The sequence below is a fragment of the Phyllostomus discolor genome, chromosome 6 (assembly GCF_004126475.2).
Source record: "Phyllostomus discolor isolate MPI-MPIP mPhyDis1 chromosome 6, mPhyDis1.pri.v3, whole genome shotgun sequence".
Classification (NCBI taxonomy): domain Eukaryota; kingdom Metazoa; phylum Chordata; class Mammalia; order Chiroptera; family Phyllostomidae; genus Phyllostomus; species Phyllostomus discolor.
Window position 1 is genome coordinate 78,601,003 of NC_040908.2, and position 242,029 is coordinate 78,843,031.

The 242,029-nt window shown below is 44.2% G+C and overlaps 8 protein-coding genes, 1 long non-coding RNA gene, 1 other non-coding gene and 3 pseudogenes across 18 annotated transcripts; 3 read left to right on the top strand and 10 right to left on the bottom strand.

The window, feature by feature from the left end:
* Nucleotides 1-4,925: 4,925 nt before the first annotated feature.
* SLC37A4 (solute carrier family 37 member 4) lies at nt 4,926-11,427 on the top strand. Its single transcript, XM_028516214.2, is given in 13 exon segments — nt 4,926-4,958; nt 6,308-6,641; nt 7,489-7,721; nt 8,039-8,218; nt 8,220-8,283; nt 8,777-8,816; nt 8,818-8,839; nt 8,841-8,934; nt 9,174-9,259; nt 9,746-9,859; nt 10,070-10,135; nt 10,478-10,616; nt 10,732-11,427. Coding segments are annotated over 12 exon segments (1,353 nt in total). The 5' UTR covers nt 4,926-4,958; nt 6,308-6,493; the 3' UTR covers nt 10,899-11,427.
* Nucleotides 11,428-11,873: 446 nt separating this feature from the next.
* TRAPPC4 (trafficking protein particle complex 4) lies at nt 11,874-16,039 on the bottom strand. The gene is given in 8 exon segments (XM_028517175.2): nt 11,874-12,223; nt 12,689-12,815; nt 13,508-13,535; nt 13,537-13,612; nt 15,159-15,333; nt 15,466-15,519; nt 15,522-15,584; nt 15,587-16,039. Coding segments are annotated over 8 exon segments (654 nt in total). The 5' UTR covers nt 15,639-16,039; the 3' UTR covers nt 11,874-12,144.
* Nucleotides 16,040-16,153: 114 nt separating this feature from the next.
* Nucleotides 16,154-18,719, top strand: RPS25 (ribosomal protein S25). Its single transcript, XM_036029973.1, has 6 exons — nt 16,154-16,171; nt 16,406-16,540; nt 17,217-17,342; nt 17,807-17,990; nt 18,411-18,513; nt 18,599-18,719. The coding sequence occupies exons 1-5, from the start codon at nt 16,169-16,171 to the stop codon at nt 18,503-18,505; spliced, it is 543 nt and encodes a 180-aa protein (XP_035885866.1). The 5' UTR covers nt 16,154-16,168; the 3' UTR covers nt 18,506-18,513; nt 18,599-18,719.
* Nucleotides 18,612-28,417, bottom strand: CENATAC (centrosomal AT-AC splicing factor). The gene is given in 13 exon segments (XM_036028432.1): nt 18,612-18,912; nt 18,915-19,019; nt 19,104-19,193; nt 20,442-20,472; nt 21,993-22,098; nt 22,248-22,269; nt 22,272-22,311; nt 22,627-22,689; nt 22,762-22,787; nt 22,790-22,827; nt 27,403-27,501; nt 27,930-28,093; nt 28,237-28,417. Coding segments are annotated over 13 exon segments (969 nt in total). The 5' UTR covers nt 28,357-28,417; the 3' UTR covers nt 18,612-18,847.
* LOC114501040 lies at nt 19,905-20,073 on the bottom strand (annotated as a pseudogene).
* Nucleotides 28,418-42,176: 13,759 nt separating the features above from the next.
* Nucleotides 42,177-60,161, bottom strand: LOC114498762 (uroplakin-2). Of its 4 annotated transcripts, XM_036028434.1 has the most exons (9): nt 59,655-60,159; nt 59,077-59,211; nt 58,760-58,898; nt 58,420-58,490; nt 44,044-44,118; nt 43,911-43,942; nt 43,692-43,817; nt 43,234-43,457; nt 42,177-42,406 (listed from the first exon to the last, which is right to left on the bottom strand). In XM_036028434.1, the coding sequence occupies exons 1-9, from the start codon at nt 59,728-59,730 to the stop codon at nt 42,325-42,327; spliced, it is 960 nt and encodes a 319-aa protein (XP_035884327.1). In that variant the 5' UTR covers nt 59,731-60,159; the 3' UTR covers nt 42,177-42,324. The 4 variants fall into 4 exon arrangements, with proteins under 4 accessions (XP_035884327.1, XP_035884326.1, XP_028373026.1 ...); XM_036028433.1 differs by having other exon boundaries at nt 43,692-43,942; nt 59,655-60,161; XM_028517225.2 differs by lacking the exons at nt 42,177-42,406; nt 43,234-43,457; nt 43,692-43,817; nt 43,911-43,942; nt 44,044-44,118 and adding an exon at nt 57,277-57,768 and having other exon boundaries at nt 59,077-59,208; nt 59,655-59,803.
* Nucleotides 60,162-71,257: 11,096 nt separating this feature from the next.
* Nucleotides 71,258-71,393, bottom strand: LOC114501176. The gene has a single exon (XR_003684936.1). It is a non-coding gene; the product is annotated as a small nucleolar RNA SNORA21 (small nucleolar RNA).
* Nucleotides 71,394-85,356: 13,963 nt separating this feature from the next.
* On the bottom strand, nt 85,357-87,738 carry LOC118501185. The gene is made up of 3 exons (XR_004903793.1): nt 87,498-87,738; nt 86,685-86,829; nt 85,357-86,593 (listed from the first exon to the last, which is right to left on the bottom strand). It is a non-coding gene; the product is annotated as an uncharacterized LOC118501185 (long non-coding RNA).
* Nucleotides 86,681-115,648, top strand: BCL9L (BCL9 like). Of its 5 annotated transcripts, none has more exons than XM_036028437.1 (10): nt 86,681-87,550; nt 102,811-102,912; nt 104,154-104,539; nt 104,652-104,693; nt 105,111-105,230; nt 108,191-108,395; nt 108,804-108,888; nt 108,989-111,281; nt 111,652-111,933; nt 112,327-115,648. In XM_036028437.1, the coding sequence occupies exons 2-10, from the start codon at nt 102,887-102,889 to the stop codon at nt 113,418-113,420; spliced, it is 4,533 nt and encodes a 1,510-aa protein (XP_035884330.1). In that variant the 5' UTR covers nt 86,681-87,550; nt 102,811-102,886; the 3' UTR covers nt 113,421-115,648. The 5 variants fall into 5 exon arrangements, with proteins under 5 accessions (XP_035884330.1, XP_035884332.1, XP_035884331.1 ...); XM_036028439.1 differs by having other exon boundaries at nt 111,754-111,933; XM_036028438.1 differs by lacking the exon at nt 104,652-104,693 and having other exon boundaries at nt 86,682-87,550.
* Nucleotides 87,759-89,872, bottom strand: LOC114498763 (annotated as a pseudogene).
* Nucleotides 115,519-128,778, bottom strand: CXCR5 (C-X-C motif chemokine receptor 5). 2 transcript variants are annotated; one of them, XM_036028442.1, is made up of 2 exons: nt 127,329-128,778; nt 115,519-118,201 (listed from the first exon to the last, which is right to left on the bottom strand). In XM_036028442.1, exons 1-2 carry the CDS (start codon nt 127,383-127,385, stop codon nt 117,134-117,136), a joined length of 1,125 nt encoding a protein of 374 aa, XP_035884335.1. In that variant the 5' UTR covers nt 127,386-128,778; the 3' UTR covers nt 115,519-117,133. The 2 variants fall into 2 exon arrangements, with proteins under 2 accessions (XP_035884335.1, XP_035884336.1); XM_036028443.1 differs by having other exon boundaries at nt 115,519-119,551.
* A 14,655-nt stretch (nt 128,779-143,433) lies between these two features.
* On the bottom strand, nt 143,434-144,173 carry LOC114500325 (annotated as a pseudogene).
* A 44,348-nt stretch (nt 144,174-188,521) lies between these two features.
* On the bottom strand, nt 188,522-189,072 carry LOC114498764 (40S ribosomal protein S14-like). The gene has a single exon (XM_036028445.1). It carries the CDS (start codon nt 189,015-189,017, stop codon nt 188,562-188,564), a length of 456 nt encoding a protein of 151 aa, XP_035884338.1. The 5' UTR covers nt 189,018-189,072; the 3' UTR covers nt 188,522-188,561.
* Between the last annotated feature and the right edge of the window lie 52,957 nt (nt 189,073-242,029).

Here is a 242,029-nt window from a genome sequence, read left to right on the forward strand (position 1 = left end):
CAAAGATTTTTTAAAAAATTGATTTTAGAGAGAGAGGAAGAGGGAGAAAGAGAGAGAGATTAATCAGTTGCCTCCCCTATGCACCCCAACTGGGCAACGAATGAACTGGCAGCCTAGGTATGTGCCATGACCAAGAATTGAACCTGCAACCATTTGGTGTACCTGACAACGCTCCAACCAACTGAGCCACCTAGCTAGGGCAATCCTATTGAGATTTTAATTGGAATTGTTTTAATACTCCAAATGAACTTGGAAAGGATTGACATTTTGACAGTATCAAAATTGTAGTTTCTTTTTCAGGCATGCAGCATGATTTATACTTATTCACATTAGATTTTATCACCTCTTGGTAAAGTCTGCCTTGTTTTTGGGGGGATATCATCTTCTTATTTTCTTTCCTTATTTCTCTATTTCTTGGGAAATAGAGAGAAAACTAGCATGTGAATTCCTACTATGACCTGACCATAAGATGCTTTACAATGTTTCTTCGCCTTCTCCTACAGTGTTTTCTTACTTCATTCTCATAGCTATGCTGAAGTGTGTTATATACTCAATATTTTATTTGAGGGAACTTGAATGGGAGAAAATAGGCAAATAACTGAGCATGAGCTGTGGCTGAGAGGAGGTTCATAATTCTACTGAAGTTGGTACTGCAGATGTTAAAGCACTGTTAAACTCTGTTTCTGGGTCACTTTCAGAGCCCTTGTTAGGTGTTTCTGTCTTTACAAATGTGTCTGAGCAAAGCTTCCCCAGACTTTCTAAGTCTGTTTGACCTCTGAGATCCACTCCCTTCCCCTTCTAGCCAGCTGGTAGCATCAACAGTGACTGAGGCAAGATTCTATATTCCCATTGGTCTCTTTCTAGTAGAAACTCTTAGCACTTCACACTGAAACCAAAGCTCTACCTGGTCAAGTGCTCAGTTGGTTAGAGCATCGTCCCTATACACCAAGGTTGTGAGTTCAGTCCCTGGTCAGGACACATACTAGAATCAACAAATGAATGCAAAAATAAGTGGAATGACAAATCAGTGATTCTCTTTCTCTCTTTCGAAGGAAGGAAGGAAGGAAGGAAGGAAGGAAAGAAGGAAGGAAGGAAGGAAGGAAGGAAGGAAAGAAGGAAGGAAGGAAGGAAATGAAACTGTAGCTCTGTCCAATTTCTGTTTCTTCCATCTATCGCTCCTCAATGGCAAACTAATTGTCAGCAAATAGTACTTTCTTCCGCTTTCCTCAGCTCAAATTCCTCAACTCTGTGAAAATGTTCATGCAGCTCTGGCCAGCTAGCTCACCTGATTAGAGCATAGTCCTGATACACTAAGGTTCTGAGTTTGATATCTAGTCAGGACACATGCAGGAATCAACCAATGAATGTATAGATAGGTAGAACAACAAATGAATGTTTCTCTGTTATCTCTCTCTCTCTCAAATTTAAAAATAATCACATGGCTGGTGCTACTGAAGAGCTGCAGTTTAAAAAAATGTAGAAATAATAGAAAATGTAGCAATAATAGAAAAAAATCAAGATATAAAATGTTTAGATAGTATGAATGATTGCTCATCTACTAATTTACAGAGCATTTGTTCCATACCAAATACTACCTGGGTAGAGTTGTAACGGGACTATAGTCCATCCTCAGGCAATTTGTGTAGTTGGGGAGGCTGACAAGTAAATGGACAATTTCAATTCAAAAATTTATAAAATTATATTTATATGTTTTAAGATATATATGTACACACACATATATATAGAAAAGAATAAAAACAGAAATGCAAGATTATAAGGTGTCATTTAAAACTTCTCTTTGGTCTTTTCCAAGTTTATGCTAATAATAATATATAACTTGAACAATGGAAAAAAATAAAAGTTAAATATATATGGGCTCCCACTGGCCAAATGTGGACAATTTGAGCATTAACACAGATAATTGTGGGCACATATTATAATACATCAAATACAATGATACTAATCTTTTTAAAGAAATTGACTTTAGCCCTGGCTGGTGTAGCTTAGTAGATTGAGTGCTGGCTTGCAAACCAAAGGGTCACTGGTTTGATTCCCAGTCAGGGCACATGCCTTGGTTGTAGGCCAGGGTCCCCAGTGGAGGTCATGTGAGAGGCAACCACACATTGATGTTCTCTCCTTCTTTCTCCCTCCTTTCCCTTCTCTCTAAAATAATTAATTAATTAATTAAAAGAAATTGATTTTAGCCCTGGCTGGTGTGGTTCAGTGGATTTCACACTGGCATTTGAGCCAAAGATTCACTGGTTCGATTCCCAGTCAGGGCACATGCCTGGGTTGCAGGCCAGATCCCCAGTAGAGAGTGCATGATAGGCAATGACACATTGATGTTTCTTCCCTCTCTTTCTCCCTCCCCTGTCTAAAAATAAATAAATAAAATCCTTTAAAAATTGATTTTAGAGGAAGAGGAAGGGAGAGAAAGACACACACACACACGTCAATTTGTCATTTCACTTATTTATCCATTAATTGGTTGATTCCTGTATGCTCCCTGACCATGGATCAAAAACCTTGGCATATCAGGACCATGCTCTAACTGAGTTATCTGGCCAGGGCCACAGTTAGGTTTACTTTTTTTTTTTTACTATTTATTTATTTTTAGAGAGTGGGGAAAGGAAGGAGAAAGAAAGGGAGAAAAATATCGATGTGAGAGAGAAATGTTAACTGTTTGCTTCTCCACATGCACCCACAGCGGGGAAACTGGTCCACAATCCAGGCATGTGCCCTGATCAGGGATTAAAGGGGCAACCTTTCAGTGTGTGGGATGATGTCCACACACTGGGTACAGTAGATGTCCAATCTACTGAGCCACACCAGTCAGGGCAGCTTACTTTTAATACAAGACTAAGAAGGAGTTATGAATCACTGTTTTTAATAAACATCACCTGGTAGTTGCGCTTTTTACATCTTTTTTTGTTTGTTTGGGGATCCTCTACTTTATCAGGGTGCTCAGTAGCCTGGAGTTCTTCAGCAGATTCTTCTTCTCTGACTGTGAATCACTTTCAGAGTCATCTCAACTTTCAGGATTAAGTGAATCATCATCATCATCACCATCATCATCATCATCTCCAGCCACACCATTTTCTTCACCATGGTCTTTCTACCTCATTGAAACCAAGTCTATCATATCATTGCTATTTTTCTGATAATTTGCCATCCACACTTTCCTGATATTCAGACTCCAGTTCTTTATTAATTTCCTTGTCTTCTTCCCCTTAAATCTGCTGCCTTCCAATTACTAGATCCAAGATCATTGTCTGGAGAGGTTGAATGCTTTACCCTGTGTAGATGGGACTCCCTGGCAGCAATTATAGTTTGGGGGATCCTGACTGGAAATGTTGAACCCCCTCACCATTCTCTTCACCCTGCAATTGACCACCAACGCCCATTGTAGAAGTTCTCATGAGATTTTAAAATGGGCCCTCACTGGTGGTCTTGATTAGATTCTGAATTTTTAGTAAGCTCTAAAAGACATCTTTGAAATAATTATAGACATTAAATATGATTATAAATTAACAAATACATTTCTTGAATGTGAGAATTGTATTGTGGTTATGTTAGAAGAATATCCTTGGTCCTTGGGGTAATACAGGCCAAAATCTATAGGGGATGAATTTTTCACAATGTCTGCAACTAACTTTCAAATGGTTTAAACAAGAAAAAAAATGGTGTATTTATACAGAGATACTAGGAAAAACGGCAAACTATTAACATTCAGAGGTGAAAACCTTGGTGGTGTGCTCAGTTGATTGGAGCATTGTCTCATACACCAAAAGGTTTCAGGTTCGTTCCCAGTCAGGGCAGTAAGCCTTGGTTACAGGATCACTCCCCAATTGGGGCTCATACAGAGGCAACCAATTTGATTTTTTTTCTCTTTCTCCCTTCATATCTCTCTAAAAAATCAAGAAATATATCCTCAGGTGAGAATTTTTTTAAAATTTTAAAAAGAGGAGAAGAGTATTCTTGTAACTTTTCTATAGGTTTGAAAATTTCCAAAACAAAATTATAGGAAAATTAGCTTAATCTGGGTGGCGGTCACAGGGGTATTAACGTAAATATAAAAATCATTGAGCTGTACACTTAAGGTTTGTGCATATTTTGTATTTTACTGTATGTATATTGTACTTTAAATAAACTTAAATGGCTGTCTGTTAGGTGAAGTAGAAATTCTTTGGTCTGGCTTGGTTTTGGAGAAACTCATTTTCCTGGTTCTCTGATCTACCTCCATGAAAGTGCAGTGCCTGATTCAGTAGATACCTTTTGAATTATAAAGTTCAGCCACAAATTGTTCCATTTTATCTCACCTCCATCTCCTCCCTTCCCCAATCACCTCACTTTGCTTTCAACTTTGGTGCACTTAGAATTCCTTCAGCAGTTCTACAGCGGGTTCTGTGAAAGTGATTATATTTTCTGAACTCTTATCTAAATCTTCTATTGAGTCTTGACAGTGATGTCCATGAGTTTGTTAAGAAACTGGGGCCCATAGAGATGACCCAAGGTCGCACTCTTAGAATGGGGTGGGTCCGTGATAAGAATGTAAGGTTTACTTTGGACACTTTAAACGCTTCTATTTTTTTTTAACTCTGTTTCCAACAGCCCGACCACAAGTAAATGTTCAAATAGTGTTTATTGAAGACTACATTAGTTCCTTACAGAAAACATCGTTCTACCTTTCCCAGACCGTGAACAACTTGGGAACAGTGATTGGTAGTGGGAGGTATTCACTAAAAAATAAGTCTGGTGAAGGCCATCAGTTAAAAGTGGAAACATAAGAGCCCAGCCCCTAAAGGCGCAGCCCTGGCCCAAGGACCATTGTTACTTGCAGGGTTAACGCTAAACCCTTGGAAAGTCGGAGACCCCAGGCTCAGGCCCCGCCCCACCCAGGCGCAGCGCAAACTCCCCGGGCCCCGCCCCCTGCTCACGTAGCTTGTGCCCCAGCTCAGGTAGGAAATTGGTGTGCAGGGGAGGGGCGTCTCCTGAAGGTGTGGCTAGAGGGGGGAGTCTCAGGGCTTGGGGCTCCTTTTGTGGAACCCCAACAAAGGGTTGCCCCAACATGCATTACAACCGGGAGCTGTTCCTGTGGCTGGGGTCGGGCGGGGGGTGGGGGTGGGGTACAGTTCTTGGGTCTGAGCACTGACGAGGGGGTGCTTGTGACCAGCAAAAGCCTGCTACTTTATGTCATCTCAGTCTTGTGTCTCCGCGCTTCTCCATCTCCTGCACCTGGCCGATCCTCTAGGAAGCCAGTGTCTGGAGTGCTGGGTAGCTTGAGGTCAAGGGGCTGGGCAGGTGCCAAGAGCCTGCCGCCTCTCTCCCTCCTCCACATTCTCGCCGCAGGGTGCTTCCAAGCCGGGCCTCTGGGAGACAACGTTGGTCTCTGCTCCGCTTGCGCCTATTCCTTCTGCTCCAGTTGCTTTCCACCCGAGCGGAAAAGCCAGGGTGGCAGGTTGCTCGGGCCCTGGGAAGCGGGCAGTTAGGCACTGCCGCCTAAAGTCTGCGGGTGAGCCGTCTTGCTCACTGGCAGTTTAGTCACCCACCCTGTAACCCCCAACCAATCAGACGGTAACCCGCACTGTTATCACAGGGTAGAGGGGGCCAGAGGCAGCTGAGTGATTGATCCTACCACGACCCCAAACCCCTAGTAGGGCCTTTGGTATGACAACACGTGTCCTGAGCTAGGAAGTTCCTCCTTGCTTACAACTCTGTAACTATCAATAAAATGTTACACCCCTATGGGTGCCAAGCATTGGGAATTACAGGGCTTGAGGTCAATCTAGAAAACTTGGAGGTAGTGGTGTTGGGGTTATGTTCTGAGTATGTGTGTAGAAACTAATTCAGCACCTACTGCAGTGCCTGAAAACCAGTAAACCCTCAATAAACCTTTGTCGAATGAATGAGTAGGTAGTGACTGAGGGAGCAGGACTAGAGAAGGCCGCTCTAATTCATCCCACCCTTGCCCCCCCCCCCCCCCCCCCCCCCCCCCCCCCCCCCCCCCCCCCCCCCCCCCCCCCCCCCCCACCCCCCCCCCCCCCACCCCCCCCCCCCCCCCCCCCCCCCCCTCCCCCACCCCCCCCCCCCCCCCCCCCCCCCCCCCCAGGTAATTAGGTTGAGCCTTTAATCACAGCTGATTTCATAGGCTGAGGAACAAGGGAGATCTGAGAAAGGTAGAAATCGTGGAGACACACAGGCACTGCTCCCTGTGGGGCCCCCTCCAGCCTCAAAAGCTTGGTGGTCATTAACCTGTTTATTTCTTTTTTCTTTCTTTCTTCTTTTTTTTTTTAAATGTTTCCCTTAGGACACTGGGTTCTCTAGGAGCTGTCCCAGGCTTAATGATTGTCCAGAAGGTGGCTATAAAGAGAGCCTGGGAGGAGGAGTAAAGAGAAAAAAGCCTATCTCAGCAGATCTGCACACTGAAAGAGCAGCAGGCAGGAGCTGTGGTCAGACTCCGGGTCCTGGCCAGTAGGGCTTGCTGGCTTCTACCATGGCGGCCCAAGGCTATGGTTATTATCGCACTGTGATCTTCTCGGCAATGTTTGGAGGGTACAGCCTGTATTACTTCAACCGCAAGACCTTCTCCTTTGTCATGCCATCATTGGTAGAGGAGATCCCTATGGACAAGGATGACTGGGGTGAGCCCTAAAAGAGCAGGGTGGTGGGCCAAGGGACACAGGACCAGCAGGACAGGATGAGTGTGGCAGTGTGGTGTGTAACTTATGTGGACTATCTGCACAGCAGGGGCTAGGGGATAGTCTCCACATGGTAGATGAAGAAGCTCTGAGGTCCATGTACATGCTTTGGTAGAAGGGCGCTGAGTACAATCCATGCATGTCTGAGGTGGGCTACTTATCTGTCTGTGTGGGTTGACCCACATGTACCCCAGAGTGCTGTTTATGTTGAGTGTGTTTAGGGACTCTTGAGTACAGTTTCCATATCTGTGTGGGTGTACACTAAGATCTCAGGGTGCTTGCTGGCCACTGACATTGTGAACACTGGAACTGAGAAGTTGGCACAATGACTTCATGTGGCCTAGCAGGTTTCCTTTCAGGAGGAATAAGGTCCCTCACTCCAATTCTAAGCCCTTCACTCCATGTTCAAAGATGGGGCAACAGAACTGCCAGAGGCCCAGGGCTAGAATCCAGGGTGAGGGGAAACCAGTCAGATATATATCCCAGGGAGGGGTGCTGCCCTTTCCTGCCCTCTTCTTGCTTCCTGACAGCTGCAGTTGAATTCTCCAAGAGGCTGAAAAATCATGCGTCAGCCCGGGGCTAGGGCTGATGGTAAGTCAGGAAGAGTAGCAGGGTCCATGCACAAGTTTCAGGATTACAGCACAGGTCCTTCTGCTCCTCTTGGAACGAGGCTGTCTCCCCCTGCCCAGCACCTCTTCCCACCTGATCCCACGTGTCTCCCACCTCTCCTGTGCCTCTGCCCTGGCCCCTAAACCCCAGGTGTTCTGTTCCCTGCTCCTGTCCCCTGCAGGGCTTATCACCAGCAGCCAGTCGGCAGCCTATGCCATTAGCAAGTTTGTGAGTGGGGTACTGTCTGACCAAATGAGTGCTCGCTGGCTCTTCTCTTCTGGGCTGCTCCTGGTTGGCCTGGTCAACGTAGTCTTTTCCTGGAGTTCTACAGTGCCTGTCTTCGCTGCTCTCTGGTTCCTCAATGGCCTGGCACAGGGGCTGGGCTGGCCCCCATGTGGGAAGGTCCTGAGAAAGGTGAGTGTCTGCTTCCAAGAGGCCTGTTTAAATTGGCCTAGAGGATACCTGAAGAGCATGTGGGAGCACCGGCACCTCCACCCCCAACCCAGAGCTGTTTCCTTAGGAGTTTCAGTCTGGCTCCTATTGCTTGCCAAGATATTTTAGGAGCCTGAACATGGTGGGATCAGGTGGCAGATGAGGGAAATGGCCCTGCCAAGTAGAAGCACCCTCTCCCTCATCCCTGGAATGTAAGCCTCTGGGTCTGCTCCACTCGATCCCCTCCTTTAACATGTACTGTAGGCTGGGCACCTACTCTGTCCCCCTCTGCCCCACAGTGGTTTGAGCCATCTCAGTTTGGCACTTGGTGGGCCATCCTGTCAACCAGCATGAACCTGGCTGGAGGGCTGGGCCCTATCCTGGCAACCCTTCTCGCTCAGAGCTATAGCTGGCGCAGCACCCTGGCCCTGTCTGGGGCCCTGTGTGTGGCTGTCTCCTTCCTCTGTCTCCTGCTCATCCCGCAATGAACCTGCTGATGTTGGACTCTGCAACCTGGACCCCCCCCCTTCCAAGGGCAAGAAGGGTGAGCACCCACCCAAGCCGACACTTGACAGCTTTCATCATTCATTTGGCAGACTTTCATTGAGGACTGGCTATTATGCCTGGCCCATGTGCTAGCCAATGGATGTAGGGTTTGGAATGGTGACAGAGTGGGTGGGAAGTAGATAAAACTCCATCCCAAGAGGCAGTTAAGTACTAGACAAGTGGCAGAGCCAACAAATTCTGATTCATATTATGCCTCGGTTCTTTCTCACAACAGAATCTAGGCCTCTCTTCTCCTGGACAGCATCCTAAACTTAAGTGGCTTGGGGGCATCTCCATCCACCCTCACATCAGTATCTCATTTGTTTAGGCTTGCAGTGAGGGGAGAGGGCAGAGCAATGGATGAGGGGTACCTTCCTGCTGATTCTGGCTATGTGGATGGATTCTGTTCCTGTGGCTGCTTAATGAGTGGTGGGGCTCCAAAGAGGGTAGGGCAGCAGAAGCAGAGTCTCAAGCCTGACTTTCTATCCCAGGCTCCTTGAAGGAGGACAGCACCTACAGGAGCTGCTGCTTGCCCTTACCTGTGGGTGCTCTCCCACTGGCTACCTTGTGGTGTTTGGAGTAAAGACTTGCTGTACTGACTGTGGGCCAGTTTTTCCTTATCCAGGAGAAGGACAGTCAGCCCTCGTGGGTAAGTGTTGTGTTGGGACAAAGGTGGACATAGGAGCAGAACCCAATACAGAGGATGGGAAATTCAGGCCTAAATCTCTTTTATCCCCTTTTCTTTCCCTGAGGCTAGGCACTGCTCAGGCAGCTGTAGCAGTCATCCTTGGGGACCCTGTACCTCTCTGGGTTTAAGCCAATCTGGGACAATCCCAATATGTAACACCTTTCACCCTTCCTTTCCCCTTTCCACAACTCCCACTGCAGGTAGCTCCTACATGAGTGCCCTGGAGGTTGGAGGCCTTGTAGGCAGTATTGCAGCCTGGGTACCTATCAGACCGGCCATGGCAAAGGTGAAGTGGGCGGAAAAGACAGGAAGAAGGATCCCTTTAAGTCTTACTAGCATGACTGGGACAGACACCAGATAGGTGGGAGCCAACAGGCAGGTTGGCATATCCTGGCTAGGCTGGTAAGGTAGGAGTGAGTTTAAGGCTATCTTTGCTAGGGATGTGGAGATAAGGCTCTTGGGGAACGGGTTTTAACTGCTTCAAGGTGAGCCAGAATTTCTCAGTTTAGCATTGGGCTTCTTTGCAGCTCCAGAAAACTGGGGTTTGGGGAGGGACAGTGCAGTTGCCAAATGTGTCCTGAGCCTGCTTCAAACAGAGGAAGGGATATTGTGGAGTTTCGTCTCAGAACACAATGAGCAGGTTCCAGGGCTTCCCAGAGCCACCCAGGCCAAGAACTGTGATGGGACTGCCAAAGAGCTGTCAGGAGAGACCTGTTATATCAGAGTCCAGGGGTGCCATTTGGGCCTGACTTTGCTGGGACTGTCTCCACAGGCAGGGCTATCTACTTACGGGAACCCTCGCCATGGCCTGTTGCTGCTCATGATGGCTGGCATGACAGTGTCCATGTACCTCTTCCGGGTAACTGTGACCAGTGACTCCCCCAAGGTAAATGAGGGCCTGGCCCAGGGCAGACACACAGATGATGAGAAAGCAAAGGCCACTGACTCAATCTCCTCCCTGGCTGCAGCTTGGCCTGACTCTCTTTGCCTTTCAATTTTCCTTTTCAGCTCTGTTTGTACCTCGGTTCTTTTCCTCTGTACTTTGGTGTCCCTCCTCAACTCTGGTTTGTTTTTCTCCTTTTCTGTGCTCCTCTAGGATATTGCTTTCTGGACTCTGGCTCTTCACCCTCTTGCTGAGCTCACAGGCTTTAAGGAACATGAGGTGCTTAATCTTTATCTCTGGTTTCTCTCACCTTTGTACTACCCATTCTGCCTTACCCCTAGTCAATCCAGTTTGCATACATTGAGAAAAGACAGCATCTAATTTGGAGGGATTGCCTCTTTACTTCCTTCACGTACTCATACATGCCCCTGGGTTGGCTCAGTGTGGAACTAACTCCTCCAGCTATGCACTGTCAATTGTATTGAGAAGTGGGATGAGGGAGTCACTGCCTCCTTACTACAATTATTTGTTCCTGGGGACCAAGCACTCTTCTCTCCTGTGGTGGGAAAAGCCTCAGGTAGGCTTTCTCAGACTAAATGCTACTTTGCACGGCCCTTGCAGCTCTGGATCCTGGTGCTGGGAGCGCTGTTTGGTTTCTCTTCTTATGGTCCCATTGCCTTGTTTGGAGTTATAGCCAACGAGTGCGCCCCTCCCAACTTGTGTGGCACCTCCCATGCCATAGTGGGACTGATGGCTAATGGTAAGTGATACCCCTAGTCTTTACCTCACCTCTACATAGGCCAGTTAGAGGCTGGGCTAGCCCCCACTGGCTCTTGTCTCACAAATGACTCTGGCTCTTCCCTCCTCCCTGGCAGTGGGTGGCTTTCTGGCTGGGTTGCCCTTCAGCTCCATTGCCAAGCACTACAGCTGGAGCACAGCCTTCTGGGTGGCTGAAGTGATCTGTGCAGCCAGCACAGCTGCCTTCTTCGTCCTACGAAACATCTGCACCAAGATGGGCCGAGTGCCCAAGAAGGCTGAATGAAGAGTGCAGGCTCCAGAGTATCCCCTCCCACCTGGTGGCCTTTTACCTGCATGGGGCTAGGAGAAAAGAGGGGTCTGCTGTGGCTAGCACTGAACCTTTGGCTTCCCTTTTATGCTCCTTCTCCCTAGCCCAGATGGCACTGGAAATTATCAGTCACTAATAAGGTCCCAGCTCCCCATTCTATGCTCTATTTAAAAGACAACCTTTGTTCTTGGACTCTTGTTTTCTGCTTTCAAATAGGAAACTACTGCAGTCAGGGAGTCTCCTATACCATTTTTCTGAGTCCTTCCCTGTCCTCATCTCACCCCATCCCTACCAGAGGTGAGGCTCCTCCTGCAGCTGCAGGGCACCCATCGCCCCTGCCTTCTCCCCTATGGCCTCTCAGTAGGGGTAGCTACTACTGCCAATACCTCAGGCTCTAGGGGAAGAGAGGCCATCACTCTTACCATTATCCTGGGTACAACAGGGAGATATGGGTAGGAGGGTAGAAAGACTTGTTATAGAAATTAAAACTAGATTTGATACTAAACATTGTCAGTGAGTCATTCTTTCAAAAGGGGTAGTATAAGCCAGAGACAGCTTTCTTTGGGAAATACTCTTTCAGTGTCTGCTCTGAAGTGAGACGTCATTTCCCTGGAAAGGGAAAGCTGGCATGGACTCCTTTAAGTTCATGTCTTCTCTGTCTTCAACTTAACACTGTATAATGCAATGATCATTTCAGAGATAAAGCAGTAAAGCTTGGCTGTAAACACTTGATAAATATTCCATCATCATCACCACCACTGCCACCACTCTAGGAATTCAGTAGCAATTATGAAACTAGACCTAAGGCCTGTGATTCAAAGTTCCATGTTCATTCATTTAATGAACACATTTGTTTTGCTTTTTACTAGAATATCTCCCCAGAATTCCCCATCATTCCCGTCTCTCCTCCTGGAACTCTTTCCCAAAACCATCAGTTAGGACAGCAGACAGTGAGATCAAAGGAATGTTTATTACAGCATTTGTGGGTCTACCTCCTCCATAAATAAATCTGTACAGAATTGGGAAGTAGGACCATGATAGATATAGGAGGGAAGAGAGCATAGTATTAAGGCTCAGGGATCACTATGTCATCAGGTTCAACATCCTTCCGTTTTCAAGGGTACTAACAAGACTGTTGGGATTTCCATGGAATGGAATTGGCAGGACCCCTATAGGATCTTTCAGTATTTAGGAAGGTGGGAGGGGTTGTTGCAGGTTCAGCTTATGACCCAGGTCCATAAGTTCCAGCCTTCTCTGCCACCTCCAGGGCTAACTTCATGTTCTGGTCAAACAGCTCACACCTACACCAGACCCAAAAGGCACAAATAAAGACAAAGTGTGAGGACTATGGCTCTCTCCCCACTTTGGATGCAGAGCCAGTGAAGAGCCTGCTTGAAGGACATAAACTCCAAGGAGTCTTTGGTTTCTTAAATAACCAAAAAGCTACTCACATTGTTTTATTTAAAAATAACTTGTATGCCCTGGCTGGTCTAGCTCAGTGGATTAAGCACGGGCTGAGAACCAAAGGGTTGCAGGTTCGATTCCCAGTCAGGGCACATGCCTAGGTTGTGGGCCAGATACCCAGTGGAGGCCACGTGAGATGCAACCACACGTTGATGTTTCTCTCTCTTTCTCCCTCCCTTCCCCTCTCTAAAAATAAATAAATAAAATCTAAAAATAACTTGTATTACACTTCAAAATGACTTTGAAAAAGAACACACAGGTTGAGGCAAGGAGAATTTGATCTGGGGAGTGGGACTACCTACCTGATAGGCATTTCCAGGGAGTAGAATGGATTCTTGAGGGCAAAGTCTGAGTAAATCTCATAAATCTTTCGGAGAAGAGAATCTATCCCAGCTTGCCGAGGGTCTGCCAGCACCACAAACTTGATCCCTGGAGGGGCCAGGAATGGTTACCAAAGGGTAGAAAATGCAGCAAATAATGTCATCCTGTATTCGTACAGCACTTTCAATTTTGCAAAGCACTTTCATCAGCCTGTATTTATTTTATCCTTACTGCTCCACAAAGCAGGAAAGGTAAGATTTTAAATTTATAAGTGAGACCAGAAAATTAAAGTGACTTTATCACATCACCCAGCTGGCTGAGACCAGGCTTTGAGTTTTGGCTCTGTCACTTATTGCTAGTCTTGGGGGTCCCTTAGTGGACCCCCAAGTGCCAGGAAAGTGCCAGGAGGGACAAACTCAGACAATTTTCAATTATCTACATTAAGGGAGTGAAGCAATGACGCTCATGATCCAAAGGTCATTTCCATTTGGCATCCATAATTTTGAAACAACATTTATACCTTCCAAAACATGTGCAACATGAGATAACATTAAGGTGAGTTTTATTTGTGCACAGAATAACCAGGACTGAGCATGCTGGGTGGTGTGGACAACATCAGAGTCAGATTAAATATTAGCTTTGGATTCACAAAACAAATAAATAGATGTGTCTATGCAATTGTCCCAGGAAAAGCTACCCTCCCCTACCCCCCCCCCCCCACACTGCTTACCAAAGCTTTGGCCAATCCTTTCCCCCAGCCTGTCCCATTGCACCTCTTTGGACTATCTGGAGAGACATACCTGTCAGTGTCTGGAAGCAGTGCAGTTTTAAATGTGTCTGTCTCCAGCACCTCAATGCCTGAGCTGCCCTGTTCAGGAGATAGCTGGGAGCCGATTGCAAACAGCCTATTTGCAAAGAAGGCAAAGCTGGGAATGTACTTCCATTGCTGTAAGGTAGGAGTGCTTCCCAAACTTTCCACTGAAGTGATCCTACCTGCTGAGGAGTTCATATTACAGCCAGTCAGTCAGAAGAGGCAGTGTGAACTGCCTAGCAGCAATATCAAATTTTTTTAAAAATTCACTTGAATTATGCATGGATTTTACAGCAAGTCCTCAAATAACATCTTTTTATTATAATATTGATGAGAAGCCACAGGAACTTAACTCTTGTTTGTATCGATTAACTTATGGTAAAATTGGTTTCATTACACAGTTGACAAATATGGGTTTGAACTATGCAGGTCCACTTACGCTCAAGTTTTCCCAATAAATATTTCAGCCTTCCCTATCCCTAGGTTTCAAATACAAGGATTCAACAACTTACAATCAAAAACAGTATTTTCAACCAGCATTTTGGAACAACTGGATGCAGGGGGCTGACTATATGTATTGTTCTATACCATTTTATATGAAGGCCTTGAATATCTATGGATTTTGGTTATCTGCAGGGGTCCTATAACCAATACCCTGCAAACACCAAGGGATAACAGTAGTTGTTTTGGGATAGTCACAAGTTATATGGGGAACCCAGGCTGGTGTGGCTCAGTGGTTGGAATGTTGTCGTGTAAATCTAAAGGTTTGCAGGTTCCATTCCCCATGAGGGTACATGCCTGGGTTTGCTGTTCCAATCCAGGCACCTGCAAGAGGCAAGCAATAGATGTTTCCTTCTCTCCCTCCCTTCCCTTCTCTAAATTAATAAGCATGTCCTCAGGTGAAGATTAAATAAAAGGAGGAGGGGTCACACCCATAATCCCCTCCTTGTTCAAAGGTCAACTGTATTCCTTTTGCTTCAAGATTGTAGAACCACCCAAGAGATTACCTGAGGCTTACTGTGCATTTATACTATACAACATTTTACATATTAAAAACTTTGGATCAAATTAACACTGGGAATATGTGTCATGGCTAGCATACCCAGCACATCTCATACTGTAGTTGAGAGCAGAAAAGATCTTAAGATCGTTAGTTCAATTGCCTTACTATAAACATAGAGAAACTAAGGCTCAGAGAATTGAAGCTCACCTTACGCAACATCACACCACTGCCAATACTGCCTAAAACCCTTAATTATACCGAATCGGTTCTTCTTCCTTTATAGCACATGAACTGATGATCTCCTTACTTAAAACATTTACTTATTTATTTTAGAGAGGAAAGAGAGAGGGAAACATCAATGTGCGGTTGCCTCTTGTGGGCCCCCCCACTGAGCACTTGGCTCAGCAACCCAGGCTTGTGCCCTGATTGGGAATCCAACCGGCGACCCTTAGGTCCGCAGGTCCGCACTCAGTCCACTGAGCCACACCAGCCAGGACATAACTGATGATTTAAAACGAAGTAGAGAAAGGTCAGCAGTGCAGCTCAGGTGACTGCTTGGTCATAGAACCACATTAGCACAGCCAGTCTAAGACGCAAGTGTAGGCCTACAGGCACTGGGAAGGACTGGAAGACATACGAGTGGAACATGGAGGCCAACATGAGCTTCTCGTTGGAGGTGAGGCGAGGCCGGCCGAATCGAATGGACACCGGGTAGTTAGCAGGATTGCCTAGATACTCCAGCACCTCCTTCCCATCAGCCGTGTACTTGCCGTTCACGTCCATGCCATTAATGGCCAGCACTGCGTGGCCCACTGCAAAGGTAAGGCAAAAGTAAATGAAACTCCATTCTTCGGATACCGCCGAGGGAACGGGGACCCAGCCCCCCACCCCCTCCGTCCCCGCCTACTGCCGCAGTACCAACCCCCTTCCCGAGTCTAGCCAACCCCGGATGCCGTCGCGCTGGCCGAAGGCAACTAGCACTCGCTCGTCGTGTAGTTGAGCAGCAGATCAAGCGGGTAACTGAAAGTTTTCTCAGCCTCGGCCCGTGGCGCGTAGCTGTCTAGTGGTAAATCAGGCCGCCAGCTTTGTTCACCACATACACACTGAAAATCGCCATCACTGCTGGCGCAGCTCGAGACTGCTAGTGGACCAGCCTCGCCCAGAGCAGCAGTCACGGGATACGTCTCCTGCCTCCGGGTCATAGAACCACACTAACTTCTTCCTCCCAGCTCCGGCTTGCGGACGTTTGCAGCGCTTGCGCACTTGGTGCAACACACTGGGGTGTAACGCCAGAAAATTAGTTGCTGGGTTCTGATAGTTTTCCGTTTCTTTCCCTGTTCTTAGTGCAACGTGTGACTGCTTCAAACCTAAAGGCAAAGCCAAGCCAAACCAGGATTCCAGGGCCTCAAGGCCCTAGTTTGGCTTCAGCGAGGGAATAGTACTTCGAACGTCCTTTGCGGGGCTCCACCCCTTGCCCCGGAAGCACTGGCCGAGGGCGATGGTTTATGGACTGCTGGGGACTCCACCCCTTACCCCGGAAGCACTTGCTGAGGGCGTTGGTTTGTGGGACTGCTTGTGAGTGGCGCTTCCTTTTCGTCCGACATCTTCTGAGGTAGCAGTGGGATCTCGTGCTCCTTGGGTTTCAGAATGGTGAGTAGCAGTGCAAAGCTAGTGCGGTTCTGAGGGCTGGACAGCGCCAGGGCGTGGTTGAACCTCTTTTGGGAGGGGGGCCTCCAGAACTGCTGGTTGCAGCTCAGAGGACGGGGCCGGTATATTGCCTCAACCGCGTGCTTGCTAGTGGAGCTTGACTAGGGTAGGAGGCGCCGTAGGAGGGGAGCATGGGCCTGCGTTATGAGCTGGCTGTTTCCCACCTTTCTTAAACAGCCTCCGAAAGATGACAAGAAGAAGAAAGATGCTGGGAAGTCTGCCAAGAAAGACAAAGACCCAGTGAACAAATCTGGGGGCAAGGCTAAAAGAAGGTGGGAGTCAATTTTTCTAAGATTAAAGATGACTGGGACGGCCGTTCCATATTGCTGTAGTAATAAGTGACATACAGTGAGTGGTTTTAACGTTGTGGGTAGTAGAGTCTGGTTACTTTTAAATTTTAAGTATACATATAAAGATTGTGTTTGTTTTTAAAGGTAAAGGAAGGAGAAAGGGAGAGAAACATTAATGTATAAGAGAAACATGGATGGGTTGCCCCCAAACGGGGACCTGGCCTGTAACCCAGGCATGTCTCCCGATCACATGCAGCACCTTTCTGTTCCCAGGCCAGCGCTCATTCCACTGAGCCACACCAGCCAGGGCTAATTTTTAATCGTAATTTGTTTATTGATTTGTTGTTTTACTTATTAATTGGTTGATTTTCGTATGTGTCCTGACCAGGGATGGAACCAGTAACAATGGCTTAATGGGACAACACTCTAACCAACTGAGCTACCTGGCCAGGGCTAGAGTCAGATTATGAAAGCTATGCCCTTACCACTATTCTCATTTTTTTCCCCTCATTTAAAGAATGAGGTAGTACATACTACTTGGAAATTAAACAAGTATCAAACATTTGTCCTGACCCTGGCTGACATGGCTTAGTTTGGAGTGTGTAAACCACAAGTTTCAGGGCGTATGCCAAAGGCAACCAATCAGTGTTTCTCTGCCCTCTATTCCCCTATCTCTGAATAAACATGACCCTGACTAGGCCTGGGTTGGTTGTGCATCATCCTGCAAACAAGAAAGGTCTCCAGTTCCATTCTCATCAGGGCACATGCCCAGGTTTGGGGCACTGTACTCCCATCCCTTCCTGGGTGCTTGCAGAAGGCAACCAGTTGATGTTTCTGTTCCTCTCTTTCTCCCTCCCCCTTTCCCTAAAAAATAAACAAAAGATAAAAGCAATAAGCATGTCCTAGAGTAAGGATTAAAACATCTTTTTAAAAAATAAACATTTGTTTTGATGCCTAGTATGGAATGTTACTTTAATTAGCCTGGTGGGGTTCAGCCCATATCCAAAAGTTTCAAAATGTATCTGATGGCATTAGTTACCAGGGTCTCTTTCACTTTATATCCAGGCTTTCTATTATTTCAATCTTAATTTGTAGAATTTCTGCAAATTCTGAATTTCACATTTTTGCAGGCCAAGGGACAGAGTGACCTCAGTATTGCCAGAGAGAGATTTCTCTGAAATCTGAAATGAATTTTCTCTGAAAATTTCATTCTGAAATTTCTCTGAATGAAAAAAGGGTGATTCTTCCAGAGGCACTGATTCTTTTTCCTTTTTGTTTTTGTGAGCAGAAGTGGTCCAAAGGCAAAGTTCGGGACAAGCTCAATAACCTAGTCTTATTTGACAAAGCAACATATGATAAACTCTGTAAGGAAGTTCCCAACTACAAGCTTATAACCCCAGCTGTTGTCTCTGAGCGACTGAAGATCCGTGGTTCCTTGGCTAGGGCAGCCCTTCAGGAGCTCCTTAGTAAAGGTGAGAGGGAATATTGTACTGGTGTGGTTTTGCACATGAAATTGGCCTGATTGTGTTAGCCATCTCAAGTGTTTTTTATTGGACTTGTAAAAAATAGGCTAACCAGTCGTTGTTAGTAATATGATTTTAACATGTCAGCCCCAGCAGCCATTTTTGTGCCATGGCCCCTGTGGCAGTTAGGTGAAGCTATGTGTAGTGCCTAATTTGGATAAGGTGCTGTGAGGATGGCCATCTCAAGAGCAGGTAATGGGTCCTTCCTTTAGAAAGGATAAGTAAGATTAGATTATATCTGAGAAATGTGGGCAGGTCTACCTCATAGTAAATTATCATGCTCAAATTCACATTTCTGTTTTGGGAAGGAATATAAAATTCACTTTCTAATGTCACTTACTATGTGAAAACCTTGTATTTTCTCCTTAGGACTTATTAAACTAGTTTCAAAGCACAGAGCTCAAGTAATTTACACCAGAAACACCAAAGGTGGGGATGCTCCAGCTGTTGGTGAAGACGCATGAAACAACAGGTGAGGAAGAATCCAGGGTCTCATAATGTAGGAAGTATGCATCCCCATTACAAGACTATACTAATTCTTTTAAATTTTTTTATAGGTCCCACCAGCTGTACCTTTTGAAAAATAAAACTTTATTGAACCAGTAGTGGATGTGTGTGTTTCCTAAGAGAAGCAGTTACAAGGAATAATAGCAGGTGTGGGTTTGCTGACTGGTTGTTGCAAAACTACCAGGAAACCATTAGTTTTTTTCTTTGTGCGACTGCTGTTTGTTCCTTGCTACATCTTCAACTTTGAATTGATGCCTGAAAGGAAATGAAGGGTTAACAGGACAAAAGTGAGAGATTTTCTAAAGGGGTGGTATGTGGGGGTCCAGGCACAGGTCCCATACCTGATGCCAGCGGCGTCCATTATCCAGACCCGGCCAAAAGAGGGCAGCCACCCTGCAGTGGTGTTGGAGCTATGATCAAAGTTGGCCCCGACTCTGTCTGGGGGCAGTTTCTTCAATTTCTGTTTTTCCTCTGTAATGAGAGGTAAATAATGGTTTATTTGAGTAGGAAGATTTAAAGAAGACCTCACTGCCATTCTTGAATTAGTTTACTGACTTTCCTTTGAGAAATTCTTCATAGAGGGTCCTATTTGTTGATTCCCAGAGCTAAATTCCTCATCTTGGACCACCCAGGGAGGTGTGACTCCTGGAAAAGAAAGGCATGTTAGCAGAATTAAGGCACTTGACATATGCAGTTATATTGAGTTTTATCTGTGTGAGTACTATCCCATTGTTCATTTGTTGAGGCATATTTGGATTGTTTCCAGTTTGGGGCTGCTAAAAATAAAGGTGCTACAATTTGTGTATAAGCCCTTTTTTCTTGGAATGGCTGATCATAATTAGTGTTTAATTTAAGAAACTGTTGGACTGTTTCCCAAAGTGGTTGTGCCATTTTACATTCCACCAGCAACTGAGTGAGTTCTTACATGTCCATGTTCAGTCTTTAATTTAGCCATTCTGATGAGCATCTTTTTTTTATGTGCCGTTATTGAATTTTGAGTTCTTGATATATGCAGGATCCAAGTCCTTCATCAGATAGTGCCTTTTTTTTTTCCATTTTCATTTTCATCCCCCAACCTCCTACTGTTGAAAGTCATCAGCTTATTCTCAATGAATCTGTTTTGTTTATTCATTTAGTTTCTTTAGAGTTCACATGAGATTATAATGGTATTTGTCTTATCTATTTACTTAGCATAATACTCTAGGTCCATCAATTTTGTTGCAAATGGCAAGATTTCATTATTTTTTATTGCTGAGTAACATTCCATTGTGTGTGTATCACATCTTCATACCTTCATCTATTAATGGACAGCTAGATTGCAGTTAGGTGCTTTATCTTAATCAGTTTTTTAAAATTTTCTGGTGCACCTTTCTCAGGTGTATTGCAATACCAGGTTGATGCAGAGTGGATAGAGCAACCTCCTATTCCAACTCCCTGTTCCAAAAAGCCATTTAATATATTGTCCTCAGAGGACATATTAACTTTTATCAGATAACTACACTTAGCCAAAAGGCAAAGAAGGGCAGTTCAACTTTAAAAATATGTAGGAACAAGTATAAAGCACACATGGACAAAACAAGGGGGATGGAAATGGCAGGAAGATGAGAAGGGCTGGGCTGGGGATAAAGAATGCATATTGCCTCCACTCTGACCAGTATGGTCAGTTGCATTAGCAATCATCCCACAAAGTGAAAAAAGGTCACTGGTTAGATTCCCAGTTGGCACATGCCTAGGTTGTAGGTTTGGACCCAAGTTGTGTGTACAAGAGGCAACAGATGTTTCTCGCATTGAAGTTCCTCTCTCCCACCCCTTTACTCCTCTCTAAAATTAATTACCCCCCCCCCTTTTTTTATTGCCTCTTACCTCTTTGAGAAATACTGCCCTGGGCCTTACCTGAGTGGATGTTGCCAACTCCTGGTATGTCCTGTAGTTGGAAATGGGGGGGGGGGGGAAATCCTAGATGTAGAAAGCCATGATATGATAAGATACTCATAGCTAGAGAAAGGGCAAACTATAGGAGATGGATGGAATTGGTGCCCACAATGCTAATTCTACACGCTGTTCAGGTTTAAACCTTAAGAGCTCAGTAGACCTTGACTGGTGTGGCTCAATAGATTGAGCACCAGCCTGAGAACCAAAAGGGTCACTGGTTTGATTCCCAGTCAAAGCATATGTCTGGGTTGCAGGCCAGGTCCCCAGTAGGGGGCACATGAGAGGCAACCACACATCTTTCTTTCCCCTCTCTAAAAATTTAAAAAACAGTATCCCTGACTGGTGTGGTTTGGGGATCACCCACAAGCAGAAAGGTCATAGGTTCCATTCTTGGTCAGGGCACATGCCTGGGTTGTAGGCCAGATTCCCAGTTGGAGGTGTGTGTGCAAGAGGCAACTGGTAGATGCTTCACACATCAGGGTTTCCCTCTAAAAATAAATAGAATATATTTTTATCTTTTATTTCATCTTTACTGTATAAAAAAGAAAAAAAAAAAAAGCATAGGCCTTGGCTGGTATGGCTCAGTGGATTGAGTGCCAGCCCACAAACCGAAAGGTTGCCAATTTGATTCTCTGTCAGCACATGCCTGGGTTGCCGGCTGGGTCCCCAGTTGGGGGCATGTGAGAGGCAACCAGTTGATGTATCTCTCACACAATGTTCTCCCTCCCTTCCCCTCTCTCTAAAAATAATTTAAAACACAATAAATCACTGAAAGTCCTGCCCTCCGACTCATGGTCTTAATAGTGGAGCTGTAACAACTATATGCCAGGTGAACAAAAAACCCTTTTCTCACAGCATACTGTATTTTGCCATATATAATATGCACTTTTTTGCCCAAAATTTTGAGGGAAAAATAAGGATGTGCATTGTACAAGGGTATAATTCGTGTATAATGTGCACAAAAATGTGTGTATTATATACGGGAACATACACAGCACAATGTGGTACATGTATTAGCAATGGCAACTGCATGTGCAAAAAGGAAGCACAGTTACAGCTGGAATATAGACTAAAGATGACTAAAGTGACTTAGAAACAGGATTGCAGGGAAGAGTAGAATTATTCGAAGGGGCCAGCTTGTATTGAGGTAAAGTAGACATACTAGCATGTGGAAGATGGATGGGATAGAGGATCTACATCTACAGTTTTTGGAAAATATAGGGGGGGGGTAATTTAGATACTTGTGGGATATCTATAAGTGTATTAAGCTGGAACTGTGGGTTCTCTAGAGGAATGCAGCTTAGGTTTTGGTGCCCTTCTAAGTGGCGGTGGGAGCAGTAAGCATGGTTGGAGGTTAGCAAAGATGTCTGAAAACACTATATACTATGGAACACTACAGCAAGAGAGAAAAGCCCACAGAGAAGGCAAGAATGGGTAGGAAACCCAGGAGAGATGGGTATTCTTGATGTTGATGGGTCAGTGACTCTTTCCTGGCTGGCTTATCCATTATACCTGGTGGCCAATGAATGTCAGAGGTTGTCCTGTGTCCATCCAGTCAAGCTCTTGGGCTGGTGGCAGGTCCAAGTATGAGGGTCTCTGTGAGGTAGGTGCTACTTGGCTGAAAAAGACAAACAGGAGCCAGGCTGGCAGAGGAGGTCCTTGAGCCATGAGGATAGCAAAGATGACATTTGTTCCCATATTCCCACTAAAAATTTACAGAATGCTCCTAACAGGTAAAATTTCCCAACGAGAGATTCTCTTACTTACCTGTTAGTCCCTTTCCAGCTTCAGGTGCCGAAGAGCCCTCTTCTGGGTCTGGCACTGCCTGAGGCTGAGTTTGATTCAGGAAAAATAAATGTGTCTAGGATGCTTAAGAGTCTGCCTAGGCCATGCTCCCACCCTCCAAAAGGAAACAAATTGGCTTATGGAGGGTACTGCCCATCTTGTAAACTCCCATTCCAGCCCTGCCCACATCTTGTCCACTGACAAGACCTGCCCCCTGATGCACAGGTAAGGGAATTCAAGCAGAGCAGATGAACCATGAGGATGATGAGTTTTCTAGAGCTGATAGGTGAAATGTTGGACCTGGGAGAAGCAGGAATCAGTGGATTTGGATACTGCTCTGGCTTCTCCAAGGGAAACCAACCTCTAAGACGGATCGAACCACCTCCTGCTGTCTGTGCTCCACCTCACGGATCTGAGCTGCCATCTGTGGGAGAAAGGCTGCTTAGGTACAAGATCATGGGGGATGGGTCCTTCAGAGGCCTTTCCTTTAACTAACCTCTTTGATCACTTCATCTTCTTTCCCTCATAAGAATCCAAACCTTTCACCATGGATTTCTTGAATCTAAAAAGAAGAAGGGCAAGTTAGCCCAAGTCCTGCCAGTTGTGAAAGATCCTCAGTAGATAATTTTTTTCTTTAAATTCTGAGTCATTTTAAATTCATAGAAAGAAAATAGTACAATGAACAGCTTGTTATGTCACCCAGATTCACTGTTAACATTTTACCATACTGGCTCCACTTCTCTTTTATACATGTATTTCTTTTTTGCCAGAACAAAAATGGGCTTCAGACATTATGACCACTTGACTTTAAATATTTCAGCATGCATCTCTTGAGAATAGAAAGTATTAAACCATGAAACCATTACCACATTTAAGAAAATCATTATGCCCTGGCTGGCATAGCTCAGTGGATGAGCGTGGGCTGGGAACCAAAGTGTCCCAGGTTCAATTCCCAAGCCAGGGTACATTCCTGGGTTGTGGGCATGGCCCCCAGCAACCGCACATTGATGCTTCACTCTCTCTCTCTCTGTCTCCCTCCCTCCCCTCTCTGCAAATAAATAAATAAAATCTTAAAAAAAGAAAGAAATTAAAAAAAAAAATCAATTATTATTCTTGATATTGAAATTATCCCATATGTTGGCAGTGAGAAACCTCCAAACCAGCTCTTTTTGTCCTCTGGAACCACTCCATGGTCTCACCATGTACTACTTTCCCTGCACCAAACCTGAAACCGACCACTTTCCAATGAGATCTTAGTTCCTTTTGGTAGAAAGTAGTATTTAGAAACAAAGAGCTAAGGGGAACAGGTAAAAAGGTGAAGGGATTAAGAAGTACAGACTTCTGTCAAGATGGTGGCACAGCTATAGTCTTCTTGCACTACCACATCAAATTGCAACTAAACTATTGAACAGCCGTCATTCAGAATTGTCAGAAATTGAGCTGAGTGGAAATCCTACAACTATGGAAATAAGGAAGAAACAGCATTGAGACTGCTAGGAGAGGGCAGAGATGCAGAATGGGCTGGTCCCACATCTGCGTGTAGCAGATAAAAACTGGGAGGGATATCTCAGGAATGAGGGGTCCCCCACCCTACATCAGGCCCCCCAGACCAGGATTCCAGTGCCAGGAAGATAAGTCTCTGTGACTTCTGGCTGTAAAAACAGCGGGGGTTGAGGGTGTGGAAGACAGAAACTTCTGGAATCCCAGGAAGTTCCTCTTAAAGGGCCAGCACATAGGACTTACTTGGACTCATGCCCCTTGGAGCTCCAGTGCAAGAGCACCTGATTGAAAGGCATCAGAGACATATGGCGAGGAACTAAATTGTCTGGTATCAGGGCGAGAGCTGGGGCAGCTTTCTCCCAGACAGAAGTGCTGGTGAAAGCCATTGTTGTTTCCTGAGCCCGCTCTGAACAGAGCAATACAGCCAGCAGAAGGCACCATATTTGAGACTGCACCAACCTGGCTATCACTGTTTGCCTTACCCAGGTGATTCCCCCAAGGCTTGGCCCCAATTTCAGGCCTGCCCAAGCTGTTTCTAGTGGCTTTTCCATATAATGGCATATCTTGGCCTATGCTCCAGATTTTCCTAATTCTCTCAAACAAGCAGCATCTGGCTTCAGCAAGCCCCATACCCTTCACTAAGTTGCCCCAGGCCTGGCACTGGCAGCAGTTGGCCTTGAGTCACAGCATGGCCTCATCTGGGCAACTCCAAGTCCAGCACAAGTAGAGCCATCTGCAGATTGTTTTGAGCTTATGCTGTGTGACCCTGAACAGAACACAGCAGGTGGCTGGCACTGGAAGTGCCAACAACAATCAAGGCTGAACTACAACTGGTGGTGTACACAGCCCACATGGTGGGTGCACCTTGATTACCCAGTTTGGGTAATAGAGGACACTGTACCACTGGATTCTATAGGACATGACAGTAAGCCACTCTACCAAGCCCGGGAAACATAAGCAGCTCTACATAATATATAGAAACGAACACAGGGATGGCTGCCAAATGAGACAAAGAAAACAGCTCAAAAGAAAGAATAGGTCAAAACTACAGAAGAAGAACTAAACAAAATGGAGACAATCTACTACATGTAGAGTTCCAAACACTGGTTATAAGGATGCTCAATTAACTTAGTGAGGACCTCAACAACATAAAAGAGATCTAGTCAGAAATGAAGGATACACTAATTGAAATGAAGAAAAGTTTATAGGGGAACAACAATAGAGTGGATGAAGCCAAGAATCAAATCAGTGATGTGGAATATAAAGAAGCAAAAAACAACCAATCAGAACAGCAAGAAGAAAAATGAATTTTAAAAAACGAACATAGCCCTGGCTGGTGTAGCTCAGTAGACAGAGCACTGGCTGCAAACCAAAGGGTTGTCGGTTCAATTCCCAGTCAGGGCACATGCTTGGAGTTGCAGGCCAGATACCCAGTGGGGACGTGTAAGAGTCAACCAATCAATGTTTCTCTCCTTCTCTTTCACCCTCCTTCCCCTCTCTCTAAAACTAAATAATAAAACCTTTTTTTTTAATTTAAATTATTTTATTGTTCAGTTACAGTTGTATTTTCTTCCCCACCTCCTCCCCATCCCTTCCAAACCCACTTGCCTTCCTTGCTTCCACCCTCCCCCTTGGTTTTGTCCATGTGTCCTTTATAGAATAATAAAATCTTTTTAAAAAATATTAAAATATATGAACAATAAAATGGCAATAAATACAAATCTGTCAAAAATTAAATCTAAAAAACAAAGTAAAGAAACAAGAAGAGCAAAAATAGAATCATAGATACAGAGAACATTTTGTTGGCTGCCAGATGAGAGGGGTGTTTGGCAGATGGGAAAAAAGGTGACAGGATTAAGAAGCATAAATGGGCCCTGGCTGGTGTGGCTCAGTGGCTTAAGTGCCGGCCTGGAAATCAAAGGGTCACTGGTTTGATTCTCAGTCAGAACACGTGCCTGGGTTGTGAGTCAGGTTCCTAGTAGGGGATGCACAAGAGGCAATGATATATTGCTGTTTCTCTCCCTCTCTGTCTCCTCCCTTCCCCTCTCTCTAAAAATAAATTTAAAAATCTTTTTTAAAAATGGACTGTGCTGGTCTGCATGTAGAGAACTTTTCGATCTCCCTCTCCCTTGATTTCTTTGTTCTGCTTTCCTCCTTCCTCCTTATAAAAACCTCTGCCTGCACTGAGATGTTAAGATGGGCTTTGAGACAAAGCCCATCTTTGAGTGCCTGTTTTCTCAGTTTGCTGGCATCTCAATAACCTCTTTCCTTTTCACTAGCACCTGTCTCACAAGTCTGACTTTCATTGTGGCAGGCGGTGAGCACTGTGTTCGGTTACAATGAAACAGCTTCTCATCAACTCTGGAGTTCTGAAGAAGCATGGGGCTTTCTGTCCTGCCCCTCTCAGACTAGAACTGCACACTTTAAAACCATGTACCTACAGTCTACATTTGGCTCCCCAGCAACTCCCAACAACTCATCCTGAGGTCACCTAGTCCTTTTGGTTTCAGCCTGGTCCTTTCTGGCATGTGGGACAAGGACCTGGGAAGCTGGCAGTTGGGCTTACTCTTTTTGCTGTCTCTAAGTAATAAACTGTCTGAACCTAAAAGCGGCTCATTTTATCATTATTTGTCAGTCAGGCTTGTCCTTGTATGGTCTTGTATATGTATGTCTGCTGGAAATTTATAGGGTTAAAAGTGAAAACTACATTTAAATAAAAGCTTCAAGAGTCCATCCTCATAATTCTCAATTTTAAACTTTTCTGCTCAACTATATTTTATTCACCCACCAAAATCATATGACACTGGGTCAGGGTATGAGGAGTGAGTGGTTTTTGTCCTCAGATTCCCATCTCCTCCCAGTCTGAACCACAGGTCTGAAGGCACGGTAGTGGGATTTAAGCATTTCTTATCATTCCCTCATTATTCTCCACACTGAGCAGAAAGGAATAATAGATACCATGAGTTTCTCTGTAACTTTAGCTCTAAGATCCCCTTGGATTATACATCCCATAATCTCAATATGGTCCTAATAAAAGTGGTGTCTTGAGGCTGCCTGCGTTGTCTTCTTGAGGCAGTCAGGGCTCATTCTCCCTCTGTGCTGACCAGCTTCCTGCACTTGTTTCTGAGGGTCCTCTACAGGCCAGTTCAAATAGAGTCTAAAACTATGAAGAGTAGAGCCCTGGCCAGAGGGGCTCAGTTGGTTGGAGCATTGTTCTGTGAAGCGAGAGGTTGCAGGTTACATTCCCATGCCTAGGCTTCTGAGGCGTATGCCTTTTGAGTGTGAGCTGGCCCATGCCATTCAGAACAGTCTCCTATAGTGCCACACATTTAAGTAGTCGATTAGTCAACTTTTACTATATATTCTGTTCTCTATTTATTCTCTATTCTGTTCTCCTGTTCTCTATTTGCTAAATGCATTGCAAGTCCAATCCCCAATTAGATTATAAACCTTTCAAAGATGCTGTCATACTTCTTTTGCGTCCAATATAGTACCTAGAATAATGAGTGCTATGAAGAAAACAAATATTTATGAAGTCTTTACTAAACTTTCCAATTAATAGAGGAAACTCCTGTACTTGACACAGGTCCAGAGAATTCCCACTCTGGTACTTCATCTTTCATAAGCAGTGACTTACTGTGCATAATCTTGAGGGGAGATGAGAAACTTCTCTTTCATATGAACCTCAGCCTTGTTCTCCCACCAGAATCGGTTGGTTGCTTTCTTGTGCTCTGGGCTGAGAATGGAGAGTATGTAATCTCAATGATAGATTATAGACCATTACTCAGATACTTAGGACAAGAAATAAGTAATGCAAACTGGTATCTGGATTTCTGCCTCTGGGCAAGGCTGAGAGAGAAATACTGTTAATTAGTAGTCTCTTCCAGATTTCCAGTCTCCCTTTTCCAATAAAAATGTGAGAGAATCTAAGAGGAGGTGTTGGGAGTTAACCTTGAGATAGCTGCCCTGATGGCTTTTCTAGTTAGACCACCAACACCACTGGGACCACAGCAGCCAAAAGCCCTCTATCCCTTAAGGTAGGCAACGCCTATAAGGTGACAATTAATCGACCCTAATCACATCGCAAAAGCGTTCCTCCTCTCAGCTACCCTAAATCCTCTCTCCCATGAACGTGCTCGATGACGGTCCTGGCCGGAATCTCACCTGGCCAGGTGCTCCAGCAGCCCCCCGTGCAGCACTGTCAGGTTTCCGTGACTTAGGTGCTTCCGCACCTCACAGCTGCAACACAGGCACCAGCAGCACCGATCGTGCTCGGGCACGTAACGCTCCACATGAGCTGTGCGGATGGCCCTGCGAGCGGCCTCCACCTGCAGGAGAGAGTGTAACCGGGAAGGGGCCAAGTGGGAACACGAGCGAGACCCCCCAGATCCCACCCATTTGGGTCCTCACTGAATCGCCCGCATCCCTGACCCCAGTCCGTCAGGGGTCCACTCCAGCCTACCGGCCGCACCTGGGGTAGCAGCCGATCCAAAGCCGCCTTCAGCTGCCGCTGGTGCTTGCGGCTGTAGACGTGGCCGCGACCACAGAAGAAGGTCTGACGGCACAGAGTGCAGCGCTGTGCCGGCGCCATCGCCCCAAATGTGGGTAACTGCGACGTGACCTGCGGTGGATCCTACTCAACCTTAACTTCCTCAACGCCCCAGGGGGCGGGGCAAGGCCAGAAGCACTCAGCTGCACCCTACCGCCGGCAGGCAGCACTACAAACTCTCCTGCGGCTGCGCGGTCCGTCCTCCAGCTCTCTATGCTCAAACATAGGAAGTCATCAACATTCCCAAGCGCTGCCTATCCAGAAAAAATGGTCAGGCTGCTGTGCAGATCCGCGGAAAAGAGCTCACGCAACAGTTAATGAAACTGCAGCACCGTAAGCCGCACACACGTAGAGGTATTGACAAGGACCCGTATTAGACAATGTAACAAATTATAACTAGTATTTATAGGGAGCTCACTGTGTGTCCAGTGTTTTACATTAACTACCTCATTTAATCCTCACAAAAACCCTATGTAGTGTACTATAATTATTGGCATTTTACAAGTGGGAAAACTGAGGCTGGGGAAGGAAGTATCTTTGTGGAAGTTTGCACAGGTGTTAAGCAGTGAAAGCAGAACCTTGGGCCCCGAGCTCTTCAGTACCAGCAGTCTGTAAGGAAGACATGCTGAGGGTGGCCATAATCTAAGACCTAATCAGAGTCACACCCCAGAAAGCTATTGTGAGCATTGCTCCTGTAAAGCTGTAAAGGGGAAACTATAAAGGGTAAAAAATCATTTAACATGTACAAGTTCTTTTTTTTTTCAAAGAGAGTTAAGATATTTAACTGGAAAGCTAGATTTTTTTAGCAAATATTTATTTTATTTTATTTTACTTTATTTATTTATTTTTAGAGAGGGAAGGGAGGGAGAAAGAGAGAGAGAGAAACATCAATGTGTGGTTGCTGGGGGCCGTGGCCTGCAACCCAGGTGTATGGCCTGACTGGGAATCGAACCTAACATGTACAAGTTCTAACTAGTGGAATTTTTAATCCTTTGCAAGCCAGTTAGAATCAGCAGCCAACCTGTCAGTGCTGATCCCAATCCCTCAGGCAGGCCTCAAGCAAATTGCTTCTTCATAAAGCTGAAATCCTCAGATTTTGTGATCTCTACCCTAGATAGAGTTCCTCCACAGAAGCCTGGGACCTAGCTCAACCTTACTTAAAGGATGAGTAGGCAGAGCTGGCACAGTTATAGACTTCTCATAGATTTGTTACCTGTATTGGTGCATTAACATGGATGGGTCACAATGTCTGTAGGTATAGACGCAGTCACCTTTACATAATTCAGGCCCAGAAAGTAGCCAGAGTCCTCTTCAGAACTTGAATTTCTGTTGAAGCTTCCCTTTAGACTCAAGCCTTTGCCAGATATGATCCATTTTGATAATCCTTGCAACTCTCAATTCCTTGACCTCCCATCATCCCCATGGCAGGGTCAATCCTGGACCTTCTTCACCTCAAATTGTTCCTTCTTTGAATCCAAACACTGAAGTTCTACTTTAACCACCATCTCCCATCTTCCCATGTAACCTTACTTTGCATCTGGCCTATTAACTATAGGAAGACCTCCATTCCTGAAAATGACTGCTCTTACCCAGTCACTCATAGAACTGTTCAGCGTCTACCAGCTGCCAGAGGCTTTGCTCTAGGACAGTGGTTTTCTCCTCCTTCTTGCATTCAAATTTTATTATTTTTATTTCTGCAAAAATCAGGGCTATTAATTCAACATATTTATATAGTTTCTGTTTCTTAGTCTATAAAGTACCTTTAGCAAAAAGAAATAACATTTCCACAGACTGTCTTATAGTTAGTTATCACTAAAATAATGGCCAGTAAATAATGTATGACTTAAGTCACTGGTCAAATAATATTAGATAGTCACATCGCTTTTTTTAAAAAATTACCAATATGTAAGAGGATCATGATGAGAATCTTCTAAATATGCCAAAAACTAATCTGAACAATCAGCAGCCATTTTTGTGAACTCGGACTTTTATATCTCTTTCACAAATCTGTTGCTGAATGTATAAACTGGTATAAATCTATAGAGAAATCAATTAGCCATTTACATGAAATGCTTTTTACCAGCTCTTTCCCTTTGAGCCCACAGATTCTACTCAGCATCTAGCCTAAGGAAGTATCTGTGAATCAAGAATAATAGAGGAAATATTTTCACTTGAAATGATAGGCTATTCAGGATTTGCTTCAAAATAATATGGGGATGTGGAAAATATATAGGGTAACAGTTAAAAATCTGTTGAAGATGGGTATATAGATAGGAGTTAATTATTTTGTTCTTTCTATATGTATGTCTTAAATTTTCCATAATAAAAATTTTTAAGTGATACATAATATTATTATTTATAATAAGTTTGGAAACCAAATATTTCTCAAACAATAAGAATAGTTAAGAGTTATTCTATAATTTTTAAAGGTATGAGAAAATAGATGATACAAGGGGACCCCCCCCTAAAAAAAACAGAATTCTCTTCTGGAGTTCAGGCCCCTTGTAAGTAAAGTCTTCCCCTGCTAGGTTGTGTTCTAGGAACCCATCAGTATCAGTGAACTAGGTGGTGTTGTTGTGAGAAGCTGTGTTCAGCTCCAGTTGAGTTTTTTTTTTTTTTAATGCATTTGCCTATTTAATGATGGGTGATTACGAGCACCATGTGTTTAGCAGTTTTTGACCAAAAATAGCATGATCCCCGTGCCCCACCCTCCCTATTCACCTGCTCTTGCCTGGGGAGACTTTTTCTTGTTTCCCCAATGAACATCCTCAAAGCAGAACATTTTGCCAATGTGAAAGAGGTGGGGGGTGGAAACCATGGCGGAAGCACTAAAAGGCATCAAAATAAATCAACAAGTTCAAAAACTTTACAGCGTGAATGACGATTAAAATAAATTAAAAAAAAAAAACTTTAGAGCAGTGGAAAAAAAGTCTCAGTAGTTGTATTGCATCAAATGGAAAGTACTTTGAAGGTGCCTGAAGTCTAAACATGTAAGAATAAATACACCATTTTTTAATAAATAAATTCAGGGTTTCTCGGTCCCCCTTTGTATGAGGCATTCTTTCTTCTTCTTCTTCTTTTTTTTAATCCTCACTGGAGGACATGCTTATTATTGATTTTAGAAAGAGGGGTGGAGAGGGAGACAGAGAGAGTGAGAAACATCAGTGTGAGAAACATTGATTGGTTCCCTTGCCTATGCGCCCAAAACTGAAACATAGGCATGTGCCCTGACCAGGAATTGAACCCACAACATTTTGGTTCACAGAACAATGCTCCAACCAACTGAGCCGGCCAGGGCAACATTAAATTCTATGTAATATGTATGTTTAGAATGACATACAACACACTTGAGAAATATTTTTATATAGTGAAATTTGAAATAGGTTTTAATATTTAGAGAAGAAGTAATTTAAAATCTCACTCACACTTTAATTTGAGCTGTTTGGAAGATCTGCACAGAGAGCATCCTACTGTTGTACAGTCAAGCCTTTCAAAGTCAAAGATTGTCTAGGCCAGTAGTTTGCAAGGTGGGGCCTCCAGATCAGCAACATCAGCATCCAGGAGCATGTTAGAAATGCAATTTCTAACCAGAGACGGGGAAATAAAGAACAAATGGACAGTGACCAGAGGGGAGTGGGGAACGGGCATAATGGGGATGGGGGGAAGAAGGAGAAAGGTCAAGTCAAGGAACATGTATAAAGGACCCATAGACAAAGACAACAATAGGGGTGAGGGAGTGGGGGGAGTATTGAATGTGGGAGGTGAGGGTGGGTAGGGCACAGAAGAGTAATGGGGGGAAAATGGGAACAACTGTATTTGAACAACAATGAAAAAAAAGAGCAAATTCTTGGGCCTTATCCCAGACCTTCCAAATCAGAAGCTCTGGTGTGGAGCCCAGTCATCTGTGGCTTTAATGAGGCCTTCGTGTGATTCTGATGCTCAATCAAGTTTAAGAATCACTGGTCTAGGTCCTAGGTCCTCTTGGCTTCACTTTACACATTGAATACAGAAATATTTCCACCACACTCTTGTGGCAAACTATTACTTCACTTGACTTTCCAAGATGATCATTCTGTCAAACCATAACCATTGATCAAAGCAGCTATCAGTTTCCCGCATATCCTCCAAAGCTGCTTAGAGGAGTCTACACTATCTGCTTCAACTTCTAACTTCTTAGCCGTCTGCAATTTTGCTTTGAAATTGTTTTCCTAAAGTTCTCCACCACCAAATATTCATCCAGCTGCCATTTGAACTGGCCTTATGTGAAATGGAACTCAGATCTTCTGTGTTGTGACCGTTCTAGGACTGACAGGTTCACAAGATTTGGATAGACAGAAGAATATCCACAGAGCCGTGGGATGTTTGACATGCCTTTATTCAAGAACGAGCCATGCATGCTGCAAGCTGCATGTGCCCCTGCATGTGTTACTGCACATCACACTGCATGTCACCTGTCCTCCTGCGTGCCACCCAGTGTGGCACCCAGCAGGGAGTCCCTACCCCCTTAAGTACTGAAAAGAAACAAAGCCAGCAGAGAGCCAAAACAGGTTATATAACACAGCAAGATTTTGTGCATGTGAGTTCACTCAGGGCTATCAGAATACTTATCAGACCCAGTCTCAAGGTTAGAACAGTACTTATCAGGCCCATTCTCAAGGTTATGGGAAACTGCTTTCCTTAGTTGCCCAGACATCTGGGTGAGGAAGCCAGACTGCCTTCATTTACCCTACATTTTCCTCTTCAGAACATTCTTTATTTTCATACTCCTAGTGAATGATACCACCAAGCAAAAAAGCCTGGAGTTTTGCAGTGAGTTATTTTTGATACTCCTTTTTATTAAATCCCCATATCCACCCTGCATAGGTTTTTTAATAGGATTTCTGAGTTGTTTAAAGTCTGTTTTTCATTTTTTACACACATAGAGCATCCTTATTCTAATTCCCTTCCTTTGTTTGTTTGGATTCATGTAAAATTTTTCTAACTGGTTTCTAAGTGCCTTGTCTATTTTAGTTCCATTTACCCTCCAGCCTTGGGTTTTAAGAAAGCCTCTAGCCCTGACCAGTGTGGCTCAGTTGTGTGTGGTTCAGCAAAGCAAAAGCTGCAGGTTCAATTCCCAGTTGGGGCACATACCTGGGTTATGAATTTGGCTCCCAGGCAGGGCACATACAGGAGGCAACCCATAAATGTTTCCTTTTCTTTCTCCCTCCCTTCCCCTCTCTCTAAAAGTAAATAAATAAAATCTTTTTTTTTTTAAAAAGGAATAGATTCCATGACTTTATTTACTGCTTTATCCTCTTCTCCTCTTATTAAGAAAAAAGGCCTCTAAAATGACTATCCTGATTAAGGTCTCTTATTGCCTTCAGGAAACACCTAAACTTCCCAGCATGACTTTCAAAATCTTTTACAAGATTCCCAATTTCCTTTTCAGGCTGCTCTTTTGCCACTCCCCTCCCCCTTCCCTGGCCACACCTCCTCTTCCAGTCAATATGGATGGCCCTGACTTAACAATGGTTCGATTTAGGAGGTTTTGATTTTATGATTTTACAATGGTGTGAAAGTGATATGCATTCAGTAGAAACCATACTTCGAATTTTGATTAATCTTTTCCAGGGCAAGTGATATTTGGTGCAATGCTCTCTCAAGATCCTGGGTGGCAGCAGGGGGCCATGAGGGCAAGTAGTAGTGTAGTATTAAGTGCATTTTTGACTTACATTGTCAACTCTTTATAAGTTGAGAAGCGTCTGTATTCCAGCAGTTCTATTGATCCTATGAACTTTAGCATCTCCAACCATTGGATTCGTTTGCCTGATAATTTTTTCTATTATATTAAGTTCTGAAATATGAACTATAATGGAATTTCCGCGAGGTTGGTGACTTTGCCAGGCATGTAGTAAAATCTCAATCCATTCATAAGCTCTCATGTCAATTCATATCTCTCAAGTGTATTTATATCTTCAGCTCAGACTTATCTTCTCAACTCCAGCTTACAATTATCTATTTGACATACCACCCCGATGTCTCAAAGATTCTAAACAACTGCTTAAACCTGCTGTTCCTACAGGCTTTGCTCAAACCAAAACCTGTGGATAACCTTGGATAACCCAAGACATTCTTCTTCTCCTCCTGCACCTAGCCAATCCTGTTGACTTATTGATTCTACCTGCAAGATACATCATCCAATCAGTTTGCTTCTTTCTATTTCTACTGCCACTGCCACTACCCCAGTCCACTTGGACTACTGAAATTCCCTCCTGACAGGTCTTCCTGCTTCCATGTTTGCATCCCTGTAAGTTATTTATTTTTATAGAGAGGGGAAGGAAAGGAGAGAGAGAGAAACATCAATGTGTGGTTGTGTCTCGCATATCCCACAACCCAGGCATGTGCCCTGACTGGGAATAGAACCAGCAACCCTTTGGTTTGCAGGCCCGCACTCAATCCACTGAGCAACACCAGCCAGAGCCCCTGCAAGCCACTTTCAATGAGGGGCTAAACTGTATTCTATTTGTCATGGCTTTATCACCATTTTCTCAATAACCTGAGGTGAGGAGGTCCCTACCTACTGGGGTTTGCCCATCTGTTCCTTCCCTCTACCAGAACACTTTTCCTCGTCCTCAACCTGGATACTCATTATATAGGTCTCAGTTAAAATGTCTTTCATCTTGACTGTTGTGACTTAGTGTATTGAGCACTGGCCTGTAAACCAAAAGGTCACTGTTTGATTCCCTGTCAGGGCACATGCCTGGGTTGCCAGCCAGATCCCCAGGGAGCCAGGTCCTCACTTGGGGGCAATCAAGAGGCAACTGATGGGTGTTTTGTTTTGTTTTGTTTTTTAAAATATATTTTACTGATTATGCTATTATAATTGTTGCATTTTCCCTCTTTTATTCCCTTCCGCCCTGCACCTCCCCACCCCCACATCCTCCCCTTTAGTTCATGACCATATGGGTTGTACATATAAGTTCTTTGGCTTCTACATTTCCTATTCCATTCTTAACTTCCCTCTGTCTATTTTCTACCTACCATTTATACTACTTATTCCCTGTACCTTTTCCCCCATTTCCCCCTCCCCTTCCTTGCTGATAACCAACCATTGGATCTCCATTTCTGTGATTCTATCCCTGTCCTAGTTGTTTGCTTAGTTTGTTTTTGTTTTTTTAGGTTTGGTTATTGATAATTGTGAGTCTGTTGTCATTTTATTCATATTTTTTATATTCTTTTTCTTAGATAAATCCCTTGAATATTTCATATAATAAGAGCTTAGTGATGATGAATTCCTTGAACTTGACCTTATCTGGGAAGCACTTTATCTGCCCTTCCATTCTAAATGATCATCTTGGATGTAGGTCCTTGCCTTTCACGACTTGGAATACTTCTTTCCAGCCCCTTCTTGCCTGCAAGGTTTCTTTTGAGAAATCAGCTTGATAGTCTTCTGGAACTCCTTTGTAGGTAACTGTCTCCTTTCCCTTGCTGCTTTTAAGATTCTCTCCTTATTTTTAAGATTATTAATCTGGGTAATGTAATAATGATGTGCCTGGTGTGTGCTTCCTTGGGTCCAACTTCTTTGGACTCTCTGAGCTTCCTGGACTTCCTGGGAGTCTATTCCTTGCCAGACTTGAGGAAGTTCTCCATTATGTTTTCAAATAAATTTCCAATTTCTTGCTCTTCCTCTTCTTCCACACATATGATTCAGATGTTGGAATGTTTAACATTGTCCTGAAGATTCCTAAGCCTCTCCTCATTTTTGTGAATTCTTGTTTCTTCATTCTGTTCTGGCTGAATGTTTATTTCTTCCTTTTGCTCCAAACCATTGAGTCCCCATTTCCTTTTTGTCACTGTTGGTTCCCTGTACATTTTCCTTTATTTCACTTCACATAGCCTTCACTTTTTCCTCTAATTTGTGACCATACTCAACCAATTCTCTGAGCATCCTGATTACCAGTGTTTTGAATTCTGCATCTGATAGGTTGGCTATCTCTTCATCACTTAGTTGTATTTTTTCTGGAGCTTTGATCTGTTCTTGAATTTGGGCCTTTTTTAAAAAAATATTTTTTTACTTTTTGTCTCAGCAAGCCTGTTGCATAGTAAGGGGTAGAGCCTTAGGTATTCACCAGGGTGGGGCAACCGACATTGCTGCACTGTCACACTTCATGTGGGGGAGGGGTCCAAGAGGGAACAATGCTGCTTGTTCAGCTCTCTGCCAGCTTTCAGTCCCTTTCCCCTCTACCCACAAACAAATTGGGACCTTCTGGTGCAGACTCCTGGGTGGGTGGGTTTGCGTACATTCTAGGATCCTGTGGATCTCTCCAACAAACTCTCCTGTGAGACTTGGAGTTTCTCCCACCACCTCACCTCCCTCAGGTTTTTAGTTGCAGGTTTTGAGGCTTTATTTACCTGCACTGGAACCCTGGGTTGTGCAGTCTATCTCGCTCCCCAGTGGTTCCTCCAGGTTTATCTGCACACAAATGTGGGACCACCTACTCCACCAGCCGCCACCTTGCCACAAGTCCTCTCTGCCCAGCTGCCAACCTCCACCCCTTCTACTGGTCTGGATGAATGTTTAACTCCTTGGTTGTCAGACTTCCATACAGTTGGGTTTTCTGTCAATTCTGGTAGTTTTTTGTTACTAATTTTGTTGTTGTTCTCTTTGATTGTGCGAGGAGACACAATGTATCTACCTACACCTCCATCTTGGTCAGAAGTCCTTGAAAGCTGGATGTTTCTCTCCCTCTCTCTCTTTTCTCCTGTCTGAAAATACATAAAGTCTTTTTAAAAAATAAAGAAAATATCTTTCTTGGGAAGGCCTTTTCTGATCTTCTCTCCAATCTAATTTAAGTACCCACAATAACCTAAACTTATCAGTATTATCATTGTACATTAGTATTTATTTTTTAAAAGATTTTATTTATGGAGAGAGAGGAAGGGAGAAACATCAATGTGTGGTTGCCTCTTGAGTTCCCCCTACTGGGCACCTGGTTCACAACCTAGGCATGTGCCAGGACTAGGAATCAAACCAGCAACCCTTTGGTTTGCAGACCAGCACTCAATCCACTGAGCCACACCAGCCAGTGTTTGTTTAATGTCTGTACATCTAGGCTGAAAGCTCTAAGGGAGAACCCATTTTGCGTTTTCCTGTACACTAGCACCTGGCAATTGAGAACTCAAATAACTGCTGAATGAGCGAAAAGGAGGATGTGAAGGTAGGAGTATAATATTCTATCAGGGGTAAAATGGATAAAGTCAGATTTTTCTCAGCATCTTTTACCACAAAGTCTATATTGTTTTGTTCTTTTTTTTATTGTTGACATTATTACAGATGCACCTCTCTTTGCTCCCCTTACCATCCCTGGCCTTCATCACACTGTTGTCTCTGTGCGTGGGCTATGCATATATGTTCTTTGACTAATCTCTTCCAGTCTCCCCACTCCACTTCCCTTTGATATCTGTCAGTCTGTTTCATGTATCCAAGCCTCTGGTTTTATTTTGTTCATTAGATTCCACATATGAATGAGATCACATGGTATTTGTCTTTCTCTGACTGGCTTATTTCACTTGGTGTAATATTCTCCAGATCTACCCATGCTGTTGCACAGAGTAAGAGTTCCTTCTTTTTTATAGTTGCATAGTATTCCATTGTATAAATGGACCACATCTTTTTTATCCACTAATCTACTGACGAGCACTTGGGCTGTTTCCAAATCTTGGCTATTGTAAGTAATGCTGCTATGAATGTAGGGGTGCATATGTTTTCTGATGTTTCAGGATTTTTTATTCTCCTTTCTGAACAGTTGCCTTTGGGATTCACTTGCAACTTAAACCAGACATTGACAAGAAAGTGGACAGGGATAAGAATATGCACAAAGTGCAAATGAAGTGGACAAATTAAGGCCAAATCAGATATCCTTTCCTTCTTGGGAAATGAATAGACCAGGGTGATAGGAGAGTGAACTCTGGTTGCAGAGTGCTGGGTGGGCCCAGAGTGAATGACACTAATGACCTGGTCCCTCTACTCATTCTTCAGGTGAATATCACATAAAAATGAGCATCCAGACAGTCCAGGAAGAGAAAATCGGCACAAAGCATCTTCAGGTAGATTGGGGAAAGGCAGTTCTCCATATGCTTCAACTGGGCATCTGCATGTGTCTATCCTTTTCTTGGCACTAGTCACTTTTTCCCATCCCATCCCTGCTCTTTCCCACCTCCTTGACATCCACCTCTGCTTCCTGGGAGCATTCTCATCCCTGTCTCCCTCATTCCTCTGACCCCCCACCCCTACAGGGCAGGGCTGGCTTTGAACACTTCTGGAAAACTACTAGCTATTGTTAAATCTAGACATGAAAAAATGACCCAGTGCTAACGTTTGCTGTGGGAAGTCTTTCCCAGCTCCTTCAGACAGAGCTAATTGCTATCTTCTCTGTGCTTCCAAAGAATGTTGAATCTGCCTGCCAGAGAAGTTACTAGTTACAATTCTTAGCAAACAGTGCATTCTTACTTAGCTAAGCTCTGGGAGTTTGGACATGGGGGTCTTGTACACAAACATGACATTCCATTGAATTATTCTCACTGATTGCCAGTGTCACTGTGGGTTAAGTAAGTGCTGAGACAGGGATTGTATGGTAAACATTCCTTGGTTTCGTGGATCTCTCCCATCAGCCTTAACACTCTAGGAATAGAGCAAATATTTTATAAGACCATCTTTACTACCCTGAAATGAATCTTACCAATAAAAATAACTACCTACACATAGAATCTTAAACAGACCAATATAATGCTAACTGTAATGTAACAAAAAATAAAGGGAGAGGAATCTATAAAATGTTTCAATTAATAAACTGTATTTGAAAACATGAGCTGCCCTGGCTGGCGTAGCTCAGTGGATTGAGCGCGGGCTGTGAACCAAAGTGTCGCAGGTTCGATTCCCAGGCCATGACCCCCAGCAACCGCACATTGATGTTTCTCTCTCTCTCTCTCTCTCTCTCTATCTCCCTGCCTTCCCTCTCTAAAAATAAATAAATAAAATCTAAAAAAAATTATATATAAAAAAAGAAAACATGAGCTAGTTGGAAATTGGCACACATGACGAGGTCTGTCCAGAAAAAAGTTTAGCCATTGTTAATATATGAAGAATGGTTTGGCCCTGGCTGGCATAGCTCAGTGGATTGAGCGTGGGCTGAGAACCAGGCATCGCAAGTTCGGTTCCCAGTCAGGGCACATGCCTAGGTTGCAGGCTCTGGCCCCCAGCAACCACACATTGATGTTTCTCTCTCTCCCTCTCTCTCTCCCTTCCTTCTCTAAAAATAAATAAAATCTTGAAAAAAAATAGAGGTATCCTGTAAAAAAAAAAAAAAGAATGGTTTGCACAACATCAGTGTAACCTGGCAGCTAAGGAGAGTGGAATGGAATGCACATGTGTGAAAAATGGCGACTTCACTGTACAGTCAGTGGGGGTGTTAGATGCTGTTGAGTGAACTTGGGTACTATGAGGGCATCACATTCAAAATGACTAAGTGTGTACAGCAACAAATCTGCATCAAATTTTGCATTAAGCCTGAAGATTCCTCCATGGAAACTATTTGGATGATTCAGAAGGCTGCAGCTTTGGGCAACTGGTGATTGGCAGCTTCGTCATGACAACACTCCCGTTCATCCATCATGTCTCCTACAGTTTTTTTATGAAACATCAAATTGCCCAGGTGACTCAGCACCCCCACAGCCCAGATTTGGCACCCTGTGACTTCTGGCTTTTCCCAAAATTAAAATCACCTTTGAAAGGAAAGAGATTTTAGAATGTCAGTGAGATTCAGGAAAATATGATGGAGCAGCTGATGGTGATTGGGAGAAATATGTGAGGCCCGAAGGTGCCTACTTTTAAGGGGACTGAGGCATCATTGTTCTATGTACAATTTTTTTGTATCTTGTATCTTCTTCAATAAATGTCTCAATTTTTCATATTACATGACTGGATACATTCTGGACAGATCTCATACTTACAGTGAATAACTTAGATTTAAGAGATGATATTCAAATAACTATTGAAAATGCTTTTTCTTAATATTGGCTACCTTTAAATAACAACTAAAGATTTGTTTATATATGTAGAATACCTGTAAGTACAACAGACAGACAGAATGATACAGGCATGTGGTATTGATGACCTAAGTGCCTGAGCAGCTTTGCAATCAGCAAAGTGATTTTTTCAAAATGGCAGACAACTCTTGGTAAAATTCCAAACCAAAGAGTACAATCTTCCTTAGTTGTATTCCTGGAAAATTCAGTGTATATTAAAATGACATACCCTGACTGGTGTGGCTCAGAGGGTTGGGCATTATACCACAAACTAAAAGTCCCTGGTTTGATTCCCACTTGGGGCACATACCTGGGTTGTGGGCCAGGTACCCAGTAGGGGGCACATGAGAGGCAACCAATTGGTGTTTCTCTGGCACATCAATGTTTCTCTCCCTCTTTCTTTCTTCATTCCCTTCCAGCAATAAATAAAAATCTTAAAAAAAAAAAAAAAAAGAAAAGAAAATGATGCAGCAAATGCTTTCTGCTAAGTTAAATTCTCAGTTCAGGTCATTATAAATGGCCTGAGGTATAAGGATCAACTGTTCCAGGGTGAGAAACATGCCCCTTCCAACTGTGGTCATCTGACATTCCTGGGTTTGCCTTCAATGCCCCACAATACCCATTTTGGGCAACCACAGTGCCCTCTAGGGTCAGGGAGAGGCCTTGGCCTATCACTGCTACATTTCTGCTGCGTGTTTAGAAATGAATGTACACGCTACAGCACAGAGGTGGTGGTGAAGAGGTGACCAAGGTGGGATTTTGTATGTTACCAAAATGTGCGCATCAAGCAAACAAGGGTCTTTCTTCAAAGGTAGAGATTTTGGTCTGGTAGGCCATGGATCATGCTTTTCAGGAATACCACATTTCAGAGACCATAGAGGGAGCAGTCAGATTTCCAGTGAGACAGACTGTAAAAGATTAAGAGGTAAATAAGTGGACAGGAAATAAAGGCTACTGGGTACTGCTTCTTTGGGCCTTTTGCAGGGTTGGCTGCTACAAGCCAGCATTTCCCAACTATCCTTATAACTCAGAAAAGTGAGACTTGCTCCAGGATCCAAAAGAGGGTTGAGTATTTTCTTCCTTTGGGGAGAGTATAGAATTCCTTTGCTGCACACCAGGAAACTGCCCCATTGCCTCTGGTGTATCCATCAGCTCTGAGGGCATCCCATTTACAACCTCAGAGATCATTTCCATCTCTTCCCGCTCCCCCATTCTCAGAAACCACACATACACACACACATACACACACCAGGCTGCTGCCAGGTAACTTTAATAAGGCATGGGGCTGCTTTATTTCTTGATTTAAAGGTCAAAGAGGAAGGGCATCACATCTGTAAGAAAAGAGAGTTAAAGGAATTTATCTGCCCTTTGCATTTGCTGTTCCCTAAGCCTATAATGCCCGGTCACAGCAGATGTTCCTCTCTTAAGGCCCACATGCCAGCTGGTGTCCAGGAAAAGAAAAAGCCCTTTTTGTACATAACCTCTCAAATATGCTTCTGACATTCTGTGGTCAACCATTCCCTCAGGCTGCTAGACTGTGGGTAGGCCCAATTGCACCTTAGTTGTTTCTCTATCAACCTCCTGTACTTCAAGTCTCATGATTGTGTGTGGGGTCCCACCTTAGGCAGGCATACACCCCAGGGTTTCAGACCCCTGATGTCCTCTACCCTTCCTACAGGAGGTAAACTGCCCCAGATATGGTCCCAGGTTCCTTACTTGCACATTAAGCCTTTAGGTCAGGATCTTCAGGTCCCCTCCTCTTGCCCACCTCCCACCATATGACAGGGCCTCACCACCTGGCGGCTCATGCACTGTGGATACTTTCCAGCTGAGTGGAGGCCAAGGCTCGGGCCTCCTCCTCAAAACGGCGGTGTCCTCTTTAGTCAACTTCCAGAGGCAGGATCGAGGCCATGGCTAGCCCCCACCCTGCATGCTGACCGCACTTTTTCAAAGCTGTCTCGGAACAGAGATTGTGACGAATGGTATTCTCCAGCCCTCGGAGCCGTCCGGAAAAAGGGGACAATGTCGTCTGTGGGCGGGAGGAATGGTAAGGAAAGGCATGGTTTCCTTTGCAGATGTTGTGTCATTGAGTATGTTCTTCCCCAGGGGCCAGGAACCATAGCCCTTCTCTCCAGGTGGAAAATGGCAAGTTGGCCTAAACTGGTCTTTTGCTGATTGAGCATGTGGCAAAAGCTCCACCTGGTTCATTGCTTGTACAAACCCTCGTCTTTTAAACCCAGTTTACTGCCCCCGTTCCTAGACTCATCATCCTCCCAGGAACCAAGCCTAAAGTAGGCCAGCCAACTCCTGTAAGAGGAATCCTGGTCAAGGAAGGATACCACTTGAGGATTAATATTCTGGGACTTTTGATATAGGAAAAAGGTCTGAGAAACTCCTCATACTCATGCGCACTTGACTACCAAAGCTAAATGTAAATCCCTTTGCAATTGGGTACCCCTGGGAGTACAGGGAGCTTTGCCACACAGTACAGCCCAAAGGGAAAGCATGGGAAACTAGACTTTATAGTAGATCATCTTGAGAAGGAAGGTGGGAGAATTTATCACCCAGGTGAATTTATGTTTTAAAGAACTAAGATATAGAGAGATTAGACTTTTCTACTGTGAATGGGGGTGGAGGTGGATATCTTCCTGTACATGTGATGTGTTGACACACATTCAGGGACGATTCAGAACAAATGCCTGGGAGATGAGAGCTGGGAATACACTTATCCTCTCATCCAGATGGTAAAACTGAGGGCAGCAGCCAAGGGTTTGGGCAGATTGGAAGATTTCAGAAACAAGGACCTGACCCCCGCCCTTCCCCTCCTCACAGGGCCCCTGGCACGTACCCACATACCGAGTGAAACTGTAGATCTGTTGCACGTTGAGGCCACAGGGGGAACTGTTTCTTAATGCCAGTGCAATTAGGTGGAAGTAATTGAGAGGGGGCCTGGACCAGAGCCTCCCCTCCTGGCTGTTGCCTTGCCGAAGCCGACTCTGGAGGGGGGCCCTTTTGTGAGGGGATGGGAGAGCCACACAGGAGCTGTCATCCTGGTCCTTAGCCTCCTCCTCTTCTGTGAGCTAGAGGAGCACAGAGTAGGAACTGGTCCTGACTCCACGGCCTCTACTCCAGGAGTGCAGTGGCAGGAAGGGGCAGTGGTTTAGGGCCACCATCTGGACTGCTCCCCAACCCAAGAGCACAGCTAATTTCTGAACCCATTAACCCTTTGTTATCCATTAAAAAAAACCCCAAAACAGAACTATCTGAGGCATCATCACTATGCCCTCCTTGCCTACAACCCCAGAAATTCCTACCTCCCAGTTGCTGGGGAAAGAAGCAAACTGCTTCCAAGGGAAAGACTGCTCTCTGGAGGAAGGTGGCAGTGACTCCATGACTCCAGCTTCTGAGCAGGTGGCAAAGTCTTCCTCTTTGGGGGCTGGCTGAGGGCAGGGGAATATGCTTGTCAGATCCTCCTCCTTACTAGGTGCTGGGACCTCTAGCTTTCCAGGGGGAAACACGATGTTGGGGTTTACCCACATCCACAGGTTGGGCTCAGTATCTGGACCTGTGTAGAGAAAAATTGTGTTCCATAGCTCACTGGACTTTGGGTGTCCAGACCAGGCCACAAGACCACCCATGTCAGAGGACTCATTCCCCACTACTCACCATCTTCATCAGGTTTGGGTTTTTTCCCTACAGGTACTTTTGGTGGCTCAATTATACGGAGTTTATATCTGGCAACTGGCAAAAAGAAAGACAAAAGAGAGTCAAAACATCCTAGGATTTCCACTGAGGTGCCAGGAGACTGGGCTTTGAAGCCTCTCTGGGATAGGGTTATGGGCCCTGCCTGGGGAGTTATTGCACCATACTGCACTAGTTTTCTCCTTACTTCTCTGACTTTCTCATTCACCTCTGCATTCTTCTTTTCTCATACTATTTATACTGTTCCTGAATGATCTGATCAATACCTGTGGCTTCAGTCACCATCTATAAACTTAAGGTTCTCAGAGCTTTATCTGTAGCCCAGGCTTCTCTGCTAGCCATTAATTAGAAATCCCCATAGGTAATCTTTGCTTGGCTAACCTACAGGCACTTTGAATGGCATTTCTAAAACTAAGCTCCATCTTCCTCCTTAACCTCCTGTATTCCTTTTTCAGCATGTGGCACCACCATCTAACCAGTTTTTCAGGCCAGAGACTTGGAAATCATTCTTGACACTTCTCTTTCCCATACAGCCACACCCAATCCATCAGCAAGTCCCTACCATCCTAGTCCAAGCCATAACCCAAATGGTCTGTTTCTTTAACTCATCATATTGCAATTTTAATGATCTTCTTAAAATGTTAGTCCAACCTTGTCAGCCTGCTGTGTAAAACTTTGAGATGGCTTTCCATTGCCCTTGTGCCAAATCTAAAGACACATATTCCTTGAGATAGTCTAAAAGGCCCTGGCTTGTCATCAGAGTTAAGTCATTCCTCCTAGCCTTTTCACCCATCTCCAGCAGATCACATTCTAGATCCTAGGCCTTCCTATAAGCTGTTTCCTTTGCCAGAAACACTCTTTCTTCTTCCTGTTCTCATGGGTAATTGCTACTTACCAGCATGTCTCTGTTTAAACATCTCTCTAAAGCAGGCTTTTTCTGACCACTGGTCCAAACACTCCCATAGCACCCATGTTATTGTAATTAATAGAGTCTACTGAAATTAATAGAGTCTATCTCCAGGTCTGTCTTGTTCACTGCCTGGCACATGGGAGAAGCTCAACTTAATTGGATGAATGAATTCATAGTGGGCTAAGAGTAATTCAAGTATATATTAGAGTTATCTGCTTGGCACTATGCTGGCTCCTCAGGGATAAAGGGAACTATTTGTGTCTTCTTCATTGTCCCCATGAGTGTTACCATATTACAGAAGAATCTAGGTTTTTGCTTGGAAAATGATGATAAACTTATTGGAGAGCTCAGTAATTAGAAAGGATGCTCATTACATTGCTAATGTTCAATACAGTATTCAAAAAAGGAAAGAGTAGCAAGAGATAAAAAGTTGGAAAGAAAAAGGCAAAACTACCATTATTTACAAAAAAGTGGTTAACATAGAAAACCACCCAAAATTGATGTACAAATTATTAGAACCAATAAGAATCCAGGAAGTTTGCTGGATATAAGAACAACATACTAATCAATAGTGTTACTCTATGGCAATGTTAAGAAACTGGAAAACAGCTCTGGCTGGTGTTGCACAGTGGGTTGAGTGCCAGCCTGCAGACTGAAAGGCTGTCCGTTCTGATTCCCAGTCAGGGCACAGACCTAGGTTGCAGGCCAGGTCCTTGGTTGGGGGCTTGTGAAAGGCAACCGGTCAATGTTTCTCACATATTCATGTTCCTCTTATAATTATAATATATATTATATATAATGTTTAAAAAAAGAAACTGGAAAATATGAAAAAGGTACTGTTCACAATAGCAATCAAAGTAATAAAGTTTCTAGGGGTTAACCCATCAAAGGATGAACCAGACTTTAGAGGAAAAGATGCAATCACTATTTAAGGGCATAAAAGACCTAAATAAACAAAGACATATAGCCCTGGCTGGTGTAGCTCAGTGGATTGGGCACTGGCTGTGAACCAAAGGGTCACCAGTTCGATTCCAGTCAGGGCACATGCCTGAGTTTCAGGCCAGGTCCCCAGTGGGGGCCACCTGAGAGGCAACCACACACTGATGTTTCTCTCCCTCTCTTTCTCCCTCCCTCTCTCTTTAAAAATAAATAAATAAAATTAAAAAATAAATCAATAAACTTGATTTTAAAAACGACATATAATACATATTATAAAGATGTCAATTACCCTGAAAGTAATCTGTATGTTTTATACAAATATAATACTTATAATAGGTTCTGCATTGTACAACTCACAAGGAAAAGAAATCAACTGATAAAATTAAATAGAAAAAACAATTTAACTCATAAAGATTTTAGTTCTCTAATAGATAAATAGCTTCTACAACTCAGTAACTAAAAGACTACACAAAGCTATAATGGGCAAAGGATACAAATCAGTATTCACAAGGAGGAGAAACCTTAACGACTAACAAGATGCCCAGTCTGACATAAGAACACAATAAGACACTTTACATTAAACTGATAAGAATTATAAAAACAGAAAATACCAAGTGTTGGCAAAGATACAAAAAAAATTTTTTTTTAAGAAGAGAAGGGAGGGAGAGAGAGAGGGAGAGAATAGCAGCTGCTTCTCACAGGTGCCCTGACTGGGGACCAAACCCCACCCCCAACCACTGGCCAACCAGCTGAGCCATACCAGTCAGGACAGAAATAGAATTTTTTACTACACTGAAGAACTGGCATCAACTGGTGCATGAAAAATAATCAGGCAGGGTTATAATTTACTATACTGTCTGCTCCCGGGTATGTGTATTCAAGTTAATATAGGAGTTAACATACTAACCTGCATTGTTGCTCTCACCTACCAAATTCTCAGTCACTCTCCTTGATTAGAGGAGTTTAGCTCCTGGCTCATGGTCACTAACACTTCTCTTGTCTTAAGTCTTGGCTATTTCAATACATAGACAATTCTCCAAATAACCTGGCTTCTTGAACTCTTCTCCTCCAAAGATCTTGCCTTCCATTTTACTTTAGACAGTCTCCCTCACTGTCATAACCTGAACCAGTAACTGCAACCCCTCCATAACCTCATAAAAACACATCACCTCCTATCTTTCTGGTTACCTCCTTCTCAACCCCAGCTATCCTTTGATATCACAGATATCACCAATCCATTGATCTATAGTTTGGGGGTATTTGTTTGCTAGAGTTGGATTTAATTAGGGTGGGTGTTGGGCCTAGCAAGTGCCTCAAAGCATTATAGAACAAAAGGATTTGAAGGTTGTATGCAAGAGAGAAAGCATGTTTGACCATGGGATTCCAGGTTAAAGAAGAGAGGACATCCTGTGATTGGGAGCAGTAAAAGGGTAACAGAACCAACAGACTGGTGAGTTCAGCCTCCGTCTGTCTGTCTTCCTCCCTCCCTCCTTCTCTGGCACAGACACCCTCATGCCTTCTCAAGGACAATGTTCCAACAATCCTCTCTTCTTTTTCCTGTTAATTTTCTTTTTTCCTTTTTTGGTCTCTATTGGATCATTCTCACCAGCATTCAGATATGCTGTTAATTCTCTCATATTAAAAACAAAAACTTCTGCCCTGGCTGGTGTGACTCAGTGTATTGAGTGCTGGCCTGCAAACCAATAGGTTGCTGGTTTGATTCCCAGTCAGGGCACATGTCTGGGTTGCTGGCTGGGTCCCCAGCAGGGGGGCATGTGAGAGGCAAGCACACATTGATGTTTCTCTCTCTTTTTCCCTTCCTTCACCTCTCTCTAAAGTAAATAAAATCTTTACCAAAAAGTTTTCTTTGCCAGGTCACTATCCCACAGTTTTGCTTTCCTTTGAGGCAGAACTCCTTAAAAGAATGGCCTATACTTTCTGTCTTTACTTCCCCTCCTTCTACTCTTAAACCTATGCCAATCAGGCTTTCTCCACCACTCAACCAAAACCATATCATCAAGGATCTTTTTTGCTATATCCAATTGTCAGCACACCTCTTACCAGATCTCTCAGCAACATTCCTCTCATCTGACCACTCCTTCCTTGAATTTCTCCTTCCCTTCCCTTCCCTTCCCTTCCCTTCCCTTCCCTTCCCTTCCCTTCCTTCCCTTCCCTTCCCTTCCCTTCCCTTCCCTTCCCTTCCCTTTCCCCTTCCCTTCCCTTCCCCCTTCCCTTTCCTTCCCTTTCCTTCCCTTTCACAGGAGGAAAGGAAGGGAGAGAGGGACAAAAGCATACATGTGAGAGAGAACATCCATCTGTTGTCTCTTGCACACCCCCCACTGGGGACCTGGCCCACAACCCAGGCATGTGCCCTGGCTGGGAATCGAACCAGCACTAAGCCACATCCACTAAGCCACAATCAAATCCACTAAGCCACACTAGCCAAAGCAGAACACTTTCTTTACTTGTTTTCCACAATCTCGGTTTTGATTCTCAACAGTCGTTTCCTCAGTTTTTGCTGGTTATCTCTTCTCTCCAATCTCTTTACAATGGAATGCCTCTACGGCTCACCTTTATTCCTTCTCTGTCTTCTCTATTCTCACTCCTTAAATGCCTCTATACCAAAAGCTCTCAAAACTTATATGTATAGTCCACATCTCTCTCCAGAACTCCAGACATATATATTTACTTGCTTACTCAACATTTTTACTTGGATAGCTAAAATGTATTTCAACACAGCATGTCCAGAGCATATTTCCTGATTTTCTACCCTAAACCTGTCCTACCAGAAGCTCAGTAGAAAGCAACTTCATTCTTCTACTTAGTTAGCCAAAAACCACCAAAGAGTCATCCTCTAATGCACAAGTGGCAAACACAAGGCCCTAGGGCCAAATCCAGCCCTCTACCTTGTTTTATCTGGACTGCCACCTTGTTTCTGCCCAGCGGCAGCACCAAGCTCCTAGCCCCTAGTTAAGGAGTAGTTACATTTATACAATCCTAAAGTTACTTCGGCCCTTTGAAGGCAACTGCAAGGCTGATACCATCCCTGGTGAAAATGAGTTTGACGCCCCTGCTTTAATCTCTTTCTTACACCATACATCCAATCTATCAGCAAATCTAGCTGGTTCTACCTTCCCACCAAGTCCTCTGCTACCATCCTGGAGGTCCAGTCCAGCATCATGTCTGGTCTGAATTACTATAGTAGCCTTCCAATTAGCCTCCTGTCTTCTAGGCTCCTAGCTTCTTTGTACCCTGCAGTATATTCTACAGTGTACCCTCAACACAGCAGCCACAGTGATCCTTTCACAATACAGATCATGCGGGATCAGCTACATAATTTGCATGGTCCAATGCAAAATGAAAATCTGAAGCTCCTTGTTCAAAAATTATTAAAAATCTCAAGACAGTGATAGCAGAGCATTAAATCAAGTATAGCCACCCTAAACAACTATACAGGTCACATACTCAGGAATCTAGTGACTGTATCTCTCCTCTGCTCAAAACCTTCAACCATGCCACACCTTACTCAAAGTCAACTCCAATGTTCTTGAAGTGGAAGACATTTCTTCCTGATCTCTGCTCCACACCCTGTGAACTCTCTCCTTTGTTGATCTTCATCCAGCTTCACTGGCCTCGTTATTGCTCCTCAAATGCTCCAACCAGATTCCTTCCTTAGGGTTTTTGCACTGGCTATTCTTGCTGCCTGGGAAACTTTTCCTCTAAATATTATTCTCTTGGTTCACTATCTTATCTCCTTAAACTCATTGCTCAAATATTATGTTCCCAATGAAGCCCAGCTTGATGGCCCTATTAAAACTGTAGCTGCCACCACATTCCCTGCTCCCTATCCCATTCCTGAGCCCTCCTTTCTATGTCCTTTCCCCCCACCTCAGTTATCACCTTATAACACACTAGTAGATAGATTTTTATGTGGACTGTATATCTGTCCCCAGTGGAATGTAAGCTCCATGACAACTTGTCTGGGTTTTGGTTTTTTTTCATTATATATCATGAGTGTCTAGAACAGTGCCTACCAAACTGGAGGTGCTCAATGAATATTTCTTGAACCAGTAAAGGTACAGGAATGTTCATCAGCATTAGTATGGTGGCAAAAAGTTGGGGCACTTTAGATCTTCTTTAGTAAGGAAAATTAAAGTGCAAGAGTTAGCATACAATAGTCAAAAATGATGAACCAGATCTACATTTAGCAACCTAAATGGCTCTCAAAAACAATGTGATCTCTCTCTGCCATATGAGGACACAGCAAGAAGAGGACTATCTGCAAACCACGAAGAGTCCTCACAGGGGGAAAAAATGTGAAGGGGGTGCAAATGAACATTATGTAAATTAAGGTCATCTATAAACATGAAACAATGCTAAACAGTTCTCAAAGATACACATATCTAAAAACATTAACTCGGTTAGGGCAAATACACGGGAATGTGGAAGGGATAGAAGTGGGGTTGGTGATTGAAGGGGGAAAAACGGTTAATCCAAGCACTTTGCTGTAACATGTGGCAGTAACTTACCAAGAAAGTGGGAAGTGATTACCTCAATTCTCTGCACTTGAGGTCCAGATTTAAAATAAATTTTAAAAAAGACCCCCGATGGCCAACCATCCATTCGGCAAATATTGAGCACCTCTAAGTGTCAGACAATGTGTTAGGTGATGGGGAGATAGCCACAGTCAAAACTGATTACTTTTTTTTTAAGAGAAAATTTTAGTAAAAAATTAGTACTGTGCCAAATGGCAAAAGGCATTTTGGAGAAAGGCCCAGAAAAGGCATAGAAGCTACTGGAACAGGGCTGGGTGGGTGGCTCAGAGCTAAAAAGCGCCCTGCCCGGCGGCGGGAGGATCGCTGCCCTCCATAGGTTTGCAGTTTAGGTGGGAGGCTCATTTCTCCGGGACCTGGGGTGGGGGAGGGGGCGCCGGTCTTCAGCAAAGGGGGTTGCAGATCTCTAAACTCTGCCATCACCCGGGCTCGCCTGGGGAGGGGAGGAGGTCGATGGCTGGGGAACCGCCTAGCCCTGTTCCTGCCCCCCCGAGGCCCCCACTCCTGCCGCCCGACACGCCCAAACCTCCCCCAGCCCTCCCCACCCATGCAGATGCTCACGGTTCTGTTCTGCTAAGGGTAGGTGCGTGGTCGTGAAGGCCAGAAAGCACTCGTTCCCCATGTCCCAGTCCAGCAGTCCCGGGACCTGGCCATGGAGGCTGGCCCAGAAGTCGAGGTGTTGGAGTTTCAGGGCCACGTTCAGGAAGAGAAGACCAGCCCAGCAGTGGGTGGGAGAGTTGGAGAGACTGAGGCCAGGCCTCTGAGCCACTTACTCAAATACCAGGGCTCTGATTTAATTAGTTTCCCCGGCTCTGAAGGAGTTAGCTTTGCCACCTTTAATCCCCTCTGGCCTCAACTCTCAACTAAGTACCTCTCGAAGAAGTCTTCCTTGGAACCCCTATGCTTCTGTATCGAGCTTTGGGTACCCTCGTCCTCTTCCCACACTACATTTGCACAAACGTTTTATTTTATTTAGTAAATTAGTCTAAGATTTAAGAATAATCCCAAGATAGTATATTAACTTTCTAGAAGTTCTGATTAAGTTTAAAGCTTATCCAAGAGCGCATCTGCAGTACACCATGAAAATGGGATTAAATGGTGATCGTTTTTAAGTTTTGTTTTTAACAATTTCAAATTTCCAGAGAAATCCCAAAAATACTATAAAAAAATGCCTGTATACCTAAATCTTGTAACTCATTGATCACACTAATTTTGATATTTCATCACACTTTAATTTTTCTCCCAGTATATACATAAACATATACTATTTTTTCTAAACTGTTTAATAGTAATTTGCAGACATCATGACTCTTTACCAATAAATACTTCAGTTTGTATTTTCTGAGAACAAAGATATTGGCTTATGTGACCAGGAAATCAAAAATAAGAAAATTAATCAAAATCAGAAAACTTAATATTGATTCAAAACTATGTTTAGTGTACAAATCCTACTCAAATTTTACCTATTGTCCCAACAGTGTCCTTTACATAAATTTGTTTTCTGGTCTAGGATGCAATTCAAGTTCATGGCTTGCATTTAATTTTCATCTCTTTAGTCTCTTTTAATCTGGAGCAGTTTCTCAGCCTTTTAAACCTTTTATAACATTGATATTTTTAGAGTACAGGCCATTTATTCTGTAGAATGTCTGTTAGTTAAGGTTTATCCGGTGTTTACGGATTTTGGGCAAGAATACCACAGCAGTGATGTTGTTCTCTTCTTAGTACATCACATCAAGAGGCACATTATGTTAATGATGTTAACTTCAATCACTTGGTTTAGTGGTATCCACCAGGTTTCTCTACTTTAGTGATCTCTTTTCCCCCTTTTGTAATTAGAAAGTAATTTTGGGGAGATACCTTGATTTAAAACCCTGATCCTCATCAAGTTTGGGCCCACTAATTCTAGCATCTATTTATTATTCCTGTTTGAATCAATCATTACTTTGATGGATATAAAATAATTATTTTTTTATCACTGGCTGATATGGTTCAGTGGATTGAGTGCTGGCCTTAGAACTGAAAGATAGCCAATTTGACTCCCAGTCAGGGCACATTCCTGGGTTGTGGGCCAGGTACCCAGTTGGTGGCATGAAGCAATGGATCAATGTATCTCTCCCACACCAATGATCTCTCCTTTCCTTCCCCAGTCTCTAAAAATAAATAACAACATATTTTTAAAAGTTAGTTATTTAAAAAAAAACTATCATTCTTTTTCTACTTATTAAGTTGGCATTCTACTGTAAGAAAGAGCTTTTCCTTATCCCATATTTGTTTGTTTATCAGTATGGACTGAAAGGATTCTTATTTTTTAGAATGGATTATAATTCATTACTATCATTATTTGTTTTAATCCTACAGTTATTCCAGATTTGACTAGTGGATGTGCTGACTTCCTCTGGTTCCTTTGTGTGTCCTGGGTTCTCCATTAGAGCCCATTTGCCCTGTGCTGTGTTACTGTTGCTGGTCTCCAAGACCAGAAACTTTAAGAGTATCTGGCACATAGGAGACCCTCAATAAATGTTGTTTTAACTATAGTGAAAATAACAGCTTCCTTTTTAAAAGTGTGATAGAACTTTACCTTTAATGCTATTAATATTTTAATGAATATTTTCCCTTATGAAAATATGCATGTTTGATGCAGAAAACTTGGAAGTATAGAAAGCACAAAGGGAAAAAAATAAAACAAAAATGATTCTTTGTATTAATCAGAGATAATGGCCAATTACATTTTGATGTATATTTTTGCAATCTTTTTCATTAGAGGTGTTTCATTTTTTTTTTAGATTTTATTTATTTATTTTTAGAGAGGGGAAGGGAGGGAGAAAGAGAGAGAGAGAAACATCAATGTGTGGTTGCCTCTTGGCGTGGCCCCCACTGTGGGCCTGGCCTGCAACCTAGGCATGTGCCCTGACTGGGAATCGAACCTGCGACACTTTGGTTCGCAGCCCGTGCTCAAATCCACTGAGCTATGCCAGCCAGGGCTCATTTTTGTTTTGTAAAAAAAAGTTGTAATGCATCCACCCTTTTATAGCCCTTTTCAAATTAATCTACCATTTCACAATGTTAATATGATGCAAATCACATATCTGATAAGGATTGATATCCAGAAAATATAAAGAACTCCTACAACTCTCTCTCTCTCTCTCTCTCTCTATCACACACACACACACACACACACACACACACAAAATCCATTTAAAAATGGGCAAAGAGCCCTGGCTGGTGTGGCTTAGTAGATTCAGTGCTGACCTGAGAACCAAAGAGTCGCTGGTTTGATTCCCAGTCAGGGCACATGCCTGGGTTATGGGCCACATCCCCAGTAGGGGGTGTGCAGGGGGCAACCACACATTGATGTTTCTCTCCCTCTTTTTCTCCCTCTTTTCCCCTCTCTCTAAAAATACATAAAAACAGTATTTTTAAACAATGGGCAAAGAATATGAATAAACATTTCTCCAAAGAAGATACACAAATGTTTAATAAGTAAAAAGATGTTCAACATCACTAATCATTAGAGCATTCGAGAAATGCAAATTAAAACCACAATGAGCCCTGCCAGTGTGGCTCAGTTGGTTCAGCATCGTCTAGTAAACCAGAAATTTGTGCGTTTGATTCCAGGTCGGGGCACATACCTGGGCTGCACAGGAAGAAACTGATTGATGTTTCTCTCTCTCTCGCTCGCACTCTCTCTCTCTCTTCCTTCTTTCCCCACTCTCTAAACTCAATGAACACATCCTTGGGTGAGGATAAAAAAGAAACCCACAGTGAGATGCCACTTGACATCTGTTCAGTTGGCTATACTGAAAATAAACAAAACACAGGAAATAACATGTGTTGGCTAGGATGTGGAGAAATTAGAACCCTTGTGTGTTGCTGGTGAGAATGTAAAATGGTGCACTCTCTGTGGAAAACAGTATGGTGACTCCTTAAAAAATTAAATGTATGATCCAGCCATTCCACTTCTGGGTATATACCCAAAAGAACTGAAAGCACAAATATGAATAGATATTTGTACACACATGTTCATAGCAACATTACTCACAATAACTAAAAGGTGGAAATAAAAAAATGTCCATCAACAGGCAAGTGGATAAACAAGATATGGCATATACATATATACAATGGAAAATTATTCATTCTTAAAAAGGAATCAAATTCCGATGCATGCTACAACATGAATAAACCTTGAAAACACTATGCTGAGTGAAATAAACCAGACACAAAAGGAGAAATGTTGTATGACTTCATTTTTATGATATACCTAGAAGAGCCAAATTCATAGAGACATAAAGTAGAATGTGATTGCCAGGGATGGGGAGAAGGGAATGGGGAGTTCTAGTTTAATGCATATAGAATTTCTGTTTGCAATGATGTAAAAGTTCTGGGGGTGGATAGCAGTGACGAGGTTTCATAGTAGGTGGATATCTCAACAGTATGAATGCACTTAATGCTACTGAACTATACACTCAAAAGTGGTTACAATAGTAAATTTTATGTTTGTTTTACCATAATTAAAAATTATTTGTCAGTAATTTCCAAACTTTGCTGTTTATTGGAATCTGGAATCTCTAAAAAATACCAATGCCTGGGCCCAACCCCCCGTCATTTTGATTCTGGGATGGGATATGGCCTGGGAATTGGGATTTATTTATTTATTTATTTATTTATTTATTTTTAAAGATTTTATTTTTAGAGAGAGGGGAAGGGAGGAAGAAAGAGAGGGGGAGAAACATCAGTGTGTGGTTGCCCCTCACAGGCCCCCTTCTGGGGACCTGGCCTGCAACCCAGGCATGTGCCCTGACTAGGAACCAAACTGGTGACCTTTCGATTCTCAGGCCAGCACCCAATCCACTGAGCCATAACAGCCAGGGTGGGTTTTATTTATTTTTAAATATTTATTTACTGCTTTAGAGAGAGAGGAAGGGAGGAAGAAACAATGTTCCACTTATGGAAACATTTTGTTCCACTTATGCCTTCATTGGTTGATCCTTGTACATGCATTGGTGCCCTCACTGGGCTTGAACCTGCAACCTTGGCATATCTGGACGATGCTCTAACTAACTGAGCTACTTGGCAAGGGCCTGGGCTTTAGGGTTTAAAAATCCCCCTATCAGGGGTGTCCAACCTTTTGGTGCCTCTGGGCCATCCTGGAAGAAGAAGAGTTGTCTTGGGCCACACATTAAATATGCAAACACTAATGAAAACTGATGAGCAAAAAAAAGGTTTCAAGTAAATTTGTGATTTTGTGTTGGGCCACATTCACAGACATCCTGGGCCGCATGTGGACCATGGGCCATGGGTTGGATACCCCTGCTGAGATTATTCTAATGTGCAGCACTTCCCACAACATAGGAATGCTGGGCTCCCAAGCCTTCCCTGGCTGGGGCAGGTAGCGGGGGAAGCAGAGCCAACTCATTCTCTGGGCATGGCAGGTTCTCCCAGTCCCTCTCTTGTGTTCAGGCCTCAGCTCAATTAAGCCTACCCAAACAATGAGGGGTCCTGATGTTCACCTCCTCTCATTTTTTGTAGTACTAATCACAGTTTTTTAATGTACTTGTTCACATTTTTTAGAGTCTTTCACTAAATTCTATGTAAGTTCCATGAGGGAGGAGCAATGTCTTTCACAGTTTATTCCTAGTACCTTCAGTAGAACCTGGCATATAATAAATGCTCAGTTAATATTTGTTGAGTGAATAAGTATTGTTTTCCTTCTCTTCCATTGTCTTTTTTGGGTATTTTTCTGGCCCCTTCCTTCTCTATAAGGGCTTGTTTATTTGTTAGTGTGTTCACTTATTCAACTAGTATTTATTGAGTACTATGCACTATATCCCAGGCCCTGTGGAGCAGAGGCACTGTTGCCTTGTGAGCAAAGCAACTGCTCTCAAGGAATGTACAGTCTGGTGCAGGAGACAATTGAATAATCATATAAATATATAATTTTAAACCATAGTATTGCTATGAAAGATAGTCTAGGAACATCCAACCTAATGGAGAGATGTAAGTGAGGGAAGGCTTCCTTGAAGAAGCTAAATTAACTATGCAAATAGGAGTGGAGTTGGGGGTGGGGCAGTTTTAAGAGCAGATCAGGCCAATGGAATTGTGTGTGCAAAGGCCCTGAGGTGAGAGGAACCACAGAGCTTTAGAGGGAACATGATGAGGGCTGAGGGGCAGTTAGCGGAGAGATCAGGGCTGGTTTTAAAGGTCACCTCAAAGATTTTAGTCTTTACTTTCAGAACAATGCAAAGATCACTGACCATTAGAAGGAATACATATTACAGAGGACAAAAGTGAATGAGGGTGACTACTGCTCTTTTCCCTCAGTTACCAGACTGTACCACTCTTGTCCCTCTCACCCAGGGTTATTCTACTTCTGTGCTCTCCTTCTGGGGCCCCTTGAGCCTATTCTCCACTCCTCCACTCCCCAGTATCCTGTCCTTTGGTCTCATCCTGGTGGTACTCTGTCTTTCCCTAATCAGAGCCTCTAATCTTTTCTCCAACACTTCTTGCTCTGCCAGCAGGTGCTTCCCTCACACCAAAGTCCCTTTGACCTCAGGGTCCCTGCATGGTATACTATCTCTGGTTGGGTGGCCTGCTGTGGGGGATGCAAAAACCCACAGCCCAGGTATGGGTCTGAGAACTCTGACTCCTGGGTTCTTTTCATCTGTCCCCTTCTTGCCTCCTGGGAAAAGTAACTCCGGTGATATGGGGCAGAGAGGAGACTGGGAGTGCCTGCAGCCTGGACACAGAATCTATAGCTTCAGGCCAAAGGGAGCCCTCAGAAGGGAAACACACACAGTGAGGTGACATCTAACTTTATTGTAAGAACTTAGGTCACTAGGTGGGGAGGGGGTTTGAATTGTCGCTGGGGACGATTAAAGAGGTGAAATGGGAGGAAAATAAATTCTGACAGGAGTAGGGTAAGGGAAATAATAGGGAGAGTTGGGTGAAAGTGAGGCCTTAAGGGATGAGGAGAGGAACAGAGGAAGGAAAGTGAGGGGAGGTGAAGGCACCTAAGTAGCCAAAGAACAGTGATTGAGGACAGGAATAGGCAGTCTTTTTAAGAGAGATGGCTGGAGCAAAAGTCAAAGCTCTGGGCTATAAAGATGGATGGTGCCCTGGACTTCCTGGAGGAACCCACCACCCAGTGCAGGTCTCACTTTCGGGCACCCAGTGCCAGGGCTATGATGAAGCCCAGAACCAGCAGGAACATAGCAACAGAGAGCAGCACTGTGATGACCACCATGCCCCCTGTCCGGGCCATTCTCAGCCCAATGGATTCCACCTTCCTTCCTGTCAGAAGAGAAAGTAGGGAGTTCTTTATGGGCAGGAGTGGCTCTGTCCTGCCTGGGCACTCATCCAAGTCCCTCATCCAGCCATCCAGTTGTCCTTTCATCTATTTATTTATTTATTTATCCAACTCTCCAACAAATCATCCAAAGGATCCAGACATTCATCAAATAAACATTCATGAAGCATGTCCTATGTCACTCACTAAGGATACAGAAATTATTCGGATACAGTCCCTATCCATAAAGAGCCTTTAGTTTAGCATTGCAGCAAGATGAGTCAACAGGTAGTTAAAATGCCAAGAAATGCCCTGGTTGGTATGGCTCAGTGGATTGAGCGCTGGTCTGTGAATCCAAAGGTCACTGGTTTGATCCCCACTCAGGACACATGCCTGGATTGCAGGCCAGGTTCCCAGTTGGGGCTGTGTGAGAGGCAACCACACATTGATGTTTCTCTCTATCTTTCTCTCTCCCTTCCCCTCTGTCTAAAAATAAGTAAAATAATATCTCTTAAAAAATGCCAAGGGCTCAGTGCTAGGACAGAGGGAAGCCAAGGGGCTAAAGGAACACAAGGAGGGGCAGCTGCAGGATGGGTGGAAAGGGCCAGGGAAGATTCTGTGGGCCTTGGATGTGAAAGGGAGTGGGTATTACTTACGAGGAAGTGTGGACAATGGGGTCTCTCTACTGGACTCAGTGGATGTCCCCTTCTTCACTAGGTAGGAAATGCTTTTGTGGTGGGGTTTGGAAGAGACAGAAGAAAGAATGCTCAGTGAGTATCTGGGACATGGGGGAAAAGGGAGCCCAGCCCCCACCTCCCACAACTGTGCCTCCATTGTACCTTCCCACAGGAGATGCCCATTCTTGACCTCTTTAGGTGTGCCCTCGTTCTTTTCCCCATGCTGACCACATCCCACCACTACCACCAAATGTCAGGACCCAGCTTCTTTTCCTGTACCCCCTCCCACAGGTCTGCCAGGCTTGGGTCTAGTACCTACTAGTATTTGGTTCCTGGCACGAGGTTTGTCACCTGGTATGCACTGAGCCGGGTGACCATGAAGCCAGCCCCACTGTCCACCACACTCACCAGCTCTCTTCGCCCACGGCATGGAGGCACCACAAAGTTAGATTTCACCACTGAGCAGGAAATTAGTGGTGAAAGTCAGGGTCAAGTTTTTGGAGGCCCCAAGGAGAAGGGGCAGTATTTACAGTACAGGCCCAGCAATGGGATTGACAGGAAGGCATGCATGGGAGAAGGGATGCTTGGGATGTCCTGGGAAGGAACTAGGGGCAGCCTTGGGAATGGGTAGCAGACCTTTGCTATCATTGGCTCTCCGGACCATCAATGTGGCATTACCCCCTGTGAGGTGACAAGGGGGTAAGGCCACTAGCAGGCTCTCCGTTAGTGCTGGGGACAGCAGACCAGAGAGGCTTGAGATGTTGAATACTGCTGGGGGAGCCAAGAGGAAGTGAAGTTGGAGAGGGGAATTCAATTCTTCTCTTCCACCATCAGATCCAGCCCCAGCCCTAGAGGACTTTTCTGAGGCTGCAGTGTCCTCTGTAGTTCACTGGAAGAACACAGGCCCTTGCTGATCTGACCACCAGGTGGCAGGCTTGGGCTGCAGAAACTGGACACTCCTCAATCCTCCAGATCCTAGGCGCCCAACTTTACCCTTACCCACAGCCTGGGCCCTTCCCCACACCTCTCTGCCTCCAGGACTGGAAGAGGACTGGGAGTATGCTCTCAGCTCAGTGACTGATGTTTGGTCACTGCCATCGCCAGCCCCCACCCCCCACTGGTCAGATGAGCTCCTCTTTTAGAGCCCTGGAAGGCACAGGAGGGTACAGTGCCTTCAGTCCAGACCCCAGCCCCTCCCCAGAAATGGCAGAGACCTGCAGCCCCTGGGGCCAGGACAGCCAGCAGAATCAGGATCAAGGGCAAGATCCGGATGAGTAGCAGGGATGCCATAGCTGGGCTGGGTGCTGGAATGGATGTCGAAGGGCTGCAGCTTCCTGAGGCAAGTGAGGCCCTGCCCTTGGGGTGGCTGCTTTTGTCCTGAGGGTGGGAGGGGCTGCAGAGGAATCTTGTCTAACCTGCTCCTTGGGCTCTACTGCCTGGGTTGGCAGGGGGGCGCCCAGACAAGTTTTTCAGGATGGGGAGCTGGCCCTCAGGCCAGGTATAGGAACATTGGCTGCATCTTGGTGACTTAGTCAGCTGCAGAGGGGCATGGTAACTAAGGAGGGTAGAAGTCATGCCTTCTCTGGGACTCACATATGCAGAGGCACCAATGTTCTATCCACAGAGGATAGCTTCCTCCAGGTGGGAGGAGGTCTTCCCAGAAGGGCAGCAAGTTCTGAGGTTATCCTGATGTGCAGGAAGAGGCGAGTAACACTGAGGGGTTCCTGAAAGGGTCTTGGCTGAGCAAGAATGGGAGGGAAATAGAAACTGGTAGTGGGGGCAGCAGAGCCAAGGGTTCCAATTCTTGGTGTCCATTGAGGGAGGACCAAGTACTGCTGCTGTGGGAGAGGTAGAGGGATGTGGTGTCAGGGAATATAAAGAGGTTCAGGTCCTTCTAGACAGCGGAGTAAAGGGTGCCAGGAAAGACTTCTAGAGAGACCTGAGAGGTGGCCAGTGACCCAGTCTGGCGGGCACAGTGAGCCTTGGTCAGCAACTTTTGTTGAACTGTTTGAGAATAAACAAGAAAAAGAGACAAGTTCTATGGGCTCAATGAGACAGAAGTGAAGATGGAATTATGAACAGAGGGGGAAGAGAGATGAGGAGAAAGCAGTGGGCAGGGGCTTGGCATGCTCTCACATATTTATCCTTACAGCCATCCTGGGCAGTAATGTTATTAGCTCCCTTTTGTAGATATGGAAAATGAGATTCAGAGAGGTGGAGTCACTTGTAGAAAGTGGACACTTTGCCAGGAGAGGTTGTAGATGTCTACAAAGTCTGAGAGTATTATGTATGTCTTCTTGCTCCATGAACCATTCTATCTTCCCCACTCCCAGAGAAGGAGTAAGGTCCTGGTAGGAAAGTGGGGGACTGATGGGTTGGTGTCCTTACCCCTGTGGTGCCAAGGGTGAGTTCAAAGCCTGAGGTATGAGCAGCGCTGACAATAAAGATAGAACTTTATGGACCCAAGCAGGGGGTCGGAGAGTCTTAGACCAGTGCTTCTTCAAATTTAATGTATACATGAATCACCAGGGATCTTGTTAATGTGCAGTTTCTGATTCAGTGGGTCTGAGGTGAAGCCTGAAATTCTGCATTCCTAATGAGCTTCCAGTAGCACTGATTGATGCTAGTCTGAGAGGCTGCAGTTTGAGTTGCTACACATATTGTATTATATATCTCCATATGTACACACCCAGGATCCTCTTTGAACATATTTTAAAAGACTTTACTTATTTATTTTTAGAGAGAAGAGAAGGGAGAGAGAAAGATAGGGAGAGAAACATTGATGTGCAAGAGAAACATTGATCTCTCAACCCGGGACCTGGCCAACAACCCAGGTGACCCTTCAACCCTTTGGTTTATGTGATGATGCCCAACCCACTCAGTCACACTACCCTGGGCATGGGATCCTCTTTGACGGAGAGGCCAGTGTTTCTCCTCAGTCTCCCAGCATAGGCTGTCTTTGGGTAAAGACCTGAATTCTGTTTTTCTTGCACCTTGGGTTTTGTCCTCTCTGATTTCAAAATGTTTTATTTATTTGTTTGTTTTTTTTTAGACAGAGGGGAAGGGAGGGAGAGAAACACCAATGTGGGGTTGCCTCTCAAATGCCACCCTACCAGAGACCTGGCCTGCAACCCAGGCAAATGCGTTGATGGGAACTGAACCAGCGACCTTTTGGTTCACAGGCCAGAGCTCAATCCACTGAGCCACACCAGTCAGAGCTGTCCTCTTTTCAATCAGATTCTACCATCACTGTACAAACTAAAAGACGATCTTTTCGTACACTGAGTAGAACTTTGGAGGGAGCAAAAGGTGGAATTCCAGAGCTAAGGGGATCTTTCTGATACTCTTCAAATCTGGGAGGATGTCACTAAACCAGGAGGATGTTTACACTTGGGCTTGGGGGGTGTCTCTTTCTGTTTCAGCTACAAACCAGGAAACAGAAAGGAGAAGTTGGATTTATTGTAGGGTGGGTTGTATTGGGTCTGCTCCTAAACCCCATCCTCATCTGAAATTATGAGTGGGACAGAGTGGGGAAGCTCTAGCAAGATTTTAAAGGGATGAGGGCCCCGTGGCTGTAAACCTTCTCTTCTGCCAATCACCCCTCCCCACCCCTGGCCCTCTTCAGGTTTCTGGAGGAGCTGAAAGTTGTGCCTTCTCCCTGCCCTGCCAAGCTGCTCACTGGTTGCTCTGGAGGTTGTGCTTTGCGGTCTCCTTGGAAACCATTAGTTGCTAAGCAACAGGAGCATCATTTGTGCTGAGCTCTAGCATCTAATTATCCCATCACAGCGGCTGAGAAGGGTTTGGGGAGCTGAGGGGGTGGGGGAGGCCAAGCACAGGAGCAAGGGGATAACTCTTTTAGCAGAGCAGATTCATTGGCTACGTTGAATTCATTTAAAGCCACAGCACCCTGTTCCTCTAGTGAATATCCTCAGGTCTTAGAGTAAGAAAACTAGAATCACAAATGCCTTGGTGTCTCACTCTTGGACCCACTCTTTCCAGACTGTCTCTGTCTTGGGTTCTCAATTCTAAATTCTCTCAAGTTCCCTCCCCTGCTTCCTTCCTTCTAAATCCCATATTCAAGTTAACTAATATGTATTAAGTATGAGATAGGTCTCTGGAACTGTGCTAGGCACCAGGGATATAAAGATAAGCTAAATTTCTGCCCTCAAGGAGCTCCTCATCTCCCTATGCTGCCTGAACTAGAAGATTAGCTCCTAAAACAGGCCCACTCTTTCTGAACTACAGTACTTTTTTTTTTTTCTTGAACTCTGGTAGTTTTTCAACCAGAAACCTCAGATGAGAACCCAGGTCTGTTGAATATACTGCTGGTTCTCTTTCCATAATGCCACTCTTCTGCTTCCCAGTGGATTAGAAAAACATACCCACCCGATTAAATAAATATAAACAAACAAATAAACAAATAAATAGAAAAGTGTGTACATTTGGTTTCTTGGATACATCAGCCTCTATTAGGAACTATCATCCTCTTGTTGACAAATGATACCATATGACTTTAGGCAGGTCACTTTGAACCTTAACTTTGCCACCTAAATTGGAGAGACTCATTTCTTCCCATTCAACTAGCAAGATATGACAGGTATAAAACCTACTTTAAAATATAGGTGCAGAAGGAATGCAGGAGATCATTGTCAAAATCTGTGGGACAGACTAGGAGAAACCCAGGGAACTTGAACCTAGAGGTAAGATGTTGTGCTCACAAGATGTCAGTCTGATGAGAAACAGCAGAACCTCTGTCCTTGAAATCCGAGGCTGGAAAAGGCTGTGCTAATGAAAAATCTCAGTCTTTCAGTTGGAAAAGACTTGGATGCTCCTTTTTGTTTATTTGTTTGTTTGTTTTTGTTTTTCCTAATGTTGCCTATGATAAAATCACTTAGACCAAATCTGCTTCCAGCTTTGCAACTTTGGCAAAGTTTCCTACCTAACTACTCTGAGCTGCAGTTTCCTCTTCTGTAGAAAGGGTATAAAAATCTGTCTCACTGGGATATTGTGTCTATCACTCAAGCTAATTTATTTAAGAGTATCTAGCAAAATATCTGGCTTAATAAATATTAGTTTAAGTAATAATTCTCATCCTTTCCTTTTTATTAACCCTTAGTACAGATAAAGAGAGACTCAGGCAATTAATGACTTTTCCAAGGTTATAGAATAAGTAGGGAATAAGATGACATAGAATTTAGAATTTGCTTTTCCAGCTGTACCATTGATGCAAAGGAAAGGCAGTCAGTCTGAAAGGGAAAATGACTGAGATTGGACCAGCTGTTCCTTGTATAGCAAGCATGCCACAGGGGTACCAAACACACAGTAAACATTTCATTCAGTAAAACATTTGTTGAGCAACTCCTCTATGGTGGAGTTGCTTGGTGGTTGGGATACAGAGATGACAAAACACAATTCTTATTCTCAAGTTGCTGAGTTTTAAAGAATGAACCACATTTAGTCTGGTTAAAATACAGAAGGGGATAGTCCAAAAAGAGGGAGCAGCATATGAAGAGGCTCACAAACATGAATTATTTTGACACTTTCTGGAACTACAAACTGTACATCTTGGTTAGAAAGAAGTATTCAAAGATGGGCATGGTGAGAGCTCTAGCTACTAGTGGGATTAGTGGCTTTGTAGATTGTGCTAAAGAGCTTGTTTTTGTTTTGGGGTGTTTTTTTAGATTTTATTTATTTATTTTTAGAGAGGGAAGGGAGGGAGAAAGAGAGAGAGAGAAACATCAATGTGTGGTTGCTGGGGGCTATGGCCTACAACCCAGGCATGTGCCCCGACTGGGGATCGAACCTGCAATGCTTTGGTTTGCAGCCCACACTCAATCCACTGAGCTACACCAGCCAGGGCAAGAGCTTGGTTTTTACCCTGAAGAAAATAGAAAGCTTTTGGGTCAAGATGTCAGTGTAGGGAGACAGGGATCGCCTCTTTGCACAATCATATCAAAATTACAACTAAAATGTAGAGCAACCATCACTCAGAACCATCAGAAATTGAGCTGAATGGAAGTTTGACAACTACAGAATTATCCATCCAGACTGGTAGAATGGGCTGGTCCCTCACCTGTCGGGGAGCTGACCAACAACTGACCTTTGACACAGGTCGGATGAGATGCATCTGCACAGCAGAGGTGACTGTGGCCAGATCTCCTGTCTATCTCCTCCTGTATGCCTGTCCCTGCTAGCAATAGGTGGTGGGATTTTTAGATACCTGTGTTTTATAACAAAAAATCTGCACAATGCCTCTGATTCTGCCCAAAATGACTTGCTGACCACAGAATAGAGACCCCTAGCAACCCTAATGTTGCCTGCTTCCCCCACCTGGGAAGTTAAGGACAAAATTAAACTATGGGCAGACCAACTGCCAGAACACTGAAGGAAGCTGTTGCTAGGAATGTTTCCTAAGGAGTCACCACTAAAAAGCTTAAGATTTATTAGAGCCACTACCCCTCCTTTACCCTGGACAGGAGTGTATAGAAGCAAGGAGTTCTAGTTGAAAATAATAATCTCAGTACATGGAAACGAACACAAAACATGCCCCTCCCCCCAAGATGTATAAATCAAAAAAACCTAGGCAAAAAACCAGTTACCTAACCGAGACAAATCTAACCTCAATGGATAATAGCTAATTTCTATATACCTACAAATCACCCCTTGCACCCTTTTAATTTAGACCAATTCCTAGAATCTTAATAGATACCTATTTACTAATCGACACCTGAAAGTTTGTGCCCGTATAGCTTGTTGGCTATCTGATTAATGACCCTCTTGGTCAAAATAACCTTTGTTTAATATGGTTGATCTGTGGGACCTCCTGTACTTTTCGGTTATTTCTTTGTTTAGCATGATTGATCTGTAAAACCTTCTGTGTTTTTAGAAATGATTTCTACAGTAACCATTTTTGTTTTAACAATCACACTATGCATTGAATGTTGTATAACCTCCCCTATAAAAATAAAGATTGATTTTTCTCAGTGAGTCAGTTGGGCCCCAAAAGCCTGGCTGTCCTCCGGCACCCTACCAGGTGTCTCGCTTCAGTCGCTTTGCCTTAGCCATGCATAGTGCATCCTTCAGGGACCCTGAGACCCTGCTGAAGCTGGACCCCGGCACTCACCCACATCTGATGGATAAAAATTTGGGAGAAATGTCTCAGGAGCAAGGAGTCCCAGCCCCACACCAGACCCCCAGCGTAGGATTTCAGTGCCAGGAAGATAAGTCCCCATAACTTGTGGCTATAAAAACCATTTGGTGGAAGAAACTTCTGGAGCACCAAACAGTTTTTCTTAAAGAACTCACACATGGACTCATCTATACAGACTTATTCCCTCTGAGCTCCAGCACAGGGGTAGCAATTGAAAGACACCAATGGAATACAGAGATAAACTGAAGTGTCTGGCAACAAGGTGAGCAGAGGCCATTGTCACTTTCCTAAAACCTCAGCCTGTGAAGCCAGCAAGCTGGTGCCATATCTGAGACTCTATTGACCTGGCTAACATTCTTTGACCCTCCTTGGAGGTCTCCAGGGACTTGGCCCCACCCAATTTATGGTCCCACCCAAGCTGCTTTTCCTTATGAATGGCTGGTCTTGGCTCGTGCTTCACACCTTAATCCTCTCAAACAAGCAACAGTTGGCCTCAGTGACCCCAGGTTCAGCACTAGCAACAGCCAGCCTAGATTCACAGCTTGGCTTCAACTGGGAATCTCCAAGTCCAACACAAGTAGCAGCCATTTCAGATTGCTTTAGGCAGGGTGGCCCTGGGCAGAACACAGATGGGGCCTGACCTTGGCCTGCACTCCCTGGGAAACCCCGGGGCCAGCTACAGATCATATCTGAGCACCACCACCTTGCCCCTGTACAGCTGATCCTTCATGGAGTGTGGAGGTTGTGGTCAGTGGTCACAGCCAGTGCTTGAAGCTGACTGACCTGAGTAAATCCCTAGCGTTGACCTCCCAACAGCAACCAAGGCTCAACTACAAGAGGAGGGTGTACCTCAAGTACCCAGCTTAGGTGATAGAGGAGGCTGTGCCACTGGACACTACAGGACACCTACTACATTAGGCCATACTACCAAGACATGGAGTCAAAGCAGCTCTGCCTAATACATAGAAACAATCAGATGGAGGCTGACAAAACAAGGAGATAAAAGAACATTGCCCAAATGAAAGAACTCTAGAAAAAAACCCAAACTCCAGAAAAAGAACTAAACAAAATGGTGATAAGCAATCTATCACATGAAGAGTTCAAAACACTGGTTATAAGGATGCTCAAGGAACTTAGTGAGGACCTCAACAACATAAAAAAGATCCAGTCAGAAATGAAGGATACACTAAATGAAATAAAGAACAATTTACAGGAAAACAACAGTAGAGTGGATGAAGCCAAGAACCAAATCAATGATTTGGAATATAAGGAAGCAAAAAACAACCAATCAGAACAACAAGAAGAAAAAAGAATCCAAAAACATGAGGATAGTGTAAGTAGCCTCTGAGACAACTTTAAGCACTCCAACATTTGTATCATATGGGGTGCCAGAAGGAGAAGAGAAAGAGCAAGAAATTGGAAATCTATTTGAAAAACTAATGAAATAAAACTTCCCTAATTTGATGAAGGAAATAAACATGCAAGTCCAGGAAGCACAGAGAATACCAAACAAGATGGATGCAAAGATTCCTGCTCCAAGACACATCATAATTAAAATGCCAAAGGTTAAAGACAAAGAGAATCTTAAAGCTGCAAGAGAAAAGTAGTTACCTACAGGGGAATTCCCATAAGACTGTCAGATGATTTCTCAAAAGAAACTTTGCAGACTAGAAGGGATTGGCAAGAAATATTCAAAATCATGAAAAGCAGAGACCCACAGCCAAGACTGCTCTACTCAACAAAGCTATCATTTAGAATTGCAGGGCTGCTAAAGAGCTTCGCAGACAAGAAAAAACTAAAGAAGTTCATCATCACCAGACCAGTGTTATATGAAATGTTAAAAGGACTTATTTAAGAAAAAAAAAAATCAACCCTGGTTGGTGTGACTTAGTGGATTGAGTGCTAGCCTGCAAACCAAAGGGTCACTTGTTCAATTCCCAGTCAGGGCACATGCCTGTGTTGCAGGTCAGGTCCCCAGTAGGGGGACCTCAAGAGGCAACCACACACTAATGTTTCTCTCCCTCTCTCCCTCCCTTCCCCTTTGTCTAAATAAATACATAAGATATATATTTTTAAAAGTTGGAGTGCTTACTCTGGAGGACATGGGGACATCTCTATGGGGTAGTCTACATGGCAGGGGATTGAAGTCTCCTGTCAACATCCAGCAAGGAACTGAGACCTCCAACTAATAGCCATGTAAATAAACAAGCTTGGAAGCATATTTTCCAGTCCCAGTCAAGTCTTCAGATGATTGTGGTCCAGGTAGATATCTTTGCTGTAACATCATGAGACACCCTGAGTCAGAAATACCAAGGTAAGCTTCTCCCAGATTCCTGATTCTCAGAATAAATAACTGTTTTTATAAATCACTAAGTGTTGAGGTAAATTGTAACATCCTATGTAATTTTCATAATTAAATATGTGAGTCTGGAGCAGAGGACGGATATGGAATAAAGAGAGAGAAGGTGAGCAATGTTAAATTCATGAATGTGAAAGAGTCCTTGAAGAAAGCAGAAGAAGGGAAGGAGGAAAACGACCAAGGACAGGATGCTGGAAAACACTTGATTTGAAAGACAGATGGAGGGAGAGGAGCTGATGTAGGAGGAATGAGAATTAGGAGGAAACCCAGAAGGGAGTGGATGGAGAGTTACAAATGATTTGAAGCTAAGTACTAAAAATGTCCACCATCTTGAGGGTTATGCATATCCTTAGGGACAGATGAGGGTGAGGAAGCCAGACTATGAGAGTCCAAAGTTACCTGGGAGGATGTAGAGTTAGAACTGTGTAGATTGTTCTTTGAAACAGCTTAGCTAGGAAGAAAAGGAGGACATTAACCAGAGGGGAGTTTGGGGTACAAAATAAAAAGCTCATCCCTTTCGTTTTCAAAGTTAAGGATGCAGGAGAGAGGATTGTGTAACTGATGGAGAGGCTTCGGAGGAAGAAGAAAATGGGGTTCAAATCAGAGGTGAGGCATTAGCTTTGGCCCTAGGAACAACAGAAAGAAAAAAGGCAATGATACAGAGGAAATGTTATACTTTTGGGGGCAGGTTGTGTGGGAAAGGCTTGGAGATAGAAGGAGTAAGTTAATAGAGCTCCCTCCTGAAAGCCTCTGCTTTCTCTGAGAAGTAGGAAACTCAAAGTTTTGGGCCTGAAAAGGGGTGAGAGGAGAAATTGAAATTGCTGTTGTTGGGAGACAAGGGTGCAGCTAGCAAGATCCTTGAGGATAGCTGGTCTTTAGGGGCACTGAGTAGATTCTCCAGAGAAATAGAACCAGCAGGATATGTATTTATAGAGAGATTTATTTTAGGAATTGGCTCATGCCAATTGTGGACACTTGACAAATCCAAAGTCTGGTGGGGTAGGCAGCAGGCTGGAGACTCAGGGAGAATTGCACTTCAAGTCCAAAAGCAGTCTGCTGGCAGAATTCCTTCTTTCTTGATGGGGAAAGGGGACGAGGTCAGTCTTTGTTCTATTAGGGCCTTTAACTGATTGGATACGACCCACCTAGACTCTGGGGGTAATCTGCTTACTCAAAGTCCACTGGTTTAAATGTTAACCTCATCAAAATACCTTCCAGATACATCCAGAATAATATTTGACCAAACATCAGGGCACCATGGTCCAGTCAAGTTGACACATAAAATTAGCTATCACACTGACCTTTATAGTTGGGAGTTTTTTCAAACTATACAACAGTTGGGGTGTAGAAATTATAAAATTGTCAGGTTGCACTGACTCAGAGTTGGGGAGGGTTTTGAAGATATGGGAAGTTGAGGGTATCAGCAAGAGTGAAGGGATGGAAATAAGATCTAGGCCTAGTTATGAAAAGGAATGATAGATGTGATGGGGCAGAACACTGAGGGGTGGGGGTTTCAGTGAGGTACAATGTAGAATAAAGGTGTAAGAGAAAGGGAGAGCAGGGGAGGTGTAGATGGGCCAGGACATAGAATGGTGGCCATCTACGTCACTGCTGAGGACAGAAAGCCAGGGTCATCATTGCAGCTGCATGGATCAAAATCTTGTGAGACAACAGCAACTTGAGACCCTGGTCTCTCAAGGGGCCAGGCTGAGAACAAAGTTAGTAAAAGGAGGTGGGTGAAAATGGGGCCAGCTGGAGGGAGCGAGGCAGCATGAGGTCTGTTTGAAGGAGCCACCCATGCAGTGCTGGAGGGGCTACCTGGTAGAAAGAGGAACCTAGTGCAGCCACACCTTCTAGCTTTTTCAAGAGAAGCCAGAAATCTAAATTTTTAGGTAAAGTATTCTTATTTCCAAATTTAACCTGACATACATTATAAAAATGCATTTTATGAGCCAAACAACATACATCTTCAAGGCCAGCTTTGCCAATGAGGTCCCCAGGGACAGGGTGTTGGAAGGGGAGTAGGTTTTTTGCTAGATGAGCAATGGGAAAGGATAGTTGTGACCTGATGAGGTCACGGAGAGACCTGATGAGATCACTGGGCAGGAGTAGGGAGGGACTATAGAAGAAGGTTGCCCCATAGCAATGATAAACAGGCTAGGATGGGATTGACTGAGAAGCTTAACACCTATGGAGCTCATGGAATTATGGGCCAGAAATTTAAAATGAAAAGGAGGGAAGAGACTGGCTCTTGGGCTCTTTTCCTTGAGGATTCCTAGATGAGCATGCTGCAGCTGCCTGCATTTCCCAAAGGATGGTATTTTGGATGGTGTGTGGGTGAGAGAAGAAACTACGGGTGCAGTCTCGAATCTGGCTGGCCTGGCAGAGGGTGGTAAGGTTATTCTTTGGGTACTCTAAAGGAGACAGGCTCTGAGGCAGAAGATTGCCATTCTTCCAAAATTATGTAGCTTTTATATCTTATGTTGTTTAGATTTTAAACTAATCCTATAGAACTAAGATAATTAAAAACTAACAGGGGGAAGGATAGGGAAACCCAGGAGTTAAAGAGTTTAGCCTTAATTGATAGGCTTAAGTGATTAAAGCTGTAACTAAAGAGTTAGAGCTTAGCATAATTGATAGGCTTAAGTGATTAATGCAGTGGAAAGCTGTTACTCCAAAATTGTGTAGCTTTTGAATAAAGACTCCTTTCCTTTATCAACAAACCTTTGCCTCCAGAATTTTGCCTAGAGGGCAGCAGCAGGCAGCAGAACACCACTTACTGTTCTGTAACATTTGGGGCTAAGGGGATAGAGGCTGGAGGGTTATAGAAGCAGTATAGGGTTCATTGTATCCAGTGGGCCCAGCCTGGAAAGAAAGTATTGCAATGAAAGGGGTGGGGTGTGGAAGTGAAGGAGAAATTGCCCCATGAAGACCTGACCCACCATTTTCCATAGTCACGAAGAGTCTCTGACAGAGTTTAAGCAGAGAAGTGGCATAGTTCAGTTTGGTTGTAGTGAGGTTACTGTAAGAGTAAATGGAGACTTGACTGTGGGATAGTTAAGTCTCCTCATAGGCCTGCGGGAGAGATAATCCATACAAGAAATAATGATGGCTGCAATTAACATGAATTAACTTTTTCAGTAAGTGTTTATTAAATGCCTTTGTACCAATCACTGTGCTAAGTGTTGGATTCACAGGTGAATGAAATTGTCTTCCTGAAATTACGGTCTAGTTAGTGGGAGATATTATAGAGTTCACTACTACATTGCACTAGGATTTTAGTAGAAGTACTAACAGCTTTTTTTTCCCCTTGTCACACCACGGATTGAAGTGAAACAACACGACATGCTGCCACTTCACCCAAAAGCGGTGTTTTTACTTTGCCCTTTCATGACGGCTCAGTGGGTCATTAGTGAAAGGCCCAATGAGTGCTTTTCAAAGGGGCACTAATAGCTATTATTTATTGAGTGCTAACCACATGTCAGGCACTGTGCTAAGTTTTTACATATTTTTAAAAGTCTACTTTTTTAAAGTCTACTTTTTTTAAAGATTTTTTCTTTATTCACTTAGAGAGAGTGGAAGGGAGGGAGAAAGGGCGAGAAACATCAATGTGTGGTTGCCTCTCACGTGGCCCCCCACTGAGGAGCTAGCCTGCAACCTAGGCATGTACCCTGACTAGGAATTGAACTGGCAACCCTTGGTTTGCAGTCCAAGCTCAACCCACTGAGCTACACTGGCCAGGGCTAACATCTACTTTTTTTTTTTTTAGATTTTATTTATTTATTTTTAGAGAGGGAAGGGAGGGAGGGAGGGAGGGAGGGAGGGGGAGAGACAGACAGACAGACAGACAGACATCAATGTGCGGTTGCTGGGGTTATGGCCTGCAACCCAGGAATGTACCCTGGCTAGGAATCAAACCTGGGACACTGTGGTTCCCAGCCCGCGCTCAATCCACTGAGCTACGCCAGCCAGGGCTTAAAGTCTAGTTTTTAAAACAAGATTGTATTTACTTATTTTTAGGGAGAAGGGAAGGGAGGGAAGAAAGAGGGAGGGAAACATCGATGCGTGAGAGATACATGGATTGGTTTCTTTTCCCACGCTCCCAACTGGGAACCTGGCCCGCAAATAGGCGACCTTTCAGTTTGCAGGCCAGCACACCAGCCAGGGCTGTATTTTCTTGATTTAATCTTCATAATAACCTCTGTGAGGTGGGTACTATTATTATCCTCATTTTATCAATGAAGAAACTGGGTCAGAGAAGTTAGATGACTTGGCAAATAGGCTCCTTACTGAAGGAGCAACTTACATGGTCTTGGGCAATCCTGAAGGTCTTCCTGGTGGAAGTGGTGAATACATGAAGACCTGACAGTTGAGTAGGAGTTAGCTGAGTGAAGATGGAGGAAGAGCTGGAGACTATTCTAGTGTGAGAGAACTGCAAAAGCTTAAGGTTAGAGAATGGACCCACTGAGGCTTTAGGTGGTATTTAGGGAAGTCACTGAAGCAGTTAGGACCAGATGAAGAGCTCTGTAACCCCCTTTAAGGATTCTAATTTTTAAAATATTTTATTTATTTTTAGAGAAAGGGGAAGGGAGGGAGAAAGAGAGGGAGAGAAACATCAATGTGTGGTTGCCTCTCACACAACCCCCACTGGAGACCTGGCCTGTAACCCAGGCATGTGCCCTAGACTGGGAATTGAACTGGTGACCCTTTGCTTTGCAGGCCAGCACTCAATCCACTGAGCCACACTAGCCAGGGCAAGGATTCGAATTTTGACTCTAAGGATAAAAGGAAGCTCTTGAAGTATGTTAAACTAGAGAATGTCATGATAAAATTTGTGCCTATAAAGATGATTTTTGCTGCAATGTGTTGGGTGAACAGCTGAGAGACATTTTAGATATCTCTTGACATGCTGTAGAGATAAAAGATTCTAGGCAAAAGATGATAAGAGATTTTAGGATGATAGTTTTGGGGGAGAGAGATGTAGAGGGGTGGAGAGTGGAGTTACGGATGCCTCCCAGGTCCTGGCTTGGGCAACTGGGTGGCTGCTAGCACTGGACTAGCTTCAGCATGCAGTGGGGATAGGAGGAGCAGATTTGTGGGGAAAGGGTGGAAATCTTTCAGTTTTGAACTTGCTGAATTGAGTCCCTGAAGAACACCCAGGTGGAGGTGTGGAAGGTGGTTGGTTGCCTGGTCTGGAACTCATGAAGGTTGTCAGCATAGCTGTGACACCTGCAGCCTGAGAAGAGTGCATGCCAAATGAGAAGACAAGGTCAAGGACAGAGCCTGGGACACCAGTATTCATGGGCAAAGGAAAAGAGCAGCCTGCAAAGGACACGGATAAACTTCCCTAAAAGAAAATAAGAGTTAGCAGGGAGTGGTACCCCGCCTATGGAAAGAATACTTCTAGGAGCACTTTCTGCAGCACACTGGTGCTCAAGGAAGGGAAGAGATTGGAATGTGCTTCTTGGATTTGGCCAATAGAAGTAATGAGATTGCTACAATTGGGGAGGGAAGATGTGGGAATGAGTGGGATTAGGTTGGGCGAGAGGGTATTGTACTGAAAGTCTGGTTAGAATGGGATCTGGAATTCACTGAAGGGCTGACACCAGACAGTCTGGGGAGAGCAGGCATAAAGGAAAAGGGTAGGAAGAGTTTTTTCTTTTCTCCTGCAGTTCTTGATAGTTTTTAAAAGTTTTATTGATTGATTTTAGAGAGCAGGATGGAGACATTAATTTGTTGTTCTACTTATTCATTCATTGGTTGATTCTTGTATGTGCCCTGACCCAGGATTGAACCCACAACCTTGGGATATTGGGACAACACTCTAACCAACTGAGCTACATGGCTAGGACTGTTGTGCATTTCTTTAGATACTTTTGGTTGGGGTTGGGTCCCCTCCTGGGTTGTTTGTAGGAACTAATGATGGGCACAGGAAGGAGGGTTAAGACGGCCTTCCTGGGATATTTGTGGTCTGTAGAGGAGATGTGAATTGAAGCCACAGAAGAACTGAGCTTATATGGATCAGCCTTCCCTTCTGGCCTGAGCAGGAATTTGAGTTCTAGCCCCTTCTATTCAACCTCTACAGGAATGTGGGGAAGGCACCTGCGATCTCTTAAGCCCAGTGGACAAGGGACCAAACAAAATTGTGACCTTTTAGCCTCGGAGTCTAGCCATTTCTGACAGCCCCACTCCTGACACACACACACACACACACACACACACACACACACACAGGAGTTCCAGGTTCAGGTGTGGCACAGCCAGTCCCTAGAGAGTACGGGGTGGGGGGGCATGTTTTAAGGTCACCACTGGGAGGAAGAGCAAGTTATAATGGGATAGGGCCAGACCCTTTGGAATCCTACCTCACACTCTGGATGGGCAGGGGTGGGGGTGGGGCGGTTGGTCTTGGCACAGCTATCCAAGACCACACCCAGCCCTTGAACTCTGCTTTCTTCCATTTCCTCAAGCCCTATTTAATATGCACATCAGATGTGGTGCCCTTTACAAAACTGCCATTTGTACAGAAGCCCTCAGGGAGGAGGAGGGAAGCCACTTCCCCCTCCAGCCACTTCCATTTACAGGGATCTGCAGTCAAATACAAACCTCCGGTCACTTCACTCACTAGCTCAGTGAGTGCTGATGGTTCACCAGCTCCTGAAATGTTCTTGCTGGAAGTTTTTCTTCAGGTCTGTCAGAAATGTCCAGGCCTCTGAGCTTCTAAAACCCACCAGGGTCCTCTCCACCTCAGTCCTTCCTCCCTACTCCCCCAGCCCTGAGCTCTGAGCTCCCCTGTGCCTACTATTTAGGCCAGTCTCACTGCCTGTGGCATATTTGCCTCAAGTCTCCCCAGTTCTCTATCTCTGGAAAGGAGTAAGAGTCCATCTGCTAGCAGCTCCCATTCCACCCATCCTGTTTTGAGGGTGCAGGAGAAGCCAGGGAATGGGAAATAAGCTCTGCAGATAGGCAAAGGGCTGGGGGCAAAGTAAATGGCTTTGCAGCAGATGAGCCAGTGATACCAGCTCTGACTGCTACTTTCCAGCTTGGGACCTTGATCCTGAGATCGAGTTTCCTGTCTATAAATGGAGGTGGTAAACCTACCTCAGGGCTATGTGAGGAATAAATGACACAAGGTACAAAGTGCCAGCACAGTGTTTGGCACACAGTTGGTACTTAAAACAAGTTCCTTCCCTCCTCTTCACTTCGAGCCTATGATGAAGAGAAAGAAAGGGAAACTAGTGTTGTTGGAGACAGCTCTCCAGAGCCAGTGAGGCATGTTGAGGTTAGGGGTACAGATCTTTTTTATTCTGTGCCAGAAGAGAAAGGGAGGGAGGACCAGAGACTTGGGCCCCTCCAATGCTTCTTTTCTCAGTATACTCCTTGGTCCGCCTTGGGGAGGCATTCTGGAGAAGGTATTCCTCATAGGTAGAAAGAGGTCTGGTGAGGAGGGCCTGGCATGGGGGCATTGCCTCTGGGTCTTGAACAACCCCTTCTCTTCTCCCCCCAACTCATAATCCAATTTCTATTTCTACTCCCTCCTCTGGACCTCATCACCATAGCAACCATTTTCTCAGTTGCACTTCATCCATTTCTCCTGAAAATTTTTTTTCTGCACCCCCCAGCACCACAATCTTTTTTTTTCCTCTATCAGTCTGCACTCCTACATACTCATTGTACTCAGCTTTCTCTTCATCTCTCAGTTTCTCTTTCTTGCTTTCCATTTGTTCCTGCCTGCTTCTGTTGAAATTTTCACTCTGCAGCTTTCCTCCTGTCAGTCCCTTTTCAAGTTCACTAGAAATGGAAACTACTAGCAAATAGGATTCAGCTTAAAGGTAGGAAAAACAGATGTTCATGATGGTATGGGCTGTCTTGGGAGCCAGTAAGGACCCCATTACTAGGAGTGTTCAAGAAATGCTGATAGCCCTGGCTGATGTGGCTCAGTGGACTGAGTGCCAGCCTATAAACCAAAAGGTCACCAATCTGATTTCTAGTCAGGGCACATGCCTGGGTTGTGGGCCAGGTAACTGGGAACATGCAAGAGGCAACCAATTATGTTCTCTCCCTCTTTTTCCTTCTCTAAACATAAATAAAATCTTTTTAAAAAATGGGTGTTGGCAGGGAGTTGAGCATCAGAAAGAATTTGAACGAGGTAGATGGTCTTTGAGACCCTATCCCACCAATATCTGTGATTCCCTCCTGCATTTGCTCTTTCTGTGTCCATCACCCAAGCTCTCTGTGTCCCCTGTAACTGAGGTCTGTTTCTTCTTTCTCCACCATGACTATATGAAAGTGCAACCTGCACTGATTGCATTAAGTCCACGTCTTTAATTATCATCTTTTATTGTTCAATTGTCCCCCATCTTATGAGCTCCTTCAGGGCAGATTATGTGTTACCTGTATTATGTGTTATAGAATAAAAACATTACTCATTGACTGTTTTTCAGCTTCCCTCTGCCCCGCCTCCTCTCATTCCCAAGATAATTTTTATCCTTCACCTGTTGTTGGAAATCTTGTCTTGCCTACTCAGCTCCAGGGTTTCCGTAACTGAGAACTGGGAGAGTAGAAGGTGAGAAATAGGACTAAAGAGGCAGGAGACCGGGCAACATGCTTGTGTATTAGGGAGAATCTGGGTAATGAGTGAAGAAAATGATGAAACCTGAGAGGCTAAGGCAATCCACTTAATCAGGAGATGACAGTGGGTAAAGAGAGAGAGAGAGAAGCTCTGTTGATTACAGAGTATAGAGAGCGGGCAGAGAGAGCAGCTGATTTAGGATTTGCAGAGAATAACTCAACTGCTGCAAGTTGTAGCAGAATAGAAGAGGAAAGGGAATTTTAACAAGTGGTGCTGTGGGTACTAATTGGATCACCTTCAAGGGATACAAGTAAAAAATTGGGATTTCTTTTTGAAATTATTTTTGATATTTGGTATATGAGTTGCAGAACCCCAGAATATATTCCAGTTACATATTCTCACAGGATATATCATGGTGCCAAGGGTATAGGTGCCCCATTAAGCTATACCCAGTCCCTGCAGATACATCAGATGTGGTCCTGAGGCTGTGGGATCCTGCAAAAAGACCAAAACATTAAGCTTTTCCTCTTACCCCTTACCTTTTAAAAACATTTAGTAATCTGGAACTTCAAGTTACAAATGCCCTAAGAATAAGAATTAGAATTGGTTATGGGTCTAGACAGAGGTGAAAATGAGGCCCAGGGAAGTAAATCAGCTTGCTCGAAGTTGTAGAGCAGGTTTTAGGTCTGACCGGGACTGGGACTATGTTTGGCCCAGGATTTTGTCCACAATCCAGGGATGCTTTTTTAGATTGGGCCAGATAGCCACATGCATACAAATAGGGTCATGATTAGAAAGGGCAGGGTGCCTGAGAGACTGGGGGTTCTTCGCATTCCTGTTTAGGGCCCTGCACTAGATAAAGAGGCCAAGTCTGCCTTTCCATATTTATGGTTTCACAGGGAAGTGAGCCAGGTATAGGAAGAAGTCCAGTGGAAAGTTGGAAGTAAGTGCTGCAGTGTCGTGGGGTCTGGGCTGGGAATTAGGAGACTTAGGCACCTCTTTCAGCTGTCACTCACCAGCTGCATGATTTTAGGCAAGTCCTTTGACCACTATGAGCCTCAGTTTCCCCATGTGAACATTCTCTTTTTTTTAAATCTTCACTTGAAGATATGTTTATGGATTTTAGAGAGAGAGGAAAGGAAAGAGAAAAACATTGATTGGTTGCCTCCCATACCTGCCAAGACTGGGGATTGAACCCACAAGCTTAAGGTGTAATGGGATGACACTCCAACTGAGCCACCTGGCCAGGACTGAACATTATCTCTCTTTAAAAAAAAATTGATTTGAGAGAGAGACAGACAGGAAGGGGGTGGGAAGAGAGAAACATCAATTTTGTTGTTCCACTTATTTATACATTCATTGGTAGATTCTTATGTGTGCCAATGATAGGGGACATAAGGGCTGAAAAATTTTAGTTTAAGGGCTGTTAAATTTTGTGTTTTTTGGACTATAAGATGCACCCCCCCCGCCAACACACACACCAAATTTGGGAGGAATAATGGTTGTTAAGGTTGCTATTAAGTTCTGTTTACATTTACATTGGTGAAATGTTATGTTATTTATGTTATTAAATATTTTAGCACATTTTTTTCTTCAAATTTTTTTTTTCTATTTTCCTCCTGTAAAATCTAGGTGTGTCTTATGGTCCAAAAAACATGGTAGTTATAAGCCTAGCAAGTAATGTATATGTTAAAGCTTTTCAGAAACTACAGATAAGGCCCACCCTGGCTCCTGGGAAAACAGCTGACTTCCTGGGGCACTGCTAAAGATTAATGCCTGGAGACAAGTGGAGGCATCCAGGCCATTGTGTTTTAGGGAGATGCCAAGGACCACCTGCCCCTGGGAACAGCTAACAGCCCAGGACAGGAATGTTGCAACTTCTACCTGACCCTCCCTGAATTTCAAAATTCCTCACAGCACCTTGTTCATTCCCTGCTATAAAAACCTTGGCCAGGAAAGAAAAGACAAGATGGTCTGTTAGGATATGAACCCACCATCTTCTCAGATTGCTGGCCATTTGAATAAAGTGCCCATAAAGATTCAATCACTGTCATTACTTATTGGGTTTGGTAGTGACAGGCAGCCCGAAGTCCGGTGTCTTTTCCAGTTTCACCCTGACCAGGGATGGAACCAGCAACCTTGGCATATTGGGATGAAGCTCTAACCAAATGAGCTACTCAGCCAGGGCCCAACATTTTATATCTTAATACTGCTATAGTGCTATGTATAAAAGCAAATTAATACAATAACTAAATATATTCTGTGAGTGCTGTCCCCTGATGCTTGCCCTTCTCAGCAAAATCTCAGATAGGCTCTTGTGTTCAGTTGACAGCAAGAGCAGTGAGGACTGGAAGGTGACATTTGCCACTTTCTCTAGGACCTTGCCTCTGGTAGCCTCTCCTGGTCTTATGGACTCTGCCTTCCCTCCCCATGCAGACCAGAGTTAAGTTCATGTTTTTCTCTAAACAAACCAAGCTTGCTATTTAAGCTATCTATTTAACATTTTCCTATAAAGACAAGCCTGAAGTTAAACTCATCCAACCTTCTTGTTTTACATTTGAAGACACTAAGGCTCACAGACAGGCTGTGCATAGGCCAAGGTCACACACTTGACTCTCAGGCCAGTTTTCTTTCTTCTGGGACTTGGGAGAGTTTATAAAAAATGAATTGTTTGAGAATGTATCCTTAGAGATCTTTCATAACATCTGGTCAAGAATCCTTGCTGGGATCCTGGTCTTTAGACCTCTAGTGAGATGTACTGTGCCCAGGCAGAGCCACACCTTAGGGAATGAGTCTTACCTCAGAAGTTGTCCCTGTAGGAAACTCTCAGATTCCCAAGCTCAGGATAGATGTCTCTCCAAAGTGTTCCCCAAGCCTTCATGACACTGAACTGAAATAGCCTATTCACTTTGTCTGGCCCCAACTAGGTTGTAGGTTCTATGAGGGCAAGGACCATAGCTGTCTTATTTACCAACATATACCTTTTGTCTAGTCCAGTGCCTCAGCACATAATAGGTCCTCATTAAATAGTTGTTGACTAGCCCTGGCTGGCATAGCTCAGTGGATTGAGCACGGGCTGCGAACCAAAGCATCGCAGGTTCAATTCCCAGTCAGAGCACATGCCTGGGTTGCAGGCCACAGCCCCAGAAGTGCCCATTGATGTTTCTCTCTCTCTCTCTTTCTCCCTCCTTTCCTTCTCTAAAAATAAATATTTTTTAAAAAGTTGTTGAATAAATAAGTAGGGAGGATTGGTTAGAAAGGATTCCTGGAGCCCTGACCCAGGGCAGCTCAGCTAATTCAGCATTGTCCTGCAAAATGAAAGGTCACCTGTTCCATTCCCAATCAGGGCACATGTCTAGGTTGCAGGTTCCATCCTTGTTGGGATGCGTAGGAGACACAACCGATAAATGTTTCTCTCACCATCAATGTTTCTCTCCCTCTCTCTAAAAATAAAAAGGTAATAAAAAAGGAAGAAAACAGCCCTGGCTGGTGTGGCTTAGTGGATTGAGTGCCAGACTGCAAACCAAAGGGTCGCCAGTTCGATTCTCAGTTAGGGCACATGACTAGGTTGCAGGCCAGGTCCCCAGTAGGGGATGTATGAGGCAACCACACATTGATGTTTCTCTCCCTCTCTCCGTCCCTTCCCCTCTCTCTAAAAATAAATAAATATATATTTTTAAAGGAAACAGCAAATATTGATTCAGATATCACAGTTGACAAAGGTAGGATTGTCTTTGGTTGGATAACCTGCTGATGCAAAAGTAAGTCTTAGATAATGGGAAATGGGGAGATGGAGGGAAGTAAGATAGTTAAAAAAAAAAAAAGGAGAAAGGAACCCTTTAAGATCATGGCTTTTACTAACCTAGGAGGGTTTCTGGATAGAGGTAAGAATGGATCTCAGCCCTGCTGGGGATAAGAGGGAGTGGTTGTGAGCACCTAGAATCACTCAAGAGGGGTATTTTGATGGGGGACTCAAATGTTGGAAAATTTTAGTTTCAGGTAATGGCTAATCAATGTATGCAAAAAGCTATTGTTTCAGGAACTGAAGGTATGACTCACCTTGACTCCAGGATCAGAAGCAGTCCCACCTTTGTGCCTCAGGAAGACAGCAAGCATTCAAGATAGCATCTGAGCCACTGTACTCCAGGGTGAGACGTCCACCACCCAGGACACAGTTTGAAGAATGCTGCAGCCTTTATCTGATTAACTTTTCTCTGAATTCCAAACCCCTTAACCTACACTTTTCTTCTCCTTATAAAAATGGTCCGTTTAAAATGGAATTTAACATGGTCTGTTTGGGACAAACCTGCCATTTTCTCAGATCGCTGACCGTCTGAATAAAGTGCCCATAAAGATTCAACCTCTGTCTCTGCTTATGTGGTCTGGTAAATGACAAGCAGCACTTGAACACTGGCTTTTCCAATTTCATTTTTATGAGGAGAAACCCACAGGGAAGCTTAGGTGGAGGGGAAGGAAGCTGATGGGGTATAACTGGTAGTGTTATGGGACAGGAATGGAAGCGGGGAGTGGGTCTGCCTCTGGCTGGCCTATAGTATGTGGGTTCTTGACTTCATATAGGAAGTATTTCACAACATGAGTCCAGGTGACATTGAGACTTTGAGAGTATGTTTATTAAAGTTGGGGACAGTGAAACAAGGAAGTGCTGGGAGAGGAAGCAACAGGAGAGAGCCTAAGTGGGGATGCTTTGGCTCACTGAAAAGTCAGAGAAAAGGGGCTTTTGTTACAGAGCAACAAGGGGGGCCTCAAAGGCAATATGCTATTATCTGAAAGGAACCCCCCAGGTTCGTTATGTCCGCCACCAAAGGAAAGATATCTCTCAATGCCTGAGATTCAGTGAAAAGGAAAGGAATTTACTATTCATTCAAAATAACACAAAGTAAAGTTCCCCACAAATGGACACAGTCCTCCCAGCACCCTCCACGTGGCAAAAGGAAACACTTCCAAAGCCTCGTGGTCCTGACTCTCACCCAAGCTGCGTGGTCCTAAACAGATGTATGGTGCCAAAAAGAGAGACATGGTCCCAAGAAGAGACGTGTGGTCCCAAGGGAGAGACCTCTGGTCACAAAGAGAGACGCCAAATGGCTGCCTCGCTGGGTTTAAATCCCAGCGCCAATCTTCTTCTGCAGCCCCATTTCCAGCTCCTCCCACAATTGGCTACAGCTGCCAGCATTCTGGGCAGGTGTGCCCTGTGGTGTGGAGCCAATTATCTCCAAGCTCTTCTGGATCCTATTACAAATCCCTATTTGGGGCTCCCCTCTTGGCTGCACCCTGTTACACTCTGGAGAAAAGTTCAGGGGTTTAGCCCAGGATAAGCTCTCACTGCCCATTACTCCTCTAACCAAGAGAATCGTTTGGGGACACTTAGAGTTTAGGAAATGCATGCCTGAGAGAGAAGAAAGGTGTGGGCATGCTCAGGGGAGAGAGAAGAAGAGAGGTAGAGTGGACCCTGGGTCCTTCCTCTTGAGGGCTTTAAAGGCTAGGAGTTTAGGGAAGGTCTTAGGGGAGGACCTCAACAGATATATCATCAACTTTATGCCAATGCACCAAAATGAGATTTATTCCCTTAACTTCATCCACTTTTGGGTGTGGTTGGCACAAAAAGCACTAACTGGATTTCTGCTATCTATCTCCCTGAGTAGGGTGATTTAAGCTACTTACCCTCTGGTTGGGGAGAAGTGTAAACCATTTACTCTTAAGTGTTCTTGGTTAGGGAAGATAGGTGAGGGGCAGCTTCCTTCTATTGACCCCTCTATTAAGTTGAAAGGTTGGGAGGACAGGGCCTCTGTCTTCTGTTTTTCTCTTTCCTCCTCCAGGTAGTCTGGGCATCTGGGCCCCACTAGTAGAGTCACTTAGTCACCAGATCACTAAGGATCTGGAAGTGGCTGAAGCAGCCTGCTGAGTGGGGATGGCATGGTCAGGATTGTGGGAGGTCCCTCATTCCATCAGCCAATCCATAGGTACCTTTCTTTCAGAAAGTGCTGCAGGAATACTGGAGCTGTCTCCAAAGTCCTTCCACCAATTTCCAATCGAGCTAGCTTTTACAAGAGACTGCTAAGCCAGATCTGGCCACCAGGGGCGGGGGGTGGGGGGAAACAGTCCTAGGGTCGGTCTCCTTCCAATTCCCCACCCACCCACACCTGAGGGCCAATAAGGGCAGTGCCAAACCTTATGCTAGGGCCTGGAAGCTCAGTTAACCTTCTCCTGCCTAGTTGAAGTACTTCCCCCAGGCAGTCATTCATAGCATGATAGGAGAGCAAATCTGATGGTGGAGGGGTTGTTGCAGAGGAGAGGGGCTAGGGTGGAGACGAAGTTTTCGTTCCCAATCACTGTTGCCCTTATCCTAGCTGGAAGCTGGGGGAGGCTAGCACTATCTGACTCCCTTGGGTAGCTAACCTCCCCCCTGCCCGCACAGGGGGTGAAGGAGGGTGAAGGAGGCCTCCAGAGGCAAGAAAGGCTTGGTTTACTAGCGCTGGGCCTCACTGGCAGGATATTGAGGAGAATGCTGAGGCAGCCACAGAACCCATACTTCCGGGTTCCCCTCACCCTTCCATCTTTCAACCCCCTTTGCAAATCTAGTAATTCTGGTGGTGGTGGGAGGGTGGGCAAAGAGTGGACTGAGAGACACAGTTACTATTTGGCAAGAGAAAGGACTGGACCACGTACCTCTCAGGTGCCCGGTTTTGTGTGTTGCTCACCGAGTACAGGTAGAGCCTTCCAGGGCTCTGACCAGCCCAAGTACCGAGATTGCGTTCTGGGCTACAAGGTATTAAACTGTGGGTGGGCATGGGGTCGGGAGTACTTTCCACCTACCCTCCCTCTCAGCCTCACCACCTCCTATTCCACCAGACTGGCACTTAAGGAGTTAAGTCTGCCCGAAATCGTCAAGACTGGAGCCTGGGCGAAGGAAGTGGAAGGGGAGGGGTAGAGAAGGCGAGAGAAACTAACTGCAGGGAGACAGCGCTAGGAACCCCCTCCCCAGGGACGCAGGCCTTGGGCTTCCAGCCCCAAAAGAGGCCCCGCCCTCTCCGGGGGTCGAGCTCTATCCCCCCCCCCCCCCACCGCCCTCCAGCTTTACGTCCCCAAGAGGGTGGGCTGCAGGATTTCCAGCCAAGCCTTGGCTGCCTACTCAGTTTTTCCAAACCCTCCAGTCGCGGAAGGCGGGAGCCCTGTCAGGATAAGAGTCCTTCCCCCACTGCCCCTGCGGCCCCCTCTCCCAGCCTCCCCTTCCTGACCCAGCACCTTTTCCAAACTTCTTTCGCTTTCCGACCCAGTCCTCTGCACTCCCAGTCCCCGTCTCTACTGGCTGCTAAGTTCCAAGTTCTGGTTGGAAGGGCCGAGTGGGTCTCACAATCCTGGAGAGGCGCTGGTAAAACCAAACTCTGCTGGCCGACCCTGAGACCTGCTGGGTGTGTCAGCCCCATCCCAGGACATAGCCCCAGGGCCACCAGGGAAGGTGGCTCAGGAAGCCCAGGGTTGGAGGCGGTGCGGCGGGCGCTGGTAGAACTGGGCAACAGGCTCTGCACGGTTGGTGCCAGGCCCTGGGCAGGCCTCGAGGAGGAGCAAATTGTTTCGAGCGCTGGCACGGTTCTGTCCATAAGGTCTATTATATAATAATCACCATCTATCAAGCAGCCAGGCCGCTAGCGTGAGTGGGAAAGCCAGAATGCCCGGAAGGTCCTCCTCCAGGCTCAGAAAGTTTGTCTTCATCAAGATGGGGCTGTGGGTGCACCCCACAGTGAAATGATGTGGGGGGTCCAGGGACAAGTGAGGGGCGCCTGGCAGTCCAAGAGCTCTCCCGCAAACCCTGCCCCCAGAACTCTGACTGACAGTGCCCTGAACCAATGATTGACGCCACTGTGGCTCTCAAAGTTAACCCTGTCTTGGATCCTAGTTACTTGAGGGGATGGAGTCCCTTTCCAGGATACGAATCCCTTCCAGTCCTGAATTCCTCCCACCAGCTCGAGGTCAGTGAGGAGTACCAGCTGAAGATCCTTTTGTCCTAGTTACCACAGGAAATAATCTCAGATAATCGGCAGCCCTAGCGTCGCCCCCTCTCACTCCTCAGTACCCCCCAAAATTGTATTACAAGATGTGGTTGTGTGTGTACACCCTCTGACTCCAGAAACAGGTCCTCCTGGTGCTGGCACACCGACACTGCGCCACAGTCATTCTCACACACTTACATCTTGCCGGCTCTTCCGGTGGCACTCGCTGACACACCTGTAACACGCAGGTACACAGAAACATCCGGTGGTTCCCCGAGTTCTCCAGTAGAGGGAGCCGCTGGATTCTACCCAAGAGCCACCAGCCTCTGTCCACTTCTCGCTCACTCCAGGATTCCACCCAGAGCTCGTGGCTGTCTGGAGCTCGCCTTCACATCACAACCTGGCATCTACCCTGGGGGAATGAGTCACAGCCCACCTAGGGGGACGCTGTACATTGCTGCTCCACAGGACATGCCAAATACACTTGAATTTACTTTGTACCACATTTAAGAGACACTTTGCAACACAGCTATCATTCCTACTAACATTGTGTTATGGACCTACTAGAAACTGGGCATTGTGCCAAACGAATTATAACAAGCCCATGTGGTTTGCCATGTATGTAACAGGAGACTGATCCACATAAATGGGGTGGGCCCTTCCTTATAACAAGCATCCTGATTGAGAAATGGCCCTTTTGCCTTGTAGCTTATGTTATACCCACAGGACCCTGGAGAGGGTAAAGGAAATTAAATCCTAATTCTATGGATCAAGTACTAGCCTAGGCCCTGGGATTCTTTCACGCCAGAGCTGAGCCCCTCTGGGCTTCAGTTTTCTTTAAGTGGGAATAATACCTGGCTCACGTGGCTCAGGGTTGTGATGATGAGTCAATCTTTAACCCAGCTTTGTGCTTGGCACAGCAATTAGTAGACATTTGGGGAAATTTTGTCAACTGGATCAAAGCATGATCAACATATCATATGTATGAAAATGCTTCGTAAACAGTGATGTTAAGCACCCACAAGTGTTATCTTCTTTCAGGATTTGTCCCCCTTCTATATATCCCTAGGCCTGGCCCAGTGGCCAGTTGCTGGCACCATCCACCCATCAGGTGAATATTTATTGAAGCTCTACTATGACCCCAGCACTTCAGTGTTGTAGGGAATATAGAGGCACAGGAGGCATTGTCTGGATCCTCAAGAATCTTTTGGAGCAACCAGACATATATACAGGACAAACAAAAGAAAACATTTAAATAGGTACCCAGTGGGTGTCATAGATATAATATATGGTCGGAAGAGAGGGAGGCAGGAGAGGGCTAGAGCTCTCTGAGCAGGGGCAGAGGAGCTAGCAGAGGAATCATAGCAGGAGCAAATAGGCTTGCCGGGGCTCTTCCTTTGAAAAACAGTCAATGCTTGTTACTTGGTATTAATTCTGGGTGGGTCAGGGCAGTGGGATACAGGGAAAGTGCCTTGTGATAAGGAGACACAAATTCTAGTTCTGGGCTTACCGTTTTCTAGCTGTGAAACCTGGAGTGAGTCTTTCACTAGTGCAAACTTCAGTTTTTTTACCTGTGTAATGTGGCCATAACATCTTCCTCATGGGTTTGTGATAAACATTGAAATAATATATGTGAAATGCTTTAAAAAAGTCCTTTACCATTTCTTTCTTGTTGCATCTATTCTCACATTGGATCTTGTGTGTGTGTGTGTGAGTGTGTGTGTATATATATATCAGTATGAGGTTAGGGGAGAGAGAGGTCTTTGGAGAAGACAAAGTTTCCACTACCATAAACGTTTTCTTAGCATCTACTTTGTACTGAGACTTGAGAGAAAAAAATCAGTCTATGTCCTCAAGAACTTCATGGTCTGCTAGGAAAGAGAGAGGAATAAGGGAGATGCATAATGAATGTGGCTATGTACAATAAAGAGGGGACCCAGCAGTGTGTTTGGTGAGGGTTGAGGGAGTCCAGGGATCCTGCTCATTCCAATCGGTATTGATAGGAGGGTAGGGTAGATTGTCAAACTTCTCCCCAGCGTGGGATGTTGTCGGCGCGTCTTCTCCTCGGTCTTACGGAATAGGGTGGAAAGAGGGTAGAAGCCCCTTCCCCACCCCGGGACGGACCAACCTTCTTTCACGCTAGCCTGCGCGGCGCCTTACCGAGTCAGACCACTGGGAGGCTGGGGGAGCCGGGTTGGGCAAGGAGGCGAGCGAGATGGGGGAGCTCTTATTTTGACAGGGGCCTCTCCGGGCTCTGGTATGAAGGCTGAAGGAGGCAGCCAGAGAGCCCCGATGCTTATTCAGGCTAGGGAGAGGAGCGGAGTGGAGGGGCGAGCGAGGCTCCGGCTGCGCAGGGGAGCCCGGGGAGGCGGTGGCGCGCGGCGGAGCCAGTGGCCGGACATGCCCCGGTCTCGGGGCCGCTGCACCACCACCGCCGCCGCCCGGAGCCAGTCGGCCGGACGTCCTCACGCCTGGGTCCCCCCGGGCCGCGCCCCCCGGGGGCTGGGACCCAGACCCTCGGCGTCCGACCAACAATAAACGCCAGACAACCCCCTCCCCGCCCCGCGCCCGCCCCTCGTCCCCGCTGGCCTCGGGGAAAGTGAAAGGAGGAGGCGAAGCAAGCAAGGAAGGAAGGAAGGAAAGAAGGAAGGAAGGAAGGAAGGAAGGAAGGAAGGAAGGAAGGAAGGAAGGAAGGAAGGAGCAGGAGCCCGAGCCTTGAGGTTCGGGGCCGAGACCCCAGCCCCCAGGGCCGGCTGGGTGTGCGCGCTCTTCCGCCACTGCCCGGCACCCACAGCCATGCTCCTCGATTGGGAGGCAGGAACCTAGGCGCCCAGCGATCCCCGGATACCCTCTCCTGGGCCGGGATGGTATAGAGATCAAGGCGTCCAGGATCTAAAGATCACCCCCTGCCCGCCTCCCTCCGCACCTCCAACTGGCGAGCAGGAGGATCCCACTCCGCCCACCGACCCTGACCTGGTCATGGCGTCCACCTCCGGCCTGGCGTGAGGACCCCCGACCCGCAAGAGGTGAGGGGTGGGCTGGGGCTGAGGGCGAAGGTCATGCCAAGCTGCAGAGGACCAAGGAGGGAGATCCAGTTCGAACTGGGGAGGAGGAACACAGTCTGATTGTCTCCTGCCCTCTGGCATGCACCCCTGAGCTGTTTAAGGGATGGGGGCACCCCTAGGCTTAGTGGAGATTACTCTTGGGCCACCAATCAGGTAGGCAGCCCCAGAGCACAGTGGGGAGGGCTTAGGGACAGCCGAGGGGGCCCTGCCACCCTAGCGCAGAGAACAAGGCCGGCCTTGGGCCAGCTGGAGCAGCAAACCTGCCCTAGGGGCTTCTGGGAGATGTAGTCCCCCTCCCAGGCTTACCAACCTCTTGGGTCCCAGCACTCCTCCCTGTGTGATGGGAGCATCCAGAAGAAGGTGCACTGGGATTGGGGATTGCTGGGGTCACCCTCTGCTCCCAAGTACTGCTTAGGAACAGCAGGGGCTGTGCCTGGAACAGTCTCCCCAGCCAAGGATTCTTAGTGGGGTGGGGTGGGGCAGTCACTCTGTTCCTTGGAGGTATCGTTGCACTGCTAAGGGAAAGCGGCCCCTGCCTTGGTCGGAAAGAATGTGAGACAGAAGAGAAGTGAGGCTTAGGGACTTCTTGCTTGGCTGAGATAAGTTCTATCCCAGAGCTGCTGGAATTTGGTTTAAGGAGAGATTGAGGTCTACTATCCTCTTCTCCCTCCTGGAAGGTGAGAAGGAGTGTTCCTCAGAGTCTGGGAATCTGGAGTGTGTCTCATTGGAACAGTAAAGCCAGGATCAGCTTGTCTGTCTGTCCAGCTTCCTTCCTTCCGGGTTTTTCTGACACTACCTCCTCCCTCCTCTTTCTGTCTGTCTGCTGCTTGGGGTGTATGCCTGTGTCTGGGGCAGGGGGAGTCCTCTGCTGCAGGGAGGAAAAGTGTTGCCTTGGGAGAGGTGAGTTGGGCATGTGATTGAACTCTGGGAAAGGGCTTGCCTAGGAAAACGGTCTTCCCACTAACTGCTGTAACCCTACTGATGTATCTAGGCAGCTTTCCAAAAGAGACTTCCAAGGTGGGTACGCTTCCACTTCCCTTCTCCCTGCTCCTCAGCTTTTCAGAGGGAGCCTTGCCTTCTTCTGGGCTAGGGCTGTATGGGTTCTTGGCTGCCTTCTCTGGGCAGGACCACAATTTCATGGCCCTAGGTGAAGAACATGTTTAGACCCTGGCTTTCTGGTGTCATCTCTGAGGTGCCTGCTGATGGAAGCCTCAGGACAGGGTGAGGATGGCAAGGAAGGTGAGGGGTAGGGGGAGTCTATGCCAGAAAGAAAGACGCTGCCTCCCCCAGGTGATTAGATTCCCTGGCCTTAAAGAACCAGGTCTGAAGGCCAATATTCTGACTACTTCCCTCTAGAGGTTCTCTGCTTACCTGTGCTTCTCTTAATTAGGGTGGTATGGGGGTTAATGTTGGAAAGGGTGTTTTTGAGGGCTAGAACACCTATAATCTTGAATCCAGAATAACTCTTGTGCCTGGGGTAGCAGGAGATGGGTTCTGGAGGTCCATATGGATACTCAAAATGAGGCTGTAATTACTGGGGTTGAGGGTCAAAGTGGGAAGAGATTACAGTGTTCGGGAGAAGAATTGGGGGTCCACAGACATCTGGGACTAACAAAATAGTGGGAATGTGGGACCTAGTGAACTTGCATATTGAATCTGTGTTGGGCACTCATGACTTTGGGTATTTCCTGTCTCACAGTTTCTGAGTCCCTGGGTTAAATAGGAGCCCAGGGCTGGGCACTCAGTTTCCATTAACAGGCAGGAGTAGCATTCTGGGCAGATACCTAGTGGGTGGCAGTGTCTACTCAGCAAGGGCAGGAATGCCAGGCACCTGCTTTAGATTAAAGGAGATGTCTGCAAATAGGGGCTGCCTGCCTGTGGGGTGTATGACCAGAATGGAGCCCAGGAGTAGGGTGCAAGGAAAGGACCAGGGTTGCACGCAGCAGCAGCTCTAGCACGACTGGAGGGAGCCAGAAGTCACCCAGTTTTCAGCCTCTCCACTAGGGCATCTAAGACAGGAGCTGGGAGCACCCCCATACTAACTCTGGCACCATAGACTAAAATTCTGTCCCAGTGTCTGGGGACAGTAGGAAGGTGGGGCAGCATTGGGGAGTCAGAGTGTCTAGTCTTCCTGGGACCAGGAGAGGCCTGAAAGGAGGCTGGGGGGGCACCTTGGGGTTCTTGTTGTCCTGATGCCATGTTTACTCTTCCTGGGGCTTCTTGGTTCATCATAGTGAGGTGCCCCAAGAGCCTGGGCACCCAAGGGTGATGAGGAAATAGCATCCCTTCCTGAGATTTGTGTTCTGCCTGGGTGTTGACCTAGGGGGAGGAGGCAGAAAAGGATGGCAGCGTGGGAAAGTGGGCAGCTGTGGGAGCCAAGTGGGTACAGGCTGGGTGCCTTGGGCACGGAGCCTCTGCCAGCCTGCTCTCCCTGGGGTGGGGCTGTTACAGGGACTGGCTCAACCTGTTGAGTGCCTGGCTGCTCTAGCTTGACATCTGTGCCCCTGCCTGCTAGCCCTGCCAGCTGCCCACCCATAGGTACACTCTGGAGCCAGCCCCAGAGATCTGGGGAAAGAAGGCTGAGCCTGGCCAAGGGGCTGGGATGGGGCTGGTAGAGGCCCATACAGAGGGTGCTGAGCTTTCCCAGATCCTGTTCTGTAACTGTCAGAGCTGGAGCTGAAGCCAGCTGGAGGTCTAAGTAGCCGAGTAGCTAGGAACTGAGGGGCCAGTGGAAGGCCACAGCACTAGAGGTCCTAAGGTGCTGCACGTCACTTGGATGGGTGGCCCTGAACACAGCAGCCTAGAGGTACTGCCTGGAATTTCCTCAGCTGGGTACTAGGGCTGGGCCTCCAGATCCCCACCCCCAGACTGGCCTGGGCTCCCCTCTCTGGGAGAGAACGGCTTACTTTCATTGAAGGTTGGGGGAAGAAGTGTAGTAAGGGTATTCTGCTATCCTGGGAGTAGAAGAGTGACTTTCTGTGTGCTGGGGTATGTTGTACTGCCTCAGTCTCCCTGAGCCCCCCTCCTCATGGAGAAAAGGGAAGCCCTGGGTTCTCCGGTAGCAGTCCCCTACCCTGCCCTGAGCATTGAAGATCCCTGACCCCTGTAGGCCCTTGTTGCCCCCATCCCTACCCCTTCCAACCCCTTAGCATTAGGCCTGACTTGGGCTCTGCTAGCTGGTGGGGAAGGGGTGGGGAAGGTAACCAGGTGTGGTACCAAGTCAACCCTCCACACCTGGTACCAGTCTGTAAAGGAGAAGGTGGTTACCATGGCCTATGAGTGAAGGTATGGGCACAGGCAAGTTTCTCTTTCCTCTCAGTCCTCAGGGGAAGAGAAGCCTTCCCTGCTTTATTTTCCAGTCAATGGCAAAAGCAGAGGCGTCTTCTTCTTTGCCTCCTTTCACTCCAGGCCTTCCCTACTTGGTCTGGGGCGCCTGCTTTTCCTAACTGATGCCTTTTCTAGTCCCCTTTCCTCAGAGGCTGTGTCTGTCTAACCCCCTTCTCCAATGGGCTGGTTGGTGGCTCTGCACCCTCCTGCCTTCCCCTCCCCCTCACTTCCCTCCCCCTCAACTGGGAATGGCCCTGAATCCAGCATTTCGAAACCAGGATTGTTTTGAAATCCCTGAACACTTCTCCACCCCCTGACTCCCCTCCTCCCCCCTAGCCCAGAACTTAGTCCTCTAACCTGACTTCACGCTGTGCAGTGCCAGGGTGTGTCTGTGTGTTTGTGTGCTAGCAAATGATCACATGTGTCTTACTGTGTGTGTGTGTGTCCCGGTGTGGGTGTATCTTTTTTCTGTCAGCAGTTCTGTGTACTGGCCCATGTCTTTTGTTCCTGAGCTCTCCTGGGCCTTCTTTGTGAATATGATAGCCTCTGTGGTCTTAAAGAGACATTCTTGGGGAGTTTGGGGTTATTTTTAGTAGGTATCTTGGATGTGTGTCTTTGGGAATTGTGTCTGTGTATCTCTCAGCTGCATGTGTCTGGGAGTGTCTCTCGGACTGTGCGTGCCCAGGGTTGTGTTTCTCAGATGAGTGTGTGTGCATGTGTGCACACATGCCTACATTCCGCTTCTGTTACCACCTCTCTCCTCCTCCCTGGGAATATTTTGGGGTGTGTAGTCACATGTTTCCCCAAAGCTGCCTGGGACATGGAGTCTTCTTTTCTTTAACAGAGAGGTTTCCTGGAATGGGGCCAAGACTTCTGTGGTCCTTGGAGAGAAGGTGGTGCAGTGGGGAGACTTGGGGATAAAGTGTTCTCAGGGCTGGGCTGTGTTCCTCTGCCCCTCATGGATACCCAGCATCTTGAGGGTTACCAACACTACCAGTCCACCTTCTTCTTGCCCTGAAGATACAGTGGTGGATGTCATAGGGAGGCCCAGTACTGTAAAGGAAAGGACTGGGGAAAGAAAGTTAACCCTCCATACCTGGGGTCACTTGCTGCCTTGAGGACAAGGAACAGCCAGCCAGATCAGACTTGGGAACTTGGGAACTAATTTAAAGTTCAGAAAGTTGACTTCTCTAGCTAGGGCAGAGAGCAAAACAAGACTAGACACTCATATTTCCAGTCTCAGAAGAGGACAGAGGGGCCTGATATCCTAAATAAAGTGTTTGGGGTGGAGTCAGCTGCTGTTCTAGTAGATCCTGGGAAGACCTTCTCTTCCTCCTCTTTCCTTCTTTTTTATTAATTTGAGAGAGAGAGAGGAAGGTGGAGCGGGAAAGAGAGACAGAGAGATAGAAAGAAAGACATCTATTTGTTGTTCCACTTATTTGTGCATTCATAGGTTGATTTTTTGTATGTGCCCTGACCAGGGATCCAACCCGCAACCTTAGTGTATTGGGACAATGCTCTAACCAAGTTAGCTACCCAGCCAGGGCCTGGGAAGTCCTTTTTGATGTTTAATCTCATTTCCTCCATCTGCAATTACAGAGTGTTTAATTGGACGGTGGGTTGCCAGGTGGGTTTTTGTTTGTTTTTTTGTTTGTTTGTTTGTTTGTTTGCCATGCCAAGGGTAGTGACAATAGCAGAGTCATGTCTGCATGGGATGTGGGCACTGAAACCCCTGATACCTCACTATGACTCAATTTGCCATCCTGGGATTTGAGGCTATAATTGAATGCTTTCCTCTAGAAGCAATTTGTGGCAAATCAGTGAGGAAGAAGAGGGCTAGGAAGAGGGGCTGTTTTTGAGCCAAGGGCTTGTGGAGACAGCAGCGGGGGGTGGGGCAGAAGGTAAGTTGTCCTCTTCATGTATTTTTCATGTCCTTTTACTGCTACCCACTCCATGGCCTCTGGTCCTAGAATGAAGTGGGAGGATGGGAAAGGTAGAGGCACAGGTTGGTACAATGCTCAGTGACCCAGCATGGGGAGGGCCTTGGCAAGGAATTTTCAGTTTATTTCTCAATCTCTGTCTCTGAGACACGCACACACACGTCACTGCAGACACCTTCAGGAGATGAGCCCAGAAAAATTACCCAGGGGTAGGGCAGGGCGGTCCCATATGGGGCTGTGTGGAACCAGCATTGTTACCGCAGATGCCCTGCACTTGTCCTAGAACTCCAAGTTGAGCCCAGTGAAGGTCTTCCTCCCAACTCTCCCCTCCTGTGCCTGGGAGCTGCACAGGCTAGAGAGGGTTAAGTCTGGTTGGCAGGGACACCCCCTCCCTCCTGCCAGAGAGGGAGAGGGAGGGGTGGTTAGCAGCTTGCTCTAGTTGGCCTCTCTCCCAGAATTCTTTGGAAAAGAACTCCCCTTTGACCCCCAATACAAACTGAGCCCAGCCACTAGCCTCCCAGTCCTGCCTGCCTTTGGGAGCTTCACCCAGCACCCTTCTACTGAACTGCTATGCCTGATTCTCTCACCCCAGGCCCTCCCAGCCAGGTCTGGTCCTGAGGACTTGGCATGTTCAGGGGATAAGGGGTGTAGCCATGGAGACCACATAGCGACATAGGACCCACACCATTCTTTTCCCTGACATAGGATAACTCTGGGGGTGGCTGGTGCTGGAAGCTGGGGTCCTCAGGCTTACCCATCCATGCCTCCCCTCAGGTCCTCTGACCAGGTCATGGGAGTCATCTGTCGGCTCCATCTCTCTCCCTGTGGGGCTGAACTCTGAGGGGACACTAAGTCATCTTCTTGAACCTTTTTTTTTTTCCTGCTTCCAGGATAGGGGAGAAGTAGTGTGGTTGGGGAGCTTGTTGGTCCTGGCTGCCAGCCAATCCACAGAAGTCCTGGAGGGGGCAGGGTGTCTCAGTAGCTCAAAGACTTCCAAGAGCTGCAGGCCATGGGTATGTGTGTACACGTTTCTGTGGCGTGTATGTTGGGATGGGACTGGGGTTATGGGAGAAGAAGGGACATAGACTGCTGGCCTGGGGCTCTTTGCTGTGACCCTCTCTCTACAGGGAGCCCCAATTCCATACCACACCGTTGAGCCTGAGCCCAGACCCACATTATCCCTGAAGCGGGAGGTCCTCTGCTGGTGTGTGCCTGTTTTGCCCTGCAGCCTCCTTGCTGATCTTTGTCTTCCATGGTCTGCTGCTTGGCTTTTTGTCTTGGGTGCCTTCCTCCTGGCTTTCTGCCCCCACTTCTTTCATTCTCTTCCCCCAGGAGAGGTGGGGCTAACAGACTGGCAACCTGGACCGCAACCTGGTAGGGAGTGGGGGCTAGGCCAGGGCAGGAAGGGTGAAAGCAGCCACTCTAGGGAAGTCCCAGCCTTCTTGTTCACTGGATCCTTTCTCCCGGTGGGAGGTGGGGGTCCAACCCAATCACCCCTGGAGGGCAAGGTTGAATTTCCTGGTCATCCCAAGCCCTTCTCCGTCTAGTTGCTGGCTTCAGCCTCAGCTAGCTGTTCAAAGCTAGGGTGGCTACCCAGCCACTGTACTGTGGTTTCTGCCTTGGCCCCTAGAGACACAAGGCTCTCTCCCTACTGCCACCCTGTTCTTTCCCTCCCTGCCTCCCTTCCCTCCTCCCTTACTTAGCAACAATTCCCTGAAATCACAACAAACACGCCTGTAGGCCCCTGGTCTGACTAGGGAAAGCTGGAGAAAGCTGTGGACCAGGAGGAGACCCTTCTAGACTGTCCTCAGGAGGGAGAGGCTTGTAATCCCAATTCCCCCTATACTGGAGCACACTACCCCTCAGGGAGTGGGAGGAAGTGGTCCCTGCTCCCAACTCAGGCAATGAGAAAAGTGGGGAGCAGTGGTAGGTATGGCTGAGCAGGTTTGCTGGCAGGGCTTGGACGCCACCCCACGTGACCTTTGACCTTCACCTGCCTGGTGGGAGGGGCAGCAGACTCCTTTCCTGACTTTGGGCCTCTCTCAGTTAGGGCCCTGTGCTGTTGTCATGGTAACTTGCCATGCTCCCTCCCCTGATACTTAGGGACCAGGCTCATAATGGATTGAGGGTAGGTGGGCTGGGACAGCCCAAGAACTTTACTCTTAGAACACCTGCTAGGCTGGGCACCTGTTTTGAGGGAGTGTGATGTCCTCTCTTTGAACTCTTCCCTGGGCAGGAGGAACCGTGGCCTCTAGCTAGGACCTGGTTCACGTCAGGCATGGAGGGACTGGAATGAGTGAGTGAGACACCCATTCTTTCATCATAGCACAGAGGGCTGATACCAGGGTGAATTTGTATTGTGAAATGGTTAAGAACCCAATTGCTAGAGTGTCTGGGTTCAAATCCTGACTCTTTTATTTCTGGACGGTATACCCTAAGCAAGTTACCTAACTTTTCCATGCCTTCTCTGTAGGTGGGGTCAGGGCACATACAAGAAGAAGGAACAAATGAATGCAACAAGTTGATGTCTCTCTTTCTCCCTTTCCCTCCCTCTAAAATAAAAAAAGAAATAAATAAACGTACTTTCGCATAGAGTCGTTCTGAGGATTAAATTAGATAATGCATGTGAAGCATTCAGGACAGCATAATGTTTCAGAGTAAATGCTCAATAAATGTTAGAGATAATCTTCATTATTAGTCATAGCTCTTCATAGGAACTCTTGACCCTCCCAAGAGCTTTAGCAGGGAAGGAAGTGAGGCAGGTGGGGTTGGGAAGAGACAGCCTTGCCAGCACTTTAGACTGCTAGATTCTAATACACTTCCAGATCCACCTTCTTGCTGCTTCAGTTTCCCCATTGTTGGTGCTGGCTGACATTTAAAAATATTTTAAATGTTTTTATTTATTGATTTTAGAGAGAGAGACATGAAGGGAGAAAGAGAAAGATTGATTTTGTAGTTCCACTTATTTGTGCATTCATTGACTGTTGCTTATATGTTCCCTGACCAGGGATCCAACCCACAGTCTTGGGGTATCAGAATAATGCTCTAAGCAACTAAGCTAACCAGCTAGGGCTGGTGATGGTAGACAGATTGACTGCAAGTTTGCCAAATAGCCATGGGCCTGGAGTGGGGTCTAGGGGACTTAGGAAATGTCTTTTTTTCCTGTCTCCCAGCACTTCTCAGGGCTGAGCCCTCTCACCCCCAAGCTGTTAGCTGAGATCAGCTTCAGCACCCCTCCAACCATTCTATCTCTTGCTGCTCTGTTCTTTGCCCAGGCTGAACAAGACATTCTGTCTTTAAACAACTTAAATGGCTGCTTCCTCTCCTTCCTGGCTGAGGGGTCCGGGACTTTCCTCTTAGGTCTGCCTCAGGGCTCCAGGTTCCCTGGATTGCCTGTTACCCACCTGGGCATTTCCCCTGGGTGTGGCAAGGCAGTGCTCAGAACTTCGACATGTGGAGGATCCCAGACGGGCATGCCTGACACCTGCTGCACATAGACAGGCAGGGAGGAGGCATCCTGAAGTCCGGGGGGGAGTGGGGTGTTATATTAGCATCTATGGTGTCCAGAGAACACCCCCAGAATCCTTTCCTGGGCTAATGGGTGAGTGTGGGCAGTCCGGGAAAAGTCTGCTTCAGCCCTATGTGCCCTGGAGCAGGGGACAGTACTGAGTGATGCTGCATGAGCAGGGCTCCTAAAGGTCCAGGGATGAGAATGGGATGGTGGAAGGGCTGAGGCTTAGGAACTTCTGGGTAAGGAGTTCAGGAGTGGGCAGTAGGGATGGTATCTACAATGAAGGGAGCTCTGGAGATAAGTGGTTTGGATCTTCTGGGAAGTGAGTGTCCAAATCCTGGAGAAAGTTGATCAAAATGTGGCAGAAGTGCCTGGGGCACCCAGGCTCCTGGGTTTGAGGCCTGGACATGGTTAACAGGTATCTTATCCAGCCTTATACCAAGATGGGTGGGCTGGAACCCCTGGTTCTACTCACTACCTCTTTCTGGGAGCAGAGAGGGTACCTCCCTTCTGTGGGCCAAAGGGTAAGGGCTCAGAGTTGGCCTGAGCCATGTCTCACTGTGGGGCTAACCATGGTGTTGCCTATGCCCAGCCTCTGGAACTTATTCCTTGGGCAGGCTGGGGCTATTTTGGGGATCAGGCTGGGGCTTTGGGGCTGGTTTTAGATGTTCTAATGTGAACAGGAGAAAATGGGAACAGATGGCTGGATAGTTCCATTCGGTGGGTCCTGCAGGGAGCAGGTTATTTGTAGAGTCTTGTTAACCCTTTTGGGGGCTTGTGGAGCCATCCTGAGGGGGATAGCCCTCTCCAGTTGAGAAAAGAACACGTCTTCTCCTTGGACCCTTAATTACCAGAACTGTGTGTCCCAGTCACTCTTCTTTCCCTCTCAGACCCCCCACTGTTTAGGTCCCTGGCAAGAAAGTAGGCTCCAGCTTTCTCCCAGCCCAAACCTTGCAGAGACTGCCAAGGGGTCAGGCAGGGAGAGGGGTGCCTGGTGTAGGGGATACAGACACTGTTGAAGGGACCCCCCCCCCCTCCCTTTGCTTGCCTCCTGGGGATTTGAGACACAGACCTGAAGCTAAGAGAGTAGACAACTGCTCTCCATGTTCACACTCTGGGTCTGAGTGTTTGTCAGTAAGCCCAGGTATGGCCAGGGGAGTGCTAGCCAAGGGAACTGGTCTCTGAGGAGTGTAGAGGAAAAGGCAAGCCTTTGTACTCCATACCACAAGTATGATGCCCACGAGCCCTTGGATACTTCAAGAACAAATATCTGGACAATGCCCACCTTTACCAAATGCCCACATATTTGGATGCCACTGAATGAGTAAACAAGGGGACATCATGGCCAGAGGTGGTTTGTTAAAGGGCTGAATGTGTGTGTCATATGCATTCTGTTAGATAGTCTTACTAATAGTATTTACTTTATGAATTTATCCTCATTTTGCAGAAGAGGAAACTGGGGCTCAAAGGACCAAAGAGGTGGAAAAAGTGCTGTAGCTCAGAAGGGGTGGGATGTGACAGGCACCCTGTCTGCCTGATTGTAAGCCCTGTTCTCATTCCATTGCATTACTCACACTGCCTGCCAGTGTTCCAACCCCTGGACACCTGGCACTGGACCTCCTCAGGAAGCAGGTTTATGGAATGAGTGTGGGAAATGAGGCCTGGGAGCAGGGGACCCTGCCTGTCACTGCTCTCACAATTCCCTAAGGATTAGGGCCTAAGCCCTTCTTGCCTGACAGTGCCAGAACTGACACCAGCAACCCCGTTTGGCCTTCCTGTCTTCCCTGCAGGAGGATCGAAGGCATACATCCTGTCTTGTCAGCCTCCACCCCCACCCTGTCCTGGCCCACATGCCCCTGCTTCCTGTAGGGTCATAGCAGTCTAGATGTCAACGTAGACAGAGCTTGAGGGCCCTCCAGGTGCTGCTGGTGCCAAGAGTTTGGACCAGGCAGGCAAGGTGAGGGGGTTGGGAGGATGTCTCTGCCACTGTTAGTACCTGGGGGAGAGAGTAAAGTAGCAGCAGGCAGTCTTGGGTGAGGTCCCGCCTGTGGTATAGGTTGGCTGTGCCAGCAGTCTGCCTACACTCCACTCCTCCCACAATGGCCTCATTGTTCCCAGCCGCCAGGCAGTTTGAAGGAGGTGGTGCCTAGGCCACCCTTAACCCCCACCCCCTAAACAGGGGCCAGATTAACCCTTTGGAGGCCAGAGACTAGATGAGGGCCCACGGGTTGCTTCCGTGCTCATTCTTCTCTTCTCAGAATACATGCTTGGGAAGTCACACTCTACCCTCTTGTACGCACCAACAGGGCACCTCCAGAGATTGGGATCTCCCACAGGGTAGGGAGTAGCACCTAGGCCCTCTCCCAATTTCACCATGGTGCATGTGCCAGGGGGCAGGAAGTGCCAGTGGGGTGGCAGGCAGAGACTAGATATATTTGGGCTGGTGGGGCTAATTCCAGCCACCCCTGCCTGCCCTACTGGCTCCTAAGCTCCTTTCCTTCCTGTGAAACCAGAGCTGGGTTGGGCCTAGCTCAGGATTTCGGTGGATTTAAAGAGGCAGTACCATCCTTGCCAGCTTGGCTTCCTCTCCCCCTCCCCAGGTAGGGTCTGGGGCAGAGAGAGGACTGAATTGCTTCTTGCTCTTCCCTTGCCCTGGGCTAACCCCTTGCCCTTCCCCCTGTTGGGGTACCAGGCTTTTGGCACTCCTCTCTCCCAGAGCTTTGGGAGGGTGGGGTGGGTGGGGGTGGGCTGTGGTTTCCTGTGCCGGCTGTTTGTGCCTGGCCTAGAGTGCCCGCTGCCTGCCTGGGCTTCCTGCCCTGTCTTGGTTCATTGTGCACCCCCTTCTGCCTCTCTCTGCTGGGGAAGCCATCAGTCATGGATTGGGCAGCAGAGTTTAGGGGCACCTCACTGCCTGGGCACAACTTTCCTCAGGCCTGGCCACACTGGCACTGATTGAAGGAGCCAATTGAGGTGACCTCAGGCTTGTTTAGGCAATGCTACTTGTCTCTGCGGCCTCTGGAAGGTACAGGAATGGGCACCAGAATGGGCAGAATCCCCTGTAGAAACACCCTGTTCAAAGACCCCAGACTGGAAAGGTGTGGAAAAAGGAGTTTCCATGTCCCTGCAGGGCTGGGGTTGCCTGACATTACCCTGGAGCTGCAGGTGGGGTCAGGCTGGAAAGTCCCAGACAAAAATGGTTGATCTGCATGGTCTCTTTTGGCAGGAGGTGGGGGAAGTGGGGAGAACTGCTAGGAACCCAGACACAGGGAAGCCCCCAACTCCCTAACCCTGGGAGTTCCCATATGGAGGGTTCCAGAGCAATACCTTGATTCTCGAGCAAATTTCCTGTTGGGCTATGAATCCTTGACCTCCCCACCCAGCTGAGTCACCACCTCAGGAAGAGGAAGTGACTTGGGTGGTAGAGGACTTCTAGGGACCAAGGGAGTCCTGATGCCCCAGAGAAAGGGGACTGAGGACTTTGTTGTCTTTGGGGCTGCATCTCCTTGAGTCAGAGGCCAGGGATCTCATCCCTGTTGCCCCTGGCAGGGCTCTGTTCTTTCAGCCATCATAGGGGTCCTAGCAATCTAGAAGTATATGCTCACCGAATGGGGAAGCATGGACCCTCCAAGCAGTTTTCTCACTGCCTCTTTTTGAGCTAGGCAATGAGAATTGTGGGCCAATTAGAGAACCAAACAGAGGCTCCTGTGGGGGCAGCTGAAAATAAGCAGGTTGCCACTGGTGTGTGATTGCCCTCAAGCCCCTGGACCTGTGGCAGTTCTAGCCACTTCTGCAATGACAGAAGGGGCTAGAGGCTCTGGGTATCCATGGAAGCTTTCCTGGTCTCCCACCTCCAGCCTGGGCCAGGCCCTGCTCCTGCCCCCCCACCATCCCATGTTACACAAGGAGGGCAAAATATCTCAAATTCTCTGTCTTATCCACCTCCTGGGCTCCATTCTGATGGGTATGCTCCTGGCTTTTCACTTAGGAGACTGGCACCAGCTCCCTGTTTGTGAGCACTTGTCTCTACTCCCCACCCTAGGCCCTAAGAGGGAGCCACAGTAGTGTGTTCTCAGAGTCCAATCCCTTTTCCTTTTACCTATCTCAGGGGCTCCTGGCTTGGGGCTGGGAAGCCCCCTTCACTCATTGTTTATTTTAAAACTGCACCCACCAGGAACCAGCCCTCCTGCCTATTATCCTTGAGTGCATTGTAGGTCTCTTCTGGGACTCTGTGTAAGGAGGAGGGGTCTCTGGGGCACTCCCAAGGGATATAGGTGGGGGGGGTGGGTTGTGGATGGGAAAGTCTTGACTCATCTCTTCTTGACTCTGCTAGCCCTCTGTGGCTAGGTGGGAATTAGGCAGTGGTGTTCTAGAGGAGGGGGTGACCCTGGGATTCTTCTGGGGCAGAGCCTTGGCCTACTTTGGACATTGGAGAAGACTAATTTTATAACAGCCCCTTCCCAAATTATTACAGGTCCCAATATTTAAAGCTGTAAACATAGGAGTTAGTGGTGGCCCTTCCCCTGACTGCCCCCCAACCCCGGCCCCCACCAGGGCTGGGTTCAGTGGCTAGCATGTGGGAAGCCCACCTATCTGATGCAGGCTCAGATGAGTGGACATGACACACAGTGTGGGCACTGCAGTGTCGGGAAACATCATGGAAACAGGGTCTTGGTGCTGCCACTTATTGGTCACTTCCTTTTCCTAGACCTCAGTTTCCTTACGGTGAAATGGGCATAATAAAACTACCTACCTCCCACTGGGTGGTAAGTAGTGAGGATCGGTGAGGATGGGAGCCTGAGACCCTTGTCAGCCACAGGCCTGCTCCTTAGCCCAATGCAGACTCCATCCCTTTCTTGCCTGTGTTCTAACCCGAGGTGATGAAGAGGATGGGGGCTGGCAGCAGGCTGCTTCCCAGCCAGGTCCTAGACTTTGAAACCTCCTTCCCTGAGGCACCTCCCTTCCCAGAGACAGATCTGGAACCCAGAACGCCCATGTGCCCTGGGGTTAAGTTAGGGTTAGACTCTCACAGGACCACAAGTTGGCCCCCTCACCCCAAGGTCCCAGCCCAGTCTCCAGCAGCTGGGCAGGGAGCAGCTGACTATGTAGTGTTATCTGGCAGGACCTGTCACCTGTACAAAGCTTGCGGCCCAAGACTTCTCCTCTCCCCTCCCCTCCCTCACCTTGTATCAGAATTGGCTGGAGTGGGGGGGGGGGGGGTGAGGGTTCTGTTTGTGTAAGTCTGTTTGTTGGTGATGTATCTATGGCCCTGTGTGTGTTTTTCTCTGTGACTACCAGGCTCAATTTTCTATGGCTGTCTTGTGGCCAGCCTCGGTCTTTTCATCTGTTCAATGAGTAGGCGAGAGCACTCGATCTCTGCCCTTGGGCAGCCTCAGTGTCCGCAGGCTGCTTGGCTGTTGCAGGGGCTCTTCCTTGGGCCGGTGCCTCCAGCGTCCTCCTGCACACCTCTCTGTGACGGGGTTGGCGTGGGCGCGCCTGTAGCATCCTGGGCTCTGTGCGTGTCTTTGTCTCCCGGTCCACGTGTGAGCAGTGAGTGTGTGTGAGTCAGAGTTCGGATGCTGGTGGCTCTCGGAGCCTGTGTCTGGCTGCGCCGCGCACTAAGCCGAACCCGGGCCTTGCTGTGGTGCTCTGGCCTTCGTGGCCCTGGGCCGTGTGTCTACCCCTGCGTCTTGTGAGGGGCCCGGAGGGACGCTGCAGTTCTGCCTGCCTCCTGCTCCATCGCCTGTTGGCTCGCTGGCTCTCTCACTCTCTCTGCCTTTCTGCTCCAGCTCTACAGAAGGGGGTGGGGTGGGGTGCATGGGCGGGGAGGGGGGGGGGAGGGGAGGCTCCTGCATTCTTGCGGTTAGGGAGGAATCTGAGCCAGCGTTACTGGTCTCCAGAAGAACCCAGCTGCAGCCCCGGGGCCCCGCCAGGCCTCTTGCTGCTGCTGGCCCGGGCCTGCTGGAATGGGCATAGGCTAGGCCCTGGAGCTGGGGGCGGAGCACAGGCCCCCATTCCCGAGGCAGGGCACTGTGCTGGTGTTGGGTGGGGGCCGTGAGGGGTTCCCCACCCAGGGTGAGGGGCATGCCCTAGTAGAGAGAGTCCCCCAGGGTGTCAGAAAAGACCTCAGGGCCACCACGCGTGGGTACTGTTGCAACCTATCTTGTTAGTGGATTCTGCTTGTGCACACGAGGGGGGGGGGGCGGCGCTTGCTAGAGACTGCAAGCTCCCTGTGGGTAAAGTGTGGGAGGGAGGGGATAGGACTGACCTTTAGGGTTGAGACCCCACCTAGTAGTCATTTCTTTCCTTCCCTACCCTAGCCTATCCAGCTCCATAGTCTCAGGGCTGTTGGGTCCTCCCTCATCCCCTCCCCTTCTTACACCCCCTCCCCTTCTTACACCCCCTCCCCAAGTCACAAGTTTTCTCTTTGGGGCTTGTTGCTGCAGTCCCTGCTCCAGTACCGAGTACCTGGCTGGGCCCTGGGCACGCACAGGGGCCGTAGCCCCACTGTGTGTGGGAGCCATGAGGATCCTGGCTAACAAGACAAGGTGTGTGGGTGTCATGGAGGGCGGGATGTGTGTGTGGAGTGCGGGGAAGGGAAGGGCCAAGAAGTGGCCGGGCTGAGCTGTACTGGCTTAAAGAGTAAGACTCCCTGGGCACCTAGCTTCCAGGCACATGGGGGGTCAGGATGGGAAGGCCTGCCCTGAGGCAGGAGCCTACAGCCTTAGTGCTTGGGCCCAGGGAACAGAGGGGAATGGCAGGCCTCTCCCCCCAGCTATGCCTGCTGTTTAGTCCCTTCCAACCTGTTCCTCTTAAAAACAGTTTGAATAGAACCCCCAGCCCCTACCCCACTGTTGGGTCCAATGGCGCCCTCTGGCCTCAGTTTAGCTGGGGGGAGAGGGGGGCTGCAGTGCCTGCCTTCTTCCCCTTCCCCAGGAGAAGCTTGCAGACAGGGCCAGGCAGCAGCAGCAGGACAGCAGAGCTGAAATAAATCTGAGCTGGTGTGGAATGAAGGGGGATAAATATCCTCTCCCAGTGATGTGATCTTTCCAGCGGCTATTAATAGGTCTCCGGGGAAGGGGAGGTGGTGGGGGGAGCCAGCTGGATCTTAAAGGGCCCACAGCTTAGGCTGCTGGAATCCTTGGCTTTAAGCTGCACTCCAGTCTGCCCCACAAACCACTCCCCTTCCCCTTTCTTCCTGCTCCTGCCTGCCAGGCCTGTCTGCCAACTCTTTAGACTTTCCCCTTCCTGCTCTGGGGAGCTGTCTGGGCCAGTGGGTACCACTCTGTTGTGCTCTTCCCCACTTCCCCAGGGGAATGGGACTGAGGCATGAACAGTGACCCTCAGGTCCTGTGCCCCTTTCTGCTAGTGCTGGGACATGTGGAAGTTGAAGTTTGGGACCTTGGAAGGAATCTGAAGACAGCAAACCCTAGAAGAGAGGATGCTTGACTGTTGGTCGGGTGCTAGTGTGTGTGGGGTAGTGGTGCCATGGAGCCTTGCAGCCTGACGGATGCCAAGGGTGTGGGTGGATTCTGCTAAGGAAAGGCTCTGGTTTTCATTTGAATTTTGGGGGGCTTGAGGGTGGAGGGGGTTGCTCCATCTTCATCCTCCAAGGTGAATGCCATCAACCCTTGTCTGAGGAGCAATGGAAGGAGGTAGGGAATAAGCTGGTAGTCTTAAGATGCCATTCAGACCTACCATTAGGTGAGGCAAGATGGGACAATTAAAATCCAGGCATGCTAAGCCCCTTTCAAGATTAACTTTTCATGTCTCTCTCATCTTCTCCCAGGTTACCCCACCCCAGGAGGAGAGAAGCTCCAGGGAGCCCGCCATTGTCCCCCCGTGGCCACTGCCCCCCTGCCCCATCCAAGCCAATGCACCCAGAAAATAAGTTGACCAATCATGGCAAGACAGGGAATGGTGGGGCCCAATCCCAGCACCAGAATGTGAATCAAGGACCCACCTGCAACCTGGGCTCAAAGGGTGTGGGGGTGGGAAACCATGGGGCCAAGGCCAACCAGATTTCACCTGGCAACTCAAGTCTGAAGAATACCCAGGCAGGGGTGCCCCCTTTCAGCTCTCTCAAGGGCAAAGTGAAGAGGGAGCGGAGTGTGTCTGTGGACTCTGGAGAGCAGCGAGAGACTGGGACTCCATCCCTGGATTCAGAGGCCAAAGGTACCCCATTTCCTGATCCCCAAGAGTCCAGCATGTTCCACAGTTTAAGGCCCAGACTTTCCAGGAGGCCATCTATCCCCCTTGCCTAATCCTCATCCCCTGCTTCCCTTAGGTGCCACCCATGATGGGGCCACACAGAGTGATGGGGTTTCTGGTCAGTCTCCTTCCTTCCTCTCTTGCTTTCCCACCAGAACCCTCATATGGGAAGAGGGAGGTGGTCTGGGGTGAGAAGCAGACCTACACATCCTAAGAACCTCCTGGTATCTGGGCTGGTGGGAGCTGCTGAACAGCCACTAGCCTGGAAGAGTAGCAGCGGCTTCTTTCTTCCCTCCCCCCCAGCCCTAATTAGAAACAGTTGTGCTTTGTGCTAGGTGGGGGAGGGGAGGCAGGCAGTGGGGCTGTAAAGAGAAATCAGAAACAAATGGTGGTGTGGTGGGGGCCAAGAGATGGTTAAGTACCCACCATAGCCTGGGCATTGCCTTGGGATATCTGGGAGAATGGGTCTGGGTGTGAGAGGTCAGGGCCTTTGGCTACTCACTATGATCCCTGCCTGTATGTCCTGCTTGGGCAGAAGTGGCACCCCGGAGCAAGCGGCGTTGTGTGCTGGAGCGGAAGCAGCCGTACAGCGGGGACGAATGGTGCTCCGGACCAGACAGTGAGGAGGATGACAAGCCCATTGGGGCCACCCACAGTGAGTGCCCATTATTCCATGGTACTGTGGCCCATGGTGCCCCTGGGGGATGGCTGCCCTAAAGGAGCCATCCTCTCTTCACTTAGGGCAAACACAAGGCCTGTGGGCCGAATCCAGCCTTCCACCTTGTTTTATCTGGCTCAGCACCTTGTTTCTACCTTGTGGCAGCACAGAGCTCCTTGACCCTATTTAAGGAGTAGCTACATTTATACAGTCCTAAAATTACATTTGGCCCTTTGAAGGCAACCTCAAGGCTGATGTGACCCCAGGTGAAAATGAGTTTGACACCCCTGACATAGGACTTTAGAGCAATGGTCTGGAGCCTACACTTCTCTCTAATCCCACCTTTCAGACTCTGTTGTTCCCTGCATTGTGACAGTTCTGTGCCTGCTTTCCAGGTGCTTCGTGGCTTCCTCTTCCTAAGAACCTTAGAGGGGTGGGGTGAACCTTAGGTGGTTTTGCCGATTTTACCTCCTTCCATGAATTCGTGGCCTATGCTGCCACCTACTGGTGAGTGGAGGGAGTGCTGCAAGAGTCCCACATCACTTGTAGTGAGATACTGGCTCTGTTGTGCAAAGCCTTGCTAAACCTGGGTGTGAGAGCTGACACTGGCTGTGTCTCTGGCGCACTTCCCTAACCTCTAATTGACTCCTGGCAAGTGCCCAGAGAACACTGCCAGGACAACATTGTAGGCGTGGGTGGATGCCCACTCCTCTCATTCTCTCAGTGGTCAGCATGTATTTGGGCCTTGCACAAGTGAAGAGGGGAGAACCAGACATAATCCTGTCCTTGGGACACCCATACAAATTTTTTTGGTGCTTTCCCTCAAGGCTTACATCCATTTTGGGGGGCAGGGTAAAATAGGTTAATGCATAAGAAACTAGCCAGAGAATATTAAATTGTGAGCTTGTTGAAGGCAGGGACTTAAAAGAAGGAAGGGAAAAAAAGTTTGCTACCTTGCTACTTTGTGGTAGGTAATCAGTCCTTACAACAGCTCTGTGAGGTAGGTGTTGTTATGGTGTCTGTTGCAGAGGAGGAAACACACTCAACAGATGTTTGTGGAATGAGTGGACTGTGTCTGTGGGGTTGGTTCATAGATCAAGTACTGAATGAAGTCTCTGCAGCTGGCTGGGATTTTAAAGATCATCTGGTCCCAAGTCTCTCCAAAGGGACTGCCTGACAGTTCATGAGCCCCTGGCTAATCCCTTTACTGATAGATGGGGGTGGTCACTGCCTCCAAGGACACACCCCTCTGCCTTCATTTTTATGACATTAGACTGCACCATTGCAGAAACGTTGAAGACACAGAAAAGTACAAAGAAAGTATTGCTAACATCCCATACTCAATACCAAGGCAACCACTATTACTATTTTAGTTTTACTGCTATTAGTCTCAAAGAGTTCTTTTAAAAAATTTTTTATAAAGATTTTATTTATTTATTTTTAGAGGGAGGGGAAGGGAGGGAGAAAGAGAGGGAGAGAAGAAACATTGATGTGGGAAAGAAACATCTCAGTTGGTTGCCTCTCAAACGCCCCCAGCCGGGGACCAGTGACTTGCTCAGTCCACTGAGCCACACCAGCCAGGGCTCGAAGACTTCTTAATGGTGGTGCAGTATAATGTTAATAGCACAGACTCTTTAATCAGACCATCTTAATTTATATCCTTGGTTGTTGCTAATTATTTGTGTAAATTGGGGAAAGGGCCTCAGTTTCTTCACCTATAAAAATATTTACCTCATAGGGTTGGTATGAGGAATAAATGAGCTGATACATGTAACACACTTAGAACAGTATTCATTTTTATTATTGTTATTATTGTATTAGAATGTTCCTATTGAAATAAAGCCTGCCTCCCTTCCCATAACTTGTACCCAGGAGTCCTAGTTCTGTGTACTGAATATGTACCTTCTTCCCTAGGGTAGCCTTCACACACTGAGGTTGGCTCTCAAATTCCTCCTACCCCAAACTTTTGGCTCTGTTCTTCTGCATAAAATTGGAGAGACAGGGTCCAGAGCAGGGCCCCTATGAGTTAGGATTATAAGAGAAGGCTTATTCAAAGAGAGGAACTCAACATTGGGCTTGTGGGAAGGTGGCTGCTGTTCTGGCTCAAGGAGGCAACTTCAGGTATTTTGCCTTGTATGAACTGAGAGTGCTCTCCCTTCCCATCTGCAGGCCAGACCTTTTGCCACCTTCATCCTGGTATAGGAATGGGTCCACCCGCTTACCTAGACCCATTAATGACCAATTATAGATTTTTTTTCTAGGCTTGGATTTAGAGTCAAGTTTGTGACTGTGGAACAAACTCCCTCTGTTTTCCCAATAATTTTTTTAGTTTGCGACTTGACTTCTGGACTTGCTAGAAAAATAGATTCCTTTGACCTGACCCCTAGGCAGGGCAGGAGTTAGTGTTTCCATTTTATAGATAAAGGAATTGAGGCTTAGAGGAATGAAGTACCTTGTTCATAAGGTTGCAGAGTCAGTTTGTGGTGGGGCTAGCATGAAAAACCATTAATCAATTGAATTATCAATTTGTGCAATATCTTTGCCTTCTCCCCTCACCTGGTCAGTGTGCATGCATACCTGGCAGACTACAGCATGAGGGGGCAGAGCAGGTCTAAGAGCAGGCTTTGAAGACTCTGCAGGAAATCACATTCATAAGTATCTATTGCAAAGCCATTCACATGGGAACCTGTTCATAAGGGTCACACTTTCTCTCTCCTTTCACTCCACATGGTTGCCATGATTTCCATCCTGGTCACAGACTGGCCTAGTGCAAGTAAGAGTGGAAACCAGGCTAGTGAGAACATCAGATTGTGGCAGCAAATGACCCTGTGGGCAACCAGCTGTAAAGCAGTGAGCCTCTGTCCCTGGGTACCTCTGGGATGGGGTGATGGGGGTGCCAGCTGGTTCTCTTTTTTAATATCTGGGCTGCTTACCCTCTTTCCTTCCCTTTCATGCAGATTGTAATGTAGCAGACCCAGCCATGGCGGCCCCACAGCTGGGTCCTGGCCAAGCTACCCAACTTCCCCTCAGTGAAAGCAGTGCACCAGGGCCTCCACATGGGCCTCCCCCAGGCCTTCGGCCTGATGCCCCCGGGGGTGGAGGTGTCCCTGGAAAGCCTCCCTCACAGTTCGTGTATGTCTTCACCACTCACCTGGCCAACACGTAAGTGCCTTGGGGTGAGCCAGGCTTGCTGTCTTTTTTTTTTTTTTTTTTAAGATTTTATTTATTTATTTATTTATTTAGAGAGAGGAGAAGGGAAGGAGAAAGAGAGGGAGAGAAATATCAATGTGTGGTTGCCTCTTATTTGCCCCGTACTGGGGACCCAGCCCACAATCTAGGCATGTGTGCCCCAACTGGGAATCAAACCTGCCACCCCTTGGTTTGCAGGCTGTCACTCAATCCACTGAGCTGCAACAGCCAGGACCAAACTTGGTGTCTTTATCTAGCACCCCTGAGCCTGGGGTCCTGAGTGAGCACCCATAGGGGGCCAGGGTTGGGTTGGGTTGGGTTGGGTGAAGGTGAGGGCTCCTTCCTGCCTATCTGAGCTATTTGTGCCCGACTCCTGTGCAGGGCTGCGGAGGCAGTACTGCAGGGTCGGGCTGACTCCATCCTTGCCTACCACCAGCAGAATGTGCCCCGGGCCAAGCTTGACCAGGTGAGTATGGTGCCTGGTCCAGGCATGGTGCTTCTATTAGTAACCAGATTGGCTGGTGCATCCCCTTACTGCCTCATGCTCTGCCTCTGTCCTCTTGCAGGCCTCCAAAGTGCTGCCCACCCCAGAGCCGCTACCCTTGAGCACATCATCAGCAGGCACACCACAGTCCCAGGCACCTTCATTGCCACCACCACCACCTCCAGCCCCTGGCAGTGCCCCCCCTGCTCTGCCTTCTGAGGGACCTCCTGAGGACACCAATCAGGACCTGACACCCAACTCAGTGGGAGCTGCCAGCACGGGCGGTGGGACTGGGGGTACCCACCCTAATACCCCTACAACTGCTACCAACAACAATCCTCTGCCTCCTGGAGGAGACCCCAGCAGTGCCCCTGGCCCTGCCCTACTAGGGGAGGCTGCCCCCACAGGAAATGGCCAGCGGAGCCTGGTGGGCTCAGAGGGCCTGTCCAAGGAGCAGCTGGAGCATCGGGAACGTTCCCTCCAGACACTTCGAGACATTGAGCGACTGTTGCTCCGCAGCGGGGAGACTGAGCCTTTCCTCAAGGGGCCCCCGGGAGGAGCAGGTGAGGGGGGACCACCAGCACAAGCCCCTCTTGCCCCCCAGCAGCCACCCACGGCCCCTCCCAGTGGGCTGAAGAAGTATGAGGAGCCCTTGCAGTCCATGATTTCTCAGACACAGAGCCTAGGGGGCCCCCCGTTGGAGCATGAAGTGCCTGGGCATCCCCCGGGCGGGGATATGGGGCAGCAGATGAACATGATGATGCAGAGGCTGGGCCAGGACAGCCTGACACCAGAGCAGGTGGCCTGGCGCAAGCTGCAGGAAGAGTACTATGAGGAGAAGCGGCGGAAGGAGGAGCAGATTGGGCTGCATGGGGGCCGGCCTCTGCAAGACATGATGGGCATGGGGGCCATGATGGTGAGGGGGCCACCGCCTCCCTACCACAGCAAGCCTGGGGATCAGTGGCCACCTGGAATGGGCACACAGCTGCGGGGGCCCATGGATGTCCAAGATCCCATGCAGCTCCGGGGCGGACCTCCCTTCCCTGGCCCCCGTTTCCCAGGCAACCAGATGCAACGGGTGCCTGGGTTTGGGGGTATGCAGGGTATGCCAATGGAGGTGCCTGTGAATGCTATGCAGAGGCCTGTGAGGCCAGGTATGGGCTGGACCGAAGACTTACCCCCAATGGGGGCGCCCAGCAATTTTACCCAGAACCCTGTGCCCTACCCAGGTGGGCAGAGTGAAGCAGAACGATTCATGACCCCTCGGGTTCGTGAGGAGCTGCTGCGGCACCAGCTGCTGGAGAAGCGGTCACTGGGCATGCAGCGCCCTGTGGGCATGGCCAGTGGTGGTGGCATGGGGCAGGGAGTGGAGATGGAACGGATGATGCAGGCGCACAGGCAGATGGATCCAGCCATGTTCCCTGGGCAGATGGCTGGTGGTGAGGGACTGGCAGGCACTCCCATGGGCATGGAGTTTGGCGGAGGCCGGGGCCTTCTGAGCCCTACCATGGGCCAGTCTGGGCTGAGGGAGGTGGACCCACCCTTGGGGCCAGGCAACCTCAACATGAACATGAATGTGAACATGAACATGAACATGAACTTGAATGTACAGATGACCCCGCAGCAGCAGATGCTAATGTCACAGAAGATGCGGGGTCCTGGGGACATGATGGGGCCACAGGGCCTCAGTCCTGAGGATATGGCCCGAGTGCGGGCTCAGAACAGCAGTGGCATGGTAGGCGGCCCACAGAAGATGCTGATGCCCTCACAGTTTCCCAACCAGGGCCAGCAGGGGTTCTCTGGTGGCCAAGGACCCTACCAAGCCCTGGCACAGGACATGGGCAATACCCAAGATATATTCAGCCCTGACCAGAACTCAATGCCCATGGGCAATGTGGGGACAACCCGGCTTAGCCACATGCCTCTGCCCCCTGTGTCCAATCCTTCAGGGCCTGTGCATTCAGCTCCGAATCGGGGGCTGGGTAGACGGCCTTCGGACCTTACCATCAGTATTAATCAGATGGGCTCACCAGGCATGGGGCACCTGAAGTCACCCACACTTAGCCAGGTGCACTCACCCCTGGTCACCTCGCCCACTGCCAACCTGAAGTCACCCCAGACTCCCTCACAGATGGTGCCCTTGCCTTCCGCCAATCCACCAGGACCTCTCAAGTCACCCCAGGTCCTCAGCTCCTCTCTCAGTGTCCGTTCGCCCACTGGCTCTCCCAGCAGGCTCAAGTCTCCTTCCATGGCGGTGCCTTCTCCAGGCTGGGTTGCCTCACCCAAGACAGCCATGCCCAGCCCTGGGGTCCCTCAGAACAAGCAGCCGCCTCTCAACATGAACTCTTCCACCACCTTGGGCAACATGGAACAGGGTGAGTCAGCTCAGCTGAGCAAATGAGCATTGAACTGTGGCACTGGGAGTCTCCCAGGTGCATGGCTCTGCTTGAAGGGCAGATGTTGGCATTTGGGTGTGAGCTTTACCACATGTTAATCTCCCAGGCATTTTCAGGGCCTCACACTTGGGATTTCATTGCTTGGGATCCTGTGGCTGCAGAAACTGGAGAAGGGCGGGGTGGGAGGACTGTAGTGATAAGCACGCAGGGCTCTGTGTTCAGTGGCATGTCTAAATCAAGGTGTGCCTGGAGGAATTGGGGAGATTTGGGAGCTGACCTCTCCTGAACAGCCAGATTCATTTCCCCTGGCCAGTCACCCCCTGCTCTTTTTGTCTTCCTGCTTCTGTAGGTGCCGTTCCGCCTAGCGGTCCCCGGAACAGCTCCTCAGCACCTCCCACCAACCCTCCCAGTGGCCTCATGAACCCCAGCCTGCCATTTACTTCCTCCCCAGATCCCACACCTTCCCAGAACCCTCTGTCATTGATGATGTCCCAGATGTCCAAGTATGCCATGCCCAGCTCCACCCCGCTCTACCACAATGCCATCAAGACCATCGCCACCTCAGATGATGAGCTGCTGCCTGATCGGCCCCTGCTACCCCCACCGCCACCACCGCAGGGCTCCGGGCCAGGTGCGAGGACAGGAAGGTGGCCACAGGGAAAGGAGTTGATATGGGCACTGAGGGTGGGGTGAGTGGGCATGGCCAGCAATCACCCCTGTGGTCCTGCTGCCTTTTATGTGCTTCCAGAGGGCCCTGGGAGTGAGGGTGTGATGTCCTGGGACACAGTTCTCATTTGCAGAGTCATTTAGTGGAACCAAGCAAGCCCAGGGCACTTGAGCAGTCTTTATAGCATCCCTGTGGTGTACATGGCAAACTGGGCCAGAAACTGGGTCTCTTGGCTTCTAACCTAAATGCCTCAAGTCCCTTCCCTTGCAACCAGGGCAGGCCAATGGTGAAAGTCCTCATCCCTGGCACCGGCTGGGTACACATAGTTCCTCACCCTCTTTTTTTCTTTCCCCACAGGGATCAGCAATAACCAGTCCAACCAGATGCACCTGAACTCAGCTGCTGCCCAAAGCCCCATGGGCATGAACCTGCCAGGCCAGCAGCCCCTGTCCCATGAGCCCCCACCTACCATGTTGCCCTCCCCCACCCCTCTGGGTTCCAACATTCCACTGCACCCCAATGCTCAGGGGACAGGGGGAGCACCTCAAAATTCAATGATGATGGCTCCAGGGGGCCCAGACTCCCTGAATGCCCCCTGCGGCCCTATGCCCAGCTCCTCCCAGATGATATCCTTCCCACCTCGGCTGCAGCAGCCCCATGGTGCCATGGCTCCTGGCGGGGGTGGAGGTGGGGGGCCTGGCCTGCAGCAGCACTACCCTTCAGGCATGCCCCTGCCCCCTGAAGACCTGCCCAACCAGCCACCTGGCCCCATGCCCCCTCAGCAGCACTTGATGGGCAAAGGCATGGCTGGGCGCATGGGTGAAGCATACCCACCGGGTGTGCTCCCTGGGGTGGCATCAGTGCTGAATGACCCTGAGCTGAGCGAGGTGATCCGGCCCACCCCAACGGGAATCCCCGAATTTGACTTGTCAAGGATCATCCCCTCTGAGAAGCCAAGCAGCACCCTCCAGTACTTCCCCAAGAGCGAGAACCAGCCCCCCAAGGCCCAGCCCCCCAACCTCCATCTCATGAACTTGCAGAACATGATGGCTGAGCAAACTCCCTCACGGGCCCCCAACCTCCCAGGCCAGCAGGGGGTCCAGCGGGGGCTCAACATGTCGATGTGCCACCCTGGACAGATGTCCTTGCTGGGCAGGACAGGTGTGCCCCCACAGCAAGGCATGGTGCCTCATGGCCTGCACCAGGGGGTCATGTCTCCTCCACAAGGCCTCATGACCCAGCAGAATTTCATGCTGATGAAGCAGCGGGGCATGGGCACCGAGGTCTACAGCCAGCCCCCCCACATGCTCTCTCCACAGGGCTCCCTCATGGGCCCTCCGCCCCAGCAGAACCTCATGGTGTCCCACCCCTTGCGGCAGCGCAGTGTGTCTCTGGACAGCCAGATGGGCTACCTCCCTGCACCAGGCAGCATGGCCAACTTGCCCTTCTAGCTCTCCATTATTGGGTCTGGAGCTGGGGCAATATTGCAAATATGATAACCTGAAAATATTTTCTTCCCCTCCAGTGTTGGGATGACCTGGGGTCAAGGGGTGGGTTGGAAGGGGTGGGAGGGGGCTTGTGTGGGAAATGGCATTTGTGGCAACCAGATGTGCTGGCAGATTAGTGGGAATGGCAGAGTGGGGTGGGGGGCTTTGGGTAGGGGTTTGTTCCATTTTGGCCATCAGAATGCCCCTCCCTTACTCCCAAGACCTATGGAACCTCTTCCCTATGTCTCTGCACTTGCCCTCATTCAGCTGTGTATGGAATCCTTTGGGGAGAGAGGAAGGGGAAGTGAAATCTCTGTTCTCTATCCCTTTCCTTTCTGCCTCTGTCTCTTCAGTGCTCCAGCTTCACTTTTCTCATGGTTTTTCTACTCCCACCTGGTTCTCCTGTCCTTTTCTTCCTGTTGATGTAGCTGTCCTCCTCTTCCACCCTTCCCCGCAGGTGGCTGGCCAGGTGGGCAGGTGCCAGCTATAGCTGTAAATAGAGAGCTGCGCTTTTGTGCTGGTTTGTGTGTGTGCTGTATTTCTGTGTTTTGATAGAAGTCACACAAAAACGGGATAAAAGAAACCCCCCTTTTTTCAAATTATTGCCTGTTCCATTTTTCTGGACCCAGGGGCATGCAGTCTTAATACACCTATGCACTGTTAGCAGCGTTTCTGGGTCCATAAAAGATAGATACCCTTCTGGTTTCCTCCCCAAATGGTGAAGTGACATACACCATCCTAAACGGCGGTCAGACCACCTAGGCTTTAACCTGGTGAGCCCCAGCAGGGCTGAGACCCCCAGGGAAGTGATTGATTCAGGAGAACGTGTGTGCATGCATTTGTGTTTGCCCCACACAGGTGACACAGGGCCCTGGCTTCCCAGTTGTGGATGTCTGGTGTCTCCTGCTGCTACATCTTAGCCAGAGCTTGAAGTCCTTGGTCCCCAATCTGGGATGAAGGAAAGGAGAAAGGAGGAGGCTGTGTGGCCCCCTTGAGTGGAGCCATGGAGGAAAGGCCCGTGGCCTGGATGGTCCTGTGCCTGCTGCAGTAGCCCTGGGCCAGGTAACCCTCAGGGTCCTGATTCTTCCAGAGGCTGTCACCTACTTCTGTCGACAAAGGAAGAAGGAAAAGGGTTTAGCCCAGTCAGTCTCTCTCCCACCAACCTTCACCCACTGAGGATGGATTAGAGAAAGTTGGAATAGGGGAGCATCCCGTTGACTTTTGTCTGCCTGCCACCCACCCACTGGCAGAGCCCTCTGCGCAGGGGTCAGGGCTCTGCCCACCCAGGCACAGTCACTGCCTCCCTCTCAACCCCAGAAGAGCTCCCCACCCACCTCTGGTCAGAGCTGAAGCCATATAAGACTGGGTGTTTTGCCCCCCAACCCCACCCCACTGCCTTTGCCCCAGGAGTAAAACACTTCTCTTTTTCTTACTTCCTTTCCTGCCTTGTAAGGTGGCGTGGCAGTTCCCTCCCTGGCTGAGGCCTCCAGGGCCAGGGGTCATTTTTAGATAAGGTGTCTTCTGCCAGGGCCGCATGTTCAGCCTTCCTGACTTGCAGGGCCCCGTCTCACATTTGGCAGCTGTGATACAAAGGGAATTTGCACCCCCTTCTCCCAGTCTGGTGCTGTCCTCAGACCACTGTCAGCCAGGTCAAGCGCTTCCTCCCTGGCTGACTTCAGGCTTCAGCCTCCCCCAGCATTTCCCAGGGCCTGGGAGCCAGGCCTCTGTATCCAGGAGCCACCTGCCCTCCATCCAGCCAGGTGCTTTGCCTGCCCTGTCTCAACCTAGGCCTGTGCCCCTGAGTCCCCCACTTCTGACCCCAAATTCTCCAAACTGACTCCTAAGTGTTTCCTGCCCAGATGAGAGGGGTCAGACTGCAAAGGGCCCAATGCTCTCCTCATTCTCTCCCACCTGCACCATCAAGTAGCTTTTCAAGGTAAACTCCACAGGCCAGCCTACTTCCCTCCATCCATGGCCATAACCCCAGCCATTTTGTACCATTATATAAATATAAATATATATATATACATATATATAAATATAAATATATAAATACAATATGTGAAGACATCTTCTTGGTTTTTATTTTGAAACAATTTTTAGGCTTGTTCTGGGGGTCTCTGTGCTGCCTGTACTGTACTGACCTGTTTTATAGGTGCCTTTTTATTAAAAAGAGAAAATTAAAAATCTAATCTCTTGCTTTTTTACTTCCATGTATGGCTCCTCTACTGCCCAGCTTGCTGTTGGATGCTGGGAGGAAAAAGGAAGACCCCAGACCTTTCCCAGTGTTCAGTGGTGAAAGCACAGTGCCTGGGACATATCCCTGACTTCCCTCCTGGGGAACTTGGCTGATTGGCTTAAGTGGGAGCAGGCAACTCAGATGTGCAAAATACTTGCTGTCTGACTCCAGCTAGACCAAAGGCTGGGGTGGAACAGGGAGAACAGGTGGCCTGGTTGGGTGAGCATGCGTAGAGCAATTTCCCCTGTTCCATCTGAGTAGTGTCCTCTCGAGGCCAGGGCCTCGCTTCCTGGGGTCTAGGGACTTCCCTGCCCAGGTCTGCTTCTCACAGTGCAGCTGAAGGGGATGCCACAGGCGGCTCTTGTTGAGGCCCAGAGAGCCTGTGTCCTGGGTTTGGCCTCCGCTATATGAGTTGACTCCCAGAGGCCTTTTTCTTCTGTCTGTCTTCTTGGGGATGTACATACTGGTTCTGACTTTTAGCTATTTTAGCTAAGTGTTCTCTCTGCTGTGGTTGGGACCCTTCTGCTGCTTGAGCAGGTTCTCCTGGCTGTGTGACTCACTGGGAGAGGCAGGGAGGGACTACTCTGCCTTCATCAGTGCCCAGAACCCTGAACTGGGAGCTCTCCACCCTGGGCACAGGAGATAGCTAGTTTTGGTTTATAATTATTCCTTCTTGGGGACTGGGGAAGGAGAATCTTCCCCCCCACCCCTGCCCCGTTTGTGCTCCTTTATGGCCCAACTTTAATTCTTCTCCAGGACACTGGCTGGTCTCTCTGAGTATATGTGGAATCTTCCCTCAGTCTGTAAAACCACCCAGGGCCCAGTGACATGGAGCTGGTCCAGTACCATTTTGGTTAGAGCCAGGGACAGCTACCTGATTTGAGTCAGTATGAGCTTCCTGCTGGTCAATATGCTGCAGGCCTGATGGCCTGGCAGATATGTTGTTAGAGATTAAGACATGTTAAGGCCACATTCTGTTGCCAGCCGGCCTTTGCTCAGCTTTAACCTCCATCCATCCCTTGGTGTTCAACTTTTAGCCTCTTTTGGCAGATGGGGTGGGAGGAAAGCTGGGTAGATGATTGAGTGAGTTTTGGGAGGGTAATGACTTCCCATTTCTAAGATAGAAGTAAATTTGTTTCTCAAACTTTGGGTGGTTAAGATGAGAGAAGGTGTGTGGGACCCTTAGCCCAAGGTAATTCAGATGGGCACAGGTATCCTTTGTTTTGCCTTTGAGCTGCTTTCTCTTCACTGGATTCCAGCCTAGCCCCAGGATTGGGAGAAGAGCTGGCAGGAATGTCCTGGAAAGGTATGTTGATTGTCTAGCTGCCCCATGTAAGGACACCAGCCAAAGTGAGCTCATAGGATCCTAAGCTCCTATTGGAAGGGTTCCAGCATCAGTGCATCCCCCAAGAAAGTAGAAACAAAGCAGGGCTGGGACCTAGAACGTGGTGAGGGAGGTTGCATTCTCTGACTCAGAGAGACTGCTTTTGCGCCAACTAGGGAAGAACTGGCAAAGGGAAACAGGACCAGCACAGCCCAGCTTGGTCAGAATTCGTGACAGGTCACCACGGAACTTCACTCCTGCAAAGGTGTAGAGCATGGGATTGAGACAGCAGTGGGCCAGGCCCAGGAATTCACTCATGGTGATGGCTACAGAGAGATAGCTATTTAGCTCACAGCTACTGCCAATGGCCTTCAGCCTTGCCAGGGTGTCCAGAAAAATGATGATGTGGTAGGGTGACCAGCAGAGAAAGAAGACACTTGTCACCAGGATTGCCACCCTGACTGCTTTCTGCCGCTGAGGGCGACGTTGGGCCTGGCACAGCCGGTGTACCACCCCTACATAGCACCAGCCCATCACTAGCATTGGAAGCAGGAATCCCCCAAAATGGTAGAGGAAGCGGGAAGTAAACCAGGCATTGGTTTCAGCTTGGTTCTCTTGGGAAAAGGTGCAGAGTGGCAGAGAGTCATTCTGATGGGGTTGGCTGACCTTGGCGAAGAGAATCTCTGGCAAAGCAAAGAAGAAGCCTGCCAGCCAGATGGTCGCACAGGTGATATGGATGGAGAGGAGGCGGCGATGGCGGTAGGCGTGGACGGCGTGGACAATGGCCAAGTAGCGGTCCACAGCAATGCAAGCCAGGAGTAGGCTGCTGCAGTAGAAGTTGATCTTGTGCAGAGCAATCACAGTTTTGCAGAGGAAGGTGCCCAGGACCCAGCCAAAAGAGCCCTCAGCCACGGCAAAGGGCAAGATGAAGACCAGCAGGAGGTCAGCCACTGCCAAGTGGAACAGGAAGGTCTCGGTGGAGCTGCGTGTCTGCCGATGCCGCTCCAGGATCACCAACACCAGGATGTTGCCCATCATACCCAGGAGGAAGATGAGGCCATAGGCCAGAGGCATGAACACAGCCTTGAAGGAGGTCAGGAGGGGCCCCTCATCTGTGGAGCAGAAGTGATTTTCCGGTAGGGGGTTCTCCGTGCTGTCATTGTAGTTACCTAATTCCTTGTGGCATGGGCAAGGAGACAGGAGGGCAGAGAACTGAGGACCCATCTTTCCTCCAGGAGAGGGACCCTGACTACCTTGTAGACTTTCCCTATCTCCCAGGCTAACTGCTTTTGTCTCTGCACTCCCAATATGTCCCACTGACCAAATCCCGATTTCTTGTTACATGTCCTTGAACAAATCATTTCACCTTTTCCAACTTCAGCTTTCATCTGTAAAAGGGACTAATTGCTCACAGGATACTGATGAAGATGAAAGTAGATACTTGGTGTGGACATGTTCCACAAACCCTGAAGGGCTGTGCACTTGTAAGTGATCCTGTGTGTGTGTCCTCAGGTTTGGAAGGCTGCAGGCTCAGGGGCTGGGATCAGGACTTCAGTTTGGGAATGGCTCTAGTTGGGACAAAGAACCATCTTGTCCAATTTCTAAAACCTAGGATCCACTAATAAAATGGGTGCTGATGGGGCCTGCTGGCTTCCTCTTGATTTGTCCCCCTATTCCTGTCTTTTGTCATCATAACTGAAATTGTAGTAATAGCTTCCTAATGCAATTCATCTGCATTAGGAAGCTCAGGCTCACAGGCTCAGGTATGTAACATCCCTATTTTACCAACGTGTCTCACTAAAGATCAGGTCTGTTTCAACCCACTTGATCTAACCCCAGAGCCAATACTTCCACTGTCACTAGGCAGCAGTGCCCTGGCCTCCCTCTCTGCTACTTATCATCACTAGCAAGCTCCCTGCTCGGCACTCTTCTCTGCCAACAGTAAGGACAGCTTCAGAAGCAGAAGGAAGTGAAGGAGACCAGGCATGGGAGGAAGAAGCCTGTTCCAAGTGGAAGGGATGTGCCCACTCTCTCCGGAAGCTCCCTCTTCCCCAGCCTCCCCAACCCCCCCTTCCCTAGCCCCTCCCTGCAGCAGCGCTCAGGTTGTTTACCCGGCTAACCACAAAGGAAGAGGGGGGTTGGTTGTGCTTGTTTTCATACCTTTCACTCACAGCTGTCCCCTTGCACCTGCTCCACCTCACTTCCCAGCTCTGTTCTTCCCACCCCTCCCCTAATAGACCATGGCATTTGTCTCCATGGCATTTCAAAATCAATTATAACCAAGTACTGTGGGTTTAAAAAAAGCAAGTCTATAATAAATGAGTGCTGGGAGAGAGAGGATGGGAGAAGGTATTATGCACCCTGACTCTGGGTGCCCTCATGCTGCCCTCTTGCCAGGAAAGTAATCCTGCATAAGAAGGGGTGATTGCAATGGCACCCAGGGCCCCAGTTGTGAGTCATACAGTCAGTCTCAGTGGCAGCAGACCCATTCCTCAATGTGGGTCTTTTCCTTCTGGTCCTTGGGGCAGGTGGCTTTGAGAAAAGGGAGTGAGGGGATACATTAGTACAATGGCAGGGCCATCTGCCCACACCCCACAGTAGGATCCCTCTGCCAACACCTCAGTCCAGCCCTTTTTCACCCTAATGCTCATAACTATTGTCTCTTCATGGGTTTTCACTCTTATCCATCTCTTGCACAGAGGACAGATGAATTTTCCAGTCCACAAATCCCTAACACATCAGTGTCCTGCTTAAAGTTGTTTACTGGTTCCCATTTACTTAAAAACTTTTTTTCTTTTTTTTTTCAGTTCATATTGAATAGCAAAATGAGTTATAAGAAAAGTCATGTTTGTGAGAGAGTGCAAGATTGGAGTAAGCTAACTTCAGTGCTTTCACACAGCAGAAAATAACACAGTGCTCAAAAAGAAATGGGGTTCATATTCTCTTAGGGAAAGATATTTAACCCATATTGCTCAATTTCAGAACCAATTGCTTGGCATTTCTGCAGCATGATCCCATTGCCTTCTTTTGCTAGGGCTGGGGTAGGGGAAGGGGAGGTAGACTTCAGCCTCTACTTCTTGTCTTTAAACTTGAGTTCTCCACTCTTGGCTCATGTAGTGTTTCACACATAAACATTTTTTAAGAAAATGGTTCTAGTCCTGGCTGGGTGGCTCAGTTGGAGGATAATCCTCTACACCAAGTGGTTGGGGGTTTGATTCCCTGTCAGGGGACATACCCAGGTTGCAGGTTCACTCCCTGGTTGGGGCTATAGGAGGTAACAAATCCATGTTTCTCTGTCACATTGATGTTTCTCTCTCTTTCTTTCCCTTTCTCTCCCTTCCTCTGTCTCTAAAATCAATAAACATACATAAGAAATTTTTAAAAAAGAAAGTGGTTCTACTTTCATTTGAAAACCCTGGAATTTCAGGGTGAGTTCTAAATATCTCCTGAGGACCTTTAAATCTCTACAAAATATATATTCCTCTAACTTTTCAAACCTCATCTTCTACTCTATGGCTTTAGACAGCCTATCTTCCAGGGTCATCATTCTACTGGCTGCCTGCCCTCAACACCCCAGCATATTCTGGTCTCTAAAACTTTGCTCAAATTTTTCCTTTTGCTGAGCAGTCCTTAAATGTGCCTATCTAATTCCTATGCCTCCTTCAAGGCTCCGCTCAACCCATCCTCCTACCTCCTTCCTAGCTTTTCCATTTGGAATCACATTCTCTTTTCAAACATTATGTGTGCATTTATTACAGCACTCAGAGTTGGAGTATCCATTTCCTCTCTAGATGAGGAGCTCTAGAGCGTAGGACTTCTGTAGCTACCTTACAAGGCTATGTGATTTTTTTTTTAAGATTTTATTTATTTTTAGAGAGAGGAAGGGAAGGAGAAAGAGAGGGAGAGAAACATCAATGTGTGGTTCCTCTCAAGAGCCCCGTAGTGGGGACATGGCCTGCAATGCAGGCATGTGCCCTGATTGAAAATAAAACTGGCGACCCTTGGTTCACAGGCTAGTGCTCCATCCACTGAGCCACACCAGCCAGGGCAGCCTTACAAGGCCTGTGTGTTTTACACATGAGGGACATGCAACAAATGTGTCCTGAACTTCTCTGGGAGCAGTTTCCCAGAGAAGGCCAGGGGCCTTTGTAGTCAGTCTTTAGGCAAGTCCCTCTGTGTCTCAGTGGGCATTCAGACACTCTTTTTTACCATTCTGCAATTCCTGCCTCTTCCCAATGCCTGGACAACCTAGAACCTATCTTGAGTTCTCTCTCTGTATTGGGAGCTATTTCCAATATCATCATTGAATATAACATACTGGAATTCAGCAGGAGTTAAAGGGGAAAACAGTAAGATGAGCAGTCTTCATGCAGAGGAAAGCAATTCAGAAGGAGGAGAGATGCAGAGCTTGTAGTCAGTGGGGTTAGCCTCTACCTACCTTGGCAGTGGTGGGAGCCTGGCTGGCCTACTGCCCTGTTGAGGGCTTAGGTGTAGCTAGCCTGTTTGGCCATAAGGTGCCTTATGAGAAACACTCGAGTTCTTACTCTCTAAAGCATCCATGTTGATTGGTTTCTTTTTTCATTTAAAGCCAGTGCAGTGGGATGTGGGGGCCCCATCTCCAAGAACCCAGGTTTAGATGAGGGTTGTGGGGTTAAGGTATAGTTTCTTCCTCCTTGCCAAGAGGTATTGTTGGCAAAGTGCTCAGGTAGAGAGAGGAAGATGAGAGAAAGCTGTTTTGAGGGGTACTGGGAGTTGGCAATACATCTCAGCAGGAGGTATCAAACAGACGTTTTGAAGGCTGGGGAGTGGCAAGTGTTAAAGCCACTTACTGTACCCAGGGGATTAGGCACCCTATCCTTCCCCAAAACAAGCAAGATTGGCTCTGGCCTGGTAGCAGGTGAAGAATCAGGAATCCTGAATACCATAAGGGGTGGGGTACTGAAGGGTGCTCTCTAAGATTCACACCCAGAGGGAGGACAATGCTGGCAATCTGGCCCAGAAGTAATGGATCCTCTCCTCTCTCACACTTTCATGCATGCATACATATACTCTGACAGCAGCACACACCCTGTATGGATACAGACATGCTCAGGTTGGGCCACAATAGTGTGGGGTGTAGGCCAGTACCTGGTGGACCACAGCCTTACACACTGGGCAGGGACCCATGCCCTAAAGAAGGCAAGAAAACATGATGACTGGGATGAAGTCAAGTACAGAGCCAGGAACATGGGTAGAAAATTACTGTGAGCACTGTGGATGGGACGGGGAGGGGCTAGAACATTCTGTGTCCTGGTTTTTAGGTGCCAGGAGAAGGAAAGATGGGGGGATTACAAATGTTACTCTTCTCCCTTTCTTTCCTTCCTCTGCCCCTCCCTTCTTTCTTTCCTCAGGAGCCACTGTAGGACCCAGGTCCCTCTACATAATTAAGGTCTCCAAGCCCATCTGACTTCAAGTAATGAGGCTGCCTACTGCCCTGCACTGGCCAGCATGAAGGTCAGCTAACATTTAGGGACTAGCATTCTAAAAGTAGGTGGAGCAGGGAAGTGTCTGGGACATTCCCCAGGGATATGTCCTGGATCCTCTCCTCTTTTACACTTGCTGCCCTGGATGACAGGGTTGGAGGACACTTTAGAGCAATGCAGAGTTCTTTGCAACCTGGAACTACGAGCTCAAACTGACCAGATGAAATTGATAGGGAAAAATATAGAAGTAGACTCAGGTTTAAAACTCCAACTGTCCAGGGACAAGTTGGTGAAGATTAGCTTGACAGCAGTTTATGAGAAAAAGACCTGAGAGTTTGCTGACTGGAAGCTTAGGATGAGTCAGCTAGGTGACATGACAACCAGAAGTGCTACTGCTACTTTACTGTAGGTGACCAGAAGCCTACAGGTGGGTATCTAGCACCAGCCCAGTTTGCTTGGTCCAGACAAGGATGACCAGTTTTCTGAGAGGTCTGATATCCCCACCTTGGGAGGACATTTTCAGGTACAGGAGTGTATAATCTAGTGAAGAGAAGACTTGAGTCCTGGACTCAAGACTTGAGACCTGTGTTCCTCAAGGACTGCCAAGAGACCCCATGGATAAGAGGGCAAGCTGGTCTTATTAAGTGAGGTTCTAGAGGGCAGACCAGGACGAATGGGCAGAGGTTGGAGTTCAGGGTGTTTCAGTTAGAGGAGAAGAAAGAGCCTTTTAACAGGCAAAACTGTACAACAATGGGTTGGGGTCCTTGGGAGGAAGAGGAATGTTTGAGCCCCAGTGTATGGGAAGGGAGGTCAGTCCTCTTCCAGAAAGAAGACTGGGGCCTGCCCTCAAATGCCATTTGCTTCCATCCCCTAGATGCTTGGGTTCTCTGGCTGTCATGGCCTACCCAGGGCTGAGCTAGTTCTTACCATGATCTTCATGTTGTTCAGCACCTGGGCAGGAGATATTTGTTTCTGTTCAATCTGTCTGTCTTGCAGCCAATGAATGCCCAAGCCTGTCTTTGCTTCTTAGCCTCAAGGAGTGGGGCAGGGTTCCTAAGTGTATGGCTCACCCAGTCAGAGACCTAGGACTCCAGGGCCCTGAGGCATTTACACACAGATGTAGATCATCACTCTGACCATAAGCAGCACACACAGGCTCATCTTCTTTTATGTCCTTGTCAGGGTATTCCCAGCCAAGAGTCAGGAACTGTGAGTGGAGCCAGCCCCTCTCATTCTACTCTTCAGTGACTTGAGGGGTGTGGGGGATCTGGAGGACTGAGACTGGGCTGAGGGTGAGGGTAGATGTCTGCATCCTGTACTCATCTCTTCCTTTGGAGGACCACACTCCCCAAAGACCATGTGAGTCTGGTTTGTCATTTGTCAAACTTCTCCTTTCCTGTCCTCACCCTTCAGGAGTGAGCCTGCCAGGCACCTTTTCCATCTCTATCCAAGGGCTTCAGCTATTAGGAACATGGTACTACCTGAGATGTTTCTGGGGGGAGACTTTAAACTACCCTACCTCTGCACTGAGTCTTTAGATTTAAGGAAGTCCACCTTGGCACTCTGAATCAATTTGCATCTTGGAGACAGAGTCACATAGTCTGAGGGGACAGGTAGATGGCTCCTAGGTGTGTATTGATTGAAATATTTTGTCTTGTCATTTCTGAAAGAATACTCATTCTTGTTTTCTGATTCTCAGTGCAAAATCCATGGCCACTTTTTTTATGCCAGTGTGCCAGAGTGGACCAGCTTCAAGGAAGGCAAGAATGCCTTGACTGTAGGACTGTGGTCTGTGTGCCTGAGCCCGGATTCACCCCAATGCTGACCACAAGCTGGCTTGGTTTCTCCCTCATCTTGAGCCCTGCAACCACGCCCACTTAGGGCCTTCTCCACTGTGGCTCTTCTGGGACTTTTGACTTGGTTGTGTGTGTGTGTGTGTGTGTGTGTTGGCGGGAGTGAGACCATCCCTTCCCCCAAGATAAAGCCCAGAAATGCCTGCACTGGTTTTGGTTCCTCTTCTTCACGTGTCCTTAATGAAATGAGATTACACGTGGATGGGCTTTGCAGCTTGTGCTGCTGTAATCACACTGAAGTCATAGTTTATAGGGGTGATCACTGGGGAGGGGTCAGGGGAAGCGAGGCCCTGAGGTTGGGCCAGCTTCTCCCTATTCTATAGAGGCTTTCTCCTGGATGGTATGCAGGGTGGGGCTGGAGGTGCAGTTTATGACTGCACCCCCGGTAGGCACCCCAGCTTCTGGTTCTGTTAAGAGGAGGCTCCACGCTCTCAGAGGCTTTTCTATGTCTGCCTGGACTTGCCTCCCCACCAGGATGAGTCCCTGACGTGTTTGCCCAGGGACCTGTATACTTAGCCATTTAGGGATTTTTTTTTTCAGTTTGGAATCTTCATTCATGGGATAACATCCTCTCTTAAGAAAATGGACATTTTAAGCAGCTAGAGTTGATCTTAGATTTCAAGAAGAGAAAGGAGACGTAGGATGACCAACACTTGGCTTATGGCCAAGAGCCCCCAGTTCTTAACCCAGCATTGGAGTGTAGAAACCAGTGTTCTAGAAAAGCAAACCAATATGTGGTTTGGACAAGGATAGGGAGAGAAATAGGAAGCAAAAGGGATGGAAGCTAAACTAACTCCTAGAGAAAAGGTGAGCTAAGACCTTTTTTAATGAATCACAAATATTTATTGAAAATTGACTACATGCAACACTCTTCTACTCTGCCATCCCAGGGTTTCTGTGCTGAGACACTGTCAGGGAGACTGTCAAAACTGCTCAAGACCCTTCTGTGAATGGGTGGGGCTGGAGGGAGAGTCTGTGCTTCTGAGGGGCCACAGCCCTAGGGAGAGAGTGTGAAGGAGGTAAGTGCAGGTGAAACAAGGCACTGGGAGCTGGTTGAAGAAAAGCTCCAGAGCCTGTATGGTCCCAAGACTCTTGGGCTCCAGGCTAGATCCTGACTGAGGGGATTCTGGTATACTGGGATGCATGGTTCAAGACCACTCCTTTGAAGTGTGACATGAAGCAAGGCACCAGGTATCTCTCCCTGGGCTGTAGATTTTCTTTGATATATGGAACATGCCCTGCTGTCTCCCTGCCCCCAGCCACCACCTGTCTCTAGTAGGTCATGCAGTGGAGTGAGACGTGCAGTTAGGGGAAACTGTTGAGGTTTCTCAGAAGCCGGGACCAGCCAGGTCTGGTGTAGGTTATATGATATTCAACTGGGTCAGGGCTCGTGGTCAGCTTGAAGCTGTGGACAGAGGCAGATGCCTAGTAACTTAAGCAGGTGGGGCCAGGAGTCAGTACTGGGGACCAGGGTGGTAGCATGTTACCTTGTCAGGGCGGTAGGGTTTTAGTCTGATTTGGGGTATTGCCCAGACTCTGTGATTAGACTCATGGCCAGCTTCATGGGCCTGAGAGACCCGTGAAGTCACATGGGGCCCTATGCGCTTGGTTTAGTGTTTAGTTGTTGCTATCATGAAATTCTTAATAATTTTTTAACAAGACGCCCTGCATTTCATCTTTCATTGGGTCTACTAGACAGATGGTTCTGGCTCTACTTTTATCTGGGGATTAGATCTGAGAGGCCAGACTTAGGTAATTAGCCCTTCCCCTCACCTTCTTCTTCCCATGTTCTATGTATGCTTCCAAACCTTAGAATCTGGCAAGCGAGAGGCAGACTTTTCCAGGCAAGTCTGAGAATGTGGTTGATGGACTTACAGTATAGGCTCCAGCTAGGGGAGCTGGAGGGTGAGTTAAAGGTGAGTTAAAGGGCTCATGATCAGCTTGAAGCTGTGAACCATGCCTCATGGGGAGCTTGTAGCTATAGGAGGGAGTTTGGATCCTTTGTAATCTAGACCAGAGTGCAGCTCACAGAGTGGTCCTTTCCCTGTAAGTACCACTGGCCATGGGAAAAAAGGAAGAAAAGACCACAAAGAAGTTTCCAAAAGATCCTTAAAACAATCCCCTGCTGCCTGGAAAGAGGAGCCCTTGGGTCTCTGGTTGAGATGCTCCCCACACACATCCTTTGAGATCCCAGTGAAAAGCCAACTGAACCACTCTGCTTCATGGGAGAGACTTGTCCAAGGCAGAATGTCGAGGGACTATTTTATTAGCCCGCCCAAGAATACCTTATCTCTAGAGATTCTAGTCCTTTGAGGGAGGCCACAATGTGTTCTAAGACATTTCTAGGATTAATACAGAGTTCTCTCACCAACTTGGTACCCCCTACCCCCTGACTCTGGCCCACTGGCGTTCTTTTCCTTGCTGACCACCTGTTCTCACTCTTCTTCAATTTAACACATACTCATTGTCTAAGAGCTCCTGGTGAGTGATTTGTCTTTTTCTTGGCTAGACCACATGCCAAATGTGAGGGCTAAGACCAGGTTCTTAACTTCTCTATCTAACACAGAATGTAGTGCCCCCATGATGTAATCACATAGCAAGAGATGAATAAATATACATTGGTTGGTCAACTAGCAATGCCAGCCTCCTGAAATAAAGAAAACCTCCAAAGTTCTTTCCCGTCTAGCCCCTTATGCCAGTCCTAAGAGATAAGGAGAGAAGAGAGAGGCAAAGTGATTTGTTCCAGGTCACATAACAAGTCAGGGAGGATGCAAGAGCTGAACCAATAGTTCCAATTCCCTCTATATCTATTTAAGTCAATAGCTCTGTTTACCTGCTTCATCCATGGAATGGGCCAATGGGCCTGTCTAGATCCTGTCAAGCTATAGTGGGAGGGTACGCCATAGCTATCCCCTCTTCCTTTGGCCCTGGGACCAAAATATTTAGAATTTCAAGTAGGGCCTGGGCAACCATGAGCTATCTGTCCCTACTCACCAGGTCATCCGGGTTGTAGTTTATGAGGTCCATGTCCAGGGTTAAGGGGAAGTTCATAGTTGTAGCTGTTTGTCACCAAACTGGTCACTCGCTGTCTGATGTTGAGAAACTCTCTGCTTGATATCTATAGCGAGGTGGCAGCTGTCAATGCAAATTTAAACAAATGAGCTGTGCGATCTCCTGGGGCTGCATAGGACCCGCTGCCTGCCTCACAACTCATCACTTTTTTTTTTTCCACTGGGTCTTTCTTTTTTTCTTTTTTTCTTTTTCTTTTTTTTTAAGAAAGAGGGAAAATCCCCATAGCCTCAGTGCTAGTCAAGCAATTCAGCTTCTTTCCTGGCAGTAGTTGTGTCATTTGGGTCTTGTGACTTGTTTAAAGGCTGCCCTTCTCCTCCCTGTATCTCCACAAGCCTTCCAATAAGGAAATCAGTCATGCCTTGTGATGAAAACCATCACACCAGTCAGTGGGGCAATAAGGAAGACTACACATAGAAAGGGAACAGGAGAGCCCTTCCAGGACCACTCCTTCAAGCTATCTCCAAACCTTCATCTTTCTCATCATGAGGGTGAACCATCACCCAGTTTGCATAAGACAGAGAGTCCCTTGTTCAGGGAAATCTGTAAGTCCCAGGCAAACTGGGAGACTTGGCCACCCTACTTGCCACCATTTCCCTGTGCAGGCTGGGTAAAACTCCTTCCCTCTTTAGCTCAGGTTCTGAAGAAATAGTTTAGAAGTTTTCAATGGCAACAACACTGAAATATTAGAAGACAAAAATGAAGTTATCCAAATCATCAAGCACAAAGACATAAACAATTGAAGTTATTTTCTGACTCAAAAATAATGATGTTCTAGCTACAAAATAACTTGGTTGACATATAAATGATTAATATGATATGCTGACTACCCAACTAGAGTAGATGTTTACTCAGAAGGGCCTTGAGGCCCAGAGAAGGAGAGTAACATCCCCAGGATCCACAGCCAACCAGTGGCAGAGCTGGGACTTCAAACCAGGTTTCCTGACTCCTCATTCAGTGTTTTCTCTACTACACCAGGCCACCACTCTTACCAGCTCATGTAACCCCTCTCCTTTTCCTCAACTCTGCCCTGTGTGAGGACCCCTTCATTTAAGAAACCTCTTTGTAGACATTGATCAGTTTCCCCTCAAGTCTCATCTTTGTGCCTTTTTTTTCTAGGAGAGGTAATTTTTTTTTCCTCACAGTCCACAATGATGTAAAAACAATGACTGCACACACTGAGGAGCCCACACATAACCTGCTGTTTCACTGCCCCACTTCCACTTTTGTGATCTTCCCCCTCTTCCAGCTAGATTACCATTTTCTGGGATTCTACCCTTTCTAGTCCCTCCCTCGCCTTTTCCTCCATTCATCTTCTTCCTTTTTCTCTTATATCCCTTGCTTAGAACTCCCATTTCACCCCCAATAGATACCTCTTTTTGGGCATTGAGCCTCTGTTTGTGCTGTTGGGGTCTTTCTTTCCTCTCTTCTTCATTCACTGCCTTCAGCAACCGCTTTCCAGGAGGAAGACTCTGAGAAAGGGTGGGAGTTCCACTCCTGCACTTTCAGTCCTGAAACCTTTAGGAGGAAGTGGCCCTAATGATTCCTGTGTCCAAAGCTTGCTGTGCACTCACTCTTCATTCTTCCCCTACCCCAACATCCCTGCCCCTCCAATCCATTGATATATTCAATTTAGCTTTTGCTACTCTAAGGGCAATGATTGAGAAAGAATATAGTGTATAAAGTCATATAGGAATTGGATGATTCATACAGGAAATACAAGATTTTTGTCTCTACATCCTCATCAGATGGTCACGCAGTATTGAACAAAGAACACCACTTGTCCCTTTCAAGAGATGGTGTTTTCATGTAGGATACTTTAATCATTAGAAACTTATCCCTCATGCTGAATAAAATGTGTCTCTCTGTAATTCATCCTCAGAGGTCCTGGCTCTGCCTTGTGTTCAGACTGTCTAACACCTCTTCAAAGAAACATCCTCAGAAGACAGATATCACATCCTCATTAGTCTTCTCTTTTCCAAAATACACATTCTAAGTGTCCTCAGTTAGTCTTAAGGACATGGCTTCTGGGTCCCTCCTCAGTGTGTTCTTTGACTTCTGGGTGATTTGTGGTTAATGGTGTACATCTAACTAGGAAAAAATATAGGAAGATAAGAATTTTCTTACTCAAGATTCCATACTTACGTAACTGCAATTAAAATGGTCTTTTCTGTGGGTTCCTTCTTTCCTTAACAATGTGCCTAACAAACTTCATTTTGATGGTTCTAGTCCATTATCTCAGCTTGTAATGGATGACTTTTGAAATCCTGAGTCAGTCATCTGGTAGTGTGATGACAAGTCAGATAAGCATGCAATCTTTGGGTCTATCCAAGTCCTGATGAAAAATATTGACGGGACAATGCTAAAATAGAATCCTATTTCATGCTGTTAGAGACCTACTGTTTGCACAGCTCAGGGAAGACTTCATGGAAGAAGTAGGACATAAGCTGGACATTGGAGGTTTGGATGGAGTGAAGACATGATGTGCCTGGAGGGGAAGGTGCATGGTAGCGGGGCATGGGAGATAATAAAGATTGCGTGAACAAATGTGTGGAAAGATACTCAAGATATGAGGGGTTTGGTTATGGTAACAAAGATGATGATGTGGTGGTGGCAGCAGGAGGAGGGTGGTTTGTGCACTGAACAAGGTAGGAGAACTGCTTTCGTGGCTGTCTCCCCTCCAATTCCTCCCACAGAGGTCCATTACCCTTGATATGTTGCAGGACCAGAAAAGAGGTTTGAGGGGAGGCTCAGGACTATTCAGGCACAGCATCAGGCTTTGGCAGTAGTTTTAACTGTGATGGTGTAGGGCAGTGATTCATCTACTGTTTCTCAGTGGCTAATCTGGGTTTTATGGAGAACTCCTCTTCAGTCCTTTGACTTCCTGGTACTTCTTATATAATGGACCCATTAAGTATACCTTCTTATCTCTGTAGATGCTGGGACATAAAAGTCTGTCTAGAAAGAGTCTAGCCATCATTAATACAATTAGAATGGTTTGCATGACATGATGTAAATTGGCAGCGAAGGAGAGTGGACTGGAATGTACATGAGTGAATGACAACTTCACTCTGCTTGTTGGGGGAGACAGACACCACTCAGTGAGTATGTGTACTGTGTGGCTGTCACATTCAAAATGACTGAGCGAATAGAGCAATAAATCTGCATCAAATTTTGCATTAAGCTTGAACATTCCTTCACAGAAACTATTCAGGTAATTCAGAAGGCTGCAGCGATGGGCAATTGGTGACTGACAGCTTTATCACAACAACGCATCCACTCTTGCATCATGTCTCCTGCAGTTTTTTGGCAAAACATCAAATCACCCAGGTGACTCAGCTCCCTTACAGCCCAGATTCAGTGCCCTGTGACTTCTGATTTTTCCCCAAACTAAAATCACCTTTGAAAGGGAAGAGATTTCAGACTGTCAATGACATTCAGGAAAATATAGTGGGGTAGCCGATGGCCATTAGAAGGACTGTGTGAGGTCCCAAGGTGCCTACTTTGAAGGGGTCTAGGTGTCACTGTCCTGTGTATGATGTTTCTTGTGTCTTGTATCTTCTTCAGTAAATGTCTTTATTTTTCATAGTCAATGGCTGGATACTTTCTGGACTGACTTCATATAATAATTTTCCAAGGCTCACTTGCCAGTCACTGACCTTTGCTGGTCAACTCAGTTTGCCCTAAATGAATAAATACCTATTAACCATGAGTTGTAAAGTTGCTTTAGGAGGTTCAGAGAATAACAACCCATGGTTGAAAAGATGACCTTATGATCTTCAAACCCAAAGCCAGACTAGCCTCCCAGTATAGAGAGGGCAATGCCTAGGATGTGATCCCTCAACTTGGAAGATGAAAAGGCAGGGGTGCCACTTGTGTGTGATGATCAGATGGGGAGGATTCTTCCAGGTGAGGCAGCCCAAATTTTATTTCAATATGAAACTTGTTTATATTTTTACCATGTGAGATCCCAATCTCCATCCAATGAACAACCTACCTGAAGTTAAATTATTTTCCAGGCTTCTGCCTTGGCCAGGTGACTCATTTTGTTGGAGCATCGTCTTGTATACCAAAAGGTTGTGGATTTGATTCCAGGGCACATACATAATTTGTGGGTGATTGATGTTTCTCTCTCTTTCTCTCTCTCTCTCTCTCTCTCTCTCTCTCTCCCCGCCCGCCCTCCCTCCCTCCCTCTCTAAAAATCAATAAATATGTACTTTGGTGAGGATAAAAAAAAAAAGAAAAAGGGAAAGCATTGTTTTAAAAAACAAATTAATTGCCAGGCTTCTCATCAAAATGGCCACTGGTGGTTCTGCCAAGAATGGGTTTGTGTCTGTCTTAGGTGGATGGCTGCTTAGCATTGGTTCAAGTGGATTTTTCTCAGTAATTTTACTTTACAAGTCATGGGTTATATTAAATTTCTATTTATTTCAGATTCTAGGTACAATCACCAGTCTTGGAGGCTATTTCCCACATTCCACAGAAAAATTGTTTTCCACAGAGTATTGGGTTACAGAGAATCAGTTGAGGTTTCTCCCCCTATTTCTTTCATTAACCTGGGACCCTCTCTTTCTCTCTTTGACTGGGAAGAGATCTTGTTCTCTTCTTTCTCTGGGTGTTTCACACCTGTTCAGAACAGAGCTCCACAGGTCTTCACCTAATGAGGACTCAGCATGAGGCATTCCTCTAGGTACTCAAAGAGAATAACAATAACATTTGCATAGCATTACCTATCTACAAGCCCCTACAAGTTTTAACTTTAGTTTTACCTAATCTTCATACTTAATTTCACATTTAATTATATTTAACCCTCAAGTGCCTTGTGCAGAAGTGTTGGCATCATCCCTGGCCATACATTTGAGGGGATAAGGAGACAGAGTCATAGTTCCTCCCTCATGATCACAGGAAGAGTAACTGGCAGAGTCAGGCTCTGAAGCCATCTTTTTGAAACCAAACCCGGGGCTGTCTCCATCAGACCACAGAACCTTCTCTCAGAGATTTAGTTTTGCAAAAGACAGGCACTTACTTGGCTATCTAAGGGGAAATCTTTGCCTAAATCCTCGATGGGCCGTTTATCAGGTATTCACTATGTGCCATGTACTGTGCTGAGCTCTTCACACACATCATTTCCTTTCATCCTCTGAACAGTCTGTAAGTGTTATTTTTATCACATTATCATACATGTGGAAACTGAACAGTAGTGGGAAGTAGTTGCGAGTGTTAACAGCTCACTCAGACACCAGAGTCACAGAAGCACAACACAGGAAGTGGAGTGGTAAAAGTTCTCAGTGCTGGAAGCCAACACCCACGCATAGCTCCTCTTTCATTAGCTAACAGGTTGGAGACCTGTGGGGAGGAAATGGGCTGCAGGTGCTGGGTACACACAAGTTTACCTCAAGGTTAGAAGGGGCCATGTGTGTGTCTGAAAACCTCAGCCTGGGGACAAACTATGTGTCCAGGGTCAGAGAGTGAGGTGGGTGCTTCTCTCAGGTGCATGTCTCCTGAGTGCAGCTGAGCCCCAGCTGGAGGGGAGATGTGAAGATCAAGGAAGATGGGATTCAGGCTCTGTTCTGGGAGCACTTTGTCTAACAGAGGAGGAAGAATGGACTTATGTATGCAAGATTTCACACACATATACACATGCCACTTGAGCACATTTTCAAAGCAGCATTATGAATGTACTGAATTGATGAACCCAGTGTAGGCTAAGTTCAGCAGTGTGGAAGGCACACAAATTGAGAATGAACACAACATTCCTTCACACATAATTACTATGCACGAATATGTTGGGTAAACTATGGAAACAACCCTAAATTTTATTGCAAAAGGCCTGGTTTGGAGCCCCAGCACTTCTATTTTTCAACAAGGCTGCATTTAAACCAGACCCTTGGTATTCTAAGACACACCAAACACAGAATGTCAAGAAAGTGGTTCTCAAACTTTATGCCTTAGAATGAATCACCTGAGGACTTGTTAAATACAGATTGCTGGGCCCCCCTCAGAGTTTCTGATTCTAGAAGTCTGGGGTAGGACCTGAGAATTTTGCTCATGTTGCTAACCTGGGAACCACACTCTGAGAACCACTGTTCTAGGCTACATAGGATTGGTACAGAGAGAAGGCCTGCCCTGACACAGCTGGAATCCCAACCTGGAGTTCCCAGCCTGTCCCAGCTCTGGTCTCAGCCCTTCCACACAAATGCTGTCATGTCTCTCTAGAACAACTGATAGCACCTCATACAACAGGTACCACAACTCACAGCTGGTTTCTCCCAGAGCATTCATCTTCCCGGGAGCCCAAGCTGGCACAGCCAAGGTTTAGATCATGCCTCCCCAGACTCTGGCTGGCTCCTACCTCTGGCACTCTCTGGTCCATCTCAGCCTCCATTCTAATAGTTGGAACTTAAGCTCTACTAGTTAACCTTTAGCATGCCATGTAACTCAGTAACTTTGACCATGGCCCATAGTAAGAAATATGTTTTACATTACAAACTTGTTGGCATGTGAACATGCACTTATTTATTTATTTTATTTAACCCTCACCTGAGGACTTAGTGGGGAAGGGAGGGAGGGAGGGAGACACAGAGAAAGAGACTGATCAAGTGCCTCTCGTATATGCCACAACCATACTCAACCTACAACCTAGGCATATGCCCTGACCGGGAATTAAATCTGTGTCCTTTTGGTTTATGGGATGATGCTCTAACCAACTGACCCACACCAGCCAGGGCATACACACGCTTTTTAAAAGGAATTTGGAAAGGAAGGGAGTTTAGTCAGGACTTTGAGGGAAGGGGAAGGGAAGGCCTCAGCCCAGCAGAGATCCTATAGGTGGTACAAGCCTATCTTGGAAAGAGATGGTGGCAGTTGGTTTGGTCTGGAGCTGAGGAAGATGAGAGAAGGATAAGAGGCAAGGAAAGTGTGCTGATTGGCACAGAGAACCAGCCGGGTATTTGGACTGCAGATAGGGCAAGGTGGGAAGTGTGGCAGATTCTTCAGCAACAGAACTTAACAACAAAACTGGAATTTAGAAGGTCATTCATTTCAACTTCCAAAAAACATTTCTTAATTGCCTGCTGTATCCTGGGGCTTAGCAGTGACAAGACAGACCAGCCTAGTAAATGTCTCTAGTGACACGGATGTGCAGTGGGTCCTCAAATTACTTATCAGGTAATTATTTCTTAAAGCCTCCGTTACATTCCAGGCATTGACTAGATGCTAGAAAAGTAATGAGAAACATGAGTCCTGCCCTATCGTAGTTTACACTCAGGAAAGGAGGTGGCATTAAACAAATAAACTGTTTAGTAATAATGATAACTTATAGTTATAAAAATCGTAAGTGCTATGAAGGAAAAGAACTGGGTGCCAAGAGAGCAAATAATAACATGAATTCAATCTTCATAAACAGTAACCACAACCATAATAGTCCCAGATTACTTTACAGTTTATGAAGACCTTTTCACATCCTTTGTCTTAGGAGAGCCTCATCTGAGGCCTGGGGAGTAAGCCAGCCAGTTCTTAAGCCTATTTACTTATGAGAAAACCAAGGCTCAGTAACTCTCATGAGTTCCACAAGTCTGTCCAGTTGGATAGGAAGCCTAACCAGATCTTTTGACTCTGGACACAGCACTCTTCCCTCCAAAGCGCAAGAGATGAACTGGCCCCTAGTGGGGTAGTTACCATGGCTTGTTTTAGAAGAGAGGCAAAGTGCCAAAAAGTTCATCTCTCCCATGAGAGCTTCTAAGTGAGATTAGAGGAAAGGAACTGTGGTCAGCAAGGAGGTAGGTTCAGAGGTCTGGGCTCTTGGGTGGCCCAGAGCAACCTTGAAAGGCAAAGGCAGGAGCTAGCCAAGGCAGGATTGTGCAATGGCATGTACACCACCTCTGGCAGTGAAAGTGAACCAGGCCCAAGGCAGAGGTGATGGCCCAATGAAACTCATCACTGCTCAGTGCTTGGGGTCATGGTGAGCCCGGCCCACCTGCCATATCAGCACATTCATCACAGAACTCATCAGAGAGAGGTTCCAAATGACTCGTCCAGCTGCCCCAGAAAGGAAGCTTTCTGGGTTGCAGTATGGAGGCTGCTGGGTGTAGGCCAGGCTCTTGAAAGAGAGTAAATGATGACACAGCAGTGAGGGACAGGGCTTCTGACACTGTGGGATCAGCTCTGAAGAGAAGGCAGAGAGCAGCCATGATGAAGCGGCCACTAAGCTTGGCCACCAAAGGAGGATATGAGGCTCCCTGTTAGCAAAGAAACAAGTGCCAGACTTGGAGTTGGCACTATAGGTCTCAGTAATCTGGTCCAAATGCGTTGCTTTTTTTTTTTGGAAGTAATAAATTTTTATAGAAGGTCTATTGTGTTTCCCCAAACTTAGGTCTCACTATTTCCTCCCCTTTAGGTATACTATCTTCCACCCCATGAACTCCTGTGGTCTCCTCTCTTCCTGCTCCCATCCTTCCCTTTATGCCTCCTCAATTTTGCTCAAGGTGTTTCCTAAGACTTGGCAGCCCTTTCCCTCACAGCTGTTGCTGGACTAAAATCTAAATATCCTCCATGCCATCTCATTTCTTCCTTTCTGCACAAAGCTTCTCCTAGTTAAAGTAATTTTTTCCTCCCTTAAACTTCATCTAGCATTCTTATTTTTGCCCTGTGTTTTGTTATTTATGCGCTATACTCTATGCTAGTCTATGAGAATCTTTGGTAACAAAGTCATTCATGATTCATCTTTTCTCTCCTGTGATGCAGACACCGTCCAGCAGTGTCCTTGGCATTATGGATGAGATACGAGACAAATCACATGGATTACCGAGTCCTGTGGAGGAAAAAGGGTGGCACGGCTACTCTCTTAAGGAGAGAGTGCCTTGGAGCCACCCTGCCACTCTCTCAAGAGGAGAGCCTGCCGACCCTTGCCTTGACAAGCTTTACTGGCTTTCTAATAGCATACATCAAAGAAGGTTTCATTCTTTACACTTAGGTTTGCTTTAGGTAATTACTTTTACAGATAACAACAGAAGGGATGTTACTGATTACTTCTTACAGATTAACAAGGAGAATATGTTGCAAATGCAAGGGAATGATAAGAGTCATAGGTCTGGCTACACTTCGATCCTTGGGAAGAAACTAGCACAGACTTCAGGAAGTTACTTTAAAGATATGCAGTAAGCATTTGCTGCTTCAACTCAGGGTGAGGGAGTTTTAGGAAGAGCAAGTCACAGAGCAGCCTAGGTATAATGCAGGCCTGATTTTCCACGGGAGAACTGAGCTGTGGGTTTGGCTCCTGCATGCCACAACATGCATACTGGGTTTTTTCAATAGGGCTGAGCTACAATTTGCCATTCCACGCAGATCAGTTCCCTACATTTTCCCCCTTGTTTTAGTTAGGACTGCTATAGATTCTACAAAGTTTGCTACTTGCTGGTCTCTATATGACCCTGGGAAAAATAATTTCCAAATTGCACCAAAGTACACAGAGCATTATTGTAATCAGTAAGCAACAAGTGGTTCAAAGACCCACACTCTCAGATTAAGTTCATCAAACTAGTTTTTGGGGGGGTTTAGCCAGCTAAAATGATCACGGAGGGTCTGAAAAACCTCCTGCTTGGTCAAGCATTGAATGTCCTGCAGCTGCTGATGTAGCTCTAGCTCCCATTTATCAATTTAAGTTGATAGAAAAAGTCCCTCTTAGGTGATGTTGAATATTGGCTCCAGGAGTGCTGGCTGGAATTCCACTTCAGGGGAGTGACACACAGCTTAGAGAAGTCTGGATCGAAAAAGTCCAATGGGGTGGAGTGGGTCGTGGCTGGGAAACCTTTTCTGTGATATGGCTCCACCCTCTTCACTGTCAGTTCCAAAGGATTTTCTGGAGAGTAAACACAAGCATACCCACTTCCCCAAGTTAATAGTTTACTGGGCCTTCCCATCTTCCCTCCCCTAATGGGTCTTTGTATAACACCAACAGGTGTGGGACTGCAGGCCTGTTTTGTCCAAAGTGTTTGTCTATGCGTGACTTTAAATATCATCACAATTCAAAAAATTTTATTTATATATTGCTAGCATGGTTAAATTCCCTGGGGGATACCTATTTATGACCAATTTCCCATTTCTCTAAGAAAACCTGGAGTGGTTTTTGTAATATATCTCAGGCAATTATTAGTCTTGATTTCTTGTGGAGTGGCTTCCTTCCTTAAGCTCTAACATTCTTTGCTGAGTCCCCAGTGAGTGGAGGGGCCCTGTGGAGCTCCTGAGTAAGGTCTATTTGAAAAGACAGGCCCCCTGCTATTTCTGCAAGCTGCAATGAGTTGAGCATCGAGTTAATTATTCTTTGTTCTCAGGACTTGGTAGTTCCTAGGTCTAGGATTAACATCCATTCGCCAATCACTCAAGATTGCAACCCTCTGGGGTTAACACCAAGAGCAGGGTGATTTACATTCATCAGAATGTGGAGGTTTCTGCCCCAGACTATTAAGTGGGGCGGAAAGACGTAAGGCTGAATTTGTCCAACTTGCCCATCCAGATCAAAACATTTAAGAGTCTACATACTTTGCAGGGCTGAGAAATGCCCCCTATCCTAGGTGTAGAAATGCAACTAAAATAGAAATCATTTTCAAATTAAGCATGCCAGCAGCCTCCCAAAGTGCAGGGGTGGTTGTCTCTTACCTCAGAGATAACCTGGGTGAACTCCCCTTCATGATGAGCTGTCTGTGCCAGTTCTAAGTCTGCTGCTAGGCACTGGCCAAGGCAAGGAGCTGCATGGAACCGTGCCCCAGGGGTGGATCCAGAGGGTTGGCCTGTTGCCAAGCACTGGGCTCAGGGAAAGGTTGCTCCCCAGTGCACGGGGAGGAAGTGAGGGGGACCAACTCCACCCTCCAGTGCTGCCAGTCCTTGGCAGAAAGACCAGGCCCCACCATGCTGCGAGCGCATGCACACTGGCACCTTGGCTGGGCTCACCAGGCGAGGCTGTGATGCTCCTGCAGCTGCAGCAACCCACGGGAAGGGCCTAGCTGGTGTCCAGAGTTACTGCCATGGCCATCCATTGGCCCTTTCTCTTTTTGTCTAAGCTTTCCTGACTATAAAGGCTTCTCTGCCCTGCTTTTTCCCATATTTCCAAATCTAGAGATCCCTTATCTGGGAGACATCCAACAGCCTTAAAAAGCTGCCGAATTAGCTTAAAACATTGCTCTTGTTTTTTAGAGAGCCCATTCCCCATGGTTAAGGATTCATTAGAAACCTTTAAAGAGCATTTTTTAACAAATAAAAGAACCTTTTTCTGAAATTCCTCCTCCGCAAGCACGACAATTACAAAACCAGTTTCAGTTTCAGTTTCACTCCACCTGCACCTTTAAATCCTACTTCTTGCTAGTGAAAAGAATGTAGTGGGTCAAGAATGTGGCTGTTGGTGGAAGACAGTCAGGGAGGGGGGTACCAGACTTCCCTTGTACCCCAGCCCCTGCTTATGAGCTCTCGGGTCCTCCCCAAGCTTTAAGACTGCGGGGGGGAGCTAGAAGTGCTAGGTGACCAACCTTTTATATCTCGCTTCCCCAGACAAGCCACAAGAGTTAGATTAGTTGTTTGGAGGTTCCTAAACCTGTTACTAACACTAAGTTCTTCTGGAAAGCAATCTTGGAAGTCCAGTTGAAACAGAAATACTAATTCACTATCTGCTTTTCCTTATGCAGGCGGGGGTGGAGGGAAAATGCAAAATCGTAAGGATCGCAAGAGGCAGCTTGAAAGAAACAATTGGTGGATGTGCTCATAGATAGCCCTGTAACTAGTTGAGGTTTTTAAAGCTGATTAAAGGGAAATTCTTTGCTCTTTCTCCCAGGCCTAGAACCTAGTTGGGGGTTGTGCTGCAGGGATGGGCTTGTGAATGTTTTACAGTGTTCCTCTCATTGTGTGGACTTTTGTTTGTGGCTGGCAGGAAAGCTAATGTTTCTGACCCAGTCCTCGTTCCAACTTATCCTCTCACAGGTGACTTCTAGTGATGAGTGCTCTTGTGGCTCTTAACTGCTCGACCTGTGCCCATGAGATTGCGGCAAATACTTGGGAGAGAGAGCAAGGCTCTTGCTACTAAAGAAAGTACAGTTGCAAAGCAGTTGCAAGAGAGGGTGACCTAGGAAGAAAAACCCTTTTCCTAGGAAATCCAACACACCCTATGACCTAACTGAAAAGCACTCGCTGTTGTTGGCCCTTACCTGGGCTGATGCGCACACACTCCCACCAGGTTGTGTGTTGTCTGCAACAACGGTTCATAGCCCTGGGTCCCTGTTCCGGGCACCAACTGATGTGGGACACCGGCCAGCAGTGTCCACAGCGTTACAGATGAGATATGAGACCAATTTACATGGACTACCAAGTCCTGTGGAGGAAAACAGATGGCATAGCTACTCTCTCAAGGGGAGAGCCCCTCAACTTTTGCCTGATAGGCTTTTATTTGGCTTTCTAATAGCATACATCAAAGAAGGTTTTCATTCTTTACACTTAGGTTTGCTTTAGGCAATTACTTTTTACAGATAACAACAGAAGGATGTTACCGATTATTATTTCCTACAGATTAACAAGGAAAATATGTTGCAATGCAAGGAATGATAAGAGTCATAGGTCTGGCTACACTTCGATCCTTGGGGAAACTAGCACAGACTTCAGGAAGTTACTTTAAAGATATGCAGTAAGCATTTGCTGCTTCAACTCAGGGTGAGGGAGTTTTAGGAAGAGCAAGTCACAGAGCAGCCTAGGTATAATGCAGGCCTGATTTTCCACGGGAGAACTCAACTGTGGTTTGGCTCCTGCATGCCACAATATGCATATTGGGTTTTTCAGTAGGGCTGAGCTACAATCGCCATTTCACACAGATTGGTTCCCTACACTCCTGTCTCCAAGAACTTTGTACCTAACAGGTGCTCAATAATTGTCTTTAACTGACTGACTAATTGATGGATGAATGAGTGAATGAATGAATGAATGAATGAAGAGGGAATGAGGGTGGGGACAATGGAGGAGAGGACCCAGGGGATTTTGGCTCTCCCTGGTAGCTTTCTGTGAGTTGGGACTGTAGTCCTTATCCTGGGCCTGTAGGTAAGGTCAGGAGAAAGAACATGGGCTTTGAATCTTAGCCTTGTTACCCAGTAGTTGTGTGACCTAGGCAAATCTTTGTATTTTTTTCCTCAAGTGTAAATGACATAATACCTACCTCTGAAGATTATTGTGAGGATCAATATATGGTCAATACATGAAACACCTAATACCTAATACATGCTCAATAAAGTTTGTTGACCAGTTATCCAAGTGAGAGTAATTTTTAGCCTCTTTTTTTAGGCGGGGCTGAGGGTGGGTGGGCATTTGCTTTACTCCTCTGTGTAGTAGAGATAGATATCTGTGCACTTGTTGATTCTTTTCTACTAGATTATAATCTAGCACAGTGCAAGCACACAGGGCAGAGTCTTCAGTCCACATAGGTTTGATGAATGGAAGGATTAACACATGCATGAAAACTAAATCAACAGCCTCTGGAGTCTAAAGTCCTATTTGCAGTTCTGGATGGTGATCCACCCTTGACCCTCCAGGGCCCCATCTGGATTCTAAGGGTTGGCCACTGAGGCAGACTTAGGAGAAAGGCTTGGCTTACCCATGTGGGCAATCACTCTTTGCTTGATGGCTGACCCAGAAACAAACTGGTGCTTTTTGCCCTTGCCAGGCCTGGGATGGGGAAGAGAAAGCCACAATACACTGAGACCTACAAAGCAGCCAGTGTGGAAAATGGACATTGACCCTAGCTTTATGGCTGTGGAACTCTCTGTCTTGGGTATTGGTCGAAGAGGCTCAATCCTATTCAGCTGCAGAGAGAGGACTCCTTAGGCTGAGCAGTGAGGAAAGAGAGTCATTGGGGAGGTACTTGGGGGTAGGGAAGGAGCCCCAAAGTGGCCTCAAAAAGTTTCCATGTCCCCCAGTTTCTCCTGAGAGAGGTTCTCAGAACAGCAGCAGAAAAGGTGTATGAGGGCTCCTGTCTCTACCCTGAGGCTAGTGCACAGTGATGTGGCATGTGTGGGTGTGCCCTTGAGAAAAACTGGGCTTCGCTGCTGCCCAGAGGTTGCTGAGCGGGAGGAATTTTTGGTGGGAAAACCCTTGGGAGGCCACAGTCTCTCACTAGTCTTTTTCCTCTGGGAAGAAATCTGTATGGAACCTGATTTCAGAGAGCCCATCCACTCTTTTCTCCCCATGCTGGGGTTCTCTGATGGGAGTTTTTATAGCCCTGCTGAAAGCAGGGAACGCTGGAGAGGGTGTCCTCTATCTCAAAACCAGGTGAGGATTTTGGAGTGTGCCACTTGCAGCCATATCCTCAGGGGACAATGGGACTTGTCAGCCCCAACACTGAGTTTGAGAGAAGCAACTCAAGCCTGGGCAGGAAAAGAAGAGTTTTGTTGCTTTGGGGAGTCTTTAAATGTTACATTTATTTACTTTTAGAGAGAAGGGAAGGAAGTGACAAAGAGAGGGAGAGAAACATGCAACACATACACAGATAGGATGCTTCTCACAGGCCCCACTAGGGACCTGGCCCATAACCCAAGCATGTGCCCTGACTGGGAATTGAGCCAATGATCTTCCCATTCACAAGCCAGTGCTCAATCCACTGAACCACACCAGCCAGGATGCTTTGGGGAGTCTTTAGTTACAGATCATACTTCATTTTCTTAAAGGATTTTTAAGTGCTTTTTTTCTAGCCTTCTTTTTTTCTTTTTTTAAAATCTAACTATACAAGGTAAGAACACATTAGTTTTTAAAATATAGGTTTCAAGTGCACATTTCTTTTTTTAAAAAAAGTTTAATAGCATTCAAGAATATTTTATTTTTTATTTTTTATAAACTTTTTTATTGTTGTTCAAGTACAGTCTTCTGCCTTTCCCCCCCACTCCTCCCCACCACCCCAGCCCTCCCCACCTCCATCCCATTTCCACCCCTCCTTGTTACTGTCCATGTGTCCTTTATAATTGTTCCTGCAAACCCTTCACCCTTTCCCCCTATAATCTCCTCCCCTCTCCCCTCTGGTCACTGTCAGCCTGAGGAACACATTATTTTTGTAAATGATTTAAACATTACAAAAAACCCCCCTTTGATCAATGTTAATAACATGTTCCCTGTTAGGAATAAGCATAGCGGCAAGGTCAGTGCTCCATCTCTCCAGATCTGTCAGGACACTATAGAAAACATCAGGTATTGTTTTGCTCTTATTTTTTTTAATTTTAAACAAGAAGTTTATTTTTTTAAATATTTATTTATTTATTTTGAGAGAAAGAAGAAGGGAAGGTGAAAGGGAGAGAACTATGCATGCCCCATCTGAAGACCTGGGCTCCAACTCAGGCATGTGCCCTGGCAGGGAATTAAACTATCGACATTCCAGTTCACAGGCTGGCACTAAACCCACTGAGCCATATCAGCCAGGGCTAAAGAAGAAGTTTATTTAAACAACAATATATTTGACTTAAAGGGAAAACTATCTAAAATTCATTTATTTTTGAGTAATTTATCCCTGCTTAAAGACAAATTGCCTTGCATGTAACAGCTATATCCAAAAATGTTATAAATTGTCCTTGGTTTTACAATGATAAATAAAAAAAAATCTCCAATCAAACAAGGTATGTAAGAGTTTTTACATTGTTCTTTTTTTGTTAAACAGGGAGAGTAAAATAACTTATTGGAATATAAAGATAAGAGCTGAATGAGTATGCCACTAATGGAAAAAGGGGGTATTTTCATAGGCAGAGAACTTTCTCAGTATTTTTCCTCACCCCATCTCCATTTGATATAGATCAAACATTGCAAAAACTTGTGCACATACATCAGTTATTTTATGTACAATAAAGGAATGGGAAAAAAGAAAATGAAAGAATAGAAAAAACTATACTATAGTAGTCAGGATATAATGGAACCAAATTGCAGTTTTCTTTTTCTTTTTCATTTAAATTATTTTATTGTTATTCAATTACAGTTGTCTGTATTTTCTCCCCACCCAAATTTCAGTTTTCTAATTGAGAATATCTTCTTGGTCTAGAGGAACATAATTCTGAAGTAAAAAGCAGCAGGTTCCCTTTTTAGTAGACACTATCTGTCTGCTGCTAGAACACATCAATTGTATTTTCAGTGTCCATTTCCAATTGTGCAGGTGTGTCTGTTTCATTGATTGGCTGCCCATCAAATCAGAATCTGATCTGCCTCATTTGACAAACCCCGTCATTCACAATAGGTTTTCATTAATTTACTAAGTGATGTATGCCTCTTAATCTTTTTTCAAAGATTTTGTTTGTTTATTTTTAGAGAGAGGGGAAGGGAGAGAGAAAGGGAGGGAGAGAAACATCAGTGTACAAGAGATCACACCCCCCAACTGGGGACCTGTCCTGAAACCCAGGCATGTGCCCTGACTGGGAATTGAACCAGTGACCCTTTGGTTCACAGGTCGGCACTCAATCCGCTAAGTAACACCAGCCAGGACTGCCTCTTAATCTTAAACTGTGCCACAGAACCATCCTGCCCCGCCACCTTCAAATTCATATGATTGCTGTTCTCAGTCTTGACCCCTCCCTTGGGCTTTTTGTTGGCCATGAAGAGCATGGGAGTCTCCTTAGCTGCCACTTCACAAAAGAAGTACCAGTCCACACCAAAAAAGCACACAAGTTGCACCAGGAGCGGCAGAGAAAGGGGATGGCAGTGGTGAAGGAGGGAAAGCTGCTTTGTTTTTATGTAAAGGATGTCATATTGTTCATATTTCAGGAAGTATTATTATCTTATAATCTTATTATTTATTTATTTATTGAATTGATTGGGGTGACCTTGGTTAATAAAATTATATAGGTTTCGGGTGTACAGTTCTACAACACATCATCTGTATTTTGCATTGTATGTTCACCCTCCCAAGTCAAGTCTCCTTCCACCTCCATTTACACCCCTTTTACTCTCTCGTACCTCTTCTACCCCACTTCTTATTTTACTTTAAGTCTACATTACATAGGATTGGAAAATAGCAGGAAAATTTATCCATAATGTAATGATGAGAATTAATATAAATGTACCATCTTTTCTCTTAAACACATCTTGCAAATTTGTAATCATAGTATATGTGTGATTTTGTAGCATGCCATTTCATTTAGCGTGATCTCATAAACATTGTTTGGAGGTTTTTAGCATAAAATGACAATGCCTAAGTTGCTCTTTTTTCTGACTCTTACTGTTTTCAAAATGCTAAAAGAATAGAGCTGACAGATATTCATTAAATTTATTCAGTAATTATTAGTAGGAAGCTATATGTACCAGTTTTTGTTCTAGGCTCTGAGGATATAGCAATGAACAAAAGAGACAAAGATCTCTGCCCTTAAGTCTTCACAGAGCTTTCTTTTTAAAGGCGGAAGACAGATAATAATAAAAAATTAATAAGTAAATAGTCTATTAGATAAGTAGTATATGAGAAGGGTATATATATTATTAAAGAAGGTGAAAAAAGGAAGATATGGGAGGCTTGAGCTGTCAAGAAAGACCTAACTTTTTTTTTACAGTTTCTTTTTTTATTTACTGATTTTCAGAGATATATAAAGAGAAATATCTATTGTTGTTTCACTTAGTATTTATGAATTCATTTATTGATTCTTGTGTATTATTAATTCATTGGTTGATTCTTGTATGTGCCCTGACCTGGAATTAAACTCACAATCTTGATGTATTGGGACAATGCTCTAACCAGCTGAGCTACTTGGCCAAGGCCAGGAAAGACCTAACTTTTAGAAAGGGACTTTGGGGTGAAGATTTGAAGATGTTAAAAGAGTGAGCCATGAGGATAACTTGGGGTAAAAATGTTCCAGATAAGGCAGCTAGCAAATACACAAATTTGGAATTGTGGAAATTTGCAAGGAGGTTGATCTGTCTGTACAAAGTGGGGAAAGGGTAACGAAGATGACAACAAAGACATGGTAGGACCAGAGTGTATGAGGCCCCATACGGGAAGTACTGGAGGGTTTGGGGCTGAGGAGTGTCATGCTATGACTTTTGTTTAAATAGGCTCACTGTGGGCACTGCATGAAGAATAGACTATTGGAGCCCTGGCTGGAATAGCTCAGTGGATTGAGTGTGGACCTGTGAACCAAGGGCCCGCCGGTTCGATTCTCAGTCTAAGGCACATGCCTGGATTGTGGGCCAGGTCCCCAGTGGGGGACATGTGAAAGGTAACCACACATTGACGTTTCTCTCCCTCTCTTTCTCCTTCCCTCCCCCTTCTCTAAAAATAAATAAATAAAGTCTGAAAATAAAAGGAATAGACTATTGGAGAATAAAAATGGCAGTAGGGAAACCAAGAAGCTATTTCATTAGTAAGGGATGAGCATGATGTGGGCCAGTGTGGTTATAATGGAGGTGGTGAGAAGTGATCAGATTCTAGGTACTATGTTTTGCCATGTATAATGTGCACCCACATTTTTGGCCCAAACTTTCAGGGAAAAAAATCTTTCGTTTTAATTTTTTAATTCAATTATTTATTTACTTATTTATTTATTTATACTTAGATACTTGCTTTTGTATTATAAAGAAATTTTAGCATTTATTTTTGAACATACGGATATCATTTTTGCTCTGTAGAGTTACACTTTTAATTCATAAGCATAAATAAATTTAAAACATTTATATAGATATGGAATTGGTACTATCCATGTATAACAAGCATCTTTATTTTCCCTTCAAAAATTTGTCCAAAAAGTGCATATTATACACAGCAAAATATGGTACATTTTGAAGGTACAGCTAACATAATTTGATAAAGGATGAATGACTCCAAAGACTTTGGCCTGAAATGCTGGAAGGATGAAGTTGCCATTAAATGAGATAGGGAAATTGGAAAAAGCAATGTGTTTTGTTTAGGGATGGAAACAAAGAGTTCCATTTTGGGCATGTTAGGCTTCAGATATCTATTAGATGTCCAAGAGGAGTTGTCTATCAGACACTTGGATATTCAGATGTAGAGCCCAGGTTACAAATTTGGAACTAGCCAAGTGGTATTTAAAGCCAAAGAAGAGAGTATAGGCAGAAAAAAGATGAAGGACTGTGGCCTAATGCAGACCAAAGTTCAGAGGTTAGGGAAGTGTATTCATTCATTTAATCGTCACAACAACCCTCTGAGGAAATTACTATTATTGTCATTATTTTACAAGTGATAAAATTGAGACATAAGAAGGTTAAATAATTTGCTAAAAGTCACATTGCCAATAAGCAGCAGAACTAGGATTTGAAAGAGCCAGCCTAGCTCCAGGTATCGTACACTTAGCCTGTATCTTATATGAATGGGCTTTGTTAATGCCCACATTTCACCGGTGGGGAAACTGAGTTTTAAGTTATTTGCTGATACTGGTGGCAGAGCTTTGATATGAACTTTCTCACTGATTTCTACTTTGAGAAATCTCTGCTTTTTAATTATTCTTCCACATGACCTGCACATTTTTAAAGATGGGGTGAAAGCCTTCTGCATCTCCCAGATTACATCTCTTAAACAATTGCTTTTCCTACTCACACACAATACTTTATTGGCTTGTCACTATATCTGTGATGCGGACTCTGGCCAGCAGTGTCTGAAGTGTTGTGGATAAGATGAGACAAATTCACATGGACCACAGAAGTCCTGTGGAGGAAAAGGGATGCCATGGCCACTTTCTTAAGGGGAGAGCGCCTTGGAGTGCCTTGACCACTCTCTCAAGAGGTGAGCCTGCCGACCCTTGCCTGGACTGGCTTTATTGGCTTTCTAATAGCATACACCAAAGAAGGTTTTCATTCTTTATACTTAGGTTTGCTTTAGGTAATTACTTTTTACAGATACCAAAGGAAAGGATGTTACTGATTATTACTTCCTACAGATTAACAAGGAAAAAATGTTGCAAATGCAAGGGAGTGATAAGAGTAATTGATCTGGTTACACTTCAATCCTTGGGAGAACTAGCACAGACTTCAGGAAATTACTTTAAAGATATTCAGTAAGCATTTGCTGCTTCAACTCAGGGTGAGAGGGTTTTAGAAAGAGCAAGCCTCAAAGCAGCCTAGGTATAATGCAGGCCTGATTTCCCATTGGAAAGCTGATCTGTGTGTTTGGCTCCTGCGTGCCACCACACGACTATGGGCTTTCCAATAGGGCTGGACTACGTTTGCCATTCCACTCAGATAGGCTCCCTATATACCTGGGGAAATGGGGTGCCAAGTCTAGTTGCCAAGGCAGCCTTGGCCCTGCTACTCTTTTCCTTCCCCATCTTCTGGTCAGGATGCCCATGTTTGGATGTGGTTCCTGACTTCTAGAAGCTCAGGTCTTCAGGTAGTCCTGTGAAATGGTTCTGTGTAGCCATTAGCGGTTGCTTCCCTTCCCAGCCTCAGTTTCCCCTTCAGTAAAATGAGGAGATTAGCTCAGGACAGTGCTTTCTAAAGGGGGCTGTGTAAATGAACCAGCCACCTGGGGATTGTTTAGAACTTGTGGTGCCCACAACATACTTCTTGAGTCAAAGTCTTCATGGGTAGGCCCAGGCACGTATACTATGGTTCCGGCAAAACCCTTTTTAAGAAGCCTGGGTAAGATGATCTTGAAGATCCTCTCTCAGTTCTACATGCTGTGGTTCTGGGGCCTTGTCTTGGACTGTACTTCTTTTTTTGTTTCTCTCAAGGCCCAAAGCAAGGTGGAACTCTGAGTAGAAGTCAGGAAACCTGAGTTCTCTTTCCAGCCAGGCCCACAACTCAGCTCTAACAAGTTGCTTCCTTTCTCTGCACCTCAGTTTCCTCCTCTGCAGGAAGAGTTTGTTGGGCAGAGTTGCCCTAGAGTCATTCACCCAGCAAGTACTTATGGAACACAGCCAAGCTCTACAATTCACTGGATCTGCTTCTAAGTCATGCAGAAAGGGAACATCGTAAGGGGTAAGTGTGGGAAGGCTGCTGTGGCCAGGTTCCAGGTTCCTGGTTCACACATGGATGCTACAGGTCCTTTTTTAGCACCAGCGTGAAAGGCCCCTCTATTCAAACCCTCTCCTTTGCTCTGGCACCACCAGCTGGTCTCCACAGCAACAAGCAAACCTGCTGGGCTCAGGAAGGGAATGTAAAACTCAAGCTATGCACAACTGGTCAAATAAAAATCATTAGCTTTTCTAGATAATCATAATAACCAGTTCTAAAATATTATATAAACCATTCCATCATATTAGTACAACTACAACATTACTGTTCAGTGTGGTCCCTAGTGCCACAGCAGCATCACCTGAGTGCTTGTTAGCAATGTGGCACCCTGGGTTCTGCCCCAGGCCTGTTACCTCAGAGTCTGTTTTCTAAGAAGATCTCTAGGTGACTGTATGCACATTAAAGTGTAGAAGCACTAACTAAAAAGAAATCACTCCAGAAAGCCTTACCAAGAAATATGTGTGAGACCTATATCGGAAAAGCACACAACTTCCCTGAGATCCTATAGTATGTTCCTGGATGGGGTGACTCAGTGGTATGAAGAGGGCAATTCTTACAAGCATTGAATGTTAAAGTGATTTGTGAAGTTTGTCTGAAAGTATAAATGATCAAGAATGGCTTTTTTTTTTTCAAGAAAAAGAAAATAAGTGATGAGATGGGATTTGCCCTGTCAGACAGAAATAGGGTTAAATAAGAATTCAGGTTCTGGAGGAAGCAGGGCCATTTCCTGGACATGTCACTGTTATAGACTAAATTGTGTCCTTCCAAAATTAATATGTTGAGGTCTTAACCCTTAATATGACTATATGTTGGAATCTCTCTCTCTTCTGCCTTGCTCATGGTAAGCACCAGAAAAGGCCATGTGAAGACCCAGCCAGAAAGTGGCCCTCTGCAAGCTAGGGAGGAAGCTCTCACCAGAAAACAAACCCTGCTGGAACTTTATCCTGGGCTTCCCAACTTCTAGAACTGTGAGAAAATAAATTTCTGCTGTTTAATCCACACAGTCTGTGGTGTTTTATAGCAGCCTGAGTGAACTCACACTCTCCTTGGAAAAAGATTCATAACATCTCACAGTCTCAGTTTCCGCATGCAGTAGAGTGGGAATAAGAATACCATTTATAGCATCATTATGAGTATTAAATGAAATACTGTATGTGAAACACTTAGCACAGTGTCTAGCCCTTAACAGTTTCTCGGTAAATGGCAAGTACAATAATAACAACTGTGTCATTGGGCAGAATTTCAGAGAAAGAGCAAGGGAACAGAATGGACAACCAGAAATATACCTCAGCATCTGCAGAACCTCCAGGAGTGAGAAGAGGGACTATGTTTTTAGTTGTTATTGTGTCATTTTCCCCATATAGCATATTATGGCATACATGCTTTAAAAATACTTGTTGACTGCTTGAACTAGAATGTAATAGATACTAATATGCTACATAAATGATGCTAATGAGTGATGCTAGGGAAATTGCTGATTTGGGATAAAATAATATTTTATCATTGTATCCTATACATGGGCTTTCAAACTTTGTTGGCCATGACTCACACTAAGAATTATGTGAGGCATCTCAGCCCAGTAAATACATTCATAAATATAAATTCATAAGTTAAAGCAAAAATTCATAAAACAATATTTATCCTTATTATGCCAGATGGACTCTGATGTACTCCATCCCATCACATCCTATCCCATTGTACCCCATTCCTATTCTATCCTAGCCTATCCTGTCTGTTAAGAAAAATCTGGTCTCTACCCAGTAAATTGATCTTACAATTCACCAATGAGTAGCTATTAGCAGTTTAAAAAATACTACCTTATACCATAATTAGTTTTCAATTTAAAAAAGAAGAGCAAATTACAGATAAATAATAATGTCTTGAGATGAGAAAGATCTTCAGATTTTAAAAAATGGGAAAAGAGTCACTGAGGCGAATATTAGCAGGTTTGACTATATAACCACTTTAAATGCCTGAAATAGAATGTGGCCATTATGGGAGAGGGGAGAGGCCAGATATTCTTGACACTTCTTTCTTCCTCACACCCACCCACATCTAATCCATCAGCAAGTTCTGTGGATGTAGCTTCCATTTGTGAACTTTTCTCCCCTTCTGCAGCGCCAATCTTATTCCAGGCCATTATTATCTCTCACCTGAACTACCACCACCACGTCCTAACTGGTCTCCCCACTTCTACTCTGCATCCCACAATCCTTTCTTCTCATAGCAACAAGAGTGATCTATTTAAAGTAGAAATTAGAGATCCAAGATGTCGGTGGAGTAGTTGGAAGCTACATTCACCTCCTCCCAGACCAAACTGGAATTAAAAATAAATTACAGAACAACAATCCTGAATAACCAACTGAAGGCTGGCTGAAGGGAAGTCTTATAACCAAAGATTTAAAGAAGTAGCCACATTGAGACTAATATGAATAGCAGAGATGCAATAAGGCCTGGCCCTACTCCTAAGAGCAGTAGCTGAGGTTCTAGAGGGGTATCTCAGCTGAGGGGTGAGGTGAGCTCCCCTGAGAAGTGTGGGGTCTAAACGCCAAACCAGGCTCCCCAGCCCAGAGTACCAACCAGGGAAGAGGTACCCACATAGTATCCAGCTGTGAAAAGCAGTGGGTTTCAGTCTGCCAGGGAGAAATGAGAGTTTGCTAGAGACACCGGCACTCTATTAAAGGGCCAACACAGAAAATTTCATTTGCAGCCACTCACACTGGGCTCCAGTGGAGGGAGGGCAGAGTGGATAAGAATCACATAAGGAAAGTTTGGGGTTTGTTGCTCTGGGGAGAGAACCGAAGGAGCAGCTGCCAAGATCCTTGAGCTGAGTCACTCCCCATACCACAGACACCATCCTTCTCAGGCAGAGCAGTCCTCTCCAAGTAGTGTCAGCCTGAGGGGAAGCAATAGTTCCACCCTCTGGACTCTCTCTCAGCCCACCCTGCAGAGCTTATGCCCTGCTGAGGACTCAACTGCCTTTTTCCATGGTGTAGAGGTCTGGGCAAACTCAGGGGATGTCAGTAACTGAGTTATGTGGCTTTGGGAGGAGCCATTCTCCTCACCTTCCCATGAACAAGACTGGCACTTATCCCTAATGGGAAGGGAAAGCCGCTAGAACTGCCCTTCAGGTTTGAGGCAATTTCACCTTGTGGACTCTGGCTCTGTAGGCCCCACCCACCCAACTCCTAGTGGCTCCACCCTGCTGAGTTCAGGGCAAAATCTGGAAGACTGAGTGGTGTGGCTCTGGGGTGCAGGGACACCCCTCTCATGTTCCCCGAAGCCTGACTTGCACCACTTCCCTCAGGGGAGATCCACTAGCGCCTTTCTCCCAGCTCCCCCCAGTAGACCTACCCTGCTGAGCTGTCTTCTTCTGGCAGAATCTGGAACAGACTGAGCTACGTGGCTCTAAAACAGGGGCCATCTTTTCTCTTGCATGCCTAACCAGAGCAGAGCTCTCCCTTCACACAACCAAATCTTGGTCTGTTTGGGCCTGATAAATTCTTCTGGCCTCACCCTGCTGACTCCCTGAGACCCCACCCTGACAAAAAGGTATATAAGCATCCAATGGGTGGCAGCTAGACTTGGTATACCAGAGGACATTGGTTCCCTGTACATTTTCCTTCATTTCACTTAGCGTAGCCTTCATTTTTCATCTAATTTGTGACCAAATTCAACCATTTCTGTGAGCATCCTGATAACCAGTGCTTTGAACTGAGCATCTGATAGGTTGGCTATCTCTTAGTCGCTTAGTTGTATTTGCTGTGGTGCTTTGATCTGTTCTTCCATTTGGGCCATTTTTTTTTTTTTTTTTTTTTTTTTGTCTTGTCTTGCCTGTTACGAATGAGGGGCAGAGCCTTAGATGTTCACCAAGGCGAGGCAACCCACTTCAACTGGGTTGTGATGCTGTATGTGGGGGTGGGGTCCGAGAGGGAACAATGGCGCTTCCTCTGCTCTCTGTAGGGTTTCAGTCCCTTCCGCAACTTCCCCCAAGCAAACTGGGCCTTTCTGGTGCTAATTCCTGTGCATGTTCTAGGACTCTGTGGGCGTCTCTGATGAACTCTCTTGTGAGGCTGTGAGTCTCTACGAGCACCTCAGACACCATAGGTGTTTTCAGTCACTGCCCCAAGGCTCTATTTCCTGGCGCTAGGACCCTGGGTTACACAGTCGGTTTCACTCCCCAATTTCACCTGGTTTATCTGTGTGTGAATGTGGGACTCCCTGGTCAGCCTTGCGTGCAGTGCTTTGCTTCACAATCGCCACCTCGCTGGGTCTGCCCGTTGCCACCCCATGCCTGTGGTCTGTCAGACAGTGCCTGCAAGCCCAGTGTCTGCCTGCTGCAGCTTTGCATGCCCGGGATGCCACCTTTTGTGTCTCGACCCCTCTCTTCCCAGCTGCCCAATTCTGCCCTTCCTACTGGTCTGGATGAATGTGTCTATTTTAACTCCTTGGTTGTCCAACATCCATACACTTCAATTTTCTATCAGTTCTGGTTGTTATTTTATTTCTAAATTGTTGTTGTCCTTATTTTGGTTGTGAGTGGAGGCATAGTGTGTCTATCTATGCCTCCATCTGTCCAGAAGTCTCTATTTTCTATTTTTTAAATATATTTTATTGATTATGCTATTACAGTTGTCCCATTTCCCCCCTTTCTTCCCCTCCACCCTGCACACCCTCTCCCATCCACATTCCCCGCCACCCCTTTAGTTCGTGTCCATGGGTGATAAATATAAGTTCTTTGGCTTCTACATTTCCTATACTATTCTTAACCGCCCCCTGTCTATTTTCTACCTACCATTTATACTACTTATTCTCTGTACCTTTTTCCCCTCTTTCCCCCTCCCACTCCCCTGTTGATAACCCTCCATGTGATCTCCATTTCTGTGGTTCTGCTCCTGTTCTAGTTGTTTGCTTAGTTTGTTTTTGTTTTAGTTTTAGGTGTGGTTGTTAATAACTGTGAGTTTGCTGCCATTTTATTGTTCATATTTTTTATCTTCTTTTTTCTTAGATAAGTCCCTTTAACGTTTCATAAAACAAGGGCTTGGTGATGATGAACTCCTTGAATTTGACCTTATCTGAGAAGCACTTTATCTGCCCTTCCATTCTAAATGAAAGCTTTGCTGGATAGAGCAATCTTGGATGTAGGTCCTTGCCTTTCATGGCTTGGAATACTTCTTTCCAGCCCCTTCTGGCCTGCAAGGTCTTTTTTGAGAAATCAGCTGACAGTCTAATGGGAACTCCTTTGTAGGTAACTGTCTTCTTACCTCTTGCTGCTTCTAAGACTCTCTCCTGATTTTTAATCTTGGCTAATGTAATTATGATGTGTCTTCGTGTGTTCCTCCTTAGATCTAACTTCTTTGGGACTCTCTGAGCTCCCTGGACTTCCTGGGAGTCTATTTCCTTTGCTAGATTGGGGAAGTTCTCCTTTATTACTTGATTCAAATAACTTTTCCACTTGTTGCTCTTCCTCTTCCCCTTCTGGTACCCCTATAATCCAGATGTTGGAATGTTTAAAGATGTCCTGGAAGTTCCTAAGCCTCTCCTCATTTTTTTGAATTCTTATTTCTTCATTCTTTTCTGGTTGAATATTTCTTTCTTCCTTCTGGTCCACACCACTGGTTTGAGTCCCAGTTTTCTTCCCATCAGTATTGGTTCCCTGTGCATTTTCCTTCATTTCACTTAGTGTAGCCTTCACTTTTTCATCTAATTTGCGACCAAATTCAACCAATTCTATGCTCATCCTGATTAGCAGTGTTTTGAACTGTGTATCTCATAGATTGGCTTTCTCTTCGTCGCTAAGGTGTATTTTTTGTGGAGCTTTGATCTGTTCTTTCATTTGGGCCTTTTTTTCCTCAGTTTGCCTGCTACATAGTTAGGGGTGGAGCCTTGGGTGTTCACCTCGTTGGTGTGTCCCTCATTGCTGCCTTGTGACACAATATGAGGGGGAGGAGTTCGAGAGGGAACAGTGGTGTTTGTTCTGGTCTCTGCTGGTTTTCAGTCACTTCCCCCACTACCCACAAGTAAATTGGGCCCTTCTGGTGCTGATTCCCAGGAGGGTTGGCTTGTGTACATTCTAGGACCCAGTGGGTCTCTCCAACGAACTCTCCTGTGAGGCTAGTAGTTTCTCCTACTGCTGCTTCAACCCCCACAGGTGTTTTCAATAAGTGGTTTGAGGCTTTGTTTCCCTTCACTGGAACCATGGGTTGTGGGTCTGTTTCGCTCCTCAATTGTTTTCTCCCACTTTATCTGCACACAAATGTGGGACCGCCAGCTCCACTAGCTACTGCCTTGCCAGCCAACTGCTGCCTTGCTGCGAGTCCTGTCCATTCGCATGCGCATCTCCACCCCTCCTACTGGTCTGGATGAATGTTTCTTCTTTAACTCTGTGGTTGTTGGGCTTCCATACAGTTTGATTTTCTGTCAGTTCTGATTGCTTTTTTTTAATTGTTGTTGTTCTTCTTTTGGTTGTGCAAGGAGGCACAGTTTGTCTACCTATGCCTCCATCTTGGCTGGAAGTCAGGCTAGTGTTTATTTCTATGTATTAGATTGAGCTGGTATGACTCCCAGTCTTTGTGTGGTAGCCTTATGTAGTAGATGTCCTGTGTGGTCCAGTGGTATAGTCTCCAAGATCACCAGAGCTGGGTCCTCCAGAAATGTCCTTCCTATGGATTATGTGGACCCTTCTGTTGTAATTGAGAATTTTTAAATTACATTTTATTGATTATGCAATTACAGTGTACCAATTTTTCCTCTTTGTCCCTCAACCCAGCAACCCCCACTCCCTCAGGCAATCCTCCTATAATTGTTCAAGTCCATGGGTCATGCATAAGTTTTTTGGCTACTCCATTTTCTATACTGTACTTTACATCCCCATGGCTATTCTGTAACTGTCAATTTATACTTCTTAATCTCCTCACCTCTTCACTCATTCCACCACATAGCCCCCATCTGGCAACCCTCAAAACACTTTTCATATCTATGATTCTGTCTCTGTTCTTCTTGTTTGCCTATTCGGTTTTTAGATTCAATTGTCGGTAGATATGTATTTATTGCCTTTTTGTTGTTCATAATTTTGATCTTCATCCTTTTCTTTTTCTTTTTTACTGTTCAAATACAGTTGTCTTCATTTTCACCTCACCATGCCCGTCTGCCCCACCCATCCCCACCTTCCTCCCTTGAACCTACCTCCTTTGGCTTTGTCCATATGTCCTTTATACATTTTCCTTGATGGCCTTTCTTCTATTATCCTTCTCCTTCACCCCTCTCTGGTTACTGTCGGTTTGTTCTTTATTTCAATGTTTCTGGTTGTATTTTGCTTGCTTGTTTGTTTTGTTGATTAGGTTCCACTTATAGGTGAGATCATATGGGATTTGTCTTTCACTGCCTGGCTTATTTGTCTTTGCCTAGCTTATTTCACTTAGCATAATGCTCTCCAGTTCCATCCATGCTGTTGTAAAGGGTAGGAGCTCCTTCTTTCTTTCTGTTGTGTAGTATTCCATTGTGTAAATGTACCATTGTTTTCTGATCCATTCATTTACTGATGGACACTTAGGTTGCTTCAAGCACTTGGCTATTGTAAATTGTGCTGCTATGAACATTGGGGTGCATAGGTTCTTTTGGATTGGTTTTTCAGGGTTATTAGGGTATAACCCCAGCAGTGGAATTGCTGGGTCAAAAGGCAGTTCCGTTTTTAGTTTTCTGAGGAAATCCATACTGTTTTCCACAGTGGCTGCACTAGTCTCCATTCCCATCAGCAATGCACTAGCGTTCCCTTTTCTACACATCCTCTCCAACACTTGTTGTTTGTTGATTAAATAAGTCCCTTTACATTTCATACAGGGTCCAGCACAATTAACACTTCTTTTTATAACAAAATCTTTTATTACAATATCATAAGAATGTAATTCTGTAACATCATATCACACTCAAGAGCACCATATGATATTTTAGGTGAAATGTTTGAATTAAAATTATTCAAACATTAAACATTAAATTATCACACCCATATTATTAACCTACCAACCACACTCAAGCAGGTGTTACTTTTGCCAGACCCTGTATAATAATGGTATGGGGATAATGAACTACTTTAGTCTTTTCTTGTCTGGAAAGCTCTTTATCTGCCCTTCGATTCTAAATGATAGCTTTGCTGAGTACAGTAATCTTGGATGTGGGTCCCTGCTTTTCATGACTTTGAATATTTCATGCCAATCTCTTCTAGCCAGCAAAATTTTGTTGAGAAAACTGATGACAGTCTTATAGAGACTCTACTGCATGTAACTAACTGCTTTTCTCTTGGTGCTATTAAGATTCTCTGTTTATCTCTAAACTTTGGCATTTTAACTATGATGTGTCTTGGAGTGAGCCTCTTTGCATCCATCTTGTTTGGGACTCTCTGTGCTTCCTGGACTTGCATGTCCATTTCCTTCACCAAATTAGGGAAGAAAATAGGCATTCATTCTTTCATTATTTTTTTCAAATAGATTTCAGATTTCTTGCTCTTTCTGTTCTCCTTTAGTCACCCCTTTGATGCAAATGTCAGAACGCTTGAAGTTGTCCCAGCAGCTTCTTACGCTATCCTCATTTTTTTCTTCTTTTTGTTCTGATTGGTTGTTTTTTGCTTCCTTATGTTCCAAATAATTGATTTGATTCTTGGCTTTATCCACTCGACTGTTGTTTCCCTGTAAATTGTTCTTCACTTCAATTAGTGTATCCTTCATTTCTGGCTGGAACTTTTTTATGTTGTTGAGGTCCTCACTAAGTTCCTTGAGCATCCTTATGACCAGTGTTTTGAACTCTGAATCTGAAGGATTTCTTATCTCCATTTTGCTAGTTCTTTTTTCGGAGTTTTGATCTGTTCTTTCAGGACCATGTTTCTTGGTCTCCTCATTCTGGCAGCCTCCCTGTGTTTGCTTCTGTGTATTAGGTAGAGCTGCTATGACTCCCTGTCTTGGTAGTGTGGCCTAATACAGTAGGTGCCCTGTAGTGTCCAGTGGCACAAGCTTCCCTTCACCCAAGCTAGGTACCTGAAGTGTTTGGGTGGGCTGACTACACATTTTTCTTTTAGTTGAGCCTAGATTGCTGTGGGATGATTAATGGGGGGATTTTACTCAAGCCATTCAGCTGCAAGGGCTTGCTGTGGCCACTGACCATCAACCGCTTCTCTCTGTAAAGGATCAGCTGTGCAGGGACAAGATGGTAGTGTTCTGACATGCTCTGTAGCTGTCCACTGGTTGCACAGTCTCCTGAGTTTCCTGCATGGTGCAGGTCAGTGTCAGCCCCAACCTGTGTTTTGCCACCCTGCATGAACTATAAAGCAATTCTCAGGACTTCCAGCCATGATGGAGGCATACGTAGATACACTTTGCCTCCTCACACAACCAAAAGAAGGACAATAACACATTTAAAAACAAAAAAAGAAACAGAACCACCAGGAAATCAAGTGTTTTGGAATTCCAACAATCAAAGAGTTAAACAAGAAACATTCATTCAGACTGGTAGGAGAGGCAGAGATGGGCAGCTAGGGCAGAGAAGATGCACAGCAAGGCTAGTGGACTGGACAGTCCCACATTTGTATGTGAATAAACCTGGAGGAACAACTAGGGAATGAGGCAGACTACACAACCCAGGATTCCAGAGTGAGGAAATAAAGCCTCAAAACCTCTGGCTGTAAAAACCTGTGGAGTTGCAGTGGCAGGAAAAACTCCTAGACACACAGGAGAGTCATTGGAGAGACCCACAGGGTCCTAGAATGTACACAAACCCACCCACCTGGGAAACAGTACCAGAAGGGCCCAATTTGTTTGTGGGTAGAGGGAGAAGTGACTGAAAGCTTGCCAAGGACTGAGGAAGTGGCATTGTTCCCTCCCAGACCCCTCCCCCACATATAGCACCACCACACAGCCACATGGGTTGTCTCACCCTGGTGAATATTAAGGATCCACCCCTTACAACATAACAGGTACGCCAAGGCAAATAATGTGGGCCAAATGAAAGAACAAATCAAAGCTCCAGAGACAGAACCAAGCAATGGAGAGATAGCCAAGCTATCAGATGCAGAGTTCAAAACACTGGTAATCAGGATGCTCACAGAAATGGTTGAGTATGGTTGCAAAATAGAGGAAAAAGTGAAGGCTAGGAAAAGTGAAATAAAGGAAAATGCACAGGAAACCAACAGTGACGGGAAGGAAACTGAGACTCAGATCCACGAAGTGGACCAGAAGGAAGAAAGAAACATTCAGCTAGAAAAGAATGAAGAAACAAGAATTGGAAAAAATGAGGAGATGCTGAGGGACCTCTGGGACAACTTTAAATGTTTCAACATATGAATCATAGGGGTGCCAGAAGGAGAAGAGGAACATCAAATTGAAAACTTATTTGAACAAATAATAAAGGAGAACTTTCCTAATCTTGCAAAGGAAATAGACTTCCATGAAGTCCAGGAAGCTCAGAGAGTCCCAAAGAAGTTGGACCCAAGGAAGAACACACCAAGGCACACCATTATTACATTACCCAAAATTAAAGAAAAGGGGAGAATCTTAAAAGCATCAAGAGAAAAGGAGACAGTTACCTACAAAGGAGTTCCCAAAAGACTATCAGCTGGTTTCTCAAAAGAGACCTTACAGGCCAGAAAGGACTGGAAAGAAGTATTCCAAGTCATGAAAGGCAAGGGCCTACATCCAAGATTACCAAATCCAGCAAAACTATCATTTAGAATGGAAGGGCAGATAAAGTGCTTCTTTGATAAAGTCAAGTTAAAGGAGTTCATCATCATCAAGTCCTTATTATATGAAATGTTAAAGGGACTTATCTAAGAAAACAAGGAAGATAAAAAATATCAACAGTAAAATGACAACAAACTCACAACTATCAACAACTAAACCTAAAAACACACACACACACAAACAAACTAAGCAAACAACTAAAATAGGAATAGGATTACAGAAATGGAGATCACATGGAGGGCTATCAGTGGGGAAGGGGTAGGAGGAGAATGGGGAGGTAAAAGTACAGGGAATAAGAAGCATAATTTTTAGGTACAAAATAGACAGGGGGAAGTTAAGAATAGTATAGGAAAAATAGAAGTTAAAGAACTCATACATGTGATCCATGGACATGAACTAGGGAGGGGGAATGCTGTTGAGGGGGGTGCAGGGTGGAGGGGAATAAAGGGGAGAAAGAAATGGGATAACTGTAATAGCATAATTAATAAAATATATTTAAAATAAATACTGTTAAAATAAAAAAAAATAAAATGGTTTTTAAAAAAGCACTTCTCAGATGGCTGCTACTTGTGCTTGGCTTTGAGGTTCCCAGGCAATGCTAAACTGTGATCCAAAGCTGGCTGCTACTAGTGTCAGGCATGGGGCAACTTAACAAGAGGTAACGTGCTTGGGGGCTCACTCAGGTCGTGGCTTGTTTGAGAGGATTTAGGATGTTGTGAATCATGAGACAAGACTAGCCATTCATATTGAAAAGCCACTGTTAACAACTTGGGTGGGCCTGTATGTGGGTGAGATGGAGCCTTACAGGATCTTCTAGGTGGGGCAAACAGTGTTAGGCAGGTCGATAGAGTCTCACATATGGCACTCAACTGCCAGCTCTGTGGATCTGTGGGGAAAGAGTTCAGAAAAGGGACAATGGCCTCTGCTCACTCTTCTGTCTGGAAGAAAGCTGTCGCCCAGCTTTCACCTTGATGCCAGACACTTCAAGTCTTCCCTGTATGCCATTGGTGCCTTCCAAGCCACTACCTTGGTGCTGGAGCTCAGAAGGAGTGAGTCTGAGTAAATCTGTGTGTGAGTTCTTTAAGAGGAACTGCTTGAGACTCCAGAGTCTCTTCCAATAGCTCAGTCCCCTCTGTTTTTTTCAGCCAGAAGCTATGGGGACTTCTCTTCTTGGCACAGGAACCCTAGACTGGGGGGGCTGTTGTGTGTTTGGGACTCCTTGCTCCTGGGATATCCCTACTGATTTTTTATCTACCACATGTGAGTGTGGGATCAGCCTGTTCTGTGTCTCTACATCTCCTACCCATCTGGATTGATGTGGTTTCTTTAATTCCATAGTTGCCAGACTTCCATTCAACTTGATGTTCTGTATCTTAGTTGTAATTTTGATGTGGTTGTGTGAGGAGGTGAGCTGTGTTTACATATTTCTCCATCTTGACTGGAAGTACTAATTGAGCTTTGATTGCTATTGGCCTGTTCATGCATGGGATCAACCCTCAGGTTGGCAGACTGTGAGGCTCAGCCCCAACCACAGTATGTGAATTGCTGTGTAGGTGGTGACCACAAAAGGAGAATTCACCTTATGAAGGTTTGGTGCCTGCTGAAATCCACCTTTGTATATGCCACTTGTGAAGTTTATTGAATTCTGATCTGATGTTGTCTAAAGATGGCCACTGAGTGTGTTGGTTCTGGGCCTTTTGGGAAGGACTGTGATGCAGGTAAATGTAAGGCACTCCCTGTGACTGCTCCTCAGCAGGCCGTTTTGAGCTACAAATGATACACAGTTTTTGGCTGCTTCTGCTGGGCCTGGGTTCATGTGGGAAAACCAAGCTGTGCACCAAGGTCAGCTTTTACCAGCACTAGGTCAGGGCGGGTGGGAAGTGGGGTGTTGTGGGGAGGCCAGATCCACCTCCACTTGCCTCCTCCTGTCGGCTGCCTGTTAGGCTCAGTCATTGAAACAGGTTCTGGCTGTACTTGAGTTTCACGAGGTAGGTTCACAGTAAGTCATCAGGTAGGGGGAGAATGGTATTCACCAGATTGATTGATAAAGCTTCAAACTTGGTGCCAAGGCTGGATCTGACATTAGTCAGCTAAAACCCTACAGAGAGCAGAGGAAGCACCATTGTTCCCTCTCGGACCCCAGCCCCACATACAGCATCACAACCCAGTGAAGTGGGTTGCCTTGCCCTGGTGAACATCTAAGGCTCTGCCCCTCATTCGTAACAGGCAAGACAAGACAAGACAAAAAAAAAATGGCCCAAATAGAAGAACAGATCAAAGCTCCACACACAAAAAAATACACCTTAGCGATGAAGAGATAGCCAACCTATCAGATGCTCAGTTCAAAGCACTGGTGATCAGGATGCTCACAAAAGTAGTTGAATTAGGTCACAAATTAGATGAAAAAATGAAGGCTACACTAAGTGAAATGAAGGAAAATGTACAGGGAACCAATAGTGATGGGAAGAAAACTGGACCAGAAAAAAGAAACATTCAATTAGAAAAGAGTGAAGAAATAAGAATTTTAAAAAATGAGGAGAGGCTTAGGAACCTCTAGGACATCTTTAAACGTTCCAACATCTGAATTATAGGGGTACCAGAAGGGGAAGAGGAAGAGCAACAAGTGGAAGAGTTATTTGAACAAATAATAAAGAACTTCCCCAATCTGGCAAGGGAAATAGACTTCCAGGAAGTCCAGGAAGCTCAGAGTCCCAAAGAAGTTGGATCCAAGGAGGAACACACCAAGGCACACCATTATTACATTACCCAAGATTAAAATGAAGGAGAGAATCCTAGAAGCAGCAAGAGATAAGGAGACAGTCACCTACAAAGGAGTTCCCATTAGACTGTCAGCTGATTTCTCAAAAAAGACCTTGCAGGCCAGAAGGGGCTGGAAAGAAGTATTCCAAGCCATGAAAGGCAAGGACCTACATCCAAGATTGCTCTATCCAGCAAAGCTTTCATTTAGAATGGAAGGGCAGATAGAGTGCTTCCCAGATAAGGTCAGGTTAAGGGAGTTCATCATCACCAAGACCTTACTTTATGAAATGTTAAAGGGACTCATCTAAGAAAGAGAAGGTCAAAAACATGTATAGTAAAATGACAGCAAACTCACAATTATTAACAACCACACCTAAAACAAAAATAAAAACAAACTAAGCAAACAACTAGAACAAGAACAGAACCGCAGAAAGGGAGATCACATGGAGGGTTATTAACAGGGGAGTGGGAGGAAAAGAGAGGGGTAAAAGGTATGGAGAATAAGTAGCATAGATGGTAGGTAGGAAATAGACAGGGGGAGGGCAAGAATAGTATAGGAAATGTAGAAGCTGAAGAACTTATGACACATGGACATGAACTAAAGGGGGGGAATATGGGTGGGAGAGGGTGTGCAGGGTGGAGGGGAATGAAGGAGGGGAATGGGACAGCTGTAATAGCATGATCAATAAAATATACTTAAAAATAGAAAATAAGCCCTGGCTGGTGTAGCTCAGTGGATTGAGCGCTAGCTGCGAACCAAAGCATCGCAGGTTCAATTCCCAGTCAGGGCACATGCCTGTGTTGCAGGCCACGGCCCCCAGCAACCGCACATTGATGTTTCTCTCTCTCTTTCTTTCTCCCTCCCTTCCCTCTCTAAAAATAAATAAATAAAATCTTAAAAAAATAGAAAATAATAAAAAAAAGAGAAACACTAAGAGGTGGCCAATATGGGGAGATAAAGAAACAGACCCCAATTGAAAGAACAGGAGCAATATCCAAAAAAAAAAAGAGTTAAATGAAATGGAGATAAACAATTTATTAGATATAGAGTTCAAAGTAATGGTTATAAAGATGGTCAACAGCAAGTAAATGGACATAGGAAGCAACAAAAAGCACTTGCCAGAAATGAAGAATACAATATCTGAAATGAAGAATACAATGGAGGGAATAACAGGTAAGTTGGATGAAGCAGAGGATTGAATCAGCAATTTGGAAGACAAGGTAGAAGAAAACAGCCAATCAGAGAGTCAAAAGGAAAAAGCAATTTTAAAGAATGAGGCCCGTTTAAGGGACCTTTGGGACAACATGAGGTGTAGCAACATCCACATCATAAGGGTTCCAGAAGGAGATGAGAGAGAGCAAGGGATAAAGAACATATTTGAAGAAATAATGATAAAAACTTTTCTAACCTGGTGAAGAAAAAGACACACAAGTCCAGGAACTGCAGAGAGTTCCAAACAATATGAACCCAAAGAGGCTCACACCAAGATACATCATAATTAAAATGGCAAAGTTTAAAGGCAAAGAGAGAATCTTAAAAGCAGAAAGAGAAGAGCAGTTAGTTACCTACAGGGGAGCTCCCATAAAATTGTCAGGCTAGAAGGGATTGGCATGAAATATTCCAATGGTGAAAAGCAAGGACCTAAAACCAAGACTACTTTACCCAGTAAGGTGATCATTTAAAATTAAAGAAATAAAGAGCTTTGTGCTCTGGCTGGTGTGGTTCAGTTGATTGAGTGCCGGCCTGTGAACCAAAGAGTTGCTGGTTCAATTCCCAGTCAAGGCACATGCCTGGGCTGTGGGCCAGGTCCCCAGTGGGGTGCATATGAGTGGTAACCACACATTGATATTTCTCTCCCTCTCTTCCTCCCTCCTTTCCTCTCTGCCTAAAAATAAATAAGTAAAATCTTAAAAGAAAAAGAAATAAAGAGCTTCCCAGATAAGAAAAAGCTAAGGGAGTGTTTATTTTAACCACCAAACCAGCATTAAAGAAATGATAAAGGGCCTGATAGAAGAAGAAGAAGGAAGAAGAAAGAAGAAAGAAGAAGAAGAAGAAGAAGAAGGAAGAGGAGGAGGGGGAAGTGGAGGAGGGGGAGGAGGAGGAAAAGGGGAAGAAGGAAAGAGGACTATAGTTTTAACAAATGAAATGGTAATAATTACATATCTAGAATAATCACTATACATGTAAATGTCTTACATGCTCCAAATCAAAAGACATAGGTTGACTGAATGGATTAAAAAGTGAGACCCATGGTTTTGCAAACCAATATCAACCCAATAATTCAATTAAATGATAACAATTGATTAAAAGTTTAAATTTTAATTACCTTTTAACTTTTAAATTCTATGATTTTATAGTTCTTCAGTCATGGAGAAAATGTGTTTTGCTTCTCTTTTCAAGTAAATAAAGATAAACATGAAAAAATAGAAAAGACCCTGGCCGGTGTAGCTCAGTGTATTGAGCACCAGCCTGGGAACCAAGGAGTCATCAGTTCAATTCCCAGTCAGAGCATATACCTGGCTTGCAGGCCAGGTCCCCAGTAGAAGGCACATGAGAGGCAACCACACATTTATGTTTCTTTCTCTCTCTTTCTCCTTCCCTTCCTCTCTCTCTAAAAATAAATGAATAATTAAAAAAGAGAAAAGATAAGAAAAAAAATAAGACCCAATAAATAGTGCCTACAAGAGACCCACCTCAGAATGAAAGATGCACATAGACTAAAACTAAAGGGGTAGAAAAAGATATTTCAAGCAAATGAAGATGAAAAAGAGCTAGGGTAGCAATACTTATATCTGAAAATATAGATTGTAAAACAAAGGGTATAAAAACAAAGAAGCAAAGAAGGACGCTACATAATAACAAATGGAGCAAGAAGATGTAACCTATGTAAACATTTATGTGCCCAATATAAGAGCACCTAAATATGTAAAGCAAATCTGGATGAATATAAAGGGAGAGACTGATAGTAATGTAATCATAGTAGAGGATTTTCACACTCCATTGACATCAATGGATAGATCTTCAGACAGAATAACAACCAAAAAACAGTGGCCCTAAATGACACACCAGGTCAAACGAATTTAGTTGATATCTTCAGAACATTTTATCCCAAAGCAGCAGAATATACATTCTTTTTAAGGAACACAGAAATTATCTATAACAGATCACATATTAGGACACAAAACAAGTCTCAATACATTTAAGATTGAAATCATATCAAGCATCTTCTCTAACTCTAATGGTATGAAACTAGAAAATTTTTTTACATTTTTTAACTTTTTATTTAAAAATATTTTATTGATTGTGCTATTACAGTTGTCCCATATTTTCTCTACTTTATTTCCCTCCACCCTGTACCCCCCTCAACAGCATTCCCCCTCCTTAGTTGATGTCCATGGGTCATACATATAAGTTCTTTGGTTTCCCTATTCCTATACTGCTCTTAACCTTCCACTGTCTATTTTGTACCTACCATTTATGCTTCTTCTTCTCTATACCTTTACCCCCCATTCTCTTCTCTCCCCCTTCCCATTGATAACCCTCCATGTGATCTCTATTTCTGTTACTCTGTCTCTGTCCTAGTTGTTTGCTTAGTTTGTTTTTGTTTTTTTTTTTAGGTTCAGTTGTTTATAGTTATGTTTGTCATTTTACTGTTTGTATTTCTCACCTGCTTTTTCTTAGATAAGTCCCTTTCACATTTCATGTAATAAGGCTTGGTGATGATGAACTCCTTGAACTTGACCTTATCTGGGAAGCACTTTATCTGCCCTTCCATTCTAAATGATAGCTTTGCTGGATTTGGTAATCTTGGATGTAGGCCCTTGCCTTTCATGAATTGGAATACTTCTTCCCAGTCCTTTCTGGCCTGTAAGGTCTCTTTTGAGAAATCAGCTGACAATCTTTTGGGAACTCCTTTGTAGGTAACTGTCTCCTCTTCTCTTGATGCTTTTAAGATTCTCCCCTTTTCTTTAATTTTGGGTAATGTAATAATGGTGTGCCTTGGTGTGTTCTTCCTTGGGTCCAACTTCTTTGGGACTCTCTGAGCTTCCTGGACTTCATGGAAGTCTATTTCCTTTGCAAGATTAGGAAAGTTCTCCTTTATTATTTGTTCAAATAAGTTTTCAATTTGTTGTTCCCCTTCTTCTCCCTCTGGCACCCCTATGATTCATATGTTGAAACATTTAAAGTTGTCCCAGAGGTCCCTCAGCATCTCCTCATTTTTTCCAATTCTTGTTTCTTCATTCTTTTCTAGCTGAATGTTTCTTTCTTCCTTCTGGTCCACTTCGTGGATCTGAGTCTCAGTTTCCTTCCCGTCACTGTTGGTTTCCTGTGCATTTTCCTTTATTTCACTTTTCCTAGCCTTCACTTTTTCCTCTATTTTGCAACCATACTCAACCATTTCTGTGAGCATCCTGATTACCAGTGTTTTGAACTCTGCATCTGATAGCTTGGCTATCTCTTCATCACATTGTTCTATTTTTTTTTCTGGAGCTTTGATTTGTTCTTTTATTTGAGCCAAATGTTTTTGTCTTGGCATGCCTGTTATATAGGGAGGGGCAGAGCCTTAGGAATTTTCCAGGCTGGAGCAACCCATATGGCTGTGTGGTGGTGCTGTATGTTGGGGAGGGATCAGAGAGGGAACACTTGCTTGACTCTCTGCCAGCTTTCAGCCCCTTCTGCTGCTTCCCCCAAGCAAACTGGGCGCTTTTGGTGCTGATTCCAGGGTGTGTGGGTTTGTGTACATTCTAGGACTCTGTGGGTCAAACCAGCAAACTCTACCTACTGTGAGCCTGGAAGTTTCTTCCACCACCTCAACCCCTACAGGTTTTTTTCAGTCAGAAGTTTTTAGGCTTTATTTCCCAGTGCTGGAACCTTGGGTTGTGCACCCTATCTTGCTTCCCAGTTGTTCCTCCTAATTTATCTGAATGCAAATGTGGGACAGCCTGGTTTGCCAGCCACCACCTTTGCGTGAGTCCTCTCCACCCCTGCTATCTGTCTCCACCCCTTGTACTAGTCTGGATGAATGTTTCTTCTTTAACTCCTTGATTGTCAGACCTCAATACATTTCACCTTTCTGGCAGTTCTGGTTGTTTTTTGTTTTAAAATTTGTTTTTGTCCTTCTTTTGGTTATGCAAGGAGGCAAAGTGTATCTACCTATGCTGGAAGTCCCCTGAAACTACAAATTAATCACAAGAAAAAACCCTGGAAAATACACAAAGACATGGAGGCTAAATAACATATTACTAAATAATGAATTGGTTAAAAATGAGATCAAAGAAGAATTCAAAACATAACTTGAAACAAATGTAAATGAGAACACAACAACCCAAAATCTATGAGACACTGTGAAAGCAGTCCTAACAGGAAAATTCCTAGCATTACAGTCCTATAGCTAGAAATAAGAAAAATCTCAAATAAACAATCTGACTTTACTCTTAAAGAAACTTGAGAAAGATTAACAAACAAAGCCCAAAGTGAGTAGAAGGAAGGAAATAATAAAAACAAAAATCAGAAATAAACAAAATAGATACTAAAAAACAATACAAAAGATCAACAAAACCAAGAACTAGTTCTTTGAAAGGATAAACAAGGTTGGCAAACCAGACTCATTAAGAAAAAAGAGAGAGGACACAAATAAATTAAATTAGAAATGAAAGGGGAGAAGCAACAACTGATACCAAAGAAGTACAAAGGAGTGTAAGAAAATGTTACAATTCTTTGTAATACGTCAACAAATTGAACAATCTAGAAGAAATGGATAAATTCCTAGAAACATACAGTCTTTTCAAAACTGAATCAGGAAAAATCAGAGAATCCAAATGGATTACTACTAGTGAAAATGAAGCAATAACCAAAACCAAAAATGAAACCCAACCCTCCCAACAAACAAAAGTTCTGGACCAGGTGGCTTTACAGGCAAATTTTACCAATTATTCAAAGGAGAACTAATGCTAATCCTTCTGAAACTATTCCCAAAAATTTTCTGGAGAGGAGACTCCCAAGTTCACTTTATGGGGCTAGCATTATCCCAATACAAAAACCAGATAAAAACATTACAAAGAAAGAAAATTACAGACCAATATCTCTGATGAACATAGGTCCCAAAAGCCTCAACAAAATCTTAGTGCACCATACCCAGCAATACATTAAAAAGATCATACGCCATGATCAAATGGGATTTATTCCAGGGATGCAAGGGTGGTATAATATCTGCAAATCAATAAATGTGATACACCACAAAATGAAGGATAAAAACACATGATCATATCAATAGATGCAAAAAAAAGCATTTGTTAAAATCCAACACCCATTTACAATAAAAACTCTCATTAAAGTGAGAATAGAGGGAACATACCTCAATGTAACAAAGACCATCTATGACAAACCCACAGCCAGCCTCATACTCAAAGGACAGAAAGTACAAGCATTGTTCTTAAGACTGGGAACAAAACAGCAATGTCCACTTTCCCCACTCTTTTTCAACATAGTACTGGAAGTGCTAGCCACAGTGGTCAGACAAGAAGAAGAAAAAAAAGCATCCAAATTGGAAAGGAAGAAGTAAAACTATCATTATTTGCAGATAATACATTCCTGTATACAAAGAACCCTAAAGATTCCAGCAAAACCTACCAGAACAGATAAGTAAATTTGGTAAATTAGTAGGATACAAAATTAATATCCAGAAATTAGTTGTATCCACCAATAATGAACTACCACAAAGGGAAACTAAGAAAACAATCTCATTCACAATTGCTTCAAAACGAACACAATACCTAGGAGTAATTTAGCCATGGATATAAAAGACCTGTACTTGGAAAATTATGACACTGAAGAAAGAAATTCAATAAGATACAAATAAGTGAAAACATATGCTATGTTTATGAATAGGAAGAATTAACATTATTAAAATATCCATACCACTGAAAGCAATTTATAGATTGAAGTTGATTGCTATCAAGATACTAGTGGCATATTTTCCAGAACTAAAACAAATAATCCAAAAATTCATATGGAACCACAAAAGACCAAAAAGCCACAGCAATCTTTGGAAAGAAGAGCAAAGTTAGGGAAATTACATTACCTAATGTCAAACTATAGTACAAGTCCATACTAATCAAAACAACAGGATACTGCCATAAGAATAGATACTTCATTAAATGGAACAGATTAGAGAGTCCAGAAATCCACATCTTTATAGTCAATGAATATTTGACAAAGGAGGCAAAAACATACAATAGGATAAAGATAGTCTATTCAATAAGTGCTGTTGGGAAAACTGGACAGAAACGTGGAAAAAATGAAATGGACTACCCTCTTACATCATATACAAGAATAAACTCAAAATGGATTAAAGACTTAAATGTTAGACTCATAACTATAAACATCATAGAAGAAAACAGGCAGTAAAATCTCTGATATTTCTCATAGCAATATTTTTTGTGATATATCTTCTCTGGCAAGGGAAACAGAAAAAATAAACAAATGGAACAATGTCAAACTAAAATGTTTTTGCACAGCAAAGGAAACAATCAACAAATGAAAAAGACAACCCACTGAAGGGGAGAATATAGTCACCAAATACATCTGATAAGGGCTTAATATCTAAAATTTATAAGAACTTATAAAACCCAACACTTAAAACAAACAAACAAACATACAACCTAATTAAAAATCAGCAGAGGACCTGAATAGACACATTTCCAAAAAGCACATACAGATGGCCAATAGACATATGAAAAGATGCTCAACATTACTAATCATCAGAGAAATGCAAATTAATACCACAATGAGATATCACCTCATACCTGTCAGGATGGCTATCACCAATAAATCAACAAACAACAAGTTTGCAAGGATGTGGAGAAAAGGGAACGCTTGTGCACTGTTGGTGGCAATGCAGATTGGTGCAGCCACTGTGGAAAGCACTATGGAGATACCTCAAAAAATTAACAGTGGAATTGCCTAATGACCCAGTGATTCCACTTCTGAGAATTTATCCAAAGAAACCTGAAACACTAATTTGGAAGCATATATGCATTTCTGTGTTCATTGCAACATTATTTACAATAGCCAAGATTTGGAAGCAACGTAAGAGCCCATCAGTACATTTACACAATGAAATACTATTCAGCTGTTAAAAAAGAAGCTCCTACCCACTACAACAGCATAGATGGACCTGGAGAACATTATATTACATGAAATAAGCCAGTCAAAGTAAGACAAGTACCATATGCTTTCACTCATATGGAATCTAATGGGCAAAATGAACTAAAAAGCAAAATAGAGACAGACTCATAGACAGCAGGCTGACAGCTGTCAAGGGGGTGGTGATTGAGAGGTTGGGTGGGGTGTGCAGTGGAGGGATTGAGTAAAAAGGAAAAGAAAAAAGAAAAAAACTCATGGGCACAGGCAACAGCATGGTGATTGCCAGGAGTGGGGGGGGGGGTCAGTGGAGGAGGAAATGGGGGTATAAATGGTGATGGAAGGAGCTGGACTTGGGTTGGTGAACACACAATACAGTGTATAGATGATGTGATGTGGATTCGTGCACTGGAAACCTATAATTTTGTTAGCCAGTGTCATCCCAATAGATTCAATAAAAAGCAAAAGAATATATATAGTGACAATTTTTAAAAATGTAAATTAAATCACTCTCTTCTTAAAACTTTTTAGATCTAATGTAAATTCTTTTTTTCTCTCTCTTGTTTTTCTTTTTTTAATATATTTTATTGATTATGCTATTACAGTTGTCCCATTTCCCCCCTTCTCTCCCCTCCACCCTGTACCCCCCTCCCACCCACATTTCCCCCTTTAGTTCATGTCCATGTGTCATACATATGAGTTCTTTAGTTTCTACATTTCCCGTTCTGGGTCTTGCCCTCCCCCTATCTATTTTCAACCTACATTCTATGCTACTTATTCTCTATACCTTTTCCCCCTCTCTCCTCCTCCCACCCCCCTGCTGCTAACCCTCCATGTGCCCTCCATTTCTGTGGTTCTGTTCCTGTTCTAATTGTTTACTTAGTTTCTTTTGGTTTTGCTTTAGGTGTGGTTTTTAATATTTGTGAGTTTGCTGTCCTTTTACTATACATGTCTTTTCTTTATCTTCTTTTCTTAGATAAGTCATAAAGCATTTCATAAAATAAGGGCTTGGTGATGATGAACTCCTTTAACTTGACCTTATCTGAGAAGCACTTTATCTGCCCTTCCATTCTAAATGAGAGCTTTGCTGGATAGAGCAATCTGGGATGTAGGTCCTTGTCTTTCATGACTTGGAATATTTCTTTCCGTCCCCTTCTTGCCTGTAAGGTCTCCTTTGAGAAATCAGCTGACAGTCTGATGGGAACTCCTTTGTAGGTTACTGTCCCCTTACCTCTTGCTGCTTCTAGGATTCTCTCCTTCGTTTTTACCTTGGCTAATGTAATTATGATGTGCCTTGGTGTGTTTCTTCTTGGGTCCAACTTCTTTGGGGCTCTCTGAGCTTCTTGGATTTCTTGGAAGACTGTTCCCTTTGCCAGATTGGGGAAGTTCTCCTTTATTATTTGTTCAAATACGTGCTCAATCTGTTGCTTTTCCCCTTCTGATTCTGGTACCCCTATGATTCGGATATTGGAACGTTTAAAGGTGTCTTGGATGCTCTTAATCTTTTCTTCAATTTTTTGGATTCTTATTTCATCATGCTTCCCTGCTTGGTTGATTCTATCTTCCTTCTGGTCCACTGTATTGTTTTGAGACTCATATTCCTTCCTTTCACTATTGGCTCTCCTCCGTGTGTCTTCCTGCATCTGTTTTATGGTAATCTGCATTCTTTCATCTAAATTTCGTCCAAAATCCACCAGTTCCGTGAGCTTTCTGATCACCAGTGTTTTGAACTGCGCATCTGATAGACTGGCTAATTCTTGGTCGCTCAAAAGGATGAGTCCTGGGGGACTGATCTGCTCTGTTGAAAACATACTTTTTTTCCCCCTGTCTCTCCTTTTTTTTTTTCCGGTCTGGTTGCTCTTGTTACGGTGGGGGGCCGATCTAATGTAAATTCTTGAATGTGGCCTCAAAGTGTTACACAGCTGGCCCCTGCCCACCTCTGCTTTCCTCTGCAGTTACTCCCCATCCTCCTCTTCCACTGATCTTTCCTTGGGTCCATCTATATGCACCACACTTTTCCAAATCACTGTTCCTCTGGCTTCTTCTCATCCTTCATAACTCAGCCTCAGACTTACATCCTCCCAGACTAAAATAGGTTGTCCTTTCACAACATTTTGCCAAAATGTGTAAATAGACTGTATGTTCATTGACAGTAGGGTCCAATCAGCCTTTTGACTGCAGCTTTTTCAGTACTCATTCATCACAGTGTCTGGCACATAGTAAGCACTCAATAAATACTTGATGAACATAGCAAGAGGGTCTCCTACTTTGGGCCTATGCTTTCAAGGACACTGCTTTGCTCTTCCCTGTGGAAAGGAGAGAAATATGCCCACCAGGAACCTTCTCCCCTAAACTGGGATCCTGTAATTCCTTTTCTAACTACCCCCAGCTCTCTTCCAAGGGCCTGTATGGGTCTCCTCCCAGGGCCCCATCACCCAAAGGACAGACCGAATCGCCCATGTGTGCATCTCTAGACATAAAAGGTGGCCAAGGTGATTAAAGTTTCGTGTATAATGGAACTTGGATGTGTTGGCTGAAGTGTACACAGGCTTGCCTGTGAGATGGAGGTGTGGGATTAGAAGAAATAAACCAGACCTCCCTGCTCCTCCACATTCTGTCAAGAAACTCTGAGCAGTCCAAGAATTCTAAAATAGAGCTAGGTGTTCCTGATTGTCCTGAAGGTATATTTGTCACGGTAGAAGGAAAAATCCTATTTTATATAATGGTCTATTAGCTTGACTTATAACTTTTAAATATTGGATATATGGTTTATGGGCCTCCATCTACACTCTTGCCCTGGGCCTGGCTGAATGGATGGACATGAACTTCCTGGGGCTGAGCTCTCCTTCCTATGGATAGGTTGTGGAGACATGCAGACCCTTAGAGCTTAAGTTTCCACTAAAACTTAACCCTAAAATTGTTGAAACCTTGATAGGAATAGAGAGGAGCTGGCCTTAATTTATTTTCATTCTAGGAAAACTGCTTAAGGAGATTATAAGTTATGCAAATAATACAGAGGACAGCTCCTCCTCTAAAACAGACATGCATATGGTTCTAGGGCACAGGAGCACTACTTCTCTGGTCAAGTAATGGAAAGAGCCTGTATCACTATTTGTTTGTTTGTTTGTTTGTTTACTTACTTATTTTTTATTGTTATTCAAGTACAGTTATTGCCATTTTCTCTCCACCACTCCCATAATCCAAGCCATCCCCACCCCCCATCATGGATCTCACACCTGAAAACCTCTTTCCCTCTTCCCCATACTATCCCCTCCTACATTCCCTCTGGTTGTTGTCAGTTTGTTCTTAATTTCAATGTCTCTGGTTATATTTTACTTGTTTGTTTGTTTGTTTGTTTGTTTTGTTGATTAGGTTCCACTTATAGGTGAGATATAGTATGTCTTTCACAGTCTGGCTTACTTCACTTAGCATAACACTCTCCAGTTCCATCCATGCTGTCACAAAGGTAGGAGCTCTTTCTTTCTTTCTGCTGTGTAGTATTCCATGGTGTAAATGTACCATTGTTTTTTGATCCATTCATTTACTGATGGACACAGCACTTCAGCACTTGGCTATTGTAAATTGTGCTGCTATGAACATTGGGGTGCATAGGTTCTTTTGGATTGGTGTTTCAAGGTTATTAAGGTATAATCCCAGCAGTGGAATTGCTGGGTTAAAAGGCAGTTCCATTTTTAGTTTCCTGAGGAAAATTCTATATTGTTTTCCACAGTGGCTGCACTAGTTTGCATTCCCACCAACAGTGCACCAGGGTTCCCTTTTCTCCACATCCTCTCCAATACTTGTTGTTTGTCGATTTGTTTATGATGGCCATTCTGACAGTTGTAAAGTGGTATCTCATTGTGGTTTTAATCTGCATCTCCCTGATGGCTAGTGATCTTTTCACTGAGCATCTTTCCATATGTCTCTGGGCCCTCTGTATGTCTTCCTTGGAGAAGTGTCTGTTCAAGTCCTTTGTCCATTTTTTAATTGGGTTGTTTGTCTTCTTGGAGTGGACTTGTATGAATTCTTTATATATTTTGAAGATCAGACAATTGTCAGAGGTATCATTGGCAAATATGTTTTCCCATATGGTTGGTTCTCTTTTCAGTTTAATGCAGTTTTCTTTAGCTGTGCAGAAGCTTTTTATTTTGAGGAAGTCTCATTTGTTTATTCTTTTCATTATGTCCCTTGCCTTAGGGGACATTTTGGTGAAAATATTGCTGTGTGGAATATCTGAGAATTTCCTGCTTATGTTTTCCTCTAGGACTTTTATGGTGTCATGACTTATACTTAAGTCTTTTATCCACCTTGAATTTATTTTTGTGTATGGGGTAAGTTGGTGATCAAGTTTCATTTTTTTGCATGTAGCTGTCCAGATCTCCCAACATCATTTGTTGAAGAGGCTATTTTTGCTCCATTTTATGTTTCTGCCCCCTTTGTCAAATGTTAATTGACCATAGAGGTTTGGGTTTATTTCTGGGCTCTCTATTCTGTTCCATTGGTATATGTGTCTGCTCTTAATGTCAGTGCCAGGCAATTGATTACAGTGGCCTTGAAATACAGTTTGATATCAGTTATTGTGATCCTTCCTACTTTGTTCTTCTTTCTCAAAATTGCTGCAGCTATTCAGGGTTGTTTATGGTTACATATAAATTTTTGAAATGTTTGTTCTATATCTGTGAAATATGCCATTGGTACTTTAATAGGTATTGTGTTGACTGTATAAATTGCTTTGGGTAGTATGGACATTTTGATGATATTAATTATTCCAATCCATGAACATGGTACATGCTTCCATTTTTTGTGTCTTCCTTAATTTCTTTCTTTAGTGTTGTTTAGTTTTTTGAGTACAGGTCTTTTACCTCCTTGGTGAGGTTTATTCCTAAGTACTTTATTTTTCTTGTTGCTATATCAAATGGGATCCCCCCCCCTTATTTCTGATTCTGATATTTCATTGTTGGTATACAAAAATGACTTTGATTTCTGAATACTGACTATGTTATGTATCTTGCTGCTTTGCCAAGTTCACTTATCGAGCAGATTTTTGGTGGAGTCTATAAAATTTTCTATGTACATTATCATGTCAACTGCAAACAATGACATTTTTGCTTCCTCTTTTCCAATTTGGATGCCTTTTATTTCTTTTCCTTGTTTGATTGCTATGGCTAGGACTTCCAATACTATGTTGAATAGAAGTGGTGAAAGTGGACAACCTTGTCTTGTTCTTGATGTTGGCGGGAAAGCTTTTAGTTTTTGCCCATTGAGTATGATGTTGGCTTAGGTCTCTCATTTACGGCCTTTATTTGGTTGAGAGATCCTCCCTCTATCCTCACTTTGCTTTGTGTTTTTATCATAACTGGATGCTGTACCTTATCAAATGCTTTTTCTACATCTATTGATATGAACATGTGATTTTTGTGTTTCCTTTTGTTTATGTGATGTATTACATTTATTGATTTGTGAATATTGTACCATCCTTGCATCCTTGGGATGAATCCCATTTGGTCATGGTGTATGATCTTTTTAATGTATTTCTGAATGTGGTTTGCCAATATTTTGTTGAGGATATTAGCATTTATGCTCATTGGCAACATTGGCCTGAAGTTTTCTTTCTTTGTTGTGTCTTTATCTGGTTTTGGAATTAGGATGATGCTAGCTTCATAAAAAGAGTTTGAGAGTCTTCCATCTTCTAGGATTTTTTGGAATAGTCTGTGAAGGATAGGGGTTACCTCTTCCTTAAATGTTTTGTAAAATTCTCCTGTGAAACCATCTGGTCCAGGGCTTTGTGTTCTGAGGGTTTTTTGATTACTGCTTCAATTTCATCAGCTGTTATTGGTCTGTTCAGTCTTTCTGTTTCTTCCTCATTCAGTTTTGGAAGATCATATTTTTCTAGAATTTGTGTATTTCATCTAGGCTTTCAAATTTCTTGGCATATAATTCTTTGTATTGATTTCTTACAAGCATTTGTATTTCTGTGGTATGAGTTGTAATCTATCCCCTTTCATTTATGATTGTGTTTATTTGGGTTCTCTCTCTTTTTTTCTTGATAAGTCTTCTTAAAGGCTTGTCAATTTTGTTTATCTCTTCAAAGAACCAGCTCCTGAATTTATTGATTCTTAGAATTGTGCTTTTAGTCTCTATGTTTAATTCTGCTCTGATCTTAGTTATTTCCTTCCTGCAGCTTGCTCTGGACTTTGTTGTTGTTCCTCTAGTTCTTGTAGATGTAGGGTTAGGTTGTTTATCTGAAATATTTCTTTTTTAAGTAGACCTGTATCACTGTGAACTTTCCTCTCAGGATTGCTTTTGCTGCGTTCCATAAGTTTTGGACTGTCATGAATTTATTTTCATTTGTTTACAGAAACCTTTTGATTTCTTCCTTGATCTCCTTCTTGACCCATTCATTGTTTAATAGCATGCTATTCAATCTCCATGAATTTGAGTACTTTTTTTTTTTCCTTGAGGCTGGTTTCTAGTTTCAGTTCCTTGTGGTCAGAGAAAATGTTTGATATGATTTCAATTTTTTTGAATTTGTTGAGGCTTGTTTTGTGTCCTATCATGTGGTCTAGCTTTGAAAATGTTCCATGTGCATTTGAAAAGAATGTGTATCCTTTGCTTCTTTGGGATGAAAGGTTCTATATATATATCAGTTAAGTCCATTTGATCTAGAACATTGTTCAATGCGACAATATCTTTGTTGATATTTTGGGGGGAAGATCTATCCATTTTTGACAGCGAGGTGTTAAAATCCCCTACTGTAATTTTGTTACTGTCAATGTTTTTCTTGATGTCCTCCAAGGTTTTCCTTATATATTTGGGTGCTCCTATGTTGGGTGCATATATGTTTAGGTCTTCTTGATGGATTTTTCCCTTGAGTATTATGAAGTGACCTTCTGGGTCTCTTTTTATGGCCCTTGTTCTGAAATCTATTTTGTCTGATATGAGTATTGTTATGCCAGCTTTTTTTTCCCCCTGTCCATTTGCTTGGAATATTTTTTCCAACCCTTCACTTTCAGTCTGTGTAGGTCTTTTGTTCTGAGGTGGGTCTCTTATAGGCAGCATATGTGTGGATCATGATTTCTTATCCATTCAACTATTCTATGTCTTTTGATTAGAGCATTTAATCCATTTACATTTAAGGTTATTATTGATAGGTACTTATTTATTTCTTTGTTTTGTTTTGTTTTTACTGTTGATTCCCTGTGGAGTTTTCTTTATTTCACTTAGTTTTTTTAGTGTAGCATTCATTTCTTCCCTTACACTTATTTTTTAAAGATTTTATTTATTTATTTTTAGAGAGGGAAGGGAGGGAGATAGAGAGAGAGAGAGAGAGAAACACCAATGTGCGGTTGCTGGGGGTTATGGCCTGCAACCCAGGCATGTACCCTGACTGGGAATCGAACCTGGGACACTGTGGTTCCCAGCCCGCGCTCAATCCACTGAGCTACGCCAGCCAGGGCGGTACTTATTCATTTCCATTTTACTTCCTTCGTACCTGTGTTCCTCTCTCTCTCTCACTCTTTTTCTTCCTTTTTTTTCTTAAGGCAGTCGTTTTAACATACCTTGCAGTGCTGGTTTGATTGAGGTGTACTTTTTGAGCCTTCTTTTGTCTGGGAAACTCCTTATTTCACCTTCCATTTATTTGAGAGCCTTGCTGGGTCAAGTAGTCTTGGTTGCAGGCCTTTGCTTTTCATTATTAGGAGTATTTCTCGCCATTCCCTTGTGGCTTGTAGTGTTGCCATTGAGAAGTTAGCTGCTAGCTTTATTGGGGCTCCCTTGTATGTTACTTTATGTTTCTTCCTTGCTGCCTTTAAGATTCTCTCTTTGTCTTGGAATTTTGCCAGTTTAGTTATGATATGTCTTGAAGTGAGCTCCTTTGGGTTCCTCTTGATTGGGACCCTCTGTGCTTCCTGAACTTGTGTAACTTTTTCACTCATCAAATTAGGGAAGTTTTCCATTATCACTTTTTCAAACAGGTTTTCTATCCCTTGCTCCTCTTCTTCTCCTTCTGGTATCCCTATTATACAGGTATTATTATGTTTCATGTTGTGCTGCAGTTTCCTTAATACCTCTTCATTCTTTTTTAGTATTTTTTTCCTTTTCTTGCTCTTCCTGAGAGTTTTTTTTCCTACCTTGTCCTCCAGCTTGCTGATTGAATCCTCTGCTTCATCTAGCCTGCTTTTGATTCCTTCTACTGTGTTCTTCAATTCAGAAATTGTGTTTTTCATTTCCCCTTGCTGTTGCTGATAGTTTCTATTTCCTTTTTCATGTTGATGTAGTTTGCAGTAAGTTCTTCATAGTTTCTCTGTCATTTTTGGTAATTCTCAGTGAGCTTCTTGAGCTTCCTTATAATCATTACTTTGAACTCAGTATCTGATCATTGACTTGCCTCTATTTCATTTAGCATTCTTTCTGAGGCTTCCTCCTTCCCTTTCATTTGGGGTTTGTTTGTCTTCCATTATTTGTGAGACTCTTCTTGTTAGCCTGTGATTCTTAAATTTATCTGTTCTGACTCCCTGAGTTTGTGGTGTGAACTTCTATGATAGAAGACCTGTGAGATTCAGTGGTTCAGTCTCCTTGATCTCCTGAACTTGCTGCTCTTGGGATGCTGTTTATGTTGGTTCTCTGGATGTAATTGGGTTTTCATTGTTGTTGGGTTATTCTTTGGTGGGTCCTTCCCTCCAACCGGTTGAGTGTCCCTGCCCACCATGTCTTGAATGCTATTGTGCAGGTGCGGACAGGTTGTGCTGAAGGTGATTCTTCTGTCTGTCTGAGGTTATAATGCTTCTCTTTTGCTATTGTCCAGTTGTTTGTTCTGTGTAATTTCTTCACAATCTAGTTGTAATTCCAGATTGGTCCTCAGAGGGGGTTAGTGTGGCTTCCACTCACTCCTCTGCCATCTTGCTGGAAACCAGCTATTTAAACTTTTCAAACCAGATTATTAGTAGAGAGGAAGTACTGCATGCCTCTTATCTATTCTCCTTGCCTTTCCTGAGAATCCAGGTAGGGGCTGGACCAAAGAGTTTAACAGCTCTGTCTTTTCCCACCCCTCCTCCAAGTAAGTATCCTGCCTGTCTGCCCCATTTCAATGGTGACACTTCTATTGATGTTTCTTTAAAAAATATTTTATTTATTTATTTTTAGAGAGAGGGCAAGGGAAAGAGAAAGAAAGGGAGAGGAACATCAATGTGTGATTGCCTCTCACATGCCCCTTACTGGAGACCTGGCCCACAACCCAGGCATGTGCCCTCACTGGGAATCAGTCTGGTGACCCTTTGGTTCACAAGCCCCCACTCAATTAACTGGGTTACGGGAGCCAGTGTCTACTGATGTTTCTTAACATTATGTTATAAATTGTTGATTCATATTCAGCTAGTGGTTGACCTAAATCACCAGATCTTTTTCATATAATCTGCTGTCAGGCCATTTCTTCTGAGCTTAAATTTGGGTACAGGTGCAACCCATTAAAAAGAAAGCAAAATGTTAATACAGGACATTCCATATTTAACTTTTTTGATTCTCTGGTCTGACAGCAGAGAAATAATGTAAATTATTATCTGTCACCTTTTGTAATAACCTCCTTCCCAGCTTATATTATCAGCAAAACTAATGAGTATTAATTACTTTGTAGTTAATGAAAATTACAAAAAAGCCATAAGTAGCTAATGAAATATGAAGTAGGATAAAACAGTGGCATAACATTACAGCAGGTGTTTTCAAAGTGTGGCCTGGCACTCCTGGGGTTCCCTGAGACCCTTTCAGAGGGTTTGTGAGATCAAAACTATTTTCATAATAATATCACAAGTGAACTATGGGATTATCCAGAGGCTACATGATGCCTGATATTGCAACCAACTATGCAGAAGCAGTTATGAGAATCTAGCTGTCTTCTATGAGCCAGACATTAAAGAAATTTGCAAAAATATAAAACAAAGCCACTCTTTTCTCACGTTTTTTCCCTATTGGAAAGTATAGTTATTTTCATAAAAAGGTCATGTTAATATGCAATAGGTTTATCATTGTTATTTTAAGAGCAATTTATAAATAAAACATTTAACATTTTATTTATTGAATTTCTGATACAATAAATATGAGTAGATATAATCTACAGTAACAAAAGTTCTTGAGGGTCCTCAATAATTTTTAAGAGTATCAAACTCATTCCTCTGAGTTTGAGGCCACAACGTTCAAGAACAACATTAAAGATATTGTTCCAGGCTGATACCTAGCCCTTAACCTATGAGTTGTCATAAGTACTATGAAAATTGTTTTCAGAATTTCTCTAGCTCTTCTCTTCCAAGGTAGAGGCTGTACAGCAGGACAGATATTGGAGGTAAAAGGGCTCTAATTCTCACTCTGTCACTAACTAGCTGTGTGATCCAGAAACTCTGCTTAGTGCACCCATAATAATATTCAGCACAATTGAAAAAAAATTAAACTTATTTATTTATTTTTAGACAGAGTGGAAGGGAGAAAGAGAGGGGAAGAAACCTTAATGTGTGGTTGCCTCTCACATGCCCCACACTGGGGACCTGGCCCACAACCCAGGCATGTGCCCTCACTGGGAATGGAACCAGCAACCCTTTGATTCACAGGCCAGCGCTCAATCCACTGAACCACACCAGCCAGGGCACAATTGAAAATTTTATTCCTCCCATTTTGATCTAACACCTTTTGGATCTATTCTCATACATATTTTCTGGGTTTCTGTCAATATGCATTGACATTTGAAGGGTCTTGATGAAAGGTCAAGAGAGTCACTTGTACTATTCTTATAATTTTCAGTAAGGGTGAAATCATGTCAAAGCAGAAAGTGAAACAATATATGTATAATCTGACCAACTCTCAATATTCTTTTGGTATGTACGGTGCTTCCTCATGGGTCATACTGGGACTGTTACTTGAGTCTGGTTATAGATTTGAAGGAGGTGGTAGGGTTAGGTTTTTAGGAAGATCAGCAGTGTGCAACTACTTCAGAGGAGGCTATTACAGGCTCTTCAAGGAAGAGAAGATTAACTTCACTTTTACTGTCAAAGGAGGGTCAGCAGAATTAAAAGTATAAGATCTTCAGCTTCATTAAAATTTGTCCATATGTCCCCATACTAAGAGTCAAAGTCTTATTGCTTCCCAATCAATGTCTTATTTTTGACATGAGATTCTGCTAGGTTTTGAATTCAGTTTGTATTGAATTCTATTTCCTGTAAGTAAAAATTTAGGGTTTGGTTATTGGAAATCTTAACCTAGAGGCTACAAAAGATAAAAGCTTCTTTTCTGGCAGTTATAGAAGTTTTTTTGGTCTCTTTACCAGATCTTGAGCTGGGAATTTAAAGCCTTAAGCTCATCCCTCCTTCTCCAAACTCTCAAGCATACTTAGAAGCAACGAAAAATCACAAATCCCATTATATTCCTATTTCTAATAAAATGTTCTATGGCATCAAATATTTGGTTACTCAGAGGTTTGCCTCCTATGAACATTTATCATAGTGACTACAAGTGAGAATTTAAGTGACTGTTTTGCCACCATATTCTGTAGAACACCAACATCCCCTTTATATTAATAATCACTAATGCATCTAAATGTAATCAGATCAGAGTACCAATTTCAGATTTCTATCCTTAAGATTTCTCTGAGACCACAGCCAGTACCAATAAGTGAATCTTTTAGAGAAGCAGGACCACTATGAATTATGAAATAAGTAGTTTACTAGAGAAATGAGATCTTACATAGTTTGGGAAGGAGTTAAGAAACTGAAGAACCAGCAAAGAAGTCAGAGTGTCCAAAAAAAAGAGAAAGAGTGAACAATGTGGGAAGTTACTCATCTAGTTAACACCAGACTGTGATGGGAAAGCTTATGAAGCTGCCACCTCGTGGGTCCAACCACAAAGTGTCTAAAGGTGGGCCTGGGGCCACTGTGTGTCAACAGGTTCAGAAATTATGAAGGGTTTCTGGACCCTGATCAGAGCAAAGCAAGACAAGCTGGAGCTCCCTAACTCTTCTGTTTCCAACTGTTACCACATCAACTGCAATGACCTTCAGAGAAAAATACTTACTGCTTCATTTCTGCTTTCCAAATCTCATGTACATTCCTCTTTTGACAAACTTTAACCCAAAACTATCCAGGGAAGGGGATTCCAGCAAACTTCACCAAGTTCTCATATTATAAACCACCACAGTAATGTGTAATATGTGAAACTGGACTGGATGCTGGATTGGGGAAAAATTGAAATGATTTTTTCTGTAAACTTTAATTAGATGACTAAAAAACTAATGTTAATTTTTATGGTTGATAGTAGCATTGTGGTTATGTAAGAGAATACAATTCTTATGAGTTATGTGCTTAAATATTTAGCAGTGAAGTTTCAAATGGCTTAACATTTTATGTCTTTGTTATTTACTAAGTGAATATGGTAAAATATTAATTGTTGAATATAGGTGGTGGATACACAGATTTTTCAACTTTTCTGTATGTTTGAAACTTTTACTAATAAAATAATAGGAAAAATAAGAGACTGTTCTTGATTATTACCTCCCCTGAGAGGCTTTCCTGCCTACCTTCTCTATTGTTCTCCAAGTTGGTTATGATTGTCCTTTCACTGTGCAAGCACCCAAGTATATCTATGAGATATTTATTATATTCTATTTTAATTTCTTGTTTTCTCATCTTTCTTCTCCTCTGAACTTTGACACATAGAGATTGGTAGGAAAGATAGAGTTGTGGAACAAACAACTTACCAAATAGAGAGTTCAAAACAATGGCTATAAGGATGCTCAATAAAATTGGAGGAAGAGCAGATACACTTAGTGAGAACATTAACAAAGAGATAGGAAACTCAAAAGCAGAACTAGAAAACAAGAATCAGTCAGAAATAAAGACTATATTAACAATAAAGAATACAGGGAATCAACAGTAGAGTAGATAAAGCAGAGAATCAAATCAGATTTGGAAGAGAAGGAAGCAGAAAATACCTAATCAGGACAGCAAAAAGAAAAATAACCCCCTAAATGAGAATAGTATAAGGAGCCTCTGCAACAATTTCAAGTTTACCAATGTTCACATCATGGGCGTGCCTGAAGGAGAAAAGAGAGATCAAGGAATTTAAAATCTATGTGAAAAAATAATAATGGAAAGCTTCCCTAACCTGGTGAAGTTAATAGACATACAAGACCAGGAAATGCAGAGTCTTAAACAAGATGAACCCAAAGAGACCCACACCAAGACACATCATAATTAAAATACCAAAGTGAAAGACAAAGAGAGAATCTTAAAAGCAGCAAGAGAAAAGCAGTTAAATTACCTACAAGGGAACTCCCATAAGACTGTCAGCTGATTTCTCAACAGAAACTTTGCAGACCAGAAGAAATTGGCAAGAAGTATTCAAAGTGATGAAAACAAAGTACCATTAACCAAGATTACCCAGCAAAGCTATTATTTAGAGTTGAAGGATAGATAAAAAGCTTCTCAGATAAGAAAAATCTAAAGGAGTTCATCGCCACCAAACTGGTATTACAAGAAATGTTAAAGGGTCTTCTTTAAGGTGGGAGGAGGATAAAGATGGGTGAAAATGGTGAAGGGATTAAGGAGTACAAATTCATAGTTACAGAATAGTCACAGGGATATACAGCATAGGGAACATAGTCAATAATATTGTGATAACTATGTATGGTTTCAGATGGGTACTAGATTTATTGGGTTGATAACTTAATAAGTTATATAACATCTAATTGTTGGGTTGGTACATCTGAAACTAATGTAATATTACATATCAACTGTAATAGAAAAATAAAAAAATATTTAAAGTAAAAAAAAGAGTTTAGAATGTACCATTCCAGAAGTATTTCTCTGCAATTATAAATGCACACACACACACACCACACACACTATAAGTTAGTGTTTGATAAGTTACTCTTTTTTTAACCTAATATATCATGGAGTTTTAGACATCAGTGTATAAGTAGATCTACGTCATTCTTTGCACGGGCTACACAACTCATTGTATAGATGTGTATTTACTTATTTAATTACATTTGCATGACCATGTAGAAAGAGGAGAAATTTCTATGAAACCAGTAGCCTAGAGAAAAAGGGACTTAGCTACTCCAGTAATCAAAGGAGTAACAGTAGCTCAGCCTTGAATTGTGTGTACAAAGGGTAAACTGGCAAGAAAGGGACTTTACCAATGTGTCAGCTTACAGAAAGAATTGCCCTATTCAAGAAACAAAATAGAGAACACAGAAGAGAGTGATCCGCACATGAAACTGAACTGAGCCAATGACAAATGTGAGACTGTGTAAGCACCTAATCTGTGTGCACTGATACCTTCTCACCAAGTTGACCCAGGTGGAGTGCCCTACAGATGCCAACTGCAGATTGCACACAGCCACAACCAGCAGGGAACAAGTGAAAGTGACAAGGGTATAGATCTGGTTCATTTCGGAGGAGAAAGTCCCACAGGTTTCCCATTGACATCAGAAAGTCACACAATCAAGTGTTCATGAAATTTTACCAAAAGGCTGTTTTGAGGGCTCTGTGTCTCATTAATTGGCAACCTCACTGACATTTCCCCATTCATTTCTCACGGACAAAAACAAGCCTGTTTTGTCCTGTAGCCAACACCTCTCTCTGAGAGTCCTCTCCCACTGTAACCCTCCAATCTTATTTCCCTATAAATTTCTAATGCCCACCTGTGTTCCACGCAGATTGTCACTGTTAAACAAAAAGATGATGGACTGCATTGAAACAATTAAAATGGGTTGTACTATCTTGATGGTGTTTACCTATTCCAAAACACAGCACTAACCCATCCCTGTTAATTTACCTTCAATACCATGTTATAAGTGTGTGTTCATGGCTATGTCTGCTGCTAATGACAAATATTCTTTTTTTTTTTTTTAATTAAGGAAACAGGTTCCCAACCTTCTTGGGGCCGAGGGCACTCCTGCTCAGAGCCCTCCTCTCCCATGAAACACAGCACTTCCCTTGCCTCCTAAAAGGCTATAAGTCAAAACCACGCCCAGAAGTTCCCCATATCTGTATCTGTTCTTAAGCCAGCTGCACAAATGGATCTCCATCCTTTCTGGAATGTGCTCTTGTGGGTTTCAGAGTTGCCATCCTCCTGCAGCAGCTCTCTCCTTCAGGATCTGAGGTGTGCTGTTCTCAGCCTCCATGCAGTTCAGTGGTTCAGGAAAACATGTTGTGTTATACTGGATCATGGTAGAGTCCAGGGAGGCACATGTCCCAAGAGAGTGGCTTCTCCTTACATCCTTCAGAGAAGCAGAAGGTTGCAACTCAGCATTCCCAGTCCCAGCTCAGCTCCAAGCCTCTCCCACGAGTCTGCAAGGCTATGCAGGTCCCTGCGGCCCCATCAGTTCTACAGCTGTCTTCTCCAGGCAGACCTCCCCTCTTACTGCTGACCTCCTGGCTCTCTCTCACCTAACCTTCAGCCAGCCCTAATTTAAATTCCTGGCCTGGAACTTCCTATATGATCTCATATCCAGCCCTTCCTGTGGTACGTTAGTGTCCCCTATTTTTGTCAGTTCCCCATTGTCATTTACCCACTTTCAGCTGCCATCTGTAGCCAGGGCAGGAGTTCCCAGTGACACTGGGATATGGGGTGGGCATCTGCCTCCTCCTGGCTATGTCTCAAGTCCTGGCAGGTTCTCACACTTAGGAACACAATTTACTCTGAATGTGCTCTGGGCAGCAGCCCTCTTTCCTTCAGGAAGGCATGTCTATTAGCTTGTCTTCTGCTCTGCAATATGTCTTTTTTTTTTTTCTGGCCAGATTACTTTCATGAGCATTTTTTTTTTTTACTTTTAAAAAATATTTTATTGATTATGTTATTACAGCTGTCCCATTACCCCCCTCCATCCCCCTCCACCCTGCACACCCTCCCCCACCCACATTCCCCCCTCTACTTCATATCCATGTGTCATAAATTCTTTGGCTTCTACATTTCGCGTACTATTCTTGCCCTCCCACTGTCTATTTTCTACTTGCTATCTATGTTACTTATTCTCCATACCTTTTCCTCCTCTCCCCCCTCCCACTTCCCTGTTGATAATCCTCCATGTGATCTCCCTTTCTATGGTTCTGTTCCTGTTCTAGTTGTTTGATTAGTTTACTTTTGTTTTAGATGTGGTTGTTAATTGTGAGTTTGCGGTCCTTTTACTATACATGTTTATGGTCTTCTCTTTCTTAGATAAGTCCCTTTAACATTTCACAAAATAAGGTCTTGGTGATGATGAACTCCCTTAACCTGACCTTATCTGAGAAACGCTTTATCTGTCCTTCCATTCTAAATGAAAGCTTTGCTGGATAGAGCAATCTTGGATGTAGGTCATTGCCTTTGGAATACTTCCTTCCAGCCCCTTCTTGCCTGCAAGGTCACTTTTGAGAAATCAGCTGACAGTCTGGTGGGAACTCCTTTGTAGGTTACTGTCTCCTTATTTCTTGCTGCTTCTAGGATTCTCTCCTTCGTTTTAATCTTGGCTAATGTAATTATAATGTGCCTTGGTGTGTTCCTCCTTGGGTCCAACTTCTTGGGGACTCTCTGAGCTTCCTGGACTTCCTGGGAGTCTATTTCCTTTGCCAGATTGGGGAAGTTCTCCTTTATTATTTGTTCAAATAACTCTTCCACTTGTTGCTCTTCCTCTTCTCCTTCTGGTACCCCTATAATTTGGATGTTGGGACATTTAAAGTTGTCCAGGAGGTTTCTAAGCCTCTCCTCACTTTTTAAAATTCTTATTTCTTCATTCTTTTCTAGTTGAATGTTTCCTTCTTCCTTCTGGTCCACTCCATTGATGTGAGACCCAGTTTCCTTTCCATCACTATTGGTTCCCCGTGTGTTTTTCTTCATTTCACTTATTGTAGCCTTCATTTTTTCATCTAATTTGCAACCAAATCAACCAATTCTGTGAGCTTCCTGATCACCAGTGTTTTGAACTGTGCATCTGATAGGTTGGCTATCTCCTGGTCAGTTAAAAGGATGGGTTCTGGGGCTTTCATTTGTTCTTCTCTTTGAGCCATCTCTCTCTCTCTCTCTCTCTCTCTCTCTCTCTCTCTCTCTCTCTCTTTTTGGTCTGGTTGCACCTGTTATATATAAGGGGCGGAGCCTTAGGTGTTCATCAGGGCGGGGCAACCCATTTCACTGGGTTTTGATACTGTTTGTGGGGGTGGGGTCTGAGAAGGGACAATGGTGCTTGCTCCACTCTCTGCCAATTTCAGCCCCTTCCGCCACTTCCCCCAAGCAAACTGGACCTTTCTGCTGCTGATTCCTGTGTGGGTGGGCTTGTGCACCCCGTGGGTCTTTCCAATGACCTCTCCTGTGAGGCTTGGAGTCTGTTTCGGAACCTCAGCTCCCACAGGTGTTTTCAATCAGTGCTCCAAGGCTCTATTTCCCAGCGATGGGATCCTGGGTTGCATGCAGTGCCTTGCTTCACAATTGCCACCTTGCTGGGTCTGCCAGTTGCCACCCAGTGCCTGGGGTTTGCCAGCTGCCGCTGTTTGCCAGCTGCTGCTTGCATGCCCAGGGTCTGCCTGCTGCAGTCTTAAGCACCCAGTCCCAATGCTCTTTGTGCCCCACAACTCCTCTCCGCCCGGCTTCCCGACTCTGCCCCTCCTACCGATCTGGATGAACGTGTCTATTTTAACTCCTTGGTTGTCCGACTTCCATACAGTTCAATTTTCTGTCAGTTCTGGTTGTTATCCTGTTTCTAAATTATTGTTGTCCCTATCTTGGTTGTGTGAGGAGGCACAGTGTGTCTCCCTATGCCTCCATCTTGGCTGGAAGTCCTAATGGCAAATATTCTTGCAAATTAAATATTAATAAGTTTAAGTGCGAAATTTACTTTATAGAAAATCAGTGAGTTGTGATCAAAGAAACAAATTTTGATGGCAAAGTAAATCTCTAATTTGGCAATATTGATCTGGGATTCTGTGGAGTACTGGGAGATTGTATGTTCTAATACTACTCAATAATGTTTGTTGGTGTTTTTTAGTATTTGAATATTCACTGTGGGTTGGTTATCGTCATTGTAATTTGTTTATCTCGTTTTATTTTTAAATCCTTACATAAGGATACATTTATTGATTCTTTTAGAGAGAGAAGAAGAAAGAAAGACAGAGAGCATTGATGTGAGAAACATCGATGAGTTGCCTCAACCAGGGACCAAACCTGCAGGCTAGGTATGTGCCCTGACCAGGAATAGAACCTGTGACCTTTGGGTTATGGGACAACATACCAACCAACTGAACCACAACAGCCAGGGCTCATTTGTAAATATTTTAACAGAACAAATGCAAACAGAGGAGATGTGAATGTTGTAGAATACACTGACATGAGATGAAAAAATTGATTTAAAATCAGAACTTGCGAAAGCAATACCAATTTCAACAGTAAAACAAAAAAAAGCAAGCAGACAAAATATTTTCATTGTTAAAAGGGAAATGAGCTTGTATGAAGCAACATTTCCTCTAATGCGTAATTTACTTTTGGATGTATTTTTAGCAATTTTACTGACATTAATGAAAATATTTTTTTTTTTTAGTTGACACGAAGGCTATTTATTAACAATTTGAGGACTCCTGTTCACGGACGGCGACCACGGCGACCTCCCTTCCTGCAGGTGCTGTCGGAGGGGATGGGGGTGACATCCTCAATCTGTCCAATCTTCATTCCCGAGCGGGCAAGTGCTCTGAGAGCTGACTGGGCCCCTGGTCCAGGAGTCTTGGTCCAATTGCCTCCTGTGGCCCAGAGCTTGATGTGGAGAGCGGTGATACCCAGCTCCTTGCACCTCTGGGCCACATCCTGGGCAGCCAACATGGCAGCGTAGGGAGAAGACTCATCTCTGTCAGCCTTTACCTTCATCCCACCAGTCACACGGCAGATGGTTTCCTTGCCAGAGAGATCAGTGACATGGACAAAAGTGTCATTGAAGGATGCAAAGATGTGGCAGACACCAAATACATTTTCTCCTTCAGCCACCTGAGGTCCGAGGCTGATGGCCTGTTCCTCCTTCTTTTCTTTCCCCTTGCAAGGTGCCATTTCTGCTTGTTGAGTCCAGACTCCGCCACCGGAAAGAAAGAGTGGGAGAAGGCGGAGCCAAAAAATTTCTTTTATATCTAGAATATCTGTCACAAAAACAAAGATAAAGACTATTATATAGGGCAATTAATGCTCTGTGTTTAAAATTTTAATTTTGAGAATGCTAACTTTTAAATACTAAATATTGGTAGCAATATCAATTTTAAACTGACTTGCTTTTTAAAAAAGATTTTATTTATTTTTAGAGAGGAGAAGAAGGGAGAAAGAGAGGGAGAGGAAACATCAGTGTGGGATTGCCTCTTGAGCACCCCCTACTGGGGACCTGGCACACAACCCAGGCATGTGCCCTGACTGGGAATAGAACTGGCAACCTTTTGGTTTGCAGGCTAGCACTCAGTCCACTGATCCACATGAGCCAGGGCTAAACTGATTTTCATTTGCCATTTATTTTGTGTTAACTTTTTTCTGGTTAACTTAATTGAGTAATTTATTTTAACTTAAATTTATCAGGGTGACATTGGTTAATAGTATCACATAAGATTCAAGTATACAGTTCTCTGATACATGATCTGTATATTGCATTGTGTGTTGTGTTAACTTTTTAAATTATATTTCATTGATTATGCTATTACAATTGTCCTAATTCCCACCCCCATGCTCTTTCCACCCAGCACCCCTATTACCTTAGGCAGTTCTCCCACCATTGTTCATGTTCTTTGGCTACTCCATTTCCTATATTGTACTTTATATCACCATGGCTATTCTGTAACTACCTATTTGTACTTCTGAATCCCCTCACCTCTTCTCACTTTACCAACCCCCCCCACCATCAGACAGCCATCAAATAGTTCTCCATATCCATGATTTTGTCTCTGTTCTTCTTGTTTCCTTAGATTGATTTTTTAGATTCAATTGTTGATAGATATGTACTTTTTTGCCATTTTATTGTTCATAGTTTTGAACTTTTTCTTACATAAGTCCCTTTAACATTCCATATAATAATGCTTTGTTGATGATAAAATCCTTTAGTTTTTGTTGTTGTTGTTTGGGTCTGGAAGCTCTTTATCTGTCCTTTGATTCTAAATTATATCTTTCCTTGGTACAGTAATCTTAGCTATAGGTTCCTGCTTTTCATGACTGAATGTTACTTGCCAATCCTTTTTACCCTGCAGTTTCTTTTGAGAAATCAGCTAACAGTCTTATGGGTACTCCACTGAACATAACTAACTGATTTTCCCTTGCTGCTTTCAAGATCCTCTTTTTATCTTTAACCTTTGGCATTTTAATTATGATGTGTTTGGAGAGTGCCCCTTTACATCCATCTTGTTTGGGACTCTCTGTGCTTCCTGGACTTGCATATTTATTTCCTCCACCAAATTAGCTAAGCTTTCGTTCATTATATTTTCAAATAGATTTCTGATTTATGCTCATTCTCTTCTCCTTCTGGCACCCTTATGCTGTGAATGTTGGACCTCTTGAAATTGTGACTTGGATCCCAGCTCCTGGGGTCTGCAGCATTATGGATGAGATGAGACAAATTCACACAGACTACTGAGTCCTGTGGAGAAAAAGGGACAGTGTGGCTTCTCTCTTAAGGGGAGAGCACTTCAGAGCACCTCAGCCACTCTCTCAAGAGGAGAGTGCCTTGACCCTTGCCTTGACAAACTTTTATTGGGTTCAATTTGAATAGGAATAGGCATATAGGGTGTATACATAAAGCTCACCAATCATTGTCAGGCAGAAATGGTTAAATAATAGATAACATTCAAAGAACTCTGAGAGCTTATTCTGAGTCAGGGTCAGATAGATAAAGGGCCATAAAATTTTGTGGAACAAACTCACTTCCTGCTTGGACCCTTATCATTTAAATTGAGGGTATTAGCAAAGTAGGTTTCATAAGATTTTATGCATTCTTTCTCAGCCCTGATTGCCTAGGGAACCCGCCCTTTCCAGTACAGGGCTGCACCCACCTCTGGCATTGTTTCAGGCTTAAGTCAGGCAGGGTAAGTAAGGCAGCCAATAGATTAGGAGACTCCTTGCAGAGAGAATGAGGACTCAGGCTACATCAAAGCTGAGGGGTGAGGGTCCATCACCCCCTTTTTCTATACTCCCTCCAGTCCTTCCCTGAGAGCCCCTTCACAACCATGCCTGTCTTAGGTCGTCCCTCTTTTGAGGACTCTTATCCATCATTGGCTAAGCCAATCTCTGAATTCAGGTGGTTGCTGCTAGTGCTGGGCCTGAGGCTCGCTGAGGCCAGCTGTTTCTTGTTTGATAGGATTTAGGAAGATGTGAAACATGAGCCAAGACCAGCCATTCATATGGAAAAGTAGCTTAGGTGGGCTCATAAGTTGGGTTGGGCAGAGTTTCTGGGGGATCTCCAAGGAGGGTCAAACAGTGTTAGCAAGGTTGATGGAGTGTCAGATATGGAACCAACTTACCAGCTCTGTGGAGGAGGGTTTATAAAAGGGACAATGGGCTCTGCTCACCTTGATGCCAGGCACTTCAGTTTCTCCCTGTATACTCTCAGTGACTTTCAAGCTGCAACTCTGCTGCTGGAACTCAGGGTGTGAGTCTAAGTAGGTGAGCCCATGTGTGTGTTCTTTAAAAGAAATTGCTTGGGGTTCCAGCACTTTCTCCCACCAACTCAATCCCTGCTGGTTTTGCAATTGGAAGTTGTGGGGACTTATTTTCCTGGCACTGAAATCCTAGGCCGGGGGCCTGGTGTGAGGCTGGACTCCTCACTCCCAAGATATTCCCCCGAATTTTTGTCCTCCACACATAGATGAGGGACCAGCCTGTTCCACAACTGTGCCACTCCTACCAGTCTCAATAGATGTGATTTCTTTAATTCTGTAGTTTCTAGATTCCATTCAATTTGATTTTTAATGGTTCTGAATGAACATTGTTCTATATTTTAGTTGTAATTTTGATGTGGTTGTGCAAAGAGGTGAGACATGTCTGCCTACATTACCATGTTGACCAGAAATATCAGGAGACTCCTCTTAAAGGACCCACAATGGTCTTAGAAGATATGCAGACCAGTGCTCTCTGGGATTCAGCAACAGGGCAACACCTAGAATGGCACAAGTAGCATATGGGGAAAAAGTGAAATGACTGGCAAGAGGATGACTGCTGGGAGACAGTTTCCTCCTGGACAAATCTCCAGAGGCCAGGCAGCTACACTGACCCTATCTGAGCCATCCCCAACACAGTGCCACAGAGCAGTGACATGGGTTACCCTACCTTGGTGATAACCTAAGGCTCTGCCCCATACCACTTACAGGTGCACTTTTCTACAATAGGCCATGTTACTAAGACAGGGAGCCAAAGTAGTTCTACCTAATACATAGAAACAAACACAAGGAGGCTGCCAAATTGAGGAGGCAAAGAAACATGGCCCAAATGAAAGAATAGAACAAAACTACAAAAAAAACCCAACCCTAAACAAAATGGAGATAGGCAATCTACCAGATGCAGAGTTCAATAAAGTGGTTATTAGCTTGCTCAAAGAACTTATTGCATACTGCAACAGCATAAAGAATACCCAGGTCCAGCAAGATGGAGGAATAGGTGGACGCACCGTACTTCCTCGTACAACCAAGATTAGAAAACCAATAATTTACAACAATAATTTACTATCAGAATAACACCCAGATCCGGCAGAGGATTTATCTGAATGGAAGTCAGGCAGCCAAGAAGTTGAAGTAGACGCGTTCATCTGGACTGGTAGGAGAAGACAAGCTGGGCGGGCGCGGGGCTGGCTCGGGTCAGCGGCGCACAGAGGTCGGGGGAAGGTTTGGCGCGAAATTGGCGCAAAAGCCATCTGGGGGCACAAGAAGGCAGCGGTGATCCCTGAGTACGCAAGCTGCGGCTGGCAGACCCAGAGGGGTAGTGATTGTGGACCAGGGCAGAACTCGTGGCCCAGAAGCCCAGACAAGGGTCTGAGCCCAGGGGAACAGAACTACCGCCATTGTTTTCTCCCGTCCCGCTCCCGATCCCGCCCCACCCCCAAATATAATGTCACAATCTAGCGACTGGGGTGCCCAGCCCCCGTGAGCACCTAAGGCTCTGCCCCCCACCGTAACAAGAGCAACCAGACCGGGAAAAAAAAAAGGAGAGACAGGGGGAAAAAAATATGTTTTCAACAGAGCAGATCAGTCCCCCAGGACTCATCCTTTTGAGCGACCAAGAATTAGCCAATCTATCAGATGCGCAGTTCAAAACACTGGTGATCAGAAAGCTCACGGAACTGGTTGATTTTGGACAAAATTTAGATGAAAGAATGCAGATTACCATAAAACAGATGCAGGAAGACACGCGGAGGAGAGCCAATAGTGAAAGGAAGGAATATGAGTCTCAAAACAATACAGTGGACCAGAAGGAAGATAGAATCAACCAAGCAGGAAAGCATGATGAAATAAGAATTCAAAAAATTGAGGAAAAGATTAGGAGCATCCAAGACACCTTTAAACGTTCCAATATCTGAATTATAGGGGTACCAGAATCGGAAGGGGAAATGCAACAGATTGAGCACGTATTTGAACAAATAATAAAGGAGAACTTCCCCAATCTGGCAAAGGGAACAGTCTTCCAAGAAATCCAAGAAGCTCAGAGAGCCCCAAAGAAGTTGGACCCAAGAAGAAACACACCAAGGCACATCATAATTACATTAGCCAAGATAAAAATGAAGGAGAGAATCCTAGAAGCAGCAAGAGGTAAGGGGACAGTAACCTACAAAGGAGTTCCCATCAGACTGTCAGCTGATTTCTCCAAAGAGACCTTACAGGCAAGAAGGGGCTGGAAAGAAATATTCCAAGTCATGAAAGACAAGGACCTACATCCCAGATTGCTCTATCCAGCAAAGCTCTCATTTAGAATGGAAGGGCAGATAAAGTGCTTCTCAGATAAGGTCAAGTTAAAGGAGTTCATCATCACCAAGCCCTTATTTTATGAAATGCTTTATGACTTATCTAAGAAAAGAAGATAAAGAAAAGACATGTATAGTAAAAGGACAGCAAACTCACAAATATTAAAAACCACACCTAAAGCAAAACCAAAAGAAACTAAGTAAACAAGTAGAACAGGAACAGAACCACAGAAATGGAGGGCACATGGAGGGTTAGCAGCAGGGGGGTGGGAGGAGGAGAGAGGGGGAAAAGGTATAGAGAATAAGTAGCATAGAATGTAGGTTGAAAATAGATAGGGGGAGGGCAAGAATAGTACGGGAAATGTAGAAACTAAAGAACTCATAAGTATGACACATGGACATGAACTAAAGGGGGAAATGTGGGTGGGAGGGGGGTACAGGGTGGAGGGGAGAGAAGGGGGGAAATGGGACAACTGTAATAGCATAATCAATAAAATATATTAAAAAAAAGAATACCCAGGCAGAAATGAAGGTTACACTAACTGAAATAAAGAAAAATCTACACAGAATCAACAGTTGAGGGGATGAAGCTGAAAATCAAATCAATAATTTGGAACATAAGGAAGTAAAAAGCATTCAATCAAAACAGCAAGTAGAAAAAAGAATTCATAAAAACAAGAGTAAACTAAGGAGCCTCTGGAACATCTCCAAATGTACCAACATCTGAATCATAGGGGTGCTTGAAAGAGAAAAACAAGAGCCAGAAACTGAAACCTTATTTGAAAAAATAGTGAAAGAAAACTTTCCTAATTTGGTGAATGAAATCGACATACAAGTCCAGGAAGCACAGAGAGTCCCAAACAAGTTGGATCCAAAGAGGACCACACCAACACACGTAATTAAAATGCCAAAAGTTAAAGATAAAGAATCTTAAAAGCAGCAAGAGAAAAGTAGATAGTTACCTACAAAGGAATTCTTATAAGACTGTCAGCTGATTTCTCAAAAGAAACTTTACAGCTTAGAAGGGACTGGCAAGAAGTATTCAAAGTGATGAAAAGTAAGGACTTACAACCTAGATTACTCTACCCAGCAGAGCTATCATTTAGAATTGCAGGGTAGATAAAGTGCTTCTCTGAAAAGGTAAAGCTAAAGGAGTACATCATTACCAAGCCATTATTATATAAAATGTTGAAGGTAATCATATAAGAAAAAGAAGAAGATCAAAATTATGAACAATTAAAATGATAATAAGTTCACAACTATCAACAATCTAAAAATTAAACTAAGCAAACAAGCAGAACAGGAACAGAATCGTAGATATGGAAGTCATTTGGAGGGTTATCAGCTGGGAGGAGTAAAGGGCAGAATAGAGGGAAAGATGCAGAGATTAAGAAGTACAAACTAGTAGGTACAAAATATACAAGGGGATGTTAAGAACAGTATAGGAAATGGAGTAGCCAAAGAACTTATATTCATGACCCATGGACATGAACTAAAGGGCGGGATTGCTGGAGGGAATGGGGGGTACTAGGCAGAGGGGGGCAAAAATTGTTATTATGTTATTATTATTAATAACATAATCAATAATATATATATTTAAATTTTATTTTAATTGTTGTTGCAGTACAATTTTCTATCTTTTACCCCCATTAAAAATTATGATGTGTCTTGGTGTGGTCCTCTTTGCATCCATCTTGTTTGGGACTCTGTGCTTTCTGGTCTTGTATGTCTATTTCCTGCTCCAAATTAGGGAAGTTTTCTTTCATTATTTCTTCAAATAAGTTTTCAATTTCTTGTTCTTTTTCTCCTCCTTCTGGCACCCCTATGATTTGAATATTGGTAGTTTTGTTCTGTTCTTTCATTTGGGCCATGTTTCTTTGCCTCCTTATTTTGGCAGCCTCCCTGTGTTTGTTTCTGTGTATTAGATAGAACTGTTTCGACTCCCTGTCTTAGTAGCATGTCCTATGTAGAAAAGCACACCCTTAAGTTGGCTGGGGTGGAGCCTTAGGTAATCACCAGTCTAGGGCAACCCATTTGAAGCAGGTTGTTGGATTCTCAAATATGGTGTTGCTATTGTGTGGCTCTGTGTGGGGGAGGGCACAGAAAAGGAACAATGGTCACTGCCTGATCTCTGGAGTTTTTTTCTAGGACGAAGCTCACCCCAGGTAGTCACCCTGATGCCAGACATTTCCATTCCTCCCTTCATACTACTGGTGCCCTTCCAGCTGCTTCTCTGGTGTTAGAGCCCAGAGGGAGTGAGTTTATATAAGTCCTAAGTCCATTGTGGGCCCTTTAAGAAGAGACATCTGAGAATCACAGTTTCTTCCTCTGCCCCAATCCCCACTGGTTTTTACAGACAGAAGTTATGGGGACTTATCTTCCTGGAACTTGAAACCTGAACTGGGTGGTCTGGTGTGGGGCAGGGATCCCTTGCTCCCAAAGTATCCCTCCTGATTTCTATCCACCACACATGGGTGTGGAACTTCCCATTCTGTGTCTCCCTGTCTCCATGTCTCTGCCCTTCTTATTTATCTGGATGAATGTGACTTCTTTAATTCCTTCTTTGTCAAACTTCCATGCAACTTGCTTTTCTGATGATCCTGGGTCATAGTTATTTTGTAGTTTAGTTGTAATTTTTTCTGTGGTTGTGTGAGGAAGCAGGTTGTGTTTACCTCTCTTTTCTCTTTCTTGGTTATATCTTTTGAAGCACAAAAATATAAATTTAATTTTAAGTCTTATTGGTCTTTTTATTTTGTTGTTTGTGCTTTGGTGTCATATTTAAAAAGGCTTTGTCTAACCTAGGGTTATGTTATCTTCTAAGAATGTCATAGCTTTAAGCTTTTAAATTTAGTTCTGTGATCCAGTTTAATTAATTTTTGTATATGGTGTAAAGAAGGGGACCAACCATACTCTTATGTTTGTGGATATCCAATTATCCAAACACTGTTTATGGAAGACTATTCTTTCCCCATTGTATTGTCTTTGCACCCTTGTTGAAAATCAATTGACCGTAAAGGTAACAGTTTACTTCTGTAGTCTCCAATCTGTAGAACTACATGTTTGATTACTGTAGCCACCTACTATTTTTAAATAAAGTTTTATTATAAGGGTTTTCAGGAACAACTATAAAGGACACATGGACAAAATCAAGCATGGTGGAATCAGGAGAGGGAGGCGGGGATGACTGGGGTAGGGGGGAGTGGTGGGGGAAGATGCAGACAACTGTACTTGAGCAACACTAAAATAAAATAAACGAAATGAAATGTAATGAAGTGAAATGAAATAAAGTAAAACATTCCAACACCTCAACATAAGCATAGTTAATATATTAGTATATTTTATCACTTCCTTGTTTTTATGTTATGGGGTTTTATTTTTTAACATATCTGAGATTATAATATAGATACAATATATCTTCTTCTCTTATTTTTTATTCCAGACAGAAAGGAAGGTGTGGGGAGAGAGAGAAAGAGGTGGCGGGGGGGAGAGAGAGATCAGTTACCTCCTGTATGTGTCCCTACAGGGGACTGAACCCGAAACCCAGGCATGTGCCCTGACTGGGAATCGAACTGGCAAACCTTTGATTCACAGGCTTGTGTTCAGTCCACTGAGCCACACCAGCTAGGGCAGAAAGGAACTTTCTGATTAAAGAAGATATTAAAGGATATAGAGGTATCTGGAAAGGTACTTTTCTTAAAAAATAGAGGGATAAAAAAATGGGATAAGGGTAAAGCTATCCACTTTTTGAAAAAGATAGTAGCTCTCTCTCACCAGCTCAAATAGCCAAAAAAGTTGACAAATGTATCCCTTGGCAAAGCACTAAGATTTTGGGAATTTCCATACTTAAAAATCTCCAAGGTTAAATTTCCAGTTACTTACATATAACTTTGAACTTAAGTTCTTCAGGACTATGATAAAGATCTAAGTGGTCTTATATTTGGAAAAGACTTCAGTGGGATGGTGGTGCTGTTAAAATGATGTGAAGCCATTATCTATTTATCCCCAAGACAGGAAAAGAAAGGCTAAACTTAAACTGTCTTAGGACAGTCATAGGTTAGCTGTCTAAAGGATAGCCAATTGTTAAGAGGTGTGAATCTCTGCAACAGGTATTTGTAAAAATCTGTACAAGTTTGCTGGTTACTTTGAGGAAAGAAATGGATAATTCCTTGGTAACTCTTTGTAATAGGCATGTCTTAACAGAGAATCGGATGGACTAATTTGGATTCCAGCTGGTCTGTTTAAGGTGATGTAAATTCAAAAAGTATGACCTCAGGGGCCATGACATCAACACATCATCCAACCATTTCTGAATTAGACAAGCCCATTAACATGCAAGGATTCTGGGCATGAGTGGGAATCCCACTAAAGTCATACTACAAGGTAAGGGGGAATACCAGACCAGAACCTGACATTTCAAACTGTTTCCCTGATAGGACTTTTTCAAAGAAACAAGAACTGAAATGTAGCATGAACTGGCATGCAAAGCAGGCTGCTATTTCAGTCTGAATCATGAGTAGGGGCCACAGTAGGTATATCTGAAACTGAAGGGCAAAAGAAAACCAAACATCAAGGTATGAACTGCGTATAATAAAGAATTGAAACTGTCCAGGCTACTAGACAGTTCCAAGCATAAACTATGTTGAAACCTGGGCTAGGAAGCAGAATTTTACAACATTTTCTTTCTGGTTAGATCCATGCAACAGTGATCTTCTCCTGTGCCCGCTTCCCCAGGATTGCTGTGGTCCTGTGGTTTACAGCAGAACAGGAGGACAGTGGGCCCCTCAGCACTGTTTTGCCTTTTACTGAAATGTTGCCATGCCACCTAGTCTTCTGCCTCTTCCTCTCAAGGAGCTGGCATCACCCAGACCAGAAGGCAGAACTGTGGTGTAGTCTTGTCATTGGTAACCCAGAGTGTTTATGTTCTTTCCAGTCGCACAATGCAAGGACTGCCGATGACTCTCAAGGCCTTTAAGAAGTGAATAGCTAGCCTTGGCTGGCGTAGCTCAGTGGATTGAGCGCACGCTGTGAACCAAAGTGTCACAGGTTCGATTCCCAGTCAGGCCACATACCTGGGTTGCAGGCCACGGCTCCCAGCAACCACACATTGATGTTTCTCTCTCTCTCTTTCTCCCTCCCTTCCCTCTCTAAAAATAAATAAATAAAATCTTTAAAAAAAAAAAAAAGAAGAAGTGAATAGCTGTCCTGAAAATAAAGCAAAGAAAGCTCTAATGGGAAAAGATTTTCTGGCTTCTTTCCTGAAGTACCATTCCTGACTTTTTTCTGCTAAGTCATCTTCCTCCCTCCCTCATACTCATGTGTATCTCCCCTTCTGGAAAGCTTTCCTTAACCCTAAGGTCCACTCACCAAGGTTCCTGTTCATCTCTGCTATGAGTTTTAGAAGAAAAGAATTTTTCATTCAAACTTTCTCCTAACAAGGGAAGTTAAAGAAGTGTTCAGAAAAAATACATTACATTTAATATTGGTTTAAGTTACACATATGTCTTCAGTACATAGTAGGCACCAAGTGTATTTAACTTAATTGAAATCAGATTCAAACATGACATATACTTGAGATCCAAGGCAATTTAATTTTTAAATTATTTACTCAGAAATAATTATTAAAATCTTAGAATCTTTTTTTTAAGATTTTATTTATTTATTTTTAGAGAGGGAAGGGAGAGAGACAGACAGACAGACAGACAGACATCAATGTGTGGTTGCTGGGGGTTCTGGCCTGCAACCCAGGAATGTACCCTGGCTGGGAATTGAACCTGTGACACTTTGGTTCCCAGCCTGAGCTCAATCCACTGAGCTACGTCAGCCAGGAAAATCTTAGAATCTTGATCTAGACAGACCTAAGTTTAAATCTAGGCTTTACTGATTTCTATTTGTGACCTTGGATGATTTAATTTAGTTCTCTGAACTGCCTTATCTTCTAAGATGAAGACCATAATAACATACCTACTAGGGCTTTTGAGAAGATTAAATGTGATATTCTACACAAATGGGTCACTTGTTCACACTTGTGAGGCAACAATGTGAACAATGTGTTGCCTCACAGTTAGGCAACAATGCATCATTCCATGTATATGTATATTTTTCATATGTTCGTCCTGTGTTCCTCTGCTCTTTGACCATGATCTCTGTGAGGGCAGTGCCAGGCTGTGACACCTGAGGAAGTAGAGTTGTCTAGCTGACTGATCCTACATGCCTACTCCCAAGAGAGCTCAGATATACTTTAATGGTATTTGGGTTATACTCAGGAGAAGGGCCTGGATCATTGATCTTGAGACACAGAATTAACATATGCATAATGAACCAAGCATACTACTATGTATCAGGCCTTGATACATAGTTGTGACATTTTAGGAAACTTATTAATTTTTTTATTGGTTTATTCATCCTAATAGATGGTACTGAACATCTATTATGTCTGAGACTACAATGTTAAAAACATACAAGGTCTCTTTCTACCTAAGCTTACAGTTCAATTTAACAACAACAAAAAAAATAATGAGGCAATTTAACTAATGGTCACTGGAGGTAAAATTCACTGTGCAAGGAAACACAGTGCTATATTAAACAAAACCAGAACCTTGGTTCTATAGAACCTTGGTGCTATATTAAACAAAACCAGGACCTTTAAAGTTTAGGTATTGGAAGAACTGGCTGACCAAACAGTCCTGAACCTGTCCCAGTTTCCTTATTTTCAGGTTTCCTATGTCTTCACTGTTCCCTTACTAGCCCTGTATAAGCATAGATTTTAAAACTTTTGTTTGTAAATGAAATGGGTTGGAGGCTGCAACAAAATGCTTTACCAAATAATAAAGGAGGACAAAAGGACACTCTTGAAAACTATGAAACAATGTTATGACTTTGGAAAATCACTTGGCAGTATCTATGAGAGCTGATCATATATATATATATATATATATATATATATATATATATATATATATACACACATGTACATACACACATGTATATACACACACACACAAAATGATCTTGGAATATATAAAATGACCCAGCAATTTCATTCCCAGGAATGTACCCAATGTGTGTTTTTGCATGCATTTGTTTACTACAACCATATACTAACTAAAAATAAATGAAACAAACAAAACAAAAGCAAAAACCCCATATATGAGGATATTAATAGTGGTAGTATTTGTAATAGCTAAGTATTGGAAACAACCTAAATGTCCATGTAAAATAGAATGAACAGATTGGGGTGTCTTCACACAATGGACTACACAGCAAACTATAACTATGTACAAGAAATGGGGAATCTCACCAACACGATGCTGAGCAAAAGGGAATATACTTTTAAGAATGATTCTACTTCACCTGAAACCTGTATAATTTTGTTAACCAGTGTCACTCTAATAAACTCAATAAAGAGAAAAAAAAGAATGTTTCTATTTATGTAAAGTTCTAAAACAGGTAAAACTAAACTGCAGTGTTTGGAGTCAACATAGAGATTGTTATTGGGGCTAGTGACTGAAAAGGACACTGGGACTCCTGGGGAGCTGATGATATTCTATTTCTTTCGTTTGGGTGCTGATTACACATGGGTGAAAGCTCATTGAGGTATATTCTTCTTATGTGTACCTTTATATCTGTAGACTATACTTCAATAAAATGTTTTTATAGAAAATAGTATAGAATAGTCTGATGCCCTAATTATCTCATATTTAACCAACTCATGAGCTTGAACTGAATAATCTATAATCCACTCTCGGCTTGGACAAATGACCAAGTACTTTGTATATGTTCTTGTTTTCCAAGTTTCTTAAACACATATTGGGAGCAGGCATGGTCTTATTTCCCATCACACAAAAGCTAATGTCTAGGAAATTTTATCTCCTGGATGGCTTAAGTTACCATCTTGCTGAGTCTGCCAGCCAGATGGACTTGTATGTCTATTTTCTTCAGTTCCTGTCTCCCAACCAAGGGATTTTTCAGAATCCAGAGGACTGGTAGGGCTATGGTGAATAATTCAGTGAATAAGTATATTGTTTGTGTGAGATCTCAGACTCTGTATCTAAGAGTGGCTATGCCCCTAATATAAACCCAATAATAAAATAATACTTCAACAAAACAATAATTACTGCATTTACACCATAAATTCCCCCCACCTATAGAATATAATGAGCTCCAGGAGAGCAAAATTTTGTTTTATTCACTGCTTCATTTTCAAAATAATTTTTTTTAGGATGTGAGGGTCATCTGGCTGCAACATCTGTCCCCTCACTGATCGCCAGGGTTGATTCGGCTGATCTGGCTAGCTAGCTGGGTGTCCATGTGCATCCCTCCCAAAGCTGCACACTTGGTCGAAGAGGACGACCTTCCTAACTAGAGGAGAGGACCGGTCTTTGGTCAAGGATATATGAGTAGCTGTGCTCCCCTGCTAGAACTGCTAAACAAGCTCTCAAAATATTTTTTTTAATTCTTCAATTATAGTTGACATATTATATTATATTAGTTTCAAGTGTGTAACATAGTGATTAGCTAACTTACAAAGTGGTCACTCCAATAAATCTAGTAACCATCTGACACCATATATTGTTTTTACAATATTATTGACTATATTCCCCATCCTGTACTTTACACCCCTATGACAATTTTGTAACAACCGATTCATACTTCCTAATCTCTTCCCCCTTTTAACTCTTCCTCCTAATCCCCCTCCCATTTGGAACCCATTAAAATGTTCTCTGTATCTATGAGTCTGTCTCTGTTCGGCATGTTTGTTTTTTTGTTTTTATATTTAATTGTTGATAGATATGTATTTAATGCCATTTTCTCATCCATATTTTCTTTCTTTTGTTTTCTACTCCTTTTTTAATTACTTTATTGTTGTTTAATTACAGTTGTCTGCATTTTCTTCCCACCACTCCCTGCTACCCCAGCCAAACTCACCTCCCTCCCTTGCTTCCTCCCTCCCCCTTGGTTTTGTCCATGTGTCGTTTACAGTAGTTTCTGAAAACCCTTCTCCCCACCATACCCTTCCCCCTCCCCTCTGGCTATTGTTAGATTGTTCTTCATTTCAATGTCTCTGGTTATATTTTGTTTGCTTTTTTTCTTTTGTTGATTATGTTCCATTTAAAGGTGAGATCATATGGTATTTGTCCCTCACCACCTGGCTTATTTCACTTAGCATAATGTTCTCCAGTTCCATCCATGCTGTTGCAAAGGGAAGGAGCTCCTTCTTTCTCTCTGCTGCATAGAATTCCATTGTGTAAATGTACCATAGTTTTTTGATCCACTCATTTACTGATGGGAACTTAGGTTGCTTCCAGCACTTGGCTATTGTAAATTGTACTGCTATGAACATTGGGGTGCATTGTTTTCTACTTCTTAAAGAAGACCTTTTAACACTTTATATAATACTGGTTTGGTGGTGATGAACTCCTTTAGATTTTGGTTTTTTGTTTGTTTGTTTGTTTGTTTGTTTGTTTGTTTTGGTCTGGGGAGCTCTTTATTTGTCCTTCGATTCTAACAGAGAACTTTGCTGGTTAGAGTAATCTTGTTTGTAGGTGCTTGCTTTTCATCACTTTGAATATTTTGTGCCAATCCTTTCTGGCCTGCAAAGTTTCTGTTGAGAAATCAGCTGACAGTCTTATGGGAGTTCCCTTGTAGGTAACTAACCTCTTTACTCTTGCTACTTAAGATTCTCTCTTTGTCTTTAACCTTTGGCATTTTAATTATGATGTGCCTTGGTGTTGGTTTCTTTGTGTTCATCTTGTTTGGGACTCTCAGCGCTTCCTGGACTTGTATGTCTATTTTCTTCAGTAAGTTAGAAAAGTTTTCTGTCATTATTTTTTTTAATAGGATTTCAATTTCTTGCTCTCCCTCTTGTCATTTTAGCATCTCCATGATGTGGATGTTGATATGCTTAAAATGTCCCAGAGGATCCTTACACTATCCTCATTTTTCTTGGACTCTGTTTTCTTTTTGTTCTTCTGACTGTATTGTATATCTTTTGCTTTCTTATATTCCAAATCACTGATTTGATTCTCAGGTTCATCGACTTTACTGTTGATTCCCTAGAAATTGCTCTTTATTTCAATTAGTGTATCCTTAATTTCTGAGTGATTCTTTTTTATGCTGCTGAGGTTTTCACTAAGTTAATTGCACAACCTTTTAACCAGTGTTTTGAACTCTGCATCTAGTAGCTTGCTAGTCTCCATTTTATTTACTTCTTTTCTGTAATTTTGATCTGTTCTTTTATTTCGGTCATATTCATTTATCTCCTCATTTTGGCAGCCTCCCTGTGTTTGTTTCTATTTATTAGGTAGAGCTGCTATGACTTTCTGTCTTGATAGCATGGCCTAATATAGTAAGTGCCCTACAGGCTGCAGTGGCACCACCTCCCTTATCACCCAAGCTGGGTACTCAAGGTGCACTCCCAGTGTGGGCTGTGTGCACCCTCCTGTTGTAGTTGTGCCTTGATTGCTGTTGGCACATCAAGGGAAGGGTTTACCCAAGCTGATCAGCTGCAAGGATTGACTGTGACTACTGACACCAACCAACCTCCAACCACTGTGGGCCCACTCCACAAAGCAGGACTTACTTCAGCAAAGTCCTGGTGGCCTCTGGGTCTGCCCCTCTAGTGTGTCACTTGTGGAGGTGGTTGGGTGGTGGTACTTTGATGTAGTCTGAAGCTGTCTACTGGATGTGCTGATTCTTGGGCCACCTAGGAGATGCAGGCCAAAATCAGCCCCTCCTGAGTTCTGCGTGGGGCCACCTGGAAGAAGCTACAAAGTGATCTGCCAATAGCTGATACTTGTGCTGGGCTCGAGGTGCTCAAGCATGGCCAAGCTGTATACCAAGGCTGGCTGCTGCTAGTGCCAGGCCTGGGAACACCTAGCAAGGATTACACAGCTCACTGAGGTCAGACGCTGCTTGTTTGAGAGAATTTAGGACAATCTGAAGCATGAACCAAGGCTGACCATTCTTATGGAAACGCCACTGGAAACAGCTTGGGTGGGCCTCAGGGAATCACCAGTGTGGGCCAAACAGTGTGAACCAGGTTGATGGAGTCTCTGGTATGGCACCCACCTGCCAGCTCTGTGTGGGGAGGGCTTAGAAAAAGAACAATGGCCTTTACCAGCATTTCTACCTGGCAGAAAGTTGCCCTCTAGCCCTTGCCCTGATGCTGGACAATTCAGTTACCCCATATGTCTCTGGTGCCTTTTGAGCCACTGCCAAAGCACTGGGGACTCAGAGGGAGTGAGTCCAATTACGTCTGTGTCAGGCTCTTTAAGAATAATGCTTGGGACTCTGGGAGCCCTCCATCTCACGTAGCTACAATCTCCATTGGTTTTTATAGCCAGAAATTATGGGATTTTTTCTTCCTGACACTGGACCTGGGATTGGGGGCCTGATGTGAAACTTGTGCCCCTCACTCCGCAGGGGGGACCTCTGCAGCTGAGATGTTTCTATTTTCACCATTCACACATGGAATGAGACCAGCCCATTCCATGTCTCAGCCCCTGCTACCAGTTTCAATGTGGCTTCTTCCTTAATTCCCTAGTTGTAGGACTACCAATCAGCCAGACTTCTTTCTGTTCTGAATGATGGTTGTTCTATAGCTCAATTGTAATTTTGATGTGGTTGTGGGAGGAGGTGAGCACGACAGTCACCTACATAGCCATTCTGGGAATTCTCACCCTATGTCTTTTGACTGGAACATTTGATATATTTGCATTTAAAGTAATTATTGATAGGTATGTAGTTATTGTCATTTTATTATTTGTATTTTTTATCTTTTTGTCTTCTTCTTAAAGAAGTCCCTTTAACATATCTTGTAATACAGTTTTGGTGGTGATGAATTCCTTTAGCTTTGTACTGCCTGGGAAGTCCTCTTTCAATTTTAAATGATAGCCTTATTGGGTGAAATAATCTAGGTTTTAGTCCTTGCTTTTCATTGCTTTGAATATTTCTTGCCAATTGCTTCTGGTCTGCAAATGTTCTGTTGATAAATAAACTGACAGTCTTATGGGAACTCCCCTGTAGGTAACTAACTGCTTTTCTCTTGCTACCTTTAAGATTCTCTCTTGGTCTTTAACTTTTTGCATTATAATTATGATGTCTTGATGTGGGCCTCTTTACGTTAATCTTGTTTGGGATTGTCTGCTCTTCCTGGCCTTGTGTGTCTATTTCTTTCACCAGCTTAGGAATGTTTTTCATCATTATTTCTTCAAATATTTTCAATTCCTTGATATTTCTCTTCTCCTTATGGGGTCCCTATAATGCAAATGTTGGTATATTTGATGTTGGCACCCCTAAAATTTTCCTCATTTTTGTGTATTTGTTTTTGCTCTTCTGATTGAGTTTTCTGCTACCTAATCCTCCAAATTGCTGATTCCATGCTCTACTTAATCATATCTACTGTTGATTCCCTCTAATGTATTTTTCATTAGAATTTTTGTATTCTTTATTTCTGACTAGTTCTCTTTTTATGTTTTATATCTTCAATTTATGTTTCTTACATCTTTGTTGGGAGTATAGAGCATTCCTTTTTTAAAAAAATACTTTATTTATTTATTTTTTAGAGAGAGGGAATGGAAGGGAGAAGGAGAGGGAGAGAAACATCAATGTGGCAGAGAGACTTCAATAGGTTGCTTCTCACACACCCCAACTGAGAACCTGGCCTGCAAACCAGGCATTTGTCCTGACCAGGAATTGAGCCATTGAACTTTTTGGTTCATGGGCCAGTACTCAATCCACTGAGCCACATCAGACAGGGCAATATTAAGCATTCTTTTTTTTAAAGTATTTTTTATTGATTATGCTATTACAGTTTTCCCAAATTTTCCCCCTTATCCCCCTTCTGCCCTGTCCCCCCAACCCTTCAGCATCCTCCCCCTTAGTTCATGTCCATGGGTTGTACATATAAGTTCTTTGGGTCCTCTGTTTCCTATACCATTTTTATCTCTCCCCGTCTATTTTATGTTTAATAATCATGCTTCTTCTTCCCTGTACCTTCCCCTGCATTCCTCCCTTCCCCCACCCACTGAAATCCTTCCATGTGATGTCCATTTCTCTGATTCAGTTCCTGTTCTACTTGTTTGCTTAGTTTTTGTTTTCATTGTTTTTGTTTTCTTTTAGGTTCATTTGTTGACAGTTGTAAGTTTGTTGTCATTTTACTCTTCATAGTTTTGATCTTCTTTTTCTTAGATAAGTCCCTTTAACATTTCATACAACACGGGCCTGGTGATGATGAACTCCTTAAACTTGACCTTATCTGGAAAGCACTTTATCTGCTCTTCCATTTTTTGTTGTTGTTGTTGTTGTTGTTGTTGTTTTTTGTTTTTTAATATATTTTATTGATTATGCTATTACAGTTGTCCCATTTCCCCCCTTCTCTCCCCTCCACCCTGTACCCCCCTCCCACCCACATTTCCCCCTTTAGTTCATGTCCATGTGTCATACTTATGAGTTCTTTAGTTTCTACATTTCCCGTACTATTCTTGCCCTCCCCCTATCTATTTTCAACCTACATTCTATGCTACTTATTCTCTATACCTTTTCCCCCTCTCTCCTCCTCCCACCCCCCTGCTGCTAACCCTCCATGTGTCCTCCATTTCTGTGGTTCTGTTCCTGTTCTAATTGTTTACTTAGTTTCTTTTGGTTTTGCTTTAGGTGTGGTTTTTAATATTTGTGAGTTTGCTGTCCTTTTACTATACATGTCTTTTCTTTATCTTCTTTTCTTAGATAAGTCCCTTTAGCATTTCATAAAATAAGGGCTTGGTGATGATGAACTCCTTTAACTTGACCTTATCTGAGAAGCACTTTATCTGCCCTTCCATTCTAAATGAGAGCTTTGCTGGATAGAGCAATCTGGGATGTAGGTCCTTGTCTTTCATGACTTGGAATATTTCTTTCCGTCCCCTTCTTGCCTGTAAGGTCTCTTTGGAGAAATCCGCTGACAGTCTGATGGGAACTCCTTTGTAGGTTACTGTCCCCTTACCTCTTGCTGCTTCTAGGATTCTCTCCTTCATTTTTACCTTGGCTAATGTAATTATGATGTGCCTTGGTGTGTTTCTTCTTGGGTCCAACTTCTTTGGGGCTCTCTGAGCTTCTTGGATTTCTTGGAAGACTGTTCCCTTTGCCAGATTGGGGAAGTTCTCCTTTATTATTTGTTCAAATACGTGCTCAATCTGTTGCTTTTCCCCTTCCGATTCTGGTACCCCTATGATTCGGATATTGGAACGTTTAAAGGTGTCTTGGATGCTCTTAATCTTTTCTTCAATTTTTTGGATTCTTATTTCATCATGCTTCCCTGCTTGGTTGATTCTATCTTCCTTCTGGTCCACTGTATTGTTTTGAGACTCATATTCCTTCCTTTCACTATTGGCTCTTCTCCGCGTGTCTTCCTGCATCTGTTTTATGGTACTCTGCATTCTTTCATCTAAATTTCGTCCAAAATCAACCAGTTCCGTGAGCTGTCTGATCACCAGTGTTTTGAACTGTGCATCTGATAGATTGGCTAATTCTTGGTCGCTCAAAAGGATGAGTCCTGGGGGACTGATCTGCTCTGTTGAAAACATATTTTTTTTCCCCTGTCTCTCCTTTTTTTTTTTTTTTCCGGTCTGGTTGCTCTTGTTACGGTGGGGGGCAGAGCCTTAGGTGCTCACCGGGGCTGGGCACCCCAGTCGCTAGATTGTGACGTTATATGTGGGGGTGGGGCGGGAGCGGGAGCAGGGCGGGAGAAAACAATGGCAGTAGTTCCGTTCCCCTGGACTCAGACCCTTGTCTGGGCTTCTGGGCCGCGAGTTCTGCCCTGGTCCACAATCGCTACCCCTCTGGGTCTGCCAGCCGCAGCTTGCGTACTCAGGGATCACCGCTGCCTTCTTGCGCCCCCGGATGGCTTTTGCGCCGATTTCGCGCCAAACCTTCCCCCGACCTCTGCGTGCCGCCGACCCGAGCCAGCCCCGCGCCTGCCCGGCTCGTCTTCTCCTACCAGTCCAGATGAACGCGTCTACTTCAACTTCTTGGCTGCCCGACTTCCATTCAGGTAAATCCTCTGCCGGATCTGGGTGTTATTCTGATAGTAAATTATTGTTGTAAATTATTGGTTTTCTAATCTTGGTTGTACGAGGAGGTACGAGGAGGTACGGTGAGTCCACCTATTCCTCCATCTTGCCGGAACTGCTCTTCCATTTTAAATGATAGCTTTGCTGTATAGAGTATTCTTGGATGTAGGTCCTTGCTTTTCATGACTTAGAACATTTCTTTACAGTCCCTTCTTGCCTGTAAGGTTTCTTTTGAGAAATTAGCAGATAGCCTTATGAGCACTACTTTGCAGGTAACTTTCTCCTTTCCTCTTGCTTCTTTTAGGATTCTCTCTTTATGTTTAATCTTGGGTAACTTAATGATGATGTGCCTTGGTGTGTTCTTCTTTGGGTCCAACTTCTTTGGGACTCTGAGCTTCCTGGACTTCCTGGAAGTCTATATCCTTCACCAGATTGGGGAAAGTTTTACTTCATTATGTTTTCAAATAAGTTTTCAATTTGTTGCTGTTGTTCTTCTCCTTCTGGCACCCTTATAATTTGGTTATTGGAACATTTCAGGTGGTCCCAGGTTTGTAAGACTTTTCACTTTTTTGAATTCTTGTTTCTTCATTTTGTTCCAGTTGGATGTTTATTTTTTCCTTTTGTTCGAAATCATTGCTTTGACTCATGGTTTCCTTCCTGTCACTGTTGATTCCCTGAATATTTTGCTTTATTTCACTTTGGGTGTCCTTCATTTGTTTTTTCATTTTTCGACCAAGCTCAGTTAGTTCTGTGAGCATTTCGATTACCAGGGCTTTAAATTCTCCATCAGATAAGTTGGCTATCTCCTCATCACTTAGTCCTCTTTCTGAGGTTTTGCTCTGTTGTTTCATTTGGGCCGTATTTCTTTGTCTCAGTGCACCTGGTCAGTTATAAGGGGGCAGGGCCCTAGGTATTCACCTGGAGGGGGGGCAACCCTCTTTGTTGTGCTGTGGTGCTGTCTGTGGGGGAGGGGCCAAGGAGGGAATAATATAGCTTACCTGCTTGTCTCTAGCGCACTTTCCAACAGATTCCGTTGAGACTGGGAGTTTCTCCCACCATTGCAACCGCCATAGTCCACAGTCAACTCTGAGTCTTGTTTCACCTTCAGCCAGCCCCACCCACACAGTCTGCCGCCTTACTGGTCTGGTTGTTCTGGCTGATTTTTTCTTTAATTTCTTGGTTGTCGGAGTTCCATGCAGTTTGATTTTCTGGTGCTTTTAGTTGTTTATTGATTTTAGATTGGTTGTTATCCTCCTTTTGGTTGTGTGGGAAAGCAAAGGGTTTCTACCTACACCTCCATCTTGGCCAGAACTCCAGAATCAAGATTCAAGCATTCTTATAGAGCTGCTTCTTCTCTTAATCTTGATAAAGTGGTCTTATGTAATAGGTGTTCTGTTGGGCCCAGCAAATGCAGTGTCCCTGATCACTTGAGTTGGGTGCTCCAGATGTGTTCCTTGTGTGAGTTGTGTGTGTCTTCCTGTTGTAGTTGAGACTTGATTGCTGTGGGCACATAAATGGGAGAGACTGACTCTCAGGCTGATTGGTTGTGAGAAGTGGCTGTGACTTACATGTAGGAGCTGTTGTGCAGGGGCTGAGTTTATGCAGCAGGATTCTATTGAGGGGGACTCTGGTGCCTGAAAAACTTGCCCTTTGGGTGTGGCATTTGCAGAGTTAGTTTTTTGATGGTCTGGTGTGCTCTGAAATCTGTCCATTGTGGAGTGTTGGTTTGGGAGCCTCTTGGGAGTTCTGGTGCAGGCCAAAGTCAGCTGGCTGCCTGTGTGCTTCCTGGGGCCACTTAGTATGAGCTACAATATGATCTCAATACGGTTGCCACTTGTTCTGGTCTTGGAGGTGTTGGAGAGGCTAAGCTGAGAACTGAGACCAACTGCCTCTGGTACTGGCCTTGGGGCTGCTTAGCAAGAGGTATGGAGCACACCAAGGCCAGGTGCTATTTGTTTGGGATTTGTGAATATTTGAGATATTTTTGGAAAGTCTGAATCATGAGCCAAAGCTAGCCATTTGTATGGAAAACCCACTGGTACTGGCTTGTGTGGGCCTGAAAATTGGAAAGAGCTGGGATCAGGTGTTTATCAGGGTGGGATGAACAGCAATAGCTAGGTTGGTGGAAACTCAGACATGGCACTGGCATACAGGCTGGGTGGGGTGGGAAGGGTTCAAGAAAGGAACAATGGCTTCTGCCAGCACTTCTGTCTAGATGAAAGCTACCCATCTAGCCCTTGCCATAAAGCCAGACAATTCAGTTTCTTCCCATTTGTTCCTGGCAACTTTCAAGCTGCTGCCCATGGCTTCTTCTGTATATCCTTAGTTGTGGCACCCATTTTTGGCTAGACTTCAAACATTTCTCAGTGGTGGTTGTTTTGTAGTGTAGCTGTAATTTTGATGTGGTTGTGGGAAGAGCGAAGCACAGTGCTTACCTAATCCACCATCTTGACCAGAACTTTCATTACTTCATTTTATGTAGTCCCAGCATCTAGAACATTTCCTGGCACACGGTAGGCTGTTAGGGATTGCTCAGAGTGGTTTTGGAGCAAGCTCTGAAAGGGGCTAGTAAGTCTCCCTGGAAAACCAGGTCATAATGCAGGTGGCAGGCATGACTTGATTCTAACACCAAGGGTCCTGTGGGAATCAGGTCTAAAGTGTACATTTTTGTCTTCTGAAGCTGGCTCTGCTTAGTGATAAGATCTGTTAGTATAACCCAGATGCTTGAGTTCAAGGCATAAGGAGTGAAACTCCCTACTTCATGATATATGCCTTTACAGCCATCTGGTACCAGCAGGTCTCACAGACCCCAACCAAAAGATTTCTGTGTTTCTTTCATTGTTATCTATAGATAGTGTTAGTTTTTTATGACTATAGCCTGTTGGACATTGATTGATAAGCTATGCACATGTGCTGTATCCCCCTTCACTTCCCAACCCTAATAAAAGCCATGTAGGAGAAGGGCTCGGGGCATTCTCTACTAGAGGGAATCACCATCCCTTCTCCTGCTGGAGCAACAAGATTGTGGCTGGGAAAACTCATTATTTCTATCTGCAGCAGCCCCAGGGGACCTTGCTGGCCAAAGTCACCCTCAGTAGGCATTCAATAAAAGATAAGAGTGTAAGTTCTAGAATTGGGCTGCTTAGATTCAAATTCCAGCCCTTCACCTACTAGCTATGAAATGTTATACAAATTATTTCCTCTATCTTTGCCTTGGATTCTTCATCTGTAAAAATGGACATAGTACCAGTATCCCCTCTTAGGGTTACTATGAAGTTTAAAGAACTCATATAATGTATGAAGCAATTTAGTGACCACTATGCCAAAAGTTGGTTTGTCCTATCTTTTGGAAACACAGGAAAATGGAAGTCTTCTGACCATCTGTGTGGTATACAATAGAATAAGCAATACAAAGAAATGAAGAAAAATTTAAGAACTAGTAAAATCCAAGATTCCAGCAAAATTTTTGTAGGTATAGCAAGCTATTTCTAGAATTTATATGGAAAGGCAAAAAAAACTAGAATAGTGAAACAATTTTGAAAAAAAAAGAATAAAGTAGGAAGAATCATTTTATTTCATGTTAAGGCTTACAATATAGCTACAGACTCACAATAAATTTGCAGTAATCAAGACCATGTGAAGTGATAGACACATAGATCAATGGAACAGAGCAGAGAACTCAGGAACTGACTTACACAAATAGGCCTAACTGGTTTTTGACAGTGGGTAAAAAGCAATTCAATAGAAGAAGCATAGTCTTTTCAATAAATGGTACTGAAGAAATTGGACTTCCATAGGCAGAAAAGAAAAAAACTCTTGACCTAAATTTTACATCTTATCCAAAAGTTAATTAAAAATGGGAGTAGAGGGGGAGGGTTGGGGGTGAGCAATGGGGAAAAAAGCAGGACAACTGCAACTGAACAACAATAAATAAATAAATAAATAAGCAAACAAACAAATAAATAATTTTCAGAAACCATAAAACATGACTATGTGTGGGGAAAAGGTATCATTTAAATGTAAAATGTGAAATCATAACTATGATTCCATTTATATGATATTCTCAAACTGACAAAATTGTAGAGATGGAGAAGTGATTAGTGGTTCTTAGGGGACAGGGATGGGCGTGTGTGTGTTGCTCAGAAGTATAAAGGGTTAGCAAAAGGGAGTTCTGTGTGATAGAATAGTTCTTTTTCTTGATTGTGGTGGTAGTTCTACAAATCCACACATGGCTTAAAATTGTGTAGAACTACACATACAGCAATTAATGCATACAAAAAGAGCAAAAACCAAATATCACCATTGGAGAAGCTGGGTGAAGGACCAACAGGACTCTATCTATGTGCTATTGTTTCAGTTTTCTGTGAGTCTATAATTACTACAAAATAAAAAGTTTTTTAAAATGTAGAATATTTCTCATAGCATGTTATACAAAGTGCATTATTAATAAATATAACCATTATTCATTTTTTAAAAGATTTTATTTATTTATTTTTAGAGAGGGAAAGGAAGGAGAAAGAGAGAGAGAGAGAGAAATATCAATGTGTGGTTGCTGGGGGTCATGGCCTACAACCCAGGTATGTACCCTGACTGGGAATCGAACCTATGACACTTTGGTTCGCAGCCCGCGCTCAATCCACTGAGCTATGCCAGCCAGGGCCATTATTCATTTTTTAATTATTGTCACCAATATTATTATAAAAGAAGAATTACTCATTTACATTCTGCCTGGCATAGAGTTAGCAATTGATAAGTATGTGTTGAATGAATAAATGAATGAATTACACGTATAGGGACAAGATGGAAGGGTAATAGATTTAAAAATTGTGTCACATAGGAAGCAGCCTTCATGGAAATTCCATTCAAAGGAGGGAACAAACATGTAAACAATCAAACATAGGATCTCATAGAAATGGTGGCTTTGAACTGAAGCTCTGAGAGTAAGTAGATAGAAAGAAGAATAAAGAACATAATGGGAGATGAGAATATGAAGGTATATTGAGGAGGGTTCTGAATGCATTTAACAAGTTTGCTCCCTTATCCTGTGGGCAGAGAAGTGCCATTAAAACATTTGTGTAGGATAACTGCAAGGCAGTGTGAAGGGTGGATGACTACAGAAAGGTAGGCCAAGTAAAAATGTACAGTCCCCTAGGAGAAGATTACAGTTTAACTCTGAGTTAATAAGGATGTATTTATATTAACATGTCAGGAGTAACATAACTATGACCAACTTTACTCTGGTCTGCATAGACTTTTTAGAGGAGATGAATCCTGGGCTGTTACAAAAGGGAAATTAAAAAAGATGAATAAAAGTATTCCAGGCACCTCCATTAAAATTATTTAGTTATTTATTTAGGCTTTTAAAAATTTAGGTAAATTGGTTACTAACATATAAATTTCAGTTATATAACATTATAATTTGATATCTGTATACTATATTGCATGCTTACTACCAAAAGTCTAGTTTTCTTCTGTCACCCTATATTTGACCACTTTTACTCATTTTGCCATCCTCTACCTCCTTTTCCCCTTGGTAACCACTATTCTGATGTTTGTATCTATGAGTTTGTTTTTGTTTTGTTAGTTAATTTGGGGTTTTGTTTTATTAGTTATTTTGTTTTATGTTTCACATAAGTGAAATCATATGGTAGTTGTCCTTTTCTGTCTAGATTATTTACTTAGCATAATACCCTGAGGATCCATTCATGTCACAAATGACAATCTTTCATTTTATATGGCTGAGTAGTATCATACTCTCTGTGTGTATATCACATCTTCTTTATCCATTCATCTGTCAGTGGACACTTAGGTTGTTTTTGTAACTTGGCTATTGTAAATAATACTGCAGTGAACATGGGGTCTCATATATCCTTTTGAATTAGTGCTTTGGATTTCCTCAGGTAAATACCCAGAAGAGGAATTGCTGCATCATATGATAGTTCTGTGTTTAAATTTTTGAGGAATCTCCATGCTGTTTTCCATAGTGGCTGCACCAATTTACAATCCCACAAACAGTACACAAGGGTTCCCTTTTCTCCACATTGTTGCCAACACTTTTTGTTTGCCTTTTTGATAATAACCATTCTGATAGGTGTGAGATATCTCATTTTGGTTTTGATTTACATTTCCCATAAATTAGTGATGTTGAATATCTTGTCATATAGTAATCTTCATTTTGAGTTATATCTATTTTCTAGAATTCCAAGACTGGGTGGAAATGAAGTCACTGTATAAGCTATTTCCTTCAGAAATAATTCTTAACTTCCCAGACAAATAGATGACTTGCAGGAAAAAATAAAGTGTTAAATTTAAAATCAAGTGATTTCTATGATGCTAATTTAACAAAACTGCAACCAGCTCTCCTAAGGTTCACTTAAGTATGTTATAATTTCCAGATTTGCCCTTTATTTCTTCACCTGGCCTATTTCCTGTTTCTAAAGTACTTTGGTCACCATGGCAGCCTAAACAAATACAACTAGTTTTCTCTAGTTGGACTGCTGAATTCTACCGCTAGCTCTACCCCTCTGGTTTCTTTCTTATACCCATTCCCCACTACAGCACAGTTAGCCCTCACCTCTTTCCATAACCTACCTACCCCTTCCACCAACAACATTCTCTCCCAACTCTCCCTCTCTTGGTGTGATTGCATATTTGAATGTGGGCATCTAGGGATACTTGCCCCCAAAACTTATAAATTCTGTGTGCAAACTAACCTCCCACCAGTGGAACAGACTCTTGCAAACTCCATTTTTTTATGAATCAAACTGTCAATCTTTCAGTTCACAGGCCAGCGCTCAATCCATTGAGCCACACCAGCCAGGGTGGAAATAGTCATGCATTTCTACGAGTAGGAATATAAACAACACAGAGCATCAAGGAAGTAGTGAGGTATATGCAATCTGGTACAAAATAGTGACCCAAAACAATGAATCACCTAGGTAAAATTAAGAATTAGTTTACTTTGCAGCCAAAATATAAAGGAAATGAACTGGAGGAGCAAATGAAGACTAGGTAATTCATACATGGCTTATGTATGAACTATTCTTTCTCTTTCCTTCTCCTTTTCATTCTGTTTCTTATTATTATAGTTTTAACTTGGAATAAGTTATGATCATACACATTTCCTGAAGTATGGTGACATTATTAATGGGATGTGACAAAAATCAACTAGGTAGGAGATTTGACTCTCTGAACTGAAGTTCCTGGAATATCCAAAGCAACAGGTGGATCTAATGTTAGAGCTGTTTGTCAGGCAGGAGAATGGGTGAAATATTTCATCTTCTGGGATAAGCACTGCCAACATGGGAATCCATGCGTTAAACACCTCCTTCTGCTTTGTGCTGCCAGAAGCAAGTTCCACCAACACATGCCCTACTAATGAGGAAACTGTAAAAGAGAAATAAAAGAATTAAACAAAGACAGTGAGAGATGTGTTTACATCCTATATGTGGGTTGAGTGAGTGTATTTTTAGAGCAGCAAGTTCTGGCCAAACAACCTTAACATGAAAACATGAGTGTTGTCCCCTTTCAATAGACCCACCCAATTCAAAATTCTGTCTTTGAAAATGGAACTAAAACCTTGGTTATTATGTAAAGTTTATTGTATAAAAAACTATTTTAGTTCTTATTATACATTGAACTGTAATAAATCAATACCATCTTTCCTATTATATTAACTTTCTATTAGGCCAGAGTCCCTGTTAAATCACAGTCTGAGAGCTTTGAGAAAGGTCATTCTGGATAAACAAGTTAAACAAATAGGCGAGCACTGATTTTTTTTATGTATATAATTTTTTCTAAATTGATAACAATGAGGTATATTCAGTTTGTACAACTAGTTGTCTGTACACCAAATGTCTCAGAATGATGTACCTCTAAAGTTTTTATGTAGGATTTTTATAGTTTTTTTCTGTCACTGTCCCTGTTATTGGGTCCTACTTCTCTTCGCTCTTAGGATAGAGCTTACTTATAATACAATAGATCCTCTTCTAATACAGTTTCTAATCAGCTTTGGGCAGATAATTGTATTTATATTTGCATCACATGTCACCAGTTATAAAGTGCTCATCTGACCTGTACAGTTGACATCACTGTCAGTCACAGCCCTAGGGGCCTGGTCTGGCCAATCAAAATATTCTATGTCCCTTACCAGTTGGGTAAGGGACACATGACCAAGCGGGTCCTATCAGGATCTGGCAGAGTGATCAGGAAAGAGTTCGGCTTAAGTTCATTTTATTTTTTTAATGATTTTTATTTATTTACTTTTAGAGAGAGGTAAAGGGAGGGAGAAAGAGACAGAGAGAAACATCAATGTGTGAGAGACACATCAATTAGTTACCTCCCACACTCCCCCAACTGGGGATCTGGCTAGCAGCCCAGGCATGTGCCCTGGCCTGGAATCAACCAGAGACCTTTCAGTTCACAGGCTGGTGCTAATCCACTGAGCCACATCAGTCAGGGCTTAACCTAATTTTAATGCTATAAAAAACAAATAGCCCTGGCTGGTGTGGCTCAGTGGACTGAGTGCCGGCCTGCAAACCAAAGGGTTGTTGGTTTGATACCCAGTCTAGGGCACATGCCTGGGTTGCAGGCCAGGTCCCCAATGTATGAGAGGCAACCACACATTGATGATTCCCTTCCTCTCTTTCTCCCTCCCTTCTCCTCTCTAAAAATAAAATAAAACAAAACAAAACAAAACAAAACAAAAAACACACATCTAGAGCTGCCCAAGTCCATCTTACTGCTACATGAAAAGAGTCTAACACAGGAAAACAGTTGAGTGATAGAGAGACAGGCCAGACAATATCATTTAAATACCTGAATATTGGACTTTTCAGCTCACATGAGTGCCTATACAACACACAGCCTTCATTTGCTCCCCCTATCCATTTACTTTGTATTTTGGCTACAAGATAAATGAATTTTTAATTTTTCTGTGTGATACATTGTTTTGGATCACTATTTTGAACTAACTTCCTTCCTTCCTTCCTCTTTCTCTCTCATTTCCTTCCATCCTTCCTCCTTTCCTCACTCCCTCCTTCCCTTCCCGAATATTTAAAGAATCTACAAGACATTAAAAAACAAAAACAGTTGCCTCTTGCTCCCTTCACCCCTTTTCTTACTCAATTTCTATTTTAAGTGATTCCTTTGCATTTTCTAGCATATTTGAATAATATAGTTAGTTATACTACTACTTTCTGATTTTTCTGTTTTAGATATTATCTTTTAGCTTTCACATTATAGAAGATGAAGAATTATCCCTCTTTCACACCTACCAGCATTGCCACCATCTCCATACTGCCACCACCATCACCACCACCACCAGCACATGTTCATTGTCCCATCCGTTATTCCCCAATAGTTATATTAAAACTTTAGTTATTTAGTGTCATTACTGTTATTAAGTCATTAAGACTATGTAATTGCTGTTCATGAGTGAAACATATAGTGTACTATTTTTACTTTCCCTTGTGGCTAAACTTGTTGCTTCCTGGAAATTAATGATTACTTTTTGTTTATTTGTTTAAATACTTAGTTTTCTATGTACTTATTAACGCAGCCTGAAACTTTCTCCCAACTGTGAAATTCTAACTCAATACATTAAGTGCTTTCAGGGTTCTATTGTTTTCATTTTGGAAACATCTCTCCAGTATTCATCTGACCAACTCCAATCTGGACTGGTTGCTATGACTCCTGGTGCACAGCTGTCTTCTAGGAACCATCTTTCATCATCATCCTGAGATTCCCTTTACCTTCCTCTGTGTTGCTTCTCCTCATCTCCTGTTTTCCTCTTTGTTTTAGTTCTTCAATTTGGTAACATATATCCCTCAGTAACTTTCTGAATAAAGCATAGCTGGGAAGTAAGTTTTTGGAAACCTCACATGATTGAAAATATTTTTCCTTTTATACTTTATAGTTTGACTATATTTGGGATTCTAGGTTATGTTCCTTTATTGCTTTCTAGCTTCCAATATGGCTGCTAGTGGGTCTGAAGTTATTTCAATTCCTAAGCCTTTCTATGTAGCCTATTTTCGATTAGGTTTTGTTTGTTTGTTTGTTTCCCTTTTCTAGGGCCTGTGCTTCTCTTTATCCCTGATTGTCTGATATACCTTGATGAGGTGCCCTGTTGTGGGTCAGTTTTCACTAACTGTGCTGGCATTGGATGGGACGTTTCAATCTGGAAACTCATGCTCTCCAATTCTAGGGAATGTTCTTTAATTACTCATTGGGTGATTACCTCCCCTCTGATTTCTTGGTTCTCTTTTTCTTGAGCAGGTATGATTTAGATGTTGGATCTCTTGGTCTAATCTAATTATCTTGGGGCTTTTTTTTTTTTTGCCTTCCTCTATTTTCTACTTTGTCTTTTTCTCTGTAAGATTTCCTCAACTCTATCTTGCAAACTTTCTGTTAATATACTTAAATTTTTTTCTGCTACCCTATTGCTAATATTCAAGAGTTCTGTCTTGTTTATGAATGTGTCTTTTTATGGTATAATATTCTTGTTTCATTAATTTAATAGCTTCTCATTTCTCTGAAGATATTAGTGGTAGATTTTTAATTTAAAATTTTTATGAAAAAAGTTTAAATTTCCAAAAAAATTCAGGACTAGTTTAAAGAAATTTTTCCTAAACTATTTATGAGTGAACTGCCAACATGGTTCCTTGCATCTCCAATACTAGTGTGAACTCCCTCAAACAAATATCTTCTACCTAACAACACAATAATTAAAATCAACAAATTAATACTGATACATGACTGCCATATAATTCATAGACTCTAATAAAATTTCTCCAATTGTCTCAATACAGTCCTTTTAGCAAAAGAAGTCAATACATTGCCTCCTGGACAAATGTCGTCATGGACAATTATTGTTGTCTCTTTTGATCTGAAACAATTCTTTTTTGGTGTATATTTGACTTATATGACCTTGACAATTTTTCCATGCCAGTTATTTTGTAGGATGTCCCCTAGTTTGAATTTCCTCATGATCAAATTCACATTATACATTTTTGACAGGAATAGCACAGAAATAATGCTGTGTTCTTTTCATGCCTTCTATTATGTGGTAACTGATTTTATTTTATTATTATTTTTTAAATTATTGTATTTTTTCCATTACCATTTAGCACCCTTATACCCCCTACCTCCCACAATCACCACAGTTGTCCATGTCCATGACTCCTCTTTCCTTTTTGCTCAATCTCTCCTAGCCTCCCCCTCCTAACCTCCCTGACCCCTTAGCTCTCATCCTGCTCCATCTATAAGTCTGTCTCTATTTTGCTTGTTAGTTTATTTGTTCATTAGATTCTATATAGGAGTGAAATCATATGGCATTTGTCTCTGACTGGCTTATTTCACTTAGCATCATGTTCTCCAGGCCCACCCATACTTTCACAAAGGGCAAATTTTTCTTCTTTATTATGGTCAGTGATAACTGATTTTAGTTTGTCCCATTATTGAGAATATTAATTTAGATCATCTGATTAAAGTGGTATTTGATCGGTTTCTCCATCGTGAAGTTACTTGTGTTTTTTTGTAATAGTAAGAATTATGTGGGGAGGTACTTTGAGACTATGTACATATCCTGTACCTCATCAAACTTCAACTAATTAATTTTGAGGTGTTTTTGCTGAATGAATTTCACTATGATAGTTTCCAAATGGCAATTTTCCAATTTCATTATTCTTTATAAATTTATTAGTTGCCATTCTAGTAAAAAGAAAAATTTTCTCTTCTCCCCACTTTTTTATTTATGTCAGTATGGAAATATAGGTTCCTATTTTATTCAATGGATTATAACCTTTGACTGTTATAATTTATTTTTTCTTAAAGAATACATTTTATATTTTAAAGATTTTATTTATTTTTATTGCGATGAGAAGGGAGAAAGGGAGGGAGAGAAAAATCAATGAGTGGTTGCTTCTCATGCACCCCCTACTGGGGACCTGACCCACAACCCAGGAATGTACCCTGACTAGGAATCGAACCAGCAACTCTTTGCTTCCCAGTCCGATGCTTAAACCACTGAGCCGCACCAGTCAGGTAATTTATTTTGATGCTCAGATTTGGTTAGTGGGTGTCCCCTTCAAGCCCTTTCTACATCATTTGTACATGTCTTCATTATTCTGGTTGTTTGTTTGTTTTAGATTTTATTTATTTTATAAAGGGGAAAGGAGGGAGAGAGAGAGGGAGAGAAACTTCAATATGTGGCTATCTCTCCTGTGCCCCCAACTCAAGAACAGGCCCACAACCCAGGCATGTGCCCTGACTGGGAATCAAACCAGCAGCTATTTGGTTCACAGGCCAGCGTTCAATTCACGAAGCCACACCTGCCAGGGCTGTCTTCATTATTCTTTATGTACTTTTTTACTTTCTGGCACACAAAGATGGTTCAGGTCTATCTTACACTCTCCTTTTCTCAACTCTGGAATCAATAATTTCTCCAAGGGTCCCTGGTTTCTTTCGGTGGAGAATGGCATTCAGAGACCAAGATTTGTGCATTAGGGGTGTTAATAGCTATTGAAGTACTGCTGTTTCCAAGCTCTCTCAGTGGAAAAAGTTAGGGAACATGTATATGCATGTATATTTGTACATTTACATATATGTTTATATCTCTAGCTACCCAACACCACAGTCCCACCCCTATTTTTCCCTGTTTGCAAATTTCTTCTTGTTCACTGAAAAACCTGGTTCCTGTTATCCTCAATATACATCTTTATTTGATCAATTCCTTCCTGAATATAACCAATTTCCAGCTTTTTTCTTTTCAATTTTTAACATATTTTATTGATTATGCTATTACAGTTGTCTCATTTTCCCCCTTCACACCCCTTCACCCTGCACACACTCTCCCACTCACATGCCCTCCCTTTAGTTCATGTCCATGGATCCTACATATAAGTTCTTTGGCTTTTACATTTCCTATACTATTCTTACCCTCACTCTTTCTATTTTCTTTTTTCTAATATATTTTATTGATTATGCTATTACAGTTGTCCCATTTTCCCCCCTTCACTCCCCTCCACCCTGTACACCCTCTCCCACCCATATCCCCCCCTTTAGTTCATGTCCATGTGTCATACTTATGAGTTCTTTAGCTTCTACATTTCCCATACTATTCTTACCCTCCCTCTATCTATTTTCAACCTACATTCTATGCTACTTATTCTCTATACCTTTTCCCCCTCTCCGCCTCCCACTCCCCTGTTGCTAACCCTCCATGTGATCTCCATTTCTGTGGTTCTGTTCCTGTTCTAGTTGTTTGCTTTGTTTGTTTTTGTTTTTGTTTCAGGTGTGGTTGTTAATAACATGAGTTTGCTGTCATTTTACTGTTCATATTTTTAATCTTCTTTTTCTCAAATAAATCCCTTTAACATTTCACATAATAAGGACTTAGTGATGATGAACCCCTTTAACTTGACCTTATCTGAGAAGCACTTTATCTGCCCTTCCATTCTAAATGAAAGCTTTGCTGGATACAGCAATCTGGGATGTAGGTCCTTGCCTTTCATGACTTGGAATACTTCTTTCCAGCCCCTTCTTGCCTGTAAAGTTGCTTTTGAGAAATCAGCTGGCAATCTAATGGGAACTCCTTTGTAGGTTACTGTCTCCTTATTTCTTGCTGCTTCTAGGATTCTCTCCTTCATTTTTATCTTGGCTAATGTAATTATGATGTGCCTTGGTGTGTTCCTCCTTGGGTCCAACTTCTTGGGGACTCTCTGAGCTCCCTGGACTTCCTGGGAGTCTATTTCCTTTGCCAGATTGGGGAAGTTCTCCTTTATTATTTGTTCAAATAACTTTTCCACTTGTTGCTCTTCCTCTTCTCTTTCTGGTGCCCCTATAATCCAGATGTTGGAACATTTAGAGTTGTCCTGGAAGTTCATAAGCCTCTCCTCATTTTTTTGAATTCTTGTTTCTTTTTTTCTGTTTGGTTGTTTCTTTCTTCCTTCTGGTCCACACCTTTGATTTGAGTTCCAGTTTCCTTCCCATCACTATTGGTTCCCTGTACATTTTCCTTTATTTCATTTAGTGTAGCCTTCATTTTTTCATCTAATTTGCAACCAAATTCAATCAATTCTGTGTGCATCCTGATTACCAGTGTTTTGAACTGTGAGTCGGATAGGTTGGCTCTCTCTTCATCACTTAGTTGTATTTTTTGTGGAGCTTTGACCTGTTCTTTCGGTTGGGCCATTGTTTTTTGTCTGGCGCACCTGTGATGTAGTGAGGGGTGAGGCCTTAGGTATTCTCCCAGGTGAGGTAGCCCATGTTGTTGTGTTGTGATGCTGTACATGGGGAATGGGTCTGCGAGGGAACAATGGCTCTTGCTCTGCTCTATTCTCCCCAGTCTGTTTCACTCCCCAGTCATTCCTCCTGGTTTATCTTCATGCGAATGTGGGACCGCCTGCTCCACCAGTTGCCACTGCAGTCTTGCCAGCCAGCTGCCGCCTTGCTGGGAGTCCTCTCTGCGTGCCCGTCTCTGCCCCTCCTACCAGTCTGGATGAGTGTGTCTTCTTTAACTCCTTGGTTGTCAGACTTCCATACAGTTTGATTTTCTGTCAGTTCTGTTTTTTTTTTTCATTTGTTTTTAAATTGTTGTTGTCTTTCTTTTGGTTATGTGAGGAGGCACAGTGTGTCTATCTATGCCTCCATCTTGGCCAGAAGTCCCAATTTCCTGCTTTTGCTGTCTCAACCTGACATCATACTGATGACTGCCTCACCTCATTAAGTTCCCAAACCCTGCTGTAGACACATGCTTTTCGTCACCCCAGTCATGTTCCTCATTCTGTTTAGGCACCCATAATCTGCTTTGGGACATTGTCACATACAGCCCTTCACCCCACACAGATGGCATCTTCCCTCCACTTGAGCTCCAATAAACCACATTGGCGACTGCAAGAATGAGTCCTCACTCTGCTCAGACTCTGATCTCCCAAGCTATGTGGCTCTCTTTGTCTCTTGCCTACCCTGGAGAGACACCCTCCTTGCCATGCTCAGGGCTCTGATACCCAGGTTAGAGCTATTGCCACCCCCATCTCAATACTCAATGGTTTCTTTGACTCATCTGAGTACAAACACCCTGCTAGGCTGCTCCTGCTGCTACTCCTACCCCCTCTGTATATGCCCTCTTTACCCCAATACCTGTGTGGATTCCTCATCACCCTACTTGGACTTCAACATTTCACACCTGGCTGCCAGAGTCACCAACCTCTACCCCCACTCCACAGATGTACTTCTCACCCTGCTCTGATACCCCTCCTCCCAACCCCCACATAGATACCTACCTTGCTCATACCCATGTAATGACTTCATAACTAAAATACTCAAGAGGAAGGAAAGGGAGGAAGGAAGGCAGGAAGTAAGTTTCTACCTAGTCTGTTTTCTTTAAAATAGTTTTTTTTTTTCTGTTTGTTTTGGTCTCACCTTCATATAAGAGAACTTCCTTAAATAACTAGTGATTCTTGGTTGTCTGTTGTGGGTACATGGGTAGAGGGAAGTGTTTGTTTATTATTTGGGCACTTTAGTGATCTGTCTGGGCTGTTTCAGTGAGGAACATCCAAAGGCAATATCTTTCGCTCTTGTCTGTTTTATATGCTCCAGAAACTAGACTTCTAGCCTTTTGCTGAAATGAGGGAAAAGGGAAGAGCAGTTGTCCAGCTGCTTGGAGCTAGTGAGGGGGTCTGGGCATCTAATTGCATATTAAGCAGACTTTCAATCAATTTGTTTGGAGTCACATCTCAACACAACTTCCAGAGGTACCTATGTCATAAGTTCCTGACCCTTTGGAAATTCTGTGGTGAAGATCAGGTTGCTTCTTGGCTTTCTCTCTGTTTTGGATACAGGTTTCCTGTTTCTGCTAACTGGATTGTTCATCCCCTCTCTTGTTCTCTTGGTCCTTAAGGGTTTTTTGAAAAGCCGTTTTTGTCATTTTAGGGAGTTTTAAAAGGGATTGAAATTTAATAGGGTTTTAATCTGACATCTCTTACCAGAACTTCAATTTAAACTTTTAGGCTTTTAATTTGCCTCCATGATTTTCAGCACGCAGGGGCAAGGATGCAATTCTTTTGAGTCACACATTTTTTTAATCCCTCATCCTTTTGTTTTTGTGTTTCTTCCATTGACTCTTCTTGTCATTGATGTCTCTGCCATCTTTTTTACTCTGCCCTATAGAATCCTCATTGCAAAAACAACAATAATAATAATCATAAAGAAATCTTGATTTTCCCTTACCATCACACCAAATTTGTCCCCAAGGCCTATTCATTTTTCCTCCTAAATATCTCTAGGCTCTGCCATTTTTCTCTCTCTGCATTGGATCCTAGTTCAAAACTTCATTTATTTTTAAAAATATATTGTATTGATTATGCTATTACAGTTGTCCCATTTCCCCCTACTTCATTCCCCTCCATGCTGCACACCCCCTCCCACCCACATTCCCCACCTTTAATTCATGTCTATGTGTCATAAGTTCTTTAGCTTCTACATTTCCCACACTATTCTTGCCCTCCTCCATTTTTTCTACCTACCATCTATGCTACTTATTCTCCATACCTTTTCCCCCTCTCTCCTCCTCCCACTCCCCTGTTGCTAACCCTCCATGTGATCTCCATTTCTGTGGTTCTGTTCCTGTTCTAGTTGTTTGCTTTGTTTTCGTTTGTGTTTCAGGTGTGGTTGTTAATAATTGTGAGTTTGCTGTCCTTTTACTATACATGTCTTTTATCTTCTTTTTCTTAGATAAGTCCCCTTAACATTTCATAAAATAAGGACTTGGTGATGATGAACTCCTTTAACTTAACTTTAAGTGCTGAGAAGCACTTTATCTGCCTTTCCATTCTAAATGAAAGCTTTGCTGGATACAGCAATCTGGGATGTAGGTCCTTGCCTTTCATGACTTGGAATACTTCTTTCCAGCCCCTTCTTGCCTGTAAAGTTGCTTTTGAGAAATCAGCTGGCAATCTAATGGGAACTCCTTTGTAGGTTACTGTCTCCTTATTTCTTGCTGCTTCTAGGATTCTCTCCTTCATTTTTATCTTGGCTAATGTAATTATGATGTGCCTTGGTGTGTTCCTCCTTGGGTCCAACTTCTTGGGGACTCTCTGAGCTCTCTGGACTTCCTGGGAGTCTATTTCCTTTGCCAGATTGGGGAAGTTCTCCTTTATTATTTGTTCAAATAACTTTTCCACTTGTTGCTTTTCCTCTTCTCCTTCCGGTACCCCTATAATCCAGATGTTGGAATGTTTAAAGTTGTCCCAGAGGTTCATAAGCCTCTCCTCATTTTTTTTTGAATTCTTGTTTCTTTAATCTTTTCTGTTTGGTTGTTTCTTTCTTCCTTTTGGTCCACTCGATTGATTTGAGTCCTAGTTTTCTTCCCATCACTGTTGGTTCCCTGTGCATTTTCCTTCATTTCACTTAACATAGCCTTCATTTTTTCATCTAATTTCTGACCAAATTCAACTAGTTTTGTGAGCATCCTGATCACTAGTGCTTTGAACTGTGAGTCTGATAGATTGGCTGTCTGTTCATCGCTTAGTTGTATTTTTTGTGGAGCTTTGATTTGTTCTTCGGTTTGGGCCATTTTTGTGTGTGTGTTGTTTCACCTGTTAGGTATGAGGGGCGGGAGCCTCTGGTGTCCACCAGGGTGGGGCAACCACGTCACTGGGTTGTGATGCTGTATGTGGGGGTGGGGTTCTAGAGGGAACAGTGGCGCTTGGTCCACTCTCTGTCGGATTTCAGTCTCTTCTGCCACTTCCCCCAAGCAAACCGGGCCTTTCTGGTGCTGATTTTCATGTTGGTGGGCTTGTATACGTTCTAGGACCCTGTGGGTCTCTCCAACAAACTCTCCTGTGAGGCTGGGAGTCTCTCCTTGTGCCTCAATCCCCACAGGTGTTTTCAATCAATGTTTTGAGGATTTATTTTCCCAAGCTGGGACCCTGGGCCATGGGGTCTGTCTTGCTCCCCAGTTTCACCTGATTTATCTGTGCGTAAATGTGGGACTGCCTGGACATCCAGCCGCCTTGGGTGCAGTGCCTTGCTTTACCATCGCTGCCTTGCTGGGTCTGCCCATTGCCACCTCGCACCTAGGGTCTGCCAGCCACCATGTTGCTCTCCCGGGGTGTCTTGCACACCTGGTGCCACTGCTTTTTGTGCCACGACCCCTCTCTGCCCAGCTGTCCAACTACACCCTGCCTACCTGTCTGAATGAATATGTCTATTTTAACTGCTTGGTTGTTGGACTTCCATACAGTTCAATTTTCTGTCAGTTCTGGTTATTATCTTGTTCTAAATTGTTGTCCTTATTTTGGTTGTGTGAGGAAGCACAGTGTGTCTACCTATGCCTCCATCTCAGCCGGAAGTCCCAAACCTTCATTTCTCACCTGGATTACCTTCTGGTCTTCCTGCCTATACTTGAGCTGCATTCCATGCATTCTAATTTCTTTTTCTAAAATACGTATATGACCATGACACTCCTTTCCCAGGGTCGTGGTTTTAAAACTTGACTTTGAATATTTTCAGGTAAGTGTGTGTTTTCTTGGAGTCTTTTCAGGCCCCAGCACTCCTTCATTTATTTAGGTCACCTGCTTTGCTTCTGAAGATAATTGAGCTTTTGACCACATGCTTTAATGAGTTTCTATTGCCATGAGGTAAACTACGAACTCTACCTGATGTACAAGACTGTTAAGGATCTGGTCCCCACTCAATTCACCTCAGTCTTATTTTACCCCATAACCCCATTCTCCAGCAAACAGGAGCTATTTTATTTTAAATTTGCCAAACTCTATCTTGCCTCAGTGCTTTTTGTGTGCTATTGTCATTCTCCCTGTCTCATTCCTCCAGCTAATTCTGACTCATCCTTCAGGTCTCAATATAGACATATAATACTTTCCTTTGGGAAGTCATGCCAGGTTTGTGCTCTTCCCACTGGCTCTCCTTGCGTACTCTATTGACTTCCTCTATAATAGCACTTATCACAAATATAATTACCTATTTATTGTTTTGTATGTCATAACATTATTTGCCACATAGGAGACTCTCAATAAATATTTTTTAATTAATAAATACATTTACTAAGTATGTTATGATGGGTCAGGTACAGGGATACACTTTATATAAATACATTATCTCCTGTTTTTTCTTTTTAAAATATATTTTATTGATTATGCTATTACAGTTGTCCTATTTTCCCCCTTTATTCTCTTCCACCCTGCACCCCCTCCCACCAGCATTCCCCCCTCTTTAATTCATATCCAAGGGTCATACATATAAGTTCTTTGGCTTTTCCATTTCCCATACTATTCCTAACCTCTCCCTATTTTGTACCTACCATTTATGCTTCTTATTACCTGTAACTTTCCCCCATTCTCCCCCCTCCCCTTCCCACTGATAACCCTCCATATCCTCTCCATTTCTGTGATTCTGTCCCTGTTCTAGCTGTTTGCTTTGTTTGTTTTTGTTTTTTTCAGGTATGGTTGTTGATAGTTGTGTGTTTGTTGTCATTTTACTATTCATATTTTTTATCTCCTTTTTCTTAGATAAGTCCCTTTAACACTTCATAAAATCAGGGCTTGGTGATGATGAATTCCTTTAACTTGATCTTATCTGAGAAACACTTTATCTGCCCTTCCATTCTAAATGAAAGCTTTGCTGGATAGAGCAATCTTGGATGTAGGTCCTTGCCTTTCATGACTTGGAATACTTCTTTCCAGCCCCTTCTTGCCTGCAAAGTTTCTTTTGAGTAATTAGCTGACAGTCTTATGGGAACTCCTTTGTAGGTAACTGTCTCCTTTTGTTTTGCTGCTTTTAAGATTCTCTCCCTATCTGAGAACAGGAACAGAATCACAGGAATGGAGAACACATGGGGAGTTATCAACACAGGAGTGGGAGGAGCAGAGAGGGGGGAAAGGTACAGAGAATAAGTAGCATAGATGGTAGGTAGAAAATAGACAGGAGGAGGGTAAGAATAGTATAGGAAATGTAGAAGCCAAGAACTTATAAGTGTGACAGATGGACATGAACTAAAGGTGGGGGAACGTGGGTGGGAGAGGGCGTGCAGGGTGGAGGGGAGTGAAGGGGGAAATGGGACAACTATAAGAGCATAATCAATAAAATATATTAAAAATAATAAAGTAAATAAATAAAAATAAAAGATTCTCTTCTTGTCTTTAATCTTGGGTAATGTAATTATGATGTGCCTTGGTGTGTGCTTCCTTGGGTCCAACTTCTTTGGGATTCACTGAGCTTCCTGGACTTCATGGAAGTCTATTTCCTTTGTCAGATTAGGGAAGTTCTCCTTCATTATGTTTTCAAATAAGTTTTTAATTTCTTGCTCTTCTTCTCCTTCTCCCTCTGGCACCCCTATGATTTGGATGTTGGAACATTTAAAGTTGTCCCAGAGGTTTCTCAGCCTCTCCTCATTTTTTCCAATTCTTGTTTCTTCATTCATTTCCGGTTGAATGTTTATTTCTTCTTTCTGCTCCAAATCATTGAATTGAGTCCTGGTTTCCTTCCTGTCACTGTTGGTTCCCTGTGCATTTTCCTTTATTTCACTTTTCATAGATTTCACTTTTCCTTTTTTTTTTTTTTTTTGCTACCATACTCAACCATTTCTGTGCACAACCTGTGAGCAACCTGTATCAGTGTTTTGAACTGTGCAAATGATAGGTTGGCTACCTCTTTACTGCTTAGTTCTATTTTGTCTGGAGCTTTGATCTCTTCTTTTTTGGGCTATTCTTTTTTTTTTTTTCCTCAAAACACCTGTTATGTAGTGGGGTAGAGCCTCAGGTATTTGCCAGGGTGGGGCAACCTATTCTCTGCCTTGTGGCACTGTATGTGAGGGAGAGGTATGAGAGAGAACAATACAGCTTGCTCAGCTCTCAGCCAGCTTTCAGTTACTTCCTTCACTATCCACAAGCAAATTGGGTTCTTCTGGTGCTTATTCCTGGGTGGGTGGGTCCGTGTACATTCCAGGACCCTGTGGGTCTCTCCAACAAAATTCTCCTATGAGGCTCAGAGTTTCTCCCACTGCTTCAACACCCATGGGTTTTTTCAGTCAAAGGCTTTGAGGCTTTATTTCCCCATGCTGGAACCCTGGGTTGTGCGGTCTGTCTTGCTCCTCAGCTGTTCCTTCCAGTTTATCACATGTAAATGTGGGACTGCCTCCTCCACCAACCACTGCCCACATTGGTCCTCCAACCACCACCTTGCCATGAGTCCTCTCTGCCTCTGCTGCCCATCTCTGCCCCTCCTACCAGTCTGGATGAATGTTTCTTCTTTAACTCCTTGGTTGTCAGACTTGCATACAGTCAATGTTCTGGCAGTTCTGGTTGTTTTTTGTTTTTTTTTTTTTTAACTTTGTTGTCCTTTTTTTGATTGTGGGAGGAGGCACAGTGTATCTACCTACCCTTCCATCTTGGCTGGAAGTCCTAAAATATACTTAACATTAATTTTAAGGAAAAAAAAACCCCAAAGGACAACCTACCAAATGGGAAGAGATATTCACCAATGATACATCTGATAAGGGGTTAATATCCAAAATTTATAGAGAACTAATACAACTTAACACCAAAAAGAACCCCAGACAAACAAGCAATCCAATTAAAAAATTAGCAGTACACCTGACTAATGTGGCTTGGTGAATTGAGTGCCAACCTGTGAACAGAAAGGTTGCCTGCTTTAATCCCAGTCAGGGCACATGCCTGGGTTGTGGGCCAAGTCTTTGGCTGGGGGCATGCAAGAAGCAACCAATTGATGTATCTCTCACACATTGCTGTTTCTCTCCCTCTCTTTCTCCCTCCCTTCTCCTCTCTCTAAAAGTAATAAGGAAAATCTTAAGAAAAATGTTAAAAATGAGCAGAGGACCTGAATAGATATTTTTCCAAAGAGGACATACAGTTGGCCAATAGACGTATGTACAGATGCTTATCAGGGTAATGCAAATTGAAAGCACAACAATATATCACCTCACACTTGTCAGAATGGCTATTAATTAGTAAATCAACAAACAACAAGTGCTGGAGAGGATATGGAGTAAAGGAAACCGTTGTGTACTGTTGGTGATCATGTAGAATCGTGCACCCATTATGGAAAACAATATGGAGTTTACTCAAAATATTAAAAAATAGAACTACCTTATGACCCAGCAATTTCACTTCTGGGTATATAATCAAAGAAACCAAAAACCTGAATTTGAAAAGATATATGTGTCCCGCCCTGGCTGGCGTAGCTCAGTGGATTGAGCGCGGGCTGCGAACCAAAGTGTCATAGGTTCGATTCCTAGTCAGGGTACTTGCCTGGGTTGCAGGCCATGACCCCCAGCAACCGCACATTGATGTTTCTCTCTCTCTATCTCCCTCCCTTCCCTCTCTAAAAATAAATAAATAAAATCTTTAAAAAAAGGGAAAGATATATGCATCCCTATGTTCATTGCTGCATTATTTACAATACCCAAGGTATGAAAGCAACCTTACTGTCTATCAATAGACAAGTGGATAAAAAAGATCTGGTACATATATACAATGAAATATTACTCAGTCATAAAAAGAATGAAATCTTACCATTTGTGACATCATGGATTATCCTAGAGGTATTATGTTAAGTGAAATAAGTCAGACATACAAAGACAAATACCATGATTTAACTTAATGTGGACCCTAAAGAACAAAACAAATGAACAAAGAAAATAGAAACAGTCTCATAGATACAAAAACTGATGGTTGCCAGAGGGGAGTGGAGTTGGGGAAACTAGGTGAAAAAAGTGAAGGGATTAAGAAGTAAAAATTGGGCACTGACTAGTGTGGCTCAGTGAACTGGGTGTCATCCCACAAACTAAAAGCTTGCTGGTTTAATTCCAGATCAGGGCAGCTATTTGGGGTGTGGCAGTATTCAAGATGCCAATCAATGTTTTTCTTCCCCTCTTTCTCCCTCCCTCTCCTGCCTGCTCTCTAAAATAAAGTAATAATATTTTTACAAAATAGCATGGATTTTGTTATCACACATACCTGTGTCCAAACTCTTGCTATTAGTAACCCAAGTTGCTCGATCTCGTTAAGCATCAATTTCTTTGCCTGAAAAACAAAACAAAAAAAAGATAACTGTGACTGCCTCACCTCAGAGAGTTGTTGTGAGGATTAAATTAGATCATTCATACAAAACATTCAGCACGTGCCTGACACACAATAAGCATTCAATAAACATTAGTATTATCTCACTAAAATCTATAGTCTACCTAGCACTCTACTGAAAATGCTCTGGCCAAGGTTTTCAGTGACCTTGTACTTGCCTGAAAACACCCAAGGATGGTTTTCAGTCCTCATTTTATTGAACTCCTATGACACTTGACATAACTTTTTTCTTGCGGTTTTTCTCTCCCTTTGGCTGCTGGATCCCAATTTCTCCTTGTTATCTTTGGCCTGTTTTCTCCTTCTTGGCCTCCTTTGCCACATCCTCTTCCTCTTCCTGACTGCCACAAGTGCTCCTCATTGAGTTCATCTTTTTTCCTCCTGCCTCGGTTCCACCCACCTTTCTGGGAGATCGTGTCTACCATCATTTTAACTGTCATTTCTATGAAGATGACATTTTTTTCTATCTTTACTTCAGACATCACCCCTAACCACCAGCCCCATATATCCAGATGGATGCCTACAATAGATTGAATGTTTATATATATCTCAAATTCATATGTTGAAACTTTACTCCCAATGTGATGGATGGTGTTTGGAGGTAGGGTCTTTGGAAGGTAATTATGTCTTGAGGATAGAACCCTCATGAATAGGATTAATGCCCTTATAAGAAGAGGCCAGGGAGCTGGATCACTCTTCTGCCAGGTGAAGAAAAAAAATGAGAAGTCAATTGTCTGTAGCCCAAAAAAGGGTTCTCACCAGAACTTGACTATGCTGGCACCCTAATCTCAGACTTCTAGTCCCCAGAAATATAAGAACTAAGTTTCTGTTGTTGATGAGCCTTGTGTCTAGTATATTGTTATAGCAGCCTGAACTGATTAGGACAATGCCTAAGAAGCATCTCTCCACCCCCATACTCTGGTAACCACAAATCTAAACTCTCTATGAGTTTCATACCCAGACCAACATTCTGTACAGGTAAGGCATGAAGGAGGGAGGGAGAGGCAGGAGCTAAGGTTGGAGAGGTTGGGAGAAGGCACCTTATATGCCAATCAATGAAGCTTGGATTTTATCCTATGGAAAACTAGAGCCAGCAGAGTCTTCAAACTTGGGAGTGAAAGGAACAAATCTGTTTTAAGCAGCCAATTCTAATAGCATTGTGAAGAATAAATTGGAATAGGGAGATCACTGGTATAGGAAGAACATTCTGAGAGCTGTTGCAATAATGCAGAGAATAGATTTAAAAATGTGTACATCAAGAAAATGGCAGTGGATACAGACAAAAAAGAGCTAAAATGGTAAATAATATTTCTGAAATAGTTGACCAATTTAAACAATTCAGAGTGGTAAGGTAATAACAGGAATCAAGGTAAGACCTTTTGGTTTCTGGCTTAGATGCCTGGTGATACCATTAACCAAGATAAACAATACAGAAAGAGAAGAGAGGTTTGGTGCAGCGGGGGGCGGGGGGATACAGTCAAAATGAAGGGCTAATGAGACAGCTAGAATAAATGCACATAGTCACTAGATAGTGTCATAGGCCTGGGGGCATTGTGACTTGGTGGTTCTCAAAAAACTAATTTCTGGTGATCCCATGATTATGGGTGAGATAATGTTCAAAGAAAAAAGAAAACCAGGAAAAGTGGAGTCCTGGGAGCCAATAAAGGAAAACATGGAGAAATAATTACTCAACAGTATCTAATGATAGAGAGTAAATGTTCTAATGTGTGTATTGTTAAGTACCTTAGGGTGTTTGGTGGTATTCTACTGACACAGGCATTCCAAAGGTCAGGGGACCCAAGAGTCTGTGATCCACTGTGGGTTCTTGGCTTCATGTGGGAAAGAATTCAAATTCAAGCCAGCATAGAATTAAAGTGAAAGTGAGTTTGTTAGTGAAGCAGTGAAACAGAGAATAGGCTACTCCACAGACAGGGTACCCCCGCTTAAGTGGAATTAGCTTTCTTTATTAAGGTTCATTTAATTGAGGGGTAGGGTATTCAATAATGGGAAGGAATATTCAGGATCTTCCCAGGAAGGGAGTGGATATTTCTCAGAGGAGCTCCATCAGCTATTTGTGTCCTTATATGGGTTTTTTTTTTCTGATCATGGGGGCACAGGGTGTGTTGTTTAGCATGCTAATGTATTATATTACAATGAGCATCTAATGAGGCTAGAGGGTACCTTTAGGTGAAATTAGTCACCATGTTGGTTCAAGCTGATTTCTGCCCATTTTAAACCATCAGTAGGGGGTTACTACCTTCTTGACTGTTCCTGTAGCTTTAAAAAATACTTCATTTATTTATTTTTAGAGAGGGGGGAGGGAAAGAGAAAGAAAGGGAGAGAATTATTAATGTGTGGTTGCCCCTCAGGTGCCCCCTACTGGGGACCCAGCCCACAACCCAGGCATATTCCCTGATGTGCCCTGACTGGAAATCCAATTGTTACAGAACAAACAAGGGGGGCCTGGGATGATATACTATTATTGAAAGAAGCCCCCAGGTTCATTATGTCCGCCGCCAGAGGAAAGATGTCTCTCAATGCCAGAGATTTGTGAAAAGGAAAGGAAATGTTTATTTAATGCTATACAAACTTAAAGTAGTGACCTAATGTCTTTATCAAAAATCCTAAAGTCCCTTAAAACACCCACAAACAGACACAGTCCTTCCTTCCTTTGCCCAGTCCAGAGTACTGTATCTCAGGAAAGGAAATAGAAGTCCATGGCTCAGGCAGTCCTCTGGTTATTCCCAGTTAGTACTCCACCTCGACTGGGAGACCTCCCTGGCTTCCCAGCACCCTCAGCTGAGTTGCCAGGATCCCTGCTAAAACCAGGTGGTGGTTCCCCCTTCTAAAGCTGCAGGGGTCCCCAGTCTGGCAAAGGCACATGGTCCTCTCTCCCAGGGCCATGGGAGTCCCCACTAAGCAAAAACCGCATGCTTCTCCCTTCAATGGCTGCTGTGTCTGGGTTTAAATCCCTGCGCCAATCTTCCTCTGCAGCCCCATTTCCAACTCCTCCTACACTTCCCACATTTGCCCTCAATCTGCTGTCTTCTCCAGCTTTTCTGGTCGCCATCGTGGGTCTGGGCAGGTGTGACCCCATGTCATGGAGCCAATCTTCTCCGAGCTCCCACACAGGCACTGTAACTCGGGGGACCTGCCCCCCAGTCCCATCTTGGGGGGGAGGTCCCTTTCCATCCCCCTGGCCTTGAGCATGGCCATAGCTATTTAGCATATCTAAGTGACCAGCCAAAGGCTGTAGGTATGTTAAATGACCATGCCATGGGTTAGCTGCAAAGCTGCCCTGCATGTTCTTGCTCTGTGTGCCCCTTCCCCCAACTCGCACCTGTGGGGGAAGGGGTGGAGATATCTTAAAATCTCCTGGACACCTTGAGTTCTGGACCCCATTTCAAATGCCTATTTGGGGTCCCCCCTCTTGGCTGCACCCTGTAACACAATCTGTGACCCTTTGCTTCGCAGTCTGGCACTCAATCCACTGAGCAACACCAGCCAGGGCCAGTTCCTATAGCTTTTATTGATAGCAGCTGTTTCACCATATACACTATCTCACTGCTGGCAGTGTGAGAGAACAAAGAGATTTATAGTTTGGAAAATAGTGAACTAAACAAATTTAAACACATTTCTTTTGTGTAGGATTTTACATTAAATATGTTCACATTGTGAATTTCCCAGAGGGAAACATTCATTCACTTAGCTCAACAAATACTAAGTATCTTTTATGTGCTGGAATTATAGGGCTACTTAGTAACAAAACAAACAGGGTTCCTGCCCTCAAGAGTTGGCATTTCTCAGGAAAGTCAACCATTAACTACTTAAATTAATTAACTGCAATTGTGCTAAATGATACAGAGTTTAAGCACAGGGTACTACAAAAGTATCTAATAGGAAAAACATGAACACAGTTTTTCACCAGAGCAGCTCAAGGGACTAGTGTTGTGCAGAACAAAATTGAGGAAATGTGGCTGTGGGAAGGTAAACATTTATTGAGCACCTACTAAATTTCAGGCCATGTGGTGGGTGGCGGACCTATAGAGAAGAATAAGGCATAGATAGATCCAGTGTTTTTGGAAGGCAAACCTAAAGCCAAATTAACTGTGACACTACTGATTTGCACAGTAATAGAAATTTACACATTGGTGGCACAGAGGTGGGAATGCTTCACTCTCCCTGGGGTACTAGAGGGAAGAGATGTCAGGGAAGGAGGTAAAGCTAGATTCTGTGGAGATGAGTCTAGAGGTGGAGAAGGGCAATTGAGGAGCGCTGACCTTTATGAACTTGATTTTCCCCACAAAGTACGAGGCAGTCATCTGCTGCAAGTAGGTAACAGGTTAGAAGACTTGAAGGAATGCTATATATTCTTGGCAGCTTTCTTTATAGGTAAGGTGGTTGGATTTGTACCTTCAGAATACAGCATGATATCAAGGCCCTAGTCACAGGGCATTTTATGCTCATCCAGAGATATCATTGAGGGCATAGCTCCCAAAAAGTCTTAATTTCCTCTGTTACTTATTATTACTGTATTATTTATTCAACAATATTTAATAAGCATGTATTGTGTACCTGACATAGAATGAAAAGAATAAATTGTTGAATGAATGAAGAACTATAACTTCTCATTAACACTAGAAACAAGATTTAACTAAAAATTTGATAACAATTATATTTTAAGCTATCCCACCTTTAGTATCAAAACAGACTTTGAAGGGTCAAGATTGCCTATTGTAAAAAAAAATAGCTATTGTTTATTAAGGCTTGCCATGAATCAGACCCTATGCTAAGCATTTTACATATACAAGTATTTCTCATTTAGTCTTCTTACAGTCTCCACAGGGGCAAATGTATCATCCTGATTTAACAGATGAGAAAACAAGTTTAGAGAGGCTAAATAGCTTAGGAATTCAAGTTCTGATCTTATTATTCCAAAGTCAGATCTCAACAGTGCATTGTTTTCATTCTTCCCATGCTTCCAAAAGACATTATGCTTTTGCATAAACATTACTTGATCATTTGAACCTGTATCTGTATAATTACTGAAAAATGTTAGGAGTGAAGTTATCTGAAGCTCCTAGTTTTGCTTGCTGGGAGAACTCAGAGGCATGCATTTGCAAACAGGGGAAGTGGTCTTTGACCCTTCTGCCACGGACCATGGGTACCTAACCTGATATTTCTTACCATTGTCATCATTTCACTGTTTCCTGCACATTTACCACACAATAAGCATTGAGCAACTCAATATCAACCAATTTATAAATATGAACAATTTTGCTATGTGGAATGAGGAATTATAAGACATGATACTTGCCTTCAAAGAGCTTCAATTCTAATAGAAGACAAAAGACCACAAAAAAACTCAATAAAAGCAAACAAGCCAGTGTGTACTTGGGTACTAAATTGTGTGTCACAGTCTATTAAAAAACAGCTTGGGAGACATGATATTTGGAATCATCTGGGCAATTTATCGAACTTTTCAGAAAACCTAACATACCATGTGTTATATAGTATGCTAGACTCTTCAGTATTTAATGTATCATCCAATCATATTTAACAAAAGCTTCTACATTTATACAAAATACCTTACTAGGTGTTATTGGTGAAAGAAATGTAAACATGACTTTATTCATGTCCTCATAAGCTTAAAAATAAGACATGTATTCAAATGACTATGGTGCAGGGCTATAAATACACTGATTATAGAATTTATTGTTCAAAGCGGAACACCTTGGAGAATAAATAGGAGCACTATTCATAATTACTGTGGAAAAACCCAGGCATAAACCCAGATTCTTCTAAACAAACTAGCTTCTTTCATTTTAAACAATCTTTTTTTTAAGATTTATTTATTTATTTATTTTTTAGAAAGGGAAGAGATGGAGAAAGAGAGAGAGAGAGAAACATCAATGTGCGGTTGCTGGGGGCTGTAGCCTGCAACCCAGGCATGTGCCCTGATTGGGAATCAAACCTGCAACACTTTGGTTCGCAGCCCGCGCTCAATCCACTGAGCTACACCAGCCAGGGCAGCTTCCTTCATTTTAGCAATGAAAGAGCTTGAAGTGGTGGGGAGTACAAAGGAACAGCTAGGGGAAATTAGCAAACCCAGTGGTAAAAGTGGTTGGGCTTGCTGTTTGGGAGGGCAGAGGTTATAAATATGTGAACAAAATAATTTTGGATGGCTTAATGGGGTAAAGAGTAAGTGGGGAAGGAATCTGTTTTAAAAAGGATTGTCAGGGTCCTCACAGGAGATAACATTTAAGCTAAAACAAGAATGAGAGGGATGGATTTCAAAGACAAAAAGAAAATCACAAGAACAGTCTTATCTCAGCCATGATCTGAAGGTCAGTAGACTCAACCTCCTATTCTTGGGTTATGGAGTGTTCCAGGGGCCTCCTATTTTTCTTGAAGATTGATGAAGGGATTTTTACTTTATTCCCTTGGTAATAGAGAATCATTAAAGACTCTTGAGCAGGAGAGTAATGTGACTGGAAAAATTACACTGGCACTAATAAATAGAGTGGGTTGGAGAGGGGCTAGTATGTAGGGTGGGTTAGAGAGGAGAAGAGGCAGGAAGTCCAGGAATCTACTGAAATAGTCTGAGCAAGAGAAGTAACTGCTGGATTGGGATGGTAGCAACAGTAATGGAGAAGCAGAGATGGAAGTGATATCCTGGAGCAAGAACAAATCGGACTTTGCAACTGGATGTCACCGAGCATTGTGCTTGTCCTTGGAAAGCCCTCAGTAAATGCTAGCTCTTCCCTCTTTCACTCAGTATGCAATGGAACTGAGAGAAGATTGTTTTTGTTAGCTATTTAGAAAGGAGAAAAACTTGGGCATGAATCCAGGTTAAGGGGAAGAACCAGCATAGAGGAAGATATTAAAAATGTAAGGGAAAGGAAGTAACTAATAGAATACTCTATTTAAAAAGGAAGGGATGTAAGGGTCAGCTGGCCTTACATCTGAAGTATGATATGTCATTCTCTAAGATGGTGATAAACAGAAGTCTCTCTGAGAGAGGAGGAAAGTTAATGAAACAACTTTGGTATGGCTTTGATTTGAATGTGGGCTTAGAATAGAAGAAACGATTTGGAATGCTGCTGTGGGAAATAATTGTCCTTTAAGAACAGTGGTTCTCATCCTTGGCTGCACATGAAAATCTTCTTGGGAGCCTTAAAACAAAAAATGATGCTGTACCCCAGCTCCAAGGATTCTGATTTAATTCCTCAGGGACGGTGCCCAGCACCAGTGTCTTCAAAAGTGCCTGTGCTGGGGGAAAAACATAAACAAAAACAAAAACACCCACCCTGGCTGGTATGGCTCAGTTGGTTGGAGCATTGCCCTGAAAACCAAAAGGTCACAGGTTCAACTCCTGGTCACATGCCTAGGTTGCTGGTTTGGTTCCAGGTTGGGGAGTGTATGGGAGGCAACCAATTGATGTTCCTCTCACACTGATATTTCTCTATCCCTTCCTCTCTCTCTGAAATTAATTAATGTGTCCTCAGGTGAGTATTAAAAAAAGTGTCTGCATTGGTGCTAATGAGCAGCCTTGATTAAGAACCACCTGTAAAAAGTTTGCAGAGCCACAAAAGGGCTGACCTGAGGTGTGGGAACAGAAATCTGTTGTTGAGCCAATCAGCCTAGTTACCTGGCTCTCTGCAGCACCAACATCCCAGGAGCAGCAGCTGTGAAATTAGAGCCTGGCACTTGTTTACTGAGGTTGGTGAGGCACTAAACTGAAGAAGTAAGATACTTAGAGGCTTGGGGGGTGGGCGGGGGGGGGGGGGGGGGGGACTGAATTGGCTAACCAAGAGCTCTAATCTGATAGAATAAGAGGTGCAGATGAAAGTCAACAAAATAATAATAGCAACATCAAGTAAAAAAAAAAAGGGCTATCTACCAATCACTAAAATAAGTGATTTATACAAATCACTTACTCATTTACTCTTACAATAGTTCTAGGTCCTATTAGTCCCACTTTATAAATGCAGAAATTGAAGCTCAGAAGTTAAGAAAGCTTCCCAAGTTTATGGAGTTAATAAGTGGCAGAACTGGGATTTGAACCTAGATCTGACTAAGTCTAAAACCTGAACTTTGAGTGTGTAACAGAGGGAAATGCTTACCCTCTGACTCTAACTCACATAGCTCCTGCTATAGATATGCTGATTACTGGAGGAATTCTGCTTGAATTGAGGCTTGAGTTTTTGGAAGAACAAGCCCTTGCCAGAAGGTGCCTCTCTGGAAGAGGTGGGAAAGTATGTACAAAATAAAAGACTGTTTATCAAAGGTTTGCAGTAGCTTTAAGACCAGACTCAAATCAGCAGGGGTCAATGGATTCCTGTTCCTACAAAGAGATTTAGAGATTTCTCACTCTTCCTTGGATCCCTGTTGGCATCCAGATGTCTGCAGTTGTCAATCACCGTTGCCCCTCCTATTTCCCTAAACCTGACATTAAAAAAAAAGAAAAAAGAAAAAAAGAAAAAAAAGGAAACCTGAATTCTGGGCTCTAGAAAAATGGATTCAAGGAAACTCTAAGTCCCCCATCTGGATTTGGTACATTTTCAATCAATAAACCTTTCCTTACTTCAAACTCTGTTGTTTTGAATATTGGCCTTTTGAAGTGACAAGCACACAAATGTTGCAAGGGTAACAGCTGGGGGAGAACAAGCAGTGGGAAGGTGGGAGGATAGGAGTTTGTGAAAGTCTGTTGGGTTTTGAATGGGCTTTAGATAGGCCCAGAGGAAAGGAAATGAGAGGAATTCCAAGAGAAACAATGGAACGTGAGGAAATGGGTCCTACTTAAGAGAAGAGAGTAAATAATATATTGGATGAAAAGTGGGAAGTCAGATTGACTAGGCACATTGGCAGTCCCTATTTGTCAATGAAGTATAAACTCCATGTGATAAAAACAAACTGGGAGACACTAAAGGTTTATTTAGGGGGTGGTTGACATGATGAATATTTAAGTCATCACACAGATGAAGGGTTAGGAAGATTACTAAGGAGACCTCCTCATTGCAATAGTCCCCCCACAACCTGCCTGTCCTGCCCTGGCCCCCACCCTTTGTTCCTTGTCTTGTCCTGGTAGCCACAGATACTAGGTAATCTAACCATGGCACTCAGGACTGAAGAGGTTGCCTACTTTTTAGCTATAAACTGCCTTCCCAGGGCTCATACCTAAGATCACAGTTCTTTTTTTTTTTTCACTTTATTTGCATATTATGTTTATTTTTTAATTTTTATTTTAATTGTTGTTCAAGTACAGACTTGTCTTTTACTCTCATCCCAGCTCACTGCCTCCCCGAGGCCTCCCCACCTCCCTCCCATTTCCACTCCCCCCTAGTTTTTGTCCATGTGTCTTTTATACTTGTTCCTGTAAACCCTTTCCCTTTTCCTCTGAAATTCCTCCTCTCTCCCCTCTGGTCACTGTCAGCCTGTTCTCTATTTCAGTGTCTTTGGTTATATTTTGCTTGTTTGTTTGTTTTGTTGTTTAGGTTCCAGTTAAAGGTGAGATCATATGGTATTTGTCTTTCACTGCCTGGCTTATTTTGCTTGGCATAATGCTCTCCAGGTCCATCCATGTTGTTGCAAAGGGTAGGAGCTCCTTCTTTCTTTCTGCTGCATAGAATTCCATCGTGTAAATGTACCATAGTTTTTTGATCCATTCATTTACTGAGGGACATTTAGGTTGCTTCTAACACTTGGGTATTGTAAATTGTGCTGCAATGAACATTGGGGTGCATAGGTTCTTTGGAGTGGTGTTTCAGGGTTCTTAGGATATAATCCTAGCAGTGGAATTGCTGGGTCAAGAGACAGTCCAGTTTTAGTTTTCTTACAGTTCTATTTTCAATGACCAATAAAAAGGCTCTGCAAATTGACTGGTGGCAGGAAACCAGAGCTGGGCACTTTTTATGATTGTTGCTACCCCTGTACAGAAGGTTATTCAGAAATATAATCTTGCTTACAAAGCCCTGGGTACAAAGA

Excerpts from the sequence above, each read along its gene's own strand:
- CXCR5 (XM_036028442.1), bottom strand. The coding sequence starts at position 127,385 with ATGAACTTCCCCTTAACCCTGGACATGGACCTCATAAACTACAACCCG. Across the intron at positions 118,202-127,328 it reads ACTACAACCCGGATGACCTG|CACAAGGAATTAGGTAACTA; the intron begins GTGAGTAGGGAC and ends CCTTGCCCATGC.
- LOC114498762 (XM_036028433.1), bottom strand. The coding sequence starts at position 59,730 with ATGGCATCCCTGCTACTCATCCGGATCTTGCCCTTGATCCTGATTCTG. Across the intron at positions 58,899-59,076 it reads GAGAGCCAATGATAGCAAAG|TGGTGAAATCTAACTTTGTG; the intron begins GTCTGCTACCCA and ends TTTCCTGCTCAG. Across the intron at positions 58,491-58,759 it reads GTGCCAGGAACCAAATACTA|CATTTCCTACCTAGTGAAGA; the intron begins GTAGGTACTAGA and ends CCACCACAAAAG.
- RPS25 (XM_036029973.1), top strand. Across the intron at positions 17,343-17,806 it reads GTGCTTGCAGAAGGCAACCA|AAGTGGTCCAAAGGCAAAGT; the intron begins GTTGATGTTTCT and ends TTTTGTGAGCAG. Across the intron at positions 17,991-18,410 it reads TCAGGAGCTCCTTAGTAAAG|GACTTATTAAACTAGTTTCA; the intron begins GTGAGAGGGAAT and ends TTTTCTCCTTAG.
- LOC114498764 (XM_036028445.1), bottom strand. The coding sequence starts at position 189,017 with ATGGCACCTTGCAAGGGGAAAGAAAAGAAGGAGGAACAGGCCATCAGC.
- BCL9L (XM_036028437.1), top strand. The coding sequence starts at position 102,887 with ATGAGGATCCTGGCTAACAAGACAAG. Across the intron at positions 104,694-105,110 it reads ACAGAGTGATGGGGTTTCTG|AAGTGGCACCCCGGAGCAAG; the intron begins GTCAGTCTCCTT and ends CTGCTTGGGCAG. Across the intron at positions 108,396-108,803 it reads ACCACTCACCTGGCCAACAC|GGCTGCGGAGGCAGTACTGC; the intron begins GTAAGTGCCTTG and ends ACTCCTGTGCAG.